Source organism: Stegodyphus dumicola, chromosome 7, assembly GCF_044657685.1.
Source record: "Stegodyphus dumicola isolate Sdum_Otavi_A_Nest chromosome 7, ASM4465768v1".
NCBI lineage: Eukaryota > Metazoa > Arthropoda > Arachnida > Araneae > Eresidae > Stegodyphus > Stegodyphus dumicola.
Window position 1 is genome coordinate 198366488 of NC_140774.1, and position 245141 is coordinate 198611628.

The following is a 245141-nucleotide window of genomic DNA, read 5'->3' on the forward strand; positions in this document are numbered from 1 at the left end:
TTGTGCGGTGAACAATTTTTCCACCCCCACGTGACGCCCCTGTACACAGCATATCGTTCCCCTGAAAAAAATAGCCTAATCGTTCTTTTTCTTTAACCTTCGGTGTGAATGTCCCTTCAGGGTTTTCGCTGGCTAGACATGAATGTGTGACATGAATGTGCAATATTGCGTACTTTAACAAAACTTGCCACACTGATTATGTAACTAACGTAGCTTTCAAAAATTTTAGAAAGCTCTGCTAAAAGCATTTCTAGTATTAAAAAAATCCGCTTCTCTATTTATTATTATACTTTCGTTGAAAAGAATTCCTTGATAAGAATTCATATTAAAGAACAGCATTCATGTGATCCAGGAATTGAAATCAATGAATATTGAGATTAGTTTTTCTAAGCAGCACTTTTATATACGTTTACCTATCTTCCCCCCCTCCCCTTTCTGACATTCGGATGTCCCATTTTCGTCTGGCGGAAATATGTCTAGACTAGTATGAAGTGAAGATCACTTTCGAGATACTGTAAACAAATGTGGCATCGATAAGTAAAGGGATGGGGAAAGTTCGCATGAAAACGTTTATGGTGTAGTTATGAGACCCTTTAACTGACCGAATGATTTCTCGTTAATAATTAAGAGTGGAAATATGACTATGTTTGATTTTTCTTGCAACGAAGAGGCATGCGATCTCCCTGACTGGTTTGTGCCTATCGCATTTAACGGAAAAAGGCATAATGAAAAAATTGAAGGCAGTAATTCTGATACGCACACATGGAGAATGAAGGACCGGGTATTTAATTAGAATAATTCTTCTCATTTTTAGGAAATTTTTCCTAAATATTTGGCGACCATAATCAATGTAGAAACTTTTTTTTTTTTTTTTTTTTTTTTTTTCCTGAAATTGCAATAAATATATTTTTAATGAAGGCTATAGCTTTATAGAGATTTATTTCAACATTGATGCATAGGAAGAAGTAATTGCATAGTAATTTAAAATAGTTCAAGAATATTATTCTAAAATATATGTTTTTCTACTTAGATTTAGAATTATTTATATATTTGTTGTCTACTGTATTATAATATTATTACTATTTTAAGAAATTAATTATTTCAAATACAATGAAATATCTCTAAAACTTGAGTTCGACACGATTTTCGTTTTCTCTCAAGGTGGTCATCTTAGAGGAGACGACGTTTCATGATGGCTATTATTCATTAAATATATTTCATGGTACCCCTTGGCGATTTTTTGGGGCATTCCTGTTTACATGAGAATATAACATAAGAATACATAAGGAGAATAACATAAGAAATAAATTATAACATAAGAATGGGAATACATGTTATCTAATCGACATGGTACAAAAAGGAAATAACGATTTACCTTATTAAAAAATTTCTGATTCTTTGATATGTGCGACACACAGAATTCCTTAACAGCATCCAAAATCTATTGAAAATTATGTAAACTAGAATGTACAGCTGTCGCCACATTAATTCACAAAAGTAAAAATGAAAAATATAATTCACAAAAGTAAAAATGAAAACTATCTTCTGTACTGCTGGACTGTCGGTAACATTTCTTTCAAAAATCCCTTTTTATTACATCCCACATATCTTCCATAGTGTTGATATGAGCTCCAGTTTCGAAATCCTTAAATCGCACTGTAATTTACTGAGAGGCGAACGAAGCCATTGAAATTCTTCATTTATACACTAGTCAGCCAGTGTTTTCTTTCACACTTGTTCCAAAGTGTAAAGAAACTTCAACTTAATTGTACCACTAGCAGGCATTTTATGGTGTGAAGCACAAAAAAAGCAGTGTACTTCCTAACCGGCATCTGTACCTAAGCAAGCCCTTACAAATATTTCCATGTCAGTCAAAATCGCTGCAGTCGCGCGTTACAACTAATTGCATCGCAACAGGGTTTCCATAACATTCAACTGCTCAGGTTAACATAAATTAAACAACAACTTTCCTATAATCCAAGGGGTACCTTAAAATATAGTCTAACCTGGAAAACATTAGAAACTAAAATTTTATAACATCTGCTTGGTGTCTCCAGCATGCTTCACCACTGAGACAAATGCTCCCTTTGTCCCACCCTAGCTAAGCCACTGATATTAACCTCATATGAAAGTATTCCGTGTATGGGATAACTTTTAGTAAATATATGTAATTTTAGTATTGGAAATGCTGTGCTTATATGATAACTCCTAGTAAATATATGTAATTGTAGTATTAGAAATGCTGTGCTTATGATAACTCTTAGTAAATATGTGTATATTTTTTAGTATTGGAAATGCTACTATGTTCACTGTTTTAGTTGTGTATGTTTCCATGTTAGCGAATATGCTTTTTCTCTGTGGTGCATATATTGTCAACTCTGCATCGTGCGTGTTATAACTTTATTCGCATGCATAATATAATAAGGCATGGCCACACAAACCAAATAATACGCTTACCAAGTTCCATTATAATCAGAAAGGCATGCAGACAATGTGAAATACTTTGTTTTTCATTAGGAATTTAGCAGAGCAACATTTGTTTGGATATTTTTGCAGTAATTTCAGTGATGTATCCCTGTGTATGTTTTGCTTATTTATAGTCTTCTTTTTCCATAAGTTAGTTGCAAATATCTTGACATTTTGCATTGTTGTTCTTTTTATGTGCACAGTAATCGATTTTTGGTAAAATCCTAGTATACGGGGCAGCCTCGGCACGATTTTGAAAATTAACGCCAATACCAAAAATGACCCAAAGAACGTCCATGTGTATACTATACACTATATCCTATTACTACATACGTAGTATATGCAATGTGTAACTGTATATATTCTTTGAATGGCCCGTTTTCACTCATCGTATATGTCTCGTTTTTACTGCTCATCATAAAGTTGCCAAATCCCGTGTGTACCGGATACTAGGATTAAACCTTGATTTTTTATTAAAACAAAACGGGCAGTTTCAACACCAAAATCTTAAAATGAAAAGGAAAAAAGGTGCACAATGTCTTTAAGTGAACGACATTACATTGTCATTACATTATTTAAAAAGCCAAAGACATTATTTAGAACATTATTTAGAAACATTGGCTTATCTTTGGAATATGGTAACAGGTAGTTTGGCGACATTTTGGTAAGGCGATAAAGGTTACTAGCTAGGACTTTAGCAGTGTACATGGACAAAGTCAAGAGTTTGTGCAGTGCCTGCCATTTTTGTGCAATTCTGGGATGTTTTTTTAAGTGAAAATAGGTTGATGTGTACATGGATACCGTGGATGTGCAATTCTTAAAAACGCGGCAAGCAGGGGGCGATTCTGCACTTTCTCCCAGTTTCGCACCTAATCTTCGTCGTGATTAAGCACTTTTGTTCTATAAAAGTTCTAGCATAAGAATAATTCGGCTAGTAGATTGTTGGGGGGGGGGGTGGAATGCCTTTACTTCGTGAAAACAAAATGGCATCCAAAAAAAACTAGCAGTTTGCTGTAGCAGGGTTGGTCGCCAAATTTTCGCCAAAAAATCTCCAAGTTACCATAATCCGAAGATTAACTGAAACATTATTTAGAAAGTTTTGAATTAGAAGCATTATTTAGAAAGTCACTTAAAGAATTTGTCTTTAAGTGAATGACCAAAACTGGTTCTATCCGAGTTCTGTAGCATTCCATTATTGACTTGTTGTCTGGCATCTTTGTATATCAGCAAAAGCCGTGATCATTGAACTGAAACCACCAGCAGCTGGTGCTAACACTCAAACAATTGAACTGATTGGAAGATTCTGAAGCTAAAGATTCTATTTAGAGTGCTGAATACCACATTACAATCTTGCAGAAGCATGGTGAAGATGTACTAATAAAAGTGATGACTATTTTTCAGTAATGCTATGTGATTTCATAGAGCAAACAGCTGAACGACTCATAAAAATGGCATTTTTAAAGGTCACTCTTGCTTTTGTTTTGTAAAATTTGAAGGAATTTAAGCCATGAATTGTTGTGGTATCTGAAAAATATCATGTGTATCTAGTAGCACTATCTAAAAAATAAATATTTAACTAAAAGTAGTAGATCACATATCAATGCCAATAGCTTTCTACAGAATAGGGTGGGGAGTCCTAAGTTCCTTATTGCTGTGTGAGTTATACTTAAAACCTCTATACTTGGATATAAAAGTAGAACGCAAATGGATGATCTGCCTATGGTGATATAAACTAATTATATATGAACCTGGGAATGAGGAAACATATTTCTCGAGTGTATGAACTAGATTCAGGTGATTTTTTTCCCCTGCCATTATATGCAAATCTCAGCTGAGCATTTTTTGTTAAAGTAAATTGAAATATTTAAAAACCGCTATTTGAGCAAAGCATTTATCTGTTATTTATATGATTCTGAAAATTATAACATCATGAAGGCAAATAAATATCGAGTCATCCAGAAAGTTTTGCTTCTTTTTAAGGACAAATACATAGTATAGAAACACAAGAAAATTTCTTTGAATCGCATAAGCACCTGTTTAATTTATGACTTTTCGTCATTTCTCCAATAGCTGAAAAATTCTTTTTTAAAAAGTTGTAACGAAGTTGTTGAGGTCTGTTTGATATTCTCCAAAGAAATTAACTCCATCCCACAGAGTCCTTGCTAGGGTTTTCAGCACCCAGGGGCAACTGAAGATTTCGCGCCCCCTACTGCTTACCAAGGATGGAAAACATTTAATTCTAAAATGTCTTAACATCAATTTGGCGTCCCTTGGATTCTGCGCCCGGGGACAGATGTCCCCCCTTGCCCCCTCTAGCTACACCCCTGCCATTCCATTCAGAAAATTTTGAAGACATGAAAATGAGAGAGGCAAGGTATAGTGTATATTTAAGGGGGACACAAGGCATTCCACCCACATTTAATAAGTCTGACATACATCGAAATATGAGGCCAGATTGTTATGATAAAAGATGACACCTCTATGTATGAGTGGTCATTTCTGGGCTTTTTGATTCAGTTTCTGCTTTTAAAACTGCCATTTAGAAACAGAATTTTTTAAAATTTGTCTGATTTAAGAGCTACAGTTCATTGTGTAGAATTTCCGTGTAGTGCCTCGATACACAAAGCATTACATTTTTGGGATGCTGTGCTGCCTCTCGCTCGATGTTAAAAAGAAGTGCATTTGGCTTACCCATGATCTTTTTCTTGAAATATTATTGTATAGTATCCACTTCTCATCTCCAGTAATGAGCCATTTCAAAAAAAGAGCATCATATTGTTTCTCTTCAAAGAATCGTATTCTAAAATTTGAGCCAGCGTCTTCTGCACTCTGTTAAAATATGGGGTATCCCATACATTGTAGTGACTTAATACCCAGTCTTTTCAAATGATCATGCAGTATACTTTTTGGAATATTTAGTCTGTTTGATAGTTCCTGAACTGTATAATGTGGATTTTCAGTAGCTTCTTGTGATAAGTCCTTATGTATAGAGGATGGGCATCATCTTCGAGACGTAGTAAATTTCCACTAGCAAACTTCGGAACTGTGTTATGAGAAACAGGACTTTTCCCATATACAGCATAATTTAATGAGCACTTTGACAAGCTTTCCCCCTTTTTTTTCTTAATAAAAAAGCATAATATAATGAAAATGAAGTTGGTCCTTCATTTTTAGCATTGCACTGGGGAGGAGATAAAATTTGAAAAACCGCAGAATGTTCCAGGTGATGTTTAATGATTATTTTCAGTGTAAAGAAAAAATGTATATGTTACTGGTTTATGTGTCTGATCTAATAGTATTTTTATGCACTTCCATTGCATATATAAAAAATATGTAATAATAATTCTTGAAAAAAAGTAAATTGAAATAAACAATATAGGAGTTGTAAGAATTTCTTTATTATATAGTCTCTCATTCATTTTGTTATAGCTTGCATTGAATTATAAAAAAGTAGTTTTATGCAAATGCAGATTTTTATGATACCATTTTTAAATACAATTAGAAATCAATTTTAACAGCTAAATTGTATCAATTTTAACAACTAAACTAAATTCACAAAGCTAAATTTAGGAAAGAGCCATTTAATTCCAACACTAAATATTATGAATTATTTTTCTTAGCAGTGAATAGATATGGATAAAATAGTTTTTTATATATCCTTGTTAACCCTATTATATGCACAGCATCCTCCCAGACAGCTTTTCAGTTCACCATATATTTTTGCCAATGTGATCGCGATTATGATCCTTCGTATGGGAATATGGTCCTTTGTATGGGAATATGATAGCATAGCATAGCATAGATTTAGCACAGCATGAACTGCACGCTAGAAGTTTTAAACGTACATTTTCTGCATACTAGAGTTTAATGTGGCTCACATTAAAGCATCATACACCTCATTTTTTTCTTCCTTCTTATTTTAGGATTTTGGTTCTGAGGTTGTATGTTATGCCAAGTTTGTGTATTTCTTCAGTTTCATTTTAGCTTGTTTTGTTTGTGGTTTATGTGATTATGGCAAAGCTTCGAGGGTTATCTGCCTAAGAGGAGGGATGCCTTTGTGGAGGACTTTCTAAGGGAAACTGGCTCGTATATATGTTACACGAAGGAAAAACCATGAAAATGTCCATGCAGCCAGCCCATGCATGTGATTCAAACCTCAGACTGAACTAACAGTGTTCAGCGACTCTACCGATCAGCCGTTGGTAGGCCATTTCTTCTTAGCATAAACATTACTGCATACATGGGGAGAACAGCAGTGCCAAAAAAAGGGTGTGTGTCTTTTATGTAAGAAGAATGCAATAAAATAAATTTGATGTCTTAAATAGGTATGAAGATAACATAACAAATGTTTCCAAATTTGCCAGTTAGTTTATAAGCTATTTCTCCCTCTTTTCTGCCTTTGTGGTGTAACTTGGAGCACACTTAATGCATGTTCAGTAGGTCCGGAGTTCGAATCCTGGCAAGATTTGAAAAATTTTAAAAGGCTCGAACTAAAAGGTGCCTGAACTGAAAGTTGGTGGACAATAATTTGCCCCCAGCAGGATTTGGTGGTTGATTCTTGTGATTCCCAGTTATCCTTAAAAAAGGAAATTATGTAAAGTATTTTCTCCCTCTTTTCCACATGCCTTCATGATGGAACTGGAAGCACACTCAACACATATTCAGGATGTCTGGAGTTCGAATAATGGCAAGGGCATTTTTTATTTCTCAAGTTTCCTGTCTTCGAAAAATTTTAAAAAAATTCTGCAAGTTTTGCGACTTTTTAGCATGAGTGCAGACAATCAGAAAATACCAAGATAATTTTATTTCGTGAAACTGTCTTATGTTTTATCACAAAACATATTTAATTATTTTGTTTTCTTTCTGAATTATTTTTTAATTATAAAATTTTATATTAGTTATCAAAAGCAAAGAAACCTATATGTGAATGAATGCAGTTATTTGTGTTTGAGTTATCTTCTTGTAATAATATACTGGTATTGTTTTCAAAATTTTTTATTATATTCCTGTTTTTATTTCCAGATGAAGACTGTCAGTGTGGCCTTAGTTTTATGTTTAAATGTGGGTGTTGATCCACCAGATATTATAAAAACTCAACCTTGTGCCAGATTAGAGTGCTGGATTGGTATGATTAATACATATTTAAATTTAAAATTTAAAAGCATGCAGTTTTATTTTAATTTACTTATTTAATCTAAAAATATATTTTAATTTAATTCATTTTTCAGATCCTTTGTCTCTTGTACCTCAGAAAGCTCTAGATTCAATTGCAGCTGCATTACAAAAACAATATGAAAAATGGCAGCCTAGAGCTAGGTATAAACATAGTCTTGATCCTACAGTTGATGAAGTAAAGCGGTTATGTACCTCATTGCGTCGAAATGCCAAGGTGTGTTTTCAAAAATATTTATTTTATTCCAGATATTAATTTTTTTTTTTTTTCAATTAGAACGAAAAGTTTTTTTCCTGTAGTAATGATATATGTAATGATCTAGCATCTAGCCAGTTTTAAAGATAGTTTTGCAGTTGAAAATGTTATCTTTATTTTCTAACATAGTTTCTACTACTGTTGAACACATTTAATTTAATCTAAGCAGTTTTTAACAGAATGGTAAAACATATAGTATATGAAAAAGTGGAAAGCAGACACATCTGTTAGAACATTTTACTAATAGCTGCATGTGATTGTGCGTGTAAATCTGCGTGTGTTTCTGAAGCACTCAAAAGAAAAAAAAGGAGGGAATAGAAAAATTATATTAAATGGATGTATTTAAAAATCCTAAGTTATTTTATTTCTCAACAGAAAGATGTAGTAGAGTTGTATTATTGCTGCTTATTGCTTTGGAATTAATACCACTGCATAAAAGATTTCAGTTTCATTTTTCACTATCATGTGTGCATGTCAACAGCATATGATAATTATTAGTTTAGGAACTTGGTTTCACTTTCCATTGTTATATTAGTTTAAGAGCAAACAGTATTATAGAAGTAGCATATGACAATCATTAATTTAGAAATGACACATTTAGAAAGATTAGATAAGTATATTATTATTATGGGATAGAAAGTAGAGATTTCAGTTACGAGAAAGACTTTAGATTCATTAAAATTAAAGTTAGAATTTTAATCTTAATACAAACACAGGCATATGCTAGTACAAGCGTTATTATTATTTTTTTTTTGTTTGTTTTTAGAATTTAAAGTTGTCTAAATATTTTTTTTGGTACTATTCGGTTTCGAGGGCCGTAAAAAATCGCCAAACTATTGTTGATACCAATGCTGCCAAAAATAATTGCGGCAGCCCTAATAATTGCGGCAAGAAAGGAGGTATATAATAGTAAATAACTATTTAAGATTGATGTTTTAATTTAGATGAAAGGTTAATTTCATATAATACTTTTTATTTTTATGATTTATATGAAAAAGGCTAAACATGACTGAATGGAAGCATAAAAGTAAATAACAATTTCAGATCATTATTATAATTTATATAAAAATTGCTAGACATAACTGAATGGATGCCTGCATCGCTATTTCGCTACCGACTTATCGCTAAAGCATAATTTCATCTCGCTGGTTGTTCAAACATAATTTTCTATGATGAATGATGCCTTTTCTTTAAAAATATTCTCGGTAAAGTGCAGAATGGCGCACTTATTTGTTTGCCGCTTTTTACGAGGGTAAAAAAAATTGGATTTTTGTCAATTTTCTTTTACTTTTCAAGTGAAAATAGGTCGATGTGTACATAAATAATGTCAAGGGTGTGCACAGTGCCAATTTTGTGCAATTTTAGTATTTTATTTATTTATTTTTTTAAGTGAAAATGTGTCGATGTGCACATGGATACTGAGTATGTGCCATTCTTAAAAACGCGTCAAGCAGTGGGTGATTCTGCACTTTACCCAAAATTCTATTGCCGAGTTTTCATCATGGGCAATTCCCAAATTAATCCATAGGATATCAAAAAAGGATTTAAAAATTAAACTAGTATTTCAATGGCGTCTTAAGAAATATAGAACTATATAAACTTACGCAATCTGAAATCAGCGCGTACGCTAGATTTGGCACGCTGTTAAATGGGCGCGTTTGCTAGATTTGGCGCTTTTGCGCGTACATTTTCGCTGCAATTTTGTTACGGCCCTCGAATCCAAATAGTATCTTTTTTTTTTTTTTTTTTTGTAATGCAACTTTAATTATTAGTTCAAAACAAGGTAACGTTAGATTGATATCAAGTTTTATAAAAAAGAAATGTATATATTTCACAGGCTCCTTTTCTTTAAGGAATAAAAATACTCTGCCCTGAAGGCTGTAAATATGAAATCTAATACTATAGTCTATGAAGTAAAATTAGAATTAAAAGAATCAAAAATTAAATTAAGGATGAAAACATAACTGATGATTAGTTATGAAAGATTTATTTCTCCTTTCTGACTTGAGACTCACCTTTCTTTGAAATCTTAATATTTTTGTTAAAATACTCTAATAAAAGAAGTTGTAAATATCTCGTGAATTAAAATTTGGAATAGTATTTTTATCGATTGAATTAGACATTTTATTAATAGGGGTGGGGAATTGGAAGTTAAATTTATGGAGAGTGCTACATATTTCGTAAAATCAGGAGAAGAGAATAAGAGGTTTCTTTTAACTGCATTTAACATCCAAACATTCTTTAGAAGGACTTTTTTTTTTTTTAATGAAAAGTCTGCTATTGTTCTATTTGTTCAATTTGCTTATTTTTTAACCTTAAGTATTTTAAGATTAATTTTTCACTTTTTATAGCTTTATTTATTAATTTAACTTTATTTAATAAAAATATATTTTAAATTTCCAAATATTTTTTAGAAGGAAATTTTTTAAAATCAAAAGTCTGTTATTGTTCTATTTGTTCAATTTGCTCATTCTTTAACTTCAAGTATTTTAAAACTAATTTTTAACATTTTGTAGCTTTATTTATTAATTTAACTTTATTTAATAAAAATATATTTGAAATTTAAAGCTGCACATTCACATTAAAAAAAGAACTAGTGAAATATTAGTAACTGTTTAAGTTTGTGAAGTGTTAATTATTTTAAAAATTTCTTTTTTCACTTACATAAGCTGCTTTAATTTTGCAGGATGAGCGTGTGTTGTTTCATTATAATGGTCATGGTGTGCCTAAACCTACAGCAAATGGTGAAATATGGGTATTTAATAAGGTAATAGTCATTTTAAAGCTAAAAGTACAAGTTTTTGTTACTTTAAGATTAAACATTTTGCAGTGTACATATTTTCATTAATATAATAGATTAAGTTTTAAAATTAAGTTATATACTTGTTGAAGTACTGAGAATGTGAAAGTACTTGCTTTTCCCCAAAATGTTTTAAATAAGTTAAAAACTAAATTATTTAAAGGCTGTGGACTTCACTTAAGTAAGTGCAAGGTATAATGTGTTTAAACTCTTTGCTACTGCTGTGGGAGATTGCAGACTGTTGCAGGCCTGTGACTTTGGAGCATTGAATGTCACAGTGTGCCTGAGAGCATTTTGCAAACAATGCAAAAATAATTCCTGATATGCAAAAATAATTTCTAACATGCAAAAATAATTTCTTTAAAATCTGCTTTTTCTCACGATATACAGAGTGTTTCAGCACAGCGGTTACAAACTTTCAGGAGAGAGAGTCTAGGGGTCCGTCAAGACACGTAGAGAATGGAAAACTACATAGCCGTGCATGGTCTGAAACACTTTCCTGGCGCAGTAGTAATGACACAAAACACAGGAAAGGAAAGACATGAACAGGGTGTGGAAAACATATTTATAATGGCATTTATATTTGTTAACATGTTTATTAAACATGTTATTAGGACAGCTAAAGTGTTGGGATGGCTTTCGCTTGTGTATGAGGTAGATGTCACTTAACCCTTTAAGCGGTCAATTTTTTTACCAGAATTGCTCCCAAAAAAAGCATATTTTTTTATTGCATATAATTAAGTACCATACTTAATAGAATAAGAATAATAAGAGTTTTTAATGTTTTTTTTTTCACTTTTAATGGTTTTACAGCATTTTTTATTTTACAATTTTGGAAAACAAAAACCCCTAAATGTTTGCTTTTTTCAAGCACATTTTGCATGCAGGGAAGAATGGTTTACAATTTCTATAAAAATTTCTCTCATACTTACTGTGAATTTTGACGTTTATATTTTTACAAACAGTTCAGAAGTCTTTTTGTGTATGGTATAATTTGAAGCATGGTGTAATGCAGAATCCTACGTCGCAGTCAGAGCAGAAATACCTTGTTTCTTTTCGTATTCTTTTTCCATTCTCATTTCTTTTAGAACAGCACACTGCGCATTGTCTTGCAGGTCTCATTTTCTTATCTGTGGGAGCAATTATTTCCAAAAAATGTCTCTCTGTCAATCTCAGAGGATTAGGCTCCGAACCTGGTCGTCCACATCAGAAATTTTGTCCCAAATGATATGTTTCAATTATACGGTCGACGAGATCAAGTCTAAATTCCAGTTGCGTACGTTTTCCTCCGTTTTTACGGTAGACAACATATGAGTTCCATATAGCAATATCAAAAATGTGGAAAAAAATCTTTCTGTAACATTTTTTACCCCTTTTCTTGATAATTTCAAAACTCTTCAAATTTTGGTCCATGCGGTCTACTCCTCCCATAGTATTATTATAGTCCATAACAATTTTCGGTTTTTCTTTCATATCAGAGCGGACTTGAATTTGTTCCATTTCAGTATTGTGAATTGTGGAAAGTAATGAAACTTTTTTTTTTATCCATCCACTTCATCACAGTAACTTTTCCTCTCTGAAAACCTATAATCTCTCCTTTTTTCAATTTTCTTTTCTGCATTTCTTTTGGGACTTCTTTTCTCTTGAGGTTTAGTGTGCCGTATGTGTCCGTTTGACATGAAACTAGTTTGTCTGCTAATTCTGGCGAAGAATAATAATTGTCTATTGTAAGACAGTATCCTTTATGAAGCAAAGGCTCCATCATTGTCAGGACAATTTGCGATGAAAAGCAAAGTTTAGAATATTCAGGTTTCAGAATTGTGTCTTTACCTGTATATATTATTATTGACCAGACATAACCAGAATTGGATTCGCACAACATAAAACATTTTACTCCAAATCTAGCTCTTTTGAGTGGAATGAATTGTTTCCATCCTAGTCGTCCTTTGAATAGCATAAGGCTCTCATCTATTGTTACATCTCGCTCTGGTGTCACCGTTTCACTAAATTTCTTATTGAGATGTTTTACAACTGACCAAACTTTAACTAATTTTGGGCATTCGTGATTTTCTTTGTCAAATGCTGCATTATCAGAAAAATGCAAGTAACGTTGCAAAAGACAGAATCGACGATTAGACATTATTTTAGAGAAAAAAGGTGTATTAGTCGAATATCTTTTGCTCCAATAATGATCAATTCCAGGTTTCTTTACAATTCCTTGAAGTATATTCAGAGCGAAAAATACATGCAACTCATTCACATTTGTCTCTTCCCAAAATTTACTCTTTGAGAATTGTTTTGCAACACTCGATTGGATGCACTGTTTAGCATATTTATTTGTCTCTTCCACAATTTTACTCATGAGTGGATAATCAATGAATATTTCATAAAATTCTAAAACATCAGAAGTGTCGTCAAATTGTGCGTGCACAGAAGGAATACCAGTAAATTTAAATTGAGGACACGGAACAGGTGGATTTTTCGCATCAACCTCGGTAAAAATCCTTGCAGAACACAAATCTTCATCAGAGCTGAGCTCACTGCATGATTCATCTGAGGAATAATCCAAATAATTAGATGAAATATCTGTATCTGTATCAGAATGTAGTTCATCATCTAACAAGAAAGTATTTTCGTCGTTTATTCCATCCATAACTTCCATAAGAAAAGACAAGGTTTTAAATTCACAAGCGTTGAATACAGTAGAACAAAAATTTCAAAGAAAAATCCCCCCTTTCCCGCTACAAAGAAAAACCCGGATGAAAAGCATTTCAGTTACATGGACAAGTCATGCCATCTGTCGAAAAATATTAATACTAAATAGTATCTTTGCAATATTGAAAAATACGGGCAAACCAGAAAAGGAAAGGAGAAAATATCTATGCCCGTACGCTGTACGGGCAAACCGGTTGAGGCCAATTTCGGGTAGCACGTACACCGTACGGGCAAACTGCTTAAGGGGTTAACATGTCCTCAACATTGGATGTGTATTGACCAGCAAGATGCCACACCTCACTTGCATTGACTATTTCCTCTGGGGGTCTATCAAGACAGTGGTGTACAAAACCCCTATTAAATGTGCTTATGAACTTGTTGCACACATTGTCCTGGACTGCTGGGGAAGTCCAGGACATGCCAGGTATTGTCTAGAACAGAGATGGGCAAACTGCGGCTCACCGGAAGGTTCTATCCAGCCTGCGGATAGAATTTTAATTTGCCATTCCGAGGCAGATTAAAAGAAATATATATTATATATTCGTCTCCTTTTCTACTTTGTTTAAATATTATTTTTTTCTTCCTTTTCTCCGAAGAACTGATGATCTTTGTACTTTCTCTATTTTTGTTCTACAAAACATAAATTGACGGAAATAGCAAGCACAGAGAGTTTTCAATCGATAAAGTGTTAAAAGCAGAAGTTTTTTATTAGTTATAGCTTTAGATTGGCACCAACAAGCGTTACCTCTTTCTTGGGGAGCAAACATATGGGAATCCAATATAGGTGAATTATACCTCTTAGAAAAATCTTCATCTTAACTTAATTATCGTAACTTAAAAACTTAATCTGTTTGCTGGGCAGCTAGCTAAAAACGACTTGTCTCATTTGTCAAGGTTAAATTCATTACCCTCAGTAAATGAAGAGAAGCTTAAGAATTATGAAGATGGCTCGAAAAAGGTGCATTTTGAGTTTGAATGAAGATTTCAAGATTTCAATGCCATTCAAACAGAATTGGATATTTTTACCATGCTTTTCAATGTAAATTGTGAAGCAGTGAAGTCATATTTTCAGCTTGAATTAATTGAGTTGCAATCTGACTATCATCTCAAGCAGTTGTTTCTAAATATGCCAAAGTTAGTTTTTTACAAATCATTATCGAAATTAAGTTTTCCAAATTTAATATCTCACACCCAGAAAAGCAGTGCTATGTTTTACTTCATCTTATATATGTGAAGAAGTGTTTTCAACCATGAACCTTAGAAAGAATTATTTCAGAAGTAGACTGACAGATGAGCATTTAGCTTCGCTCCTTAGAATTAGTACATCTCACTTCGAACTTCAATATAAGAACTTAGAAAAATGAAATCGCAATTTCATTCATCTCATTAACATATTTAAATTGTAATACTTGTATATTGTTTCTAAAATTTTAGAAATATTTATCTTGGTCTGCCAAACTTTTTTTTTTTCGATTTTTTTGGCCCGCGACCGAAAAAGTTTGCCCATCCCTGGTATCATATCTTCCTTGCATTGGAGGTGAGAGGCTTACATGGTTGTAATTTTAAACATCTTCTTTGTCTGTTTTTTTTTTTTTTCCTTATATGTTAGATTCTGCGTATAAACGTAATAAAACATGTTTTGTCTTACTGTTCATGTCCTTCTTTTTTTCTGTTTTTTGTTGTCATTATGGCACCAGGAAACTGTTTCCGACCATGCATTGCTATATGATTTTCCATTGTCTAGGTGTACTCTATATCTCTTGAAAGTTTATAACCACTGTGCTGAAACGCTCTGTGCAGGTTTTTGCATACATTTTTCAAAATGCAATTTATATAATGTAAGCAAGAAACCCTAATATTTAGAGTTAATGAAAAATAAAAGTACAATATTAATGATAATGATGATAATAAGGACAAATGAGGTCCCCCCTTGGCTTTAATTTTGGGTAGATAGTGAATTGATAAGCACATTAAATTTTTAAAAACCTGAGAATTTTGATTTTCAAGGCATCTAGTTCGGCTACAGAAAGATTAATATGATAAAATTAAGAACGCATAATGTATACTTAATATTTGTGCTATTAAATTCTTTGAAGTACTTTGTTAATATTGTACAATTTTCTGTAAAAGTGAAGCTATCTGAGAGTGCTTAAAGAATTTTGAAACATATCCAATTAGTCGTATTTTATAATCAGTGAATTTTTTTTTTTTTTTTAAATGACTATCTGCAATATTGAAGGGTTTTGGTTTTCTGTTGAAGTAATTACCTTACAAGGGTGATCTTCAAAATTATTGTGTAATGATATTCCAAGAAATACTGGTCACTTTCAGAGATGGTTGCTTTTAAGTGGTTTTACTGTATTTGACATTTATTTGTATAGCACTTTTGTATTGCATGTGCAGCAGAACCTGAATAAGATGTAGTACCTATTAAAAAAAAGTCCTCCTTCCCATTTCAGAAGTCTGAATTTTAAAAATTCCAAAATAGAACTCAAAAGTTGGTGGTACATTAATTTTTCATAATTCCTGCTTTTTCTTACTTAAGTCTACATTTTTATGAAGTGTTACTAATTTAATATGTTAAGAAAATATTGGGGACCTGTGAGAAAAAATATCACTGAAATTACTCGAATCAGAAACAGCTGTTTCTGATGTTCAGTGAGCAAGGTATGGTATTCTGGGTTATTGAGCTCTGTATCTGACCAGAGTAGCAGGAGCCAAGAACAGTGACCACACAGGTACCCTTTATTGACAAACATTCCCATTATTATTTAACTAAGTAGACCAGGAGCTACTGATTCACAATGCTAATTATAGATGGTGTTAGAAGACTGGTAAGGTCTAAAACAAGTAAGCGTAACAATAATAAGAAGTCACCACATCTGAACATGGCTGCTTTTGTTGCCACTCCTCCCACACACAAACAACTAGTTGGTCAGATCTATTTAATTGTCTGTGATGCAGTAGCTCATACTCCATCCCACAATATATGCCGACACATGTGCCAACTTTCGGTCTCTTGAACGTGCTCATGGACTTGAAACAAGCTTGTTTATATAGCTACACAAGTCTGTCAGTATATTGCATCTATCATATTTAGGTTCTGGGGGAGGCTTTGAGGCAATGTACATACCGTACAGGAAAAATATCACCAAAATTGCTTGCATCAAAAGTAGCTGTCTTTTGCATGACTGCAGAGTTGCCAACTCTCCCAAACTAGGCGGGAGACTTCAGATTTCCAACCGTTCTTCCGCCAACCCAATTTACAACATATTTCTCCCAACTTTATCTTATTCTTAAAATTTCTCGCAATTTATACGTAGCTTGGCCTTAATACTTCGTTATTTACACACATCCACACATTTAAAAAAAAAAAAAAGATTTTTGGATGTTTGAAAGCACTTATTTTTTCTCTTTATTTTACAAAGAAAACCAATGTCCTTTCATCATTGAGAAACTATGGTGCCCTTCTCTTTGTGAGCGAGAGCACATGTGTCCGAAAAAGACCTGTTCTATTTCTCCAGTGAACATTGAGCGCCGCTGCATATCATCTAGCATACATGGAGCATAAAGCAAGATAAAGGTTGTTATTTCGTTCACCTTACCACTGAGCGGTGTGAGTGCATGTGCTTTTGAGAAATAGTTTAAGAAATTACAATCTTTCGTTTTAGTTATGTCTGCAAAAAGGCAACTCTTGTATTTTTCAAAAATCGTGCACAGATGACTTTCCTTCTATTATTTCCTCAAGGGAATACAATTGTGATATGTACCTTTCGCCAGACGATTTTTCGGTGGAAGTGCCAATGTTCTGAAACATGTGCTTACACAAAAATCTAAGGGCAAAATGAATTCTATTGAGGAAAAAAAAAAAAAAAAAAAAAAAAAAAAAAAAAAAAAAAAAAACCCCGAAAAATCGAATTTTTCTATGGAAACAAAGGACCAAAATATTATAGAATGCCTGTTCTCTGCTTTTTTTACTGGAGCACAACCTGTCACTGAATGCATCGGATCAACCTTTATTTAGAAAAATGTTACTTGATAGCAAATTTGCTCAGAAATACTCAAGTGCAATGACCAAAATGGCTGCATTTGTTAAAGAAATGGATATCAAAAATAAATCTTCATTTATTGATTGCATTAAAACAATTCCATTCTGCCTCTCTATAAACGGAGGCAATAACACCAATTCAAAACTATAGCCAATTGTTGTTCCATTTTTCAATCCAGTGTCTTCAGAAGTTAAGGATAGTTTACACTTTGAAGGACATTCGACAGGCTTTGATGTATCACAACTAATTATTAAAAGTCGTAAAGAAAATGCAGTTCCTCTGGATAATTGCTCAACACTTGGTGTTGATAATGCACCAGTAATGTAGGCTTGAAAGCTGATGTTGCAGACATCTTGAAAAAGGGAAATTCAGATCTGAAAATTATGAGGTGACCTCTTAAATCATCTGAAAATTATGAACTGTCACCTCTTAAATTTAGCAACTGAAAAGGAGCAGCTTGTTTACTAATAAGTATGGATGAATACATTGTTAATATTTATTATTATTTTGAATGGAGTACTAAAAGGAAGGAAAAATTGAAACAATTCCAACACCTGTATAGTAATGAAATACAAAAAATTTTGAACCATGTGTACATGCTGGCTATCTTTAAAGAAATGTTTATCTAGAATCCTCGACCAATGGAACCTATTTCTTGCATTTTTAAAGAAGTTCTTGCATTTTTTAAAGTTAAGGCTCTATTAATTGTTATCAAATACGTAAAGTAAATGAAGATGAAGTTATTACTTACATTGTTAGAAATAAGCGTGAGAAAAATATAGATTAGAAAAATTAGTTAAGACTAAATTTAGATCCAGTATTAATAATGACACATTAAAAAAACTTTTATCAGCAAAAGTAGGCCTGTGTGGGAATTGCTATGAAAAAAATTATGAAGTTTTTTAAGCAAAATCTGCCAGTGTTAATAGCATTTGTACGAAAACTGTTTAAATTATTATTATTATTATTATTTTTTTGGTTAAAAGATACAAATAATATATATTTTTTTAATGTGTAAGTATTTTTGTACTATTTGCATTAAAAAATTAGTAAGTATTTAAACTTAATTCATTATTCAAAAATTTATTTTTATCATTTAAAAATTCTTTCTTTTTGTCAGTGACAAAAATCTCCTGATTTTTGAGTGTCATAGGTTGGCAAGTATGTGACCGATTTAGTGATTAAACTGTACTCAGGATCTCAAAATCAGAACAGAGCAGCAGCAGATCCCGAACATAGCAGAGCAACATCCAAGAAAGTCACCTAAATGGGCACCCTCTGTTGGCAAACATCGCTATTATTACTGACATGAAACAGTTTGTTCTCCAGTTACACTGGGGAACGCAATTTCTATTGAGTTTGATTTTTGAGCTATTTTAGAGTTAAATAGGCATGCTAATTTCAAAACTGTAGTTAGCTTTCTTCTATCATCTCAAGTTTTTTCCTCTGCATCTTATGTGAATGTGACCACTTTCCATAGCATTGAGCATGGATCATAGGAAGTATTAGTACTCTTCTTAATTAGTTGACATAAACCTTCCTATTCGCAGCATATGAATGAAATTGTAGGAGACTGGTGACATATGCATGCTTGTCTAGACTAGTTCAGTTACATCTGCAGTACTGTAATGAGGTGTTGTGTGTGGTTTTGATATAATGAAGCACATTACTACATTGAGTCCAAGCTCTTGCTTGTATACAAGGTTTTTAATTATATGTGAACTGTCCAGAGATCAAAGATTAAGTGATTGTTAATTTTGTATAGTGAAAAATGTAAGGGTATAACAAGAAAAACAAATGTAAAATATAGTTATCCTAGACCATCAGCTGTACATCCAGTGCCTCTTTCAGCTGAACTCCCAGTGCGTTTCAAAGAATTATCCTCTTTGGAAATGTAGGAATATGATTCTGGTGAAATCAAGTTAACCCCAACAATGAAGATTTTGAAATTGAAGATGATTCCATATGTAAGGGATTTGACCAGCATGAGTTGAAGGATTTGGCACAAGGTTTGAAACTATCCAAAAAAGCTTCATAGTTGTTAGCATCAAGACTGCATGAGAAAAACTTGCTTGAAAAAGGAGCCAGGATATGATACTTTCGATCAAGAGAAAGTGCATTTATGCAGTACTTTCGAAGTGGTGATGAATTTGTGTATTGCCATAACGTGCATAGTTTAATGGAAGAGTTGGGAATTACAGTCTGTAACGCAACTCAATAGCAATTTTTCGTCAGTAGCTCAAAGTGGAGCGTGAAGTGTGTCCTCTTCCACAATGGAAATTTATTTGGTGCAATCCCAATAGACCATTCAGTTTACTTGTGTGAAGAATATCATGATAAAGAGTGTCATGATTTGTTGCAATATCGCATGCACCAGTGGAACAATAAATTACTAACTAAATGTGGTAGATCACATTCTGTGAGATTGGCAGAAAACCTATATAAATATTAATTCAAGCTTTTAACTGACAAAGCAATTAATAAAAACCTATGCTGGATTTTACTGGAAGCTATGAATGCTATGAGTACAACTTTTTGTTGAAATTTTCCCAATGTGTTATTGTTTATCTGACCATATCCAGCTATTTTTTTCCCATTCAACAGATGTTAATCCTCTCAACCGGAATCACAAATGTGATTTTACAGCACTTGAACCGCAAGCCTTTTCAAATGGATATGTTCTTGTAGCAGCATTTTGCATTTTATTGCCATTTTCAAATAAAGTACCTTATAGTGCCCATTAAAACACTTTTTTATTATTATAACTTTGAAAATAATAATAATCTGCTTTTTGTTCTGTAGAAGACATATCCGAAATTCCCCCTCCCAAAATGCAGCAGTAGCAGTTAATTTATATTCTTGTTCATAAAAACAAAATGTGGCTTATCAAGAACCAATTGAGATTATATTAGACTAAAGCACAGATGTTATGAGTGTGTTGTAATGTCACACTTGCCTGTAATTGGCAATAAATAGTTCTGCTTGGTGACAGTTTTCAGTCAATGAAATAATACGTAGTACTGCAAAAAGATTTTAAGTTTTGGTTGATTGATCAATTTTTTGCCATTTGGTTATCAAACTGTCAAATATATATAATGCTAAGAGTATCACAGTTATGTTACCAGAAGGCAAGAGTTTTTGGAAAGTTGTATTTGGTTTTCTGTTGATGTAGTTGATACAGCTTCAACAGCATTTGCTGGTTACACCAGCCAATGAAATTAGTCAATATTTACTTATTGGTTTATGTATCTTGCCATGGAAAATTATTTAGTGCGTGTGATTCAAGAATGGAAAAAAAACCTTATTTTTTCCCTATTTATATAATTATTTATATGAATAGGAAAATAAAAATTTATTTTATTTCTAAAAAAAAAAAAAAAAAAAAAAAAAAAAAAAAAAAAAAATTCATATTTTCAAAGAAGAAAAATCTTTTTATGTAAGTGTGGTTGTAAGTATGAATTGATTGACCAATCTTTTTCAATATGGCTATTGAGCCATGTTATGATTTATAATGGTCATGTGACTAGAAGATGGAAGTTTTGAGAGGTCTTATATATGTTAATATAGCTGATGCATCCTTGTGATGTGCTGGTTACATCAGCCTATAAAATCAATCAGTATGTATGTGTAATGTATTCTGCAAATTACATACATTTGCTCATTACTGAATCCTATACCCTAGAAAATTACCAAAATTGCAGTAAGTTTTGAGTACAATGTTAAGGATGTACCTTCTGCAGTGATTGAATTCTACAAAAAACCTGAAATCTAGACCTGTTAAAAGTAAGTTATCAAAGATCATTGTAAAAATTTTTAAGTTGTCATGTTTGATGTTTTTGATGGTTTAAGTTGTATACTTGTAATAAGCATTAACTTCTGTGATGTGAAATAACTTATTATCTAATGGTTAACACCAGAAGTTATCTAACTGGGTTGGCCAGTTAGGTGGGTCTCTTGCAAGTATTTAACTGTTAAGTCACTTTCGAACTAAAATCCAGCAGATATTTATTAGCTACTGCTTATTGTGTTTCAGACTGCAAATAATGATTTTTTGGTTTTACAAATTGAGGTGATTTTAATTAATTACAACAATAGCCTAAGTGAAAACTGTAAACATGTTGGTTGGATCTACTGTAACTAAATTCTGTAGAACAACTTACTAAACATAATAACTAACTCTCAGTATCTACTTCATAGTTCAGGTGTAATTGTGGTCTGGAAACAGCTGGAATTCCAGATTTTTTACTTTCTAAATTCCGGAATTATGAAATGTAGACATATTATTTTTCTTAAATTTAGTTTTAGAACAAATATATCATTCAGGTATTATAAAACATAAACTCTCAGACTATGTAAATTTCAGTGAGAGAGAAATTTCTTTTATGAGCAAATTGACTTTGCTCAGATAGGAAATATATCTTACATAGAAAAGTTTTTTTCTGTTTGTGTTGTACAGAAGCAGAAAAAACTCATATTATGAAGTTTTGTCTGAAGTATTTAGGCTAAAAGAGGATGGGGAACCAAAATAGTCTATATTGACAAAACTGATTAAATCTGTTTGACCTTGCTTTCATGGACCAGTTATTGAAAGTTCATTTATTTATATGATTGGTATAATAGCAGAAAATAGAACACCGTTAAATACTGATAGTCAGATACTGCTGAGATTATGAAATATTATTTATTCTCTGCACAAAAATTCATGTTCAGTTTTTGGGTCAGAATATCTCATTGGAGATCTAATTTATAAATATATAATTTGTTGAATAATTGGACAACTTGCCAAAATTTTTTACAGTTCTTTCCATTAACTCCATTTTTTTTTTTTTTTTTTTTTTTTTTTCATGAATGCCAAATTTCTCTCTATTAACCATTCTCTTGCATCTAGCAGTTTCTCACTTGCAACATCTGTTAATATGCGTACTTCAAGTTCTAATCTAATATTTAAAACATTAAGCGACAAAATGTTGTCTACTTCAAATCTGTTGATCTGCTAAATTTTCAGTTGTTGCAATGTATGTATGCAATTTATAAAACATGAAAGGCTCTTAGTTGGAAGTAAACCTTTAAATTTCTTATCTGAATGCTGGCCCACCAGCGGCCGAGCAGTAAAATCGTTGAACTCTGGTAGTTCGGTCCGAGGTTCGAATCCCGCAAACGGGCTGGCTGCATGGGCGTTTTCATGGTTTTCCCCATGTGTAACGTGTATACAAGCCAGTTTCCCTTAGAAAGTCCTCCGCTAAGGCATCCCTTCCCTTAGGCAGATAGCCCTAGTGTGCTTTGCTGTAATTAAATAAACCAAACAAACTTATCTGAATGCTAATAAAAACCCCTTCACATCTGCACTGATGCAGCATTTCTTTCCCCCGCAGAGATCCACATTGCTGTGGGCTTTTATCAAGTCATCATTCATAGCACTCAGTTTCTATAAATACTTCAGCTGCTTTGTATTCACTTTATTTTTCCTCTTATGCCTGAGTAGGCTACATCTCTCAGCTATATTTATCCATTTTTTTTTTTTAAATGTAACTCTGTAGTTTAAAATTCTCGGGTGCAGTTTGCTCCCTTTGTGCTGTGCCATGAAATGAGATATGTTATAAGATACATTTAGAAAATATAAAATATGAAAAACCTTTAATTGGTAATAAACCCTTTAAATTTCTGATCTGAATATTAGTACAACCCCTTCACATCTGCACTGACACAGCATTTATTTCCAGGCAAATATCTTTTATCAATCATCATTTAGAAATCATGCAAAAAATTTCCAAGTTTAAATACATCAGCTGCATTGTGCCCATTCTCTTTTGATGCTTGCTTATCCCTGAATAGCCCATGTCTCTCACTTAGCTATATTTTTATATATATCATTGTTTAAAAAATTTAATTGCACTATTTTAAAATTGTGGGGTGCAGATTGCTGCCAGTGCTGTGCTGTGTAACGGAATCTGTTATGCTGTAAGATATGTTGTTAAGAGTTGACAAGTAATAAAGAGATATTTGGATTCAAGAGATTTTTCGATTCTTCAAAAAAATTCCGGTTATCTACTATCACCATCCTTGCCACTCCAGCCGTGATTGTTATTGAATGATTCTACTAAATTCTCTCTTTGTACTAATTTAGTTTTAAACACACACATGTGTATGCTGTTCATTCTCCTCATCGGTAATAATTTCTACAGATCGTACCCAATGTTTTGCAGCACCCCACAAAGTTTAACAGGATAGGCAGTGCCGGATCTGCGTATAAGCTGCCCAAGGTATAATTTAGGGCTCCCATGTTCTTGGGAGCCGGCCAAAATTATATGATACCCTTTATAAAGGGCCCCAAATATTCAAATAGTTTAGGGCCTCATTAAGTCTACATCAAGCCCTGAGGATAGGACATTTTGAACACATGTAAAGATATTTTTTTCTGCTATTGGACACTTGGTACCTTATTGCATACTTTTTCCAAGAAGTACTTATTTTTGCTTCTCCAGAGTAGCCTTGGATTCAACTTTCTTTTGCAAGGAACACAGTTTGGAAAAGATGGTCGTCTTTAGAATTCAGTAACTTTACATTTTTTTAAATTTTTGTTTCAAATAGGTTTTTCAGTTTTTAGCTGTTTAAGGCTGTGATTAAATTTTATATTATTTATAGAAATCTCTTCTGAAAAGTTTTTTGTTTTCTTGGTTTTAAAAGTTTAGGATCGCATAATCAGGGTTCACCCAGTTTTTGAGTGATGTTTAAATGGCAATTTGATTTAAAAGTATTTCAGTTTTGCTTTTTAATTTGTTATTGCTTTTGAATGTAAGATTTACATTTAATGTTATTTGACAGTTTTTTTTAGTGGTCAATTTGCATAATATGAAGTTTTATTTATTTATTATTATTTTTTTGAGTAGTCAATTTAGCATAATGTAATGTTTTATTCTTTTTTCCAAGTGTTTCGAATGCATGTGGGGAAAATTCTGGATACATTTGAGATAATTTTTTTTTTTTTTGGTTTAAAGTGAATTTTAATGTGTTAAATGAAAATTTAATTGATTTTTTTTTTCAGTTTTTGATCTGAAATGAATCGGAAAAACGAAACATGTATTTGAAACATATTAATCGACTTTTATGAAACTTTAATTCATTTTCTCCTGATGAGTTCCTAATTAGGGTTTCAGAAAAAGGAGATTAATTTTTATTTTTTATAGCATTTATTTATTTATTTTCCCCCCTTTTTGCATTTTATTTTTTGGCTTTATTCTACTGATGAATTCTTATTTTAATTTTGATTTGTTTTGGTACAGTGTTAAACCTCTTGTCCACGGTTGCAATTATTAATATTGTTGGGGAATTTCCTTATTTCGATTCAAGTTTAATTTTAACTTTAGATGCTTTAAGTTTATATATATATACAAACATAATATGAAACAAAAAGTGAAACATTTAAATCCATATCCAACTCAGAAGAAACCTTAAAAAATAAATAAATAAATGGTGAAAAATTGCATGAAAAGGTGAAAAACGGTATATACCAACAATTAAAATTGCAAAAGAAGAAAGGTATTCACATCTTTAACTGCATTGTTGTCAGCTGTTTGATATAACAAGAGAAGGAAATGAATATATATAAAACGTAGCAGTTCCCAGAAACTAAGCCTTGCCCCACCAAAAACGTTGTTGAGATTAAAATGATAGACAGCTATACAAAATAATATAGTGAAACATAAATTAATTTTTTATAAATTAAAATGTATAAATTTTGCTTCACTCATGAAATTGTTTGAAAAATCGATGTATATGTATGTATTCATGTTACAAGCTATTCTTAATAAATCTTCTTGGGCTAGAGGATTAGAAACTTTTTCAGAAATTCCTAACTCTGTAGCTCTTTAAAACCTTAAACCTCATTACTGTGTGGTACAAACACGTGGCATCATTGAGAGAAATGCATTTGAAGACAGACTTGCAGTTCAGACAACTGTATTGGATTTGTGCTTATGGAAGTTCGGTGACCAATTACGTTCACTAACTCCAGAGGTCTCTATATTTAAGTTACAGGATTTGGACTCTTAAGATACTTAAGTTCAATTTTTTTTGTAAATCTTTATTTCTGCTTATGAAGTGTAGCTCACAGATACGGCTTCTTCAAATTTGGCTTACATAGAGAACTAAGTAAACGAGTTTTTAAACTGATTTTTTTGTTCCATTTAAATGTGCTATCATCTAAAATAAATTCATCATAGCTTTGTTTTTGAGCTTCTAATACATTTTGTACAAAAAAGAATTTCAAAGCAGCATTTCTGTTGAAGTTAAATTGACTGCTAAAAAATGTATTCAAAAATAAAAGATCTGCCTACAAATATATGGAACTAAAAACTATATTTATAAACAGAAAAATACTATTTAATATACTTTTTAATGAAACAGTATTTGAAAGGCTATCCAATATACTTTCTAAAGCAGATTATTATCTTTCATAAAATTTACCCATTTCATAAAAGGAAAAAAAAATTCTGTTAATGCCATATCTCATTTGCTATAGCAATTTGAGATAGTCTAAAGTTCATTTTCTTTAAAAGTTAATGATTATACAAAATTAGGGGTGGGAAATAATTATTAGGGAAAATTTTGCTATTTCATGGGCTTGAATTATATTTTTATACTTGAATTTCTTAACACTGACCACTGCTCTATTCAGACTAGCACTGTGAATGCAGTTCTCTGTCTCTCTTATTTTTTTTTTTAAACTAAATTCAGTCAATTGCTGTTTTAATTCACAAAGAAGTATCTTTTTCACAAAATATTCTTTCTTTGAAGCCCATTGCTGCTTCTACCACTATTATTTTTGATTGACACTGTCTCATTGTTCCTTTTTTACCATTTACCCCAAAGCTAGAAATGTTTCAACTCCACACTGTCCGTCTTCCCTTACCACATCACAGACGTTGATGTGGTAAGGGAACGAAGTCAATGTGAAGTCAATCAGTGAACGAAGTCAGTTAGTTCACTGATTGGAGAACCGCATATGCAATGAGTTTGTACCGCCTAATGAAAACAAGGTTTTAAGGGTTTCTACTGTATCACATAATTTGGTTGCATTGTAAAAAGTACAGTATTTCAGTTTTGAATAATTTACTTACGTTTCTATATTCCTTACTATCAAGATTTTAATATACTTTTATACTTTTAGACATATACACAATATATTCCACTTTCCATATATGATCTTCAGCAGTGGATGGGTGCTCCTTCAATTTATGTATATGACTGTTCTTGTGCTGGACTCATAGTTGATTCTTTTGAAGTGTTTGCTAAGCAACATGAAAGGGAATTTGAAGTGAGCATTGCATTTTATTATTTAAATTTGTTAAAAATTTCTTGTAAATCACTATTTTATTATTAATATTTTATTTTGCTTATTAAAATTGTAATTCTAAAATATAAAACAACTTTTTAATTTTATATTTTTGATTAAAAGCTGATTTTATTGTTGAAATGATTAATAAGGTTAAATGGAGGCCTTTTTATAGCAGCTATGATGATAAATTAACTTTTAACAAATAACAAAGAAATGCCAGTGATAGGCCATTTCTTTCAAATTAGCATTCATGTATTTAACTTACTGCAGTGTTACTGATTCAACTTATGCAATGTTACAGTGAAAAGCTTGGTAACTAGACTCTTCAGGACTTCAGCATTTCTGAATTTTAGCTCATGAGTCTTAAGTCTAGTAAGATTACATGTAAAAATTATAAAATTAAAAATCTGAAATAGTTGTTTATGAAATAGTGAAGCATTTATGACCTTAAGAATTCAAAATTTACTCGAGGGAGGGGAGAAGAAAGCTGTTCATTTGTTTGCTTTATTACACATTTCTTTCAATATAAATTATTAAGTTGCTTCATATTTTGTACTAATACTTTCTCTTTAATTTTATAGATACATATAATTCTTGCATAGTTACAAAGTTCAAATCATGTACTTAATGTGTCGAGAATTCCCACTAAATTGTGAGCTGAAATTCTTTCATTCTCAGCAACCTTTCTGTCATTTCCTTCACGAACAATAGCAAAATTTTCTGGGTTTGGTACCATATTACAGATTTTGCTGTTCATTAGTTTATTGATTAGTGGAGCATTGTCATTGCAATGGAATACTTCTGTTATAGCATTTTTATTTGTTACCCCTTCTCTACATTTTTTCACAAATTCCATGCATTTGAAAATTTTATTTTTTGTTTGTGATATCCAAAAACCTTCAAATTCATGGCTGTCATCATAAAGCTCAGCAGGCATTCACTATACACTATTAGTGATGTATCATGAAATTGCTGGCTAAAACTACATTGTTCCTCTAACATTTATCTTACTTCTATCACCTCAAGGAAATTAAGCTGGAATTACATTAGCTTTGTTATTTATTATAATTGTATCTTTTTTCTGCATATGCTTAAGGCTTATATGAATCCTGATGAAATAAATTCTCTCATATACTTAAGAGATAATTTTCCATTATGCATTTATCATGCAATTTTGGCATATTTTTAAATAATAAACAGTTTCTAGTTAAAATAAGGGTAAACACATCTGTTGCGTATCTGATGATGGTCTGCCACACAGCATAACCCAAAAATACTCCTTGGCAGCTTGTCCAAATAACAGATAAGTTATTCTTAATTAAAACCACTTTAAATGGCCTACTAATATCATTTACAATATCTATTTACACACTTTGCAATGCAGTTGGCTTAAATTTGTTAAAAGGTTACCATGCTGTTTGGTATTCAGTTACTGATATTTAAAATAAAAAATTGTTTTAGATATGGCTGTGTGAGTAATTTCTCAACCTTCTTTAAGTTAATAATTATGTGGTGATGAAAATAATAATAATAATAATAATAATAATAATAATAATAATAATAATAATAAATGATACTCCAATTTGGCCTAAAGTTTATATGATGTTAAGTATCCCTAAAATGAGGGATACCTTTGACAAAATATTTTGTGTTTGAGATGTCTGCCCAGCAATAAGTTAGGAAGCCAAATTATTGATCATACGGATTTTTGTTAATAAGTGATTGTATTTCTTCAGCATGGGGATGTTTTATTTGGAGAATCAAAGTGAAATTGGAATTCATGGGGAGGGGGGGTCAAAGTGAAATTAAGAATAAGGACTCTCTGCATGCTTTTATGAAAAAATGTCTACTGTGAATGTTTGAAGCATTAAGCATGTAAGCACTACTCTTAGAATCTAATTCTTTCTTCCTTTTCATAAAAAAAAAAAAAAAAAAAAAAAAAAAAAAAAACTAAAAAAATTGCTAGTGGTTGGGAGGTTTGGAATTAGATCATTCTGGATATTGAACATCAGGATTTTGGACTTTGTATTGTGTTATATGCAGTGTTACAGCTAACTTTTTTTCTCTATATTTTAAACTGCTGAGAAATTGGTGTGATATTTTGCATTTAGGTAATAAATGAGCATGTAATTACCAGCTTTTTATATGTTCAGTGACTTCTATTCATTAAATTAAATAGTAACTTTTTCTATCTTTCTTAGCTTTTAATAAATAACAGCAAAACACCTTATGATGGACCACCTTTGCCGTCTTATAGTTCATGTATTCAACTTGCTGCATGCAGTGCAACACAGATTTTACCCATGAATCCTGATTTGCCTGCTGACCTTTTTACTTCGTGCCTTACTACACCTGTAAACATAGCCCTAAAATGGTAATATGAAAATCCCTTTTATAATATGTATCAAAAACCAAGATCTTGCTGTATTTAGAAAGTACATATTATTGTGAATTTGAACTATTAAAGAAAGTTGGTTTTAGTTTTATTTTCAACATAAATTTTAGTTATTTTCTTAACTTGCTCTTCTCAAAATTGTATGCTATAGCCATTTAAATATCCTGCCTTCCAAAAAATAAGTGTATTGTAGCAGATTCAACATAATACTAAAAGTTATGTTTTGATTGATTTAAATTTGTTTAGCAGGTAGTCAGTTAATTTGTTTTTCTGTAAGTATCATATTAATTTTAAAGAGTAGCCTGTTAAACTTTCTTACTGAACACCCAGTTTATAACAAACTCCTACGTTCAAACAAACTTTTTGTCCTCATCCATTTTCCTCTATACTTAATGTTATTTTATATGCCTGTGACAAATTTCCAGGCACATGAAAATGAGATGTAATAAACTTCATTATCTTGAACTGAATATGTTTCTTGTGCTTTTCATAGTGTTCTCTAAAATTTTTGAAAATTTTAATTAAAAAATTGTTATCTGTTAAAATCATCCATCTTTAAGCAAAAATACATTTATATTACTTTTTTGTCTTCACCTCTGCTTTTTCTTGTGTTCTAACAAAAACTATATTAAGCAGATGTGACCTTAAATGTGTGGTAAACTAGAATGTACAAGTCATAGGCAATCATAGTTTGTCAAAAAATTATTAATTATAAATGTGTGGTTTGGAAGGGATTATGCATTTCAAGGAAAGGTTTTAAAACATTATATTTTTGTTAGGTAATTTATCATGTAAAATTGTTAACATGTGGTGAAACTGAAAAAGAACAAAAATTTTTTATTGATTTCATATACAGTGGTACCTTGTTATGTATCATTAATTTGTTCCATATCCTTGGACTTAACCAAATGAACTTTTTCAATGAGAAATAAAGGAAAAATAATTAATTCTTTCTTATAAAAAATTCCCATTGGTTGTTTCACACTGCTTAGTACTAAAATACAAATGCAATGGGTAAACTATATATTTTATATTGTTATGGATTTTGTATTTATTTAGCTATTTTTTAGTAGAATTTGTAATTTTTTCATATTCCTATGCAATGCAGCACAAGACTTATTTGAAGAGAAAATTACGCCAGAAAAATTAAAATACAGGAGCATTTAACATTTTAATTATAGATATCTCGTAATTGTACTCTTTTGCTATCGAAAAAATGCCAGAAGTTCTCGTGCAGATTAAAAGGCTTTTAAAAGCTGAAGAAAAACATCTCAATTCAGTTTATTTATTTAGTACTGTTATTGATTGTAGCGAATTCGTGGTGAGATCGGATTAGATTTCTCTATTTTTTTGAATTGAGTTCTCTTAAACGTTTTAGTAGTTTAAAATATAGCTACTGTGAGATAGTGCAATATTGTACGAATATCTCTGAAGAAATTTCAGCATTTTGTTTTATTTGGTGTCATAAGAATAAATTTTATTTACATTTCATTGGACTTGTGCATTCAATTCATTACAAACCTGTATGCATGCAACAATATAAATGAAGCTTTGCACATGAAATAAAATACATATAATGCATAATACATAAGTATTTTTCTGCTATCCAGAGCAAATTTAGATTTTTAGCAGGCTCTAATATCTCTAGCCATTGTTTCTACCGTTAGTTTATTTAATAACATCTTTATTTAATAACAGTCGCAGACACCATTGTACTCAGCATATGGCATGCAACAGCTGAGCCTGCATACCATCTTCATACTTTTCAACAGTGTCTTTTTTTCACATCCATGGTGCTCTTAACCATTTTCTTCATTATTTGACCATTAGCTTTCTTAAAACTCTTGTTTAATGAATTTACAAAACATTTATGCAAAAAAACGCAAAATCACTCGAAAATTCAGAGCTGCATTTAAATGAATGCTAACAACAACCGTACTGACACACAAGCGGTTGTAGTATTGTTCGAAAAGCTGTAAGAAAGGATAGTGTGCACACAGTCATGACACTCTGAACTTGAGCTATATTCCAAATACACACACACAAAACAACAACAAATTCTTATCCAAACAAGACATGTATCAAATTAGATGTATTTCAAAGTGAATGTATATCAGGGTACCTCTGTAGTTAGAATTGGAATAAACTTTTTTACATATTTTTTTTTAAATTTAAGATTTGTTAATCACTTCTTTAGATAGATATGGCAATGCTGATCATTTAGTTCATAATTTGTCAATCAGTTGAGTTTGTATTTAGGGAATCTGAATCAAACTATCGCTTCCCTGAAGTTTTATACAGGGTTTTAAGTCTAACACTACTGAGTATTTAAGTCACGTGAAATACATTTAGGAAAAAATTTTACCTATTATACAAACAAAACAAAGAGCCATAATATGGGGTGTAATCTTCTCTGATTTTGATACAAATTTTACATTAATATGTCATTCGTTCAGTTGCATGATCTGCTTTAGCAGAAGAGGATAGCAGGCTTTTCTATGAAAGGGCAGTTAACAGTTTGTGGAAAATAGTTGGAGGGGGAGGGTTATATAACTACACATTTTGCAAATGCTAAAGAAAAAACATTTTAACAAATGTTTGGGTGGAATTGATATTGTAGTATTTTCATGAATAGTTATAAGATTGAATTATATATTTAAATAAAAGACTGCAATTTTTTTATTCTGTATTCTGTGTGAGATGTATACAATACAGCATCTGAGATCTTAGAATTGTAGGGTTTTTGGAGATTTTCAAATTTTAGATCATTAGCTAAAATCTAGTAAGATGACATGTAGACATGGCAACGCTAGAGTTTCACTTTTTGTTGTAGTGCAGTAGAAGAATAGTTACTTCCATGAGGTCCAATGTGGCTGCACTTGGATGGCAGAATTTATGGGCGATGAAAATTTTAGAATTCAGAGCAGCACAAAGCTTAAAAAAATAGGGATGGCAAAATTCTTAGAATTTAGGAGAGGCACTGGGTAGCAGAATTTAGGACCAGCAGAGACTATACTGGGTGACAAAATGTATTGCGTCACCTCTGCCCCCCTCTCACAACCAATAAATTGCTGAATATGTGATCTGGTCAACATTAATACAGTGCCGGTTGATGTATTATTATTGGCTACCATGGCAACAGCACAGTTGTTTTAAAGTGACATGCAGGAATCTCAGTTAATGAGAAGAAAAACTGCATTTACATCACATCTGCTTCTTTTTGTTCAGTATTGTATCCTTTGTAAATTTCATGAGGGGAGGGGAATTTTCATTTACTTCTTTACTTTTTGGCCTATGGTCTGGAGATCTGGATATCAGGTCATTCTGAATATCGAACATCCTGATTTCAAACTTATTATTGTGATTATTATTTTTGCCCCTTTTTGAGATGGGGAAATTAAACTGTGTTTTATGCAAATTATATAGGATATCTCATCAAGACCATAAATTCTGCAAGATGAGATTCCTCAATCAGACTCCATAAAAATGACTCAAGAACCACTCTTTTGTGGCCTTCCCCCCTCCCAAAAAAAAAATGCAAAAGAAAAAATATTATGTTGTGTCTGTCATCTCAAAGAAAGCTGAGTTTATTGGAAACAAAAGATTAAACTAGAATAAATACTAATTTTTCCCATCATAATGCTTTCCAGAGGATGACGTGTCACCTGGAAGCAGAAAATCTTTGCATAGTGATAATGTTTTCTTCTTGCAGATATTGCAACATATGTCAGTGTAATGGTAACTGTGAGGGAGTATGCCCATTTGCTATCCATCACTTATTTATCCTGATGCCAGCATCTGCAAGCTAGATGACAAATTAAGAAATATTAACAAATTTCTTGACAAGGCTGAACCTGTGGCATTTTACACTTTCACAGGAAGTTGATTCTACAGGTTCAAACAAATCTGGAGTTGAGCAGTAGGCATTCAGTGTAATGGAAGTAAAAGTACTGAGTACAGAATGTTATGTCCATTACAGGAGTCTGCTAAGTTCTGCTTCCAGGTGACTTTCAGTGATGTGTTTCTTGAATGGCTATTGCATTTAGTGAATCATTTTCAGTACTTATTCCAATACCAGCATGATGGGAGACATTGACATATTTAAGCTGGACATAGAATACTGTGGTCAGTGGATTGAGCATAAAGGTCCACTTTTCTGGCTTCCATGACAATGAGATCCAGTGTTTAAACATTTTCATATGAGGTTATGTAAAGAAACGAATAAATCAGACTTCACTCATTAGCAAAAGAGACTTGGTTATTTTATGTCATACTGCATTCATTTTTGTGGGCACCACTTTGTTGGATTCTATTAGTCACCATTCCATGGCACATGTGAGAATGTCTTGGGTATTTTTGATGAGGGCCATTTTAACATCTTCTCATGTAAACATATTATCATATATGTGAACCAATGTTCATGTTTCCTATAAAACTTATTTTCCATATTCGAGATGTAACATATTTTTTCTTTCACATTTTTCTTGAAAACTGTGAGTTGTCCAGGTATGGTTTTGGGTCATTTTTTATATACTTTGAGATCTAATATAGGCTTGATAGGAAATCCTGTATGTTTCCATCCTTTTAAGAAAACATTTGTTTTATTCCTAATCTTCTTTATTTATACTGTTTCTGTATTTTCCTAGGTTTGTTCTACAGAGTAAAAATAAATTATTACCAGACATCACTATGGATTTGATAGATCAGTAAGTGGTAATTTTTCAGTTTTCTTTCAAACCTTACGTTTGCTAAAATATTTCACTCTTTAAGAACTACTGTATTTTGAATAGGTGTAGGACCAATATTTTCAGGAAGTAATGCCTTTTTTTTTATATTTTAGTAGAAAAAATTGCCTTTGAGGCAGTTTATCTATGTAATGCAAATATAATCATCTTGCAGAATAAATTTCTTAATGCAGTTAGCTTTAATGAGTTTTTGTTAGAATTAAAAATTAATAGTGGCATATAATAAACTATTCTTCTTAATAATTACTAACATTTATAATATATAAATAAAAAAAAAAATATTATTTTATTTTTTGCTGTGCAGTAATGTTGTTTCTGAGTGTGTAGGAACTGAAATAAATGTTATTAAACTTGGAAGAAAAATTATTGGTATATATTTTTATTTTCTTTTTAGAATTCCTGGTCAGGTATCAGACAGAAGAACAATGTTAGGCGAATTAAATTGGATTTTTACTGCTATAACTGACACAATAGCGTGGAATGTTCTTCCTAAAGAAACATTTCAGCGTCTTTTCCGTCAAGATTTATTGGTTGCTAGTCTATTTAGAAATTTTTTATTAGCAGAGAGAATAATGAGGTATTACAATTGCACTCCAGTATCAAGTCCACCTTTACCATCAACCTACCACCATCCTATGTGGTAAGATAAATTTTGTTGCTTTTCAATTTAAAGTCATTTTTAATTTCTTTTTTGCACTAAAAACTGAGTTCAGTAACATGCAGAAATATGCAGTTAAAATACAACACCATGATTAGTTTTTTATATTTAAAATACTTCATTTCTGAAAGGAAATTTGGTACTTGTCAGTTTTACTGGTGACCAAAATACAATTATCATTCTAAAAAAAAAAAGAAAAAAAAGAAAGTGGGTAAGAATGTGCTTTTAAATAATAACTGAATTTTATTAAAGATATAAAAAAGTTCGGAATTTTATTTCCAAAAATACAAATTACAGCTTTAAAAAAAGCTGTAATCAATAAGTTCGCGGAACGGAAATGAAGAAACCAATTTTTATTTGTAAAAATGACTTTATTTTTCAACGTAGTTTCCCTCTACTTCAATACACTTATTCCAGCGATCTTAAAAAAAAGCTGTAATACCAGCTTTTTTTTAAGATCGCTGGAATTTATGGATCTCTTGACTAATCTCTACTCTAATTTATGGATCTCTTGACTGTAGTGGTTTTTTGGCAGCTCTGCAAAATATCCCTCCACGGCAGCTATTACCTCTTCGTTTGAAGAAAATCGTTTTCCACAGAGATATTGTTTAAGGTGTGGGAAGAGCCAGAAGTCGAAGGGAGTTAAATCTGGCAAAAAGGCTGGATGTTGCAACAATTTGTACTTCAATTAAGTTATTTTAGCAATTGTTTTTTTAGCTTTGCACACAGGTGCATTATCTTGGTGGAAAATGATTTTCTTCTTCTGTAATCCGGGTCTTTTTTCACGAATTTTTTCATCTAATTGATTCAAAAGGTTACAATAATAATCCGAATTAATTGTTTTGCCAGTTTGAAGGTAATCTATAAACAACATTCCTTTTGCATCCCAAAAAACTGATGCTAACAACTTCTTGGCTGATTTTTGCACATGAACTCGCTTCGGCGCCGAAGAGCCGGGTTCGCACCACTCCTTAGCCTCCTGTTTTGATTCAGGATCATGATGGTAGACCGAAGTCTCATCCATTGTGATAAATCGACGGATAAAGTCGCTTTTATTCTTCTTAAAACGCTCCAAATGTTGCTGGCAAAGTCGCATCCGAATGTGTTTTTGCTCCATCATTAGAGAATGCAGCACCCATTTTGCACGGAGTTTTTGAAACCCAAATTAACACTCAAAATATTGCTCACTATGCCCAATGAAATGCCTAAAGCCTCTGTTAAATCTCTTTCAGTCAATCGACAGTCTTGCAATACCATATCTTATATTTTTCCGATGATTTCCAGTATTGATGCAGTTTTTGGACGTCCCTCTCGCGGATTGTCTTCAAGGCTGGTACGACCACTTTTGAATAAACTAGCCCACTTGCAAACCATTGTTTTTGAAGGAGCATATTTACCCAACACATTGACCATTTCGGTATGAATTTCTATTGCCTTTAAACCTTTCTTTACAAAGAATTTGATAATTGCACGTTGCTCAATTTTATCCATACCTGAAAAAAGCCACAACACGTTAGATATAAAGGGTGGTTAAACAATGAATAAATTAACAGATCGAAATGAAACATTTTACATGTTCCTAAGAAAGAACAAATATGAAAATGGTGTCGAAGTTTTAGGTCCAATATTGACGAATAGATGGCGCTTTGCGAACTTATTTTGTTAACTTTGAGGTCCGGATTATAGATCATTTTGGATTATGGGTGTACGAATTAACGACTGTTGACTGTATAACAATACGATGCCCTCAAAAATAAATAAATAAATAAATAAAATTGCCCCGTGACATACTCAGGCATAACATTCTGGAACACCAATGCTATGGCTGAGATTATTTCGGGCATGACAGTGAAAAGGTTAAATAATAGGTGTGGTGTATTTAATTATGGCAAAGCACACAAGGGCTATCTGCCTAAGAGGAGGGATGCCTTTCGTGGAGGACTTTCTAAGGGAAACTGGCTCGTATACACGTTACACATGGGGAAAACCACGAAAACACCCATGCAGCCAGCCCGTTCGCGGGATTCAAACCTCGGACCGAACTACCAGTGTTCAGCGACTTTACCGCTCGGCCGCTGGTGGGCCGTTAAATAATAGCTTATCGTGACCTTTTTTTCATACTTTGCCTAAAGCGCGTTTGTCATTCCATAAAATGCCTAGGTATTATATACAGTGCCTAGGTAAAGTATATAATATTTCTGATATTTCATACTTTGCCTAAAAACGCCAGGCATTCTGTAGAATGCAGGTGTTTCATTGTTTTTACATGGCTGGTAATATATTCTTATACATTGCTTTATTATAGATTATGTTTTAAAAATGTGTTAAACTGGCTATAAATCTTAGCAATTATGTATCTGTCAATAGGCAAGCATGGGATTTGGCTGTTGATTTATGTTTGGCACAACTACCCGGTATTTTAGAAGACCCACTTCATGTGAATTATTCATATAGTCCATTTTTTTCTGAGCAGCTCACAGCATTCCAAGTTTGGTTGTCATCAGTACACAACCATAATAGTGTACCTGAACAGTTACCTATTGTTCTTCAGGTAATAGCAATTTCAGTATTTTCTTATTAAATAATTTCTTTTTCTGTATTCTGTTGGATATTTTATTTTTACATTATGACAAATTATGTATTGTATCTACTATGCATAATAATTCATCATGTATAAAATATATTATGTGTACAAGGTGAATCAAAAAACTCTTCATCAACATTATAAAGGGTGATAGAACACACATAAATAAACACTTTTTATCATGCAATGTTTGATGTAAATTAAGCAGTGAACCATTTTTCAATGAAGCCAAGTATTTACCGAGTTTTGGGCTCATCATTTCTTCTATAGATTTCAGGAGGAATAAGCTACTTTATATATGGAGCTGAGAATGGGAATGTGAAGGAAGGAGCTGAGAATGGGAATGTGAAGCATAGTGACCTGTTCAGTCTTGTAGCATAGTGACCTGTATCAGGTCACTATGCTACAAGACATTTAAAACCGTTGAATGATTGTGAACATCTGTGAAATCTGTGGCAAACTAATTTCTTCTCACCATCTTGCTAGATACAGAGTATCTAAAGGTACAGAAACAAAGAAAACTCTGCATATAGTTAGAAGTTGTCCTGAATGTAGCATTTAAGAAATTTATGATGGTATAAAAGTGCTTTAGTTGTTAGTGTGGTACATACACACACACACACACAAAAAAGTTCTATATCTTCTATTCTACTAGACCAATTGTCGAAATTTAACTTCCTTTTTCCATGTCCCAAAAGCGCAACTTAGAATACATATTAGATTAGGATACATATTAGATATAAAGCATTATTCTAACTTAGGTATTGACACAGAATCGGACTTTTTCTGAAATAACATAAAAATTCATAACATAAATAATTTTTTTCCTTATTTCGATTCTACGACTCAAATTATGTCTGGATATTAAATTTTGTAATTTTTGGCGAGAAATTTATGGAGAAATTTAAAAATTTAACCTCCCCCCCCCCCCCAAGTTTGGGCAGTTTTTTTTTTTTTTTTTTCCCCAGTGCATTTTTTTCAGTTTGGGCTGGAAATAATTCGCTAGGCAAAACTCTTAATTGATGGTAACCCATTTTCCTTTCCCTTTTCCTGTGCATGAATGGAAAAATAAAGGTGCATTTTTCATTCTTTCATATAATTTTTAAAAAGTGCGTAAACCACATTGGCATAATTGTCGCATATAACAAAATGTGCCAAACTTCAAAAAAACGTGCCAAAATGTAAATTCACATAAATCTTAGGTAATTTTGAATAAAAAATAGTTTATCTGAGGAAACGTTGAGTAAAATTTTCCTAACATATGCTACGAGAATAGCTGTTGTCCAATAATAATGTTTGTTTATGGAGGCACGGCTCTGGTGAAAGCAAATATGACGACGTCATTGCCGGTACCCAGACGCAGGTGGATCGCAAGCGCACGCATCTGTAGTGACTTCACGAGGAAGAAGGTCGTGGGGAAAGTTCATGTGTATATACATGTGAATTGCATAAGATTGGTCTTCATAGTTAAGGGTGCGAGATAGATGCATTTATGTGTTATTCTGTTTTAAGTTAATAGCAGTTTATTTAGGTATATTTACTGTGAATAAATATGAGGTAACAAATTTAGAAAGTCTGCTCTTTTTAAGTTGATCCTACGCCCTTGAAGTGAAGTATGTTTTCTTAGTTTATCTTTCGGTATTACATAATCGGTTCTTGATAATGTAGCCCCTAGAAATACATCTACTGTAAGATGATGTAAAATTTTTATAGATATAATTCAAAATTTTTTTCTAAAAATTTATAAAAATTATTTTAAAATACAAATTTTAAAAATAAATCATAAAAAACGAGCAAATTTTATTTGAAATGAACCTAAATTTCAAAATGTGAAAGGAGGAATGAAATAAGTTTAATATAAAAAAGAGATATTAATAAATGTACCAAATTCAATTATGATGGAGGAGCTAATTCTTTAAAAACTACTCGTGCAATTTTTACAAAACTTGGCACTTTGGCTTAATTTGAGTTGTAAAATCAAAATACGGAAAAGAATTGGTACATTATTTCATAAAAAATCCGATTTTCTGTCAAAGTACGTATGGTAGAATAATGCTATAAATACATTTAATATGTATCCTAAGTCGCACTTTCGAGACATGGAAAATGCAAGTTAAATTTCGTCAATTGCTCCAGTAGAATGGGAGGTATAGAACTTCCTCCCCCCTTTTTTTGGCAAGTTGTACATACAATGTGACAAATGATTAAATCTCTAACAGTGTGTGCATGCAGGGCGTAATACTTACTGATTATCAGCCTCATATCAATTTTAATTACTGGTTCCTCTGGCAGACTGCATTAAAGCTGTATTTTGTGGGATTTACTGATGAATTTACTCGAGGAAATTTTAATGTGTAGGAAACCAGTGCCATACATCCACATTTATATCAGTGGCATTTCTTAATAAAAGTTTAGGCTGCAATCATCCATGACCATTTGATTAGCCTATACTTTTTATTAGGTTGATTAGATTTAAGAACATACTTAATTATTTGTACAAGATGTTTTATAAGAATTACTGAATACTCTTCCAGCAAACATTAAAACATGTATGGAGTTCCAGCATGCCAGAGGGTCTTTAATGCAACATTGCCAGGACAGTGCATTGGTCAGGATGGTTTCCCTGCTTGGCCAGTGTTAAAAAATTAACTTAATTATTTGGTAGTTTCTTTAAAAGTTATATCAAATGAAATATCAAAATTCTGCCTACCTGTTCCTCCCAGGTGGTGACTGTATCTCCTTCGATGTTGATTCAGCATACAATGAATGATAACGTAACTAAATGACCACATGGTTAGACTAACACTAGAATATATTTAAAACAACAGTAAAATTACAATTCAAATTATACAGTCTCAAGAATACGTTCGTTAGGATGTCATGGAATACATCTATCTCTTTATCCGCCATTGGAAGTGCATTGTAGTTAGAGAAGAGTTGAGTTGCAGTGTGATTCTTACAAACGATAACCATGCGCGAAATTTTAGAGGCTCTGTTTTTAACAGACAGCATGATTGCCAAATCTCTAATGTCTGGGCATTTTCTGGTAGAGTCATTTGAAAAGACTTATCTGCAGTAGACTCATCAATTATAAGAAACTTATTGCTAGGATTTCTATTGTTCTGTTTCTGTTTTTATGCAAAAAGTGATTATGTATGCATTTTGATTTTTATGAGTATAAAGTTGCAGTATTAACCTTTGTTGATCAGCAAAAATACATTTTTGAATATTAATCAGTAAAAAAAAATAGCATACTGTAAATTACAAATTATGTTCCAAACATTTAAAACATTCAGAATAATTTATTCTTTTTGTATTTTAAAATTTTTTCAGTTTGTATTTTAAATATTTTTTTACTATGATTATATAAGTATATTTTGAATTGTCTTCAAATTCTTTGAAAGCAAATATAAATATCTGAGAAGTTTTGCTTCTTCATTTCCAGTATTAGTTTTGTCATGCTTCAGAATATTTCATTACTTTCTTTTACTTTCATGCACAATCATTGGAGGAATGTAAATAATTTCAATACCGGTACTTATAAGTAAAATTGGGTACTTACATATTTTCCCATTACTTGTGAAACTCTCTCCGAGCAATGCAATTTAATTGCAGTTGTGGATAAGTGTGATATAACAATGCACTCATGCACTCATAGCACATACATTTTTGTTTGATGTAACACCTATTGATTCTTGATAAGCCATTTTTTGTTTTTATGAACATGCATATAAATTAACTCTTAATATCGTATTTTTTCCTTTCATTTTGGAAAAAATAAAATAAAATAAAAAAAAATCAAATACTAAGCTTTAGGACCTGCTGTCTGCAGAACAGCAAACAATGAATTATTTAAGAGTTATGAGATTCTACCATCAAATTATGTGTGTATATATGAACACAATATGATCAGCTGCGTATGCTGACAAAACAGTAAAATATTGGAAAAATTATTTGTTGGAAGTCTGTACTCACAATGTTTTAAACAGAGCTTCTGGTAAAATCAGATGGCCTAAGGAACAAATAGAAATCGATGAAATGATTTTTCTGAAGTGCAAAAATGAAGCAGGTTGAATATGATTGTTTATTAAGTAAATAGCCGTCAGTTATTTCAAAGTTCTACAAAAGTGATTGGTGCAACTATGGCAGGATCTCTGCCAGTTTTTGTAATTCAGTGGTAGTCAACTTTTGCAGTTGATCTAATAATATGCAAGTACCTAAAATTGTTAATCAGTCCATAAGAGCCACTGTTGCATTAGCAAACATTTTATTGATGAGCTACTAGACATTGAGAAAAAAAAAAAAAAAAAAAAAAAAAAAAAAAAAAAAAAAAATAGCAGGAAATAAAAAAAGGTATCTTGACTGTTTTTAACTACATACATTGGTGAAATAAATTAAGAGAATTTTCATATTTGATATACAATCTCTAGAACTACTGGGCAGATTTTAATAAAATTTGGTGTGAACATAGGTTGATATAATACAAACGAAATAAACATTCAACAGTTATAATAGACACACATGTGCATGTGTAACTCTTGGGAGTCTGAATGTCTGAAATAGCAGTTGCAGAAGACACAAAAGAATTGGGTTAATAGGGGGTATCATCCCCTCTAACAGCCGTACAGGCCTCACAGCATGATACCATACCAGAAATAAGGCAGTTTATCAGTGCCTGTGGCAGTTGGTCCCACTCATTCAGCAACGCTGTTTTCAGTTCCTGGATGGTTCTCAGAGGGGTATTGTGAGTTGCAGTTGCCCTCCCCAGAGCATCCCAGACATGCTCTATAGGGCTGAGGTCTGGAGACATGGCTGGCCAATACATCCAACGAATATCCTCACTCACGAGAAATTGTCGAATCAAAGAGCTCTATCTGGCCTCACGTTATTGTCCTGTTAGCTGAACTCGCAGTCCACTGCATCCTAGAAAAGGCAAACATAGGGACCCAAGATCTCATCCCTATACCTCACACCAGTCACAGAGCTTCTGTTAAAGACAGAGACATGCAGAGATGTGTCGCCATCTAACGCCAGATCATTACACCGCCACCACCATCATTGTTGGGGAATTTGGAGGGTAGGTAGCAGGTCCCTGGCTCTCTCCATATGAAAGCATGGCAAGAATCAGTGTTTAAGCTAAAATGGGACTCATCGGTGAACAGAACGGTCACCTATTGCTTCATACTCCAATCACTATGCTGCCTGCACCATGCTAATTGGACTCTCCTGTCCGTAGATGTGAGCGGGACACAAACAGCCAGTCTTCTGGCAAGCAACCCTCTCTCATTAAGTCTTTTGGAAATGGTCACCTTTGTTACATGGCTTTCTTACAGGTCCCAAGAGAGCTGAGAAGCTGTAGCCCCTCTGTTATGCCTTGCTAAAATGGACAAATAGTGATCTTCTCTGGTTGTCATGGCTCTTGGACAACCTGGCACAGGCTTTTTCTCGATGGATCCAGTATCCTAAAACTGTTTCCATAGGTTACGCATGACGCTGGGCGTTAAATTAAACTGTCTGTGATCTGGACTTGCGATTGGTTTGTCTCTAGCTTTCCTGCAATTTGCCATTTCATTCCATCATATAAACTTTGTGGTTATTCATTTTTACTGCTCTGATGTGAATTTAACAGATTGCTGCAAGATAATGCGGAGAAATTCGCTGAGGTGGGCTAGCGAACGTAATTCGTCTTACCTTCCACACGCTTATAAAGCTTATTTTTCTGCTGGCTCCTCCTACACACACGTGTACACTTGCATGTTTGCCGTACAAGATTTGCATTTTTATCTAGAAGCAGTGGTTTTTTCTTCAGTTCAGTTCTTTTCATGCAATTCGATAAAATATGCAAATTCTCTTAATTTTTTTCACCAGTGTAGTTTTTATAAAGAGAATATATGAACAAGGAAATAATGAAGTTAATCTTTTTTTCATCATGGAAAAGTTATGTCACTATTGCTGCTTTGATGTTCATTTTATCAAATTTTTCTATTTAATTTATAGAAGTAACAATATTTATCATATTGAAAAAATGAAAATGTATAAAATAATCTGGAATTTTGAAATTTTCTATTAGTAAAATTATTACTTGTAATTACATGTGAATTTTGTTACTTTCTTCAAGTTCACATAAGTTGCATAAATTGCCTTTATTTTCAGTTTATTGCTGCATAAGCCGAGTTTGTAATTATTGTGTAAATTATCTATAAATTTATTGACAAAAGTGCAAGGACATTGGTTTTGGACAGGCAAATTTTAATTTGGTTTTCAATTATGGTATCATTCTTAAGTAATCTCTAGCTCTGTCTTTACAAGCTACTTGCTCTTGCTATTATGAGTAAAATGCAATTATTCATATCTGTAAATAGGGTGATTCAAAAATATCTGGCAGAAATAAAGGCATGTAGAGAGTGTGTTGGAATAAGCAGATTTTTGTAGTGAAACATGTGCTCAGAAATAATGTATTGAGGTGGTATGGGGTGTTGCTAAACTGTAGATAAGAGTGGTCTCCTGCCATAAATTATCATTCCTCCTGCGGATTTTGTGGGGTACGCATGCGAATGTGAAACTTCTTGACATATATTTTATCGTTGGGGCTGCAAATAGAGCAGCTGCTTTAAGGAAATACTTGGGGATAATTCTCAGTACCTCCTTTGATCAGCTGCTCTGTTACTATCCACAGCTCCGTAAATAAATTACAAGTTGGCAAGCTCATGTATTTGTGTAGTAGTGCATACTGCTTGAAATCTGCACGGGAAATCGGGATTCTGGAAAGACGCCATTTTTACCTGCTGTTAAACAGCATCGTGTACTACCTCAACCTCTTAATTTTTGCTGAATGGGTTTATGGACAGAATTGAAGACGGCATTTTCTACAAGGCAAGTGACAAAACTATGTTAATGATTGAAAGGAGAACAGTTGCATTCACCCAGATTCCTCTCTAGCAGAAAGAGACATCCAAGAAAATTTCGAGTTAGATACTGGCATTAAGAATTTTGATTAATGTTAATAGGATTAAATAAAATATACAAGGTGTTCACAAAATCCATAAACAACTTTAACAGTTTGATGTCTGCGATGGAACAATTTATCCCTTTAGTACTAGTCATACTTTTACAAGCAAGGTTCAAAGCTTTTATGACAAGTGACAAAAGTTACATAACCTTGTTGCGCATCAGTGGTATGAAGATTCAGTGGTAATCCAAGTTTCTAATATATATGGTGGTTCAGTAAAACATAATATCACATCAAATATGAATAAATCAAAATTAATAATCACCAATCAATAAAATATAAATTGATTTTAATGGAGTATAATAATATCTCAAACTCAGAATCTCTGCATCACACCTTCCATCGAGTAACTGCACACTCAATAGCGCTCTCAGTGCCCTCTAGTGTTATGTGGATCTTACCACTTGTCATGGGAAAATAATGACATCTGGTTAATGGTCCTAACACTGTGAGCAGTTGTAATTAATTAATGTGTCGAGGTAAACTTTGGCTGCTATTGTTTGTTCGTGGGGGAAAAAATTGTCCTAATATCTTGTCATGCAACATCCTACACCAAACATGTACTTTTGGTCTCTACTGCTTCAACTCCCTTGTGACATGAAGATTTTCAGATCCCCACATCCTCTCATTTTGTGCATATTAAACCAAAACAAATTGTTAGGAGAAAACTTACACATTGTTTGGAAAAATACTACAAAAAATATACAGCAGTACCTCTTACAGGGTGGTCACAAAAGCAGGTTAAAATTGTTCAGGGACTTTGTGGACATCCTATATTTCAATTATTCATTTTTATGATGGAGATACTTGTAATTCAGTTTGAATTTTTAAATTTGTGCATAAGCCAATCTCTGAAACTTCAGTAGTTAAGAAATTTGCTAAATATTTTGTGCATAAGCACAAAATTGTGCAATAATTTGTAATCATATCAATTCAGTATTTATTTCTTTCTGTTATATTTTTATTGTCTTGTATATATATATCTTTGAAATGAAAAATAAACTAGTGATATGTTTTTGCTATAATACAGTATTATATTGCACTTTTATCACCAATTTAAGATATATTTTATTAGCCTCGCTAGGTGTAAATTTGTTGTATGAGACTGCGAGTAGCCATTTTCATTAATATATGTGAATTGATCATATATTGTTTGCAGTGTACTGAGTGAAAGAAAGATATTGTATTTGAAATGACACTGTACTTTTTTTTCTTTTGAAAATATAATTTCTAAGTAATCTTTTAGTTATTTCTAAAAATATTTTCTCTTCAGTTAATGAATAAGATTAATAGTAATAGCAATAATATTTCTTTTGTTAGGTTTTATTAAGTCAGGTTCATCGCTTGAGAGCTTTAGAACTTTTAGGGCGGTTTTTAGATTTAGGACCTTGGGCTGTGAATTTGGTAAGTTGTGTAGCTCTGATATTCTTCTGTGTGCATAATTTATTATAAAAGAATATTTGTTTTTTAACCCTTTCGCTCCTAATGGCCACATACCCCTCAGAGATCAGGTTTCATTCCCTATTGGATAAATAAAACACACTTTTAAATGGGTTTTTACGTTTGCAGTGTTTTTAAGGAATTAGGGAACAAATATATGACTAATGAAACCTGGCGTATTTGCCAAATGTGCCAGATTGCACTTTGTAAAGACTGCTTTATGCTGTATCATACTTAACTTGTACTGTAAGAATAAAATATTTGGTACATTTCATTAACTTTATTAATTATTGACATGCAGTGTAAGGTTATTATCACAATAACCTAGACGATTGGGATGAATATTCCTAGTTCGCAATACTATTGAGACATATTTTCCCAGGAGATTTCCAGGAAATGGGAAAAGTTAAAAACTCATATTACACTTCTTTTAGTATGTCAACATTAAATCAAACTACTTTTCGTAGTTAAATTTTAATCATGAAAAAGTTGGGTCAAAAGGGTTAACAATATTTTTTAGTCATTAGTATTCATTACATTATACATTACAAAGTCCGTAATCCTGACTCGTCAGGACTTCGTCGTTTCCGGTTAGGTTTTTTCCCGGATTATAGGTCATCAATTTAAATCTGGTAAGATGGCATGCAGAAATTATACAATTAAAAATATGAAACCGTAATTTATGAAATAAAGAGCAATTATGATCTAAAGGATATCAAAATTTACAAAAAAAAAAAAGGCTTAATATTTTTTTCTTTACTTTATTAAACATTCTTTCAATGTAAGTTGTTTAAGATGCTTTCACAAAAAATTCAAAAAGTTCTTTTTTCTTGTGTCATCCAATGCCATACTCCTCGCATAATTTTGAGATGGATATATATGCCTTTATCCATTTTTTGCAGCAATTCCACTTTTTGTTTGATGGACACCGAAACATGCTTTCGCTTTGTAGATCCTTTGGCAGCTTTAGAATTGGAAACTCTTTTTGACATAATCGAAAGTTCAAGCTTAATTTTTATAAAATTGCTCTAACAGTCTTCAAAAAATAATAAGCCGGATCCAATTAAAAGATTAAGGGACAGCACAATCTGCAACATTAACTGAAACGCCTTAGAATCAATAAAGATAATTTTAGCCTAGCTTATACCATCCGTTATACATTAAACGCAAATGCGTAAACACATTACGCGCATGCGTAAAGCATACCAAAAAAAAGTTCGTGGCTTTGAGGTCCGGATTATAGATCATTCTGTATAATGAACGTCTTTGGACTTTGGACTGTATTTATTCATGTTATATATTTATTATTTATCATTTTGATTTATAATTTAAAAATATTGTTTAATCATTTTTTGTTACTCCTCTTATGTGATTAATGCTAAATCAATTTGTACTTCAATTTTCAAATTATTTTGATTGAATTAAAATGACCATCGCAATTGGTATAAGTGTAACTATTATTAAGGCAGTATGTAAATTTATTGCACAAATTTTGATAACTATTTTCCTAAATTAATGCTTTTTTCTTTGATTTCCCAAATATTAATTTTCCAGAAACCTCAAACATATTAACAAATTTCAGTTGTTCTATTATTTTCTAATTTTTATTATAGCTTTAAGATTACTTTTCTTACTTATAATCTTAATTCTGCCCTTAAAATTTACATGGAAAGAATGAATAATTTTGTGCCAAAAACTCAGAGATCTGAGTTTTCTCTTAAGATTCAAAGTCAATTTTTTTGATCCGGCAAAGGTTTGCCGGATTCCTGGAATATGAAAAATAAATATTTTCTTAAGTAAGACTAAATTATCTCCCAGTATCTAAAAACAAAGTTATGCTGAACGATACATATCCCAGACACTACATTACAAAAGAAAATCTGTCAGTTCACAGTGTAGCATATTGAATGCTATCACATAAAGGGAAATCTTGTTCTTGTATAATCTTGAGAGAAAACTCAAACAATCAAATTCAAACAATGTTCTTGTAAACATTGTTTAAATTTGATTGATTAATAAAAGCAAATATTGGTTTCAAAATGTATAATATAATGCATAGTGTATTAACTATTTGTATTATTACTTTTGTATCTGGTAGAACTTTTTTTGGGGAGGGGATGCAATACTTAAGAATAAAAATTTCACAAACTTTATTAGTTCAAGTCCTAAGTTTTAAAGTGTCATGATTTTACCCATGATTGTCATGTAAATTTTGCATTATTTTTTATATGATGAAATTACTATTGCAATTATTATATATGATGAAAAACATACAAATTTAGTCAACTTACCAAGGATAAATTATAAATAGAATATATTAATGAAAAGGAAGTGTGAAAGATATGCAGGAGTAATATAATAAATATTTATAGTTGTTTAAACTTAGTTTTTCATAAAAATAATTCATTGTTTTTGTGTAATCATAACATAGGGTGCACCAAAATTCACTAGACTACAGTTCTTAAAAGTTGAACTAGCTGTTACAGTCAAAAGTCGTTAATCCGGACTCGTCGGGACTTCGGCGATTCCGGATTATCGATTTTTCCGGATTATAGATCATCAGTTTAAATCTGGTAAGATGGCATGCAGAAATTACAAAATTAAAAATATGAAACCGTAATTTATGAAATAAAGAACAATTATGATCTAAAGGGTATCAAAATTTACAAAAAGAAAAAGTTTAATATTTATTTGTTTACTTTATTAAACATTTCTTTCAATGTAAGTTGCTTCGTTTCATGTGATAAAACTTTCTCTTTAATTCTATTAAACAGACATAATTTCTTGTTTAGTTACAAAGTTCCGCTGTTCAAGTCCTATAATTGCTGTGTTGAGAATACCGACTAATTTGTCAATCGAAATGTTATTGAAAACGAAAACAAACTCTGGGTCACTTTCTTCACTATCGGAAGCGAATTATAATGACGAGGAACTTGATTTAAATCATATCAAAGACGGAGTACATCGAAATGAAATACTACACTTAGTACGGAATTATAAACCAAATAAAATAAAAACATCTGCCCTGAAGATAAGAATAGTGCTGACAGATCAACTTCCAATCCCCAGCGTGAAATTGATAAACAGATTTCGGATTTCAAAACATACTTTCGCTTTGTAGATACAAATTACATATTAGTAAATATATATCAGAAATTCTATTTGACATAATCTTTCTAATCTATCATAATCTAATAATGACGTTTCTGCCCCCCCCCCTCTGCCGCAGAGCGCAGAGCAGCGTGAAATTGATAAACAGATTTCGGATTTCAAAACATACTTTGGCTTTGTAGTAAATATATATCGGAAATTCTATTTGACATAATCGAAAGTTCAAGCTTACTTTTATAAAATTGCTCTAACAATCTGCAAAAAATAATAAGCCGGATCCATTTCGAAGATTAAGGAACAACACAATCTGCAACATTAACTGAATTAGATAACTTTAGCTTAGCGTATAACTCTGTTACACATTAAACGCGCATGCGCACAAACATATTCGCAGCCGTAAGGGTCTTACGCGTTCTCGTAAACACCTGTGCGCATGCGTGAACGCGACGCATGCGCAGAAAGTTTGTAGCTTTGAGGTCCGGATTATAGATCATTCCTGATTATGGGTGTCCGAATTAACGACTTTTGACTGTATATGGCAGAAGGAGTTTACACGAAAATGAGTGTCACAAATCCATGTTTTTTTGGCAGTTCATTAGTTCAAATTTTTATCAATAGATGGTTTTGCATTATAGGAAGCATAGGTGTATAACTGAGATTATTATAGCATAGGTGTGTAACTGAGATTAAAAGAAACTTTCCACGTGCAAACTCTTGATATTGCTTCAAGTCAAAGCGGTCATTATTGAGTTTGATTGATAAGAAACTATGGGTGAAATTGTGCAACCTATTTGGAGAAACAACTGTTTCAACTTTATAACAGTAACCAACTGACTATGACAGTTCTAAAAAACTCTTTATGTGACATTTTGAAGAAACTTGTAGTTAATTGAGGTCACATTTGCAAATCTTTGTAGCTTGAATCTCGCACAAACTGTGTAACACCTTAGGTAGAAACTTTAACTGCATAATCAGTGATCAGTGTTTGGAAATTGCAAGAATTATGAATCTACCAAACTAATTGGTGTTTTAGATTTCGTGTACTGTATGGCAGTAACATTTTTATCAGATTTTATGAAAACTGCTGTAGTTTTACAATTTTTGGCACAAAGACCTTTTTTAAAACTAATTTAAAGTTATTTTTGCAGAGATGACAGAAACATTACATCATAGTGATTTGTCCCTAGATCCACTTTGGCACATATTTTTATTGCCCTTTGGGGTTACAGTTAAATCATTCGGTAAAGAGTATCATTCTTTACCCTGCCATCAACTTTGGGATTACTGTTCTTTATTATGTGATCGAAGTACTATTTTGATTGAAAAGTACTATTTTGTACCTTCCTAATTTAATTGGTGACTCAAATGGGCTGTTACAGTTTATATGGGGTGGATTTTTTTCTATATCTGCTCACTATTATTACATAATTAGAAATTCCCCATTGGAAAGTGAAATATTATTTCATATAGTCGCTAATTTGAAAGTTCTTTTAACCCCTTAACTGCCGCGGGCGTATATATACGCCTTGCTCAGCCAATGCGTTAACTGCCCCAGATGCGCAGCCGATGCGTTAACTTTGCGAATAATTTTAGGTGTAGCAGCGCAAAGCAAATGATAGCAGTTTGGAAGGACGTATATATACGCCTGGGGCAGTTAACGCATCGGCTGAGCAAAGCGTATATATACGCCCACGGCAGTTAAGGGGTTAATAGTATTTGATATTTTGTGGATAAATTTCCATTTCTGCTTACAATACCAGATGGAGAGAACAGTGATATAGCATGGAATAAATAGTAAAAATAATTTACAACTATTCTGACTGAGGCTTTTTGTTATATTCTCTAGATGTTAGTAAGGATGCATTGGTTCATTTGATAGGAAAGGTTTATGGACTAGATGGAATTCTTGAACATTAAGGGATCACTAATGTTTTGAAAATTACATTAAACTACTTCACAGCAATGCTGAATGTGAGTGCATATTTACCATTTTGAAAAAAACTGAGTCTTGTACTTGTGGCAATACAAGGTCTTGAAAATATCTTAATTTTTATTGATAAGTAGATTAATTTTTATTGATTAAATGCTATGAACCTAAATTGTCTGATTGCTTTTTAACAGGTGCAGAATTGCTTAGCATAATAAGCAGGCTAAATTAGTGTGATTTTTTAAAAACTTTAAAAGGGTTTCTTTTTCTAATCATGTTTCAGATATATGCAATCTTTTTTTCTTTAAATTTCATGTTTTGTATTCTGAATTTTTTTCCAGAAATCTTCTGATTTTTAGTCTCACAAAGTTGATAGGTATGCAGTAGTATCCTTACAACCCTAATTACTGCATCAGTTGAAAACTAAGTTGTAATGTAAATAGGAGGAATTCAGCCCTTGGGCATTCTGAACCTCCTCTGAGATGATTTTACATTGCATAGCATTTTTAATAACCGTAATTATGGAATATGGTCAAGGGAAAATATCTGAATATGCAAAGAAGAACTATTTCTTATGAAGTAGAAAACATACTTTGTAACAGGCCAGTGCATCCTTGAATATTGCATGAAAGCACAATAATAAATTTGGCAGAATGTAATCTCATAGAGATTGTCATGTATATGCAAGATGATGCAGTTCTTTATATGATTTATTATGTGTTGATTTATTATACAATAGTTTGTATAGTGTATTTCTTTATTCTGGTCCTCATTGAGATATTTGGTCCTGAGAAGCTAATTAGTCTCTAATGCTCTGCTGTCTGGTCTTCTTGATCCTCACACTCAACACTCATGGATTTTTGCTTGTAGGGCCATTTGAAGTCCTGGATGTATACTTGTGGCCTTAGTGCAACTAAAAGTTGCTATCTGTTGCAAAATCAATTTCGTAGACGCAACTGTGCTCAATTCATCAAGAATATTGTGATCACTTGTATGGAAAATGTGATTTTTTTATGCTGAGAGACACATTGAACAAACACTAGGTTGAGTAAAACTCAGTGCAATGAAGTAAATATAAAGTATATTTAAGCTAGCTCTCTGTCATTAAATATCATTACTGAAGTGCATAATGTCTGTTGGCAAAATTTTGAACTTTTTATTGCCATCCAAAAATTGGATTCATGGTATGAATTTTGGTGAAAACTGCATTCTTGTATGATTGCTAGTTAATATTTTTATGAATGTTTTAAATAGTTTAGTAATTTTGGTGCATCTAGTGTATTTATACTGTGTAGTAGTTTTAATTTTGTGATTTATATTTTTTAAAAGTTCATGCACTGTTTATTTTATTTATTTTTTCTTTTCATATACAGGCTCTTTCTGTTGGTATTTTTCCTTATGTTTTAAAGCTTCTTCAGAGCTCTGCTAGAGAACTGAGACCTTTATTAGTTTTTATTTGGGCTAAAGTTTTAGCAGTAGACTGTGTAAGTAGCATGTTTCTATGTTTTTTATTTTTACTTTTCTCCCTAAGAAGACTCTGAAGTCATTAAAATTTTAATTGGATTCATATGTTATCACAGAGCGTGGATAAGAGTTTACATTTGCAAGTTGCAGTTCATTTTGTTATAACATGTTCTTCGATTAGTATATTTAAATATAACTAAAACATAATTGCCATAAAGATATAGTTAAGATTTTTTTGTATTTTTGTATATTTATTTATTTTTCTCCTGAAGAAGAGGGATTTGCCTTCAAAATCAATAGTTTCTTTTTGTATGTATGCTGCCAAACTAAGATTACTTCTTTGCATAGGTGTAAGTTTTACATTGGCATGTTTTTTTGTCCAGTTTTATTATCTATGGAACTAAGAAGCTTAGAGCTGATTCTTTTTAAAACCAGTCTCTTTCCCTCCTTCCCTATCTTTTTTTTTTTTTTTTTTTTTTTTTTTTTGAATGGAAGTACTTTAAGAAACATTGCAGTTTTTGCCCTTAACATGAACTACTAGAAAGTTTCTTTTGTGGCTGATAAAATATTTCAATCCATGTGTGTTTATATTAAATCATATTAATATTAACTAATTATTTTGGCTTAAGAATTAAAAAATGTTTACTTTTTAAATACATTTTAATGCAAGTTATGCTTTTTGCATTTTAAGATTTAGTATTTAGATCATTTCCTTCTTATATTCTTAAAGTTTTTAAAGTGAACTTGAAGGAAAGGTTTTTCTCATAAGGAATAGATGTTTACTTACCATATATGGGCCTCTTTCTCAGTTTTTAAATTATTAAAAACAAATAAATAGATTTTTAAAAACATTTTTGCGAGATGCAGTAGTAGTGTTTAAATAATTATTGAAAAGGAATTTGTGTACTTTGGTATATATATATATATTGTTGCGTGCGTACGGGTTCGTTACGAAATGAATGCACAAATCCGATGAAAAATGAACAAAAATTTCTTATTATCACAACAAAAATGCTTAAATTTTCTCAAATAATCGTGCAGTATCACAATATATCACAGTAGTTATCTTCTAACTACTCAAATGTTTAATAGAACGTAATTCAAAACAGCTAAAGAAAGCTAATCCGCGAATTCGCTACAATCAACAAGAGCAGTTTTCCAAACAACAACAAACTAAGTAACTACTACGAACTGAGATGTTTCCCTCCTTTTATAAGATTTTAAAATGACGCGCTAGAATTTTCTAGTACTTTCTCAAAATCAAAAGGAGATATTTATTTATTTAATGCACGCGCTCTTGTATTTTCAATTTTCCGGCTTAGCTTTCTTTTAATATTCGTCATGCGCTGCACTGCACGGGAAATAAAACCATTTAATTTATAACTGAACTAACATTAGCTTTTTAAATACCAAATTCATAACACTGCCCCCTTCCCAAGGACTGCACGTCCCGGGCAGTACAATCCCTGGACAGAAAGCTAAACTTACAACTGTGGCATAAATGCATTAATAAGCATTACATTGCAATAATAAACAACATGAACAATAAATGCAATAAATAAAACAAATCAAATGCTATCAAATACAAAATACAAATCAAATGCAAAATATGAATCAAATACTAAATACACATTTAGAAACAAAAAGGACCATGGTCTTGCACTATTTACAATTATTTACATTATGTACTATGGCCATAGTAATGAGCTAACCTGTCGTAAGAGTTCGAAGACTCGCGGATCCGAACCACGACGTCATTTAGCCTGTTCAGCACTGTATATGGACCATCCGAAGGTGACTGTAATTTAGGACTGACTCCTTTTTGTCGTATCGGGTTCCCCAACCACACCTTGTCTCCTTTGTTGGATCTATGTCCAGTAGCTCTCGTGTTGTATCTAGACTTCATTTTCTACGTCGCCAAGTTTACTCACTTTCGTGCAGAACAGTATGCATGGATCTGTAATATCTGCCTCATATGCCGTGTGATGGTAGGCGGCACTTCCAAACGTGATGTTCATGTTTAACTTCCCAGCTATGCCGATCATATCACCAGATGTAGTCTGAAGGTTAACAGAGGATGGCGTCCAAATAAGTTTATCGTTAAACCGTTGAGCTAAATCTCTCCGAATGATGGTAACATTAGCTCCTGTGTCCATGATCATATTGCAAGGAACTCCATCGATATGCCCCTTGATGGACAGTCCGTTACTGTTGCCACTCACTGTAGAAATCTTAAGCGCTTTAAAACAGGGTTTTTCATTATCTGGCAACCTCCGTTCCTCGATATGGCCATTCATTTGTTTCCTCCGTCGTCACTGGGAAATGGTCTCAATTTTCGTACTCGGGGATGTTCTGCAATTCTTCAGATCCACAGTTCCAGCACTTTAGTTTGTAGTCAATCCTTTTCTGTCCCATGTGATTTAATTGTCTGTTTAACCTACCTCTCTTATTTTCCGTGCTTTGTGGTGTTCTGCAGTTCTTTCATATGTGGCCTTCAACACCGCAGTTCCAGGACTTTAGGGTTGGTTTCTTCTCACCAGTTTTCCATCTCAAGGCATTCACTGGTCTTATCAAATCATTCGCTTTATTATCCATGCCCTGGGGTGTTCTGTAATGCCGTCGTAGGTGACCTTCAGAACCACATCTCCAACACCTTACAGCCACTTTGTTCACACTGCTACTCCGTATCAAAGCATCGACTTGTCTGGATAAATCATCTAAACGAGCCATAAATTGATCCACTGGCTCATGGACTCGCACAGCTCTGACTGGGTGGCAGTCTTGACGAGTGGCTTGCTGGGCTGCCTTGAATTTCATGGCATACACTAAAGCGCTTTTCAAATCTTTAACATCAGCCATTCGTAGAGCCTTCTGTATTTCGGGATCCCGGATGCCATCGATAAAGTACTGCAGGGACAGGATTTCCCTCGTTTCTCTCGGGCACTCCGTAAAGGCGAGGTGGGACAGCCTTTCAACATCCGTGGCGAGTTCCTGGAGTGATTCGGTGGGCTTCTGTTGACGGGATTTTAATTGAAGCCTGCTGTAGTCTTTTAAACATTTCTCGCCAAAGCGCAGCTCCAATGCGCTGGATAGAGCTTCGAAGTCAAGTCTTTGGTTTTCGGGAAGCGTCTGCAGGATATCCGCTGCTCTCAGAGAAGCGGCGAGATGACAGGCCTTAGTTTGGGAATCCCATCCATTCGCATCCGCAACGATAAAAAATTGTGTTTTATAAACCTGCCAGGAGGTCTTCCCGTCATATGTTGATAGTTTCAGAATGGGACGAGCAGGCATCGTTAAAAATTTAAAACTGTCAGAATTGCTTCCTGCCGTCGCTACCATCTTCTTTAAAGTATCAATTTCTTTGACAAATGCAGAAACTCTCTCATCAATTTGTTGTTTAACAGAACAAACTCTTCCTTCTATTTCTTCTTTGACCGAATCAACTCTGTAACCTATTTGTTGTTCCACGGCCGAAACTCTGTCTTCTATTTGCTCTTTCCCAGAAGAAACTCTATAATCGATTTGTTGTTCTACGGCCGAAATTCTCTGTTCTATTTGTCGTTTGACAGAAGAAACGTTTTCTTCAATTTGCCCAACTTTGTTTTCAACCGCGTCCATTCTGCCTTCCATAGCCTCAAATTTATTTTCTATTATGCAGGTAATTTTCCTTCTCTCTTCCTGTCCTGCTTCAATCTTCTCTTGACCTGCTTCAATCTTTTCTTTGACTGCATCTTGACTCAATTTCATTTCTTCCTTAACGGATTCCTGGCCCAATTTCATTTCTTCCTTAACAGAGTTGACGCCCCTTCCATCTTTTCTTGGGAAGTAGCAAATGCAGTCATCATTTGCCTTAATTGTTCTTCCATCCCTCTTGTAATTGGCATTCAAAATCCCACTTCTGACACCAAAAATTGTTGCGTGCGTATGGGTTCGTTACGAAATGAATGCACAAATCTGATGAAAAATGAACAAAAATTTATTATTATAACAACAAAAATGCTTCAATTTTCTCAAATAATCGTGCAGTATCACAATATATCACAGTAGTTATCTTCTAACTACTCAAATGTCCAATAGAACGTAATTCAAAACAGCTAAAGAAAGCTAATCCGCGAATTCGCTACAATCAACAAGAGCAGTTTTCCAAACAACAACAAACTAAGTAACTGCTACGAACTGAGATGTTTTCCTCCTTTTATAAGATTTTAAAATCATGCGCTAGAATTTTCTAGTACTTTCTCAAAATCAAAAAGAGATAGTTATTTATTTAATGCACGCGCTCTTGTATTTTCAATTTTCCGGCTTAGCTTTCTTTTAATATTCGACACGCGCTGCACTGCGCAGGAAATAAAACCATTTAATTTATAATTGAACTAACATTAGCTTTTTAAATACCAAATTCGTAACACTATATATATGTAATCTCACATAATTTGTTATATGAATGTTCATGCATAGTCACTATGCAAACTGTTATTAGCAACATAATTTTAATATTTCACTTGCTTCCATTTTTATGATCATCTGTCTGTGTAATATACTGTTTTTTGTAATATAATAAATTTTAATGCAACACATAATGTTTTCTTTGAATTATTTCACAGTGTAAAATAAATAGATTGTCTAAAATGCAATTTTTTTTTTTTTTTTTTTCCCTTTCCAGACTTGCCAGAGTGAACTTGTTCGAGATGGTGGGTTCAAGTACTTTCTTGGTGTTTTAGGCGAACAGTTCATGCCAGTAAGCATTTTTTCTTTCAATAATTGTATAAAAATATTAATTGAGTCTTAAGAGCTCAAACCATCTTACTTTCTGATTAACATTCACATCTTTTAGAAAACGGAAAGTAATTATTGATTAATATGTATTTAAATTGAATTGAATATTGTATCACTAAATGACCTTATATGCCCAATTATCAAACAATCTTTATATTTTGTAAGTGATACATATACCTCACATTTAATATGAAATGCAGATTGTAGTTTAAGAAAATGTTTAAAATTATATAGTTTTGTGAAAATAATATTGAAGCTTAATTTTTCTTTTAGGCCGAGCATCGTACAATGGCTGCATTTTGTGTAGCATGTATTGTACACAATTATAGACAGGGACAGGTAGGCTTTCAGTTAAAAATTCAAGTCATAAATAAATTTTATATTCATTAGTTTATGGATCCAAAAGTATAATTTTTAATGTACATTTAGTAGTGGGTTTTTTTTAACATATGTTTTACTATTTTTTGTTTAATTTATTTCTTTGTTAATTTAATTGCTTATTTATTTAATCATTTATTGTTATTTACATAATTGTTTATCTATTTATTTAATATATGCTAAGAAATGATTTTTTAATGTATGGTTTATCATTTAAAATACATTTGATGGCTATATGTATATGTATAGTAAAACTATTTGCTATGTAAGAATGGCTGATTAATATCATAGTTGAATTCCATAAAACAGCTCTAAAAAGGGAATTCAAACTCAAATTATTTATGACATTTAAACAATTTTATGTAAAAATATATGCAGTTTTAAAATGATAAAACTGCTTTCTTTTGGCCTAATTTTCTGAAATAAATATAAAATAATCTGAAAATTCTAATTTCCAAAATTTTTTATGCATTAATCTGTAACAATGCAACTGTAAGTAATCAGAGTTTTATTTGTAAAAAATGTGTAAGGTGTATGTTAATTTTATAACAATTATTTTTAATTTTGAAACCTTTTCCTTTCAACTCTCGTTTCCCACTTACAATTCCCTACCAGAATGAGGTTTTAGAATCATGTTAAATGCAAATGAGTAGTATTTATAGAAAGCTCTACGTACTTTGAGAGAGTGTTTAGGAGTCCTAAGTGGCACATGTTTGCCTTCTGGCTATTTTATTCTTGAATCTATTACGCTCGGCAACATTGATGTGCCTGTTGATAATCGTCCGCTAGTTTAAATTAAGAGCAAACTACGTTATATATTTGTGTTTAGCTTCGGCTATATTTTACGTAGAATTAGTTTAGTTTTTTTATTTTCTTATTCTGATTTAAAAGCCTAAGTGGAGGCTTTCTTGTAAGCCTGAGAAGGGTCCATTTGTTATAATTTTTGTGAGTGAGTAAAAGAGTATTTTAACCTTTCTCGAGTGTATGTTGTTAGTGTTTGAGCTCATTGATAATTCGTTACACAATTCACTAGGTTCCTCGACATTTTATTGTAGCCAAAGTAGTGAGGAACATTATAGATGTATTCATCTTGATCATTTATTCGGAAACCATATATATTTAATGAGTTACTGTTATGTTACAATGCGGAAACTAAGAAATTATAAATTATCTGTTCGAACTTTTAAAAGTTTGACAAGAAAGTCAAGGAAAGGTGTATTAGGCAAACAATATTTAATAATACTGTTGCTGTGCAAAATTTATGGATAGCTTTATATAAGGAGTTTTAATGTGCTGTCTATTTTTAAGACAAACATATTTCTCTATGGTGCAAAATAAGACAAAATTGCTTAATGTTATATTAATCTAAAATTCACACAGTCACTACTTGATAATTCTGTTACTTTAATTTTTGTTGTAGTTACTGAAAATATTTGAGTGAATTATTTAAGTTACTTATTTTATTTTGATAGGTTGCAGCATTACAGAATAATGTTGTGGCCATTTGCCTAGAGCAGTTAAATGACCCAAGTGCAAAATTAAGGCAGTGGGTTGCTATTTGTTTAGGGGAGATATGGGCAAACTTTGAGCAAGCACGATGGTGTGGAGTAAGAGATAGTGCCCATGAAAAGTTAGAAGTCCTACTCACTGATCCAGAACCTGAAGTTAGTGTATATTGTTGTTATTAGTATTTGTAAAAAAAAAAATGTGATTTTAATATTGTAGTTTATTAACCATTGTAAACAATAAATATTTTTCATAATTACATATATGTCAGTAAAATTGTTCATTAATAAATTTTTAAATTGCATTATTATTTCAAAGATTTTTACTGAAAGAACATGATTGAAATTAAGTAAAAAAGAAATCTACCTATTAAAAAGCTTAAAGCTTATCCTTTTTAATCAATTTTTAAAATTTAAGATATGGTTCTGTGACCAGACATTCAAGAGATATTGAGTTGTGCAGTCTTTTGAAAATACTCTGTATATATGTACATGATGAGCAACGAAGATGTTAGCACAAAAGGGTAAATTAATTTTCAGTGTAAGTTACATGTGTATGTTAATTTATGGCAGTGATACAAAGTATTTTGCACAAATGCAGTTCAGTTCGTATATGTTAATAAAACTTCAACTTGGTTGCTATGCTTCTTGATGCATACAAGCATTCATCCATGAGTCATGCTGTCCATGATATGATGATACGTAAGGGCCAGCATGGACTGAATTATGTTGGTAATTCATTATTGGTATTCATTGACATTTATATTAATGTTTATTGACATTCAATATTCAATTTATTGGTAATTCATTGACGGTCATTAAGATCTCTTGGTTCCACAGCATAAACACAGTGTTTTGCTATCCACAATAACCAAAAGTCACAGATGATTTTGGGAGATTATGTTGGCCCCAGCCCTTTTAATCCATCAGTTCTCAAATGTGTTATTCTTGCCAGAGCATACTCCGAAGAGAGGTTAGACTTCTATTTTCTATCCCCGGTTTTGAGGGGTATCTGGGGCTCTACCACCCTCTCCCCTTCCACCCATCCACACAAGAGGACTTTCAACATGTCATATAATTAGTTTGCTGCCATGCCGCACCGACACTATACGCTTAGCAACATCCATGTCTTCTCAGGGATTCAAACCCAGGCTCTTCAGTACCATAGTAAGCTCCCTTAACTACTATAATGTCTGGGCAACAAAGTATCCATTGCTGATAATCAGTATTGACCCAGCTAGCATGTCTCCAAAAATATACGCATAATTTTGGTAAAATAAGTACAGTATTTTTTGCAGTTTTTCTTTCACAAAAACTATGTGAATAAGTAAACAAGATGTTGATGACGCTTTGCCGTATTTTCCACATTTTTTTCCCTTTTCAAATATTATACAAATCCAAATGCACTTGGGGGGGGGAAACTGTTGTTGTAGTACATTACATTCATTACTTTTTTTAATATTATATGAGTTCTAAAAACTTTGAAAAAACATTTATGAATTATGTTATTGAATTTTTTGCATTTTACACTTGTTATACTTTTTCCTTTAAAAAAAAAAAGGAGGAACATGTCCCCCCCCAAAAAAAAATCAATGGAATTGTAATGTCATACTCTAATTATTTCAACTGAATTTTAATGTTCTAAATTAATTTTGCGAAATTGAAAATTTCATCTGGATATATTATACAAATGTAAATTACTTAAATCATTATTATGACAATCACATGATGCTGAAATTTTTTAAAGGTTTTTAATATATAGGGAGAAACTTCTACAATGATTTCAAAATGTTTGTTATAAGAAGAATTTTTAATATTAATTTTAATATGTGGCATGCATTTTATTTTAATTTATGATCCACAGGTAATCCAGTTATTATAAAAAAGTGACATCATGCTAAATCTGTTCAAAAATTTGACTACTTTAATTAATAATAACAAAAACTTGACTCAAAATAATTATTTACTTTTATTACCACTTTTTATTTTATTTCATGCATACTAAAGCAAATCAAATAATAATTAAAAAAAACTGAAAAATTATAATATTTTCCCTGAAATAGTGAAGGACATTCCTAATTTAGCAATCTTCAAAATTATCCAACTTCTCATTATTGAAGGTGGCCCACCAGCGACCGAGCGCTGAACACTGGTAGTTCGGTCTGAGTTCGAATTCCGCAAACGGGCTGGCTGCATGGGTGTTTTCCCCATGTGTAACGTGTATACGAGCCAGTTTCCCTTAGAAAGTCCTCCACGAAGGCATCCCTCCCCTTAGGTAGATAGCCCTAGTGTGCTTTGCCATAATTAAATATGCCACATTATTGAAGGTAAACTTACCATTCTTTATTGAACTTCCCCCTTAGAACACCCTAAAAGATCAACTGATGTGAGAAAGGAAGAAAATAATGGTTGGCAGCTTCTGGCATAAACTTTGCTACATAATTAAATTTACTCATCATTTTATGCAGTTTCTATAGTTTTTTTAAGTTACTTTTACAAATTTAAAGATTTTTGTTATTTAAAATTTTTCTGATTGTGCATTGTTATTTGGATTTTCCATTTTTATGAAAAGTAAAATGTTTAATAATAGACTCTGATATATTTTTATACAATAAAATATAAGTTCTTTATCTAAAATTTCGTAGCTCACATATGCTGATAATGGTGGTATTTTCAAAAAAGAATGATTTCACAATACCTGGTTTAGAGATATCAATTAGCATTCACTTTTGTTGAATTCTATAGATTTTCCCATAGTTCATGCAAATGGTCAGTGGCTTATGTTGTAGAGCTGTGTTTATTAACCATGCTTGACAGATTAAATGTGATTTCTGAAAAGATTAGAACACTGATATCGACATGTGTGCCATTTTAACTAAAATTTGTATCACTTCCAACTTGTATTATTATTAGCTAGTATTGGAGAAATCAAGTTCTCAGTCATTTTGATGAAAAGAAAAATACTCGCATTCCATTTATATTAAAGTAATTATGATTTTCAAGGAAGTGCAATTTTTTATGAAAACTGAATTATTGCTTGAATAAGTGTTTTCATGATGGAGATTAGATGGTTTTAAAATTTTTAATTATGATTTTATTTCTTATGCTTTCTGTTGTAAACTATAACTGTTCAAATATTGATTTACTTTCCATTTATTTTTCAGACACTGTTAAATGCAAACACTGTGTATTACCAAACACATCATATCATTAAATGGTTCTTGAACAATTTATTAGGGAATCATGGTTCCAGTTTAAAAAGTGCCTCAAAATATGCAGGCTTTTTTATCATAATAATTTAGGTCACAATTAAAAATAGGATTGAAAAATAGCACATTTTTTGGCAAATTTGGGGAGCATTCAGGACTAATTTTTCTCCTTAAACACAAGAGCCATTTTCAGAATGGTGGCACACTAAAAATTCCATAAAAAACAATCAACCACTAAAATTTTAAATGCAGGAAACATTAGTAATGAAAGCTTTTTTTTAGCCCAAAGGGCATTAGCCCAGAAGGGCTATTAATTTCGTTTTGCCATTTTGCATTGAAAACTTTAAATGTTCATTTCAATTTTCAAATTGTTGCCACCAGATACTGTCGCATTGTGTTGTATTTAAAGAAATTAAATAATGAAGAATCTCTATAAATGTGTGTTTCTTGCATTGCGGTAAAACAACAGGACCTAGAGCCATCAAGTTTTGGATAATGTATGTCTCCACCTGAATATGGCCATCTGGAAGCCTGAATTTGGAATTTGTTTTATTATTTGTTTCAAATTTTGCAAAGCATTTATGAGTTTCTGTTGAAAAAAACTCAGCGATCTCAAAGTGAGCAATGGCAACACTGTTCCCAGGGGGGGGTATTTCCAGTGGGCGAGATTGTGTATTGGAAATTCTAAAGATATGCTCTTTTAAAACTATTTTGCAATATTGCTGTTAGATTGATTTTATAGTTTAAGTTCGAAGAACATGATATTTAATAAATAAAGGTAACACACAAAACATTTAAAAAAATGCCCCTTTGGGTGTAATATAAAATCCGAAATCTTTCTTTATTTTTTTTCACTTTGCATGATATGTGTATATGCAGTGATCTGTGTTTACTTAAGAAAAGAAGTTAAAGAATTGCACAAAAATATGCTGCGTGTATATGTTGAAATGTTTTCACATGAATTCTCAATGCTATTCATACTTTTCTGATTTTAGTTTCCTATTTTCAGGTTCGAGCAGCAGCTGTCTATGCTCTTGGAACTTTTCTAAACAGTACTACAGAAAGGACAGATCATGCAAATGCCATCGACCATAGTATTGGTATGGTACTAATTAATAAAGTGGCTAATGATGGTAGTCCTCTTGTTAGAATGGTAATTTTTTTAATTTGGATTTACTTAAAACCATAAAAATGTATTTTCTTAAGTGTGGTTAAAATTTTTTCTTTAAAAATTTAATGCAATTAATCATCACATAGTAGAACTTTCTAGATCATTTTTATTACAATAATATGCTCATTTTATCATGCCTTATGAGCTGTCAATATAGTATAGTATAAAATGGTACTGTCTAAGATTATTCTGATATGTATTTTAGTATGGTGAAATTATTTAACATGAAATATAATTGAATTTATATTCCAAATGAAAATTAAGCGAGGTGTTTTCTAGTAAGAGAGAGATTATAAATTATCTTAATATGTTTTTTAAATGTTTAACAGATCTTTTTGAGAAAAAAAAGCACTATCTTAGTATTTGGAATAATGCTTGTACTAAATTAAATATCTTCTTTAGATGGGGAAAAAATATTTACATATGGACCATAGCTGCAACCTCCCTACTTTACCGGAGATTCCGTGTTTATTGTCGTATCTCCCTGCTTTTAATTTTTAACCTTCGTTAAGGAAACTACAAAAGACAACATTTCATACCAATAAATATTATTTGTTGAATTAATGAAACTGAAATTGTGAGAATTTCATTTTTCTAACCCTTGTGTTTTTCGGAATAATTCATCTTTTTAAATTTGATTGAATTCAAGTTGTCTTTAAACAAATGTAGAATTCCTTTTTTTAAAGAATTACCAATATTTGATCAGTTATTATTTGTATTAATTTCATTTAGCATCAATATAGGGTACATAACAGTATGTGCATTAATTATCTAGTGTAAGAAAATTACAAAAAAAATTAGCTACAGAATATAAAATTTAATATTTAATTAAATATTAATATATTTTACATCAGAATCATATTTTAAATAGCTGAGCAAGTCTATCCAATTCTTTCTATGATACTATCCTTTGTTTTGATACAAGTGTTCATTTAGTGCTAAACTTTTAAGAATTTTTATTAAATAAGGAAGGAAGGAAGCTTGTTTAAAGAAATATTTTTGTAGCTCTGCATGTTAAATTATTTTACAGTTTAAACAAATTAAAATTTATAAAACAGCTTACTTTAGCTGTTAATTTCTAGGATTTGATGTAAAATTAAAATTATCAAATGAACTATCTATCTTAATTTTTCATGAATTATGAATAGAGAGTTAAAATTATCAAATTTATTACCCACCCTTGAAGTGTTTTCCTTATTTATTGTTATGAACCATTTGGAAATGTCATGATAGAAATGATTCAATCTCATTTAAAATGTGTGGAATATGTTTTCATTATAAGCATCAAATGTAGAACTCAAAATAATTATTTACTTTTATTACCTACATATATAACCATTTCCTGAAGTTTGAATTTGTCATGTATTTGATCATTTATTGTTTAGTTTTTAGGATGTTACGTCTTCTGAACCATGTTATAGTTCTGTTTCTCTTTAGGAATTAGTTGTAGCTCTACAGTGGTTTTTGGTAATATTTGAAAATCAGTTTGTTGCTGTTGGCTTTCAATATATGGATGAAGAAAAAGCAAAAGAATCATCTGCAAATCATTTACTTGCTCCTGGCGGAGGTATGTTGAAATGATTTTATTTGCTGTGTGTGTTGCCTCGATGCAGAGACATTTTTTTATGTATAACTTACTACAAAATCTTCTGAGCTTAATAATTGTGCTGAAGTATCTTGCATTCTTTTGACTCTTCAAATAAATTAAACTCTTCCCTCTTCTACTCTACTTCTTTTCATGGTCCAGAGATTGAATATTTTCTTAATAATCTTTGCTTTTGACCATTATTGTTATAAGTAAAATATACTGCAGGTGTTAAATGCTGTGTTTGAAGGATTTACATTCAAAGCAATATTATCCATTTTATAAAAATATTATGAAATAGAAGTAGTATTATATAAATATAGTGTACTGTTATTCTACCGTGATAGTTCAAATAAATGACTTAAAATTGTATGCTAAATGTTATTATAATCTCTAATTTTAACAAATAATAGTGAATAAAAAAATTGTAGCTGTCATTTCTTTATAATGAGAAATATTGTGTACTAAAATTCTTGCATGACAAGAATAAACTATGCATATACAACTATTAAATTCTTAATGAATGAAATTCATTTTTTTGTAATCTGTGAATCAAGTGTGGTAATCATAAAAAATTTCGTTTTTCGGATTTGACCATTAAAACAGATTGTGAATAGATTCAAATGGGTTTTTTCATGAATGCCTGTACATACATACCTTTCATAACTCAAAATCAATATTCCATAGGATGTTAAAATTTTATGTATGGTCGTCCAGACGGTATAGTGGTTAGGGAAGCCAACTGCGATACCGAAGGGTCCAGATTCGAATCCTGGAGATGGCATGGATGTAAATTGTCTGTCCCCTCATAGGAGGTAACAGTGACTGCCTATTAGGTGCCTCCAGAATAAAATGGTCACCACTTCCGATCTTGGGAGTGGCCAATGCTAGAAAAACAAGTGCCTGCCATAAATATATATGTAGCAATATCTAGTTGTCCACCTCTCTTTTTTTATTGCAATTAGCGGTACCAAAAGTATACCTGTATATATATAGAGAGAGATAGATAACTTTCAGTATGCATAACACTTTATTCTAAAAATTAATAGTTTCTCTAAAATGTTCTTTATTTTAAATTTCGCATAAAAATTTTATACTGTAGTAATCTTTTTTCTTGTAATTTTTAAAAATTGAGGTTTTGTTTACATATAATACCCACCATTCTTATCTGACTTAAATGATCTTACCTGGCCATTATTTTCATAATCGTTGGATGTAGATGTATACTTTCGATTACTAAAGTGTTTTAAGACAAAAATACTGTAGACGCTCACGTAACGTCTGCACTTTTGTTACTAAAATGACATCACTAAAATGCAGGTGCAGACATTACACGGGTCGTTCAAATGTGCTGCTTTTTCTCGTGAGTAATTATGGTTGTAAGTTTCATTTCGAACAGCCATAGCATAAGTAATAAAAGTATCAAATTTAAAGTTGTCTAATAGCTACCTAAAATTTACAAATTCATTTTCTCCCATCCACATATGTAAAATAAATTTCCCCATTTCCGTTATCAACACTAGGCGTGTATAGTTTGCACAGGAGCACATTGTAGAGGCACAAATTAACCAACACTTATTTTAATATTTACTTTTACAAAAATTAAATAAACGTTGGTTCTTTTAATATCTTGCACACATTATTTTTTAAATCTTCTGATGCACTCTATGAAAATCCATTTCATTTCTTCATTTGCTGCAACCAGCCTTCACTCACCTTGAATTGTGATGTAGGAATGTATTTCATGTGCCGCATGAAAAAACATTTAGCGCTCTTATTTGACACATTTCCTGTGCTACCTTGAACCCTTGAGCACATATATCACAAACATGCGCAACTACTTTTTTTTCTAACTTCGGGAACTTACGTTTTGAACCACGAAATGCACGTCTTGTTTTGTTCATTGCTGCTTCTCTTTTTTTTTTTTTTCCATTTTCCTGCACAAATTCTACAACTCTCAGTTTAAAAGAGGCTGTATAGCTGCTGTATTTTCCCATTTCAGGCATGCTACTTGTTAACTATCACGAATTCCAAACGATACTATGAATGAAAAGAGAAAGCTTGAAATATGCGAATGCTCCAAGGAGGAAGGAGGGGAAAGTAATTTAATTACAAAACAGTATTTCCTAGAAGCCAGTGTGGTGAAACCTATTTGGGCTGCCTTCATATATTATTGCGCATGGATTGCTGGCACTGATGTTATGACTATACAACAGCTGCACCAGAACGCCAGGAAAATCTCTGCTTTCCATCCTGGTGCCAACCAAAGACAAAACAAATGCATATTCTTTCTTTAAAGATGTTTATTGACTGAAGGGGAAAAGGCGATGTTAAGAAAAGATATTTTAAAGGAAGAAATTCTTTAATTTTGGGGGTGTGGACATTGTGCGTGTCACTTTTTTTTTACGTAAATTTTATCTGTAAAGTTGGGATGCAGACATTACATGAGTGCGGACATTACACGGGCGTATACAGTAATCATGTTTTGGCAGTTTTAAAGTAAAAATAAATAATTTGAACAAATGGTGAAATCTAACTTTTATTGCATTCTTTCATTTCCTGTACATACATTTGGGAAAGTTTTATACTCATTGTGAAAAAATAAAAATACAAGAAATTTGACTCCCATACAAAAAAAAATTGACTGGGATATTGAATTTTAAAATTTGCATTTTCTTATGTTGTTTTCAAGTTGCCTTAAGGGATCGGTTAATTAGTTAGAATGATTTGAGGAAATATGTTTAAATGAAGTGCAGCAAAAAAGTGTACATAATTTAATAGGCTTACAAGGAAGTGCACGCCAATCAAATCATGTGGTGTCTCTTTCAGATTTTTTATTTTTATAAAAAAATATTTTTTTAATTTGAAAAATATGCTGAAATTTTATGGTAATTTTTGATTATTAAATGACGCAAAGACCAAAAGTGGCAATATTATGATGTGGAAGTGATTAGTTTGAGAATATTTGCAAAGTTAATTTTTGCAAGTGTATATCCTAGTTCAGATGTACTAGTTTTTAACTAATTTAGTTGCTGACACAGAAAGCTATCAGACTTTCTGATGGTAATTGCTGTGATACTTTCAGGCATGTGATTAAAACAACAGGTGCAGAGCATTTTGCAATAACCCACAGCTCCTAGAGCAGAGCATTTTGCAATAACCCACAGCTCCTAGAGCAGAGCATTTTGCAATAACCCACAGCTCCTAGAGCAGAGCATATAAATTCACATGTGTTCTTACAGTATTTGCAACTGTATATTTGAGAACATAGTGTATGTGTGAGTTCTGATGTCGTACTACTATATAAGTACATTCCTAGCAGTTGGCTTGCATGTCATATGCCTTGCCAACTGCCAGGAATGCCTTTTTCAGTAGTGTTTACAGAGCATGAGCATGTTTGATTGGTACCAAATACCAATTTTTATTAAAACATATACAGAGTATATATCATTAATCTATTCCATATCCTTAGGCTTATACCAAGTGAAGTTTTCCAGTAAGAAATAGAGGGAAAATGATGAATTTTTTTGTATAAAAAAAGTCCTATTGTTATTATTATACAATACTATTATACAATTATTATTATAATGCTGTTTAATGCTAAAATTTAAATGCAGTGTATGAAATATGTGTTATACATAAATGAAGCACTGCACATGATACTGTTTTTTCTGCTGTCCACATTAAATACAGTTTTGCAACATGCTCTAACTAACATCCCTGATCTTTGTTTGCATCCGAATAAGTGCTGTATACTAAAGAAATATTTTAATGTAGAAACAGGATGTATTTTAAAACTTATGTATATCAAAGTAGCACCGTACTGTGTAGTGAGCCAAATGGCTTCTAAGTTTCAGGTTGTCATGCAGATATTGATGATGGGGGTAACATATAAGTACATTAGGCATACGATTGCAGTTGGCATTGACAAGTATTTTGTACAGAAGTTGCTTACCCTGTCAGAGCAACGAAATTACTTAGCATCAATTGCCTGAAGATACAACACAACATCGAGGTAAAGTGTGGTAAAATATAATCCCTTGATTCATAGTACAACTGAGCATAAAGTGGCTCATCAATTGCCTGAAGATACAACACAACATCGAGGTAAAGTGTGGTAAAATATAATCCCTTGATTCATAGTACAACTGAGCATAAAGTGGCTTCAATTTACTAACGTATATTCATCAAATTAAAAAAGGTACATAACGTGGAACTCCTTAACAATAGAATATCTTGAAACCTCGCAACTGCATAATGTTGCTCACTGCAGGTACGAGCCACCTTATATAATCTGTTCTGGAAGTTGAGGCAGTTGCAGAATGCCGCACTTTACACCTGTAGTTTTATTCACAAGCTTGATCATATCTGAAAGTTTCATGGTGATTACTGTTCGGAAGTTTGATAGTTTCCATTGTGAGTTAATTGCTGCAGAGGTATTTCTACTTTAAAGTTTAGTGTAAGTTTGCTTTATATTTTAACATTTTTTCTACTCCTTTTTAGAGGTTCCATCACCTCTTGGCATGCGGAAAGTTGCTTCTCGTGACCGCCTAAAAATACCTCTTTCTGGATCTCCAGGGTCTAGTAAGTTACAAATTTATAGTTAGTCATAATAAAAATAATATTTATGGTCTTAAACTGTATAATGTCTTTTTAATATAAGTATTTATTGCTCTGTTTACTGTATTACACACTGTTTTTTTGTATCAGTGTAGAGTAATACTGCCATCGCATGCAGTATAAAATTTTTCTTCTGTTCTCTGTTGAGGTTCACAAGTTAACCAATTTTCATAGGTGGTTTGCCAGTCAGTATTTAGTGTAATTTTTAAATTTTATCTTTAAAATTAAAATCATATATTGATTAACAATTGTAAAGTGACATACATGTTCTTTTTGAATTTGCATTTTTTAATTATAACAAGACTTCTAACATATATTATGTCTAATTTTTAATCCATATTTACACACACAACCCAACCCGGTAGCTATTAAGCTATTAAGCTATTAAGCTATTAGCTATTAAGCAAAAGTTTCTTACTATTGTCTTAAGTATTCATGTGATTTTCCTCTTACTCAAGATATTCAGGAAACGAATTGCCCTAAATTTTAAAATGGTTTGCCAATGTAGTGATTGTTTTAATTTTGTTAATTGATTTGGATGTGTGGACTTTAGTCCAATGTTCTCAATAGTTTTAAAAATCACTCATGGAGGAAGACTGAATGAATGATTATGAAGATGATAATGATGATTGATGATATGCAAGCTGTAGCAAATGGCACAGATAGCACTTCTAACAGTATTAAATTCTTTAAAGCCTATGGATTAGCTGTGGAAACAGCAAGATTAAATGAGATTCAAAATACAGGAAGAAGTAGAAAGGAAGATCAATTTTAAATAGTGTAATATTAATAATTTTATTGGAATGCTTCATTCATAGCTTCATAACTATGAGTAATTTGTTTATTCATGAATACTTGTTATTGTTTTGTACTTAATGTGATTGCATCCTAAAATTCCTTTGAAAATTCAATTATTTGCATAATTTTTTCTTCTCATACAATAAAAAGTATCGTACATTAAAATTAGTCTAAAAGAGAGTGAAATACACACGTAAATAGGTATATCAAATCAGTTTTTTTCATGGACATTTCTACTACAGTTGCAATTAGGAAAAAAATTTGATATTTATGTGTTGTCCGCTTTCTGGAATTTCAGTTCACACCCAAGTGGTGATAATTTACTTATAAATATTTTTCTTCTTGTTACAACCCTGCCATTAACCCCCACATTATTCTGAAGCAAATGATGAGTCTTACTATATTAACTTTAATGAATTTTCTATTTTTTCCATGTTTGGGCGATTTACTAAATAATGAAATAGACTTGATTTGAAGCTATTTTATAGCTAGATAAGGGAAGGAAAAAATTGTAAGGTGGGAGGTATATTTACAGTTGATAAAGCAACTAGTACACAAATTGACATCGACAGAGTTTCTGGTAGTAAATAACTTTTTTAGGAACCGAGGTAATTTTTATGTCAATTTGGGTACTAGTTTCTCGTGGCAGATAAGTATTGTTGGGCTCGGACCGAATCCCAGAAAAACTGTGGATGTTTTCAAATTTATAATATCTGTGTGGCATAGGGGCAGTCAAAATACATTGTGAGCCAAAAGTCTTCTTGAGTGTTTTGGTGAGAGAGAAAGAGAAGAGATACATGGATTGTTTGTTGGGGGGGGGGATTATCCATCAAATTTTGGGAGAAGCTTAATGGCTAATGTGAATTAAACCTGTACAAACAATAGTGAATTTCTGATGTTCCATGCCATTTAAATCTGCATCTGGTAGCAGATAATATTGCTAAATGTCATTTGTTATAAGTACCAATATTGCTAATGTCATTCATTACATATCTTGACAAAGAATTTTGCATAATTTTTTTTTTTTAATTTGTCTAAGATTGGTCAGCTGATGTTGTTTTTCATTATGAGTCATAAAAATGGCAGAGAGATTTATTAAAAGGTAAATAGTATTTATATCTTAGTAATAAGTGGCGGATAGCCATTAATATTAAGATTTTGAGATTTCTGATTGTAGTCCTATGCTATAATTGAGATTATATGAATATTAAATTTTATTTGGTACTTTTGTTGGAAGAATTGTTTAATATTGAAGAAAGAAATGTCATGTTTGTAAAAGTTAGATATGTGATTATTAATGTTATTCAAGATTTAAAAAATTTAATATTTTTTGTATTATTAATATGCTTTTATAGATACACTAGATGTAAATTATGCCGGAGATAGTAGTGCAATGGCTTTGGAACGACTACGCAGAGTGAGCTCTAGCACGTCTATTAGTAGCATAGCATCGAACGTTCACAGTCCTTATACAACAAGTTCCAGCTTAGGATATGCATCGGTTTTTGGAAACATATGGAAAACATTAATTTCTTTATCCAGTGATCCATATCCTGATGTAGCAAAACTTGCTGAGCAACTCATTAATTATATAAAACAGAAGGTAATTTAAATGAAATACTAAATTCTTTTATTTCTTATATATTTTATAAGTAATGTGTTATACTATATCTGAAATAGTATATTTGCAATTTTGTTTTGAATTGTTGTATCTTTTTTTTTTTTTTTTTTTTGGTAGGTCATTGAAGTTCATAGACCTGACTCCGTAAAGAATGGAAAAATTCCCTCCATGTCAGAGCCATCCTCACCATCTGGGAGACCGAGCTTTTTAGCGTAAGTGTATTTTAAGGTTATATATATAAGATATAACAAAATGCGATGACTGCTTTAAGAATAATTGGCGACCTCAAAATTAGCTGTTCTAAATTGGGTACTCTTTCCCTGAATTCGTCTGTTCTCCCAAATTCGAGCTCTTTCCATGGTATATAACATGAAAGAGGTAACTAAAACTAAAATTAACAAGTCATATCTTGTCTCTACAATTGCATCTGCTTTGGTATGTATACCGCTGGTGAGTTAACTGTGTTATTCTTTTCTTAGCTTCGCCACTGCTAACATATCCCCACTGCTTTGCTTGTTCGTCTAAAATGATATCGCCTGCATTAACTTATGTATACAAGAAATTATTGTAATTGTTTATAATAAAGTATATTGTCTATGTAGAATTATTCTAATAATTAGCAGAATCTAAATACCTAATAATTACCTAAATAATTAAAAGAACTTGGTTTGGTATTAACATCTTCTTCCCATCTTGCCACTCTGCCAACATGACTATGCATTAAAATATCACACACATACATATATATGTAATAGTAACACAAATTTGGGAGCACTGATGTAGATCACCGAGATGTAGATGTGTAGAAATGCTGATGGCATAGATACTTAATGCTTAGAACATCTATCCATTTTGAAGAAGAAACAGTCGAGCCAGATTAAATTTCATAATTATTAAAATTGGTGGTGGCCACAATTCACTTGGCCAATTTCACAATTCATTTCCATATTTATTAAAATTCCACATTGGTGGCCACAATTCACTTGGCACTCCAATCGTGCCCACTTCCAGAACATTGACAATTTTGATACTATACTGGTAGAAACAATCATAGCAACACATAAATGATTGCAGAAAAGCGTCTTAACAGCATGAAAGCTTAAGTGAAAAGAGAGAGAATGTCGCAGTAATAATGCAGAGGAAGAAGGGAGGGTTAAAGAAACGTTTCAGTTTGTGTTAGTTCTGGTTTACAATTATTTTGATTGGGCAAGTGGTATGTGCATTAAGTGTTATGTAAGATCGCATGATTAATTTGTATGACACAGTTTAGACTTATGGCACTATTTCTATGACAGAGAGATGAAATCCTCAAATTAAATAAAAGATAAAAGAGGATATAGTCAATTAAATTTAGAAGTTTGCTTTTATATTTTTTATCTTACACATATTTGAGCAGTACTTGGAAAGGCTTCCGTTCCTCTTGTAAGGTAACTGGCAATATGTTCTGCTTTCATTACACGCACATATATATAAAATTAAATTTAAAGCGTCTAAAGTTAATATTAAATTGGAATCAAAGCAAGGCAATTCCTCAACAATATTATTAATATTGTTGAACATTATTAGAACAATTAAGATGTGTAACACATTATCTAAACAAATCAAAATTAAAATAGCAATTAATGGTAGAACAAACTCAAAAAATAAAAATTTGAAAGGGAAAATATTATAAAAGTATACAAATTATAAAAATTAATCTGCCTTTACTGAAACTCCAATTCAGAACTCATGAGGGGAAAATGAATTAAAGCTTCAGAAAAGTCGATTACATACGTAAGCACAAGTGCTAAATAGTACATATAATAAGCAAGATATAGACAAAAAAGTTAAAATTTTAAAGTATCTTTTCACAATTACGAAAATGGACTAAGCCAGTAACAATTTTAGTGTTATTTGAAAAGCTTTCTACTATAATCTGATTAAAAAAGAAATCCATAGCGTAGTTAGTTATATATCGTAAATTAAAACTATGACGAATATCCTGCAAAGATGTTTCACGGCAATTCATCGAAGACTTAAAATAACTATGAATAAATTTTACAGCAAATTTTCCAACCTTTATGCATTGCCTAAATTTCGCAAAACACCGGTCAATTTTCGACTTATAGCTAATGGGACCAGAAATTGCATGAAACAAATAGACTACCGTTTTATTAAAATACTTTAAAAAGTTCTATATTTTACTAAAGATGCACAGATGCAAGACCACAATTTCAACTGGATAATAAGTAATAGCATACTGATACTAGAAGCACTTCATACTTTAAAGATTAAAAATATTTTCTGTTATGACTTTGAGAATTTATACGTGATTCTTCCTTTACAATAAGTCTTTGACAATCTTTTAACTTTACCAGATTTATTTCCACAAATTATTAATAATATTTCCAAAGAAGAATGACAGGTATATTAAAAACATATTTACAGTAATAACTGCATTGCATTTAATGATGCCTTTTTTAAACAAATCAACGGTATCCTGATCAGAACAAACACTAGTTCAGCGATTTGTAACTTTTCACCAAGGAATTTCATTTCTAACAACAATTAGCTCAAATACAACTTACTCTTAACTCATATTACTCTTAACATTTACAGGTACATGGGTGATATTATTGCAATTAACAATTTCAATCAAATAGACTAAGATCACATTTAAACTTTGTGTTTGAAGCTCAATAAAACTAACTTTCAACAAGGAGATAATAATAACCTAGATTTCCAAATTATCAATTTTAAAGGTATTAAATTTTATGACAAAAGAAGAGATTTTGATTTCCCTGCTATAAAACTCATCCATTGGCATTCCAATATCTCCAAAAGAGTAATACTTAATGCATATATTATAGAGACATTAGGTATTTGTTGGAAGCAGGCAAGATGAAAAATCTGCAATGCCTTTGCCGGGAATCGAACCATGGACGTCTCAATTATGCGCTGAGCATGCAGACCACCGCACCACGAAGACATGCCAAGAAGGTGGGAGAAATACCTTCTAACACTCAGCTCCTTAGAATCAAAAATATTTGCGACAATGTCAAATACGTACAAGAAGAAATCACTAACTTAATCAACATTCTCTCAGAGAATAAAGCACCTCTATTCAAAATTTGTATATCTTTAAAGAAAGCTGGTATTAACTACTACTTTAAATTTCTCATCTAAAGTGATATGATAATTATTACTTAAACCCTAATCGGAGGTAATAGTTGGATGACTATAATAAGAAATTTAATGTAAATATGTACAAAGATAGAACCCTATAATTATTAAATTTCTCTTTAAATTACTTTTACTATTTCTGTACTTTCTTTTTACTATTTTGTAAGTTTTGTAAATCTTGCTTTTACTAAAAAAAATGGGTCTTCTAGTTTCAAAGACTTATTGTACCCCGATTATGTGAAGACTTTTTTTATCTTTTATAACCTATATTTTTCCTTTTCCTCAACTATTTTCACGTTTTAAGATTTTACAGAGGACAGCATCTTTTAGAAGTTTCTTACGCCGGCATTTTGGAGTTGACGATTACCCTCCTCATCGGTAATAATTTTTACAGACCACACCCTCACACACATAGTTTAACAGAATAGGGCATTTTGAACGCATGTTAAAATACTTTTGCTACCAGACACCTTGAACCTTATCGCATATTTTTTCCAAGAACTACACAAATTTTTGCTTCTCCAGAGCAGCTTTGAATTCTGATTTCTTTGCAAGGAACACACTTTGGTCATTTTAAGCATTCAATTAGTTTACGTTAAGAAGGTTCTCTTAAGAATTCAGCAAGTTTGCGTTTTTTTTTTTTTTTTTTTTTTTCAATTTTTGTTTCAAATAGGTTTTCAGTTTTTAGCTGTTTCAAGTTCAGATCAGATTTTATTGGTTATAGAAATCTGTATGAAAAGTTTTTCTTTTCTTTTCTTTTTTTGTATTAAAAGTTTAGCATAATCGGGGACCACCCAATTTTTGAGTGTTTTTTAAATGACAATTTGCTTTAATGTATATTTGTTTTGCTCTTTATTTGTAATTCCTTGTGACGTCGTGGATGCTTCAGTGGAAACGGAATCAACACTGGTATTGGTGATGCATGACTTTAATTACACAACATTACACAGATACAACATTTAATTAATACATTTAGAAAAACTTGAGTACATATCCGAGTTGGTGACACGATCAGAGACGTTAACGAAGATAGCACTCGTCATCACTGGACAAATTTAGTCTCCACACGTCAGCTCGCTGGCGGAGCTTCCCAAACTCTTCTCTCACTGACAGGCGTCTCACAGAAGTCTCATCTCTTTACACATGCGTATCACTCAGTTCAGTCGTTGCCATTCACAGTTCTTTAAAATATGAATTAAAAATGAATTATAGTCCTCATAGTGTGATCTCTAGTCGAGAGCATCATAGATCTTTCTAGTAGAGAGTTCAGGAGCGTTCTTTACAGACTAACTCCTTCCGCCTCCAGATTTTGTTTTCCTCGGACACAGAAGAAACAAAACTCTTTTTTTAAGTTCCTACGGGATAAAATACAAGTTCAGGCAGGCGTTCGCTACAAACAAACACCTTCCGCCTCCAGTTTTTGTTTCTCTGGACACAGGAGAAGTAAACTTTCACAGTTTATGGTTTCAATACAGATTGTTCAACATTTTACCAGTTAATTTTAAACCACACTGTTAAAAAGGCTCTCCACTCTCATAACCAGGCCATCATAAAAAACACATATAACAATACATATACAATATATGAAAAACCAAAACAAAAAGTTTTCTCTGTAAGAATAAAGCTAACAATTTACTATATAGTATGAATTAAAAAAAAAAAAATACAATATACATAATCAAATAACAAGACAACTTAAAAGAAATGATAACTAGTCTATTTAACTGGCATGTACAGAGTTTCTACTTAAGCAGTCTACATTTAAGTTGTCACTTCCCTTTTTATGATGTATCATAAAATTATAAGATTGCAAGGCTAAGGCCCAGCGTAATAATCAACCATTTCTACCTGCATTATTTTTTAGCCATACTAGGGGATTATGGTCCGTTTGAATTGAAAATTTAGTCTGCCCATCTATATACCCTTTCAATTTTTTTATTCCATACAGAATTGCAGCACACTCTTTTTCAGTGGTGGAATACTTCCGCTCACTATCAGTAAATTTTTTACTGAGATACAATATGGGATGTTCTTTTCCTTTATCATCCTTCTGGGCTAAAACAACACCATATCCTTGATCTGACGCATCTGTCTGTAGTATAAATGGTTTAGAAAAATCGGGTGCATGTAGAACAGGCCTACTAGATAGCTTTTCTTTTAACGATTTGAATGATTCATTACATTCATCATTCCAAACAATTTTACCCTTTTTGTTATTCCCTTTTAACAAATCTGTCAAAGGTGCGGCTATAGCAGAAAACATAGGTATATATAGTCTGTAGTATCCAGCTAACCCTAAGAAAGCTCTAATCTCAGTTTTAGTTGTGGGAACAGGAAAATTTTGAATCGCTTCTATTTTTAGTTCTGCTGGAGAACGTTTTCCTCGACCTACTATGTGACCGAGATATTGCACTTCTTCTTGTGCAAACTTGCACTTAGAGGGTTTAATAGTTAAATTGGCTTTTCTTATTCTTTCTAAAATTTCATGTAAATGTTGTAAATGTTCCTCCCACGTTTCAGAAAAAATAGCAATATCATCTAAATAAGGGGTCGCATATTTCTCACATCCGCACAATATTTCGCTCATCATTTTACTAAAATAATAAGGAGCATTTTTAAGCCCAAATGGCATTCGCAAAGGCCTATATACGCCAAAATTTGTAGCAAATGCAGCAATTTTCTGCACTCTAGGGGTCAGCGGAATTTGCCAATAACCTTTAGTTAAGTCTATCAAGGTGATAAATTTGGCTGCTGCAACAGTTTCAACACGTTGCTCTATATTGGGGATCGGGTAGAACTCAGTACGCGTTATTTCGTTTAACTTTCTGTAATCAATACACGGCCTAGGATCCCTACCTGGTGCTTCAACAAGGATCATGGGTGAAGTATACTCAGAGGGTCCTGGTTCAATAATCTTGTATTTTAACATTTTTTCAATCTCGACTTTAAGAATTTCGTTCTGTCGATTTGTCATTCTATAAGGCTTATGCTGTACGCGTTTGTCACTGATTAGTTTGATATCATGTTCGACTAAATTTGTTTTCCCTGGAATATTCGAAAATATAGCAGAAAACTTTACCAACAACTTTCCCAACTGCAGGATTTGTTCATCATTAAGCCTTTCTTTAAGATTATCTCTTGCTATTATTTCATTAAAATCAAACACATTGGGATCGGTTAACATATAAGGAAAATCCTCCTCTAATTCCGAGGGTTCAACTATCTCCTCGTTGTCAAGGAGTACCATATTCAAAAATTCAGGTCTCTTATGATAAGGTTTTAACATATTGATGTGATACACTTTATTCCCTTCCTGATTCCCTTCAAAACTAACCACATAGTTTGTTTCTGATAATCTTTTCTCTATTTTCCCCGGCCCTTTCCATTGAGGAGCGAGTTTATGGGGTTGGTTCACTGCTAATACTAATACAGAATCTCCTTGCTGGAATTCCCTTTTCACGGCATTTTTGTCATACCATTTCTTCCTTTTGTCTCTCACCTCTTCCATTTTCTCTGTAGCTAATTCTCTACTTTTCTTTTACCTATTGATTAATTCGAAAACATATTCTATTACGGTATCTTCTTTTTCCTGAGGATCTAACCATTTCTCATACAATAATGCGACAGGTGTTCTGAGGTTGGTCCCGTACACTAATTCAGGTGGACTAAATCCTGTACTATCATGCATTACTGTTCGCAGGGCAAAGAGAGCGGCAGGTAATTGTACTTCCCAATTTGGGGCAGCTTCAATACATAATACCTTTAAGACCCTTTTTATTGACCTATGGAACCGTTCTACAGGGTTGCTCTGGGGGTGGTAAACCGAACTTCTGGAAATTTTTATACCAAACCTCTTCAAAAATTCAACGGTTAAGTGACTCATGAAAGATTTTCCTTGATCAGTTTGAACCTCCCTTGGAAAACCCATCCGACTAAATACCTGCAAGAGTGCACTTACAACAGATTTCGACGTTATATCTGGTACCGGGACGGCGTCAGGATATTTAGATGCTAAGCACATAACTGTAATAAGATATTTATTACCTTCAGTAGATGTAGGCATAGGCCCGCAAGCATCTACATAAACCTTACTAAAGACTTCCGATATCACAGGTACTATTACCAACGGTGCCTTCTTTTTGTCACTTGCTTTTCCTACACGTTGACAGGAGTGGCATGTTTTAACGAATTCTTCAATGTCTTTATAACAATTTGGCCAGAAAAAATGTCTTAGTAACCAGTCTTTTGTTTTCAGAACTCCTAAGTGACCTGAAGTTCCTTCATGACAAATTGCTTTAATTTGCTCTCTGAGGTTTTCTGGAACAACAATTAAATGTTCTTCTCCTCCTAACTTATTTACCTTCTTTTTTACTAAAACCCCATTTTTAATCCCATAACTTGTTTTACTTCCGCTTTTTACTAGTTCTAATAAAGGGGCAAGTTCTTTACTTTTTTGTTGTTCATCAATAAAAGTACTCGAGTCTATTTGAATCGCAGGACTTGTGGGGACACAAAGGTCGACAGGAGGCAATATCTCTCTGTTTTCAGACCTCTCATGAGCATCATCCTCCTCTTCCAATTCTAACTCATTCTGCTCAGAATTTTGATTCGTCTCACTTAAATTTTCCGCTTCTTTTAATTGTCGTGCTTGAGATCGAGTAACGACCGCATTAACATTACCGACATACGACGAATAAGTTTTCTCAGTTCCTCTGAGAAGAGCCGCTGTCTGGTTGCCTAATATATATCGTCCTTGGTCTAAGTGGTCTCCTATAACAGCTGCTTTAGTGGTTACTGTACCCAAATCGCATTCAATATCTACTTCAGCAACAGGTAAACAAGTCATATGATCATCCAACAAATGTCGAACCCACACATGTTCCCCCTTCATTCTATCTCTGTCTACATATTTCTGACAAATAATATCTACCGTTGCTCCTGTATCTCTTAGAATAGGTACTTCAAAACCATTTACTCTTCCATTTAATGTATAGGGATCTAACAGATTCTTCTCTGATCTCCCGCTTATCCGATACAAATCTGCCTTTTGAGTTTTTAAATTAGGGCACTGAGGACGTAAATGGTCAAAAGATCCACATTCATAGCACTGGAGTCTTTTTCTCCTATCAAAATTCGAGTCTGACTTTTTCCCAACATTGCGTGCATCATCATCTTTTTTAAATTGTCTACCTTGAGGGTTTTTTCTATTTTTGAAAACGTTACCAGTGGACTGAAAAACACCCATTTGTCTACCTGATATTTTCGTTTTCAGTTCACCCAATTTCGTTTTCCCAACCATCGTCTTTTTCGCATCTTCAAATTCCTCTATTTTACCCACCAACTGTTTTGGTGAGGTGATCGTAGCCCATTCATCTATAAAATGTTCCTTAAATTCATTAGGCGTGCGCCTTTTAATCTTATCTACCAACATTAAATCCTTGAGTTGCTCAAATGTTTCGATTTTTAATCCCTTAAGCCACCCATCCAAAAATGTCTTAATTTCGTGATAAATATCGTACCACGTAGAATCCGGATTTTTCTGAGTCTTAACAAGAAGTTGCCGAAACTTCTCCGCACTTAATTTAAATCTTTTAAGTAGTAATTCTTTAATATGTTGGTAATCTCTAGCCTGTTCTTCAGGTTCCCTAGCAATTATATTATTTACCTCAACTGGAAGGACACCAATGAGATATGACACCCATTGATCCGTGGGCAATTTTAGAACTTTAGCTTGCCTCTCAAAAAGTTCTAAGAATAAACTGATATCATCAGTTTTTAAATTAAACTTGGGCATTAGTTTCTGAAAATTCTGATTAAATACCGTTTCACCTCCAGGTTTAGCAGATTCAGCGTTCTGTTTTGCTTTAAGGCATTCTAGTTCTAACTGTTGCTTTTCAATTTCTTTATTTTGCTGTAGTATCTGAAATTCCCTCTCCCTAGCTTCTTGTTCTAACTGTAATAACTGTAATTTCGCTCTTGTTTGCTTCTCTAAGTTTTCCTTTTCTATCCTATCAGTCATAATACTTTCTAACAAATTTTTAACAAATTCTTCCTCATAATTTTTACTATTCGTTATTAATTGTTTTAAATCTATCACTTTCATATCTTCTAAAGCTATTTCCCTAAGTTCTGAAGCGACAAGGAATAGATCCCTTTTCTTAGCTTTTCCCAAAAATGCCATTTTCACAAAAGTAATTGCTCAAAACAAATAAGAACACAAATAGTTATTCACAAATAATACACATAAAAATATATCAGAGATATAAAAAACACTTTCTTCTTTCTTACAAAATTAGGCAAATAAAAATAAAAGGTTAATAAAAGCATTAATCACTGTGGATTTATTTCCATTCAAACATAAAAAGAATAAACAACCTTACTGAATACTTCGTATAAAAAATTAATAACAAATTCTTTTCATTTAGTACAGCCAGACAGAAAAAAAACCAGAGTGGCGCCAATAAATATAAACACCTTTAATTAATTATCGTTTTCATGACAGCTACTTCCCTTGGCAATCCATATGGCCAACAGTAAATTCGAGCAGGTTTAAATCAGAACACTATTAGAACATTTCTTTACTGCTCAAAGCTTTAAAATTAAAAATGAGATGATACAATTTAATATTCTACTTATCAGAAAATACACATCATATTAAAATACAGCACTGGTGTGCTTTCATGAGAAAACCAAAGTAACAAGTTTTTAATATATTCAACTACTTATTTCTTTCACAAGAATTTAACATAAATTTTCTTCTAATGACTTAGAAATGAAAATTGCAATATTGCACTGATGTGCTTTCACATATACACAAAATAAACAGTTCAGATTCTATCACACCAATTTATAACGAAATGTTAAACATAAATACACTGATGTGCTGTTTATTTACGGGAATGGATTTTCCCATTATCATACAAAAGAAAAATATCTCGTTAGATATATAAATGCAACACTTTGATTGTTTTAAAAACTCTTATGCACTGACGTGCTATAAAATGCACTGATGTGCCACGTGTTAATGGGAAAATGTTTTCCTGACTATACCACAAAAGGAAAATATCTTCTTAGATATACTATAAACCAAACACATTGAGTGTTTAAAACTCTTATGCACTGATGTGCTACTTCTGCTTTGGGAATTGATTTTGTGTTTCATTTTCAGCCTCTTATGTTTCTTTTTGTGTGTTTATATATATATATATATGTGTGTGTGTGTATAAGATAAAAAATGTAAATTGGCTTTATAATTTAATTTATTACTATCCTCCTAATTCCTCATTTTTAATTTGGATATTTCCTCTTCGTTCTAAAAATAATAATATTCCTAGACTGCTATATTTCTAGATTAATTTATGCCACAGAGCTTGCATAACGTGTATGACGTAGTTACTTGAAATCTAAACTCTTGAGAACTGAAACCTTTGGTAATCAGAACCTTCCTCTTTGGTAAGCTGCCATATTGGATAAATGCTTACATTGCTTGTATCTCTGTTGCTGCTTGGATGCTATTTAATTTCGCTGTATTCTCTTCCTATCGCAATAGTCTTCATAAAAGTAAATGTACTAAAAATAGGCATGATTAGAGTTCCAAGTGAACTATGGCTCTAAATGTGAATTTAAATAAAAATGGAATTAAATCTGCCTTGACTGCTAGGTTTCCTATTCATTATGGATTAACGTTGTTATACCATCAAAATTTCTGCTGTTTATGACTTCTAAGTTTATATCTATTATGTATATATATGCCTTTTTAACTAGTTAAAATGTGATAAATTAAAAATTTCGTCAATACCGTGTGTAAACAGATCCCTTTTGTTGGGAAATACTTTCATTAATTTACGATAAATGATTCCCCATGTTCATCAGCTATTTTTGTCAGTGTTTTGTGGTTGATAATATGTGAAAAATGGCATGTTTTGGAGCAGTATTCAAACATTAAATCCTGTATACTTTTCGAAAAATGTCCAATACCTATAAAATGTTGAAACAAAAAATTTTTTGCTTCTGAAGAAAAGAGACTTGTGTCTGATTGCCATCAAAATTGATATCATTTTCAAAATCTGTGCTAAACTTAGTTTCCTTTTTTTTTTTTTTTTTTGTTTGATTTTAAATTTAAGATATATTTCTTTTGTGTCCAAAATTTTTATTACTGTCAAAATGAGCTGATGATGAAATTTTTGTTCCTGAAACTATAAAGTTAGTACATATATCTTTTTGCTGAGAAAACTGTTTTTTGCATGTTATCCTATGATGTGAAAGAACCAAAAAATCATATTAGTCAAAATAACTTAATAACTAAAACTGGCCCTTGTAGCTAATATTCCCTTGTAGCACTAATAGTTAACCTGTCCCTTGTACTAATATTCAGCATCACTTTTATAGATTATTATTAAATTTTGAAACTTTTTTAATGACTCATTTAACTTTGTATGATTTTACTTGCCTGTACCAGTGTTTGTGCTTTTGTAAAGAAATTCTTAATAAAAGCATGCTAAAAGGATCTATTCTAATTCAGTTATTCTTAAAATGAAAAAAATATATTGTTTGTTAATGAAGCATAAAGGAAATAATTCCGAATATGGACCAACTAATATCAGTTGCTCAAAGAATTTCTCTAATTGCCAGAAACAGCTGCTGGATAGTAGATCCAGAATATTGCATTTAAGCCAAAACATTAGATTTATATAAGAACCAAAGATTTAATTTCAGACCACATACTTGCAAATAAATGTAAACAAAATCTCTTGGAATTAAAACTGCACTTACCACAATAGCCAAATTTAAATCAAAAAGTTTTTATAGAAAAATTTTAATGTTAGTAACAGCAAAGCAAATGAGAGAAATTTTTTTAAAGAAAATAAATGATTTGGCAAAATAAAAAGAACATCATTTTTGAAAAATAGAAATATTTTTGAAAAATAGAAATATTTTGATTATATTATGAAAATAAAATGCTATTTTCAATTTTACTTATATTGATTTTTAGAAAGTGAGAAATTATTCCATATTACTGGAGACAGAACATTAATTTTTGAAAAATTACTACAGTCATACATAAGGTTGCCTTCCACATTCATTATACATGAAAATTTCTGCTGGCTTTTAATGTATCCGATTTCAGTTTGGATGTATATCGGAAGAAAAGGAATCAAGGTACAAAATGAAAGAGTCATTTTTTAATTAAAATCAAGAAAATATCACTTATACGTGACATTTTGAGGAACTTTGAAATTTCAGGGCTAAACCCGTAACGCTCAGAGGGTTAAAAAAGTACCACTGCATTCTTTGAAAAAATGATGGTTAATACTGGTATTGCATGTATACCTTTTTCAGCATATACCTGCAAAGTCCTCTGATGTTTCTTCTATGGACTATTGCGCTTTTGGTCTCTTGAAAAGAGTTCTTTTATGTGCAAACCAATGATAATTAATGAACTTTGGAAGGTCCACATCATTACACTGGAAATTTTCCAAAAAGCCCTTCTATCATCAAAATCATAGTGCAGACAAATAAAATAAAATAAAAAAAAAAAAAAAAAAAAAAAAGGCTATTAAACATTTGAAAAAAACTCTGCATTTTAAACATTAATTTATTGCTTCAAAATTAGTTCTAAACACCATCTGTAATGTAAAAATTTATTGATAAATCACACAGAAAAAGTGATTAGCATTGCCATATCTCTCAAAAGTTAATCATATCTGTAATTTAAAACTTGTATTAAAATTAATTACAATTATTATCATTTGCAGTTATTAAACTTGTTTTTCAGTTTCACAATACATTAACAATTTTACATGAAACATTACTAAGCATAAAATTTATACTTTAGGCCTGTCCCTCCTATTATATCTGGGGCTGTCAACCTGAGGAGAGGGAGAATGTGGGCTGTCTTTTATTTAGCTGTTAAGTATTTAGTATTAGTTTATGAATATTAAAAAAATGTTAGAAAATAATCTAAATTTAAATAAATGCATATATATACATGTATTTTTAGAGTTTTGGAAAAGGGGATTGGTCTTCTAGCAGTGTTGAAAGGGTGCATGGGGCAAAGAATGTTGAGAACTGCTCAGTTACACATCCCTGTCTGAAATACATATTTATGATCATGAATAAGCATCATTCAACAAAGTGCTAGCTTGTAGCTTAATCAGAGAACTTGAATGTAATCAAAGAACTAATTCAAGTCTTTGTCTCAATATATCAATTGTTTTTTGGCTCGCAGCAGGATCTCCTAAGATTTGTTTTTTGTGTATCCTGATTTTCTAGATGTTGATTGTTATACTTGTCTCGAATAGCATTTTAAAACACAGAAAAAAAATAATTGAAGAGTAACCTAAATATTCTGTTATTATATGTACCTTCTACAAGATGTATTTAAAAATTAGTAATGTTTCAATTAAAAGTTACAAAATTTTAAAATGCAAAAAATGTTCAGCATAATATATCCCCAAAGTTTGCTATATCTGATTTTTATACATTTGGAAGTTCATTATAGTCGTATAAAATAAAGTTTATAAGAAATTGAATGGGACGAAAAATTTTATTTGATATATTTGGGGGTTTGCTATAATGTGATTTGACTGTGTATAAAAAGTGGTAAGATGTATAATATGCTGAGCATGTCAAAAAATTAGATTTATCCCCTAAAAACATTTTCATAGCATTGTGCATTACATATTGTCAATAATTTCTGTGTGTTAAAAAATGCAACAATGTTATAAAAATATACAATTTCAGGGGTGAATCACCTCCTACTCGTGCTAATGGACCAATAACCCATCATGCTCAAGAAAACAGATCAAGATCTGCTAACAGGTGGTCTGATGTTAATGCTCCATACCAGCAGTATCAATATTTTGCTCAGTTTAACAGAATACGAAAGACTTTTGATAAGGGACCTGAGGTGCATTTCATTTTTTTTTTGTGTATCATAATAATTACCCTTATTAATCTGTTCATTTAATAATTTGAATTCATTAGTTTGTGAAATTTAAACTTCCTATGAGATTTTTAAGTTTATCATACATTAACAATTGCATAAACTTCAAAGAATTATTAATTGCTTATAAATATAACATGAAATTATTATATTACATCCTCTGAGTTAATAATTCTGTGTGATGGGTTTTTAAGCATGGTAGCATATTAGTGGGTTAGTTTAGAAATTATCGTGGCATACTATAATAATAAATTGGAATCCTAACAGCAATAATTTCATTTCAACTTTATTCTATACAGAATTAATAATAACAGTAGCTATCTTTGCCTGTACTTATGTATTATCGGAACGACCTTCGCAGAAGTTGCCAAATTTTCAGTGTGTGTAAAACTCTGGTAACCATACTCATAACAAACTTTCAGTCAAGCAAAGTGGCCATTTTCATGTGTGCTCATTTTGTTTGTTGTATTCCAAGTTTTAATGATTTTTATAGGCAAATCATGATCCTTTTTTCCTTTCAAACTCAATTCTAAAATATGTGCTTCTGGAATTTGCCAGGAATGGAGGAAACTCAAGTAATAGTCCTTCAGTAATATGGTATTTTGCCACAAAATTGCTATACAGGATAATGATGAGGTGTGCTTGGTAGATAGTCGTATGCAATGCAGTTTATGCAATAATCCTTATTTAATAATTAGAATTTGCATTTTAAATTTCTAAAATGTGTTTTCTTTTGATATGTTGATGATATTTGTCCATTTAGGATAAATATCAGTAGTTTGCCAGTCTTTTCTTTTCTTTTCTTTTTTTTTTTTAATAGTTGCAAAAATGACCAGCTTGCATCTGATAAATAAATAACTGTTACCTTTTCATTTTTTAAAAATTGTCAAATTACACTGGGGTAGTTGTGTTAAGGCATAAGTACCTCTTTTCGAAATTAATAATAATTTGAAAAATAATTACACTTATTTACATAGCTGATATTCTAAAAGATAAAAACAGGGTGATTCAAAATTCTTGAGCAAAACTTAAAAGGCTAATAGAACACGTTAAAGAAGCTCTTTTTGTCATATAATCCATGGGCATAATTCATTCATAGTGAAGTATTAGAAGTTAGTAGACAAAAGAAGGACAAAGGAGAAATGGAAAAGTTGAATAAAATTTATTGATCAGATTACAAAAGCTGTTTAAAAGAGCAACCAGCAATATTGAATGCAGGCTTCACACTTTCAATACATTGATTAATGTAAATGGGCAAAAACACCTGGCGTTTCTCAAACTGCAGCAGCCACAGCAGAAATCCTGGCACTTTTCTTATTGGAATCAGCTGGGCTATGATTTATGCAATTTTTCAAATGGCTACATAGGAAAAAGTTCTGGACATGAGAGATCAAGCAATCATACCAGCCAAGTGATGGAATCACTTCAACCAATTATTATTTTTTTCTTTTTTTTGGGGGGGGGGGAATGTTGCACCAAAGCATTCTGATTGTCCATATTGAAAAATGGGGGGGGGTGCTCCTTCATGTTGGAACTGTGTTGTGTTTTAATGCATTGTTGTAAAAACTGAGTAATTCTATCAAGACTTCTTGCAAAAATATCTGGTTTTGCCTTTGAAAAGATAATACCCCAATCAAATGGTCATGGAGATAATTCCAGCCCAAACATTTATTGAGAAACGTCATTTGTGTGAATGTGGACATATGGCATGCAGATTACTGGTTCTTGGTACATGAGAATTTTGGTAATTAAAAATTTCCTCAAATGCATTTGCCAGCAACTTAGTATGTGCACCAAAATTTAGCTGTAAAACAATTTTAAATCTAGCTGTAAAACAATCATTTAAAATAGCCTGTGGCCAAAATCTATAAGAGATTGGTAATCTTCACATTCAGAGCCTACAGCATTTATGCATAGATGAATATATCATGATTTATCTAGGCATAATCATTCATTCTATTGGCTGACCAGTGGCCAAATGGTCTCTGAATACTAGTGAAAGTCTCTGAATACTGGTAGTTCCGTCCGATGTTTGGACTGGCTACATGACTGGACGGTTCGGACTGGCTACATGAGCATTTTTGTGGTTTTCCCTAACATATATTCTGTTTCTCTTAGAAAGTCCTCCATAAAGACTTCCCTCCACTTTGGTTGGCAGATAGCTGAATGCTTTGCCATAATGAAATAAACCAAACCATTCATTCTGTCACAATTGTATGTTAATTGGTAGTTCTCGTGGTATCCTATGCAACTGTGTAGCCCTTTTCTCCATTCTGATGATATTTCACTATACAGCCATAACATATAATAGTACTTATTTTTCATAAAAATAATCTTCAACTTGTCATCCTTGAATTCTAATTCGTGATTGATTTTTATTTATCATCAAAATCCTTTGGTTTATACACTGTCACTAAATTAGGGATACCCTTTTTAGTGAAAAGTTGCTGCTTCTTTGGCTTTGATAATAGATGGTACACAATGAGGCTTGGATTAATCAGATCTGCAGAATTAGCCCAGACATACAGTTTGTAAAACATCTGCTAGAATTGGCCATGAATCATTTAAGGATGAGAAAGATGGATGCTGTACTTGCAAACCTTTTCTAGAGTATTTTAAATGTGTTCATTGAGATTTTTTTGTCTGGTCCTCTTGATGGCTATTTTAACAAGAAAACTTCTGTGGCATGCTCCTTGAACTAGAGGATAGCAAAAGGAACAGTTGTTTTGCGGATATGCTCCATTTCTATCCAAATGGTTGAAAAGCCAGAAAGATGTAAGTAATCACCTAGCAGGTTCCTATATGTAGGCTGTCTGCAATTTCTGCCTTTAGCTTGTCAAGTAATGTTGCATAGTATACTTTGATAATGGTTTTTGCCTTTTCAAGATAATCTATTAAGACAATTCCATTGGCTATCCCAGAAAACTGTCGTATCATGTTCCTAGCAGAAGGAACACTTATTGGGTTTTTGGGAGTTGTCTACTGTTTTGATTGTGTTTTTGTTTTTGGGCTGTAATGATGTATCCAGTTTTCATCTACAGAGATTAATCGTCAAAAAAGCTCCATTTGATTGCACCTGAATTGCGCCTGCACAGCTGTTTATATGTTCATTCAGACAGGTTTTTAGTCCGAAGGTAGCAAACGCCGCATCCAACGCACATCCAGCTTGCGCATACATAAATTTTCGGTCAGTATGTGGCAAACACATTCTTTGGACACATTTATAGCCTCTGCTATCTCTCTAACTTTGACTCGAAAGTTGTCAACATCATTTGTTGAATTTTAGCGATGTTTTCATTAGTGGTGACAGTTTTTGGCAGTCCTGAATGTGCATCATCATCCAGGATGATAAGGCCATACTTAAATTCAGCCCAAATTTTTGCAGTAGTAAGCGATGGTGCAGAGTCTTCGTATGTAATGTCCAACTTCTTTAATCTGTGTTTTTCCATTTTCACAAAAACAGTCACATAAACTCACAAAAATAATTGTCAAACAAAAAATTCACTTTCAGAATAGCTGAGATTGGTTGGGAGTTATCAAATGGCACCCAAGCAAGTTCTCATTTTAATTGATTCATGCTTCAATTAACATATTTCATTCAACTTTTGAGTCAGCTGTTGTATTTAGGTGCAGTGAGGGTGTTTGGTACAAGTACCAAAATTTCCAAATATTGCCAAGCGAAAATTCCTCAGACCATTACTGAGTTATTGTGCCTATACACTTCCAACCTGACACACTGAATCCATTGTTTCATGGAGCTAGTGCCGTACTTTTCTCAGCCTCCAATTAATATGATTTAGTTGATATTGAGGCTCATCACTGCATGCTACTTGTCTTCAATCAGTCTAGGTGTTCTGTGACTCATGCAAAATATTGTGGGATTGGCATGCACTGAGAAATGATACTCTTATGTAAAATGTAGGGCTCTTGAAGCTCAAACGGTAAAGTGAGTTCTGCATAGTTCATTTGAACTTCTCATCTATTTATTGGTTTGTCAATTTGAGCTAATCATTTAAGGATGCTGGAGATGGATGCTGTACTTGCACACCTTTCTCCGGAGTATTTTAAAGATATTAAGCGGGATTTATATCTGGACCTCTTGGTGGCTATTTCAGTAGGAAGGTTTGTTATTGCTGGCTAAATAAAATATGGCTGTCTTTTAAGATCACAATTGTTCAAGGCTGGTGTCTATTGCAATTAGCCTGAGTATGGTTTTGTGTCCTGCATCCATGTACTACTGCCATACTTTTGGTTCTGTGGAATGGAAAAAATGTACCGTTTTTTGAACTCTTTCTGAAATCTAATGCCCCATATATTGAGAATCTATTACTTATCTTCAGCTGAAAGTGGTCATGTTTTACCTATCATGTGTCTTTTAACAGTTAGACAGAGATGGTAACACTTGTAACTAATATCCTACAGCAGTATCATTATGTGTATATAGAAATTGGGCAGCATGCTGTCTGCCCGTAATTTAGTGACACTTCAGTGTATTTTATAGTTCTAACTAGAACACATTAACATGAAGCAATGGTATTGTATATAATCTCTTTTCTGTTGTTGTCACCTATAATTGGTTTGTTTGGATTTTTTTTTTTTTTTCTGGCATTTCTATTAAACCAGGTATTTGTTTCATATTAAGTACTTCGTTTTTAAATTTTGAAATTGAGTTTGTACCTCTCTCTTAGTTTTTGAGTTAATTTTTCTGACTTTTCATTTCCTTGTTTTGCTGTATGTGCATCAGCATTGTCTTTTTCAGTAAGTATGTGCTTTTTCCCTGGCATTATACCATGACATCAAAAAGTTATAGGAGATATAAATTTATAAATATAACTTCTTTTTGTATTGCAGGAAATTTTTACTTGCGTAACACTATTATTTTATGGTTAAAGGAAGGTTTACATGTTCCTTTGTACTTTCCCATGTAAATAATATAAGATGTAAATGATACAAATCGTTCAAAAGATAACAGAATTCAAATTTTCCTGTTTATGACTAACTGTAAATGCTTTGCTGAAAGTATGTTGAGAATAATTTTCATTCTTTACATGGTATTAATGCAAATTTTTATTGCATTTTAAAATTATTAATAAATGTTTATAAAATATTTTTCTCATAGTTCCTCAAGTTGTATATGGAATTTTATAAATTTTATTTAACAAATTTTTAAAGTTTTTATAGCCAGAAACTTTTTAAAAAATTAGTTTCTTTAAATTTATTTCACTACATATGTGTTTTTCAGTTATGTCGCATATCTTACATAAAGTTTGTTTTTCTGTACATTTTTATTCATTTGTTTTCCCTCAGATAAGAGAAATAGGAGAGGACACAGAAGATAACCAAGAACCAAAAAACCCTTTAATAAAAACTCAGTATGTTGCGTGGAGTTCACTATATTTCAGCCAGCCTGTGCTTAAAGTTAGTATAATTAACAATATTAAACTGTAATCCATTTAGTGTGTTTTAAATTTTTCATTTCATTTAATTTTTCATTTTATAGATTGGAGAAACAGACATTGATAGTCCTGCTCATTTGGAAAAGGAATGGCTTTATCTAAGAAATGAATGTATGAGGAAAAGTGTGGTTGAAGAAGTTAAAAAGCTAGGTAAAATACTATCTTTTTGAATTAAGATTTTTTCCCCCTGCATGGAAAAAAATTAAATTTTTATGTGTGTGTGCTGGAGATATTTAAAAAGGAAGCATAATAATGTGCAGTATATATATATCTTCTAACTCTTCTGATTTTTCATCACATCTGCTTTACTGATGGATTATCAAAACTCCTATTTTTAATTTTTAGCCATTATTACAAAAAATGCTTCCCAGCTTTTATTGAATTAATGAAACTTAAAATGTGCATATTTCATATCCTCCACCACTAGTGTTTTTAAGCATAATTTTTCGTATTAATTTTATTGGCTTGATGCAGAAGTCCATCCCGATTTTTGGAGATTCAAATTACAGTGGATTTGATGTACCCTCATGTTCACAATTGCCCACCAGCAGCCGAGCAGTAAAGTCGCTGAACACTGGTAGTTTGGTTCAAGGTTTGAATCCTGCGAATGGGCTGGTTGCATGGGCGTTTTCATGGTTTTCCCCATGTGTAACGTGTATATGAGTGAGTCATTGATATATAAAATGTAGCTGAAATTCTTCAAGTCCTTTAAAGGCATAGGTAGAAAAAATTTACCTCGGGAATAATTCTGAATAGGAGAATTTGATGAGTGTTCTCAAGTTTTATCTACAAAGTGTAGTATTTTAAGATGCAGACACATGTTAAGATTAGTTTACCTGATTCTGCAGGAAACTTTATTTGTTGCTTCCAGAAGACCATGGAGCCCACCAGTTGCTGTGTGGTAAAGTCGCTGAACACTGATAGTTCCGACCTGGGTTTGATTCTAGGTGAATGGGTCATCTACATGGACGTTTTCGTGGTTTTCCCCATGTGTGATGTGTGTACGAGTGAGTTTTCCTCAGAAAATCATCCAGGAAGGCACCCCCTCCCCTTTGGCAGATAGCGTAAGTGTGTTTTGTCTGTCAGTAAATGAAATCCAGAAGACCGTAAATCATGACAGATTCGAATTAGCCCAACATGTTAAAAGATGGCTATTTTTTTTATCTTTTAGTTTCTTTCTTGAGTACTAATACAAAGTTATTACTCATACCGTGTAATGTTTGTACCACGTGGAATGAGAAGACTTTGACGATATGTTATTGGTATGTTATTGGCACAGTGAATCTTTGCTTAATATCAATGTCAGAAGATAACTTTACCATTCGTAGATTGCAAAGGCATATTCTTGGTTTAGTCTAGACACGGTTTTGTCTAGTGCTGTGAGTCGGTAGGGAAAATGACCGACTCCGACTCCTGGAATAACTCCGACTTCGACTCCTTCATATATATGTAAACATATAAACATGGGTACAGCTTTTTTTTTTAATATAAAAGAAGTAGTAGGTGCTACAGATAAAAATACACTACTTATTCATAGTACAGTCAAAAGTCGTTAATCCGGACTCGTCGGGACTTCAGCGATTCCGGATTATCGATTTTTCCGGATTATAGATCATCAGTTTAAATCTCGTAAGATGGCATGCAGAAATTATAAAATTAAAAATATGAAACCGTAATTTATGAAATAAAGAACAATTATGATCTAAAGGGTATCAAAATTTACAAAAAAAAAAAAAAAAAAAAAAAAAAAAAAGCTTAATATTTATTTGTTTACTTTATTAAACATTTCTTTCACTGTAAGTTGTTTAAGTTGCTTCGTTTTATGTGATAATACTTTCTCTTTAATTCTATAAACAGACATAGTTTCTTGTTCAGTTACAAAGTTCCCCTGTTCAAGTCCCGTTAATTGCTGTGCCGAGAATACCGACTAACTTGTCAATCGAAATTTTTTCGTTTTCACTAACCTCTCTGTCACATTCTTCATGTCTTTATCCATTTTTTGCAGCAATTCCACTTTTTGTTTGTTGGACATCAAACCACACTTTTGTTTTATAGATCCTTTGGAAGTTCCAGCATCGGAAATTCTATTTGACATAATCGAAAGTTTACTTTTATAAAATTGCTCTTACAGTCTGCAAAAAATAATAAGCAGGATCCAATTCGAAGATTAAGGAACAATGCAATCATTAACATTAACTGAAATAGATAATTAGATAATTTTAGCATACACCGTTCATTATACATTAAACGCGCAGGCGAAAACGTATTCTGCACTTGCGCACACGCGTATGCACAGTAGTCAAGGTATAACGCGCACGCGTAAAACGCCTGTGTGCATGTGCCAACGCGGCGCATGCGCAGAAAGTTTTTAGCTTTGAGGTCCGGATTATGGGTGTCCGAATTAACGACTTTTGACTGTATTACTTTTATGCTTTCTGTTCTCTGTTTTATATTATGGCATTGCAGTATGTTTTATGCAAATCTGTAGCCATTCTACGGCCACCTAGGCCCTGTAAAGCCATGTTTCTCACCTAATGTACTTTAAAGAAATATATTTAATGTATAAAATATCAAGAATGTTTTTATAATGTTTTAGAGAATGGAAGGTTTGATGAGCAGATATTTATCAACAAAAACCCGAATCTTCCAGCAGCTCTGAAATTTCACCCTTATGAGTCTCATATGGTGGTTACTGATAAGGAATGTTACAGGTAGGCATTCTGTTCATTTTATTTGTATTCTAATAAAAACTCTGTTGAGAGCTGATTATTATTATTTTTAGAGATTTAATTCACAGTTGCAGGTTGTTATTTGGGCTTATGTAGAGGGTCAGTAGGAATTATCTAGTTGTGTGGAGGATTTGTATAACAATTACAAGAAACCTTTCTTAACTTAAATTTTTTTATATAAAAATAATGAATATAGTCCGTTCTTCCTGTCCGTAGTAGATTAACTGTGCCATGTCTTAAAAAAATTTGTTTTTATTGTAGAATGATGGGAAAATTACTCTAACGAACTATTGTCGTAAAAGGAAAATTTGGAAATATGGGAAAGAAAAGATAATTACATGGGATAACAGCAGAAATAGTAGATGATGTTTTGGTTTTTAGGAGTTTTTTATCTGCAGCAGTACATAATTTAACTGTATTTAATACATTGCATTATAAAAATAAAAATTAAAAAAAAAAAAAAAGGTCGACTTTGTTAAACAAGTTTTTTATGAAAATTTGAACTCAGTTGTTTTAAGTTCTACTATCAATATTATTCTTTAATGCCATTAGTTTCTTCATATCTAATTTCTTTTTTTCAATATGTACACTCAATGCCATAAAAATTTTCGCACCAAGAAAGAGTTGTCAGACTGAAACGAAGTTTTACATATGTAAGTACTACTTTGATATGAGTAAGTGATTAGAAAATCAAAGAAAAAAAAAGAATTATTTATAGCAGAATAAAGTACACATGAACGGAAGGTTAAGTACTCTGTTTGACCACCTCAAGCACGAATGCACAAAGCGATACGAGCCGATATTGAGGCATACAAGTTCCATATGGTGTCCTGAGACATCTTGTTCCACAGTTGCTGTAAACACACCTCTAGTTCGACCAGTCTCATAGGCTGTCCAACTTACCATCCCAAATGATTCCAGATATGCTCGATTGGTAACAAATCTGGGGATCGAGCAGGCCAGGTAAGGGTGTTAATAGGGAGGCAGTCTTGTGAGATCCCTGCTGTGTATGGCCGAGCATTGTCTCATTGAAAACAGGCTCCTGGGAGCCCTGCCATGAATGTCTACACATGTGGCTGAAGGATGTCATGGAGATACCGCTGGCCTGCCATGGATCAATATTAGGGGTGACCATATATCGTAAGCAATGGCACCCCATACCATCAAACCAACTGTGGGAACGGTGTGTTGTTGTAAAGTGAAGGCAGGATTGAGACGTTCACCACGGGGCCTCCACACGTGAACACGATTGTCATGACTGGTCAATTTGAACCTAGATTCGTCGCTGGAAACAACCTGGTTCCATTCCGTTAAAGTCCAATCCTGTCATGCACAACACCACTTCAAACGGAGGCGCTGGTGGTTGGGTGTCATTGGCAGCACATGTAATGGGTGTCGCGATACCAGATGTGTTTCAACCAGGCACATTGCGATGGTTCAGGAAAACACAGGTGTTCGTAATGAAGCTGCTGCCTGTGTCTGGGTAGCGGCCAATGAGGCAGTTGGCTTTACGCAGGCATGTCGTATCATGTGATGGTTGTCTCAACAACTGGTCTTTCGAGGGTGTCATGAGCCTGGTTGCCGTGTAAATGACATCTCTTCTGTCCACTGGTCCCAACACCTGCTCACAGTAAAATCAGAGCGGTCTACCTGATGAGCTACTCGGTGAGCTGACCACCCAACTTCCATCATCCCGATGATTCTTTCCCTCTCCAACACTGCTGATATTGGCTTTGACGGCAGCATAACGGCATCTCATTACGTGTTTTGTACTCCAAGAAGAACGAAGTTTAGCGCACTCTAGTGGCATTACACAATGCACATTCACGCTGCATTTTTAATCCTTTGCATATCTACCTGACATGTACCTTCATGCCATGTTTCATTACTATCCCACGATTATTTTTTAGTGCACATATTTTTATGGCAATGCGTGTAAATTTAATCAATATAACCAAATGAACTTAATTTCTGTGACATATTTTAATATGCACGTATATATATGTTCATCCAGATAGCACAAAAAATATTCTAAGCCATATATATATGGCCTTCCCACTTAGAGGTTTAACACCAAACTGCACATGAAGGTAGCGCATTTGTGTGAAAGAAAACAAGAATTATATACAAAGATGAAAACAGTATTTAATTTTGTTAAATTATATGGTGATGTTATATTTGATTGATTAACAGACTGGTACTCAAAGCTAAAAACAGGGAGAAAAAAAAAAAAAAAAAACTTAATAAGTTATGCTGTTACCTTGAACCTTCATACAAACCTTACACCTATTACCCATAGTTATAGTGAGGTGATCACCCATAGCAGATGGTAGCAATAGCTATTCTTTCATTATGGAGTTTCCGGTTGTCTGAGACTGGCTGTAGGAGGTAGCATGTTCAGTGTCATCTAAGATGTTTTCTGTGGGATTTTATGGTAGAGGGAATGTGGCAGCTAGTCCATACGAGAAATTCCTTCTTTAGATAATAGTTAATGATGTTGGCTGACAGCCATTGCCCTCCATGAGGAAGACATCAAGACCAACTATGGCAGCACATGTTCTCACAGGAAGTGTAGGACATCATCTTCATACTGTGCAGCCATCATAAAACAATTTTTAAAATGCACATTTATATCCCATTAAAATTCCTACCCATATCATGATATTGTCACTTCTGAATGGGTGATGTTTGATGGTGTTCTGGTCCTGATTCTGTGAGCCTTGTTTTCTGCAGACCAGTACACAATTATCGTCTAATTCCTGAGCAATCTGGATTAACCCATGAACAGAATGTTGTATGAATCTGAGACAGTTCAATGAAGGTGCTGATGACACCACCTTAATCACCCCCTTCTGCACTTGATTGGCAACAAGCACTTGATGATGAATTATTAACAAGCACCTGATACTTGGGTATACTGTCCCTTTGTAAGCCTTTGGTGTCCAGTATTGACAGATATTGTTTTACCAAGTGATGATGGGACCACTAATGTAACAGTTGTGGTAACACTCGCTATTCAATACCACATGGCCACTTTAGAAATATGCTGATCTGCAGAAGAGTAGTAACCCTTGGTTAACTAAGTGTAGATCTCTGGACAGCTGTTTGACTTGAATTATTTTTACATTCAAGAAATCACCAATTAACCAACTCCTAAGAAAAGAAAGACTGTTTGCTATCTGCCATTCATCATCTTTCAGCTATAGAAACACAAATATGATCAAAAATTATCCTGTGAAATTTATAAATTCTTCATATCATCATTTAAATGAACCTCCTCATATCCTTCAAAATGCTGGTATCTTCAACAGCTACCTAGTTAGAATATATTTGGACAGTCATTTGTGATTGCTGTAATGTACAATATCTGCATGCTGCCATTTACATCGGCAGAGATTATCAGCCAGTCATGTTCAATTTTAATTTTCAAAATCACTAATTAGTCCAAAAGGGCAATTTGGCTAGAAGGACTATTAATTTCATTTTGGCATTTTACTTTGGTTCACGATAAATGTCGGTTCACTTTTCAAATTGTTGCCACCAAATATTAGAGCTCTGCATTATATTTAAAGAAATTCAATAATGAAAAATCTACATAAATGCATATATGTTTCTAGCATTGTGATAAAAAAAGGGTACCTAGAGGCATCCAATTCTGAATAACCTGGATGTTTAATAATGAATAATGAATTTCCACCTGAATATGGGCATATGGAAGCCCACATTTGGAATCTGAAATTTGTTTTATTATCTATTTCATATTTTATAAAACTTTAACAAATTTGTGATTAATAAACTAAGCGATTTCAAAGCAAGCAATGGCAGCACTGTAACCTCCCCCACACGCACACGAAAAAAATTTATCTTTAGTGCATGAAACCGTGTATTGGAAATTCTAAAGATATGCTCATTTTAAAATTAATTCGCGATATTCCTGTTGAACTGAATTTTATGGTTTAAGTGCGAAGAACAAGATATTTAATAAATAAAGGTATCACACAAAAGGTTAAAAAAAAGTCCCTTTGGAATGTAATGTAAAATCTGAAAGCTTTCAGGTTTTTAGTTTTTCTACATTGTGTTTTTAACTTTTTGAATACAGTACATATGCAAAATGCAATAATTTATGAAAATAACATATGGAAGTACATGGTGCAGAAAATAGAATTAATGTTTGAAAAGTACCATATTAGATGAAATGTGGGAACAGAATATAAGTGCATATTAATAAAAAATTTCTCTTATCTATGTTGAATGTGGCAGTTATTAACTTATGATTAAAATAGTTGTATATACTGTTGTTAATATTTTCAAACATTATTAATTTTAAATTGGCTTAAGTGCATGTTTTTTATTATTATTATTTTTATTTTAGCATATGGGATTGGGAAAAAGGCTATTTATTGCGGTCCAATAGCTCTCATAATCTGCAGAATGTTCGAATAACAGCTTTAGACTTTATTAATACCCATGATGATACCTTGCTAATGATTGGTTCTGGTAAATACTTTCCCTCCTTCTTTTATAAAGGTTCTTTTTTATTCTGTTATGTTACTGAAAGCTGAAGTAATTTGGTTAGTTATTTAGCTGAGTACGAAAAATTTTCTGCATTATACTTGTGTTTATTTCTTGAATAAAATATGTGTTAAATTTTTAATAAGAAATCTCTAGAATCTAAGAAAGAATCTTCTACATATTAATGTAGAAGTTGAGCTGGGAATCTTATTTTTTTAATCGTTTTGAAATAGTAATGAAAGAGAGAATAAATAAATATGTGTATTTTAAGAAAATATCACAATTTTTGTAAATTTAGATCAAAGTGTAATTTAGTTCAAAACTGTAGTGCAGTATTATTTTATGTGCATTTATGCACAAATGTAAGGAAGATACTTTTCTTATAAACATAGTTTATTTACTTAATTCAATGTACATATAAGTTGGAAAAGACTAAAACTACCTATTAAGATTAGATTTGATAATTAAAAATCATTAGCCATACCTATAAAATATGCTCAGCCATAGATGAATTTTTCATAAGTGAAGAATATCTTATGTTTGATTTCTGATACTAAAGATTCTCAGTTAGGTCTTTTTTTTTTTTTTTTTTTTTTTGAAATCTAAATGTTTCATACTTGCATAAAATTTTATTAGAAATATTAATGTTTCATATATGCTTATATTTTTATGTTTGTGACATTAAAATTAACATTGAGTTATGGTGATTTATGCATCATGTAATTATCGGTGATTTCGATTAATCAAGATACATAAATCGATCAGTATTGATATATGTATTGCATAAGTAGTAATGCGTCATGTTTTTAAAAATTGCTTCCTCAATACCTTATTCTTTATTTTTGTAATTTTCTTAAAACTACTTGTAGTGAGTCATGATTTTAATATATTTAAATTATCTGTTTGTCTTATATTTTTTGATAACATGAACTTTGCTAACTCAAAACCAGAGGATCTGAGCAAAATAATTTGTTAAAAATAAATTAGTATTAATTTTGAATACATATCAGCATTAAGTTTGACTTATAGAAATTCCTTTGCATATGAAACAGTTAAATATATTCATAATTGTTTGAACAGTATTCATAACTGGATACATGAGTTTTTTTTTTTTTTTTTTTTTTTTTTTTTTAGTTAAATAAGAATTTTTGTAATAAAAAGTTGTATGCAAGAAAAAAGTAAATTTTACTCAGTTCAGTTAGAAATTTCTTGTTGAATTCCAAAGATTGAGTAGTTTTTTTAATATTTTTAAAAATATGCAAAATTTATTTATGATAGCAATTACTGTAATAAAATATTTACTAAAATATGTTTGACATTATATGCTAGAGTTTGTTTAATACAAAGTCTGTAATCCGGACGTCCATTATCCAGGATGATCTATAATCCGGATCTCAAAGCTACAAACTTTTTTTTGTATGCTTTATGCATGTACGTAATGCATTTATGCATGCGCGCTTAATGTTACACATGCACGTTTAATGTTTACACATGCGTGTTTAGCACAAAAAAACAAAGCAACTTGAACAACTTACATTGAACGAAATGTTTAATAAAGTAAACAAATAAATATTAAACTTTTTATTTTTGTAAATTTTTATACCTTTTAGATCATAATTGTTCTTTATTTCATAAATTATGGTTTCATATTTTTAATTGTATAATTTCTGCATGCTATCTTACCAGATTTAAATTGATGATCTATAATCCAGAAAAACCCTTAATCCGGAATCACCGAAGTCCCGAGGAGTCCAGATTACAGACTTTGTACTGTATATGTATTTGTGCATATAATAAATAAATTTGACTGTGACATTGATAAAGATGGAAGTGTTAAACGCCTTCTGCTACAGATTTTTCTCTTGATAATAAGCAGTCACAGATGTTGCACTTAATAATAAGCAGTCACAGATGTTGCACTTAATCTTTTTTAGACATAATTCATAGAGTAATAATCACAATAAAGCGTTACAAGCACCAGGCTGAGAACAATCCACTGCTTTTTAAGTATTTCAGATATAAGTTTTGCACATTTGCAGCTTTACAGCTGTAGAGAAATTCAGCGTGTTAGCTATACAAAAGCAGGCATGAAAAGATATATACATATATATAAAGACTGACAAAATTTGTTTTTCAGAAAAGAGGCATTGTATTGCTTTATTACTGTTTGGTAATTATTATTATTTTTTTGGGGGTTAAATTCTGTTTGAAACACTTCAGTGGTACTTTCACAGTTATGAGATATTTGCATTTTTAACATTATATAAGAATCATGTAGTTAGTTTTTGGAATTACATATTTTAGAAAGAATTATTATAAGCATGTCACTATTTTTAAAATAAAAAGGAAAATAGTCAAATTAAAAAGCAAGCTGCAGGCTTAGTTTCATAACTTCCATGAACGTTTTCAGGATCCTGATCCCAGAAGTCAATTTTATTTAACCATGTTCTGTTATTCAAAATTCTAAGTGTAGTGTAATTAAAAAAAAAAGTAGATTGGAAGAGTTTTATTATTTGCAGTATGTATTCCAGGAGGAAAGGCACAACATTAGATGAAGCCAGATTGAATATTTCCCCAGGTGAAAAAAATACTGAGAAACATGTTATTTCTTTCCAATCTGTGAAAATAAACTAGCATTTCATGTGTATGATTGTTTTGAAAAATATCATAAAAATAAATATTTTTTTGGCTCTTTGATTTTCAGTTTAAGTAAATATAATATTGAAATGTTTTATATTTGTATTTCCTGTTAATTTATTAGTAAATTTTCAGTTCTTGCAAGCCAGACTTGATCTTTATGTCTTTTCTCAGGAACCATATTCCTTTTTAAGTACATTTATGTTCTATAAATATAAATGGAGCTATATGGAAATGACAAATAAAAGCACTTTAAATTATCATATAGTTGGTGCCCTGGAAAAGAATACAAACTGAAAACTCTCTTATAAAACGCAGTTGCGTTAATCTGTTAAAAGTCTATAACAAATTAAAATTTTACCTATATATATATATATATATATATTCAATTGTAAACAAAGCAAGGAAATATATATGTACAGTCGAAAGTCGTTAATTCGGACACCCATAATCCAGAATGATCTATAATCCGGGCCTCAAAGCTAAAAACTTTCTGCGCATGCGCCGCGTTGACACATGAGCATAGGCGTTTACGCGTGCACGTAAGACCATTTACCACTGTGCATATGCGTGTGCGCAAGCGCAGAATACATTTTTGCGTGCACGTTTTATGTATAACAGACGGCATAATCTAAAATTATCTAATTATCTATTTCAGTTAATGTTGATGATTGCGTTGTTCCTTAATTTTCGAATTGGATCTGGCTTTTTTGGCAGACTGTAAGAGCAATACTATAAAAGTAAACTTGAACTTTCAATTATGTCAAATATAATTTCGGATTCTGGAGCTCCCAAAGGATCGTACAAAACGAAAGTATGTTTCGATGTCCATCAAACAAAAAGTGAAATTGCTGCGAAAAATGGATAAAGACATGAAGAATGTGGCAGAGAGGTTAGTGAAAACGAAAAAATTTCGATTGACAAGTTAGTCGGTATTCTCGACACAACAATTAACGGGACTTGAACAGCAGAACTGAACAAGAAATTGTGTCTGTTTATAGAATTAAAGAGAAAGTATTATCACATAAAACGAAGCAACTTAAAACAACTTACATTGAAAGAAATGTTTAATAAAGTAAACAAATAAATATTAAGCATTTTTTTTGTAAATTTTGATACCCTTTAGATTATAATTGTTCTTTATTTCATAAATTAAGGTTTCATATTTTTAATTTTAGAATTTCTGCATGCAATTTTACCAGATTTAAAATGATGATCTATAATCCGGAATCGCCGAAGTCCCGACGAGTCCGGATTAACGACTTTTGACTGTATAATATACAAGGCATTTAAATAATGTATTACTAAAGAATTATGTATCACTGCATCTTTATATTTCACATATTTTCTAGATGATGGTGCTGTAAAATTATGGAAGAATTATGTTAGTGAATCTGATGTTAGACTTGTCACAGCCTTTCAAATAATACAAGATCTGCTGCCTTCAACTAGAGGTAAGATTTAGTATTTTGATTTTTTTTTCAGCATTTAGTGATGTATTTAATCTATTTCTGAGCATAATTAAGTTTTATCATAGGGAAAAAAGTATTGTATTATTTTATAAAATTTAGTTGCTTAAAAAATGTTACTTATTATAGAAATATGACATCTAATATTGGATTTTTCAAAGAAACAAATTTGAGAAATATGCTTGATATCCTTTTAATAATAATAACATTTTATTTGTAAAAATTGGGTTTTGTATACTCAAATTATATATTTCTTTCTTAATATTGTATCATGTGCTTTTTATCTTGAGATAGACCTTAGGATTAAATTACTTTAAATTGCATTTACAAAGAAAGGTGATTTAATAAAATAAAATTATCTTATGGAAAGAGAAAGCTGTGGTCTTCCCTATGACACAATTACCATAAAACTTACAGGGGTGATCAAGCATGTAAAGGAAATACCAAGTATGGTATTTTGCAATCAACCAAAATCGCATATAAAGTAGTGCATACACTTGTAGTAAATGTAGCTGTAAAGTTGGCAATTAAAATCTGTCTGTAGTATTTGAGCTGTGCTGTTATCAATGAGTTCCATATTATGATTCTTAAGAAATTTTACACATTATATGCTGGGAAATTCAGGTCACTTTGTTTTCCATTGTACCAAATGTTTCATAAATCATGACCATTTGCAAATTTATCCAGTTTTGTTTGAAATTTTGGGGCAATTGCTGATAAAAATTTTGTTGCTCTAGTAAGGCTGCTATCACATATGATATTTATTACTGGAACATAACATTAGAAGGAACAATTCTGGGAAGTGAGCTTCTGCGAAATCGGGTAACCATCTTCACTTGGTAAACAGTGCTGAAAGCCAGACGAGAATCGGTTATCGCTCAGATTGGCGAAAGTAACATTTCAAGTGACAATTGCTTTTCCATGTTGTATTTTGTATTGCTCATACTCTTTTCATTTTAAACTTTAGTTATGGAAAATAATAGTGATTTACTTAATAAACATCAGTTTATTAAGTAAATCACTTTTATCTTGACTCTGGCGATTCTAAAAGCTAAAGAGAAAAAAACGTGCAAAGAGAAGTCCTATTCTTTGTAATGATGTGTTGTATATTTGATTTTATTATTGTAAATAGTTATTTTTGTATCCATATATTTATTTAATAACTTTTATCTACATGATATAATGCGATTTACTGATAGTTGTTTTGTGACGAGTCAAAAATTTTTATTGCATTCCCAAAATGTTAAATATTTCATAAAGGCTACTTGCTCAATTTTTTTGTTTAAATTTCCAAGTATAGTTACAAATACACAGGTTGTGTGTAAGTGGGTGAATTTTAATGACTAGCCTAATGCACAAAATGCACTTTTTGCATTAAATGCACAAAATTTTTCAACTGTGTATTCCATATCCATGATAATGGGCAAAGAACTGATGACTACAATTGCTGACAATTACACATAATCGTTATATGAATTATAAGTAACTTCAAATAAATTTTCTGGCAATGTTCATTTTTGTATTCATACACACACACACACATCTAATTAGTCATATATTTACCTACACATAGGGAGAGAGATGCGACGGGTTAGAAATTGTTGATGTATGTTAGTATTAATGTATAAGATTTTTATTAATGAATGTATATACAAATGCTTTTCATCATTCATAATAATAAATCCATAAGTTTCCAATGTTTCAATATGTAGCATTTATAATAAAAATACAGTTCTTAATGTGTTTATAATCTAAAAAGCATTTCATTAATAACATGAAGATAATAGCATACAAATTTAATGTGTATCCTCACTATTACATAATCTATGTTTTAATAAATATACATAATTGCTGATTATGCAAGTTCAATTTAAAAGTAATAAAAGTAATTAGTAGAAAAGTGAAGTCGTGCATATACAGTCATATTTTACAAAATTATTTCCTGTAATAAAAAAAATTCTATTATATAACAATAATATTCTTTTCACATGATCAGCACGAAATACCACAAATTTGGCAAACTTTTGGCGACGGGTAATTTGTAAACAAATCATCAGAAATAGCATGTCATAAAAATATTGTCTACTCTGAAATTTCCACGGTTATAAATTTAATGAATGTATAAACATTTAAAAATTACTTAGAAAGTTATACTAAAACAAAACAGCAATAGATATGTATCTTTTTCCATATTTCTTCAATTAAATCAGCATCTATTTCCACTATTTATGATTTCACAACGAGTATCATCGCCATATTGAATATTACTCGTGATCCTTCAGAAGCGGAACTTTCGTCTGATTGGTTCATATATACGTGAAACACGGCTCCAGACGGAACATTTTCAGGAAGGTTCCAAAATGTTGCTCATAGCCGGGACATGTTGTGCCTTGCTAGATGAAATATTTCTCAGAAACCTGTCATTTAAACCAGTGCTACTAGAATCTCGTTTCTCCGAATTGTCCCATGTAGCTTCGTGCATCCCTAGAAGTGATAGCCCCTCAAGATAAACAGCTCTTGTGAAAATTGCTTTTACAATCAGTCATTCAACAAAAGGGGGACAGTTATGTATCTCCCATTCTAGTCAGCCGGCAAAATTTGACTCGTTTTATTCATCTTTTATCTTTTGAAAACATGACTTTATACATGTTTTCAAAAGATAAAAGATGAATACGACATGCATGACTTTGTATATGTTTTCAAAAAATTCAATTTATATTCGCTTACATATAAATTGAATGAATATATATATATATATATATAATACTCGATTCTAGTACGCACTGACCATATAGGTCTTTTATCGTTTGTTCTTTCTACTTTACTTTAAATTATAATATTCAGTTTAAATATGGCCTTGTTCTACTAACATATATATTTTGACACAAAATCAGACTTTTTCTGAAATATCATGCTGATTATTTTCCATATTTCGATTCTATGCTTCAAATTATGTCCAAGTGCTAAGTTTTATAAAAATCTCATCAGCTACCTTTTTTCAGCACTCAAAATTTTAACCACACAGTTAATTGAATTTGGTATGTATTTAACAGTATCACTTTTTAAATTAAACTCACTTGGTTTCTTCTTTCATAATTTAAAATTTAGGTTTAATCCAAATAAAATTCATAAATTTTTCAGATTTATTTTAAACATTTGTTTTGTTAAATAACTTTTAAAAACGTTTCGAAAAAAAATTTTGAATTATAACGTATACAATTTTTACCACTATCTTGAACTAGATAAACACAGACCAGCAAAAAATTACATTTTTTTTAAAAATTCCTGAAGATGTACTTGAATTCATACATTGTCACATTTTGAAATTTGGCATATTTATTATAAGTGATAATAATACCATGTGTGGTTTATGCAGTTTGTTACTATCTTTAAGCATCTGCAACATTTATTTTTAACCTTAAATTTTCAAATAAATTTTTATTGAGGATTATTCAGATTGACTTTCTTTATTTCCATTTTTATTAATAATGTGCAAAAAATATTAAGAATATGAGGAAAACTTTTTTTTAATTTATAAAGTCTATTAATCAAAAGATGTTGGTTTGGGGGGGGGGTTAGCAGAAAGTAAATTTTTACCTTCTGCTATTTTACATGACTTCATTATATGCAGTGAAATTTATTTTCAGATTTGAAAATGGTGTTTCACATATGTATTTAATGCTTTTAAATATTTTAAACAATAAATCATAAATATTGTAAATAAAACATGCAGCTTCAGAAAGGTAGCGAATGCAACAAATAAGAATGGTTCTGAAGGTGTTTCGTATCCAAAGATATTTTGTGGCATTAACTATGTAACTTTGTGGCATAACTGTTGTTTATGTTTGAAGGGTCTGCTGACATAATTCAGCAAGACCCTTTTTTTTTCAAACAAAATAAATTTTTTTATATAAACTTAAAACTTTGAAAAATCGCTTTTTTAAAAGTAAAATTTCGATAGAAACATTCAATCCTATAGAGATGAAATTAATCAGTTGAATTGCTGAAATTCAACAGTCATGTAAAAATCATCTAGAACTTAAGTTAATATCTTATGTGGGATGATCTTTATTAAATAAATCTCAGAAGACAATTTTTGAAATATAAATATTAATATTATTTTTATCCCTAAAATATGTTTTTCTATGTAGCATATTTTAGTTATATGCTTAAAATTCTAACTTAGAATGTATTTGTCAAGCAAGACCTGAATTCTGTTAATAAGTGATTATCACTGTCACACTTATTTCTACATTATTGTTATTCCTGTTACATTTGCTATTATATTACAGTTTATTAAAATTGCAAAATAATTTTAAAATTTTGTGCTTTTTCTATGTACATTTCGTTAATTTTATATCACCCAAAGTTTTAAAGTCTGCACTTCTACTCTTTCTATTAACTCCATCAAAAGTACAAGCTGAGTTTTACTAACGAATGAGAATCAAAGTTTAGAAAGAGAATATTGGCAAATCGACCATTGGCACTGTATTTCTGATATTCCTCCGATTGGATAACTATGCGGATTTTTGGTGGATTTCTGGTTTAGATTCCTCTGATTGGATAATTATGCAGGTTTTTGGTGGATTTCTGGTTTAGAAATCATGCACAAATTACTTTTTTTTTTTTTTTTGTAAAGATGGCAAAGCATGTTGGGGCTATCTTGCCTAAGGAGAGGAATGCCTTTGTGCAACACGTTTGAAAATTGGCTCATATTCGCATTGCACATGCAGAAAGTAATAAAAATCAACATGCAACCAGCTCGTTCATCTGGTTTGGATTTCACGACAAACTACTAGTATTTAGCTGTTTTTAACCGCTTGGACATTGGTGAAACTGCTTAAATTAGGTGTCAGGTTATTAATCTATAATTTACTATTTGATTTGCAAATATCTGAGCTATTATTAAATTCTAAGAAAGTTTTATTAGTTTTTTTAAACTACCACATTGTAATGCAAAGGAACATTTAGTTGCAGTTTGTATTACTGTATTCATGTGGTGTTTTGGGACTCTGAGCTAAAGATGGGGTGTTTATTTCCCTGCATTTTTCACCTTGGGAAGATAAAAGAGATGTTTAGATTAAGTGTCATTAGGTTTATCTTACAAACTGAAGTGTCAGAATAGTTTCAAAGTTTTAATTGTTTTAGCTGAGTTGACTTTTAAATGGCTGAGAGTTAAGCAAACAATTATTAATTTTATATAATTTAGTTGGAAAACAAATTCAAATGTGGTGTATTGCACGATAATACATCTATCAGTCAATAAACTACTTTGCAGAGCTGCTGTGCCACCAAAATAAGTATGTGTACTCAGTCATCCTGCATTTTCTCCAGATATTTACTTCCTTGCAATAATTTTCAATTTCCCAAAACTAAAGTTTCCATAAAATTGAAAATTGTTTTGGATGGGGGAGCAATATAAGGCTGAGACATTCTACTTATAGAACTGTTAAAAAAAAACAGTCCTTTTACAAGCTTTCTGTTTAATTGCCTGTCATATTTGGATGGGAAGTTGCATTACTATAAATTCTACAGCAGTACTATTTTTTAATACCCTCTGATTACTTAATTGCCATACTATGAACATACACTATGATTACTCAAACTTCATTTAGTCAAATTTTTAAGGGAATAGGTGTCAGAATTAGGAATGTGAAGGTCAGTCAAAATGAATATCGAAACGTGCTGTTCAAAATTGATACTAATTCAAAGTTGAATTTTGAATATTTGTTTTTTGATGAGTGTGACCCTTCAGTTTTGTTTTATTGAAACTTGACTATATTTGATTCTTCGTTTTTTTTTTTTTGCTTAGTGAAAATTTTATGCACAATATACCTATATCATAAGCATATAGTTTTAAATTATTTATGTGTTATTTAAAAAAAATTTAAAATACAAAAAAGTATTTAAAAAAAATTCAAAACTATTATTTACTTGATTTTTCCTATTCCTAAATTCTCTCGAGCTAATGTGGCTCCTTCTAGTTTGCATCATGACAACTATTTATGCAATTTTCCTATTTCTGCTCACTAATTACATACTTCCTGATGTGGAGGTACATGGTTTTGAACCATAGGCACTCTGTAATCTATAATCATTGTCAGTTTCAAATTTTGTATTAAACAAAATTAATTAAGCTTTAAGAGTTTGACAGTTTTGTTCATAGAACATTTTTTGATAAAAAAATATATGAAATATAAGTTTTTATATTAACTCTTTTACAAAGAATGTTTCAAAAAGCTAGTTTTTCCGTATACTGTTACAGATAATTTTAAAAATATACTCTTTAATATGTCAGTTACTGGTCTTAAAAATAATATGACTTAAAATATTTGCATCCAATATTAAGATTAGATCACTAGTTGTAGCAGAATAAAAGCTGGAATCTGTTAACCTGTAAAGTTTGGGAGAAGATTTAATCCTCTGTCATTTGGTGAGCATCTTTTAACTCAGTCTGTTCTTTGAGTTTTACTTCAAGTTTAATTTGCAGCTGAGGTGTCTAGAAAATGGAACTGTTGATTGAACAGGTGTTCAGATAAGAATGCCTGGGCTTTCACTCAGTTGAATAGCATGTGAAAGTTCATAGCAGTATCTTGTGGAATCATAGAGAATATAGAAAAACAATCATAGTTAGAAGTGATGGAGTAGTTCAGCTATGAAAATGTTCTTAGTGTGAGTATCAGTTGATGCTTAGAGTTTCAGTTGATGTTGAGTGCAGAGCTGATGGGAAAGCAAACATCATGGCTTGCATCTAGGAGGCAAGTGATGGAGTGAGGTGGAACGGGAGTCGATGTCATAATATATGCCATCCAGTAACACTGGCAATTGATTAGTGTTATTGGATTCAAGGCAAAGGATTGGTCAGGGAAGAGGTTAAGACTCTTTTATTGCCATATAAATTCAGAGAGGGTAGCTGAAAAAGTTATGTTGGGGAATAATTAATAATAATCATAAAAGAATGAAAAATAATCATAATTTTAAAATTTTACATAAATGAGTGGATCATGGGTGTGGGGGACTACAATTTTCAAGTTAAATTTTAGTAGAATCATGACTTATAGTTAAAAAAGGCAGCATGCATAGAACAAATACATTGCAGTTTGTAAATACGATTTACACAGATTTAGCATTATAGTCTAGGAATGTTTCTGGACCTTTTTCTGTTTTCATCACTGAAGATGTCATAATTCATACGAAGAATAGTGGGATTGTTTATGTTCCATAAGTTTTTATGAAATCTTTTGTGCTTTTCACAATAAAGTCATTAATTGTTGAGTGTATTATATAATGGATGGCTGTGTTTCTTATGAACCATTCATTCGCCTGCAACATGTGACTTCAATCCTAAAAATGAACTTTCAAGATTATTTCTCCATTTATGCAAATTCTAAAAGTGAAATTTCAACATTAAATGCATTTATTTAAATGGCTCAAGTACCTGCAATTAAATTTCTACAAAACTTAGGCTTGAAGATTAATTTAATCTCAATTTCGGAAAGACACTTTCCCATTAGCTGATTCACGTTAGATAACCAAGAAATTGCAAGTTTCAACATTCTGCATTTCTGAAAGACTGTGTAAATAGTATGTATATGAAGTAGAGACTGAATTTCAAGACAAGTCATCACAGTGCTGTTTACTCGCTGATAAGAACTTTGTGAATTAACGAACTTAGCTTTGAACTCTTGAATTTGCCAAAATAACTGCGCCACCTCTGGGTGTAAAGTGTGATTGCACCATAATTTAAAAAATTACAGTGATTGGTCGTAGGGCATAACAGTGGTAGAAGCTAGTAGCAAAGTGATGATCTGTGATCCTTATGAACCATCTCTTGTTAGTAATTTGTTGGAGAGTAGTGCATTACAACTTTAATGAATTAGAGTAACGTAGCTATCCCCAGAGAGAGCAAACAGGTGTGAGTATGGGACACAACATGGTCTTATAAACAACTGTCTTGTTATCTATGCTTAAAACACTGTTTGAGCAATTAACGGTCTGAGTTTTGATTTAGAGGATCATAACATATTTTATGTGGGGCATTGGTGATAATTGTTGATATAAAGTAACACCTAAATATTTGACCTATCTAAAAAATAAATAGTAAAGTTTTTGGAGTTCAAGGTTACTGTCTTGCATATCCAACATGGTATTGATATAGGTTATACAAAACACTCTTTAAAATAACTTTTGTCTATAGAACAACCTGATCTCATATGATAAAATAAAATTGAGTGACTACATAAATTCTTCAAAACATTCAAAGACAGTGGTATCTAAAGCCATCAAATTTTGAGTACGTGCACTCGAACATCCATCCCTCAAAGCTGAAGTTTTAAATTTCACATTTTTGTTATTTATTTTATGTTTTTCGCAAGTTTAATGAATTTTAGATATTTTTCCACTGAGAAACATCTGGACAATCTAACACACAACATGACAAACACCACTAAACGTGCATTTCAATCACAAGTGACTGCACACCTTATTAATTTTTTCACTGTATCTCTCTTAAAAAGTTGTAACACCAGCTTTTCCTACTTTATATCATATTTATTATGTTCTTACTTAAATAATTAATTTTTTGCAGAAACAGGCATTTCTCTGCATTTTGAGATAAGTCAGGCATGGCAAATCGTCAATATGTATTTAATATATATGTGCATGCATATATCTTATAGCTGGCATTTCTTCCTTTAGTAAACTGTGTTTCACTTGTGCATTTTAAAAACTGAATATTTTTTAAAAATATTTTCAACAAAAAATCATGCTGTCTCTTCCATCAACTCTCCACTTTGACAAAATTTCACTCTTGCTTGCCTCACTATTTGGAGGAGCATTTGCATATGATATCATATAAACTGAAAGATTAAAATTTTAAAAGTATTTGTTGTGATTGGAAACTTCTGCATTTAAAGATTTGGCAACATTGTGCTCTAGAATATTAAGCATGCAAATTGCATGCTTAATATTTACTATTAAATGCTATATTCTGATAGCTTTCTGAATACACATATTTATTAGCTGTTTTTCAATTTTTCAGCTGTAACATTAACATTATTTTTTCTATACTTTTCACCCAAATTATTTTTTTAATAATAAACCAAGTTTATAATTATTATTTTTTTCATTTCGGGTGTTTGTCAGACCAAAGGCTGTCTAAAGCAGCTAATGCGTATTTTTTTAATTTTGATTCTTTTTTTAAAGGATCTGGACTGGTTCTTCAATGGGAACAACATTCATTACAATTACTAGCTTCTGGTGATGTGAGACACATCAGAATTTGGGATGCTGAAAGAGAATCTAAAGTTCAGGTAACCATATTTCTTAAGCATTATCATTCATTATCTTATTTGTAATATTAAATAGTCTTCTCTTTCTTTATTGCTTATATCTTTAATAATCGAAAATAATTTTTCTGCATTTCTATAAATTTGCAGACTAATTTTTATTTAATAATTTTTAAGGATATTCCTACTTCTGCAGACAGCTGTCTAACTTGTTTATCTTCAAACCCAGAATATGCAAGTCTGGTAGTTGCTGGTTGTGGAGATGGAACAGTCCGTGTATATGACAGAAGACTGCCACATAATGAATGGTATTTCACAGTTATTTTTTCCCCTTCATATTTTTTACTGCTCCCTTTAAATAAATTATTTTCTTAAAAAGCAGCCATTTAAATCTATTTTTTGCATATATCTTATCTGTATTTGCATATGTTTTAATAAGTAAAATTTTGAAAATTAATTACTGTAATGTAATTTTGTGTATTATATTATTACAATTTTTATGCATAAGAATTCTATTTTATATGTTCTGCATATTTATTTTTTAATTCTTTTAGTGGTGTTCACATTTTTCAAGAACATTCTGGCTGGGTTGTAAATGTTTTACTGCAAAACAAACAAAATTCTAGCCAGATTGTCAGTGGAAGGTAATTTATTTTATAATTTTAATTAAATTTTTTCTAATGCTTAGACTTTATATAACCAAATTTAATAACTTTCAGTATTTTTTAGCTGTTTGGCAACAATTGAAAAGTATCTGCAAAGGGATTTTATATGTGTGTGTGTCATTATATGTGTGGCATTAACTGTAACTGCACTTTTGAATTATTTACTTTCTAACTGTTTATTTAATTGCATTATTTCATGTATTTAAAACTTTAACTTTAAAGAAACTGTATGTATGTATTTAACCATATTCATATATCAGTTATAGTACAGTTCTGCTTGTGTTTGCATACAGATGCATGCATTCTTCTACCTTGTTTTCATTAAATATAAAAGTTATGTTGTGAAGATGACTAATGATATGACTAGTTAAGTGAATTACTTCTGTTTCAGTATAAAGATTATGTTTTATGATCTAGTACACTATAATGGTGTGCCCAATATTGGACATAATGTGTCAGAGAAAGGATTATGCAAGGGATATTTCCAATGTTCTAGGAATTTAGGTATAATTGTTTTACTTGATTATTGAAGTGCAGTTTTTCAATGTAATCTCCATTTAAATGAATACATTCATCCTAATGGAAAACTAATTATTTTTCATTTATCCTAATGGAAACCATCCTCATAGAACTTCTTTGGTGTCTCCTCAATTCACATATTTATGGCATGATAAACTCTCAAATCGAATACCCTGTAAAGGTTTTTTCAAATGTGGGAATAGAATGCTCCCTGCAGATATTGAATAATTTCTGAAGTTTTCACATGCTTTTCCCTCTAAAAGAAGTGATTGATCTTGATTGCAAAAATGGTTGCCATAATTGAAAAAACAGTGCTACAAAGATGCATCTGTACCAATCATACAACTGAATCGGACTAAAACATTTTGTACGGGACAGCTGTATAAACATGCCAAGACTTTTGTCTTTGATAGCATTGCCTGTAAGTTCTAAGAAGTAAACTAGAGGTCAGTTCCTGGATCTTTGGAAACACCCAACATACATAATTATGTCTGTGTAGTTTGTAATCGTGTCATTATTGTGTAGTTTTGAGTGTTTAGAAGTGAACACTATTAAATAAATTTACAGAAGAGTGCAGATATATGTTGTTATACATAAAGCAGAATTACAGTAGTACCATCTAATAAGGGACACTTACTGGACCAGAAATTTTATCCCTTAAGTAGAGGTGTTCCTTAATAGAGGTAATTAATAATTAATTAAGCCTCTTAATAGAGGTAAATACATGCCTAATTCAAATGGACTGAGGTCAACAGAATTGTCCCTTAAATAGAGGTATTCCATTACAGGAGATACTACTGTATTTATTTATTTATTTTAAGCCACTTAGATTTCTTATGATTTTTATGGGATTTTTGATTTAAACTTAATTTTAGTGGTTATTAGCTATGGCAAATTATTTACATTATTGTGTAATAAATGATTTTTATTTTATAATATATTGCCTGACAAAGAAAATACCATACCATGAGGAAGCAAACACATTGCCATGCAAATTCCTTTGAGCGCATATATATCTATACTTTATACAAATGATTGCATTTGCAAACCAGTCATACAATTAACACACAGAATCTAAGCATTGAAACAAAGCATGAAGCCATCAGTTTTGGTGGAATCGCTGCAATAATATGCGAGTTTATCAGCCTCTCTCTCTCTCTCTCTTTTTTTTTTTTTTTTTTAAATCTGGCGAATGAAGAGAACAAGTAATGATATCATTGTGCTCAGAATCAGCAAACGGACCAAAATGTGTAGTGCTGTATGGTACATGGAGCAAGAAGTTGGACATCAAAACACATAAATACAATATCACATTATATCTGATTTATAATCTGCAACTGTTAAGAGGACATTTCCATTCCTCTAGTATCAATGTGGAGAGTAATAAAAAAAAAACTGGAATTTTGAATTTCACCCAAATTCCACAATATAAAAGGGACTGTAAAAATAGCACTTTTGCTAAGTTGTTTTTTGCAGAGCACATCTCACAAGGAAGTGAAAAAAACTGAGTCTTAAAATTTGAAGTTACTCATCATTTGAATTTAATAAACTGCTAAAAGTACAGCTGATTGAGTGGGTGCAGTATTTGTTATTGTGAATGAGAAGAGTGAAGTTTTTATGCTTGGTGTAGAAAAAGTTATTTGTAAAAAAGCAGCGCAAAAAATGGATCTAATGTGAAAATGTTTGTTTCGCTATTTAAAATACCAATTCCTTAAATTATTTACGTTTTGGGCATTCTGCAGTGTTATATTCCATTATACTACCAGAGCATTCATATCCACTGAATTTAGAAAGTATTGTTGTTCCATGTAACATAAAATCTTTTAATGTATCATATTGGCAAATTGCAAGTTCTTGGTTTTGTTATTTATTGTAGCATGATTTTTAATTAATCTTCCAAAATAAAATTATACGTTACTTAACAATGATTTAAAATCAATATGTGTATGTTATGTCTTTTAATTTATTTTTTAATATCTCTATTTTATGTAATTTATAATACAGATGTATAAATGCTGTATATTTTCTGATTAATTGTACCTTGTGTAAAAGTTTGTTTGGTACTTTCTGATTATCCCTCCAACCCAAAAGTCAGTAACGACTAATCTATTGCCAATGAGCTAATACATGAAATGCAAAGAATTTTGTAAAAGAACAGTCGATCGATAAAATTAAAAGAGCAAGAAACTTCCATAATGAAACATGTACCTTTTTAAAAAATCTTTATGTAATTTTTTTTTGCTCTGTTCTCCCTATGTACACAGCTATTACTTTTTGTCTAAAACAACATAAGAGAATTGTACAGATTTGGCAATGTGCTTGCTGTTGTTCTCCATGTGCATAGCAATCTGTTTTCATTAAAAGAGAAAGTGGAAAATTGCATAGATTCAGCATCCCACATTCTAGCATTTTGCTTGCAATTTTTCACATTGCATTTCCATAAGATTTGATCATTAAAAATTACAACTTCATGAAATATAAATTTTGCATTCTCTATTGTTGGACAAAATGCCATATTTATTAAGAAATGTAGCACTTTGATTTTTCATCAGGCTGTAAACTCCTCAAACCTATTATGATTTATCATAAGGAAAAAAAAATGCTTAATTAAGGTGAATTTGAAGTGTTTATCTTAGAGTTCAGATAACCCTTGAACCAAAAGTTCATCAGAGTAAGGTTGGGGGATCATGTTAATGATGAAACAGCAAAGTTATGGGGAGATGACTCTCTCCAAAGTGCTGTGAGAGCACTTGTTGAACAACTGTGGCAATGTGTGGAGGAGCACCATCTTGCGTGCATACAATGTCATTAATTACATTTTGTGCAAAGGGCATGTTGAAAACTTTCAATTCCAGTAAAAGTTGTTTTCCCTTTCCTTTTGTTGTCATTTTGTCCTTTACAATGCTCTTCTTCGTGAATGTTTTATGCTGGCAATTTTCATCATACGTGTATCATTCTAATGCCATTTCTGGTTTTTCAATCTGCTGATCAATTTTCAGGAAAGAAGTGGGTGTTTCCAATCAAAAATTTCAAAATTTTTTTGCTGTAACTGTGAGAGCTCCATTGTTTTAAATAATCACAATCTCAGGCATACACACTTTCGGATAACATTATCTGAAATTTTATTTTGATTGGTTGAGTGGATAGGCTGCTGGGGGTTCATATATTGGGGAAAGTCTTTTTTTTTTTTTTTATGATCAGCATTTATTAAGATGTTCAAAATAATTGGATACTGCTTTATTTCCTTTGATATTAAACCTAGAGACACAAAATTTCTCAAGTTGGGATGCAGAATTTTGTGAAAACAGTAAAACAGTTGCAATTCTGGAAGAGAATGGTTTTACAAATTTACAAAATTTAACTATATGAATAGTTCTGGTAAAAAGTCCAGTTGATAAAAATATTCTTACTCCACTAATTAATTAAGTGCAAAATATTTCTTGTGATTGCATCGTATATTCACTAAATCATTTATGATAACTAATTAATCACTTCTGCAATTTTGTGTTTATTGTTCATATCGCATTTAATCGGGATCAAGATGTATTTATTGGTATGCATATTATAATTATATCATTAATATTGATATAGAATTTACAGTCATGATCACAATTCAGTACAAATAAGTACATTTATTATGTATATATTTTTAAATCAGTGTTGCTGGAGATGTGAGGTTTTGGGACTTGAGACATTCTACTAGTGTGAAATCTATCCCTCCTACACATGGTATGACAGCTATGGCAATCCACACATCTCTAGATTTAATTGCATGGTTAGTATGTATAAGTTTTTTCTAATCTATTTTTCTTTTATTTGAATTGTTAAAAAGGAGCTTTAGTTCCTTTCTGTTGACAATATCTTTTACTAATAGTTGTTAATTTGTTAAGCTAGTATATTACAAATATAAACTATTTTTATGATAAAATGTATGTTGCCATAATTTTGTGTTCCTAAAAAAGCAGTAACAGTGTTTAAATGTTGCACTTTTGTCTCTTTATCTTCATTGTTATATATATATATATATGTAATTATATTCTTTGTATAGTTAATTTCAGTGTTTATCTTGTGTCTGTATCTTAATATTGGTTATATTCCTATTTCCCCAACCCCATTAAAAAAAAAACAATTTTGGACGTTTGTGTTAAAAAAAAATTAGTTTTTAATTGTATATTCTGTTTAATGCATGTGCATATTTATTTTGTTTTTATATATTTGTATTGTGATGTGAGTTTTATTGTGCATAATATATTGTAAATTTTAATCCTTATGAGAAAAATATGTATTCATTTTATTAAATATATAAATTCTTAGTTTATATGCCATATTGTCATCATCAACTTCAGCCATTCCCCCCCCCCCATTCATTTAAACATTTTTAAAGCCAGAGCAGTGAGAATAATATTTGCATTTCCTGTTACTTTCTTTGCAGAAAAATGTTTTTTTTTTTTTTTTTTTTTTTTTTTTTTTATTACACTATTGTTCTGCTTGAGGAGGGAAAAAATTTTTTTTTCATTTTCGTTGTTTTTGATATTTTACTTGCAGCTTTTTTTTTTAATTTCACATTTGTTTCCATCTGCTGAATCCAGATCTTCTGATAAAGTTAAATAATGACATGTTTATAATAATTTAACTGTGGCATTATAATATTCCTGTAATATTATAGATCTTTTTTTTTCATATCCCCTGCCTCCCTCTTTCTGCCCTCATTTTTTGGTTGGAAGTTCTTTTGAGAAAGGGGAGAATGGAAGTTTTTTTTTTGGGGGGGGGAGTAATGCTTATCTTCATGAAATTTTCTACAAAAATGAATAAATTCACAAAATAAAAGAAAATAAAAATAGGAGGGTTATATAGAATGTTAAGTTCCTTTGAAATATAGAGTTTATTTTTATGCACATAAAAAGTTTATATACATGTTAAATTTTGTTCAGAAACTTATTATTCAAGGAGAAATAATCAAGTAACTAATATATGGAGATATATATGTAAGACATAAAAAAAACATGATGGCTGCTTTAAGAATAATTGGCAGCCTCAAAATTGACTATCCTGTATTATGCTCTCCCCGTAAATTCACCTGTTTTCCCAAATTCGAGGTCTTTCTGTGTTACATAACAACCTAAAATTAACCAAGCAAAGCTTAGTTGTACACCTAGTATAAATAGCTAATAAATGCATAGTCTCCCTCTCTTTCGCTTGCCTGCTGAGAGCGTGTCGCTCAGCCTCTGCTAGCTATTCGCCATTAATTAAAATGTAATTGCATATCTAAATTTTTGTGGCAACCCCTAGTCTTCTAACACTAATGTGTTAAGAAATTTGTTATTCAAGAATAAATGATGTTCAGCTATCAAGCTGGTCGTGCTTTTTCTAAAATTCCATCCAATCATCCGCTAGTTTGCTAGGCCATAATGTCCAGTCACCTACACAGCCTACAGTTTTTTTGGCCATGACTAGAATGTGATTGTTTTCATCTCCAAAAGTAAATTATTACATATACACTGACTACCAATAAGTATTTGGACACCTATGCAAATGATGATATCTGTGGTCCTAAGGTACGTCCCAGACTCCGCCGGTATATATCGTGTAGGAAACAGCATCAGCTTTAGTCGCATGCAAGATGCCTCGCAGTTCGGAGCTCTCTGATTTCGAGAAAGGTATAATTATCGGGTATCACAAATGTGGCTGATCCTTAAGGGACATATCTAGCAATCTGAAGTACCCAAAATCGACAGTGGCCTATGTGATTAAGAAGTGAAAGGTGAGCGGTGATTGTCGGAATGTTCCCCGAGTCGGCAGACCAACGAAACTGGGAGATAGAGACCGAGGAGTGCTGTCCAGAGAAATTCGGAAGAACCGCACCCAACTAATTGCCCTCATCCGCGAGGAGTTTCAACAGGCATCCGGGAGTATTGTTTCAATGAATACCATCGGTAAGGCAGCACATCTGCTTGGTTTTCATGGTCGTGCTGCTGCCCATAAGCCTTTGATCACAAAGTCCAACCGCGCTGCTCGGTTAATGTGGTGCAAAGCACATCGAAATTGGACCGTAGATCAGTGGAAACGAGTTCTTTGGAGTGATGAATCAAGGTTCACCCTTTACCGTTCGGATGGCAGGGTCTGGGTCTGGCATCCACCTGGAGAACATCTCCTGCCAGAATGCAATGTGCCAACAGTCAAGTTCGGCGGAGGTGGAATTATGGTCTGGGAGTGTTTCTCCTGGTATGGGCTTGGGACCTTTGGTCCCCATTCATGGTAAGCTCAGCTCCAATGCCTACTGCACTATTTTGGATGACAATGTGCTTCCTACATTGTGGCAGTTTTACGGGTTGGACCCCTGTTAGTTTCAGGACGACAATGCCAGTTGTCATGTTTCGACGTTAACCAAGGCTTGGTATGGTGCCAATGGAGTTCATCGAATGGACTGGCCTGCCCAGAGTCCAGACCTGAACCCTATCGAGAACCTCTGGGACGAGTCGCATTGCCGAATTCGGGGGTGCACTACCCGTGCAAAATCGGTGAAGGAACTTCTATGTCTTCTCCAAGCCGAGTGGAAGAAAATACCACTAGCTGTCATACAAAGACTTGTGGAAAGTATGCCTCGGAGGGTCCGCACTGTAATTACCTCTCGTGGAGGCTCTACCAACTATTGATTTTGAATAAAGTTAGTTTTTCTTTTGTATCACAGGTGTCCAAATACTTATTGATAGTCAGTGTATATAGTATTTGTTTCGAAAGTGACTTTAGTGCTTTTCGTTTTATTACAGTATTCCGCTTGAAATCTCTCATTTACTCAAACAGAATACAAGAGCAATTATGAAACTATTTCCTTAAATACTGTATATCTTTTGGACAATCATTTTTCTTATTTAGTTGTTCAGGTTGTATACCCCTCTAATCTGATGCTCAATAATCTATTATATTTTCAATCTGCTACCAGCATGGTATTATAAGTAAGTAGTTCTCGGTATTCGCTCTTACACCACAGCTGAGTACTTTGATTAAATGGTCCTGCTAATATCTTAAATTCAGTTGTATTACAGCCATTCAGAATACCACTCATGTAGACTGAGAAACAGATAAAATGGTTAGAGTATTAATAGTAAATGTAATTATAAATCATTATTTATGTTTAAAAAGATAAGAGATACAGAAAACGTTAAAGAAAGAAACTTGTATGGAGACATTGCAGCAGTACTATTTTATCAAATTCCATATAACTTAAATGAAAAAAGGATGGAAAAAATTACAAATTTTTTGTGTTTAAGAGAAAACCAAAAAAGTTTTGTGGAACCTCATTTTCATATATCAGTGAGTGTATTCTTTTATAGTCTGTGTTTTGTTCTTTTTTTATATACCACAATAAATGTATGTGGAATGAGCTATCAAGCATAGGCTTTGAGCATTTGTTTATTAGCACACAAACATCATTCCGCTATTTGATGTGGTATTTTTCTATGGATAGATGACAAGCTTGCTATGATTGTACAAGCACAATCTGTACAAAAACTTGATAATTAAAAATGCTGCACAGACTATTGTGAATATAAAAAGCAAGTAACAAATGTATAACATTCCAACCAAGAGAAAAATTTAAAGCTTTTGTACAAGTTTATATTTTGTGTGTTGATTATGTATAAAATTTATACAAAATAAATTATTTTAGGTTAACTCATTGAAACCGTGTATTAACAAAATAGAAGCTAGAAACTGTAATGAATGAAGTTCATTATCTTTTATTGTTGTTTCCTGAAGGTTTGCTGTATTTCTCAGAATTGACATCTGGATGTTTGATAAATTAAAAGGAAGGCTTGTTTGCAGTATGGTCTGGCTGCTTTTATGCCAGGGTTTGTTGATAATTTTGGTTCTGTCCCATTCAGTTGTTGAGTTCATATGTTTGAAGGATTATTTAGTTAAGGAATGTGTTATTTTTGTATTGGTTGACAGAAAATTTGAAAACATCTTTCTTATGTGAAGCTATACTTATTGATAATTTCATGTTGAACTGATACATTGAGTTAGTATCTTCATTTAGGATGGAGATAGTATACACTTCTGTTGAGCTGGTATATGGTTTGTGTATTCTTAACAATTTTTAGATTGATGGGGTTGGGATTACTGCTAGTTTGTATCAGTAATCTTTTGAAAACAGAACTGTTGCTGGGAGTAATGGCATAGTAGGTAATTGTTGTAATGAAATTGCTTCTGTTTGATTTTTGTGTGAGTAATAGATTCATAGTTACTGAGAACCTATCTAGTAATAGAGTCTTAGTTAATCTGTTATTTTCTGAAATAACTACAGAACTTTTAATAAGGATTTTCTTGGTAAGGCATTGTACAGCTTGGGTCCTACAATCTGGCATCACTTATATATTTGACAATTCCAGATTAATAATCTTCTGTTCTACTTGAAAAGGGGGGACCTAAAAAGTACTGAATACTGAAATGCTTTTTTTTAACTAAATTTTTAAAGACATATTTCTTTCTTTTGATTTTACAGTGGTGCAGCAAGCCAGTTTATTAGTGTATTTAACCAGTCTGGAGAAAATGTGAGCACTATAAAGTATCATGATGGTTTTATGGGACACAGAATCGGGCCAATCAGTTGTTTAGCTTTCCATCCGTATAAAGTAAGTGTGCCATGGATAATATGTATTTTCTTATTAATACAATTTTAAAACTTCTTTTGGAAAATGTGTACTGTTTTAGTCATCATGCTGGATGTAATATGTTTTTAAGTAACATAAATCTGCTGTTTTATAAGTGGGAAGGGAATCGTTATCTCTTGCTTCCCTCTGTGTATTTAAAAAAGTTAAACCATTAGAAATCTTTATTTTCAGTGTTAAATTAAAAAGAAAATTTCTAATTCATTTTAATGTCAGAACTTATTTTAATGCTTTGCGATTTCAGATAATAATTTAAGTTTATAATAATATTAATTAAAAAGCCTTCAAGACTGGTCTATGATGAATGTGGTAGCAAAATAAATATTAACAAGTTATCAGAAAGGAAATTTTAAGAATTTAAAAAACATTTTCATTTTTCCTTTCTTCTAAAATGAGTGAAAGTTTCCATATCTTCTGATTATGCAAAATTTTGAATTCCCGTGTTTTCTAGCATGTATGTTGATAATGCATATAAATTGACCTGAAGATTTTATCTAAGTACTGTATTTGACGGTATATAAGACGCACCCTTATTTAGATGGCCACACACAAGGAAAAAAAGTTTCAATAGCGTGGTTTCTTTTGGTTCTCACATTTCGTAAAAGCCAAATAAACAATTATTGAATGCAATTACCTTCATGCATAAGACTGTGTCCTTCATGTATAAAACACAGGTAATTTTTTTGAGACCAAATTTAGGAAAAAAAGTGCGTCTTATATGCCATCAAATACGGTAATAATTAAATTTAGAGATATGTGGTGTATAATCTCATCATATGTCACTGACAGTATAACAGTGGATTCTAGCTAAGATTTATGACCATAGCTACGAATTTGAAAGTTCTCGGATATTGGGGGGGGGGAATAGAAATGTTCCAGCTAATAGAATTTGTGGGGAAGCGGTAATAAATAAAGATTTTTCATTGCGATAACAACGCTTCAGTCATTGATCAGCTAACAGATGCAAAATCTGTAATATGGTTTAAAAGCCAGATAATGTCACTACTGGTAGTGAAAAAAAATTGAGAGAAACGTCGTTAGAACAATGGAACTTTGTTATTGAACAAGAAATTATGTCTGTCTATAGAATTAAAATATTTGCTCAAAAAACAAAGCAACTTGAACAAATTATATTGAAAGAAATATAGTTATTGAAACTATAGTTGTTCAACTTATATTTGAAAGAAATAAAATAAAAATAATTGTTGAGATTTTCTTTTGTAAGTTTTAATTCCCTTAAAATCATAAATACTTCATTATTCCATAAACCACTATTTTATATTTTTAATTTTATAATTACTACATATCATCTCACTACATTTAAACCGATGATTTGGTGTATATGGAAAATATCCCAAATCCATAATTGCTGAAATCCGGATCTTGTACTTTGTGTATTGTATTGAATAGAAGCTATTGGTATGAGTTACAAAATGTAAAATTCTATTTTTGATAGTACTGATTAGGAATATATGCAAGATAAGATTTTTTTTTTTTTTTTTTTTTTTTGTATAAGATGATGTCATATAACTATAATTTTATAGCTCTTGAAGATTCCAAGATCATAAATATGTTATGATAAATTAATATAATTTTTATAATTTACTTTTTCTCTTTTTAGGCAAGCTTGGCAGCAGGAAGCACAGATTCTCTTATATCTGTATATTCTGTAAATAGAAAACATTAATGAAGACAATCTTTTTAAATTTCTGAGAGCTAGTCAAGCTTCAGCTTGCCCCCGCACTTCTGCAAGCTCAACCATCGTGTCTTAAAAATCAAACGCAACTGAACATTTGAACCATTGTTTGTACAGATATTTCATTTTCAAACCTTGTTACATTTATCATGTGCCATTTCTTAAATATAAATTATTTAAACATAAAGAGTGTTTTTATTATTTATTTTACATTTTGAAAATTTGGAACGCATGAAGTTTATGAATAATGCACAGAATATGTGTATCCATGCTAGAATAATGAATTTTATGGATATTATTCTATTTACAGTAGTAAGAAGAGAAGCTTGCAAACTTTGAACTTGAAAAATTTGGCAAGATTTAACCAAGGATTGATGTTAAAAGAAAGCTTTGTGTTTCAACAAAATCTAATATAGGACTGTCTTCTTCAAGGAGGGTAATTTAACTCTGTAGCTGTTGCATATTTTTCATCAAATTCTTTTGAAAATTATCATTTTTTAATTTCCTTATTTAGCAGGATAATCTTAATATTGATTTAAAGTTATCTAGAACTTATGCATTTTTCTTTTACTTAACTTATATGTTGTTTCCTCCATGAACACTAGTTTGACAGCACTGTAGTGCTATTAATCTTCTGTTTTACACTAACTGCTATTAAATTACAACAGTAATGTAAACAAAAATATTCTTTTACCTTGAAGTGCAATCATTTTGTTTGAGTATTGATTTAATTTATCCAATGAAATGATCTTATTTTCCAGATTAAACTGCTTGAAAATGCAGATAAATTAATAGTATTTTTCTGTTAATTATAATGTGGATTATTCCTTTCCGTATATTTTTTAACCACCTTTGGGTCACCACCAGCAATGGAGTAGTAAAATCACTGAACACTGGTAGTTTAACCCAAGTTCACATCCTAGCAAACAGGCTAGCTGCATGTACGTTTCCATGGTTTACTCCATGTGTAATATGACGGGTCCGTGACACTTAGGTAGAGCATTTAGCCTGTTTGACTGACAATAACATTTAGTAGACAGCAAGTTTAGCTGACAATGCTTCGTGGAGTCAAAAGGCAGTTTTCAGTGTTACCCGATGAGAAGGTTTACGAACAACTACCACATTTTTGTCTTTATTATATATTTAATAAATTTTAAAATTTTAATATTTATTTAATAAATTTTAAAACTGAACAGAAAAACAACTTTATTTTGGCGAGGATTTTGAAATTAATTTCAAGAGCAAGCAGATGTATGAACGAAATGATATTATATGGGGGAAAAATGGGTGGAGCTAAGTGAAAGTCATTAACTGAAGTAGGGGGGGAAAAAATTCATTTAAAAGGGTTCTCAAAGAAATCCAATTTACTAACTGAAGAAACTCTACGGGTAATTTTTGCAGATCAAAATTAAAAATTATGATTAAGTGTCCATTTGTGGTTAGCTATCAAAACTTTATTTATTTCTCCGTCCAAACAAACAATTAATGTTTCCTGAAAAGAAATTTCAACACTCTTCCAAGTTTTGGAAATATATGTTAAACCACATTGACCTGATAGGCTAAAATCCAACAAGATGTAAAATCAAAGATGGGATCTTTAATAATTGAACAACAAATTTTAGGGATAAGTAAGAAAATAAATTTAAAGTTGAACTTATCCAGAATCCAGGCAATTTCATAACTAGTAGAAACATTAGACAGTATTATGGCAATGTTGTTATGATTATTCTTAATGTCAAAATGTGCTTTATGACAGTAAGAGGAACTTTTTAGATGCCTAATATGTGTTATTTGCTATAGCTTTTTTGTTTTGTTATTTGTGGTGCATTTTTAATATGTGTTGAAATGTATTTTAAAATTTTCTTATTGTATGCTAAAGATTCATAATTATACATGCAAGTTAATTAAAATAAATGTAATATTCATCATAAAATTGAACAATTCAGACAGACAAATCCAAAACTGCATAATTACTTAATTTTTTAAATCGAGTTTGATTTTAAGATAAATACTGTAATAAAGTTATAAAGTTTAAGTTATAACAACAGGAATAAAATTAATTTATTTAATTTATACAGCCTGTATTTTTTGCAAGTAATATATTTTCGTTTTGTTAGGTAGCTTCAAAATTCATTAAGTTCAAATTTCATGTAAACTGACTTTTAATAGCTGAAATAAGGTGTTTATTTCAGCTATTAAAAGTCAGTTTACAGATTATGTTCACAACTAGCAATAAATTTATTGTTCAGTTTTTAAAGATTTCAATTCTTGTGGAATTTTAGCTTAATGCAGTTTATCATGCCAGTGTGGTTTGACATATATCGGCCAGACTAAAACAGCATTGAATCTTTTCGTCAGGGAGAATGAATCATGTGTACGAAAAGAAGAAATAAACAAAATTTTGTTAGCTAATCACAGTTGAACACTTAATTTTAACATACAAAAATTAAGCTTCTTCAGTTAGTAGATTAGGTTTATTTGAGCACTTCTACAAATGTGTCTAATTACTGTTGAAATTGATTTCAAAATCTTCGCGAAAATAAGGTTGCTTTTCTATCCAGTTTTAAAATTTAGTCCCTTTAGCATTAAATAAAGACAGAAATGTGATAGGTGTCCATAAAACTTCTCACTGGAATAGGACAAATTTTAGTAAAAACACTGTCGCTTTTTTCTTTTTTCTTCTTTCTATTATCTACATGTGAGCATTATCAGCTAAACATACTGTTGACTGTCTTGTTGGCTAAATGATTGTCGGATAATTATCCGCGACCGTAATATGAATATGGGTCCGTTTTCTTTAAATTGTCATTCATTTCACTAAGTCACTAAGTCATTTCTCACCTTAGATTTATAGCCCACGTATGCTTAGCCTTAATCAGTCAGCCTAACTTTTATCTTACCTTTAACTGTGGTTTTGGATTAACCATAAATATCATCCACAGTCAATCATGAGTTAACTACATAATCTTACTAGCAAGACTGTTGAATAATGGGAATTATGCTCCTGATAAATGAGCTGCCTTATATCATTGGTTTTTGCTTTACATAATATGAGCTAATTTTTTTTTTTAAGATGTCTACAAAGGCATCCCATTCTTTAAGCAGATAGCCCTTGTATTCTTTGCTGTTTTCGTATAAACATAACCTGGCTAAAACCGGTATTGAAAAAATGGTAGTAAAGAGTATCTTTACAGTTTCTTTTGTTTTGGCATTATGGTCATTGTTATATCAATTCACAGTGTGCATGTCATATGTCTTGCGGTATTAATTTCTAGAAGTAAACTGTAGTTTAAAACATCTGAAAATGGATTGTAATTAGTTACCAAAGTGCGTGAGAAATAAAGAAAATGTAAAAGAGCTTTAGTGAATTAAATATCAACAAATTTCAGAATTTTTCATGCTCCATGATAAAGTAGTTGTTCCTTGTCGCATAATATAAACCCATGTAGGGAACATTTCAAATATCTTTCTTTGTGCCAGCCACCATGTAGAAGGAGGTCAGAGTGGTAGGAGGCCAGCGTCGGTTGATCCTGCCATTGTCTCTGACTCCACTTCAAATTGTACGGTTTGGTTTATTGAGATTACGGCAAAGCACACTGGGGCTTTGCCGTAATCTTATGTATCTTATGTAAGGGGAGGGATGCCTTTGTGGAGGACTTTCTAAGGAAAACTGGCTCGTATACACGTTACACGTGGGGAAAACCACAAAAACGCCCATGCAGCCAGCCCGTTCGTGGGATTCGAACATCGGACCGAACTACCAGTGTTCAACGACTTTACTGCTCGGCTTCAAATTGTATGGAGATTAATTTGGTTTTAGCTTGAAGAGAATTCAGACATAGTTGTAGGGTACTTATTATTGTGTGTGCAATGCAACATCAACACTCGAACAAAAAATGTTTTGTATGACACTTACGTAAAAACAGATTCTTCTAGAGAATTGTATAGACAATTCGTAGAAAAATTCATCTAGCATTTCGGTTCCTCATAGGAATACTGTCAGAAATGTTATTAGATTAAAGCAAACTGGGCCATTCGATGACAGAACTCGTAAAGAGAGGGTGGAAGGAGTTTTAATGGAGGAGAAAATTGTTGAAAATGGAGAATAATTACAGCATGCCCCAATGAAATCTCTACTCATGTCTCACAGAAAACAAGTGTTCCAAAAGACTTGACCTACAGGGCTCTGAAGTATTACATTTAAAACATGAAATGATGCCGAATGGACATCATTTCTAATAACTCCTATAATACAGATGAGTTTTCATTACATCATAATAATAAATATAATGACGTACCCGATTTTATTAAGCAAAGTTTACAAGAATTTGATACACGGTTTGGTTATCTACCATACTCTGGCACAAAGATGTTTGAAAGGCTCTGTAAATTTGTGAAGAATTTATACTTTTAGCTTTTTTGTAGCACAGTGATGAGAAACTTTAATAACATTGTGTATGTACGAATGCGTAATAGATTGAATGCACACAGATTTGATGATAAGTTGATAAAATTTATTTTGTTAAAAGAAACAGTTCAGAGTTCTGGAACTTTTCACAGGACTACTCGTACAAGTGTTCACAGTATCACAGAGTACAATTAGTTAATGAACTAACAATGACAATTGAGAGCAGATGCTCTCACTGGCCTTATATGGTTTTTCAGCTGACCATCGTGATATTTCTAGTACTTCCACCTCTTGAAATTACTGGAAGACAAAAGGAAGGTCGAATTAAGGTCTACTTTTACACATCAGCCCTGGCATTACTCCAGCAGAAGCACCATAACTCTATGGAACATCGTCATTATTCCGAAGTAGCCTCCAGTTGGACTGCTATATAATTCTTTAAAGATGTCCAGAATCTTGGAAGTATCAACTGCCATCAAAATACCTTTCCATCATCTGATTTGAACATGGAATAAGTCACTTCCTGTCTGAATAGTTTATATTTATACTAGGATTCAACTTTAGGTTGGCTTCTTTCAATTTCTAATCTTTCTAACATTTTCTAAAGGTTCTACAAAACTCTTCCCAATGATGATGTCATCCAGCTATATGAGACAGGCATTGTAGGAAAGACCTCTCAACATGGTCTCCATCATGCACTCAAATGTTGCTGGGGCATTACATAGTCCAAACGGCATCATCTAGAACTATCCAAGTCCTTGTCCAGTAGTAACTGCCACCTTTTCTTGGATATCAGGATTTATCCCTACCTGCCAATATCTGCTTTTTAAATCAAGTGTCGAAAACCACTTGCTTCCAGAAAGAGTATCCAGAATGTCATCAGTTCTAGGAAGAGGGTGACCATGACGATGGGAGATGCCCATGGACTTAAACGCTTGATAACATTGCTTTCTTGCATGTGTTTTTAGAATTTTTCCTACCTCTTTCTGTAGCAATCGGTAGATGTGTTAGATGTTGATTGGTGGATAATCCCCGGTATCAATTCTGTTATGTCAAACTGCTTCAACCTATGTCAGAGGAGAAACAGGAAAAAAACCCTATAGCCAGAACAGATGCAGTTGAAACCCTATTTTCAACTGCATCTGTTCTGAATTTGTGTCATATTATGCAGGTAATTTTATTTATTTATTTAGTATTATTTTTTTTCCCATTTCTTCTTGACCTGTTTCAATCTTTTCTTGAACAGCTTTCATCTCAATCAGCTTTCCTCTCTTTGGCAAGTGAGCGAAACAGTCTTATTAATTCAACTGTGGCAAGTGAGCATCCATTCAACAGTGAATAGTAAGAGGGTTGGAATTTTAATAGTGGCAACACAGCTGAAAAAACGCTACGCAACAAAACCAAAAAATATCACATATACCACACATAAACTACATACCTACCTTACCTCTCAGCAAAAAGACTTGTCCTGCCTACGTCACGCGCATGTGGAGTGACGCGAAGAACGGATCCTTGTATTAGCTCACGGTCTAAAGTAAGTGTTGTCAGGATGTTTTCAAAACAAGAACAACGATGTTGGATAAAAATTGAATGTACCAGAAGTCGTACAGCACGGCAGTGTCATCAAGGGCTTCAAGAGGCTTGCGGGGAATCTGCACTGCCTTACAGAACCGAAGCAAGATGGGTGAAAGCATTCAATGAAGGACGCCTAAACGTGGCAGACATGCTGCGGCCAGGTCGTCCGAGTGTCAGCGATGCAGACGTGCAAGCTGTTGCCGCACTAATGGACAGTAGTTGCCGCCAAACGATTCGTCAGCTGGCCGGACAAACAGAATTAGTGCATATGACTATGCTGCACATTCTGAAGGAATGCCTGTCCATGAGAAAAACTGCTTCACGATGGGTTCCACATCAATTGACGGAAATGCAGAAATGGCTACGATACGATGCTGCCAGAACCCACCTGGAGCGCTATGAGCACGAAGGGAGATGCTTTTTTACGCTGGATGAGACCTGGGCCCGATCGTACCAGCCAGAACTGAAATGCTAATCAAACGAAAGACGTCATCACAGATCACCACGACTTTCCAAATTTTGTCAGAACCCCAGCCATGTGAAAGTTATGGTGATTCTCGTGTATGACTGTGATGGTGTCATCCTAACGCATACCGTCACTGTGCAGTATTACTGCTCATTTTTGGAACACAATCTCCGACCAGCTTTGAGAAAAAAACAGCGACACTTTCTGCAGAACGCTCCTCTCATTTTGCATGACAATGCTCGGCCGCATGCAGCGCAAGCTGTGACTGATTTGTTCAAGCGATGGGCCTGGGAAGTGCTTTACCATCCACCATACTTCCCAGATCTAAGCCCTTGTGACTAAATTCCTAAGATGAAGGAACCACTTCATGGCACTCGCTTCCAAACTGTTCCTGAGATTTTTGCAGCAGTAGACTGGTCCATTCAAACTATCAACAAAACAGGCGCTGCTACAGGTATTCTGCGACTTCCACATCGTTGGAAACGGGTTGTACACAATGCTGGCGACTATATTGAAGGACTATAAAACATGGTGACATGAATCGCTTGTATTCCTTGTAAATAAATAGTTCCAACCGTCATAAATAGTATAGATCTTATGCACGAACTGCAGTTTTTGCAAACTTTTGGAAGAAATGTAGCATTGCCAGTTGTCATAAACTACACTGTTAACACCAATTTATTCAGAGCAAACTTATTAGATATGTAAATTAATTTGTTCTTAATTTTAAGGTAACAAATAGTGTTCAGCAATATATTTGGTATCCAATGCATTTAGTATATTATTTCGCTTCACTTGCAGTGCTACTTTTGTGTAACATGTTGTTGAGTAATGCTGACTTGTCTACCTTACAGTCAGCCCTAACCCATGAAATTCCTCCTGGCAAGGAGCTCAAGATATGTCTGTCATTTGCAACAGTACCTTATTCCACCAGGATTCGAAATGGGCCCTTCTATCCGAGTCGGCAACTCTAACCACTATACCAGTTGGGCGGCTTTTTTTTAATAACTTAAATTTATGTATAATTCTTCAATAAATATGTTTGAGTGTGGGTTTTAACAAAATACAAAATGTTTGCATATTTAGACAAAAGATAAAATGTACTTTGGTTTTTCATGTTATTATGTTAATAATGCTTCATTTTAAGTCTTAACTAAGAAATTTTTGTTTAATATTGTTACTGCAAAGGTGCTCCCTAGACATTTGCATGATAGCACGGGGCTGGTGGCACTACTACGAAACAATGTTGTGTATCAATAGAAAGGACACCTTAATACTCACAACAGTGCCTTTCAAGGAGAGACTGCAGTGATAATAAAAGCAATGCAGTATATTACAACAACTTGAGAAACAAAATGGACAGTCTTTCATCTCTTTATGCACTTCTGGATCAATCCTTCACACAGAACAGGGCTGGAAAAGTGCATGCAGGAGACTACAGAAACAAAACAGGAGACCTCCTTGCGAAAGACACAGCTATGAATGTGGAAGAAGAACATATCGCAATCCCCTGGCCAGTCTTGATGACAGAGTCTCATTCAAAGAATAGTACTCTTAAACTTCTACAATATGCAGTAATACACTGCAGCAAAATTTGCTGTGAATGGTGAACATGTTACACAATCAGTTCAGATGTCATTGCATATGTTTGAGTAACTCACTGAAGTTGGATTGGAAAAGGTCTTGCCTTACATGATGAATAACTAGATCAGAAACACACTGTCCATATTTACCAGTTGCCTGACTTGTAGCTTTGAGAGTGACTTTCATCTACAAACCTTGGACTGGATGCCAGACTTAATTTTTAAGACCAGCAGAGACATTATCTTCAAGACATTAGTATCCAAAATTATCTTCAATGTTATTAGGTCATCAACGGATCGATCACAGTGTGCCTACTTTTTCTATCCTTCTAATATAGCTAAAATTTTCCTCACAATCTGGATAATTATTTTTTCTCCCCTAAGTACAGTGGAACCTCAAGATACAAGTTTAATGCATTCCAGCATTGAGCTCCTATAGCTAATTTCTCATATCTAAAAACATGAACTTCCCTGACGGAAATACAGTCAATCCATTTAACACCCCTAAAAATCTCATTACCATCTCATCTTCAGCCGACGTATCTTGTGTTTTTCAGAGAAGGTCCAAGTAGAGATTCTTAGCCCTTAGTGCAAAAGATAGCTTCCGACACCGAATCACCTTTTAACCATTTCTCGTTACACCAACAACAGCTTCTTGGTTCTTCTTCTAGAAACTCCTTTGGCCACATCAAGTTTCATAATTTCTTCCTTCATCTTCAGAACAGTGAGGATCTTTGATGTCAAACGACCGTAAATCTTTGCCAATTCCGTCACTCTTAGACCACGCTTATGTTTATCTACGATTTCATTCTTAATTTTAGCGGCCATGGCTGGCTTCCTTTTTGTTTGCAGCACTATCTGAGGCAACAATCTTCTTGGGAGGCATCGTAAAATGATTATTTTCACTTTAAATGTAAAAAACAACTCCAAGCGCACAAAAACGTAGATCCAAGAACACCGAGTGATCCAACAAGGGTATTCCCAGTCAAGCAGTATCGGGAAAAGCGCCACGCATGCCAACAGCCGGGCTTGTTGTTCATGTCAGTGCTCGTATTTAGAGACGAATTTTTCCCTCATACTTTCCTCGTATCTCGAATTTCTCCTGTATAGAGGTGCTCATATCTCAAGGTTCCACTGTAGTTGTTTTAGCTGTGGCAAATACTGAATTTATTCTCTTTTTAAATTTCTAATATTTTCCTAAATTTCATATTTCAAGACAGTTTTCCCTGTAAATTAATAATGGAACCAACAAGTAAACTGACTGAGAACCAAATTTGATAACCTTCTGTAAATGAATCCTAGTGAAATTAATACAGAATTAAATTATGTACCATTAATGCCATCTGTATTTCTGCATTCCTATGCAAAATTCATAATTCGACAACAAAATCTAAATCTAATACAAGGAAGGCCCTTCACCTTGAACTCTTAGTTTTTCTATATATATATATAAATTTACTTAAAGAAATGTAAAATAAAAGAATAAGCCACTAATATTCTAAAACAAGAAACCAAAATAAATCCTCGGGAATTTCGATCGCCATTCGCAAAATTTCTGGTGAATTTTATCGTCAATAATGAGCTTCTCTGCAAAAATTTAAAATTTCGTTAAATCTCCAAAACAATATTCAAACACCATGTATTTTAAATTTCCCATTCTCCCCGATTTAGCAGTCTTACTTCTTAATGAGAAACGCATTACTATGTATTTGTGTATAGTTTTATTTCCAACAATTTCAGTTGTGTGTTTCAAAAACATTTCCTCAGCTTTTCAGTAAAACTGTTCTGAAAGTTTAAGCCTATTTGGGAAAAAGAATGTAATGGATTGCATGTTTTCAGAAAGAAAGCTATTGAGTCAACCTTAACACCTAAACTGCTATAGAAGAGATGAAATAAAATAAGCAACCAAAGGCAAACTTGCTGCAGAGACTTTTCCAGCTTAAGAATTCTTTTTATCCTAAAGCCTTGGATCAAGAAAATATTCCAGCTGCCCAAAGATTGCAGTCTGTCCTTTGAATCAAACTGCAAAGTCTATCAAATTAAGTTCAAATTATCAGATTATTTATGCTTCATTTTACATGTATCATTTCATATGTATCTACTTTTCATTAAATACTCACTGCTGTTGATATTTTGTATATGTAAGAAAAATAAAGAATATGCAAAAGATTAAATTAGCAATGTAAATTTCCCTTCTCAATTCTAAAAATATTAACCTCTTCTGCACTGCGTCATTTCTAGATTAATCCATGTCATATGACTCTTACATAATTCTGGTGATGTAAATGGAACTAAAACTCGAGCAGCCAATAGTAATTTTACAGTAATATAAGCTACACTACAGTAATCAAAATGCATTGGGAACCAAAACTAACTCAGTCTAAATTAAGATTTCACCCTGAACATAACGCACTTGCTTTCTAAGCTTTGGCCTAGTCTGTCCGTTCCTCCCTTCTTACTTACAAAATTATCTAATATATAAGTATTTTGAAATAGGCACAATTAACCCCTTGCCTGTGACGCAAATGTGCCAATTTTGGAATGCCCGAACTCGAAGCCCAAACTCGGTTCATCCAATGCATAATATGCATTTTACCAATAATAGATCGCGATACTTTTCCGCGAAATGTTCAACAGTTTTGCGCCATTCATCGGATTTTTGCAATCTTGCATTTCTTCCCTAATTTCATTCAAACCACATTATGTTCGCAATGTCGGAATCAGATGATGAAAAATATTTGTTAAGCTCTTCATGCTCAGATACCAGCATTTCAAAAAAAAGAGCATCACTATTCTGAAGGTGATGACAAAAGTGAAACTCTTTCATGCCGAACCTGGATGCTGCTACGTTTGAATAACCTTCCTCCAGCCGCCTGAACCACAAGTGGGTGCAACAATTGGCACTTCTAGTTTTACTCAAAAACAATATTTTGAACTATTCTGTGATGACAATTTGATTCACACCATTACAGAACAGACTAATAGATATTATACTCAGCAATGCATTGAAAACCAACATATGAAGCCAAAAAGCTGATAAAAAATGTAGGTGATCATGAAATGAAAATATTTCTGTTGCTCCATGTTTTACAGGGTATTATTCAGAAGCCGGATGTCAAAAAAGACATATCTTGAAACTCCATTCTTTCGCAAAGCTATGTCCTACAACAGATTTCAAATTATAAGAAAATACTCACATTTTGTATACAGTTGACCTTGAAACACACCCTTATGCAAATCTGCATAAAATTTGGCCCATTTGTGAAAAAGTCTGAGGGACATGAAATTCATGACAAGTTGATATAAATAATATTGCTGTGTTAGTTTATTATATTTATCTTGAAAATTATATCATTTGATTTATTTTGGTATAATTTGAGCACAAAATTGCTGCAATCCATTAACATTTCCCATATATGTGAAAAATTGAATATAGTAGTTATTTCATTTAAGTTTTTTAATAATCTATTTCTAACATTTTGATGATGTTAATGAATAAAATTAAAGAGAAAAAAATTTTCATTTTTGGCACTTTTTCTCAAATACTTTCCACAGGCAAGGGATTAAGATGTGCCAACTTGTTTGTGGCTGCAACACGTTTGCTAAAAAAAAAAAAAGATTTAATCTGCCTTTGCCTCTAATTTCCTATTCATTATGGATCAACACTTCTACGCCATCAAAATTTGTGCTGGTCATTACTTCTAAGTTTGTTTTTATTACACATATAATATGTAAATCAGCTTTAAAATTTAATTTAATAATAGCCTCTTAACTACTCACTTTTAATTTGGGTATTTTCTCTCTGTATTCTAAAAGTAGAAGCAACTTTTTTGAATTTCGCCATTTCTAGATTTATCTACATCACGTGGCTCGTCTAAAGCTGATGAAGTAGCTTTTTGAGAATTGAAACCTTAGTAAGCTAAACCAAAACCTTCTCTTGGTGAGCCTCCAAATTGTACATTTTAACCTCACCCTCTGTACTGCTTGGAAGCTATTTCACTATACTTTCTTTCTATTGCAAGAGTATCAATGTAAATTTTCTGAAAATGGGCACGATTGGAGTGCCATGTGAATTGTAGCCACAAATGTCAATTTAAATAAAAATGAAATTTGATCCGCCTCGACTACCAAATTTCTTAGTTACTGTAAATTCAACTTTTTAGCATTCTATGCAATCAGAATATTTCCTCTTCAATATGCCATCTGTATTTCTATGTCTCAGTATTCCTACATCAAAGAAGTACCTCTAAATCTATTTTTATTACATACACACACATATATTCAAAAAGTAAGAAATTTAAAACCAAATTCCACATAGACCCAAAAGAAGTAAAATTAAAACCAATAAATTTCTGAATTTGCTATAAATATGCAAAATTTGTATATATTAATTTTTTATCTGAAAGCTCAAATAGAGAAGTATAAAAGAAGGATTTTTAATATATTTTTCTTCGCTTTCCTTCTATTAACAGAGGACCTAGTATATTCTAGTGCATTTAATGCACCATCACAGAGATTTTCAACTCACCATCCTCAATTTGTTTTGCTAGTGATTCCAAACTGGCACCACTAAGCACCCACTTTTAATCTAACGTTTCTGTTCTTTGTTTCAAAACTTGTAGCGTGATTACAGTGTTCTCTTAATTTCTTCTACATTTAAATTTAAATTTTAATCTTAGTCTAAAAAATTGTACTTAATTACTTTATTCAACTTTGGGATTTTTTTCATTTTGGATGTGTTTAGTATTTTTCTTTAGCAGATTACCCCTTCATCCTGTGAGTAAGTTTTAAATTCATGTTCCCGGTTAATTTATTAGTATTTTTGTATTTGAATTCTTGCATTTCTATTTGATTTAAATTTTAAATTCAGTATAAAGTATCTAATTAAATTCTTTTGCTTGATTTGACATTGGAATTCTAGCACTGCATCAGGGAGGAATTCAGAATTTTCGGGTGAATTGTTATAATTAAATAATTTAGAATAGTTCATCAGCTAATTTTGGATAACAAAAACGCAGTGCTTTTCATTCAGTAGAGAGGGGGGTTCAGTTGAGTCTGATGTACTTCTTGATAGTGTTAATATTATATTCCACTGCATTCTTCTTCCTTTGTTTGTATTTATTTTTTGTATTTTGGGGGTTTTAGTTCTTCACATTTCTTTAAATCTTCTGTTTTAGGTTAATTTTGCATATTTAATAGGGAATTTTAAATATAACTGGTTTTGAATTTCACTTCTTTTGGGTCTTTGTGGAAATGGTTCTAAAATTCTTACTTTTTGTCTATACTCATTTAATTTTTGGCAGCATATTGCATGGAAATAGCTTGGGATAATTTTGTGTTAAATGAAAAATTGTAATTGATACCAAATTGATTACCAAAATTTAAAAATGACGAGACACTGAATTAGAATTTTAGTCTTTATAAATACATACAACGTGATTTAGATAGTGTTTAAAATTATACAGTGAGACATTTGAAATTAACAGACTTTTACACAAGATATTTAAATGAAAAATCTAATTTCTGAAAGTCTGAAGTCCAAGGAAAATCATAGATGAATATGTAATAGAAAAAAAAATCTTTGCCTCATCAATTCTGAAAATGAATTCACAGATGTTGAATCTGGGAAGAAGGAAACCATAGCATATAGTATGGAATTGTAAGCAGAAAAGGGGGGGAGGAACTTTCTGGCCTAATGTAAGACAAAAAAAAGTCCAAAATATAAAGTGCCTTGACAAATGTCTAAATTAAAAACATTTTTGAAAATTCTGTATGTTGCCAAATCTCATTTTTACGTCCTTCTGCGAAGTAAAGGAAGTGCTTTAATCACGAAAAATTCCGGGTACCATATTTCAACGAAAATATTAATTTTGACCGCTATCAAAGGTAATTTAATGATGTTTTTGTGCGACATCTGTATGTAAGAATAGAATAAAGGACTCTTTTTCAAAAACAAATTTTAAAACGGATTCAGAAGATATTTTTTCATGGCATCTATACATACATATATATCTCGCATAACTCAAAAACAAGTAGCCTCAGAATGTTGAAATTTTGTATACAGGATTGCTATAACATGTAGCTGTGCACTTTCCTTTTTGGTTGCAATCGGCCACACCAAAAGTGTATATATATACCCATTCTGTTACTCATCTCGGTAAGCTAAGTTTTTTTTATTCTTATATGTTAGTAAATTGTGTATTTTTGGGTTTAAAAATGATTGAATTATGTTGTTGTTCTCTTCCGGTTAAGGTTTTTATGTCTTTAGTTAATCTGCATGCAATATTTGTAAAATTGTCAACAATTTAAAAGTTGTTTAAGTGAGGCTAAGCCTAATTTTACCATAGTAGCCATATTTGTTTACATTTGAAACTTAGCAGAACAGTGAATTTCTGCACCTTCACTATCTTTTTGCAGAGTGGGACCAAAAGCAAACTTTTAGTTTTGTGCACTGAAAAATCTGCCTGCTGGCCAAATTGCTTGTTTTTGCACAGAAATGCTAATTTTAATTGTAAAAATTGTTTTAACTGTACTGGATATTTTATATTTTTCTATCTCTTTCAAATTTAAATTAAAATATTTTGAGTTTTTATATATTTTTGCCTTACCACGAAGTGAGAACTGAATTAATTGAATGAAAAATATATCTCTAATGAAATTCGAGGAAATAAGTTTAAATGAAGTGCAAGAAAAAATGCGTATAATTTAATATTCTGTATAAGGAAGTCATGTCGTATATAGATAAGCGTTTTCATAAAACTTTCACTCTTCATTTATAAAATATTAGCAGCCAGTTCTTTTACTGTTTTGTAAATCTAGATGAGTAGATTCATATATATATATTTTCAGAAAAATTGAGAGTTCAAAGTTGGAAGGCTTACCTTGTTAAAATGATTAAAATCTTTTTTACAAAAGAAAGTTTGACCATTACTGTAAACTTTCAAAACTGTCCTCTTCAGATAACAAAGCAGCTGATATGGCTAGGAAAACTGACAATTTACTTTTTCATCTTCTGAGGAAGAGGCAAATGAAAAGTTCCTAATGTTAGATAAGACAAGACTGTATTAGTGTCTACAGCTTGTTAAAATGCAAAACATTCTTAACACCAAACTTTAACTATTATTTGCTTAGACTTTAACAGTGGATATGAAAACTAATGATCATGCAAATGAAAGCAACGAAAATTTAACTTCCTCCCTGGATTCACTCAGGTATCTAATCTCTGCTAAAATTTACCCGAATTAACCAAAAAAGAAATATTTATAGAAAACAGCATTCAGAAGTAGAATATGAAATTTTTTTAATATTTAAAAACAAATCTCTTTTAATTCTATTTGAATTTATGTCGTGTTTCCAGAGAAATAAATAATTTCAGCCAAATTAAAATGGTTGTATTCATTATAAAGACTAAGATATCACTATTATATTATATCCAGTATAAAACAATAAAATTTAGATGCACTGTATCTTATAAAATCTTATTTGAGACTTAATAAATTCATGCTTTCTTCCTAAAATCTGCTCGGTGATGAGTATTAAATTATAATGCATATGATTTTATTGCTAAAATTTCAGGATCTTCACATACATTATAAAACACCTGACGTGAAATGACAATATTAAAAATATTCTGATATTTATATTTGTTAAAATGTGTTATGTTTAGTGTTTTTGTTTTTTAACAAATTCAATTTCTTTTTAACAAATTCAACTCCATTACCACCACCACCACCAAGCATTCAATATTGCTGTAAAACATGTAAAAAAATAATTTAATTACAAAGCAAAAAACACAAACAGCATAAATAGCTTTCCTTTTTTTTTAATGAACATACATCTGTAACAATATAAATAGGCTGCAGGACCACCCATAATCAGATAGTGGCTTTCGCAGTGGAATGTTCACTTCAAATGCAACAAATATGCATTACATTATGAACATGAATATGCTAGGCTATTAACTATTAGAGCAATGATGCATTTAATTTGATTTTTGTACTCAGAAAAGTAAATATCCTACTAAAGTCAAAATATTAGATAGAAATAAAACACAAACAGAGATTAGGTGCAATCAATATATTATGAAATTAAAAAGTATATATAAAAAAAAATTTTAGCAAAGATTCTTCTTGTTCTAGAATTGAATTTAAGATTTTTCTTTTATTACAGAAATTCATTTATATATAATATATATATCTAAAATATTAACAATATCTGCATTTAAAATTATGTGAATGTTTCACACTCAAAAAATCCACCTCACAAAGTATACATCAAGTTTATGCTTATAATAAGCTCTATTTATGAGGAATGTAAAACATAATTTTTTTATAATAAAAGTTACAGTATTATAAATTTATTTTTCTAGAAAATCTAATTTTATTCACCACTCAACAGCTACTAATTATGAACAACTTTTCCATATCACAGGTAACCTTGAGAAATAATTTCAAATATTTTGTTTTCTGCTACAAAAATTGTTAAAAAATTCAGTTTCCTCCAATGAAACGTAAAAGGTAATGAATGATCTTAAAAGTCAATACTAAATAATTTAAAAGATAAATCTTGAAACCAAATGTGGATTTTTTTGTTAAAATACTAGCTTTAATTTCAACAGTTACTGAAACAATCATAATTAAAGGTAAGAGATTAGCAATTAAGTATTAAATTAAAAATTGAACACCAAAATATAGGAATATGTTAATGTACCATATTTTCAGCATTAAAAATGTTAACTGATTTCATGACATCTTAAACAAATTATACAAATAAAATAAGAACAAATAATCAATGACAATGAAGCAATCATAACTATTAATTAATCACGATATTTTGCTATTCCAGCACGTTAATTTTCTTTAATTTCTAATATAGATATCCAACTCTTTAAGAACTTTCTCATTTAAAATCCAGAAAATACTTTATTATTTAAAAAAAGTACTCTGAATCTTTTATTCCGAGAAAAAGGTATTATAAAATTGCCAATGTAAACAGAATTTATTTCCAATAAATATAATTGGAAAACTAAGAACAATAAATTTATATGAGTGTACAATTGTTTTAATTAAACTTTCATCACCATCAGAAGCATTTTTCTAAATATTAACAATTTACATTTACTACGTTCATTATTTTACCAATCAATCTAATCACAGGTTAACTATTGGATTTTAACGTTAAATGCAATATTTAAAAAAAAAATTTAAAAAAAAAAAAAAAACAGACCAGTAAAGAAATTAAAAGGAAAATATTTTTAATAAAAGGATGATAAATAACATTATTAAAAAAAGGTTATACACATTGTAACAAAATACTATTCTGGAATTACATTTTTAATAGAAAATGATTTTTGACAGTTTAAGAACATTCAGTTTCAAACAGTTTTACTATTGAATATTATGGAATTTCAGAATGAAAAGTAATAAACAATTCTTTGAAAAACTTTTCAGAGAATTTAACCTGTATACCACATTCAGCAGACTTCTGTTAAACATGTAAGTAGATATTTTGTTCTGAATAATTTTTCTCACATCTATTTTAACTATTTTATTAAAATTTAAACATGGGATATTCTTAAAGCTCAACTTTGTACTAAAGTCAGTATCCATTTTAAGACAAATATATTATATTTGAAATTATAACCCCTTCCCCACAAAAAGTAACTTTAATATGTTGCTTTTAGCCTTATTTCAGATTTTACCTGCTACGTTTCTCCTTCCAATTTGAAATATATCATAGCTTAATATACACTTCTATAAAAAAGTTATAGAACTATAGTTATATTTATTTTGCATGTTTAGCTAGTTGTAACTACTATAATTATGACAGACTACTAAAATTATTTTGATTCCTTTAAGTTAGATAAATGAAATGGTATCCTAAATACTAAATACTAAACTTGCATTAAAAATCAAAGTTGCATTACAAAAATGGAAGATAACTGTATTCACTTCTACATTAATAAAGTAACCAACTTAAAAAATAATAATTCGTTGAAAATTTTTTAATTATCATACATCTACGACTAGTATTACCTCAAAACTCATTTCGTTCTGGAAACTAAATGAATTCAGAAATATGTAGTAATATTATTAATAACACTATTTCTGAATTCATAATAAAGCCTGCTGGATTTACTTTCACATTTCTATTTTAAATACATTTTTTAACATTGTTAATCAAAATAATACATGAAATAAAACAAAATATTTCTGGCATACAGATGATTTTTTAAATCAATATTAAATTTAATCAAATTCTAATTTGCTGTTATATTTAAAGAATGCCATTTTTATGCATGAATGAAATCTATTCAATACAATTAACAAGATTATAAATTTCATATATTAAATATAATAAAAATAAAATTCCAGTAAACTATTTTAAGGAATAAAATAAAAATTATTAAAATGAGATTTATCATGTAATTCAAGAATTTAGCTAAGTCAATGATTAATTAGTAACATTCCAATTATAAATAGAAGAGCAAGAAATTTTTATTCAAAAGAAAATTTTAATTTCAATAACCAATAATTCATTAACAATTAAGCAACTCCAATTCAAGAAAGAAGGTTCTGGTTATTTGTACAAATCTGAACAACAATCCCTTATGCATACAGATCATTTTATTTCATTTGTCCAGGGTGCATTTACCTTTAGACATTAAATATAATCTATGCAAAGAAGACACGTTGAAAAAGAATCAGAAATGAAACTGGTTTACTGAATCTGAATCCATTTAGAATCCAGACTTGACAGGTGTTCCTAAAATACTACTAATTCATTAATTTCTGTGCTGAGAAATATAACTGGCTTTTAAAAGTTTCCTAAAATTTAATAATTTTCATTAGCATTTAACAAAAAATTTCTTTTTAAGTTTTAAATTATATACAACTGCTTTTCTTGTGAATGCAGTTTTGCATATGATTTACCTGAGTAAGTGATAAAAGGCTAAAAAACTAACTAGTCAATTTAATTTATAAAATTACATTATTTTTATAAAAAATGTGCATAAAATAATATTAGAAATAAGCTATGTCTTACTGTGATTAAAAAAAGTACTGACAATTCTAAATTTAAAATATGCATACTCAAGAAATTTTATGCGTAAGCTTTTTCCATAAGCTATGACTTACCAACATCTAGCAATAGTCTCTACTTCATTTCCTATGATTGCAAATAAATTCATAATTAATGAGTAAAGCATTTTAATTTTGGTAATTTCTAAAAATGCTGAATACATTAGAGCAAAGAACGTGGATTAAGTTTTGTATTTGCAATGGAATTTCTCAAGCAAAAACTATTGGGCTATCAGCGAAAACAAAAGTTTCTGAATGGCATACAATATTTCAAGAAAGAATAAAATTCACTGAAAATTAACCATATACTGATACACCATTTACTTCAACTAATGAATAAAATATCTATCAAATCACAGATTGACATGGATTCTCATTTGATAATTAAGGATGTTATTGAATAAGTTTCTACATTATTTAAACCCTGACAAGTAATTTTGAAAGACCATTCAAGCTATTCCAAAAACAACATATACAAGTAGCCCAGGAGATGCTTTCTCAAAACACATTACTGGCAATGAAATATTGCTCTACATTTTTTATACAGAAACAGCTCAACAATTGAATGAATAGCATTCAAAAGGTGAAGCAAAATTGAAAAGATCCTACCAAAAGTCAAGGTCCTTGTGGTACTGTGCATCAAGAATTTCTATTAACCGGTCAAATTTGTTGACAAAAAAATAATGGAGTGCTTTACAGTACCTGCATGAAGCAATTCATAGAATATGACCTAAATTGTGGCAAAGTAATTCACAGATTTCACATTAGAGTAGTGCATCAGCTAACAATGCTCCTGTTTGTGAATTTTGGCCCAATAATTCAACAAATACACCTCTGTATTCATTACCAGGGCATCATATAACTTTTTCTTACATCCACAATTATCCATTGATGCAATAAAATAAAACTGCTGCAAAGTCGCAAAGAGATAACATACACACACCAAAAAAAAGTTACGATGACATGTTTTTAAAGATTAGAAAAATCATTAGCATGAGTGCATTTTAATCAGCAGGAGATATAACAAAAATTGACCTATAAATTGAAATCTTGTGTTCTACAGAATGATTCCTATTTTTTTATCACAGTAGTATAACTGCAGCAATAAAAATATAAATTAATATGCTTAAATACATTATATTCATGCCATAACTGTTATAAAAGCCATATAAAAATGTTACCAATTTTTATTAAAAGTACGTAATTCTTCTATAGTAGCATGCAGTTTAACCTAACAGACTTTTTTAATGCATGCTCATAAATTCGGAACATGCACGAATATTTTTAACCCTTTAAACTGCCAGAAGTTTCAATTGCAAAAACTTTTTTTTTTTCCCCTCCTGCAAGCAATAAACTGTATTCCACAGAAATAACCTGTTTACCTAATTTTGTAATAAAGTTTATCTTCTAATCACTATTTAGTGGGAAACAAAAACAATTGTATTTCATATTAACTAAATTAAAACTTCTCAATCTTTACTTAGTTTACTAATTTTAAAAATATCTATTTGCGTTGACTTATTTTTAGAAATAACCTTCAACTCACTGCTTTACATTCAGAAGTGTACTTTAAAGTTTTTTTTTTTTTTTTTTTTAAATTCTTAATTATCTTCTGAAAGAGGGGAGAAATCACAGTCTTGGCTAATGATAATTATCCCAGACGGCTATTCCGATATATTTAACTCCAAATTATTGATAACTTGATTATATTGCTTTAATTAAGCTATAATAAATGAAAAATTCTACAGAAATAAATACCAGGGCAATCATAATAAATTTTATAATAAACCAGTCTGTCATTTAATCAAAGAAGAAAGCAGTGATATATTTCCATGTTTTGCAATTTATGTAAAAGTATATTTCCAAGACTATAAAAGCGACATAATGCTGGTTAGAACTTAAAACTGATTTAAATGCTCAATATCATGAAGCAATACATAATGTTTTTTGCATCTAGTTAGGAGAGTTATATTTTAAAATATCAACACCTGTATGACAAAGAGTCTGAAAACCTGGTTTTTCAAAACAAATATAAATGCTTTGCATGTGCTTAGTTTTAAAAAAAAATGAATTATAATTTTAATAGCCCTCCTCTATTAATCCTATAGGATATGCATCCTCTATTAATCTCATAAGATATGCATCTCATCCTTTTAATAAATTTAGAATACTGAAAAATAACACAGTTAAAACCATAAAAAATGCAGAATCAAGATTGGTGTGTGTATAATATACATAATGATTTAAATAAACATTACATAATCATTTAAAATAAAAATGAAGAAAAATTCAAGAAATGTTTTGAAAGTTACATTAAAAAAGATGATTACACAGAGAAAATACGGACTCCTTCAAAATTATAAGGATTTGGTAGGTGCAGATCATACAAAAGTTAGGGAAAAAAAAGATTTTCACAAAATACAAACTTAACTGCAAAAAACTACATAGAAAAAAAAAAAAATTATAAACTGAAATAATAAAACTACATATTAAACATAAAAAAAAAAAAAAAAAAAAAAAAAAAAAGAGTTCCAACTACAAATTTAATTTTAATAGATTCATTCTTTCCTGAAAAATTGATACAACTCTTGATCTACCAAAAGAGGAAACACTGATATTAAATAAACCCAATAAAGGGGGTTTTGCATTAAAAAGGAACATATCTGATACTTATTTTTAATGCAAATTCTTCACAAACATTTTAACCATCATTATAAAATGTTTTTGAAACCAGAAAATTCCTAGAATTTACATTTTGAGCAAAATACACATAACTTGAGCAAATATTTAATATCCTTCAGATCTAATGTAAATCATCCCAGCTTCCAAATCACATACAACAGCATTACAATTAAACTTTACTTGAGAGAATCACTAAACCATAATTATAAATTGCTTACATTACAAGTCTAAAATACAGTAGTGTTTTAACAGTGAAAACAAAACTTTTCCAACTTCTACCTCCTAGCACACCCAAATCAGAAAGTACCGAAAATCTTGAGATTTATATGTTTGAAATAAAATAAAAGAAATTAAATATATACCCAAAACTGAAAAATTTAATATAATTTATTGATTTTATAAAAATGACATGTGCAGAGTTCATCAAACTACCTTTTCATAATGTGCAAGCCCTGATACAAATTTTTCATTATAATTTTTTTTTTTGGGGGGGGGGAGTGTTTTGTTTTTAATTGCAGCATTCTTATCTTTTTTAAACTTAGAACCATGAGGGAAAAAATGGTTGAAATTTTATAAGAAAGTGAATTTATAGCCTTTAGCTTTGTATACATAGTACACTGCAAGATATCTTAAACAGATTTTTAAACCTAGAGGAAAATAAAGCCAAAATAAATTTTCAAAAATTAAGCTGAGAAAAAAGCTGTTTTTTTTAGGGGGGAGTGGAGGTAACATGGTATTTGCATATTAGCACAACTACCTTCACACAGTTTGGTGATTTTTCACAAAAGAAAAAGAATGACAAATTCTAATCACAAAACATTATGTAATTTATTTTACATGTTTTAAGTATGTCTTATTCTGAAAATCAATCCTAAACCTATTTATAAGCAGGATTTTGCTTCTTTTGTTCTGTTGGATATTTTACATGAATGCTTTAAGAACAAGCAGTTGCTATCTTTTAGAGATTTTTACGACAAAATATTGTATTCCTACAACAATTTTACTGCAGTTAGGTAAATCTCGCAAGTACTTGTTTTAAAATAGAGTTCAAAATAAAAGACATCATGATTTGTCAATGAAAACTGTTTTAACTTAAAATACTACAAAACGAACATATATAAAAGAAGATGATGTTGCTTGTTAAAACTGAACTTTTATACTCATGATTGCCTAAGTTTGATCTAAGGTTGTTACGCTGATACAAAAGTAATGTATTGATATCTTTCATAAAAAAGCATATTAATTTTCATCGAAATAATATATTTATTGAAATTAATAAGTGATCACAAAAGTTAAATATTTGGGAATAACTAGGAGATGAAGCTGATTAAACAAACATAGAAAAAGTAAATGCAATTTGTCAGTCATGTAACATCAAATTCTTTTTTAATTACTACAATTTCTCTGTCTTATACAGTAAGACTGAATTAAATTAATTTTCCCCCTCGATTTGTCAAAATAACTAACATATTTCATATTACCTTTTTGCCTGATGATAATTGTTCTGCATATCTAGAATTATTTCTCAACATTGCATTACTTCTCATTTTAAAATATTTTAAATTCATATACAAAAACAACAAAGTAATAGGTATAAAATGGAAGAATGGCAAGATGGTTATAATTTCTATTGTAGTATAATGAAAGGTTAGAAGTTTTGCATGAGCATTAATTTGCAGTCGTGATTTCACTTACTTAAAAAAGTGTACACATTCAAATAAAATGCCAAAAATCTTAAATACAACCACTTAAGTTTCATACAGTGTGTGTAAAGGGGGAACAAATTAAAATAAAAATATTTTATAATTTTTTTAAATAGCTAAATTTTATATTTATATAATTTTTCATTATCCTTTTAAATAAACATTTATTTCCTCTACAGGATTTTATATTTTAATATACATTGAATTTAAAAACATTCTTCTATATATTTTGAATAAAAAACAATGCAGCACAATATTAAATACATTAAAGAATTTTATCATTGATATTAAAATAACAATCAGCACTTTTGTTAGTCTAATAATTTTATGTAAAAATGAAAAACAATATTTAATGAAGAGGGAGGTTAAAAAAATTCAAATACTTATTCCTCTCTAACTGAAAAAAACTGGAGAAAATGTCATACAATATTTTGCATCCTAATTATCAAAGAACATTAGAAAATTAAATATTTCTTTCAATACAAATACATTTTAAATAATTTAACTACTGCAACTACAGTAAAGGAAATACTTTAAATTCTATTTTTAAAGCATTATTTAATAAAAAATCTAAATAAAGGGGTACTAATAAATGTTTTATGAATGTTATACACCTTCCAAAAAATAAGGCATTTGAAGAGTGCTGTATAAAGAAGTAAAATGAAAAGTATTATGCAATATACACATTAAAATTTAAAGTTTTCGGATAAAAATGAGGACAATTATTTATATTTTATTGTTATAATACTTAAAGGAATAGTCACTCGGATGAAACCTTTCTTTGGCATCAGGAATACTATAACACACTGACAACTTAACAGTATAATTACCAGCAAATAAAATGTAATAAAGTACTTTAATTAAAAAAATTTAAACATAAAATATTAACATTCATAATAAATATGGCATAACAATCTAATGAAAATGCTGAATATAATTATTTCATATATTTATTATTTTACACAGTTTTAAAAATACCCTTTAAAATAATTGACAAAAACGAATAAACATTTTTAAAACTAAAACACACATTCATATTTTTGATTCCAAAGAAATTTTTGATGATTTACATTTATGTGGATAAAACTAATGCTGTTACATTTTAAAATATGCTTTAAGCAGAACTTGATATTAATGTAGAAACAAGGCAATTTTAAGAATTACGACATCAAATACACTTGAAATAATGATTTGTTAATAGATAAAATTGTTTTCATTCTTCAACCTATTTACACATATATGATAACAGTATAAAGCTTTTACTGAATAAATAATCACAACCATTGCACAGAGCCAAGAAATTTATTCATGTTTCAGGCAAAACTAAAAATAATAATAATTAATTCCAAATAAAATTTATAAAACTCCTATCAACTTCAAAAAGTGCATTCAATAATATCTTTTTTAATTTTAAGAATTAATACTCAGAACAATTTCAGACATACAGACTTCAGATTTGTAACACAAAAGTTTAGTAACACTAGCTCGAGAACAATCTAAAATCCATGTTGCATGAAAAACACTGAAATTTTTAAAGCTAATTTGATAAATAACTTTACTTAATATGATGAAAATATTAGGTCTGTGCCAGCACAGTCAACCACTCATTTGCTTGCTTTCTCTTTTTTTTTAAATTCATGTTAAATAATTTATAGAAAGAAATGTGTGCACATTTAACTGTTGCATCCGATTTACATTTCGATAATCTGTAAGCACAGAAATAAAGCGATATGAAAAAATAACATGGCTCAGAAGCAAGATTTCTGATATATAGTAAAAACTGCTTCCACATTTACATATAATAGCTTACGTTTCAGAACTTGTTAATCGCCAAGAATTATACAGTAAGGCAAATATATATAATGAAATTTATTCTTCCAAAAATCTTACATTGAAGAGTAGATTCTTTTTTAGTTACCTATAATGATAAGCAGGGTTTTAAACATGCATAGGAGATTTCTGAAAAAGGCGATTTATTTGGCCATCAAATTTACTCAGCTCTTGGCTTCTGTCTGAAATCTGCACAAATAGGACTGTAGTAACAATGTCGGTATTATCGAGCGGCTGCTATATAAATAACTGGAAAAGTGTCTTCATACATAACACATTTGAGGCAACATCTTAAAAAAAGTTTCTTGAACAAATATTTATTAACTATTCAGTCTTGCTTGCATATGCTTCCATTTAAAAAGAATATTTATTCAGTTACTACAATTATAACTATCCATTTAAAGTCAGAAATCACAGCACTAGAGCCAGAAGGCATTATACTGATTACGTGGTTCGAAATTGTACTCCAAAATTGTCACATTCAATTGTCCCTGGAATAACACATTCAAATTTGCTACTGTAATCAGTTTTCATGTCTATATATATCGAAGCAACATCTCTATAATATACCACCAATGGCAGGTTTATGAGTTGTTCAGGAACAAAAAAATAAAGTGACTAAAACATTGCAACCACTATTTTTTTTTTAATTTCAGAAAATTAATTTCAACTCCATTGGACCCAGTAGCACAGTTTACACAATATTCTTAGCCTGTGTCTCCAAAAGGAACTATGCCTCTTCTATACTCTCATTATAGTACCTCACTTTTGAGCTGGTCTCACTCTTCCTAAAACCTGTAAAATAATAAGAATAAAAGCCCATTCACAGAAGAAAAGTTCATACTACTTAAGTCAGAAATATTTGAAGATTCATACAAAATTTGGAACAGAATTCACTACAGAATGCACCTTTACAATGAAAATATTCTTCCATTCTAAATGAAATTTTAAACGTCTAAAACAATTATTCTCAACCTTTACTGCCATAATGCACTCTTTTAATATTAATGGACAGTCATTTCCCTTCTCTTTTTGAAAACTCGAAAAATGCTTATACATTTACTTTAGATTCTTTTCTAATGCTTTATAAATTAAAGAAGCAGCAGCATAGGAAATACTGATAAATACCAAAACTTGATAACTGTAGATTTTATATTCAGAATCTTAAAACTAAATGCTTAATGGATAAATAAAAGCATCCCCCTGAAACTATGGAATGCCTCCAGAGAGGAATCCCCCCCCCCGATTGGGAAATTATGTTCTAAAACCAGCAACTATAATTTTTACATCCTTGTACAAAGTAAAGGAAGAACTGAAATCGCGAAAATTTTCAGGTATCGTATTTCAACGAAAATATCCATTTTGACCACTATCGAATGCAATTTAAGAATGTTTTTGCATGATATCTGCACATAAGGACAGAATAAAGGACCCTTTTCCCCAAAATGGGTTGCAGAAAGGATGTAAGATGGATTCAGAAGTTTTCTATGCGACGTCTGTACGTATATACATATGTATCTCGCATAACTCAAAAACGAGTAGCATCGGAATGTTGAAATTTTGTATATAGGGCTGCTACAACATGCAGTTGTGTGCCTTCTCTTTGGTTGCAATCAGCCACACCAAAAGTACAATTATGTTGCTCTTATTTTCCAGTTAAGGTTTTCATGCCTTTAGTTAATCTGCATGCAATAGTTGTAGAATTATCAACAATTTAAATGTTGTTTAACCTTCAAGCACACGCGTATTCTGAAAATTTACGACAAATTCAGTTTTTATTGCAAATTTTTAGCATATTGAAGCTAAGACGTCTGAAGGTCATTTCTATTCCTCCTTTCTACCCTTCCCCCACATCATGGAATGTGCCAACAGGAAGTCATTTGACTTTTTTTTTAACTGGTCTTTTGTGCTATGTGGCAGCTTTTTCATAAAAGTTACGACACGCACGTGGTTGTGTTTTAAAATTCAGAAAATATTTTTTTCTTTAATATTTTGTAACTTTGTGTTATTAATTGCCGTGTATTATTTTAATTTGAATTTATTTGGCTCTGTAAATTTTATTTCGGTTTTCATGGCAAAAAAAAAAAAAAAAAACATGTGCAACCAGCTGATTTTGCTCGGATTCTTCTCAAATTATCTGATGAAGAAAAGCAAGACAAGGAAACGTTTGGATGGGACAACAATAGCAATTTCCAGTCCTTATTTTCTTTTATTTCTATTTTTTTAAAAATAAATAAAAACATTAAAGTTAGTTTAAAGTGCCTTTTTGTAACAAATAAGAGGTAAATTTCCTTGCAGAAGTAAGTAATGCTAAACTTACTTTTTTCCCTACCAAGGTGTTTTCCTTTTTTATTGTCTATACTTGTCTTTGATGAATATTAAAATTAGCTTCGATTTTAAACTATAATTATTAAATAATAAATTTAAAATTTTCTACAATAAAATATATCATTGCATTTCCATCTCATTAACATAAGAACTTAAAAATAATTTACTTATGTTTGAATGCAATAGCATTTGTATTTTGTAATAATAAGATTAATATTTTATTTCTTAACAAATTTATTATTAATATTCATTCATTTATGTCGTTTTTCATGCCAAAAACGGTAAAATAACAGATGTTGCAAAAAATACGACACGCGCGTGCTGGAAGGTTAAGTGCGGCTAATCCTAATTATTTTACCATTGCAGCCATATTTGCTTACATTTGAAACTGGGCAAAACATTTGAATTAAGTTGATTTCTGCACCTTCAGTGTCAGTTTTGTGCACCGAAAAACCTACCTTCTTGCCATTTGGCCGAATTGCTTGTTTTCATGGAGAAACTGTAATTTTAACTTTAAAAATTGTTTTTAATTGTTTTAACTGTACTTGATGTTTTATCTTTTTCAATTTTAATGAAGATATTTTGAGTTTTTATGCATTTCTGCCTTGACGCAAAGTGAGACCTGAATTAATTGAATGAGAAATATATCTAATGAAATAAGTAAGTTTCAATGAAATGCAGTAAAAATGTGTATAATTTAATATTCCATAGAAGGAAGTCATGTGGCATCCACATCAGATTTTTTAATACATATTAATCAATATTTGGATTATTAATACATTCCAGTTACCTTCATCAAATTAGTAACAAAATACAAATGACAAACAAAATATGATGGGCATTCAAAAATTACGCATTCAATGATTCATTTGGCAGATTCATATATGTATGAAGACACCAACAAAAATGTTTTTGTTATACTGTTTCATAGTACAGTACAACTCCAATTATCCAAATTTCTTTCAGAATCAACTGAAAAAGTGGAGAAAAAAAAGCTCAAGAAAAGGAAAGGGGTGAAGGAAAAGTGACGGAAAAAGCTCAAGAAAAGGAAAGGTGACAGGAGAAGATGAGGATGATATATCACTTGAGGAATTAAGAAACATTCTTTTGAAAATTCCTGTATGTTCAGAAGTTAGCACTGAGAAGACAACAGAATGGAAGGTGTGTGATTTGTCAGACCCTGGGTTTTAAATTTTAAATGATGATTGAAAGTGTAAGAAGTATCAAGTAAGAAGACGACCTTAATGTTGAAGATGAAGTTTTTGCTGCTTTGAATCCGTGTTGAGGTGGATGGAGAGTCAGCCCGAGTGTGACCACATGCAAATTCTCACTTGTCAAGCGGATGTGCAACTTGGCTGCCCAAAAATGGATGAAGACAGTCAAACAGCTAACTCTGACCCAGATGTTCGGCACTATACAGTATGCTATATAACATGTATGTAAAAGTGCTGCCTTTTAATTCATTAAAATCTCTTTTTTTCTTTAAAAATAGTTTTTTTCTCCCATTTTCAACATACAGTTTTTACATACAGTAATTAATTAAAGCATACATAAGACCCTTTCTTCGGAAAAAAATCCTATTATCCGAGTTTTTGATTATCCGAATGGGGTCCAGTTCCAATTGATTTGGATAATTGGAGTTCTACTGTAACATATTTGACTTGCAAAGGTGTCATTCCATCTCCTATTTATTCAAGATTTAAAAATTAATTTTGAAATAAGTGTCTCTAACGAATCTGGATTGTATGACTGGTATAAAACTTTTCAAGAAGGCTGGGTGATAATTGAAAATGAACTACATGCTGGTAGGCTGAGAATCTAAAACTGATTAAAACAACTTGACTGCTGTTGATGAGCTAATTCAAGCCAAATGGAGAATCATTGTTAGAGAAATCACTAAGGAAATTAAAATAAGTGCTGGTAGTATGGAAAACAGTACAAAAGGGGAAAAAAATACAGATGATTTTAAATTTACCAAGGTGAATACCAGGTTCGACTTATCAAAACACAAAGCACTTACAGTCTCACAACACACATGAGATGATCTACCTCACCTGCACCACAATCCAAATTTAAAATCATCAGACTTTTCATTTTTTGGGTCTACTTAAAGAATTTTCAGGACTGTACTAGAAGGGATGAATACACAGTCAAAAAATTTATTCTTCTTGAATAAGTCATTTTCTCAATTCAATAAATGCCATACGGCTGATACATTCCTATTTAAAAACTACTTGTACACATATGGGAAAACAGAAAGGAGGTCAGTTTTAGTACAAGGGACTAAGTTTGAATAAAAATTATTTTTTGAACTTAAAAACAAATTACTATCATGTGATAGGCTTGACAAAACTATGAAAACAGATGGACAACATAATCCTCAAATCATAACAAATACACACATACATTTTTATCCAAGATATGTCAAAATACATAAAAAAAGCTTATTTCATAATTCACATGTCATTAATCATTTTGAAATCGTAATTTTCCATCGTAAAAAAGGTGTAATGTTTCATTTTTATACAATTTGAAATACGTACAGGATGTAAAAAAAATCCTTAAAAAAAATTTCAACTGATTTTTTTTTTGGACAAATATGTTTGATTTTTTACCCCTACATTTTACTAAAATGTTTTGCACTGAGTATACTTTGAATGAAATGAATCAATTCCATTTACATTATTACTTCTTACAGGGGGAATATATTTCATGAAGTTGAACCATCTCCTACAATGAAATGTGTTTGAAGTTTGAGCATTCGATTCACATTATGTTTGTATTTCACGAACTCATTTTTGTATTTGCATAAATCAAACCACTATTATAAAATACTTATACACATAACATACAAAAAATACACCATTTAACTTGCTGCATCAGGAAGGGAAGCAAATAGCAGAATGTTACTTATTATATTATACATATATACAATATAAACAGGAGGAAGATATTAAACTTGCAATAGGGCATGCAGAATTCAGTACACAGAGCTACCACCACTGATAGCTACAATGGCTGTAATCTGACTGGATATCGAGTTGAATTGAGCTTGGATGATACGGGCATTTCATTCCATGTGTGTTCACTTCTGTACCAGAGTTCATCAATCATGGTGGCTGGAAAGAAATATCATGCCAGTCTCTCAGCAACTCATGAACATATGTTCTCAACAGGTGAGAGGGGACAACCCTCCATATTGAGAAAAATCAGGACAACACGAACAACATGTAGTCGTGCATTATCTTGTTCAAAGATGGTGTCATGCAGCCCTTGAAGACACAGCAACACCATGGGCTTAATACATCAGAAATATATCAGTATTCATAGCACGTAATACGGCTGTACAATCCCGTAAGACAGAGGATAACATGTCTGTTCTCTTGGGTGTGAGTGGTCCAGGGCCACCGAGATCTTGCATGGCATTTGGTATGGCCTTCCTGAACCCATCAATTTCATATTTACCTGACAGTCATGGGATCCCAACCAACATGAGCAGCAATGTTACAAAATGATAAACTGCAGTTCTAAAAGGCCATTGTCAAGTTCTGGCATGTGGTAGTAGGAGTTTCTCCTTCTTACCCGAGACATAACATGACCTTTACACAAGCAACCAACATTCAAAATGGGAAAAGACAGTGCATCTTCCCATTTATACACAATGAAGGTGACATTATTCATACATGTTTAAGGGCATGCGCTTGAATACTAAGCATTTGCATATCCCAGCACATAGTACTTTTCATGAAAATTTGACATTTGTTGCATAACACCTTCAAGGTGTAACAATTTTAATGGCTGGCAAAGTTTAAAAAAAAAAAAAAAAAAAAGAAGAAGAAGAAAAGAAAAGAAACTTACCTTCTATTTCTTTTTCAACATTCTGATGTTCTGAAAAAAAAAATTTAGCTGATTAAAAGGATTATTTCTAATATTTACATAAGTTTTTAATATTTGCATAATTAAATGAATTTACTAAGATAAAAATTTACATAAATACTTTCTTCAAATATTTTTTAATAAATAATTTGATCTGTGCAATAAGCTATTATTCATGGAAACCTGACTTTTAAAATAAGACAAAACTAACATTATACTGAATATGTATTTTCTCAAAACTTGATACAAAATCTATTGTCATAATGATGGATAAATTTATACATATATATATACGTGTGTGTATATAAATTTATCCATCACTAAATATATAAATTTATCCATCACTAAATATTTTTTACAAAAACCCCTACAAACAAAATGTCACATTGAACATGAACGCAATCTATTATTTTATGTTTCAATAGCATTCAAATTCATATAATTTCTACTTAAAAAACTTTTTTGTGGTTCTAAGAATTCATAAAATCATATCTACTGCATATATAACAACATATGGTTTATAAATGGAACATTCAATAATAATATAGTAACTGCACATATCTAAATTAGTTCCAAAGTTTTAATGTGTATGTTTTAATTTTTGAGTTAAGAATTTCATTCTGACAGAAAATTGGCAAATCCTGATGATGTTTCAAAGTACATGATTAAAGACAAACTATGCTAAATTTGATGAAAATTAACAGAACAAATAAATGTGAATCAGATGACTGTTTTGAAACATTTAAATTAAGTAAATCTTCTTTCCAACCTTTCTTCTGCTCTTTATTTCATAAATTACAGTTTCATATTTTTAATTTTATAATTTCTGCATGCCATCTTACCAGATTTAAATTGATGATCTATAATCCGGAAAAACCCCTAATCTGGAATCGCTGAAGTTCTGACGAGTCCGGATTGAAGACTTTGTACTGTATCACATTTTAAACATATTGAAATCATTTAAATAAGAAAAATTAAGCAGTTTCCACAAAGTGCAAACTTTCAGAGCAAAACAAAGGATTTTTCTTTTTATGATTTATTTTAAACATATTAGATGTTTTAAAATATTTTTAAATGCAGGCAATGTTATAAAAATCCTTATTGTAAGTAAATTCTTTCAAAAAATTCCCTCTCAAAAGGACTTTTTAAAATCAAAATGATAATTAATTATTACTATGAATGCTACTAAGTATTTTAATTTCTACAAAAAATTTGAAATAGAAAATAAAAATTCTGAGGATCAAAGTACTTCATATAGAAAACTACCAGATACAAATGATAGTTCTGGAAAGGGGCCCAAAGTGTGACTGACAACTTACCAGTGGGTACGAGACAATATTCAGTGTGTCATGAAAAGTTCTGAAGTATTCTAATTATTAATTATATATATACATACCTGTAATTATGAATTTAAAAAAATTTACTATTAAAATTTGGATGTCGAATTATTTATGAATAATTTCATCACAAAAATAATATTATAGGGCTAAGTAACAGAAAAAAAAAAATATATTTTAATTAATCCTGTTAAACATCAATCAAATGGGCAGCGACCTCACTAAGGAGGTGCAGTCTGCACTGGGCAACACCCAGTATAAATACTAATAAAAATACCGATTTTAGAATGCTTTAATTTACAAATACAGCGTGATCGTTAAAAATTTCCGTGGTTTATGAACCATTAGCGAACTATCTGCTCAAACAATGGAAATGAAATTTCAAATACTCTTATTTGAAAGCATGAACTCAAGATCGTGATGATTTAAAACAATACAGAGGAAAAGTTCTGAAATTTTCAAATGGCAAAACCTCCATTTCATGCACAAGTTAATCAGCACATAGAAAAACCATAAATGACCTTGGAACAATACATGCATGACAAAAGTTGCAGGCATCATCATCATCATTGGATTATGATGAAGATAGCAAGTGGCTACTATGGATATTATGGATAGATGAGGGACATTTCTCCTCAACTGGGAATGTAAAACTCCAAGAACTGCATTAACTGGACTGATGAAAATCCTCACAATGTAGTACCAGAAGTTTTATATGAAGCTAAAGTACACAGTGAGGCATCGCAAACACATTAGCTCACGGTCCATGTTTCTTCAAAGAAGTCACTTCCCCAGGTATGAAAACATACTCAATCCCAAGTGCTTGGTATACAACAATGTTACAGAATTACGTAATTCCAGAACTGTATGGTACGTCACCATATGTATTCAGCACGTGCTGCAACAGCACTTTGGAGATAAGCATCATCTCCCACAACTTTGGAGTTTCATAGCCACCATGATTCCCTCCATCAACCTCACTGATGTATTTTTGATTTTAGGATTATCTGAACTCTAGAGCGAATACATGATATGCACGAAATTTATCAGAATTGAAATGTCATAAAACATGAAGTTATGCAGATTTCTCCTGCAACTTGCAGTCTCCCGTAACTTTGCAGTTTCATGGCCACCACGATTTCCTCACCCAACCTCACTGATGTATTTTTGATTTTAGAGTTATCTGAAATTTAAAGTGGACACATTAAATCCCCATGATTCATCAGAATTGAAAATATGCCGTAAAATGTGAAGTTATACAGATTTCTCCTGCAATATTACATTCGTCATTGTTTTCAAACTGCAATATCCCACATGCAATGTGCTGTCATCTGCAAAGGTGGGCACATTGAATACTTGCAATTCCAATAAAAGTTTTTTTCTCTCTCTTGAAATGTCATTGGTCTTTTCCAAATGTTTAATGCCAACAAATTTTTTTCATACATCACTTGTTCTAATGACATTAATGGTTTCTCAATGCGCTAATCATTTTGCATAGAAAAAAGTAGGTGTTAATGTTTGAAAATTTTGGAATTTTTTCACTTTGACTGTAACTATGAGAGCTCTATTATTTACAAAATCTCAAGCACATACCTTCAAATAACAATATCTGAAATTTCCACTGAGTAGACTGGATGGTAGGGGTTCCTATATCAGAAGTTTTATGACCACCCTTTATGTACATTATTATATTTTGATAAGTACTCTGTACGTACATTATTATTATATATTTATTACAGATTATTATATATTTATATTTTGTATGAATTAGTATACAAAGTAAGTTAAAATTTTGTTTTTATTTACACTTTAAAGCTCTTTACTGCTCCTGCACCTATATCAGTGATATTATGCAAACAAATCGATGCTTTGCTTGTATTTCCTCATAAGTACTGTTTTTGTTGTAAGACATGTACAACATTGAGCAATACATTTTCTGCAATTTTTTATACTTAAACTAGAATGTTTTGGCAAGTATTATTTGGTTATCTATATTTTTAAAACACAGAGTTCGCTTAGATACTAAACCAATACCAATATAAATTATATAGTTAATAATAATATTCACTGTGATTGTTTTTAGGGTTAAAAATGTCATTTTATAATTCCAGTGTTAAAAGTGACTGGATCATTGTTACTTTTGAAACTAGCATTAAAAATGAATTAGTTACTTTGATAATGATAAACAGAATAACAAATTAATATTTTTGACATATGCCAAGAAATTATTAGAAATATACGTTTAAATGAAAAATAATAATGCTTCACATAATGTCTGAAACTTTCTTCTCATAAAATGTCACTTTTAACAGTATCATAAATAACTATCATTACACTGCTGTTGATTATATGCTGCACATTAAAAAAATACAGTACTTTTCTGTTACCAGGACTGGATTCAGAAATGTATGTACACATATATGTACAAATATTTGCATGTATGTAAGTATGTACACTGCCAAAAAAAAGGGGGGGACAGTGCTATATCTCCCATTCTACTGGGATGATTGACAAAATTCAAACTGTGTTTTTCATGTCTCGAAAGCGCGACTTAGGATATATATTAGATTTATATATAGCACTATTGTAACATAGGTATTTTGACACAAAATCGGACTTTTTCTGAAATAAGATTTTTTTTTCCCATATTTGGATTCTACGACTCAAATTATGCCAGAATGCCAAGTTTTGTAAAAATCGCACGAGTAGTTTTTAAAATATTAGCTCTAAAAAATTTTAGCTTTTCAATGTTAATTGAATTTGGCAAATATTTATCAATATCTCTTTTTTATTAAACTTTTTTTATTTTTCCTTGCACATTTCGAAATATAGGTTCATTCCAAATAAAATTTACCCAATTTTTTGTGTTCTATTTTTTAAATGTCTATTTTTAAATAATTTTTATAAATATTTCAAAAAAAACTTTGAATTATAACCTATAAAATTTTTACCATCATCTTAAAGTGGGTGTATTTCTAAGCATACCTGCAAAAAATTAGACTTTTTTTATTCAAAATTTTCTAAGATATACACGTATTTACATATTTTCGCGTTTTGAAATTTGGCATCTTTTCTTTTGAGCGATAATAACGCCAAATATGGTTTATGGATTTTTGTTACAGTGAATTGCCACAGCTATTTTTAACCTTAAATTTCAAATAAAATTTTACGGAGAGAATTAATTATACGAAATCTTTTCCCTCAATGATGCGTAATAAATATTTATCAGTACTATATGAAAAGCTATTTTTTTTAAATTATAGATGATATAACTCAAATTTTTAATTATTTTTTTTAATTACTCTCTTTCTTCCCTTTTTTAAAAAATATTTGCAAGTCAGTTTTTATCTTCGGCGTTTTATTGTCTGCTGCTTTCATTTTAACTTCATTTAAATTGAATTGTATAAAACTGAGAACTTTTGTTTGATGTTTATTTGAATTTTATGAAAATATTTTATGACATTAACTGCATAATTTATTTTAAAACAAACTGTTGCTTATGAAGTGTCTGAAAGAGCGGCTGATACCATCATCCATATTTTTAAAGCACAGTATATTTTTATAGAAACATAAGATTTAGAATAATCATTTTTATAAAAGTGAAATTACAATATAAACATACAACCCTCTAGAGACCGAATTAATGGAAGTTCGATGGTTATGTAGAAATGATCTGCAGCTACTTAATGGATGGATAAATCAGCAGGTTCTGTGGACAAGTAAGAATAATTATATGACACCCAACATTCTGGATTCAATTAACAACAAGGGTACGATGTTTATTAAATGAATTTAAGAAGTTTTTAAACATAAAAAAAAATTGACTCATTTTTTATCCTAAAATGTATCTTTATGCATAGCCATACTTGCCAACCTATGACACTCAAAAATCAGGAGATTTTTTTAAAAAATCGGGAGATTTTTCACAATGTTAAAAAGACTTTTTAAATGAGGAAAATATAGTTTTTAATGATGAATTAACTTTAAATAGTAACTAATTCTTAAATGCAAGCAACACAAAAATACCTTACACATAAAAAACATTTTTATTACTTGCATCGTTTAAGAAAACAAAACAAAACAAAAACAAAAAAAACTTTAATCAGTTTTCGTACAAATGGTATAAACAGTGGCAGATTTTGCTTTCTTTAAGAAAGAAACTTCATAATTTTGTTCATAGCAATTGCCACGTAGGCCTGCTTTCACTAATAAAAGTTTTCTAATGTGTCATCACTAATATTAGATCTAAAGTTAGTCCTCGTTTTTGCAACAACACTGAAAATCATCTCACACTCTGCATTACTATGGGGAATTGTCAAGATGGCCAACATAATTCTAGACAGTTCACTATATTTTAAAATTCCATCAGCATCTTTCAGTTTTCCAATTAAACTCCACTGAGTGTCAGTCCTACCTGATTTTATAACCTCATCCAAGTTTTCTAATTGTAAACTGCTGTTATGCAGCTGTTGGACCTGTTTCAATTTTTCCTCCTTTTTAGAACTCCTTTCAAGATAATAATAAATATCAACAATGTGTTCATCCACATTTATTGGTAAAGAAGCTACTCCTTTTTCAGCTGCTAAATTTAAGAGTTGACAGGTGCACCTCATAATCTGCAAATCTGAATTTTCCTTTCTGAAGATGCCTGCAACACCAGTCTTCAAGCCTACCAATACTGGTGCATTATCGCCACCAAGTGCTAAGCAATTATCCAGAGGGACTGCATTTTCTTTTAAAGTTTTAATAATTAGCTGTGCTATATTAAAACCTGTCAAATGTCCTTCTAAAGTGGGAACAGAAAGTAAACTGCACTCAATTTCTGAAGATTCTGGATTAAAAAAAGAAACAATTGGATACAGTTTTGAATCGGTATTATTGCTTCCATCCGTAGAGAGGCAGAACCTTGTGTTTTTGTGTACGCACATGTTTGAGAACATCCACCCTTCCACCATGCGAAATCGAAAAATCGCAACGACAGGCGGTACACAGCGCAAATTTATTACATTTCCTTGAGGAAATAATGGAAGGAAAGTCAACTGTGTACGATTTTTGAAACGTACACGAGTATTTCACCTTTCTCGCAGACATAACAAAAGATGATAATTTCTAAAACTATTTCCCGAAGGCACGTGTACTCACACAACTCAGGACAAAATGACCGAAATAACTAAAGAACATCCAAATAACAGCTTGTTTTTCCTCATTGGCTAATATATGCCAGATGACACGCAGTGGAGCACGATGCCCATTGGAGAACTGGAGAAGGACGTTTCTGGATACGTATATGCTCTCACTCACAAAGCAGAAGTTGTCTAATTCGCAAGGTTTTGTTTTAGATATAATCTAGAGAAAATTCATTTGCTTTGGACGTCCATTTTTTTTTTTTTTTTTTTTTTATTTCATATAAAAAAGTATTAAGCCAAGTTCCATAAAAATCGTGAGCAATTTTAACAATAAGAAAAAGTCGGGAGAAATATATTGTAAATCGGGTTGGCGAGAGAGCGGTCGAAAATCGGGAGTCTCCCGCCTAAATCGGGAGAGTTGGCAAGTCTGCATAGCGTATTTTCATTATATCCTTAAAATTCTAATTTAGAATGTAATGGTCAAGAACTGAATTCTAATCATCAGTAATATAATAAGTAATTATTATGTTATTAATAAATCCTTCTTATAAAGTAATTGCAAATATTTCAAAAAACTTTGTCTGAATGCAAATATTTTTCTACGCAAATATTTCTAATTTTATATTAATCAAGATTGCACACGATATTATTTATTTCCACTTCAATTTTTACCGTCAGCTCTAGCAGAAGTTACAAATCAATTATATTTAATTAAGGAATGACCATCTAAGTTAAGAAACAGCGTACTGTAACAGCAATTCAATTACTGGCGCTGTATCTTTCATGTTACTCCCGATTGGCAAGCTACATGATTTTTAATGAGTATTCGGGTTTTGCTAGTAGCTTCACTTGGAAATCGCGCTTAAACTAGGTTAGTTTGTTATTTGAACACAGAACATGGGAGCTATTTGGTTAAGATGCTTTCATAGAGAACCTTTGTAAAGAGAACCTAGAAAACTACGAAAACCAACCATGCAGCCTGGGTTACACTTCGCAACAAACAATTAGTATTTAACAATCTTCAAATGCTAGGGAACTGGTGAGGCTCCAATTAAATCTCCAATTTATTATTTTATTTGTAAATATTTAAAATATTGTTGTATTCTTAGACACAAAAAGCAGAATTTTTGTTTTGTTAACTGGTTAGTAAACTACCAAGCCGTAGTGCAAATGAATATTCAATTTCTTTGGCAATAATTGTATTCACTTAATATTCTTGGAATACGAGCTGAAAAAGGAATGTTCTCGGAAGATTAAAGAAGTGTTTAAATCCAGTGATATTAGGTTTGTCTTACAAGCTCATGATCAAAACAATTCTGCAATTGCCCGAGTAGTTGACTTGTAAATGGCTGTGAATTAAGCAGATGACTTTTAATTTTACGTTATTCAGTCAGAAAATGTATTCCAAATGTTTTATATTGCACGATAATGCATCTTTTCATTATTCAATAACCAATTGGAGAACCGCTTGTGTTCCGAAAATAAGTATGTGTACTCAATCATCCTGCATGTTCTTCAAATTTGTCTTCTTGCGATTTTTTTTCTTTCCCAAAAACTAAAGTTGCCTCTCAAAGGAAACTTTTTTGACATTGAAGAGACAAAAGGAGTATGACACCTAACTTTTAGAGGCATGTCGAAAACAGATCTCTACGAGCCTTCTCTTCCATTACATGTTGTGCATTCAGACAAAGAGTTGCATCAGTGTAAATTCTACAATCTATTTTTATTACACTCTGATTACTTTATTAAAATACAGTGAATATATACTAAACCTTTTACTTCAGCAATTCAGAATTTTTGACGGAATTGTTATCAGAACTAGGGCTTAGAAGATAAGTCAAATTGAATATTTTGATAATCCAATAAATTCAAAGTCGAAGTTTCAATATTTTATTTTCGGAGGGAGGGGAAATTTTTTCAGTTTTGGTCCATTATCCTAAGTATATTTGTTTTGATTCTTTATTTTTTCCATAAAAGCAAAAATCTTGCGCATGGTATACATATAACGCATAGCTTCAAATTAAAATTTAATAATATACAGGGTGGTTATAATTAAAGTTCCACTTTGAAACGGTCATAACAGGAAAACTACTGGATCAAATGTTATCAAACTTGGTAACCATGTTAAGGAGGTCATGGGAACTTATTTTCCGCGAAAAAAAGGAAGTTCAAAACCTCACCACCAGGGGAGAAATGGCACTGTATGCAATATTGTTAAACGAAATACGGGTTGGAATCTAACTTTTGTTACACGGGTTTAATATGTTGTATACCCTTAAGAAACTTTGAAGTAAGCAAATTAACATTTAAAGGCGTTAAATTCGATAAAGTCGAGTGCGCCATCCGTGTAAGGGAGAAATTCGTCTGTGAAAACCACGAATTAGCGATTAGAAAATGAGAGATCGCAAATCACTCGCACAAATGCGTACAATCTGGAAATTGTTTTCTTACAGATCGCTAATTTGTAATTTTTTAAGCCTGAATTTGGCCCTAAAACATGAAGATACTAATTCAAAATGCTTTTAATCGATCTGGGCCAAAGAAATCCCTCATGTTATCTACCTAGTTCCATTGCATTCTCCTACTGCATTCAATTACATAGCAGTCATTCCACACCGTTTGGTATGTTTCATAACGGAACCATTTTTCTCTGAAGAGCAGTAAACAGCTGGACCACTGTGATTGCAGCTCGCTTAGAGTCAATGTTAAAATGTTTCGTGATACACGAACTGCAGTAACTTCGCATTTTAGATACGATTTTTATGCAGGGCTGGGCCCCACCTCACATGTGTCGCACAGTTACTTAGAGAACATTTCACGAATGAATGTCTTATAGGCCAACATTTCCCCTCTTCCCACCAGACCTCAACCTCTGTGACTTTTGGCTATGGGGTTATCTCAAAAGCACTGTTTATGGTGATAATCTAAACAATTTGGCAGAAATGAAAAATGTGATACACCGACATGCCCGTAACATTCCTCCTAATATGCTAACAGCTGCTGTTGAGAATGCAGTTACAGGATTTTACTTGCTTTCGGAAAATGCTGGACGCTACATTGGACATGCTTTGTAACACGTTTCGGAAACGATTACACACATTTTAAACCGATGTTTTCATGTCTTATTTCATTTAACAATATTGCATACAGCACCATTTTTCCCCTGGTGGTGAGTTTTTCACAAAGAAAATTCCCCCCTCCCCCCGCGGAAAATAAATTCCTATAACCTCCTTTACACGATTCCCAAGTTCGATAACCATTTGGTTTGGTAGTTTTCCTTTTATGACCTTTTCAAAGTGGAACTTTAATTATAACCACCATGTATATTAAGTTAACAGTTTGGTTCAAGTCCCAGCTTTAAAAATATATAAACATAAATGTTTATATTAATCCTCTTAGAATGTTTTAAGAAGCCAATTTTTCTCTCCCATCATAGATTGTATAAAGAAACATGATCTTTGATATGATTAAGATTGTATCAGCCGATATAAGAATCGGGTCACTCGGTGGAACAGAATAAACACTGCTGGACTGTTTTATTTCTTTGTCATTTAGCAAAAAATCTTTTAATTAAAATATTTATCCTTTGGACTTCGCTTTAAACTTTACATATAGTTAAAATGACTAGAAAATGAAAAGCTGTCTTCAGCTGAAACATAATTCATGTAATTGATATTTTAAAAAAAATGACAAGAATGCAAAATTTATGGAAGTCTAGCAATAAAAAAATCTTAATTTTCTTGTGTGAGCACTGAAAATAACTGTAGAAGGAAAGAAAAAAATTAGGGAGAAAAGTAAGCAAAAATTTGCAGGGAAATTTGGCTGTCAGACATACCAAGATGTTTAAAAAAGTTAGACGCTTTTGAATATACTTTCAGGATACTTCAAAGAATTTGGCTGTTCAAAGAGAAAACACTTAGATGTTTACACCAGCAAATACCATCAATTCAGCTTGTGTTAACAGAAAAGACAAAAACGATATCATTGCAGATTAAAGTGAAGAGCGACTGGTTTTAGACTATGTGGTTCGGTTTTAGACTGGCAGTTCGATCTGAGGTTCGAATCCCGTGAACGGGCTGGCTGCATAGGCGTTTTGGTGTTTTTCGCCATGTATAACATGTATACGAACCAGTTTCCCTTAGAAAGTCCTCCACGAAGGCATCCCACCCCTTAGGCAGATAGCCCTAGTTTGCTTTGTCATAATTAAATAAACCAAAACCTCTTGATGAAACCAGTCTTTCCTTTCATCTCATACCTTCAAAATGCTTAGTCTCTAAAGACTGATAAAGGCCAAATATTGATGAAATGGATTGAATTGGATTATTAAGTTACGACAAAGCAGGGCTATCTGCCTACAAGGAAGGATGCCTTTGTGAAGAACTTTCTAAGGGAAACCAGCTGGCATACACGTTACACATGAGAAAATCCACGAAAACGCCCATGCAACCAGCCAGTTTACCGGGATTCGAACCCCGGAGTGAAATACCAGAGTTCAGAGACTTTACTGCTTGGCCATTTGTGGGCCTTTATGAAATGGAAGGCAATAACTTAATTTAAAACGATTGTCAGAAATAAAGATGTTTCAAAAAGTTGGATGCTTTTTAATATACTTGCAAAACGCCTAAAGAAAAAAAAGCCAAGAATGAAGCAGAATGCCTGAAGAAAAAGAAGAAAAAATAATTCTGCGTAAAATTTAGTTTTTGCATTTTTTTAAATTTAAAACTTTTTAATCTTATGATAGATTCTTGCGATTTCAAAAATAAAATATTTGACTAAAATATGAATAACATTTTAAGAAACCAAATGTAGAATAAAACTGTGTAAAGCAATGGGCAATAGTGTATAATATCAAATAATAAAATTGTTTAAAGCAGTGTATGCAAGTCATCCTAAGTTAAAATGTCGGTTAGACATCTCTCTTATTTATATATATATCTTTTCTGAACAGAACATTCAAAGGCGTGTTAACTGTGCTTTACTGTAATTTCTCTTTTAATATATGCAGTTTTCAAATGCATCGTAGTGTGGGTTACAAAGTATTCTTCTGAAAGAAACACAATTCAAATAAATAAAATCAAATTCTGAAAAATTTATATTAATAAATATATTTAAAATGCTCAATTCGAATGAATAAATAGAAAATTTTAAAACAATTATCTGAAGAGACAATGCAACACTAACAATTAAAATAAAAGTCTAAAAATTTTAAAATTACCTAAAATAGTAACTATGACTAAAAATATAACATAAAGAAAACTATTTGAAAAAAATAAATAAACGATGCACCTTTGATTTAAACTACGCAGTTCGAATGAGTAAACAGAAATTTTTAAAACAGGTATTTGAAAGAAACCATGCAACTTAAAGAATTAAAATGAAATTCGAAAAAGAAAAAAATTGCTTAAAATTAATGACAATTACAATTAAAAATATAATATAAAGAACATTATTTGAAAGAAGGAACAATTGCATCTTTTTTTCGTCTCACGCACTATGTAAAAATGGAAATGAAAATAGGTTGCCACATATTAAGTTCACCAAGTGAACTAATTTTGGCGCAACTGAATAAAAAGCACCAACATAAATTGTTTAATTTCTCCATAAATTTCGCACCAAATTTTACAAAATTTAATATTTAGGCATAATTTGAGTCGTAGAATTGAAATACGGAAAAAAATTGGTATGTTATTTCAGAAAAAGTCTGATTTTGTGTCAAAATAACTAAGTAGCACTTTCGAGACATGAAGAACGCAATTTGAATTTCTTCAATCAACCCAGTAGAATGGGAGATACAGAACTGTCCCATTTTTTTTTAGCAGTGTACATATATGTGTGTGTATACACATACATACATTTCTGAATCTCGTTCCAATACGAAAAGTACCATAAATTCTCCATATTATACCTATTAACCTAAAATTAAAATTTGGATTTACATTTCTTTCAATTTTATCACTGATCAAAAATATTTTTTATCATGCCATGTGGGGTGCATAATTCAGAGAGACCAAGTGAGTTTAAACAGAGGAAAGCCAAAGAGAAAATTGAAGCACTGAATACATTTCCTGGATCTATGCTTCACTATGTTAAAAATATAGACAATAATCAGAGTTCATCGAATAACACTGTTCTTCAATTTCCAAATAATGTAATATATTCTTTCTATTTCTAACATGCATGTTACACACACGCACACACACACACACAAAAAAAAAAAAAAAAAAAAAAAAAAAAAAGAAGAAGAAGAAAACTTGTAAATGATTAAATTTGAAAAAGATGAGAATCTTGAAAGTAATGTAAATTAAGTCATGGTGATGCTACATATGAAATGGTTATTAAAGAGAAAGATTTACAAATTTTACATGATGTTTTTTTCTGGAAGGTACTGGTTCTAGATAATTTTTTAATTAAAATAATCAAAAGAGGAAGTATTTCATATCAAAACAAAGATGAGTCACTTCAAGTTATAACAAAGCAAGATGCAAACACAAGAGGAAATTTATGAAAACTTTTAAAAGACTGGTTTCATAAAGTAATGCCAATTGGACAAAAAATTATTTGATTGTGGATGATTTATTTATTCACCGATCAGTGAAAATTGGCACTGTTTTTGTTGCTCATTATTCACTATCATTACACTAAGTACAGCATTCAAATTTGTAACTGGATTTAAAAAATGGGGTAAATTTAGTCCTAAAGTACACAACCTGAGAAGTGGAAAACACTAGAAGTGAGTCTGAGCTAAACAAAACCACTGATGATGAAAATATTGCTAATATGGAAATTGAGAAGAAAATGTGGAAAGATATCTTATATGCATAGCTTACTACATTGTTTCTTGCTAAGCAGAAATTAGCCATAGCAAAGATGAGTCTTTATCTAATAAGGAAAATTTTCTTGAAATAGGAGAAATGCTGTCAAAATATGATCAGATATTATTGAAAGAACACCAAATGAGATTAAAGAGTAGTACATGTAAGCTTAAACATTTAGTCTCATATCTAACATCGAAAACTCAAAATGAATTCATCAGTTTCCTAGCATATCACGCGAAGGAAGAACTTACCAAAGACAAAATCTGTACCATACGCTAAGATAATGTTCAACAGTACACCAGCAATATCACTTGTTAGATATATAAAAATTAACAACAGAAGAACTGATGTGACAGAAGTATCTTTAGAACTTTTGGTTGATCTTTACAATATAATAACTGGTAGTTTGGCGACATTTTGGAGGCGATAAAGGTGGACCTGGACTACCTGGGACTTGGGTAATAATGCGAGCAGTACTCAGTTTCGATTGCGCATTATTTTGTGTGGGGGAAATGAGAGATCATGGGATATGTCATGTGATATTAATGGACGAATTACGGTTCTTTAATCGGAAAAGGGGGGAATTAGGACAAGTATCTGTGGATGTATATTATTTTGTATTAAGCTTCATTGTGTGTTGTGTGAAGTAGGGTTGAATAATTTTGGGATTGTATGGCGCTGTCTAAAGTGAATTGTAGATGTGATAAAGAGAATTTTTTTTTATCAAATTCGGAAAAAAAATCGTTCAGTAATTTTATTGAATCCATAATAAAAGTGTATCCACCATGTAAGGAAGATTAGGTTAGTTAGACTTTGTTAAGAATGTGAGTAGTATTCAGTTCTGATTACACATTATTTTGTGTGAGGGAAATGAGAGATCATGGGATATGTTATGTGATATTAGTGGTCGAATTACTGTTCTTTAATCGGGAAAAAATCTGGCAATTTTGTATTTGGCTTTATTCTGTGTTGTGTGAAATAGTGTTTGTGAATTTTTGGATCCCATGGCCGTAACTAAAGTGAATTCGAAATGGGTATTTAGTGGTATTGAAAAGGATAGTAATAAATGTTTTTTAAGGTTGTGCGAGAGAGAAATAAAGATGTTTTATTATGTTATTTATTTTACCTGGTATCTTGCTTTGAAAGATAAGTATGATTTTAAAGATTCTGAAACAGAAGTAAGAAAAGTGTATCCGCCACGTAATCAAGATTCTGAAGAAGATTAGGTAAGTTAGTATTTTTAATTATTTGAGGATATTATTTTTATGCATTGTTGTAAATGTAAGGTGGAAAGGAATTTGGTATTATTGGGAAAATTGTTATTAGCAATGATTTAGTTTAAAGTAATTAGGATTGTAAGGTAATTTTTATTAATTTAATGTATGTGCTCATTTATATTTTAAGTAGTGTTTTTGAATTTAATTATATTTTAATGAAATGATAGTTATTTCGTGAATTTTATGTTTGTAGGAATTTGGTATACGTTTAAGTTGAAATAAACGTGCATGGAAATAATTTAAATATTTGATACTAAGTATTTGTAATGCTTGCGGTATGAATTCGTTGGTGACGTGTATAATGTAATAGATGATTTAGAGGTAAAAGTTTTTGGATATTTTATTTATTTTATATGTGGAAATGTTCATATTTGTAAAGGGTAAATACTTTTTCGCGATCAGGTAATTTCATATATGTTCTTTTTACCGGGTTTAAAGATTGAGAAAATTGTCATGTATTTTCGTGAAATTTTTGTAATTTATGAGAAAAAAGCAGTGTACATGGATATAGTGAAGAGTGTGCGCAATGCCATTTTTGTGCAATTCTGGGATGTTTTTTTAAGTAAAAATAAGTCGGCGTGTACATGGTTTATGTGTATGTGTTAGTTTGATAAATGCGTAAGGAGAATGGTATTGTGCAGTTTTTCCTAATTTTGCAGTGAATATTTGTCATGATTAAGCAGTTTTGTTTGATAAAATTTCTAGCATAAGTGTAATTCGGCTAGTAGATTGTTGGAAGAAGTGTTCAGGAGATAAAAAGAAAAGAAACATGTCTTTACTTCGTGAAGACAAAATGGCGGCGGGGAAAAAAAATGGAGGGTTGCTGTAGGAGAGTTGGTCGGCAAATTTTCGCCAAAAAATCGCCAAGTTACCATAATGTAAAGATCAACCAAACTTTTTCATTTAAAAGGAAAAGAAGCTATTGATCATAGTTCTGAATTAATTAGGAAATTGGAAAGTGATGGATTGAACATAATGATGTGCCATTTTCATAGCTAAGTTAATGCTGTGACTATGGATGAAGTACAAGGAGAGGTACAACTTATTAAGACAAAAAATACCCCAAAAATATAAAAATAATAAAAAAGCTATTTTTAATGGATATGAGGATCATTCGCTTAATTTGTGCAATCAGCCCTCTTTTGCAGAAAATGCATCCTGTGCAAAATTTTTTGGAGTACTTGTATAAATATATTCTTTTCTTACTACTTCCAACCATCGATAGGATTGTTAATTAGACTTACTGAATTATCATTAAAAGGACTATCAATAAGACACTGGAGTGCTCATTATGCTGCAGTTAAGGCAGTAAAAGAACATTTTAATAAGTTTATGCTGAAACTCTGAAATTCTTTGTAATGCAAATGAAAATTTAAAGCACAAGAGGATCAGGCCAATATTAAAAACTGAAGCTAAAAGCAGTACCTGATTAAAAAACTGGAACATTCCCAGTTGTCTTTTTTATGAGAAATATTCATTTTGAAGAACGTTTTGAGTAATATGATGGGTACAACAGTGGGGTAAAGATAACGAACATCTTTTGAAATGAAGTCATGTAACTGCATTGATATTTTAGATGTTATAAGCAGGCTTTTGAGTAGTAGCTCCATGAGTACAACATCCTGTTACAATATTTTGTATGCTTTCATGGTAGATATCTCCAACAGGACGCAAAATTTCTAAGTGTACACTGCTTAGTACAAACTGAATGCACAGTATATGCAAATGTTAGGTACTTGTGTACTGCTACCAAAATACTGCCTAGACATACAAATTTTTTATCAAAACCCACATGAACCAGCTTTACAAAAACTTATTTTGTCATCATACGTCAACCTTGCATTATGAGAGAAATTCATTCACATTCCTTTCTGACTTTCTTATATATATATCACTAAATTTATATATACGATTATACCAAATTTAAATAATGCAATAAATTTAAAACAAGCATGCATATTACAAACTTAATATTTCAGATTATAATTATGCTTATTATTCCATTATTCTGGGAACATGAACAAAATAAAAAATATATATATTAAAAAATCTGAAAATTTTTGGTCAAATATTATAAAAAAATTTAACTTACGATTTTTTAAGAAATTGGATAGCTCCGACAGATTGAATTTCCTTATATTTACTTCTGGCTCACTATAATATAAGTTTTTACCAGTACCATAACAAACAGTTTTAAGATGACTAGATGGATGAGAGAGATCAACTTTGAGAGCAGTGTTTGATTTAATGTCTTTAGGCAAGCTATTATAAACAGGAGAATCACTATCGGAAACACACGTCTTAGTATTTACACCTGTTACTTGAATAATATTACAGCATTTTCCTGCAGTCTCTGAATCATTATGTCTACCTGGAATCTCATCACAAATGGAAGTTTCAAATGACGAACATGAAGTTTTTTCAACACTCATATCAAGTACTTCCTCTATACCAAATCCAAAAGAAACATTGCATGCATTAGATTCTAACGGCATATTATCCATAATGACAGGAGGAATATCAGAATTCTTCAATTTTTGCCGATTGCTGGAGGTATGTGATTTAGAACAAGAACAATTTTTACGCGATGGACACAAACATACATTACATGCACCTTTATTGAATTCTTCCTTTTGATTTGCTTTCACCTTAGCATTGTCGATTTTGAGGGTTTCAGGAATACTGACAGTTTCTGGCTCGGTTTGAGTATTTATTTCTCTTGTTGATCTAGTAAACGACCTCACTTTTATTTCGGAAGTATTAGAATCACCTTCTTTTTCAACAGTCACTACACGGTAAGCTCCTTTATTATTCAGAGATGCGAGATCCCGCATATCATCTTTCCGTTTACCATAGCCACCTGAGGTAGAATTCTCAGTCCTCCTGATTTCATATTCATTGGATTGCTGTTTAAAAGTAGAAGTCTGTTGTGCACTATAAGTGATAATACATGGAGAGGGAGCACTAATTTTTGATATGGGCATTCGAGCAATATCAGCGTATGAAGCCTGAGGAGTTGACGAGGAAGAAGAAGGAGTAGTATGCGGATGTGGTTGCGTCGGATGTGGAACAGATCCTCGCACTGGAAGAGAATGGACACTATCTAAGTCAGAATTGTCGGCTGAAGAATGCTCCGAATGCGGCACACTACTTGTAGATTTACGACGAGAATCTTGTTTGCCACACTTACTTTCAGCTAATGACAGCATCATTCCTTTCTTACGTTGAGTCTGTGCAGTACGCCACCTGTATGAATCTGAGCGTTTGCTCTGATGTTTCTTACGCTGCTTTTTCTTAACTATATGAAATCCTGATTCCTCAACAGTTTGAGAAGAAACATCAGCAGTTGAATAGAAATCAGCAGCAAAACTTGAAACTTCAGGAACACTGTCTTCCATGTTTACAGCCTGGTTATTTGATTCATATATACCTGTATCCTTTTTATCAGAAGTATCTAAGAACTGATTTTCTACATTGCTATTTATATCAAGATTTTTTACAACTGCATTTTCAAGATGAGCAGCTTTAGGATCTTTAGTAGATACATCCATAATTTGAACATTTGTTTGAGCTGAGAAGACAACTGCATCATTATTTATATTATTTTGGTTCAAATCCTCTAAAGAATTAGACCGAGATAGTTTTTTCTTATCACCATTAACAGCATTTTTTTGACAATTTTTTATTTCTTTTCCAAAGGTTTTCTTTTTTTCTTGATCATGATTCATGCTGCTTTTATTTGATATTACATGATTCTGAGAACCACCCTTTATTGGTGTTTTACTTTTTTTATCCGATGAATTTATATATTGAACCAAGCTGTCTAAATCTTCATTCCCCCGATGACCTTCAATATTTTCTGATAAAACACCTTTGTTCACAGAATTCCTCTGCCTCTTATTTTTACGATTATTTTTGCTTTCTGCCACTAAAGTACTGTTGTTATAATCTAATAAAGTGGTTGACACAAATGATGCAAGACTCGAAGGACGTGAGGCTCTAGAAAATGGATTGCCATTGATGTCAGTATTCAACAGCTGTTTTTCATCTAAAAAAGAAAAAAATATTTTAAAGAAAATGATACATTTACAGAATAAATTAGGTACAGAAAGAAAGAAAACAACTTTAGAATTCATACTTCTAGTCGAAAAAGGATCAGTTTCCATTGGTAAAGAGCTAAAGAACGACTGCACTTGAAGCGGGCGAGACCATGGAGAAAGTGGGTAATTCACTTGCCGTTTCATTTGTTCACTTATTGATTCAGAAGAATTGGGTTGATCATCAATACTAGAAACTAACTGCAAAGCAAAAAAATATAAATGATATGATTTAGCACTAAATACAATAACTAACATGTTATAGTAATTAAGTATATTATATACATACAAGAAGTCTCGATTCAAGTTCTAAAAAAAAGAAAAACATAAAAAAACCCTTGAAAATTATTTTCATTGCAACTTTTAACTCTTTCAGTTCTAATGGGCACACACATCCCAGAGATTAGATTTCATGGCCTATTGGGTAAATAAAGCCCACTTTTAAATGGGTTTTTAATGCTTGCAGTGTTTTTAAGGAATTAGGGAACAAATATATGACTAGAGAAATCTGGCAACATTTTTAACTTGCAAATGGCACACTTATGTTTTTGAGCAAGCCGATTACTTAAATTTAAATTTCTCCATCTTTTTTTAAGCATGCTTAGTATGAAATAGTTCTTATTAAGTAGCAATTTAACTTTAATGCCAGATTTAAGAAATTTTGAATAAATTCTTTTTGTGAGATATTTTGTCCCAATCGTAATGAACAGTGGGTTAATATGTCCCATCAGTGATCAAATTACTACATGCTGATATATGTTTTATAAATATACATGAAAAATTACGTTGTGTGTGGCAGAGTTTACATTTTGCAATATTCATACTGCATATTACAACAAATTTCAGGGTTTTTTTTGGGGGGGGGGAGGGTAATATCCTAGACGATTGGGACATATTGTCCCAGGAGATTTCCAGGAAAAGGAAAAAGTTAAAAACTTTTAAACTTTAAACTCATACTACAGGTCTTTTAGTATGTCAATATTAAAATACTACAGGGTTCGTACGCATTTCTTCACATGGAAATTAAGTACTTTTAAGGACCATTACTGAAAAAAATTAAGGACCTATGAACAAATAGCAAATTAATAAATTCAATTAAAATATTATCTGTGCTTGAACTTCACTTTTGTAATACCACGCAAAAAACAGAATAGATCCGTAAGTAGGATGCATTATTATTAAACATAACTTAATTAACATAATTATTAATTAGTTTAAGCATAAAATATACTTTATGAAATTTATCAAACAGCATTAAATATCTTAGACTTACAATAGTTCAGTATATTTGAAAGAACAAAAGTAACATTTTATTTACATTTTACTAATAGTTAGTTTCATGTTAATTTTTTTTATGTCTCATTACTTGCTCAATCTAGAGGTTTAGTAAATAGCAGGTAGATTTTATGTCAAGCATCATAGTTTAAAATGAGAAGTAAAATCATAATCAGAATGATTCATAACAAAAGACTGGCTGTTGTCACCGCTCCTGCTTGCCTAGAGAGAGACCTGCTGATCAGAACAAACTTGTAGGCACAGTTAGTAAGTTTTGAAAGTTAGCTGAGCTATGTCTGACGCTGTTAGTGTCATAGCTTCGTGTAGAGTTGCAGGAGTTGTAACTCGGTTACCATACTTGGTACTTACGTATAAATGCAACCAGGCCAAAATTCACATAAATCGCCAAATTTGGCAACCCTACGTATGTGAAAATAGACGAAAGTTTATTTGTAAAAAGAAAAAATAACACTGGGCGTGTACTACCACAGCAATGGGTTTTCGGCGGAATTTGCCGAGAAAAGAAAGAGACTTTTTTGGTTACAGTACCTAACAGAAGCGCCGTTACACTCATGGAAAAAATTTGCGAAAATATCAAGGAAGGAAGCATCATTTATTCGGATTGCTGGAAAGGATACAATAAAAGCGAGTTCGAAAATGCTAGATTTCTGCATGGAACTGTTAATCACAAATATAACTTTGTGGATCCCAACACGGGCATTCACACACAACATGTAGAGCGCATGTGGAGCTCAGCCAAATGGCGCAACAAAAAACAGAGAGGAACAGCCCGTCATCATCTTGACTCATACCTTATCGAATTTATATGGCGCCAAGCTCAAGCTGTTAATGGCGAAGACGGTTTTCAATCAGTGCTAAAAGCAATAGCCAAAAGATTTCCGCCGAAAAAATAATTCTGCAACTTATTCAAATTCGAAACCGGAAGGGTTTAATTGCTATTTCAAAACAAAATAATATAAAAAACTGTATTAAAAATTATCTGTAATTAATAAATACATTTTCTTTCTATTCATACTTTTTTACTCAAACTTACAAATCGTGCCAACCTGGTTGCGATAATACGTAAGTACCATATACTTTAAGGTTCTATTAAGCCACTAAAGCACTAGAGGTGATAAGTTGCTTTTTATTTTAAATTTCAATAGATGCGAAGAATAAGTTTTACATGAATTTTTATATTTTTGTGTTCAAGTATCATTAAATATTTTACACTTACAATATAACTGGACATATTGAAAGAAGATAAGTTACATTTTAGTTAAGTTTTACTAACAGCTTTTTTATTTTTATGTCTAATTTTGTCACATACTTGTTCAGTCTAGAGGTTTAGTTAATAGTAAATTTTATGTCAAGCAGCATAGGTTAAAAAGAGCATTAAAATCATAATCAGCATGATTCATAACAAAAGATTGGCTGTTGTCACTGCTGCTCCTTACCTAGAGAGAGACCTGCTGATCAGAACAAAACTGAGAGGCCTAACGTGGGCACGGTTAGCTAGTTTTGAAAGTTAGTTGGGCTCTGTCTGTTGCGGTTAGTGTCATAGCTCTGTGTAGAGTTCCAGGGATTGTAACCAAGTTAATATACTTTAAGGTTCCAATAAGGCACTAAAGCACCAGAGGTGACACTAAGTTGCATTGTATTATTTTAGGTCTCACTAGATACTAAGAATAAGTTTTACATGAATTTTTACATTTTTGTGTTTAAACCTTGTGCCGCGCTAAGGAATAATGAAAGGCAATATTTCACTTCATTATGCAGAGATAATTTTTAAGAGTAAGCAGTTAGTTATAAATTAAATTATGTAGTTAGAAAACCTTAGTCAGTATGGATTTTCATGATTATTATTAAATTTTACTTATTTTTTAACAATATTGTTAAAAGTCCCTATTAAAATCCCAATCTAATAAAATTTCACAATTTAAAATACATGCAATTTATGTCATGATTCTTAAACGATATTAGGATACATTAAAAGTTATTAAACATTTATGTTTTGTAGTAACAACACTCAAAATATTTATGCATCTTTTTAATTTGAAGCCTTTCCAGACATTTTGGCTTAATTCATATCAATTTTCTTCTCTTTAAACATCTTTCCTAACAATTAAAAATCTGTTTGAATGCACTTAATTTGGTAAAAGTTAAATAGTCCAAAAACTCCAGACAGACATGAAGCAAGTTATCGCTATGTCTCAAAGTAACTACAAAGTCAGATAAACATTTAAATAAGCCTCTTATTTAAAAAGAACTTAAAGGCATGTTCTTATGCTAACCAATTCAATTGCAATTTGTGGTCATGTAATTAAACAAGAACAATCAAATTCAAACAAAAAAATGTAGACTAGTGGTCAAAGACTAAACAATTTAATTTTAATTTAAGCTGGCTCAGTAACTCTATCGTCATAACAAATTCAAATGTCAGCAGCAATAATGCAAAGACAAAAAGTTGCAAATTATCAGAGCTGGCAGGAACTAATGCAACAAGCAAGCGGAGATTAAAAACACATTTCTGTCTTGCACACCAAAAACCTCAGTTTCAAAACTGCCTAAGCGATTTGCATTCTGGGGAGGAAATAGAAAAGGGAAATTATAAACAACTGGGTAATTTACATCATAATACCTGTATATATATTTGAAGAATAGTTTTCTTTCTCTGTATGTACTCAGTTTCTAAGCTGCTAATTTTATTTCTTTAGTAATATGAACATTCAGGAGAAATAGGAAATATATATGGTAAGGGCAGGTTAAAGAGTTAGTGTGGCAGAATTTTTAGAATTTAGTGACACACCGAGCAACAAAATGTAGAAATGGCAAAACTTTTAGAATTTAGAGCAGGCACTGGAAGCAGAATTTAGAAAGGCACTAGTCAGCAAAATTTAGGATCTTCAGAGATAAGTTTAATATTCCATGTGATTGCACCAAGTGGGAAAATGCCTAGCGTCAGACCTGTATATGATGCATTAACACATATTAGATGAATCTTTTAAATTGCCAGCTTTCAATTTCTTTGTTAATAAAAAAATTCCTTTCTATAATGCCTGTCCATGTGATAAGATTAGAAGCATTTTTAATATTTTTTCTACTTGTGTCTAGTGAAAAGTAGAGAAAATAAAGGGAAGATAAGCATGTTAAGAAAAAGATTCTAGTATCAGAAGTAAAGCATTCAGATACTACAGTCAAGTCTTTAATCCGGACTCGTCGGGACTTCGGCGATTCCGGATTATCGATTTTTCCGGATTATAGATCATCAGTTTAAATCTGGTAAGATGGCATGCAGAAATTATAAAATTAAAAATATGAAACCGTAATTTATAAAATAATGAGCAATTATGATCTAAAGGGTATCAAAATTTACCAAAAAAGAAGCCTAATATTTATTTGTTTACTTTATTAAACATTTCTTTCAACGCGCGGATGCGTAAAGCATACCTTACGCATAGCCGAAATTAGAAAATTGCAACCAAAAAACTATTTGATTTGTATTCGTGATATTTATAATGACGAGGAATTTGATTTAAATCATATCAAAGACGGAGTACATCGAAATTAAATACTACATTTAGTAAGGAATTATAAGCACAATAAAATAAAAACATCTGCCCTGAAGATAACGATAGTGTTGACAGATCAACTTCCAGTTCATTGCGCGCCGCGACGTGCCGTCCCCCCCCCCGCGCAGAGCAGCGTGAAATTGATAAACAGATTTCGGAACGGTTAGATAAACAAAGGATATGCTTTTATCCATTTTTTGTAGCAATTCGTTTTTTGTTTGATGGACATCGAAACATACTTTCGTTTTCTAGATCCTTTGGGAGCTCTAGCATCGGAAATTCTATTTGACATAATCGAAAGTTCAAGCTTACTTTTAGAAAATTGCTCTTACAGTCTGCAAAAAATAATAAGCCGGATCCAATTCGAAGATTAAGGAACAAGGCAATAATCAACATTAACTGAAATAGATAATTAGATAATTTTAGTTTATACCGTCCGTTATACATTAAACGCGCACGCGAAAACGTATCCTGCACTTGCGCACACGCATATGCGCAGTAGTCAAGGTCTTACGCGCACGCGTAAAACGCCTGTGCGCATGTGCCAACGCGGCGCATGCGCAGAAAGTTTTTAGCTTTGAGGTCCGGATTATAGATCATTCCGGATTACGGGTGTCCGAATTAACGACTTTTGACTGTATTATGTTTTCATTGTTCTTCCAGATGTTCTCCAAAAAGTAAGAAATTCATTGCAAACTTTCTGCAAAATACATCCATTACGTGTTAATACCATAGAGACATTTTTCATTTTCTCACAATTTTCTAAAATCTTCTGGAATGGTGGGTCTATAAATCTTGCTTTCAAATCCTTTTAAACCTTCCAAGTTGCAATGTCTAATGTCCGGAAGAAAAATTACGCTTACCAATTTTGTAACAGCAAACAGCCAGAAATATTTTTTTTTTTTTAAATCAGATGGAAAAAATGTGAAATTAATTTTATAGAGAAAACTGATGCATATTCTGAGAATTCTGAACACTCTGAGACAATTACATGAGAAAACTCTTATCATGAAAAAATTAAAAAGAAGATATTTTTTAATCAATATGTTATTTTTTAAATATAATTTCAATATATTACCATAATTTTAATGATATTTATCAATGTTGGAATGTTTAAAAAAAAAATCATCGAAAAATTCTCAAACCATGGAAATTAAAATTTTCTATAGAAACTGATCATAAAAATCGCCAAAATGTTGATAAGTCGCCAAATTTAGAGCCGTTCAATAAAAGAATTTCACATCCCCAAATGCGAAAAGTTGTTTAAGAGCTCTTCGTTAGAAAAAGTGAAATAATTTCGAAATACTTGTTTCACTTCTTGCTCAGAAACTCTAGCATCCCACTATTTATATTAGAAATAGGAACACAAATCAGAACCCATTCAAATAACCATATTATCAGTAAACCGTCAAAAATATACCTCCAAACTGCTAATTCACACTCAAAATGGCACTTGTAAAAACAGACAGAAATTTCACAGGATTAAAATTAAGGACCTTCTGCCGATTTTGGCCAAAATTAAGGACTTTTAAGGACCAAAAATCGATTCCAAAAAACTTAAGGACTCTTAAGGACCGTACGAACCCTGTACTATTCATAGTTAAATTTTAATCATGCAAAAGTCGGGTCGAAAGGGTCAAGTAAGAATATTATGACAGACTTAAGTTTATGAAATTAATTACAAATATAAAAGAAAAGGTTATGTAGCATGTCAAATGCATAATAATTTCAGAAAACTGGTTTTTGAACCTCACCCCCCCCCCCAATGAAGATATTCAGCAGCTTAAATTATATAACAAAATATTTCTAATTACCAAGCACACCCACACCTGAAAACTTAAATGGAAGAAAGTGTAATACTCTACAGAAAGCACTTCCTTGAATGGCAATCTAAGTTTTTCTATTTGCGTTTGTGAGTATGTGAGAAAGCAATAATTTTTTATACAATCATTTCTTTAATTACAATACCTCATACTCATCTGTCCAACTGCTGTTTCATAATCATCTAAATAGTTACTCTTGCAATAAAAATTTGGTATTGTGCAAGAACCTTGGCCATATTTACAGAAAAGATACTCATAATTGCAAAAGTATATTTATTTCATGTATACATATTTTATATAGAAATTAGATATTTATCCCCAAAATCAATCAATAAATCTGCTTACAAGACTGCTTTTATTTCTTTTGTCCTGGTGAAAATTTTGTGCCAATGGCTTTAAGAATGTGAAGTAATTAATTCATTTAATGATTCTGCAATAAACTCCAATAAATTCCTGCAGAAATCTAACCAAAATTTGGTACTGTTCTGTTACTGGGACCAGATTCAGAAATGCATGAATGTATGCACATATGTATGCATGTATGTACTTATATGTGTATATCAATACATATACATACATTCATACTTACATATTAACATTTACATTCATAATTACATTCATAACATGAACACATACATACATTTGGCCATTACATGGCCAAAAAAAGAGGAGGCTTTTTATAGAACCATTTCAGGTAAAAAAAATTCACCACATTAAGGGGTTAAGGACAAGAAAAAAGGCATAAGGAAAAGAACCCAAAAGATCAACTGCATTCGGCATATTAAGACTTGCTGTTTAGCAAGACCAGTTACTAACTGTCAATCGTGGTCACTAAGCTAAACTATGAAATATACTAACAGCCCAATGATATACATTCAGCAGTCATGACATACCCTTATTTAGTACCTGCACCTGACTATCATTAACGACCATCACGGAAACAAAAGTCTCAAGCCAATTCATACAGATTAAAAGGCTGGTTTTGAATAATTTAGAACCTTTTACTTTCAAATCATTAATATCTTCTTAAGACAACCTTAGAGCTAATCTTTTTATTCTTTTACTCTCTTACCCTAGATTTGAGAAGTGTACATGTTAAATTTTGAAAGTATGTCAGCCAGTGTCCTCTCTGCACAAAAAGACGTACAGTCATTAATTTGAATGACACTGCTACAATACTTATTATGGACAAAATAATTATTAAAAGGCAAAATAATTATAAATATTTGTTAATTTTTAGTTATCACTTCAAATGGACATCCTACTAAAAGCCTGATACTCTCCAACTGTTCTCATAATTTCCTTACTTTAAAATATAAGATTTCATTGCTTCTGAAAAAACATCAGCTATAGAAATTTCACTAAAGTAATTTATATGAATATCAATTTCTGCACGGACAAGGTTATAACAAATGCAACCGTAAATATGTTTAATGGGTGAAAATATCAAGGATCCAAAGGATGAAATTTCAAGTATCACCAGTTTCAGCTGTCACAAAATAATAATAACAGCAAAAGAAACAATATGATATGATGATTATTAACTTGGAGATTGGCAAATAAATACATTACAATTTAATATTTAAAAAATTCTTTTTAATATTGTGCATGATACTTAAATATTTTATTTTTATTTATTTTCAATTACAATAAATAATATAACAAATCATTATATTAAAACAGACCCTCAGCTAAATTCAGTTTTGCGCATGAAACTGCACTTCCCCCCCCCCCCAAAGAAAACCCACTTTTTAGCTAATTAAAGTTATTTTACTATTCATCTAAATAAAAACATATGCATTTTACTCAGCCATACTAAATACACTTTTCTGTTTTTCTTCACCCTAGAAAATGGAAGTTGTGTATTGAAATTAATAAAAATAATCTATAAAAAGTATCTCATAATAATCTATAAAATAAAAAAAGTCAAGCAACACTCAAGCAATTACAAACACAAAATAACAGCTTCATCAGTTGGACAAGTGTTTCCATAATTTCTTTCACATCCTATTCACCAATACAACAGAAATACCACAATGGCTTAAATTTGATATTGCCCCAATATCCTTGATGCTGTACAAAAGAGAAAAGATAATGAAGCTACTGTGATGAATATGCATTTGACGTGTTAAAGGTACTTTGCAAAATACATAGTCTAAACAAAATTATTAATTCTTAAATCAGGTTTCAATGAAATTTTAAAGAAAGACGATGATGATCAAGGGGTTGATCGTCAAATATGCACATACTACTCATTGGCATAATCAAGATCCCATAAATTATAACAAATCATTAATAAAATTGAAAGTTAATTTTCTGATATAAAGCTATATCATAGAGTAAGGAAGAAATCATGTAACACAAATATATTAATATACTTTAAAAATCATAAATATACTTAAAAAATCAATTGTACTTTTTAAAACAATTAAAATTTTTTATGCAAAAAGTGCAATAAAAAAGTTAAATGCAGGAACACAAGAAAATGCAACTGAACGCAAAACAAATTCAGAAGATACATTGTTATATAGAAGACATTTGCAAAAATTTAAAAGAAAACTTTTAATATTCACTTAGACGCTGATTATTTGAATGTACCAGAACGGCTCACAGAACTGCTGAATTGCAATATATTTGATTTTGATACGGTGATGCAAGATTTGATTGCATAAAGGAAGGATGTGTAAGCACGAGTCTTATTCAAAACATATAGGTAAGCTAAGTTTTAGAATTAAAAAATCATCTGAATAAATTATTCAAAAAAAAGTTGTAATCCAATAACTTTGATTTTTCTTAACTGTTCAACATAGCAGTTCTTTTTTCTTACCTAGTAGAAGCAGGCTTTCAAGAAGTAGTATGAACAGCACAGTCAATAATTTACTATGAAAAACAAGATACCGTCTGAATATTGGAGGTGATTTAAGAATTAAGTTAAACAAATTTATTTCAAAAATGAAAAATATTGCATCAATAAATCAAGTGCAGCAACCGCATTAATTAAAATCGAACTTTTGTATAATTAGAATTCATCTGGTTTCTAGAACCTTGTCTGTATTTATAAATGTTGTAGGTCTATATTTATAAATATAACTTACAGCAAGTTATATGGTATGGGAATCATGTTTTACATGCCACTCTTTTATTTATTTATTTATTTTTATTTTTATTTTTTTTTTTTTTATTTTATTTTTTTTTTAATGTGTGTGTGTGGATAACATAACTGTGAAATATGGCAGTTTCTAGTTAAAATAGTTCAGAATTTGAAAAAGCGCGAGTGGGCAGAAAGTTCAGCCAGAAACTTCAGAAATTAACAAAGACAAACTTGACAAGTGGATTTCAAAAGATCAAAAAGCTATTATTGCTCCGAGCATAAAATCATCTGAGAGAGTGCACATTAAAAAATATTAAACTTCATACAAGGCATGGATGAAACTGCACGAAATTCATCAGCTTAAAAATTATTAAAGTTAGCCTGATGAAGCAACTTATCTCAAAAAAGATGAATGTGAATGAGAATGCAGGATTACCCAACTTCTTTTCTTTATTTAAACTAGCAGAAATAGGATCTGAAAATTCCCGAAGAATTCCTAACCATTTTGCTATCATGTAGCCTAACCGAAGAACACGAAAGTTTTGGAATCGTGATAGAATCTCGTGATAAATTGCTTAACTTACACACGCTTAAAGTTGTTACTACAAGAATCTAAAAGTTGCCAATTTAAAGCACAGGAAAACAGCCAATTTCAGGATACGTTAGTAACTAAATATCAAAGCAACATGAAAAAGAAGTCTAAGAATGTGAAAACCTTCAGGTGTTTATAAATGTAACAAAAAAGGCCGCAAAAAGTCAGAATGTAGACAAAATAAAAGCAAAAATCCTAATCAAGAATCTCCTAAACACAGTTGTTCTCTCATACCATTGTGAAATCTATACGAGAACTAGGAACACATAATTGCCACCTTGATTCATGAGCAAGTAGAAGTAAATTCACACCAATAACTGAAATAAAATATTCAATTAGCAAATAATGAATTTTTAGAAGTCAAAGGGAAAGTTGGAATTTATATAAGTGTCTATTCAACTTCACACCACATCACACTTAATGATGTATTATTTGCTCCCAAGTTAAAAATGAACTTAATTTTGGTTAACTTAGCAACACAATGTAAATATACTGTCTACTTTAAAAATAACCATGCATGGGTTAAAGACAAAAATAAATGTATAGTCTTACAAGAGAGAGTATTGGGAAATCTGCATTCCTCCTTTGCAGCTGTGCTGAGCCAAAAAAGGTTAAGCATATAATCCCATGGTAGAATCCAACAAACGTGTATGAACACTGTGTCTCCTCCCAATGTGAAGACACACCCCTATGTGGGTGAAAACTGTGTCCTCCTAATGTACCTTATCAATGTGGCCATCAGCTGTAAAGCATTCAGTGGTGTGGAGATTTCAAGGCATGGAAACCTGCAGAGCTATGGAAGACTAGGTTGTAACAGGAACCTAGAACAGTATCCCAGATAATTTACTATGCCAAAGTACCTGTCTAACTAAATGAACTATCAAATAGACTCATGTTATACCAGTCAAGTACATTTATCTGTTATTCATCGTATGGTTTTTAATAACGTGTCATAGTCCAACATGATATATTCCATTGCGAGTTTACATGCCTTGAAATCACCACAATGATTCACGGCTGTTGGCCATGTCATTAAGGCACATCAGGAGCACACAGTCTTCACCTACATCAGGACACTCAATCTTCAAACACATTTGTTGGATTCTACTGCAAGATTATATGCTTCACATTTTTCGTTTTGGTGCAGCCACAAAGGAGGAACTAAAATTTCCCAGCAATAAAATTTAAAATCAAAAAACAATAAATAACATTTAAACTTTTCTTTATATTCTAACAGTTATCTTAAAATTAATTTTGGGTAATTATTTGCATAATGATTACGTTGTATACTACTTACTATACAGAAAAATGTAAGGGTATGAAGAAAAATATTCTTTTAAAAAAGGGTCGATGCAAGAAAAATGAGAGATCCCAGGTCTAAATACACACCATGAAGTAAAATTAAGCATCATTAACTTCTATGCACAAGATGAGAAATGATAATCATGGCCACCAACCGGCCAGAATTTCAGAAAAGCTCCTCGAAAATGATATCAAAGCTGATCCATAGCAAAATCCTAATGATATTACAGACAAATTTGTTAATACAGTCAAAAGTCGTTAATTCGGAACCCATAATCCGGAATGATCTATAATCAAAGCTACAAACTTTCAGCATAAGACTTTTACGGCTGCGAATATGCGTGTGCGCATGCGCATAATGCGTTTACGCTTGTGCGTTTAATGTATAACGGACGGTATAATCTAAGCTAAAATTATCTAATTCAGTTAATGTTACAGATTGTGTTATTCCTTAATCTTCGAATTGGATCCGGCTTATTATTTTTTGCAGACTGTTAAAGCAATTTTTTAAAAGTAAGCTTGAACTTTCGATTATGTCAAATAGAATTTCCGATATATGTTTACTAATATGTAAAGGATCTACAAAGCAAAAGTATGTTTAGAAGTCCATTAGACAAAAAGTGGAATTGCTGCAAAAAATGGATAAAGGCATATCCTTCGTTTCTCAAACCATTCCGAAATCTGTTTATCAATTTCACGCTGCTCTGCGGCCCGGGGGAGAGGAACGCCGAAACGCCGCGCCGCACAATGAATTGGAAACTTAATCTGTCAGCACTATCCTTATCTTCAGGGCAGATGTTTTTATTTTATTTGGCTTATAATTCCTTAGTAAATGTAGTATTTCATGACGATGTACTCCGTCTTTGATATGATTTAAGTCCTCGTCATTATAATTCGCTTCCGATAAAGAAGAAAGTGACACAGAGGCTACTGAAAACGAAAAAATTTAGATTGATAAGTTAGTCGGTATTCTCGACACAGCAATTATAGGACTTGAACAGCGGAACTTTGTAATTAAACAAGAAATTATGTCTGTTTAATAGAATTAAAGAGAAAGTATTATCACATGAAATGAAGCAACTTAAACAACTTACATTGAAAGAAATGTTTAATAAAGTAAACATATAAATATTAAGCTTTTTTTTTTTTTTTTTTTTTTTTTTGTAAATTTTGATACTCTTTAGATAATAATTGTTCTTTATTTCATAAATTATGGTTTCATATTTTTAATTTTATAATTTCTGCATGCCATCTTACCAGATTTAAAGTGATGATCTATAATCCGGAAAAATCGATAATCCGGAATCGCTGAAGTCCCGAAGAGTCCAGATTAACAACTTTTGACTGTATAACATACTACAACTATTCAGCATTTCTATGCCATCAATAGAATGAAAAAATTGAATAGATGGGTACAACCAATCATAAATACTTAGCTGACAATCATTTAGTTGACGAGCCACTAAGCCCACACCCCCATTTAGCTGACAGCATATTTAACTGTACATGTAGATAAAAAACATATGAAAATGTTTTAGTAAAATTTGCCCACATTTATCTGACAAAAGGCTACTTCCAGCATACATAACATGACAGCTTATGGATAAATACCATATTTTTTGTCTTTATTTAGTGCTAAAAAGTGTACATATTTTAAAACTGAAACCTTGAGAAATGATAATTATAGCCACCAACTGGCCAGAATTTCAGAAAAGCTCCTCGAAAATGATATCACAGCTGATCCATAGCAAAATCTTAATAATATTACAGACAAATTTGTTAATATAACATACAACTATTGAGCATTTCTATGCCATCAATAGAATGAAAAAATTGAATAGATGGGTACAACCAGTCATAAATACTTAGCTGACAACCATTTAGTTGACGAGCCACTAAGCCTACACGGACATTTAGCCGACAGCATATTTAACTGTAACATGTAGATAAAAAACATACGAAAATGTTTTAGTAAAATTTGCCCACATTTATCTGACAAAAGGCTACTTCCAGCATACATTACATGAGAGCTTATGGATAAATACCATATTTTTTGTCTTTATTTAGTGCTAAAAAGTGTACATATTTTAAAACTGGAACCTTATTTTATTAATTTAGTAATTTTAAAACAGGAAAGCAACCTTACTTTGTTAAAGATTTTGAAATCAATTTTGATAGCAATCAGACATAGGGAATAAAATGATTTTATACAGAAAGACACGGGCGAAACAAAGCCAAAAATAAATATAATCTGTTGAGGAAAATAGCAATCAACCACGAAAAAAACTAAAATATTACAAATATGAAAGTACTGTAAAATTAACATTGTTACAGATAATTTTTGCAGACTAAAAGTCAAAATTAAGTGTCTAATGCGATTATCTAAAATTTTCCTTAAAATTTTAGATTTCCAAACATAAGATTCATGTTCTTTGATGAAAAGCTGAGACACTCTTTTCAACTGATAAACCACATTGACATGGCAAAACCCAATTAAGCTAAAATTACACAAAATACATGATAAAAGACATTACGCTAAAATTCCATAAGAATTAAAATAAGAAATTGAATCTTTATGAACTAAACATCAAATTTATCGACGGATGGAAAAATAACCTGAAAACTGATTTTGTGAAGAATCCAAGCAATTTTGTGACAGAGATGAAATGTCATGACAAGATTGTAAGGATTTTTAATAGCTGAAGATCTTTTTATGCTAGCAATGGGAATGTTTTTGAAAAGCTTCTTCACTGTTTGTGGCAGAAGAGCCTCTCTCAATAAACACTGATTCAAAAAAATTAGATTTTTAGAAAGAAAGTATTCTAAAAAGAAAATTTTAGGACTATAATACATGTAACAGTAAAAAAAAAGATATTTAGTTGGCAGAGTGACATTTTATATGGAAAAGCAAACAGAAATAGATTTACAGTAAACAATTTTGGTTCTAGACTGAGAATTGTGATCAATATATGAAAAATCAGTAAACAAAATGGCAATTTCTTCTACCTGAAAATGAATCCCATCTAACAAATGGTGACTACGTTCGACCAACTGAAACACACTCATAAGCAAAAGAAATGTAATTTTGCTAAGGTGCTATGTAAACAGGTTCTTAAATAATAAGTTATAAAATTTTTTACTGAAATACAAGGTCTACTCTACCCATGATGAATTTGATAAAATATGTGGCATGTCCTACTAATGAAAAATATAACACATCACACATAGAAAATGTGAAATAGAATGTTTAACACAGAAGAATTCCAAATTATATATAAGGGCATTTTAGAGAAAAGAGTTCTTAATTCAACTGCTTCTTATACTATATATACGTTATATTTTTGCTGCTAAACAGAGCAATTTATTAAAAAGAATAAATAGCTTCATTTTGCAGCTCTCAATCTTCTAACACACTGAAAATATATTAATTGCAAAAAATACAAATTGTGTAAATTTAATAATTTTACTGTTAATTTAACAAATTTGATTAAAGAATTTATTTTGAAATCAAGTTTGGTTTAAAAAATTTAGCAATTACATAGTTTTGGATTTATCTGTTTGAAATGGTCAATTTTGTTAATTATTACTAATTATATATATATATATAGAGAGAGAGAGAGAGAGAGAGAGACAGCATACAATAAGAAAAATTATATTTTTTAAAACACGTTTTAAAAGATATTGATGTTTAAAAATGCATCGCAAATAACAAAAAATCTGATACATACGCCATGACTTCCTTGTGCGGAATATTAAATTATATGCACATTTTGCTGCATTTCATTTAAACTTATTTCCTTGAATTTCATTAAAGATAGCAGTTCACGGCAAGGCAAAAATAAATAAAACCTCAAAATATCTTCATTCAAAATTGAAACACAGAAAAACATAGAACACCAAATACATTTAAAACAATTAAAACAACAATTTTTACAATTAAAATTAGTTTCTATGTAAAAACAAGCAACTCGGGCAGCAGGCAAGAAGGTAGATTTTTCGGTGCACAAAAATAAGTTTCCTTTTCGGCCCACTCAGCAAAAACACACTGAAGGTGCAGTAACTGAATTCACTATTCTACTAAGTTACAAATGTAAACTGCTATGGCAAACAGAAATTAGGCTTAGCTGCATTTAAACAATGTTTAAGTTGTTGATAATTCTACAATTACCGCATGCAGATTAACTTAAGGCATAAAAACCTAACTGGAAGATAAGAACATAATTCAATCATTTTTAAAGCAAAAAATGTATAATTTACCAACATATAAGAATAAAAAAATGAGCTCCCTGAGCCGAGTAACTTTTGATACGGCTGATTGCAACCAAAAAGGGAGGTGCACAACGACATATTATAGCAGTCCTATATACAAAATTTCAACATTCTGAGGCTACTCATTTCCAACTTATGTGAAATACGTATGTATGCACAGACACCACCAAAAAAATACTTCAGAGTCCATTTTAAATCAGTTTTATAATTCATTTGGGGGAAAAGAGTCCTTTATTCTGTCCTTACGTACAGATGTCATGCCAAAAAACCGTTAAATTGCATTTAATAGCGACCAAAATGTATATAATCTTTGAAATATGATAGGCGGAATTTTTTTAATTACAATACTTTCTTTACTTCGTACAAGGAAGTAAAAAGGAAAAAGCATAGTAAATATCAGGCAACTAAAATGTATTTCTTGCCACCATAAAGCTTTCTATTAATTATGAAATTACTCAGATTCTCTGTAAGTTCAACTTTGATGTCATTTTCTCACTTATCAGAAAACGTCGTTGCTCAATTCTTAAAGATATCCTCTTTAATTCTTGCTGACTTTTATCCTGTCATCTCAATGTGAATTTGACATATATCGCTAACCTGAAAGAACATAAATCCTATGCTTGAAAGGAGAAATAAATTTTTGAAAGCTAATCACAACTGGATACTTAATTATAATTTTGATTTTGACAAAAATTATCTGTAGAGCATCTCAAACTTTTCCCATATTATTAAAAACCTAAAGAATACACCTCAATTTCCTTGATGAGTATACCATAATTTCCAGGTTGGCGTCAGATCAACGATGCATCTATGTGGAATGTTTCAGCTTGATATGTGTGCCAAGCACATACGCAGCAACAGAGCCAAATTACTGATGGTAGAAATTTATATTAAAAGTAGCAGCTATGCTGCCAGCCTTCGTCTGGCTTTTAAACGTAGCGGGAAAATGCCTGAAGGGAACACCAAATGTTAAATTTAAAAACTGCACAAAATTTTACTCTGCAGAACAGTTTCATCAAGGAAAAAAAAAAAAAAAAAAAAAAAAAAAAAAAAAAAATACCTATAACAAAATTACAATGTACTAAGCAAATAGCCCTTAATATAAATATTAATTATCCTAATAAATAAATTAACCAACTTCGCATGTCCTTCTCTCGACAAACATCCAATATCCAAGAGAAACATTAAATTTAAAAACTGCACAGAATTATCGCCTTCATTTTTCCAAGTGGTAACAGTGCTGATTTTCAACAGTTAGCAGTCCAGTATACAATTAAATGAAAAAATGATGCCAAAACCACATTTCTAAAAGAATGAAATGATTCAAAATGATGCAATAAAATAGAAAATATAAATTTTTTTAAAAATCCAATTTGAATTTTGAAAAAAAATTGCTTCGAGGTGTACTGGCTCTTGTCTAGATGCACCTATATACCAAATTTCGTAGCCCTGGGTCTATTAGCTTACGCGCAAAAAAGCATGAATAAAAGACGCACAAATCTTTTTTATTACATGAGAGCTTATTGTTTTTTAATAACAAAGTATTTTATTTAGTGTTAAAGTGAAATTAAGAATCGGGATTCTCTAGATGTTTTATTACACGCGGAGGGGGAATCAAATGTGCATGCGTAAAGCTTACGAGAAAAACTTTGTAGGTGGTTTTGAGGTCCAGATTTTAGATTATTCCGGTTGGTCTTTGGTTTGGTTTATTTAATTATGGCAAAGCACACTAGGGCTATCTCCCCAAGGGGAAGGATGCCTTCGTGAAGGGCTTTCTAAGGGGAACTGGCTCGTATACACATTACACATGATGGAAACCACGAAAATGCCCATGCAGCCAGGCCGTTTGCGTGATTCGAACCTCGAACCGAACTACTAGTGTTCAGTGACTTTACCGCTAGACTGCTGGTGGGCCCTTAGATCATTCCGGATAATGGAGGTCCGGATTTCGGACTTTGTATTGTATATATACATATTTTTTACTTTTTGGTGCAGCTGACTGCAATGAAAACGGGAAGTGCACAGCTACACGTTACAGCAGTGCTATATACAAAATTTCAACTTTCGGAGGCAACTCGTTTTTGAGTTATGCAAGATAAATATGCATACATACATACGTACAGATGCTACAAAAAAAATCTCCTTTAAATCCATTTTAAATCAATTTTAATATCATTGGGATAAAAAGAGTCCTTTCTTCTGTCCTTACATATGGATATCGCACAAAAGCATCGTTCAATTGCATTCGACAGAGGTCAAAATGTATATTTTCACTGAAATATGATATATCAAAATTTTCACGATTACAATATTTCCTTTACTTCATAGAAGGAAGTAAAAATTGATTAAAAAATATTGAATCCTTCCACATTATTAAAAAATGTTGGGCTGATCTTTGGAATATGGTAACTGGTAGTTTGGCGACATTTTGGAGGCGATATACCTAGGACTTTGGTAATAATGTGAGTAGTACTCAGTTCCAATTACGCATTATTTTGTGTGAGGGAAATGAGAGATCATGAGATATGTCATGTGACATTAATGGACGAATTACAGTTCTTTAATCGGAAAAGGGGGGGGGGAATTTGGAAAACTGTATTTTGTATTAAGCTTCATTGTGTGTTGTGTGAAATAGTGGAAGTGTGCATGCCACGTAATGAAGATTAGGTAAGTTAGTATTTTTAATCATTTGAGGATATTATTTTTATGCATTGTTCTAAATGTAAGGAGTAAATAAATTAATATGACATTATTGGAAAATTGTTATTAGCAATGATTTAGTTTAAAGTAATTAGGATTGTAATCCAATTTTTACTAATTTAATGTATGTGCTTATTTATATTTTAAGTAGTGTTTTTTAATTTAATTATATTTTAATTTAATGATCGTGATTTTGTGAGTTATATGTTTGTAGTATTTTGGAATACGTTTGAGTAGAATACGTTGAGTATCTTCATGCATTTTCATGAAAATTTTCTAATTTATGAGAAAAAAGCAGTCTACATGGATATAGTGAAGGGTGTGCGCAATGCCATTTTTGTGCAATTCTGGGATTTTTTTTTAAGTAAAAATAAGTCGACGTGTACATGGTTTAGTGATATTTTAATTAAATGATAGTTACTTTGTGAATTTTATGTTTGTAGGAATTTGGTATACGTTTCAGTTGAAGTAAACGTGCATAGAAGTAATTTAAATATTTGACACTAAATATTTGTAACCATTTGTAATGTTTGCGGTGTTAATTCGTTGGTGACGTTTATAATATAATAGATAATTTAGAGGTAAAAGTTTTTGGATATTTTATTTATTTTAAACGTGGAAATGTTCATCTTTGGAAAGGGTATATACTTTTTGCAATCAGGTAATTTCATACATGTTCTTTTTACCGGATTTAAAGATTCACAAAATTTTCATGCATTTTCGTAAAATTTTCCCAATTTATGAGAAAAAAGCAGTGTACATGAATATAGTGAAGAGTGTGCGCAATGCCATTTTTGTGCAATTCTGGGATTTTTTTTAAGTAAAAATAAGTCGACGTGTACATGGTTTAGTGATATTTTAATTAAATGATAGTTATTTTGTGAATTTTATGTTTGCAGGAATTTGGTATACGTTTCAGTTGAAGTAAACGTGTATGAAAATAATTTAACTATTTGACACTAATAATAAATTTAAATATTTGTAACCATTTGTAATGTTGCGGTATGAATTCGTTGGTGACATTTATAATATAATAGATAATTTAGAGGTAAAAGTTTTTGGATATTTTATTTATTTTATACATGGAAATGTTCATCCTTGGAAAGGGTATATACTTTTTCGCGATCAGGTAATTTCATATATGTGCTTTTTACCGAGTTTAAAGATTCACAGAATTTTTTTGCATTTTCGTGCAAATTTTCATAATTTATGAGAAAATAGCAGTGTAGATGGATAAAGTTGAGAGTGTGTGCAATGCCATTTTTGTGCAATTCTGGGATTTTTTTTAAGTAAAAATAAGTCGACGTGTATATGGTTTATATGTATTCTGAAAAACGCACAAGGAGTTTGCGATTGTGCACTTATCCCCAATTTTGCATTCTGGGATGTTTTTTTAAGTAAAAATAAGTCGACGTGTATATGGTTTATATGTATTCTGAAAAACGCGCAAGGAGTTTGCGATTGTGCACTTATTCCCAATTTTGCAGTTAATATTTGTCATGATTAAGCAGTTTTGTTACATAAAATTTCTAGCATAAGTGTAATTTGGCTAGTAGATTGTTGGAAAAAGTGTTCAGTAAATAAAAAAAAAAAAGAAACATGTCTTTACTTAGTGAAGACAAAATGGCGGCGAAAAAAAAATAGAGGGTTGCTGCAGCAGAGTTGGTCGCCAAATTTTCGCCAAGTTACCATAATCCAAAGATCAACCAAATGTTCTTCTTTAGTTAATAACATTAATTTTTCAGTGCTCAGAAAATTCTTATACCTTAGCTGTTTTTGCTTGGCTCTACTTATTTCTTTCCATATAAAACCATCTCGCTCTTCCTACAGCTGAAATTTTCTTCCGCCTTCTGAAACAGAGATGCTTATGTCTGACTGCCCTCAAAATGTGTTTCAAAATGTACACCAAAATAAAGTTGCTTTTCTGTATTATTTTTAAATTTATAGTCTCTTTAATAAAATAAAGACAAAAATGTGGTATTTTTCCATAAACATTTTCGTTTTGTACCCAGCCTTTTGCCAGATAAATATTAACAAATTTACTGAAATGTTGCATGTTTTTTGTTTACATGTACAGATTGTCAGCTAAACGTGCTGTGGGGGTAACTGTCCGTGTCAGCTAAGTGTTACAGATCCAGGCTCAGGGAGTTTTCAGTGCAATAGATGTTGAATGCTGTGAAGTTTGCACTTGCAGTTTAAGTATAAAATGCAGTTTTAAAATTGAAAATATACTGAGGATAAAGAACATATAGAGAACTGCATTTTAATATAAAAAACCTTAACATATGATAGAAATATCTGCAGATATTGAATTTTCAAATTTAAGGATTTTTGGATTTAATAGAATTAACAATGCAATACAAAATTTAAAATCCGGGTTAAACTTTTGAATACCTTATTGCATAAACAGCAATCAAAGTGATCAATAAGACATTATAATAGGAAAACAGCATTAATTTTTCTGTTTTATATACATGTATAAATTTTTATGACACCAGATTTAAATTGATGATCCCTAATCCGGAATCGCCGAAGTCCCGACGAGTCCAGATTACGGACTTTGTACAGTATAAGTATTGGGTTGATGCAATAGAAATTTGCATTCATTTTTAATTATTTGAATATCTGCAAAATTATTTCCAGGATAACAAATTTTAGAGAGAAATATTTAATTTCAAATAGCGATGGTAAACTAAGAATTTTATATACAAACCTTCAATGGAAAAGTCACAGTAGAATCAACATCATTACAATCAACATAGAACTTGCTATTGCTTTGTTGAGAACCACTTTTTGTTTTTTCCACAGCTTTGCTTGACAAAGTTTCATCTTTATTAGATTTACTATCAGGTTTGATTTCTTCCATTTCTATTTCAATAGGGCTAACATATGCTATATTTTCATTCTCTTTCTGCTTCCTACTGCCTGACACTGGAATGTCATTTTCAGTCACTAGGGATTGATAAGGCAAACTGTCATTTTGGGCACATGGTTCATGTTTTCGACTTTCACTTTCAGCATTGAGATTAATTGATAGTGATACAAAATTACCTGATGTTTTAGAATGACACTTAATTAAGCCTGATTTGTTCGATTCACTCTTGGAACTATTACCAGACGATGATTTATTTGATTTTTTGCTAGTTTTTGATGATGAGCTGAATGAATCGGAATCAACAGCTACAGTTTCTGATGATGATAAGGAAAGCGTCCGTTGTGCTTTCTGTGGTTTTTGTTTTGACTTAGATGAATCGGAACTTAACAAATCCTGCAGTGATTGTGATTGTTGGATATTGTTTTGACCCACGTCTACATTTAATGCACTTTTAGAACTTGGCTCTTCTCTATTCTTAACTTTCTTTTTACTTTCTAAAGTTCGATGGTGAGAAGAACTATTACCACTAGAGTTAAGAGCTGTAGAATTTGTTTCACTATATAACAATATTTTAGTGTGCCTTTTTTCAGATCGTTCAGACGCACAACTTGATTCCACAAGATTGTTTTCACGAGGTTCAGTTTCAGCAACTTCTTTTCTTAACTGTTTCAAAAGAACACTTTCTTGATTGTTAGGTTTATTGAAAGTACTTGCTTCTTTCAGTAAATGGAGGAATTCGTCATCTGATAAAGTAGTTAGATCACCAGTTTTTGAACCTTTTGATACCTAGAAAAATAGAAAATTTAAAAAGAATCGAAGAAAGTTTGAATATCTAAAATTTTCAACATGAAAGTTTTCGTTCATGCATTGGATCACCTATCCAAAAGATAGATATTTAAAAAGCATTTTACATAAAAAACAGGTCTGCAAGAATTTATACACTTCAAGATCTAATGATTTATTACTATTTATCAAAGCCTACATTTAATATTATAGTTTATTAACTAAATATTACAGTTATTAGTATGATATAGTAATACAAAGACGCTTTCCTCAATGAAAATTAGAACACACGTTTATTTTACATGAATTTTTCAAAGATAAACAAAAATTAAATAGTTTAAATCTTAACTGGCAGAACAAGTAAGGTACCTGGTTAGCAACTTTAACCAAAATGCAAATCTATGAAAGATTCATACAGATACCAAACAACATGCCAATTCTTTTATATAAGTATATATAGCAAATTTTGTCAAACTAATGGAATTAATACAAACTAAATCACTTTCCTGGTTAGATCAGTGTATTAACAGTTACTTTTCTGTCTAAATGACAATTAGTTTTAAGTTTTAGTATATTAGAACAACCACCTTGGAGCAGTCTCGCGATATTTTACAGAATAAAGATGCGATTCAGAAAACTTTCAGATTGCAACTTACAATGTATATGGCTAGCTAAAGAACTGTTATGCAAATGGTTGCCAGAGTTTGGCAACTTCTGCTAAGATGGTTACGACAATATGTTAAGGGCCTAGTTTTATAGTGCTTGATAATATAATCTATACAGAACCAGGCTGACAAATGGTGCACACAAGTGGCAGAATTTAAAACCAGGAAATGTTTCCGAATTTAGCGAGATACTGGATGGTAGAACTTAAAAGCCCTAAAAATTGCAATATAGGTTAAAAAAAAAACTCTAAACCTGCATAAAAATTATATTAGTTCCATATCAATGCCTGTATTTTTAATCTGATGCAAAAAAGTGATATAGACTTGATACTTGGTATATATTTTACAATAATAAGCAGTAGTAGACTTTCAGAGCATCTTTATTTTTACACATAATTTGTAAAACAATAATAATACAAGATGCAGTTCAAGTAACAAAGAATGTCTTTTCATTTAGGATAATTTTTTTATCTAAATTTTCTTAGCATATTTCATGCCTTTAGTACAAGCTTTATAAAATAGTCAGCATTTTACGGCTTTAAATCTGGGTATTTTTTTCAAGATTTCCCTACTATGTGATATTTTTTCTATTCCTGAAAAGGCTTGCTAGACACAGATATTTTTTCCACACTGTGACAGACTGTTTATTACAGGTGAAACAAGCACTGCCAAGCATTTTTCAGCACTGAGGAGGAGGGCGAAGAATGCTTGGTAAAAATGAGTTTCATCAGCTTTACACAAATATAGATTAAGTTTATAAATGAGTTATCTTAATTTTACTTTTTACTAATAATAAACTGCATTATCACCTAAAAAAATACTTCTATCCTAAGAACCACGATTTTTTTTAATTTTTTAAACATGAACACTGATTTTACAATTTAAAATACCGTCAAGTCAGATATCCAAAGCTTAGATTCATCGTAAAAAATCAAGCTTTTAATCAAATTACATTTATACCTTAAAAGTTAACCCACATAACATTAAACTTACTGAAATATTATATACTTTTGAAACTTAAGTGTTGTCAATCATAATAAGAACTGAATTTTCAGTTCCGTATTACACTACTGTACTTCTGACCGTAATAACTGTAAAGTATTATGAGAAATGCTCAAAATGTTGGCAATTTAAGTTTTAGAACCAATTGGCCTATCCACACATGTTAAATTTTTTATTTTGCATGAATGAAAAAGCAAAGTATTCAGCTGTTGATAAATCAAGGCCAATTTTAAAATATAAAACATCACCATAAAACAATAATAGACATTACAGCATTCTTATTACATTTCGAGACAACTGGAATTATTTTGCAATTTTTGCCTTGAATTCAGAATGATTAATTTTCTAGAAATCTAAAAAACGTTATGAAGAAATTGGAAAGAAAGAATAATATACAGTTTCAGAAAAACCACCACGCAATCCAGTTTAAATAAATCTGCAACATGTTTTTAAAATGCACGAGTAATAGTTTTCAATGTTCTACATAAATCTATTATTTCGGTCAAGAAGCCACAAAAGACTGGTTGTTAATACTTTTGCAGTAATTTCCACAAAGACTATCACGTATTCCCCTGTATGTGCTAAGAATTTTCAGTGAATTTTCTTTTTTTAATCGAATTTTGAAGTTCGGCTTGGATTTCAAAGATTTAGAAATAATTTGATCACAAAACTAATGTTTAAATAATGGAAAAAAATACTTTTTATTTTATTCTATAGCAGGGGTGGCCAAACTTCATGACAACAGGAGCCACATAATAGATTTCATGAATGTTTAAGAGCCGCAAATCCATATTTATACCATTTAAAAAATAATAGGATATGTTTTCTATGGAAAGAAACTTTTGAAGTAAATTAATGAGAAATTTGCATTTTATATGCGACTAACATGGTCATATATAAATAAATATTTTTCCCTCCTGCCCTGTAGTCAGAAAAGCAGATCCCAATAAAATATAAATTTGAAATTAATTATGCAGTTGAGTGTTCTTTCAGACAGAAAAATCAAACATTCTTTCCTTTTTCCTCCTCCTTTTACAATTGATGTTTGATTTTAGCAGAACTAAGCTAAAATCAGAAGAATATGTCTTGGTCTTTAAGAATACAGTTACATAATACATTTGAAGAAGAATACATTTAAGGGAATTATAAATAATTAATTAAGAAAAAAAAAAAAAAAAAAGAGTTTTTTTTTTTTTTAACTCAAAAGAAGTCTTTTAGAAAAATAAATGAAGTAATACAGGTCAACACGTACTGCAGAGGAACTTTTATTTGAGAAAGAAAAATTATTTAAAAAAGCTATCAATTTTTTAGTCTTTTGCATAAAAATTAATTTTGTTTTTTCCCGAGGGTACTGAGCACACTGAGACCAAATCTAGCTTTCAATAATTGAATTAATTCATTAGATCCAAAATGGATTACGAGTTACGTTTTGATTTTTCTACAGACATTCAAATCCTCAAATCTCAGAAATTTTCAAAAAGATTTTAAATTCCAAACATTGAATCTTGGAGACTTTCCATCATTCGAATGATTTGAATCCTAACCTTAGAAATCGTTAAACATTTTAACCCAAAACTTTGGAATGACTAGTTAACTGATTCCCAGCATAAAAAAAAAATTAACCAAAAATTTATATGCGAGTGCAATGGTATCTGAATCATCAGTGTCATTCCTGACGGATCTGTGCGTTACATTATTTCAGTGGAGCATCCAGTGAAATCTGCCAGAACTTTTACGCAATTGTTGTGCATCGTTGAAAATTTTCGAAACTATCCTCATAATTCTGAGGATAGATGACTTATTGCTAATAAATCCAGCTGTTCATCCCACGATATATAAATATTTCATAGGCCATTATTTCAACTGTCTACCTGTCAAACTCTTCATTCATGGCTGTTGAATTTTGAGCTAATTTCAAATACAAGGGAAATTAAAACTAATGGTACAAAAAGAAAAATGATACAAAAAAAAGTAACTACTATAATGAATTTATTTCACAAATGCAGATATAATATGATGGTTTAATTTTCTAAATTTCTCTGAACATGTACAGACATTGTAGACATCTACAGAATAGTTTAGTTCCCGAGTTCTTGCTGCACATATGTATGGATCCATCGTATTCAAATTCTTAGCTGTTGGAAACATACAGCTATCAATTGACTTATCACTTTATCTTAAATTTCTAAGTAAAATAACTCCAACTCAGAGAAAAGAATAAAATGTTTTAATTTAATCTTCAAAATCCAAAACAGAGCTTGAAATGAATTTTTGAAATGCAATCTGTAGGCGTATGAGAGTACTATGATTGTAAAAAATGAAAGATTACACTTACAACCAAGACAAGTTTACAGTGGTAAATCCAGTACAGTTTCACATTATATAGTATTTGTAGCGATCAGGCAGTATATCATTGTACTACAACATTCCTTTCGGCTACAGAACTTTCGTGATGGACACGCGAGACGCACATGATAATCAAAGATTAAGAAGGTGAAAAATATCAACATATTCAAGAAGTATAATGACAGTACCAGAGCCAGGGTAACCGGTGCAACATCACCGAGCAGCAGAACTAAGGGGTGGAAAATTTGAAGAAAGTAGTAATGCGGGAGTAATGCGGGAGCAAAAAGAGTCTATCCTAGTGCGACATTTGTGACAACAGAGAAAGAAAGAAGTTCCTCAAGCAACATACGATAAATCAGCACAAGATAAAGCAATTTCATTCGCATCAGTATGTCATATTTTGACAGAAATTTTGTAGAAGAGAGATATTTGTATCCAGTTGATCCTTCACTGCTTGATGCAACATGAAGTTGAAAGACTTGTATCTTTAAAAACCCTTTGAAGGTTATGAACGAGTTCAGCTCGCAATCGAATCGTGCTTCATAATGCGCGCAAACGAGTTCCGCTCAGGAGCAAGATTTTGACCGAAATGGTTAGTAACGAGCACTACTCGCGTAGTGAAATTTTTCCCCAATGCGCGCTGACGAGCTGACTTCGCTCGCCATTATTATTCTGCACTGATTGTGTTTCAAACGAATGCTACTCGTGAAATTTAGTTAGTTTTACTGTCTGCAGATGGCAGTACGAGTTCCATGAATTTCTTTGCATAATGAAGGTAGATTTTTTTTTTTTTTTTATCTTGTTCCTTTTATACGTATTTTGGCGCGGTTTTTAGGGTGTTTGTACAGTAAAATGGCTCAAAAGCGAAAGTTAGATAGTTATGATTATGACTGTGATACAGAAAGCTTATCAAGTTTTGAATCTGATGAAGACTTTGTTCACAGTATTTCAAGCTCAGAAGATGATTCAAGCGATGAGGAAGATTTTTCGAGTGTTCGACAGTGGTGTATAATTGATTCAAGTTCTCACGCTCCTAGCCAATTTAGTTTTACTGGTGATGTAGGCACGAAAGCTTGCGTGACAAATATTTCTGATCCACTAGAGTATTTTGAGCTGTTTTTTACTGATGAGATTATAAATCATATTGTTACGGAAACCAACATTTTTGCATAATGCCCCATTATGTGCAATTCCATGTTTTAAAGTATATCACACACAAAAAGATTTTTAGGTAATTACTGTATTTATACTGTGCTTCATAAAGTTTTACATTAGTTGCATTTATTTAGTCCTTTCAATTTAATATTTGTCTTATTTATAATTAACTATTATTATTTATATAATTGGTTGTAATCATTTATAATTTACTGTTTAATAATTATTTTAAAGTACGTAAAAACTGTTATTTATGTACTACAAATACTTTAAGAAATTTTTAAAACGCGCGAGGCGAGCTATCTACGGCATCGCCAGAGAAAGGTGACATTTTCGGAAGAACAGCGGGGGAAAACAGCTGCCACTTTCGACTACTGTTTACTCCTAATGCTGCGCAAATTAAATAAATGGAAACTGCTCAATTCCATAACCGTCAAAGGGTTAATAAAAGCAACTCACAAAAACTTAAAAATATTGAGCAAAATTAAAATCGTTGTCAAACAAGTGGTTCTCTACGAGGTCACAAAAGTTTAAGCACGTTTAAACATTGATGAAATAAATGATTTCTCCCTAGAATTGCCAAGGAATTATTACGGAAGGTAAAGTTTCACGAGAAAAATGTGTTAACTGCAACATATTACTGTGAAGTGTTGTGAAATATATGAAGAAATTGTATAAAAATTATTTAACCCGCTTACGGATGTGGAATTAATTTTGAAAGATACCTGCACATGAGAAAATTGGACAAGTCTCCTAACCAAATAAGAATGGGAAGGCTTACTTTACCAATCCTAAAAATCTCCAGATTTCGAATTCCTCCCCAAATTGGAAGAACATAAACAGGAATTTTCCTCCTTGGAAAAGGTTTCTTCAGTTACCCAAGTCATTCAAGGACTGAACAAATGTAATATTCTACAAAAAACAATAAATCTTCCAACACATTGGATAACAACTCTTGTAAAGCAAGGAGATCACATAGAAGGAAAGTAAGCAGAAACTGCCAGAAATAAAATTAACCCAAGGGGGGGGAATAGAAAGGATTACTTTTTAAATTACCTCATGTTTGTAAATTTTAGGCCTTTTTTTGCAATTACCTGTTCTAAAATTAACAAGCCAATTGACAAAAATGGATTTTTTTTTTTTTTTTTTTTTTTGCTATTCATTACTCTGACGATAATTCTACGGCAGACAATTTGAAATCGATTACATTATTACACAAATAATATAAGAAATTAAATTAGTGATTAATAAAGAAGGGTGTCATTGCATGATTTTTAGTTCAAAAAATAAACAACTGTTTGTTGTAAAGTCACATTTCAGAGAGCAAGGGGCAGTACGTAGCTTGCGAGTCGCAGTTAGGGTGTCAGAGAGCCACAGTTTGGCCAAGTCTGTTCTATAGTAATAAAAATTAATAAATTTTGTTGATAACTGTATCTGACTTAGAATGTTTCAGCATTCACTAATATCTATTGAAGCTAGAAGCAAGCACATACGAATGTCGTCATAATATATTTCAGAATCAACATATCTGCTTCGTAGATAACATCTTTAGTTCTACCAATTTTTCTGCTCAGCCAAAGCAATAACTTTTATTTTAACACTAGAACATAATGCAATCACAGAAGAAATAAACCATATTTTATGAGAGACTGGCGAAACTATTGGCACCAGAAATGCCTTTTCACTCTATTAACATCCCCATTTTTAGAAAAACAGCCGAAATTAAATTCGGATTTGTCTTAAATTTGTCTGATACGCACTACGCTAGATGATGTCTGTCTGATATGTATTAGAGTACTAGAACTAAACTAGATGACGAATTACTCTTATTTTGGCAATCCATACAGGTAGACCAGCATTTCTGTAGCACCATAGGTGATTGAGATATTGCTGTGACTAACTATTAAGCTTCTGATACAGTTTTGAAGAAGAACACTTGGTTGATTTTTACAATATGGTAACTGGTAGTTTGGCGACATTTTGGAGGCAATAAAGGTTACTACCTGGGACTTTGGTAATAATGTGAGGAGTACTCAGTTCCGATTACGCATTATTTTGCGTGAGGGAAATGAGAGATCATGGGATATGTCATGTGATATTAATGGACAAATTACGGTTCTTTAATCGGAAAAGGGGAAATTGGGAAAAAATGTGGAAATTTTGTATTTAGCTTTATTCTGTGTTGTGTGAAACAGTGTTGTTTAATTTTTGGATCCCATGGCCCTAACTAAAGTGAATTCGAAATGGGTATTTAGGCATTGTGATAGAGAGAAGTTTGCTTTTTATTTAGCGGAGGAAGTATGGAGGAAAAATTCGCAGAAAAAATCTTTCAATAATTTTATTGAATGAATTAGAAAAGTGTATCCGCCACGTAATCAAGATTCTGAAGAAGATTAGGTAAGTTAGTATTTTTAATTATTTGAGGATATTATTTTTATGCATTGTTCTAAATGTAAGGTGGAAAGGAATTTGGTATTATTGGGAAAATTGTTATTAGCAATGATTTAGTTTAAAGTAATTAGGATTGTAAGGTAATTTTTATTAATTTAATGTATGTGCTCATTTATATTTTAAGTAGTGTTTTTGAATTTAATTATATTTTAATGAAATGATAGTTATTTTGTGAATTTTATGTTTGTAGGAATTTGGTATACGTTTAAGTTGAAATAAACGTGCATGGAAATAATTTAAATATTTGATACTAAGTATTTGTAATGCTTGCGGTATGAATTCGTTGGTGACGTGTATAATGTAATAGATGATTTAAAGGTAAAAGTTTTTGGATATTTTATTTATTTTATATGTGGAAATGTTCATATTTGTAAAGGGTAAATACTTTTTTGCGATCAGGTAATTTCATATATGTTCTTTTTAACGGGTTTAAAGATTGAGAAAATTGTCATGTATTTTTGTGAAATTTTTCTAATTTATGAGAAAAAAGCAGTGTACATGGATATAGTGAAGAGTGTGCGCAATGCCATTTTTGTGCAATTCTGGGATGTTTTTTTAAGTAAAAATAAGTTGCCGTGTACATGGTTTATGTGTATGTGTTATTTTGAAAAATGCGTAAGGAGTATGGTATTGTGCAGTTTTTCCCAATTTTGCAGTGAATATTTGTCATGATTAAGCAGTTTTGTTTGATAAAATTTCTAGCATAAGTGTAATTCGGCTACTAGATTGTTGGAAGAAGTGTTCAGTAGATAAAAAAAGAAAAGAAACATATCTTTACTTCGTGAAGACAAAATGGCGGCGGGGAAAAAAAATGGAGGGTTGTTGTAGGAGAGTTGGTTGCCAAATTTTCGCCAAGTTACCATAATGTAAAGATCAACCAAACACTTCAATGAGAGGTCCGAGTGTCTCGTACACCTCTTCCCTTACCTCGAAAGCACTTTCGGCTTCCACGTATATTGAATGGCCCTTTACCACACAGACACACTGTACACTTATCAAACATCCATGCTTTCTCTGGTTAAAACCCAGACACATCAGTACAGCAATCAGCTACTATACCAGCTGGGTGGCATGCAAGGGGCAACATATATCGCTGAATTTTGAATGTAGCACATACATGGATTTTCACTTTGGGCTAAATTTTTGCAACAAAATTTTTTCCTAGGCATTGACACAGACCGGCACATATTCAGAAATATGTGGCAAGTTTCAGTATGGTACAAAAGATTAAAATTAAGTAACTATAATTTCTATACAATAATAGTAATTTCTATAAAATAACTATAATTTGCTTGCTTATGCCACAGAAAAAAGGAATAAGCTACTTCTTGAGCAGAGTCATATATTCCTATGGTACAGTATTTGTATGCAGTATTCAAGTTCCTGCACTGTACCCATATGCACTCAGTAACGAATATAAAAACTGAACTTTTCCTTGAGAAACTCACTTTTGCATCCATTGCTATTTGTCCATGGTTATCTTACTTTTATGTTTTCCCAAAGTTCTTGACCTTCCTTTAAACGCACCTTCTGACAAGTGTGGAGTCATGTGGAAGTTAAATGGCCCATGAGCTTTTACAAGATCTCAAAAAAGTTATACTGCGAATTTTACTAATCAACAGTTTGATTGATACACCTTTACTGATTATTTTCATGAATGCAGAAAAGTACTGCAGTAGAATGCCGGCATAAACACATCTGTACAACATATCAGTGCATATCTTGAGACTGTAAGGCTAAAATTATTTTAAAAGTCAAGGCGTACCACTGAGTGCTATGACTGGCTTTATTCAGTCATGAGATTTTTTGTCACTTATTATATTGAGTCATATGAAAAATTTCCACACTTTTTTGCCACTAGATAGGGTTGATACCTACATATCCGACAACACTCACCCGATTGTCTTAAACCAACATGTGCTTAAAAGGTGATATTCAGCCTCCATTGTTTGTGAAGATAGTTTTTTAATTCATTGCTCGTGTAAAAAGTTGTATGAATTTGAAACTGAGCGAAATATCTGAATATGCTATGTGGCGCTTTTTTACTATAAAAAAAGATAAAATCACTGAAAAAACATGATGAAAATTTTTTGAAGTGTACGGTGAGAATGCTGTGAGTAAACAAAAGTCCCAGGAGTGGTTTGCTTGATTCTGTTCCAGAAATTTAAGATCTCAAAGATGCACCTCGCTCTGGTCCGCCAGCCACTGAAAAAATCAATAAAATTTTACCACTGGTGGAGCAAGACCAGAATGCAAGCTGTCAGAAAATAGAGGAGGCACTAAATATCAACAGCATGACAGTTTGGAATCATATGAAAAGAGCAGGCTACAAAAAGAAGCTCCATGTTAAGGTGCCACATGAAGTAAAGCAAAGAAATTTGATTGACCGAATTACCATCAGTCAAATGCTGCTGAAGCGCAATGAAATCGAATCATTTTTCGAGCAAATTATTACAGACAATGAAAAACGAGTGAAATACGAGAATATCAAATGCAAGCGATCATGGTCAAGGACCAGTGACCCTCCACAAATGTCCTCAAAGCCTAGATTGTCACCAAATAAGGTTACGTTGAGTGTTTGGTGAGATTGGAGAGGGATTGTCAATTACGAGCTGCTGCAACTTGGTGAAACCATCAATTCAGCCCTGTACTGTGTATAACTCTACCGTTTAAACGAAGCAATCCAGGAAGAGCCACGAAAATTGGTCAACAAAAAGGGAGTTGTGTTCCGTCACGACAATACACCGCCACACACATATTTGATGACTCAAAACAAATTGGCACATACGGCTCATACAGCTACCTTCTATCACCCCCTTAAGTTTTGCCCACTTGTTCAAATTCACCCTGTATATTAAATTCAACAGACACAATCACAAATATTGTTTTAATTTTATAGCAGTTGAACAATGGATGAAGAACACTATTTTAGCTGTAAAAGCTTCATATTTTTATTTATAACAAATCACACACATATATTTAAATATAAGTGAACTGTTTGAATATATTTTTATGAAAACAAAATTTTAAAATATTCTATTACCTGAATTTGATTATTATCTATTTTAATTTTATATATACAACAAAAGCTTTTAATTTTAAACACATGATACAATTAAATCTTCGTTTGAAACTCAGTTCAAATATTGAGTTTGATACAATCCAACTTAAGGCATACATATTTATTAAATACCACAATTACAGCAATGTTTTAAAAATTGAAATAACTAATAACAAACATCTATAAATGTAATTAAAAATTTTAAATCCAACAAGTTTTAAAATCATTTCATTCATACAATAATAATTCTACAATTTTCTGAAGAACAAATTTAACATAGAATAAAAATTTATTAAAAAATAGTGTAATTCATTTACAATTCATATTAATTATATAATTCGACTGGATGTGATTTTATGGATAATGAAAGACTTAACTACTCATTATGTAGGAAGTATCAACTGGTATTTTGGACAATTTTCACTGCTAATACTTTTAATTAGATGGGCAACTTCCAAGTCTTAAATTCATTTGATAATGCAGCAAAAAATAAACAACTTTCTATACACAAATAACTTGCACATAAATTTAAAATACAGTTTGTATACTCTGAAACAAACTTAAAACTTACATAATTTTTAAACAATTTAAACTTATATAGTGTTACTATCTTATATACTGTATTAAAATACTGTCTTTAAATACCATATATAACAGATAAAATCAAAATAATAATAAAAAGTATGAATCTTGCATTTTTACAAATCTTACAATTATCACATTTATATAAAAATAATCTATTAGTAATGTTTAACAGGTAAATATTTACACACAGAAAATCTTTATAATTGACGGTAAATATTTATAATGTTAATAAAAGTTTCAATGCAATTCATTTCTGAATATCTGTAATTTTAGACTGATGTAAACAGTTTATAATGAGAATTCAAATTTAATACCCGAGTAAATAAAAATTTGATATAGGACTTCAGTTAATATTAAGAAATTTGTATTCAAAGATAATTTCCAAAATGCGAAAATATTCTTTTATGTACAGTACTTTTAATCATCTATAATACCATTTAAATAAAAGCAAAATTTTACTTTCTTCACCTCATAATATAATGCTTAAAAATTAATTTGTTACACATTATTATACATATTCAAAATGTAAACAGTATTCATGAAGTTATTGATCATAATAATGACATAAAATTAATTTATACATGAAGCTACCCTTCCCAAAGCATTCTGAAATGAGAGAGAAATACAATTTTCTCTCTTCCACCTCATAAGAATGTTTACAAATTGATCTGTAACCTTATACTCTACCGCCCTAACATTCGAGCAGCAGTTCTAAAATTAAAATTATAGAATAGTTTAAAGGCAAAATATAAAGAAAAATTATTAATCATACAAGATAGTTCAATAATCATAGATAATATTAAATCTGAAAAGAAGCCTACACAGAACTCTTACTCCAAATGCTTATTTCTCAAAAAAATTGCGACAGAGAAGTCTTCTTATTACGTATTGAATATTCATTATTTGGTACATTAAATAAGTAAACCACCATGACTAAGCAACTTGATTTCCTTACGGATGAAAGCATTTACAAATGTGATTAAGCTATAATAATTTTAAAATACCGATACCGAATTTACCTGAATGTACTTAAAAGATTTTCCGGTCCGCTTAAAGCATACTTTCACTCCAAAGAAGCAACTTTTATGCAATTAGGTTATAATTTTACACAAAATACATTTAGTAATTAGTTTCAGTCCGTAACATGAATTAATTAAATATATTATCTAGGACGTTTTGCAATGATAAATGAAATAACACTTTAGATACACGAATTAATGAACTTAAAACGCATGACTAATGCACTTACGTTGCCGAATAAAAATAAATTCCGCACAGCAGTTCTTTATTTCACCGCATTATATTCGACAGATTCCTTAGGGGACAGTTGTAGACAATGTATATCAAAACAAAAATCTAAATTAAGAATACGACAAAAAATCTTATCAAAAATTAGTTTAAAGGGGTGTTTAAATTGCATATCGTGCTCCTAAGCCTATACTATATAAAAAGAGACAATATGAATACCTCGGAAAAAGTTTCATGGTACTTATTAATATTAGTTACATCACTATAACAATTCTCACGGACTATATGATTCAGACCATCCTCAACATAAAATTTCACAGGCAAACTGTCTTTAGAGGAAGAGGTCTTCTCCTCCATACCCGAACATGCTGCCATCTTGAAAACTACTGAAGAGATTCTTAACAAGGAAAATGATTGGCCAATATAGAGAAAATAGGTTGACTAAGCTTGATTGATTGCCAGAAGCGACATATTTTATGTGATTATTACTTACAACATGAAAAACTTGCCGAGAAATTTAGCTATATAATAATAGCCCTTACACAATTTTTTGAAGAAAATTAGAAGATTAAATAAAAATAAAGCTGAACGTGACAAACAAAAACTTCTCCTTCCCCTCCACCAGATACAGGTTGTGTCTCTGAAGCATGCGATTAATGCACAAAAACATGCATTAAGGTCTGAAACAATTTTTGAATTAAAATACGTGCATAACTTCAAAATATTCTGATAAAATGTAAAAGGAAATAAATATGTTTCATAAAGTTTTATTTCTCTAGCCTCTGTGTAAATAAATATATACATCATCCTTTCTTTAGTCTTTTTGTAAATAATCTAAATTATTTTCTTCTAGCCTGAGAATAGTTAGCTCATCTTACTTACTCGAAAATTATTATTATCGCAGAAGAAATTCAAAATCTATAATAGGAAATTTCTTACGACTTTCCCAAGAAGAAATCATAAAATTACCCAAAAGTAAACTTTAGAGCTAGTAGAGTGCTTTATAGTAGCCTTAGTAAATTTTTAAACGAGCATTCAGATAAATAGTACTGTTTAAATTTAACATTAATTGGTAAGTTTTATTAGTATCCTTTTTATGGCAATGCGTGTAACGAATTTAATAATCAAATTTCCATAATTTGGCTTTTAAATTGTGTTTAATTAAAATCAATAGAAAAGCGGCTAGATGAATTGATATTTAATTTTGAAATAATAATAGCGCTTTCTATAGAGGCAAGGCTTACAAGTTGCACAATGAGAAAAAACACTGATTAGTTAACTCAAGCTCGAATTCTAGCAAACGGTTAGGCATATACTATATGGGCATTTCCATGGCTTTTTGCATAAGTAACATGAATACTAACCAAATCTCTTTAGAAACTTCTCAACGAAAACATCCTTATCTTAAGCAGATACCCCACGCGTGCTTTACCGTAAACAAAGCGGCAAATCATTAAACAAATCATCTACAGTCGTGAACTGAAGATGGAGAATTATCGACGTCAGTTATCGAAGCACTAACTTTCCGATTCATAGGAGAGCACTATAACAATTGAACCAAAGGCTTGTTCGTAGTATGTAACTAAGAACTGTATTTATTTTATGCAACTAAGAGAGTTCTCTATATAGACCTTCTTAAACGCGTTTCGCAACCTTGTTCAAGATTTTGTCTGAGAAAAAGACATTTTGCTAAAAAAAAAAACAAACTTAGCAACCGGAATTTGTATAAATTATCGAAAAATGTTTTTAAAAAATTAGTAGCAGGAATTTGTTATGCTAATGTTAAATGCTAAATGTTATTTGTTGTTGCTGATTTTTATTTTCTTCATTTGGTTTACACATGTGTAATACAGTCAAAAATTCCGGATTCATTCTTTAATCCGGACGTCCATAATCCGGAATAATCTATAATCCGGACCTCAAAGCTACAAACTTTCTGCGCATGAGTCAACGCATTCTTAAAATACGTTCACGCATGCGCACATGCGTCTACGCACGCGCATAATACGCTTACGCATGCGCGTTTAATGTATGCCGAACGGTATAAGCTAAGCTAAAATTATCTAATTATCTATTTCAGTTAATGTTGCAGATTGCGTTGTTCCTTAATCTTCTAATTGGATCCGGCTTATTATTTTTTGCAGACTGTTAGAGCAATTTTATAAAAGTAAGCTTGAACTTTTGATAATGTCAAAAAAAATTTTCGATTCTGGAACTACCAAAGCATCTACAAAGCGAAAGCATGTTTCGATGTCCATCAAACAAAAAGTGGCATTGCTGCAAAAAATGGATAAAGGCATATCCTTTGATTCTCTAATCATTCCGAAATATGTTTATAAATTTCACGCTGCCCTGCGGCCCGGGGGGGACGACGCGGCGCGCAATGAGCTGGAAGTTGATCTGTCAGCACTATCCTTATCTTCAGGGCAGATGTTTTTATTTTATTCGGCTTATAATTCCTTACTAAATGTAGTATTTCATCTCGATGTACTCCGTCTTTGATATGATTTAAATCAAATTCCTCGTCATTATAAATATCACAAATACACATCAAATAGTTTTCTGGTTGCAATTTTCCAATTTCGACTATGCGTAATGTATGCTTTACGCCTGCGCGCGTTGAAAGAAATGTTTAATAAAGTAAACAAATAAATATAAAGCTTTTTTTGTAAATTTTGATACCCTTTAGATCATAATTGCTCTTTGTTTCATAAATTACGGTTTCATATTTTTAATTTTATAATTTCTGCATGTCATCTTACCAGATTTAAACTGATGACCTATAATCCGGAAAAACCGATAATCCGGAATCGCCGAAGACCCGACAAGTCCGGATTAAAGACTTTTGATTGTATCATCATAGGAGCAGTGAGAGGTATAAACTTCATTTCATAGAACCAGAGCCTAGGAGCATGAAACTGCCCTTTGGCCTGGTCTTGGAACCGGATCAAACTAACATTGTTCGTCGATCAAAATAGAATTAAACATGTGCTAAGAGGTACCGCTTTCTTCATTAGTTGAGGAAAAAATTTACTATAGCGTTAAAGTTCTCTGACTTTTTCAGTTATCCATATGAAGTGAAGTAAATCGATATAAGAGAGTAAAAAGAGATTGAGCTAAGTAATAAGAAAAACGACTTCTTTCTCGATGTTTTAAAATAATAAAATCAACAAGGGAATTTTTCCAGAAAAGGATCAGATTCATTTCTACTTCATTCAATATAATATTTTCAATGCACTGCAATGTGTAAAATTTTTAATGCACTGTATTTTATTCTAAATGTTTCCTTGATTGTGTGCCTGACAAATTAGCATTCCGTTTCAAAGACAGACGTGCAATTTTAGCAATCTCAGACTTCTTCAGTTAAATACACTCATGTCCATAAATTAAGGATAATGCAAAATCAGGCATGGAAGAGTTAGAATCAAAACAAATTTGACTTATTTGTAAAACTTATTTATTAAACAAAAGGTAAAGAGCAAAAAAGATGCCATATGTTTGATATTATTAAAAAAATTAGCGATTTTTTCTCCCTGGAGTAAATTAAAAAAAAAACTTTTTACAAAAAAAACCTTTTTACAAAAAACCAATATTACATGGTTGCTATGATTGTTAATACATTGTATGTCTCCAGACGATGCAATACAGTCCGTACAACGCCTAGCCATGCTGAGTATCAAATTATCGATCTGATCTTGGGGGATATTACACCACTCAAAAAGCAATGCTCTCCGAAGTTCCGGCAGATATGTAGGAGGAGGTTGACGGGCTGCAACTCGTCGGCCAAGCATGTCCCACACGTGCTCTACTGTATTCAAGTCCGGTTAGAATGCTGGCCAGTCCATACGGATGATATCCTCCGATTGAAGGCATTCGCTTACGATGTTTGCACGGTGAGGACGGGCGTTGTCATCTATAAACACAAATTGTGCCCCCATGGCGCACCGAAACAAACGTACATGTTGTTCCAGAATGATGTCCCGATAGATTTGGCTTGTCAAGGTTCCAATTTGAACATGTCAGTTATGGAACCCAGAATAATTCCACCCCAAACGAGCACTCCTGCACCACCGTAACGGTGTCGTTCAATGATGTTTTCTTGGTGGTAACGGGTACCTGAAGCTCTCCATATGAAAGTCCGGCGAGAATCAGACTGCAAGCTAAACCTGGACTCGTCGGAAAACATCACACAAGCTCACTGTTGCGGTGTCCACAATACATGCTCTCTACTCCAGGCTAACCGCAGGCGACAGTGAGTTGCAGTAAGTGGAACGCATCTGACAGGTCTACGAACATATAGACCAATCTGCCCTAAGCATCTGTACACGGTCTGCCTTGAAATTGTCGTACCAGTGGCTGAAGAGAGCTGACGAGACAGGTCTGAGTCTGTGCTCCGCCTGTTTCTTTTGGCAGTAACTGCCGAATACCGGTCCTCATTCGGCGTTATAACTCTGGGGCGACCTGTGCTGTAACGTCTACTCACATTATCATCATCTTGGAATCGTTGCCAAAGTCTGGAGATGACACTCTGGTCAATTCCAAGTTCGTCTGATACTTCCAGTTGGGTACGCCCACATTCCAGACGGCCGATAATTCTACCACGTAAAAAATCATCTAAATGCGTCCTTTGTGTCATAATTATTCGGTTATTGCACTGAAATGCTTATAAAGTGCCTGCGAACAATTTTACTTCTCTGCCTTATTCCTTATATATCACTCTCTTACACTCTCGTCATTGTGACGTACCATCGGTGTCATCTGGTTACTTCTTGAAATTTGCATATTATTCTTGAAGATGTGTGTAGTGATTTTACAGGTGATATATTTATTTTAGAGTTCGATTTCCGCGTGACTCCGAATTATCCCTAATTTATGGACTTGAGTGTAGAAAGGAAAATCCTGCAGCACACTACCAAGAAAGTAATATTTCTGATTTTGTTTTCATATGAGAAAAATATGATCTGAAAGATAATTCGGAGGAATTAGTAATCACGTGAGAGCAACGAAGGTAGAAATCAGAGCCTATTAACAAAACCGGACTCTTGAGAAAAATTTCCGCAAATGGCCTACTCTAATAATTCAGTACACTTTTATTTAACGTTTTGAATACGAAAAAACATGTTTTTATATTAGATTCGCTTTTTTGCACAATTTTTTATTTATTATTTGTTATGTAAATTGTGAGCTTATATATTTTTGCATCTTATTTTTTGTTTCTCAAATAAACCTGAAAAATGTAATCCAAAGAATTTTCATATTTGTTAAAAGCCTTAATTAAATTACAAGTGCAAGACCAAATTCATTCAATCAAATTTTTATCAGTTTAATAATCAGGTATATGAATAAATAGTGGAATTAAAAGCTTTAATTTTTCCCATTATAAAAGATTTTTTTCCCGGAAAATCCGCACAACCCTATTTTATAAATGCTAAAAGTAAACAGTAACCTAACAATATCATTAATGAGGCAGATTTAAATAAATATTAAGTCAGTGTATATTTAGTGTTTGTGAGCTTAATGTTTCATTTTCCGAGGTAGGGAGGGAAGAACTAGAATAGGAAGTTTAAAACTTTGTTTTTGTTTGTATTTCCACACTTATCAGATGTAGAAGTAGAAACATATACATGAAAATTTATTAATTTTAACCTTTTGAAGACGGGATGGCCATTATAGTGGCCATAGAGTCCTCTCTTTGAAAAGACGGGGTTGTCCACTTTAGTGGCCATGTCTTTTTTCCCTCATTTTCCAGGCTGAAAAGTGAGGGGAAATGTCAAATTTGACGTCCCACTTATCTCTTTCAAAGGTCTTCCTTTTGCAACATAGATGCACCCCTCTGAGAATCCATTAAACTACATACAAGAATCTTTGTTGCAAATATGAGGTGATTTCTTAAGGGGGGAAAGCATTCGGTTCAAGATTCCCCGTCCTTTGGTAGCTTTTACTGCTACCAAAGCCCCGGCCTCAAAAGGTTAAATAGTCTATGAAGAGATGCGACTATCAAAAACTGGAGGTCTAAGGCCCCTTTGCGTTTGCCATTATCTAAAACTGGATCTGGTGCAAATGCATTAATAATGTTTGATTATTTATATTTTATCAATTTTTGAATATGTAGATACAAGTTTAAAAATCGATAAAAATCGCCTAATGTAGATAGAGTCACCGTTTTTGCGGGAAATGAAAGGTCACACATATATTGTGCTACATGCAAAAAATTGTGATTTACTACTGACCGTTGCGGAGAAAGCCTTGAAAAACGAAATCTGGATTTACCGTGGGCGTCGACTTCACCATGACCCCCATGGCGTAATGAAATGTTTTGACATGAAAATATAGAGCTTACCTCGCCCACTCTAAAACCGCAAATCGCGTTCCAATCGAAGTCGTAGTTCTTGAGAAAAATCCCGAGAAAATTTTGGCCGAAAAACGGTTTTCCCGGTTCTAATCAATGGATCCAAAAATTTCCTCACACGAAATTTTCCGCCTTTGAAAAAGGAAAGCAACGGTATCCGATTTCGATTTCTCTCGCAGGTACAAGGGAACGGTTTATGTCAATGACATGGTTCCCGAAGACGAAAGTCTGGGTAGAAGCTCATCGCTTTAACTTTATTAGAAGCCAGGACTCTGGAGCCGGAGTCGGAGCCATGAAGTCGGAATCGAACTCGGGCAGATTTTGGGGTAAAAGGAGTCGGAGCTGGAGTCGCTAAAAACAGGTCGACTCCGACTCCAGTTTTCATTGGGCAGTTTGAATTTGAAATGAAATTAAGACGAATTGAAAAAAAAATTAATGACAAGCTGAGTTATTATTTTTATTTATGGACTTATTTATTATACATTAATAAATAGTTATTTTCTATTTTATTGACATAATAATAAATAAATATAAGGGAGGAGGACGGATGTGATATTTGCCATTAGTGATTAAACTGATTCATTTAGTTACAAATCTCACTGGTAAATTTAGGCAAGCAACAACAGCAGCAAGAACTCCTAAAATTGATGCCATTCTTAGGAAGCGAGCAATTATTGATCAAGCAATGCGATAGCGGAGTACATATTTGATGATAAAGAGATTTTTAGAATTAAGAATTTTTTTAGGAGATGTAGATAACCCTAATGTTTCACTAACAGAAGAACTGTGGAATGATCTTACAGAATTGGAAACTCTTCTATCTATACCGTATATAGCCACCAAAAGCTACAATCTGAAGAATTAACAAGAGGCAAGACTGGAAGAATGTGATGTTTGTTCTTTCTGAAATGGAGGGTTTATTGCAGAAGGAATCATTTCTTCAATGAAGTAAAGAGAAACTAGTTTGCTAGACAATAAGATCCTGGGTTCAATATATGTAGATCCGAAACACCGAATTTTCTTGGATGACGAACAAATTAAAAAGGCAAAGAAAGCCCTCTATGAACTTTCATTATGAACGAAATTATTCTCAGAACAATTGGAGAATTCGAATCAGGACAGTCAAACTGCAGATACTGCAATTGAGTCTCTATCATCCTCTTCCAATCATGAATTAGATTTTGAGAAGTATTCTTGGATAATATTGAAAAGGCTAAGGCAAAGCGAATGAAAATAAAGAACCAACAAACAGCCTTTAGATATAAAAATTAAAAAAAAATACAAACAAGATTTCTACATGTCTTTTGAGGAAATAGAGAAATATGATTGCGCTTGCAAAACACCTCTTTCAGAACTTATAAAAATCTATCCTGAAAAGTTAAAAGAAGTAGCCCTAACAGTAATAACTCTTCCTCCTACTCAAGTTAGTGTGGAAAGACTCTTCTCAGCTCTGAAGTTTATCAAATCGGATCTATGGCCGTCCAACAAAGAAGATCTTGCCGAAGCTATACTGTTTCTTAGAAGTAACTAATGCCAGTTTTTCCATTTCATAATAAATGCTAATTAATATTAATAATTTGTTATGCCCTCAATTTTTTTCCTGTAGCATCTATTACCTCTTTTATATTAAAAAAATAAACTGTAACCCCTGTGTATATGTTTACATATATATATATGAGGGAGTCGGAATCTTTAAAATTCCAGGATTCGGAGCCAGAGCCGGAGTCAGTCATTTTCCCTACCGACTCCACAAACCACTTCATTTCCATAGACACGATGTTAATGGGACCCATGTATGCAACTTCGCTCCTAATTAGACTAGAGACAAAATTCCTTTTTTAGTATGATGGGGCATTGAAAGGGAATATAATGGTTCAAACCGCATCTAAATTGGGGTATTAGTTCCCGAGAAAATCTAAAGTATCCCCACAAAAGATAGTTCTCGGCGATACACGTCGTTTTCTATTGAAGCTACAAGAGAACAGTTTATATCAGTGACATGTTTCCAGAAGACGAAAGCCTTGCTAGAAGCTCACCATTCGAAGCCTTATTAGAAAACTTATTTACCATAGACACTATATTAGAAGCCCCTTTTCTCATCTGAGAATTTTTCCACGTCCGGATCTCTTTATGTCAAGTGCCCTTGGGCTTTAATTCTGGAACCGGCAACATTGCTCTTCGCAATAGCTCGGTCAATTATAGAGTCTAAGAAGCCCGTAAGCAATTTATGGGTTGTGACACCCATATGTATCGCCGGTCCAAATTGGGCTAGTGACAAAATTCTTTTAAATGATAGTTTCGAGAAAAACATTTTGCTTCTTGATGTTTTTTAATGTCTTCTGAATTTTTATTTTTGTTGATTTTTCAAAATTTGGTAAAATTTTAAGCAATCGCTAAAAGTCACCGTTTTTGATGGAAGTGAAAGGCGGCATAGGTATTCTACTACACGCAAAAAATTGCAATTTTCCATGGACTAGTTCCGTGGAAATCCTTGAAAAATGAAATTTGGCTTTAACATTGGGTTCGGCATCACTATGATCTTCTCGTAGACAGACAGTAACTAACACGAACACTATTTTCAGTTTCTTTATTCACTGTGGTGAAGACTGTTGAAAATTTAATTTTGGTTTTAGTTCACTCACCTTATTATTTCGAAAATGATCTTCCAATGCAGAATATTTCTCACTGTGCTTGCGATCATAATGTCTACTTAATGCTGTATTCCTTCATCAAAGCTACATTGTCGTTGCAAATAAGGCAAACTGTCTTACTCTTATGTAGAACAAAAAAATAAAGATTTCTTGAAAAAATCACACTTTTCCTTTAACTTTTCTTTCTTTCTTTTCTTTTCTTTTCTTTTCTTTTTTTTTTTTTTTTTTTTTATCACAGCTTGCCATTGTGTACTCATTCAAAGACCATAAACGCTTCTGACTTTTAGAATGTGGAATTTTTTCCCCAGATTTCAAACAAATTTGTGATTTTAAGAATTTGTTTCAAGAGTTTAAGAACTTATAATGAAGTAATTGTGATGATTTGAGGAATTATATACCCTCCGATAAGCAGTGCTTAAATTGCGCCGGAGCCCACCGGAGCCCGGCTCAGATACTTCTCAATTTTTAAGATAAATTACAATTTTAGCCGGAGCGCACCGGAGCCCTAAATAAGATGAGCTCCGGTACTTCTTTTTATAAAACTGAACCATAATTTAAAGGGAATAAAAAATTTAGAATTCCTAACGTTTTAATTTAACAATAAGCAGACTTTGCAATACTCTATTTCCCTAGAAATACGAACTCATGAGAACATGAGATGTTCAAGTAAAGTCCCGTCACTCACATGCGGAAACCTTTCCCTTTAAGAAGGGCAATAAATTTGCAGGAGTTTGTTTAGGAACGCGTAAATTTCTCGCCATGCCATCGTATCTAGTGTATTGTTATCGATGGTTAGTTATCCTCGCAGGAAGGAAAATTTGTGTTCTTAAATGTGCATTATCAGCGAATGCAATGGAAAGCGTAAACAGCAATTTTACATTCATCCTTAGGAGTCAGATTCAGGACTCATTTTACCCCTGATACACATCTGCTTTATGGGTATAATTATATCAGCAGAGAGCCGCGGTCAAAGAGAACGTTCTCTCTCACCAAGATTCCCCTCATTTTTTGTTTTCACCCACTCATACCCTCATTCTGTTTCGTCCTGGAATTTTCAGCAACTATACTTTAAGTATATTTAATTTTTGTGATGATAAAATAACTTTTTCACCCCTACGATCTGAGCTTAAATTGAGCCGGAGCCCACAGGATTTCGGCTCCGGTGCTTCTTAGTTTTTGTAATAAATCATAATTCTAGTCGGAACGCACCGGAGCCCTGAATAAGAAGGCTTGCTGCACTTCTTTGATGTAATTGAATAACAATTTCAGTAGAAATTTTTATCTCGAAAATGTTATTTTAACAATAAAATTAACAATAAAATTCTAGTCGGAACGCACCGGAGCCCTGAATAAGAAGGCTTGCTGCACTTCTTTGATGTAATTGAATAACAATTTCAGTAGAAATTTTTATCTCGAAAATGTTATTTTAACAATAAAATTAACAATAAAATTTAACAATAAAATTATATTAAAAATCACTTATTAAATTCAATTCATCTCTTTATATTTTATTTAATTTTAATTTTTTAATTACTTCAATCTTTAATTATTTCAATAAATAATAGTTAATTATCTAATAATTATCAATTAAATTAAAACTAATTATTTATATAATAATTATCAAGTTATAATTAATTAATTATATAATACAGTCAAAAGGCGTTAATCCGGATTCGTCGGGACTTCGGCGATTCCGGATTATAGATTATCAGTTTAAATCTCGTAAGATGGCATGCAGAAATTCTAAAATTAAAAATATGAAATCGTAATTTATGAAGAACAATTATGATCTATAGGTTATCAAAATTTGCAAAAAGAAAAAGCTTAATATTTATTTGTTTACTTTATTAAACATTTCTTTCAATGTAAGTTGTTTAAGTTTTGCTTCGTTTCATGTAACAATACTTTCTCTTTAATTCTATTAAACAGACAAAATTTCTTGTTCAGTTACAAAGTTCCGCTGTTCAAGTCCTATAATTGCTGTGTCAAGAACACCGACTAATTTGTCAATCGAAATTTTTTCGTTTTCAATAACCTCTGTCACTTTTCTTCGCTATCGGAAGCGAATTATAATGACGAGGAACTTGTTTTAAATCATATCAAAGACAGAGCATATCGAGATGAAATACTACATTTGGTAAGGAATTATAAGCCAAATAAAATAAAAACATCTGCGCTGAAGTTAAGGATAGTGCTGACAGATCAACTTCCAATTCATTACGCGCCCGCCGCGGCGTCCCCCCGCCGAGCAGCGTGAAATTGATAAACAGATTTCGGATTTCAAAACATACTTTCCCTTTAGATCCTTTACATATTGACAAATATATATCGGAAATTCTATTTGATATAATCGAAAGTTTAAGCTTACTTTTATAAAATTGCTCTTACAGTCTGCAAAAAATAATAAGCCGGATCCAATTCGAAAATTAAGGAACAACGCAATCATCAACATTAACTGAAATAGATAATTTTAGCTTATACGTCCATTATACATAAAACGCGCACGCGAAAACGTATTCTGCACTTGCGCACCCTCATATGCGCAGTCGTAAAAAGTCTTACGCGCACGCGTAAACGCCTATGCGCATGTGTCAACGCAGCGCATGCGCAGAAAGTTTTTAGTTTTGAGGTCCGGATTATAGATCATTCCAAATTATGGGTGTCCGAATTAACGACTTTTGACTGTAGTTATTGATTAAATAACAATTTATAAACATTAATTTATTTGATAATAATTGACTGTTTAATTTTTAAATTATTAATGAGTTTAAAAGTCATTTTATTTATTTATTTACTCTTGTTCCTTTTGCTGATGGTCTTCCATAGGGCTCCGGCACTTCTAATCTTAGAAATTAAGCCCTGCCGATAAGTGGTCATGAACATTCAAATCATTTGTTTTTGATGGGGGAATTTTAATTGACTGTAATTTTATCTTGTAAATATAAATCGATTTTATTGTAATTATACATTTCTACATTGGAATTTCAATGAGCGACACAAAAGAGGAGATGAGTAGGGAAGAGATCTCGATACAGATATCTGGTAAGAAGACTGATAATACAGTTAAACTTGTGGAATTGGAGGATGCTAAGATTAGCAAAGGTAATAATTCAGATATTAGAAGAAGTACAGAATTAAATGTGGAAAATGATGTTACATCGGCATCCGAAATTTTGGCTGTAGTACAGGAATTGCATAAGATAGTAGATAAACTTCGTGCAGCGACACCTAGACCTGCATAGATCATGTAGCTTACACGAATTTATGTACTACAAAAAAATCTGATGTGGCCAACACATCACCTCTCGTCTATTCCATGTTTTAAAGACAACGAGCTTTAAATAAAGTATCACTTCCGTTTAGTTTTTTGTAACCGAAATTTAATTTATTGTTCCAATAAATAGAAAGATCTGTGGCACACAATTTTGGATTATATTTTATTAGGTATGTGTAGTTTATTAGGTTATATTTTATTATTTTATTAGGTTTTATTTAGAAAAAACGTTTTTTTTTTTTTAAATTCATATCAACATAGTCAAATACTCGTACTTTCCCCTTTGTTTTAATTAAACCAAAGGACGTTAGCCCAGAAGGGCTATTAATTTCAAAACGGCATTTTGTGTCGATTCACTTTTCAAACTGTTGCCACCAAACATTATCGCCATGTATTATAGTTAAAGAAACTAAATAATGAAGAATCTTCATGAATGCATGAATGTTTATCGCTTTGTGAAGAAACAACGGTACCTAGAGCCATCCAATTTTGAATAACGTAATCCTCCAACCAACATGAGCACATGGAAGTCCGAATTTTGAATTTCGGACTTGTTCTATTATCTATTTAAAATTTTGTAAAACTTTAACGAATTTTTGATTAATAAACTAAACGATTTCAAAGCGAGCAATAGCATAACCTTACGGAAAAATACATTTTTGAATCTTCAGCGCGTGAGACTGTGTATCGGAAATTCTAAAGATATTCTCATTTTAGAATTATTTTGCGATATTGCTGTTCAATTGAATTTTATGATTTAAGTGCAAAGAACATGGTATTTAATATATAAAGGCAACACACAAAACGTTAAAAGAACGCCTTTTTGGGCGTAATATCAAATCTGAAAACTTTCAAACTCTTCCTTAATTTTTATTTTATTGGATAGGCGAATAATATATAATATAGTTAGTTTTTAATTGAAGAAAATTGTTTATTATGTATTTAAAATAAATACTTTGAAAAGAATGTCATAATTTAACTTTCTTGTATGTTATTTCTATACTTCATTCATTTCTATATGCACATATCCACGCGAAATTTAGGTGTCAGTAAACAACACCTAAATATACTTTTCCCTTAATTTAAGTGCGAAGAACGTGATATGTAATAAATAGAGGTAACACACATAACGTTAAAAAAACGCCCCTTTGGGCTTAATGTAAAATCTGAAAGTTTTCAGTTTTTAATTAATTATTTTTTTAAATGATTAATTTTAACTTGTATTCACATTTAACCTTGCATTAGTAGTTGACAGTAAAGAACATGTCAGATTCGGAATTCAGACAGCAGTACTTTCATATTCAACTAAAGTGAAAGCTTTATGATTTTTATAGTGCTACAAAAGAGACAGTACATCCTTTTTGTTTTCTTTTACGTAGAAAATAAGTAAAAAAATTTAGATTTATAAATTCGTCTTTTCCGTTAAACGTGTTGCTATGAATTAAGAGAAAAAGTTCGTGTCCTTCCGTTTGAAGATCTCGAAAATACTTCCACAAAATATCTTTCAGTAACTGAATCGATGAGAAGGAATAGAAATTGCTCAAACAGACTGCATGAAAAGTGGGTATTGCTTACTTTTTAAACTTTTGCCCATTGATTTGAGGATCTTATATTATCTTATTAATCTGTGATTTCATTTAGAATTTTCATATCTGTTATCTGAACGTTGATGTTTATGCCATTTTTCTTACAAGAAAATATCAAAGGTATTCATTCACATGAAATACAACTGAGCAAAACATTTATGGTGTACGTTCTTTACAAAAATTTAAGTGTGTAAAATGTAGACATAGCTTGACAATTAACAGCAGATAGAATCCCTTAACTCTAAAAACTTAAATTGATAAAATGTTCGCCCTTAATAGCCAAATTCCTTAGTGTTACATAGCAGTTCCTGGAATAAACTCATTCTTCTCTGATTTATTTCTTTGTGGTTTCAGAAATAATTCGTTGGCATTTCTTTTTAAGTACTTCCAAAGATGATAGTTGTCACTTTCTTTCTTTCGTCTTTTGAAATTATGAATGGTATCTGCTGCAGAAACGTTTTCTGTTTGATTAGTTGGCGAATCATGTCTAGGTTCTCTAGGTCGTCTCTTAAATATCAGTTCAGAATTTCTACGGTATTTTTCGCTGGGTAGCATATTTCCCAACAATCCCATGAAATCTCTCTCGTTACGTTTACTGGCAGCTAGCTGAAAGTTTAGAGGATTTTGTGGGAAGAGAAAATTTATACTCTCTCTTCTTAGATTGACATTCATGCTGGGATTGGAATTGTTCTGTAGTACTGCAGATGTTTGATACTCTTGGGTGGAAATCTCAAATTCAGATGGTAAGTAGGCATGAAATCCACCTATAAAAGTATATGTGTACATTGACATTTAGCACATCTTATTAAGATAAATACAAGAAATAAAACAAAAGCGAAAGACTATAAAATAATAAGCTAAAATCTATTTAAAGGAATTTTGATAATTCCTTTATACTCTAGTGGTTCAGCAATTAACTTTATCTACATCTAGTATTGTTAAGCCTTCTTGACTGATCAGTTGTCTTATTTTGCGTAACGGCTACCAGTGTAACAATAAGTGATTAGTAATATCGATACCTAACAATTTCTTACCTTTCATTTTGTTCATTCAACTTGAAATATGTTATTTGTGCCATGAATAATGATAAATAATTTTTTAATTTTATTTACAGCCATTTTCAATTCTTCCCCTGTTCTTCAGGTTTTGTAACCCTATTTTGAGATTCAAATGTTTGACATGAGGAATCCTCTTTTCCTTTTATTATACTAGTATTTTGCTTTTCCCTCACTCGCAATAACTCGAATATATCCGCGTTCGTAAAACACTAAGGGATCATTTCGAATCAGAAAACATAGAAAATCTATTGTACCCTGTCCTGGACCGAATCATAGATCTTGCAGTTGTAACGTATTTTGAGATTCAACTGTTTGACGTGAAGAATCCCTTTTCCTTTTAGTCTGCTAGCATTTTGATTTTCCCTCACCCGCAGTAACTTCGAAATGTCATAATTCCTAAATACTAAGCGACGTTTTCGGTTCAGAAAACATAGAAAATCAACTGTGCCCTGACCCGGATCAAATCATAGGTCTTCCAATTATAACCTATTTTGAGATTCAACTGTTTGACGTAAGAAATCCTTTTCCTTTTAGCCTGCTAGTATTTTGTTTTCTCCTTACCGGCAGTAATTTGGATGTATCCGAATTCCTAAAACACTAAATTACCATTTCGGTTCAGAAAACATAGAAAATCAACTGTGCCTTGGCCCGGCTCAAATCATAGGTCTTCCGGTTGTAACCTATTTTGAGATTCAGCTATTTGACGTGAGAAATCCTTTTCCTTTTAGCCTGCTAGTATTTTGTTTTCTCCTTAGCGGCAGTAATTTCGATGTACCCGAATTCCTAAATTAGTAAGGGGCCATTTCAACTAAAAAAAATAAATAAAAAATAAATAAAAATAAGAAAGAAAGAAAGAAAAAGAAAAGAAAATCAACTGCGCCCTCGCCCGGATGGAATCATAGAACTTCCAGTTGTAACTTATTTTGAGATTCGACTGTTTCACGTGAAGAATCCCTTTTCCTTTTAGTCTGCTAGCATTTTGCTCTTCCCTCACCCGCAATAACTTCGAAATGTCAATTCCTAAATACTAAGTGACTTTTTCGATTCAGAAAACATAGAAAATCAACTGTGCTCTGGCCTGTATCAAATCATAGGTCTTCCAGTTGTAACCTATTTTGAGAATCAACTGTTTGACGCGAGGAATCCCTTTCCTTTTAGCCTGCTAGTATTTTGTTTTCTCTTTACAGGCAGTAATTTGGATGTATCCGAATCCCTAAAACACTAAATGACCATTTCGGTTCAGAAAACATAGAAAATCAACTGTACCCTTACCTGGATCAAATTATAGATCTTCCATTCGTAACATATTTTGAGATTCAACTGCTTGACGTGGGGATTCCTTTTTCCTTTTATTCTACTAGTATTTCGCTTTTTCCTCGCCCGCAATAACTAGATATATAGGTGTTCGCAAAATACTAAGAGATCGTTTTGGATCAGAAAACATAAAAAATCAACTGTGCCCTGGCCCGGCTCAAATCATAGGTCTTCCGGTTGTAACATATTTCGAGATTCAACTATTTGACGTGAGAAATCCTTTTCCTTTTAGTCTCTTAGTATTTTGTTTTCTCCTTAGCGGCAGTAATTTGGATGTACACGAATTCCTAAATTAGTAAGGGGCCATTTCAACTAAAAAAAAAAAAAAAAGACAATCAACTGCGCCCTCGCCCGGATTGAATCATAGAACTTCCAGTTGTAACTTATTTTGAGATTCGACTGTTTCACGTGAAGAATCCCTTTTCCTTTTAGTCTGCTAGCATTTTGCTCTTCCCTCACCCGCAGTAACTTCGAAATGTCAATTCCTAAATACTAAGTGACTTTTTCGATTCAGAAAACATAGAAAATAAACTGTGCTCTGGCCTGTATCAAATCATAGGTCTTCCAGTTGTAACCTATTTTGAGAATCAACTGTTTGACGCGAGGAATCCCTTTCCTTTTAGCCTGCTAGTATTTTGTTTTCTCTTTACAGGCAGTAATTTGGATGTATCCGAATCCCTAAAACACTAAATGACCATTTCGGTTCAGAAAACATAGAAAATCAACTGTACCCTTACCTGGATGAAATTATAGATCTTCCATTCGTAACCTATTTTGAGATTCAACTGCTTGACGTGGGGATTCCTTTTTCCTTTTATTCTACTAGTATTTCGCTTTTTCCTCGCCCGCAATAACTAGATATATAGGTGTTCGCAAAATACTAAGAGATCGTTTTGGATCAGAAAACATAAAAAATCTACTGTGCCCTCGCCCGGATCGAATCATAGATCTTCCAGCTGTAACCTGTTCTGAGATTCAAAGATCTTCCAGTTATAACCTATTTTGAGATTCAACTGTCTGACGTGAGTAATCCTTTTTCCTTTTATTCTACAAGTACTTTGCTTTCCCTCACCAGAAGTAACTTATATATATCCGAGTTCCTAAAATACTAACCGACCATTTCAGTTCAGAAAATATAGAAAATCAACTGTGCCTTTGCCCGCATCGAGTCATAGATCTTCCAGTTGCTAGCTTTCCGTCGGAGACTAACATACTAGAACGCACAAGAGGATATGCAATAACTCCTTATAATTTAAAGGATGACTCCTTAAAGGATGACCGGGGGTGATCAAACACTCTTCAAAGGATTTCTCATCCTTTGATGACGGGGGTTGATCTCTTTGCGGTTGATCAAATCCATGAGATGATGAGCTGCCATTCATATTTCTATTAGCTCCGCATTTATCAGGCTTATAGCTGCAAGGAACGTGGAAAATCAGCTGTTCCATTTTGGTTCAATTACCGTGTTAATCATTACTACAATAGCAAGAACAAGAGAATGTGATAATTTCTTTATAACTTTATGAACAAAGTTTTCTTTGAATCTCTAATTCGTAAGACGTATAGTTTGTCGACAAATGATTGCAATTAAAAGAATTTTGGGCTTCTATTTACCTATTGAAGTTATTATGATATTTCTAAAAGTGATAGGAATTAATTAATTGAAAGATTTTAAAATAAATTGTTTCACTGAAATACAAGAGACGTGCAACAAGAGACGTGTGGCTTGAGGCCTGCAAACTGCGTAATATTTAAAACGATTATAGCATAAGTAATATCTGAATAACCAAAATATTCTGAATTCGAAAAATCCACCATGTATAGTGCAAATCTTTCCCATACTTGATTTCAAGAAATTTTTTCCGACAATGCATTATATATTCATGTTAAAACTTTTATCAATTTTCAAGTTCTGAAATCACGCCTGAAAAATAAGTTAAGAATTTTAAAACAGAAGAAGTACTGAAAATAATTGTTTTGATGAATCTGTTTATAAAGGCTATGTTTAGCTTATTCTGAAAACAAGTATGAAAGCTTACAGCCAAATAGAAAATAATTTAAAGATATAAAAAGGGGGCAAATGAAAGAATGTATGACTTGCGCGCAAAAAAAATGGCTGAGTTCTATACCTCCCCATTCTACTCGGTCAGTCGATTGCCGAAATTTAACTTGTGTTTTTCATATCTCGAAAGCATGACTTAAAGGATAAATATAGCATTGTTCTAATATACGTATTTTGACACAAAATTGGACTTTTCCTGATATGACATACCGATTTTTTCCACATTTCGATCTTGCAACTTAGATTATGCCAAAATCCCAAGTTTTGTAAAAATCGCACGAGTAGTTTCTTAATTCCCCCCTCCCTCGTTTTCAATGGCTACCCAAAATGTTACAAAGAACTAAAATGAGACTTCAAGAACTGACTATGAGAAATGAGACTACAAAGAACTAAAATATTTAAAAAATTAGCTCTCCAAATTTTAGCTTCTCAATGTTAATTGAATTTAGTATCCCAATACTCAATTTCCTTTTCTCCCTTTATTAACATTCTTTTTTTTAACTTACTTGATTCCTTCATTCGCAGTTGGAAATTAAAGGTTAAATACAAAAAAAAAAAAAAAAAAAAAAAAAACGTTTGCAGATATTTTATGATTTATTTTTTAAATTTGCATTTTTTGTAATTTTTATACTATATTTTTCGAAAACATTTTTGAAGTTTAATCTATAATACTTTTAACATCATCTTAATTATCTAGGCATACATTAAAAAAAAAGTAGAGTTTCGTATTCACAAATTTCGAAGATATACGAGAATTTATATATTGGTACGTCTTGATATTTGCATTTTCATTATAAGCAATAACAATGTCCAGTATGTTTATACGCACCTTGTCAAAAATAATTTGAAAGAATGAACGATGTAACTTTTTTTCCGCTCGTGTACATTGAAAGGGAAAAGGAAATAGGTTAGTATAAATTGAGAAGTTCGTCAAGTGAATTATTCTTGGCGCAAATTGAAAAATATGGGCCAAGCTACCTTTTTTAATTTCCCAGTAAGTTTCCGACCAAATTTTACAAAATTAAATATTTGGGCACAAATTGAATCATAGAATCGAAATATGGAGAAAACTCGGAATGTAATTTCAGAAAAAGTCCGATTTCATGTCAAAATATCTGTGTTAGAACCATGCTATACGTAAATCTAATACATATCCTAAATTGAGCTTTTGAGGCACTAAAAATGCAAATTAAATTTCTGAATAACCTCCGCAGGACGGCAGACATAGAACTGTCTAATTTTTATTTTGTGCAGATTGCAGATTAAAAGTGTTTTATGCATTGCATCATTTCGGAATGACGTCCTATCTCTGTTGCACAGCATGTAGTGAGGTTGGTCTACGATATAAATTTAGAAGATCTTCTGCATGCAACAGAACAAAGTATATCATATATCAGGCTTACCATTCGCAGGCAAAGACATATTTTGTTTAATTTGATGCACTCAAAAGACTTGTGCGCAGTTATACGACAATGAATACATTCAACAAGGATGCTAACATTTCAAAAAGAGGAAATATCCTCATGATTTGATAAAATATGATCGTACTCCAATACCCAATTTCCTAGCAAATTCAATTACACAGGGGGCGTATGTGACATAAAAAACGATTGATTACTTGAAGGTTTACAGTAACATTTTTAACTCTGTAGGCCCTTTTTAACACTTTCGTCGCGAGTGACGAGATAACTCGTCTTCTAGGAATATTCGCTATGCGCTATGCGAGATAACTCGTCTACAATCTTTTTCTATATTACTGCAGCGTGTCCCGCGACTTATTTCATCTACATCTTAGCGTATAGCAGAGCCTAATATTTTGCCTTTACAACATTTCTACAAGGTGGTGCCAGGAGCCCAATTTGTAGTGCTTTCACTTTTATTACGTTTCTCGTAGGTTCTCTTTCCCTTTTTCTCTTTCTCTTTTATTACGTTTCTCGTTTTTCTTCTTTCTTTATTACGTTTTTCTCCTCTTACTTTTATTACCTTTCTCGCTCTCTTTCATAAATCTTCGGATCAGAGTAGTAGCTAGGGTTTTCAGCGCCCAGGGGCAACTGAAGATTTCGCGCCCCCTACTGCTTGGCCAAGGATGGAAAACATTTAATTCTAAAATGTCGTAACATCAATTTGGCGCCCCTTGGATTCTGTGCCCGGGGACAGATGTCTCCTTGCCCTCCTCTAGCTACGCCCCTGCTTCCGATGTGTCACGCATGGAAGGACAACATTACTAGGACATAATAACAGTAACCTCAAGTAACGCTACGCCAACACGGAACTTTGTCCTCATCTGTAATACGGAAGTGTGTCGTATGTAATTCGCACAAAATTCACCGAGAGACTCGCTATCTATGTGTGTGTAACATGCACATCAAAGCCAGCATTAGTACCTTGTTTTGAAAACTACCATAGTTCAAAGAGATTCTAATTTACGCAATATTTAGGATTTTTATTTCTTATTTTATTATTACTTTTATGTCCGTAAGCACAAATAGATGATTATGGTGAGGATTGTTATTCATTGCAATTGATTATTATTTTCCAAAGTAAAATAAACAAGTTTTGAAGGAATTTGCGTTTTGTTTGAATTTTAGCGCTGCGGAGAGCGGCGCAGACTCTTATCGCAGAGGATGGGACAAAGTCGCACCATTGCTTCGATGAAAGTGTTAAGTTAAAGTGTTATGTTTAACAGCCAATGATTAAGATTTGCGCCCCAAATTCGCGATTAGAGGCATTATAACATATGCGGAGCTTTGCATAGCAGGAAATTGATTTCAAAATTGACAGCACGTCATCAAAATCCCCGGATGGAAGCGGACTCTATTTCAGCTTTCCATGCTTAAATTCCAAAGTGTATTCTACATTCACATGATAACGCAAACTCCTCATCTACTGTTATTTATTTTCTGCTGTCTTGCAGAGTTGCATATCTTGTCGTGGAAAAACACCTGTGTTATTTACCTTTCACAGTGGTAAGTATATCTTTACACTCTTGCATAAATTATATTTAACATATTATCCAAAATAGAATCATTTTTACCTGTTGTCGAGAAGCCCTTCCCCTTCAGCACGGTGGTATAAAATTCTGCGTCATTTTTACTGTCTCTAGGAGCCATTCGTGCAGGAAAAGGCAATGCCTTATTTCTCAGGACATCCCTCGTTTGTGATTGGCCGACTTTGAAAGCTTCCTTCGAATAGCGTTGTTGTTCAATCTCATCTTTAAAAAAAGAAACTGCAGGCTTTAAATTTTGTGTTAAGCTCTTTGGAGATTGTAATTTCAATTGATACCAACTTGGATACTTTCCAGGAGCTAGATTGATAGCTACATTTCCTTGCATTTGAGACCTAGGTAAATCTCCGTAAATTTTTCCCTCATTGTTGTTAGCATTTGCTTCATAAATGGGATCATTCATTCCTTTGTCATGGTCATTTATTCGATCGCTTCGAACTTCTTGTGTTTTCACATAAGGATTTAATTCATTGCTTTGAATATATTGCGGATTATCTTGAATGTTCAACCCATTCAGAACAGGAGACTTTGGCATGAAAATCTGGATTTCACGCTCTTCTGTAAAAAAAAAAGAAAAGAAAAAGAGGAGTTAAAAGTAGATGGTGGAACTTTTTTTTGTTTCTTTGATATATATATTAGAAAAAAAAAAAAAAAAAAAAAAAAAAAAAAAAAAAACCGGATTAGTATGTGAAGATATGCTGATATTCGGTAAGCATATTAGTTCGTTTACTTAGGCAATCTGTTAAAATGTTTTGACATGGTTTTAATTAAAAAATTCGAATAATTCTCATAAAGTATTACAAATATGTGGTTTCGAATAAAATTAAATTTTGACATTACATTTTATCATTATTTACTTATAACGACAAGAACATTTCATAATAACGATTCACTTCATAAATCATAATGATTTTCTTTCATTTTAATTAAATTTCCATGTCGCCGAAGTACACAGCCCAAAATTTTACGAAAATTTGTTTATCTGGCATCCCACTAATAGTTGCCTTACATGTTATATTGCATGTTACATTGAGGCCTTTCATGTCACATTTTACAATAGATACAACAATTTACATATAATTTCACTAAAATTATTCAGATATATACAAAATTTGCAACACAGCTTCCTTCCCAAGGATTGCGCGTCTCGGGCAGTACAATCCCTGTACAAGAAGCCATACTTACAGCTAACGAAAATCAAATCAATAACTGAACACTAAATGCAATGCAAAAATAATAATTTCAATAAATAACATACTAAATCATACATAAAACAGATCAAATACTGAATCAATACATAAATGCATGAATTTCCAAATTTATATTCATATCGGGCCATAATCTTAGTATACAATTTGCATTACACACACTATGGGGACTATGTACTACGGCCATAGTAAGGAGCTAGCCTATCATAATGAACGGCTTTAGGTTTAGAATCTGGCGACTTGCGGATCCGAATTACGACGTCATTTGTACTGTTTAGGACTGCATAGGTTTAGTCATGTTAGGCTGATTGCAGTTTAGGACATAGTTCTTTCCGTCGAATCGGATTCCATAACCTCACCCTGCCACCTTCATTAAACCGATACCTTGTAGCTCTATTGATTCTATCTGCTCTTCATATTCTCTGTCTCCAAATCGACTCGCTCTCATGCAGAATTGTGCGTCACTTCCAGTCATTGCCTGGAGATTCTAAATGTACGCCTCAGGCTATAAAGGCGCATCCGGAGGGCGGCCAAACAACAGATCGCAAGGAACACAAGGCCATTGGGGGATGAGGAATAGCCGGTAGCTGTGAAAGGACAGTAACAACAGCGATCACATCTGGTCCTAGTCCTGTTGGTTTCTCAAAACCATCACCGAGAGTTTATTAAGTTTTGATCACTATACTGTTCGATTACTATACCGTCCGACTGGGAAGTAAAAGTTTCGTTTGAGTTTTGTCACGCTGAGTAGTTTACAGAGTTCTTTAATTACAGTCAAGGTAAAATTCCTTCCTGAGCGGAATGTAATTGGAAATCCAATGCTATAACATTGCCTCTGCTACTACGACAGCGTCCTGATCAGAGATAGGATATGCTTCAACCCACTTCGTCAAATAATCAATGACAGCGAAGATGAGAAAAGTTCCACGCCAAAGGTTATAAAAAATAAAAAAAAATGCTTTTACCAAGTATTGATCCTAGATGCTATCAAAGAAGTCCTCTTGGATATCTTTACACAACTGCCAACGTTTCTGGAGGTCTTCGAAGCAAGCAAGGAAATCTTCAACTGCGATGCTTGCAAGCTCATTTGTCAGAGCCCGCTGGATGTCTGCAATGATCTTGATGAAGCTTTCCTTCAGTCACATTTTCACTCAAGAAATATTCTTCGTCTTACCTCTTTCTGTTCATCTGTTAGTGAGTGAGGGAAGATTTTTGCATTAAGGTTCCGTTTCCCTAAATCTTCAGTAAAATGACACACATTGCAATTCAGATTCAGTTCTTCTAATACCATATTCACAATTACGCGACGGTCTTCTCGCAATCATTGCCTTACACGCTCCACGTTTGCTTCGTATGTGCTGTAGATGGACCATCAGCTCTGGGATAGTCTTGCACCGAATCGCTGCCTTCACGAAACCTTTTTTGCCACTCGAAAGCACTACTTGAAAGTGCCTTGCCTGAATATGCTTGCTTAATTATGTTCCACGCTTCACTAAGGGTTTTCCCGAGCTTAACGCAGAACTTAATGTTCCCCCTTTGCTCATAGTCAGCATCCATGGTGTCATCTTAACGAATGCGACAACAATCCGAACAGTGTGTTGCTAAGCACAGCCCTGCCGCCTAGTAAGTTTTCGCAGAAACATGGCCAAGATCATGTCACGTAAGAATACATGCAAGGTAACATGAAAACAACATTTGTTCCTTTTTTAATACTGTAAACTCAGAAATAAAAAAAAATTGTCCTGGAACTTTTCTGACAAAGGATATATTTGTTACCATAAGCAGTAAATGACAGACGTTCCAGGATGTCGAATGCTATGCGTTCAAAAGGCGCTTCTACATTGTAACTTCGCAACTTCTCTCGGCCGCTTTTCTTCGCTTCTTTCCCATCCGCATAGGCATCTCAAGACTTGCACCACTTTAACACGTCAGCCCTTGACTTACTCTTGTGGAAGTGCTCTCGAACTCTGAGCAAAGTCTTCCTTATTCTGAAATAACCTCCTGTCGGACTATTACGTACTTCTTTAAGAACGCCTGGGATCCATGATCTTGATAGTATCAGCTGGCACTGGAATGTATTTCTATCATCCGATTTGAACTTGTACTATGAGACGCCGTTTCGAATATGGAACGAGTCCTGGAGAGCCCAATATTGCTTTGCAGTTATGGGTTCGATATCGTCGTCTTCCAGCTGATCTTTCTTGATTTCTTCATCACTCCACGGGTCTGGTTGAGATGATATTGAAGTTGCAACTTGACGTGCTATCGGATTAACCAGCGAGAGATTAGAGTAGAAGAGAGCAGAAAATCTTTCTTCGATTTCTTCAACTTTATTTCCAACCGCGTCTATTCTTCTTTCCATAGCCTTGAATTTGTTTTCTATGATGCCAGTAATTTCTCTTTTAATTTCTTCCTGACCTGCTTCAATCTTTTCTTGAACAGATATTACCCCCTTCCATCTGTGCTTGGATGGTTTCATCTCTTCTTGAATTTCTTTCATATCTTATAAGGTTGCTTGCTTTCATATACATTATAAAGTAACCTAAATCAAAACCTTCTCTTGGTGAGCCTCAACAATGGATTATTGAGCACTTTATTGCCGCTTGGACGCTGTTTCGCTCTGTTCTTTTCCTATCGTAACAGTATCAGAAATGTAAATGTTCTTGAATAGGCACGATTAAAGTGCCAAGTAAATTGCGCTCACAGGTGTCAATTTAAATAAAGTTGAATATTTAGTCTTTTTACTCGACTGTCAAGTTTCCTCTCCAGTGTGAATCTACGTTCAACGCCATCCACATTTCTATATCTTTTTCATCACATATACTATATGCAGGGTGAATTTGAACAAAGGGGCAGAACTTCACGGAGTGACAGAACGCAGCTATACGAGCAATATTCGTCAAAGAATGTATGGTTGGAACCCAAGCGGTAAGAAGTCAAAGAGTAGGTTTCCACTATCGCATTTAAAGAATTAACGCAAGAATGAGAGGAGATACTTCAGAAAACATATTATTAACAGGACATGGTCATAGAAATTCCTGAAAAAGTCTTCCGGCAGGCTTCACACTTGCGCGATAGGGATTGGCGGACATCTACGAAAACACCAGGCACTTCCCGAGTATCGCCTGCCACAACGGCGAACCTGACGACTAGATCCATATTCGTTTCAACGAAGCATTCATAAATTAGGCTTCTTATATGGCACCAAAGGGGAAAATCCAAACACAAGAGATCGGGTGATCTTGGAGCCAAGCTATGGGACATCCTCGACCAATCCATCGCCCTGGAAATTTCGTGGTTCGTATAACCAGTCATCGTCTCGCCAATATACGGTAGAAAATGCCATCATTTAAGATAATCCTGAAAACAAAATGCATTTTTTGCAATCCTGAAAACAAAATGCATTACAAAGTCCAGGGGACAAGATACAAATTGTGAAAAGAGTGACTACATTGTCACAGCTAGGATAAGCCATCGTGGAGTGGATAAAAATGTTTTATATATGCATAAGATAATATGGTAAAAGGAAAATTCTGGATTAACTATAAAGTCCAATTTGAGAGTCAGGTGATTTGTTACTGTCTTCTCATTTTCTTTGATGATATGTCTGCAAATAAAGTCAAACTTAAAGATAACTATGATAATTAACTTAATTTCGTAGTTTTCCAGATTAGGTCATAGTCCACATAGTACACAAACAGCAATTAAAATAATTTGCCGTTGGGTGCGAGGGCCGACCCTTTTTATACCATTTACAATGCCACCTAGCGGCTAGCCGTTTGCGTTCCGCCCAGACTTTATTTGCTTGTATAGCTGCGTTCTATCACTCCATAAAGTTTTGGCCCCTTGTTCAGATTCACCCTGAATATTAGCAGCATACGTAAAGCTGTTTAGACTATCACAAATACTTTCAATCTACAGTCTTTATCATCTTAATACAGTAATATTAAACTAATAACTTTATTACAAATACGAAAAATCAATGAGTTTCGTTAAATGTATTCACTTGTTGTTTTATTGATGAAAATATTTTAAGCCTTTAACCAACAAAAAACATGCAAAAAATAAGAAATATATGAATAAATGAATTTAAGAAGAAAATACGAAAAGGAAAAAATTATATCTGTTGAAACTTAGCTGAAATAGATAGTAGGGAAATTTACTTACTTATATAGAGAAAGTTTCCTGGTTTATGAGATTTCTTCTCACTTATATCTGGATTACGTACATCAAATGAGCTATTTTTTTCGTACAGCCTTTTACTCCTATTCCGATTGTTTCCGGTATATATATAATGAACTGTAAATTCTCTTTGTTTTTCAGAATTTCTGGCGTCATTCTTCTCAGCGCTTTCTTCGGACCTGTTTCCGTTTGGGGAGGAATTAGTTGTGGCTTGAGAGAGATTTGCAGTTACAAATCCGCTAGTTTCGTTTAGTTGTCTGTTTGGCTGCAAACCAATGTGCATCAATTGCTGCACTTTTTCAGCTGCCTCCACGTCATTCAAAAAAGAAATTTCTGAAACAGGTAACATGAAATTGATGATATTGAATTGAAAAACGTAGTTTTGATATGTAGTGTTCTATTTATAGTTGGAATAATTTTGAAGGGATTTGACTTAGCAGTTTATGTTTAAGTTTTAACTAAGCAGCGTGGCGACTTTTACCGATTTACGCCAAATTTGGCCACAAAAATTAATCGCCTACAATCATCGCCATCTTGACGATATCTCGCCAATTTAGCGAGATTGCCGTTTACATCAATATTACGTAGATTTGCGCCTGTAATCTTATTTTTCCAGCAGAGCTTCATCTCTTGAGGCATTTCATGTTAAGTCCCTATCACTTATGTTTCCTCTACGAGGGACTGGACGTCGAAAGGGACATTTCTCAGAACCCGCACGTTTCCACGAAACTTACGTAGCTAGGTTACAATTTTTATTTACTAAACAGACTTGAACGCCAAACAATAATCGATTATCGCTCAGACTGGGATCCCGTGATCTTTCAGAAGCAGAAATTTCGTCTGCTTGGTTGATCTCTACCCGGGACAGAGCTGCAGACGAAGCATTTTCGTCGAGGTTTCAAAATATCCCGCGTAACCGGGACTTCGCTTCCAGCGGAGCTTTTTTTCTAGGAATACTCCCGTTTAAGCCAGTGCTACCAGAATCTCGTTTCTCAGAAATGTCCCGTCTAGCGGGAACCGTCGTTAGACGTGATAAGGGTCTTACATTTATAAGTTTCTGTGCTGTGTACTTTTAAGTTACAGTTGAGTCCCGTCTAGCGGGAACCGTCGTTAGATGTGATAAGGGTCTTACATTTATAAGATTCTGTACTGTGTACTTTTAAGTTACAGTTGAAGAATCTTAAGAACTGATCAGGGAATAATCGATTGAGTTCGTGAGATAGAGGACAACATGTAAGAAGGGTGAAATTACCCTTTATTATTCCAATAAAGTTTAACAGAACTCCGTCTTGGAGTTTTACAATAAAGCCGCCACTCGGACCTTGAACTTAGAAAACTAAGAAATTAAACTTAACTAATCTTAACTAAAAAGATACAGCCAAAGCTATCAAAATTCTAACAGAGTTGGCCCTTTAATTCTAAATAACGGCGAAGCTATTAAGGGCCTAAAGTACGGACGAGCATGATAATAGCCTAAGAGAGAATAGATTAAGAAGGCGAACGCGCGCTAGTCAGAATCACTAGTTCTCTCTAACTCTAAGTAGGACTTCACAGTTAAATACTTGTTCTCATTTGTTTTCAAACACGATCCGAAAACTACGTTCTGGCCGGAAGTAGTAAGTTGAAATTCAGGAAGACAGGAAAGAAACTTTAACTCAAAATTTAACTGTTAAATAAATTAACATAATCCTTACCCATTGTACAAAAGATACTGCAATTTTCCATGTAATTTGACCAAAACTATTTATATACATTCAAAATTCATTCAATATTTAAATTATTTCAAATTATAATGGGAAATATGAGAAAGATGATCAGAGTGCACAAATTGACTTTACCTTCACTTATGCGATTTCTATCCATATATGTTGGCAAGCAAAAAGTGGTAAATATCAAGTAAGTAAAAATAAGCATTGAAACTAGCTGATACATCTTTAATTTAGTCTGGAAACGGTAAACGTTTGAAAGAAATCAAAAAGTGTTTTTACTCGAAGTATTTTTACTAAACGGAAGCGTTGTTAATAAATGCTTCTTTTTAAATAGTAAATAAATTAGAAGCATGGCAAAATGGTGCAATGCCAACCGCACTTAATCAATTTCATTGTATGTGAGTTAAAAGTGAATTACTTCTGTATTTCACGTTCAAAATCAAAGCGCAAAGAGCACGAATTAGTGAGAAAATAAGATCAAATTCTGTTTTTATTATTTTCACCTGTAAACCGATTTACTTTTTGTTTATTTTCTTCAAGAACTTAAAATTAGATCAAAATGCCCTAAATCAAAGAAATGATTGTGAAATTTTGTATCGTAAATTAGCTATAGTAAGCATCAGCATATATTTGGCATGAAGTCTCTTTCATTATTCAAGAAAGCTACCATAATTTGCTAATTGTCATTGTGTAGACATAATTTGAAACACTAAAATGCCATTTGTTAAAAACTCTTCTCATTGCGATTTTCTTTTTGCTACACTGGCTACAGCAAAATAAGTTGGCTGAGGTAAAAATCCTTTAGTTTGGACCGAAGATGCGCAGAATGTTATTCCTAATATCAAAAGCGCATTGTACAAATCAGGAAATTTAGTTCACCCTAATCTGACTGCGCTGATCATTTTAGCAACAGATGCATCTGATTCTGCCATGGAAGCCACGATCCATCAACTGTACATAACGGTGAGAAACAACCTCCAAGCTTTTTTCTCGAATTCTGTCATCAATGCAGAGAAACTACAATGCTTACGATCGAGAATCTACTTGGCCATAAAGCATTTTAAACACATTCTGGAAGGACGATCTTTTACTGATCACCTTAACCATCTAGCAGAATTTAGACTTATCACTTTTTGCCGTCTAGCAAAATTTAGAAAATGTCTCGTCAAGACAGCAACTGAACTACATTGCCGAATTTACTACAGACATACGGTACATTTTTGGAGAAGAAAACATTGTAGTAGACACACTATCGAGAATTCAAACTATCGCTACTTCAGCTATAATTAATTATACAGTTATTGCAGATTGCCAGGAGGATGAAGACCTTAAGATTCTCAAATCAAATTCCAGTTTTTCAAAACAGTACAAATTCCTATCTCGGATAGGAAAAAAAAAAAAAAAAAAAATGCACTGTGATAACTCCACTAATTCTAACCGGCCGTACATTCCTAAAGAATTTCGTGAAATAATATATTTTTCTGTATACCTATCTTATCCCAGCCTGGAATTCATGCAACAATGAAGCTGCTGACAAAAAGATTCTTTTGGCCTAGGATAAACAAAGTTTGCCAACTAAGGACTACAGCATGCTTGGCATACCAATGAGTCAAAGTTCACAAGCATACTAATTCTCCAGGTGCTGCCTTCAGATTTCTAAATGAACGTTTCCAGCACCTTAACTTTGATGATGCTGCCCTTTATCATATTACAAATGTTTTAGGTATCTGCTTACTGTTATTGATGGATTCACTCGGTGGATCGAAGTTATTTCTTTAGAAAAACAAACTGAAGATTCCATCGCAAATGCCCTTCTCACGACTTGGATTTTCAAATTTGGAACATCAGAGAAGATATCATCTGATTAAGACACCTTGACACACACCAAGTCAACTCTTACAATCCTTCAGTAAATACATAGGTTTTTCAAAGGTACCACCACCACAGCTTATCATCCACAATCCAATTGTTTAACAGAACGCCAACGTCGAACTTACGTCATATTTTTGGACGGTTGTCCATCTTTAGTTCTTGGCATTCGATTCGCTGTTAAAGAGGTTTTGCTTTGTTCTTCTCCTGAACTTGCGTATGGTACACTAATCTGTTTGCCTGAAAAATTTTTCAATAAGTCTCCAACTGTTAAGCATTCAGGTTTTATGCAAAAATTGCGAAACCACATCCAAAATCTAAAACCAATTTCAACAACCACCTATGGAAAAAAAACAGTTTTCGTATACAAAGGCTTAGCAAATTGTTCGCATGTATTCATCCTTAATAACGAAATTTCATCTTCTCTTAAATCAACTATCTTGGACCACATTTAGTTAGAAAACGTTTTGAGAAATTTTTCAATGTGACAGTAGGCAAAATTCAAAGAATATCGATAGGTAAATTGAAAATCATATTTCAGATTCAAAAATGAAGTGATAACAAATCTTCAGACATGTGAAGCCGATAACTCCAAAATCTCACAATCACTTCCTAATAATAATGATCCTTCTACACATTTACCCTAGAAACACAAGAACTGATCAAAGATTGAGATTTCTTGCATATCTGAAAGACTGAGGTATAACGCTATCACTGGAAAGAGTGGAAAGAGGGTGTGGGATGACATAATTTGCAATACTGAAACTCCAAATTCTGTGAAAATTTTTCGCACTGCGAGTTTCTTTTTGCTCAAGTGGCAACTGTAAAAGAGTTCCGATTAAAAAATGAACATTATAATTTGCTTTCAAAAAAGAAACTCGTTATCATTTGTTTTACTCCTGTTCTCTCGTTAATAAAATTTGGTACTATTACGTTTCCGTGGGCGGTAAATCAAATCGCCACACTATTATTGTCGCCAGTGATGCTCACGACTTCTGTTAACGAGACGGATAATTCCTGAGTTCATTTAACACAATTCACGACTTCAATTTCTTTTTCGCAACACAAATAAACACTTATTTAAACCTTTTTCTTCCCCTACCCCTCCGCTTGTCATGAATTTCACAATTTGGAAAGTGCCCATGGATGAAAAGCCTGCGATTGATTTATTTCAAACAAGAGGCATCATCAAAAGAAACAGTTGTGCTCGAAAGATCATGAAATGAAATTAAATTTTCAATAAAGCACCGTGAAATGGCGTTGTAGGAAAGTATTGTGCAGTGAGAGAAAAGGAGGCGCAACCGTGAGGCCCATTACATCTCTGGTGCCCTGAGGTGACATCAATTGAATTTTGCGAATTACAATTTAAGGTGGACCATAATACGACTGTTGATTGGAACAGTTACATGCGGAACGTCTGCACAGAAACTTTAATAGCCTGAACAATAATGAAAATCGGCAGAAGCAACAGGTTGTCGAAATAGACCAAAGCCTTTTCGCCAGAAGCAAAAGCATCGTTGTGGGGTTTCTTCCACAACAATGGGTTTTAGGCGGATTGTGCAGAGAATGGTATGAAAGGTTTTTAACTGCAGTTTCTGATCGATCAGCAAAAACTTTATTGAGTGTCATTATAGAAAATGTTATGAAAGGAGCAACTATTTACATGGATTTTTGAAAGGGATATAAATCAGATGAACTGCGAGATATGGGCTTCGAACACTTCGATGTGAACCACAAATTTTACTTTATTTATCCTGATGGTTAGCCCAGCGTCTGCGTGGAAGCTCAAAGTATCGCAACGAACGGCATCTAGGCACGGCTATTGCAATCACGAAAACTTCCGGTTAACATATTTCAACGAAAATAGCCATTTTGACCACTATCGAATGCAATCTAACGTTGTATCTGCGTGACATCTGTACGTAAGGACAGAATAAAGGACTCTTTTTCTGCAAACGATATTAAAATTGATTTAAAATGGATTCAAAGGAGATTTTTTGTTGTGGCATCTGTACGTACGTTAGTATGCATATATATCTCGCATAACTCAAAACCGAGTCGCCTCAGAACGTTGAAATTTTGTATGTAAGACTCTGTAACATGCAGTTCAGCTGTGCACCTCTTATTTTGGTTGCAATCGGCTGCACCAAAAGCATTTATATAAAATTTAGAACTAATGCTTCACAAAGATGAAAATTTTGAAATTCATAATTAATTAATTTCAAATAATCTAATACATGCAACAAAAAATTTAATAAATGTAAAAAATGAAAACTTTTAAACAATCAATACCCCAATTTAAAAAAACTAAAAGGAAAAAGAACATAACAGAAGAGTAATTCAATCAACTTCAAGGCCACTTTATCAGGGGAAAGGAACACTGAAATCAATTGAAATCTTTCTTTTACAAAAATCCTTGCTTTTCCGTATCCAGAAGTAGCCGATAAACCAGTTCAATGTATTTTAATTATAATAGTTCATTTGAAAATTCCGCCCTTCCCGAAAGCAAGGGGAAAAATTAAATTAGAACTTGTACTTTAAATAAAGAGAATTCTATTTTGTTTAAAGAATGGAAACCGAAATACTTCATAAAATACTTCAGTGAAAAAAATAAATCAAAGTTTTATTTTTAAACATATACTATTACATAATCCAAAGTATTTTAAATTTAAGTGAAATTATAAAATTAAGGCGAAAAAACAAGGAAAAAATTCAATTAGAACTTGTACTTTAAATAAACAGAATTCGATTTTATTTTAAGAATTGAAACCGAATGTGAATAATTAAGATATTTCAGTGAAAAAATAAAATCAAAATTTTACCTTTAAACATATATCACATAATCCAAAGTATTTTAAACTTTAGTGAAATATAAAACTTAATTAAAACTCAAAATAAGTAATTAAAAACCCTTAGCATTTTCGTTAGACTTTAATGGAAACAAATAATACCGCGATCGCGACTACAGTGACTTACAGGTTTGCTATTTTGGCTTCATTGGCGAAACAAAAAAAACCTTGGCGAGAACGTAATCGCTCAAAAGGCTAAAATTTGGAATATAAGATGGAATTTTGAAACCCCCCAAAAAAACTTTTAAATAATTCAATGAAAATTTTGGCAAAGAAGAAGATTACAATATTTATTGAGAGAAATTATAGATTTTTTTAAATTGTAAATTAAAATTACAGGAAAAGGTAGAAAAAGAAGTAAAAGAACTATTGTTAGAAAGTAAAAAGTGACGACTTTGAAAATATACAAAGCCCTTGTTTAGTAACAGAATAAGTAACATCCTTTTCTTTTGGAGCTTTCAGATAAAAAATTCATACTTTTAAAAAGTATTACAGGGTATAGACTACTCCAGATCTCTTTAAAAGACTATTAATGAATTGTAAAGGAATTTCATAATCTTTTAAAATTTTGCTGAGAATTAGAATTTCTTCTTTTTGTGTTTCTGTTACAGTGTAAACTTCTAAAATTCTGCTAAATTGGATAATAATAGTATTTGCAATATTTTTTTTTTTTAGATAGATATGCTAGAATTCCGATTTATAAGTTTATTAGTAGAAAAATTAAAATCTTTTCTTTTATCAATAAGTTTAATTTCTGTTAGATGATTAATACTTACATCGAGATATACTGTTTCTGTTTGGTTTTTATTGGTCTTATTTAGTTTTAGACAATATGGGTAGATGTTGCTGTTTTCGATGAGATTAAAATTGTTGAAGGTAATAATGTCATCAATATATCTATAAGTGTATTCAAATTTACTGAAATTGTTAGCAGAAAGGCTCTTTAGGAATTTGTCTTCTTTAGAAAATAGAAATAAGTTACAAATATGAGTGGAATATGAACTTCCCATTCGTATTCTTTGCTTTTGCATGTAAAGAATGTTAGAATGTTTAATAAAGTTATTATATAACTAAAAATGGAGAAATTCTTTCTATTTTTTTAATTCCAGAATATTAAGTATTTCAGGAAACAAATTTTGTCATTTCTAAAAGACTCTACTAAATTTCATTGAGTGGCAGAGTGGTAGATGTTTTCAAAGTCATAACAGTTAATATTGTTTACGATTTCTAACTTCTTCAATGATTTTCATGTTGACGTTAATAATCCAGCAGTAGTTTTTTTTTTTTTTTTTTTCTCAAAAACTATATAAGAAAGTCTTAAGTAGATTGGTAAAAATATTATCTAAATTCTTCTTGAAGTTTCTGGTACTATTAGCTATAAATCTAAATTTTACAGGATTTTTACGAAATTTTGGTAAGGCATAAAGATTGGAAAATCTGTAGTTTGTAGTGAAGTGAGAAATTCTCCATATTTTGTGAAAAGCAGAAATTTTGTTAATAATAGTTCTTTATTTTTGCAGATACTATAGGTAGAAGAATTTTCAGCTCATTTTCAATTATTTCATTATAGAACTTTTTTTATAAAATACTGAAATTATTGTTTGCTTTATCAATTTTGGTAATGGTAAATTGCTTTTTAATTGTGAAAACTTCAGAAGCAAATTTTTCCAGTTTTTAATTCCTTTAAAGTCTTGTATTTTCTCAAAATTCCTTTTGCTTGTTAGATATTTTGCATGCTACTTGGTGTGCACATGTGGAAGTTTATAATTTGTTTTCAGCATGTTTCTAAACTTTGAGAGTTTATGCATTTGAGGTTATTTGTCATCTGTACACAATCATGAGTTATGTTTTGCAATCTGGGAAAACATTTGCGGACACCCTGTATAGTTATCTTATGAGAAAATTGTGCCAAATGAAACCTTGTTGGATTTTAAAAAAGCTTTTACTTCTTATAAAACTGGATATTACTAAATTATTCATGTTTATTGATAGAGGAGAAGATAGATTATATCAATTAAAAGAGAAACCTTGCATTACATATGAGTATAAAGCAAGGGTGGAATTTTTTTATCAGATCAGAAGTATATGAGGACTAACTTAAATAATGATACAAAGAACAAAGGAATGCATCATTTAAAAATGTTTGCTGTATGCCATTCAAGCTAGATGAGGAAAATAAAAAATTATCTGAATTTCTGACAGAAGACATTAGGTGTGTCACATTGCATCCTGCACATGTCTGATAAGATTTGGTACTACTGCAGTTACATGATTGAAGTTTTATTATATCATTTTCTTTGCTGATGTGACATTGTAAACATGGCCATTCCACTAACAGTGCACATCATGTAGAAACAAAGGCAAGTTATTTGATTGCTCAGGCTGGAAGGTGCACCATGGACAGAAATTCATTGGAAGCTTTTAATACATTATGAGGGCAAAGCTCTACCATATATGTAAATTAATACGTGTGGATCAATCAATAAGGTTAAACGTGATCAGACCATCATGTATGAAGTGGAAGCAGGCCAAACTTGATGAGAAGCTCCAGCAGAATCAAGAAATGGTACTGGCAAACCAGTGAGTCATTATTGATGCACTCCACATGTTTGGTTTCTGTAAAACATGTATCAGATGAGTGCTAAGAAAGCTTAACACATGGTAAAAGTGCAAAAACTGTTGAAACCTTGGGTTTTCAATTGCTGGAACATCCTGCTTACAGGCCAAACCTCTCTCCTTCCTTAACAGCCCTCTCTGTGGACTGCACAAAGATGCTTTATGAAGTTGCTGATTTTCTTGTGGTGTGGGGACCCATGCATATATGAGTCTGAGACTCACTGAAAAACCTTCTTCTTGGAAGAAATAATAAAAAGGGAAGAAGATTATGTAGAAAAATTACATACTTGTTCAAGCCCTATTGTTCGTAAATAAAAGTGAAAAAACAAATTGCAGACAATGTTTGACTTTTCTATCTACATACATTTTTCTGAAAATTTGAGAGCTGTTTCAGATACATAAAGGAGTCTGAATAAATGAAGGCTTCAGTGAAAAACTACCAATCTGGAAAGAACTCACATCAAGAAATAAAACGTGTGCCAAATGAAGAAATAAAATGTGATGTGATGACTGGTTGGTTGATTTAATTATGGCAAAGCACACTAGGGCTATCTGCCTAAGGGTAAGGATGCCCCGTGGAAGACTTTCTAAGGAAAACTGGCTCGTATACACGTTACACATGGGGAAAACCACGAAAACGCCCATGCAGCCAGCCCGTTCACGGGATTCGAACCTCGGACCGAACTACCAGTGTTCAGTGACTTTGCCGCTCACGGCCGACTGATTAAGAGCTGCCTTCTTATACTATAAGACTTGAGATAGTGCCTACAAAAGAAAAAAGATAATAAAAATGAAGTTACTGCCTCTTATAATTTGACTTACATGCAATGCAGATAATCATCAGTTAAATTTTCATATCTGAAATGTCATTTACAATAAAATATAAATTATGTAGAACTTCAC

The 245141-nt window shown here is 31.9% G+C and overlaps 3 protein-coding genes across 4 annotated transcripts; 1 reads left to right on the top strand and 2 right to left on the bottom strand.

Moving 5' to 3' along the window:
* The first annotated feature begins 515 nt into the window (after positions 1-515).
* raptor (regulatory associated protein of MTOR complex 1) lies at positions 516-123967 on the top strand. Of its 2 annotated transcripts, XM_035362570.2 has the most exons (31): positions 516-781; positions 7489-7591; positions 7695-7855; positions 10581-10661; positions 26625-26771; positions 28994-29166; positions 33834-33893; positions 34327-34572; positions 36958-37141; positions 45504-45587; positions 52035-52145; positions 56789-56863; positions 57175-57240; positions 58752-58943; positions 63003-63146; positions 64602-64731; positions 69253-69333; positions 71523-71770; positions 71906-72000; positions 85694-85859; positions 91203-91313; positions 91396-91501; positions 93948-94062; positions 98453-98577; positions 102582-102683; positions 111903-112009; positions 112163-112293; positions 112540-112629; positions 116828-116944; positions 121670-121799; positions 123457-123967. In XM_035362570.2, exons 1-31 carry the CDS (start codon positions 638-640, stop codon positions 123520-123522), a joined length of 3891 nt encoding a protein of 1296 aa, XP_035218461.2. In that variant the 5' UTR covers positions 516-637; the 3' UTR covers positions 123523-123967. The 2 variants fall into 2 exon arrangements, with proteins under 2 accessions (XP_035218461.2, XP_035218462.1); XM_035362571.2 differs by lacking the exons at positions 516-781; positions 7489-7591; positions 7695-7855; positions 10581-10661 and adding an exon at positions 21166-21241.
* A 15402-nt stretch (positions 123968-139369) lies between these two features.
* LOC118191732 (uncharacterized) lies at positions 139370-208980 on the bottom strand. Its single transcript, XM_035362572.2, has 6 exons — positions 208727-208980; positions 195050-195997; positions 173754-173913; positions 171708-173663; positions 155043-155072; positions 139370-149651 (listed from the first exon to the last, which is right to left on the bottom strand). The coding sequence occupies exons 1-6, from the start codon at positions 208880-208882 to the stop codon at positions 149587-149589; spliced, it is 3315 nt and encodes a 1104-aa protein (XP_035218463.1). The 5' UTR covers positions 208883-208980; the 3' UTR covers positions 139370-149586.
* Positions 208981-222133: 13153 nt separating this feature from the next.
* Positions 222134-241728, bottom strand: LOC118191729 (uncharacterized). Its single transcript, XM_035362567.2, has 4 exons — positions 241596-241728; positions 235181-235528; positions 229836-230363; positions 222134-223131 (listed from the first exon to the last, which is right to left on the bottom strand). The coding sequence occupies exons 1-4, from the start codon at positions 241603-241605 to the stop codon at positions 222662-222664; spliced, it is 1356 nt and encodes a 451-aa protein (XP_035218458.2). The 5' UTR covers positions 241606-241728; the 3' UTR covers positions 222134-222661.
* Positions 241729-245141: the final 3413 nt, after the last annotated feature.

Excerpts from the sequence above, each read along its gene's own strand:
- LOC118191729 (XM_035362567.2), bottom strand. Across the intron at positions 230,364-235,180 it reads AGGAAACTTTCTCTATATAA|AAGAGCGTGAAATCCAGATT; the intron begins GTAAGTAAATTT and ends TTTTTTTTACAG. Across the intron at positions 223,132-229,835 it reads GAAGGGCTTCTCGACAACAG|GTGGATTTCATGCCTACTTA; the intron begins GTAAAAATGATT and ends ATACTTTTATAG.
- raptor (XM_035362570.2), top strand. The coding sequence starts at position 638 with ATGACTATGTTTGATTTTTCTTGCAACGAAGAGGCATGCGATCTCCCT. Across the intron at positions 10,662-26,624 it reads AAATATGGGTATTTAATAAG|ACATATACACAATATATTCC; the intron begins GTAATAGTCATT and ends TTATACTTTTAG. Across the intron at positions 121,800-123,456 it reads TAGCTTTCCATCCGTATAAA|GCAAGCTTGGCAGCAGGAAG; the intron begins GTAAGTGTGCCA and ends TTCTCTTTTTAG.
- LOC118191732 (XM_035362572.2), bottom strand. The coding sequence starts at position 208,882 with ATGGCAGCATGTTCGGGTATGGAGGAGAAGACCTCTTCCTCTAAAGAC. Across the intron at positions 195,998-208,726 it reads ACCATGAAACTTTTTCCGAG|GTATCAAAAGGTTCAAAAAC; the intron begins GTATTCATATTG and ends CTATTTTTCTAG. Across the intron at positions 155,073-171,707 it reads ATCCAATTTCTTAAAAAATC|AACATCAGAATGTTGAAAAA; the intron begins GTAAGTTAAATT and ends TTTTTTTTTCAG.